Consider the following 223,147-nt stretch of genomic DNA (forward strand, 5'->3'; position numbering starts at 1 on the left):
AATGGGCTTGCAATTTCATGTGCCAATTCCTTTAATATTCTTGGGTGAAGATTATCTGGGCCCCCCGATTTAGTCCCATTAAGCTGTTCGAGTTTCGCTTCTACCTCAGCTGTGGTAATATCTACCTCCATATCCTCATTCCCATTGGTCATGCTACCATTATCCCTAAGATCCTAATTAGCCTTATTAAAGATTGAGGCAAAGTATTTGTTTAGATATTGGGCCATGCCTAGATTATCCTTGACCTCCACTCCATCCTCAGCGTTTAGCGGTCCCGCTTCTTCTTTCTTTGTTTTCTTCTTATTTATATGGCTATAGAACCTTTTACTACTGGTTTTAATTCCCTTTGCAAGGTCCAACTCTACTTGACTTTTAGCCTGCCTCACTTTATCCCTACATGTTGTGACCTCAATAAGGTAGCTTTCCTTGCTGATCCCTCCCATCTTCCACTCCCTGTATGCTTTCTGCTTTTTCTTAATCACCTCTCTGAGATGCTTGCTCATCCAGCTTGGTCTACAACTCCTGCCTATGAATTTTTTCCCCTTTCTTGGGATGCAGGCTTCTGATAGCTTCTGCAGCTTTCACTTAAAGTAATCCCAGGCCTCCTCTGCCTTTAGATACATAAATTCTTCAGTCCAATCCACTTCCCTAACTAATTTCCTTAATTTTTGAAAGTCAGCCCTTTTGAAATCAAAAACTCTAATGCAGATTTATTTTGTTTATCCTTCCGTTCATCTGTGTCTAACCACTGAGGTATCTGATACCACAGAGGTCGTCATATACTTAGAACAGGATATAAATGAGATGTGGTGGTTACCCCTGTGTAGTAACTGTTGATAAATGATGACTTTGTAATGGGGCCTAGCCTATATAAAGGCATTAAAGTTGATACAATCTACAGACAAACAAAATACTTCATCAACAAGTTACAGTTACTGCAGGAAACGTAACTTTGAATTTCCTACCATAACTTAGCATTAATTCTGCGTTTTTGTGTTTAACATAACAATAGTCATAACCACAAGGGCTCCTTTGTGGTACACCACAAAAATGCCCTGTCTGATGCCAAAAACTGACAAAAAATGTTTCAAAAAAGTCAGAAAAATAATTTTAAAAAAACTAGTCGTGGTTTATTTGTCTCACGCTTAAACTATGTTTTGCCATCATCCCCGTGGAAACATTTCAGTCCACCCTTATCTCCATCTGGCAAACAATTGCCCTTCCAAACATGTCCTATACAATGCATAAAGAAATATTACTTATAGTCAGTTCACTAACTCTGTAAACTCCAGTTACCAAAGTTATTATGGCCGTGATATATTTGGGAGAAAACATCTGGATTCTTGGAACTGTTATCAAATGCTCATTCCAATTGTACTTTACCTCTGGACAGTTCTCAAGTACTCCAAGCAAATATTTGGATGCATATTTATGACCATGGTTTTCCAGGGATTTTATATAAAGTACTAAATGGTTCCTAACTTTAAATTGCAGGCATTTTACAGAGGGCCAACTCAGCTCCTGTTTAAGTCAAAGGGAATCTCCCATTGACTTAAATGGGAACAAGCCCCAAAACGTTCTTTAAAAAATGTGAATAGATATTGATCAAAATTTTCAAACTTCTTTACTAATGTTAGGTACCTAAATCCATATGTAAGTACCTAAATAAATTGTTTGATTTTAAGAGTTGCTGAGCACCCACAACTTGCACTAGAGTGAACCAAAGCTGTGGAAGTTATGCAGCTCTGGAAATCAAGCCATTTATTTAGGTGCTTAAATACAGAATTCCCGCATCGATCCTGCATTGTGAGCTGAGCAGACAGACTGCTACGCCAGCATAAAGCCCCGCTGATCAAGAGCAAATAGTTTGCCTGTGTGGATCACAGTGTGGGATCAAGGGCTTTAGATGTCTAATTTAGGAATCCAAGTTTTAAAATGTGGCCCATATAATTGGAATTTACAGAAGAAATTACAAATTAGTGGTGCATGTTTACAGAAGCAGAGCAAAAAGTAAGGTGCATATCCAAACATCTGCTTGTTTGAATGATGGTCCCTTCCAATATTGTGGTATTACAACCCACAGTTATGCTTGGGGATAATCCTACTGGCTATGGGAAAACTAGTTCCCATGTGTAATATTTATTTTCGGAGAAAAGGGTAGAACTAGTTTCTACATTCTGTAAATTAGAGACTTATAAATACATCACACGTTGTATACAATATGTTTTCATTATTCACCTGGCTCTAGTGGTGGCTAATGCTAGCATGAATGATTTGTATAGTAATAGCAGCTAAAGGCCCCAGTCAGAATAAGTTTCAGAGTAGCATCCATGTTAGTCTGTATTCGCAAAAAGAAAAGGAGTACTTGTGGCACCTTAGAGACTAACCAATTTATCTGAGCATAAGCTTTCGTGATCTACAGCTCACTTCATCGGATGCATTCAGTGGAAAATACAGTGAGGAGATTTATATACACACAGAACATGAAAAAATGGGTGTTTATCATGCACACTGTAAGGAGAGTGATCACTTAAGATGAGCTATTACCAGCAGGATAGTGGGGTTGAGGGTGGGGAGGGGAGAAAACCTTTTGTAGTGAGTCAGAATAAGGAGCCTTATTATATTAGGTGTTGTACACAGAAGACACTGTTCCTGCCTCAGTGAACATATAGTCTAATTTTAAATAAGATACAACCAGTGACAGTAGGAGAGAAGGGGGAAGGGAACGGAAACACTAAGAAGATCACATGGTTACATGGATTAGGTACCTGCACTGATTGGTGGTTCCAACACTTATGCAATAAATAAATAAATAAAACTCTTATCCCTAATTGTTGCTCAGCCTAGCAACCATCATTGGTTGGCTCATGTGGCATTTCATTCTCTTGTAAAAGCTTTAGATGCCCCCTTCTCCTCTTGCACTAGCAGGAGTGCTGGAACAATTTGTACAGTAAGGGGTGCTGAGAGCCACGGAACCAAACCCTGCATATGATGGAAACCACTTCAAGCCAGGGGGTGTGGCAGCACCTATGTGCATTAGTGTAACTCAGAACTAAGTTGATTGAAATCAGTGGTGTGACACGGATATAAACCTGGGTGGAATGAGAGGAAAATCAGGCTCTATGTCCTTGAACAAGAGCTTGCATGGACTTGGGTCCAAAACATTTCTCAAATCACAGTTTGTTTCCAGGTGGGAATAAGCATCTGTTCCGGATAGAGAGAACAAACATATCTAAGACCTGCTGCACTTTCTGTTTTAATTTGCATATATTGCTAAAGCTATGTGGTGTTTATATTCATGAGCATAACCAGACTTTATGCCTTTATATTGTGTTTCTTATCTTTTTATTGATTAATATTAAGCAAGCCCATCTAATACTTTGGCGCACATGCAAAACATTTATATGTCCTTCCTTCAATTAAATATGCACCAAGCCTGACTTACTTACACACTTGGTTTGTGTACCAATGCTGACCCATTTCATATCTAATCTGAGGTTTTCCTTGTTTCAGTAAAGCCAGAACCAGTCAGGAAGGATTTTGGCAAGACAAAACATACCTACAGAATTCAGACCAGATCAGACCAGACTCATTACATAGGTACTTAAATATGAGCAATGTCTATTCCTGAAATGAGCTGAGAAGTTAAATTCCTCCACAGACTTGTTATTGTTTGCCATGTGAAAAAAAAAACATTGCAGAGATCAAGAAGAGCTAAATAGGTATATCAGAAATACATCTGCCTGGGAAGTTTACGACACTGACCCTTTGCATACAGCATGTAACAGCATGCTCCCAATCATCTTTCCCCCATTTGTCTTACACCAGTTTATGAAACATACATCATTACTGAATGCTCAGCTTATGCTAGCTGTGTGCCTGGTTCATATCGAGGATGTATTGCTGGAGTTTGAGACACAAATAGGGCACCAGTCTTATCTTGAGCGAAACTGTTTCACTCCACGGGGAAAATGGTGGTTGTCTCTCCCGGTACACCTTTGTGAAATTCTTCCATAGACGCCATCTTCCCGGATGGCTTAGCCCCTGGAATCCCCATAGTGTCCTGCACATTTATAGGAATGTAGCAATCTAGCTTCACTCACACCCGTTCACTGCTGGTGCTGCACAGCTTGCTCTGGTGTGTAAATGGGGCACTACTGAAGGTAAGACTTTCAAAGTCTACCTTTCAGAGTCCTTCTCAAATCTGAAAATATCCAGCAATGCTGCTTCTTCCTCCATGCTCAGCCATTCTGACAACTTCATCCTCAGATATCTCTGCATTCCCTTTCCTTTGCACCAACCCCTGGGTTGCCATTGTCTGTACCTTTTGATTTCTTCTGCCCAGGAAATGAACTGTTAGCTCAATCTGGTCATGTCAACCTCCTATGCGATGACCCCATGCACCAAGGAAGATGAGAGCACAGGTGCTACCAAAGAGACTTAGACCTGGTTTTCAGAAGGGAGAAGGATCACTAAACTGACAGTACTCTCGGAGGAGTGGTAGATACGCTGGAGAGTAGGGATAGGATAAGAGGGACCGAGACAAATTAGAGGATTGGGCCAAAAGAAATCTGATGAGGTTCAAAAAGACAAGTGCAGAGTCCTGCACTTAGTATGGAAGAATCCCATGCATGGCAACAGACTAGGGACCGAATGGCTAGGCAGCAGTTCTGCAGAAAAGGACCTAGGGGTTACAGTGGACGAGAAGCTGGATATGAGTCAACAGTGTGCCCTTGTTGCCAAGAAGGCTAACGGAATTTTGGGTTGTATAAGTAGGGGCATTGCCAGCAGATCAAGGGATGTGATCATTCCCCTCTATTCGACATTGGTGAGGCCTCATCTGGAGTACTATGTCCAGTTTTGGGCCCCACACTACAAGAAGGATGTGGAAAAATTGGACAGTGTACAACGGAGGGCAACAAAAATGATTAGGGGACTGGAACACATGATTTATGAGGAGAGGCTGAGGGAACTGGGATTGTTTAGTCTGCAGAAAAGAAGAATGAGGGGGGATTTGATAGCTGCTTTCAACTATCTGAAAAGGGGTTCCAAAGAGGATGGCTCTAGACTGTTCTCAATGGCATCAGATGACAGAACAAGGAGTAATGGTCTCAAGTTGCACTGGGGGAGGTTTAGGTTGGATATTAGGAAAAACAGAGTAGGGGCATTAGGGGACGAGAGCTGAGGAAGCGTTGTTCTAAGTCAGCCATAAAAATGTTGGCATACTGTGGGGCCATGCGGGTACCCATAGCAGTGCCACTGATTTGAAGGTATACATTGTCCCCAAATGTAAAATAGTTATGGGTAAGGACAAAGTCACAAAGTTCAGCCACCAGGTTAGCCGTGACATTATCGGGGATAGTGTTCTTGAGAGCTTGTAGTCCATCTTTGTGTGGAATGTCACCTACTTCAGGACAGGCCTAACAAAGAAAATAACAGAACGCCACTAGCCGTCACCTTCAGCTCCCAACTAAAACCCCTCCAACGCATCATTAAGGATCTACAACCTATCCTGAAGGATGACCCAACACTCTCACAAATCTTGGGAGACAGGCCAGTCCTTGCCTACAGACAGCCCCCCAACCTGAAGCAAATACTCACCAGCAACCACACACCACACAGCAGAACCACTAACCCAGGAACCTATCCTTGCAACAAAGCCCGTTGCCAACTGTGCCCACATATCTATTCAGGGGACACCATCACAGGGCCTAATAACATCAGCCACACTATCAGAGGCTCGTTCACCTGCACATCCACCAATGTGATATATGCCGTCATGTGCCAGCAATGCCCCTCTGCCATGTACATTGGTCAAACTGGACAGTCTTTACGTAAAAGAATCAATGGACACAAATCAGACGTCAAGAATTATAACATTCATAAACCAGTCGGAGAACACTTCAATCTCTCTGGTCACGCAATTACAGACATGAAAGTTGCAATATTATAACAAAAAAACTTCAAATCCAGACTCCAGTGAGAAACTGTTGAATTGGAATTCATTTGCAAATTGGATACAATTAACTTAGGCTTGAATGGAGACTGGGAGTGGCTAAGTCATAGAATCATAGAATATCAGGGTTGGAAGGGACCTCAGGAGATCATCTAGTCCAACTTCCTGCTCAAAGTAGGACCAATCCCCAATTAAATCATCCCAGCAAGGGCTTTATCAAGCCTGACCTTAAAAACTTCTAAGGAAGGAGATTCTACCACCTCCCTAGGTAACGCATTCCAGTGTTTCACCACCCTCCTAGTGAAAAAGTTTTTCCTAATATCCAACCCAAACCTCCCCCACTGCAACTTGAGACCATTACTCCTTGTCCTGTCATCTTCTACCACTAAGAATAGTCTAGAACCATCCTCTTTGGAACCCCCTCTCAGGTAGTTGAAAGCAGCTATCAAATCCCCCCTCATTCTTCTCTTCTGCAGACTAAACAATCCCAGTTTCCTCAGCCTCTCCTCATAAGTCATGTGTTTCAGACCCCTAATCATTTTTGTTGCCCTTCGCTGGACTCTCTCCAATTTTTCCCATCCTTCTTGTAGTGTGGGGCCCAAAACTGGACACAGTACTCCAGATGAGGCCTCACCAACGTCAAATAGAGGGGAATGATCACGTTCCTCGATCTGCTGGCAATGCCCCTACTTATACAGCCCCAAATACCATTGGCCTTCTTGGCAACAAGGGCACACTGTTGACTCATATCCAGCTTCTCATCCACTGTAACCCCTAGGTCCTTTTCTGCAGAACTGCTGCCAAGCCATTTGGTCCCTAGTCTGTAGCGGTGCATGGGGTTCTTCCGTCCTAAGTGCAGGACTCTGCACTTGTCCTTGCTGAACCTCAACAGATTTCTTTTGGCCCAATCCTCTAATTTGTCTAGGGCCCTCTGTATTCTATCCCTACCCTCCAGCATATCTACCTCTCCTCCCAGTTTAGTGTCATCTGCAAACTTGCTGAGAGTGCAATCCACACCATCCTCCAGATCATTTATGAAGATACTGAACAAAACCGGCCCAAGGACCGACCCTTGGGGCACTCCACTTGATACCGGCCGCCAACTAGACATGAAGCCATTAATCTCTACCCATTGAGCCCGACAATCTAGCCAACTTTCTATCCACCTTATAGTCCATTCATCCAGCCCATACTTCTTTAACTTGCTGGCAAGAATGCTGTGGGAGACAGTGTCAAAAGCTTTGCTAAAGTCAAGGAACATGTACACTGTTTTCCCCTCATCCACAGAGCTAGTTATCTCATCATAGAAGGAAATTAGATTAGTCAAGACCTTAGTCATTAGACCTTCCTTTGGTGAATCCATGCTGACTGTTCCTGATCACTTTCCTCTCCTCTAAGTGCTTCAGAATTGATTCCTTGAGGACATGCTCCATGATTTTTCCGGGACTGAGGTGAGGCTGACTGGCCTGTAGTTCCCAGGATTCTCCTTCTTCCCTTTTTTAAAGATGGGCACTACATTAGCCTTTTTCCAGTCGTCCGGGACTTCCCCCGATCGCCATGAGTTTTCAAAGATAATGGCCAATGGCTCTGCAATCACAGCCACCAACTCCTTTAGCACTCTCGGATGCAACGCATCTGGTCCCATGGACTTGTGCACATCCAGCTTTTCTAAATAGTCCCTAACCACTTCTTTCTCCACAGAGGGCTCGCCACCTACTCCCCATGCTGTGTTGCCCAGCGCAGCAGTCTAGGAGCTGACCTTGTTCGTGAAGACAAAGGCAAAAAAAAGCATTGAGTACATTAGCTTTTTCCACATCCTCTGTCACTAGGTTGCCTCCCTCATTCAGTAAGGGGCCCACACTTTCCTTGGCTTTCTTCTTGTTGCCAACATACCTGAGGAAACCCTTCTTGTTACTCTTAACATCTCTTGCTAGCTGCAGCTCCAGGTGCGATTTGGCCCTCCTGATTTCATTCCTACATGCCCGAGCAACATTTTTATACTCTTCCCTGGTCATTTGTCCAATCTTCCACTTCTTGTAAGCTTCTTTTTTATGTTTAAGATCCGCAAGGATTTCACTGTTAAGCCCAGCTGGTCGCCTGCCATATTTACTATTCTTTCGACACATCGGGATGGTTTGTCCCTGTAACCTCACATTCTTTGAAATATAGCCAGCTCTCCTGGACTCCTTTCCCCTTCATGTTATTCCCCCAGGATCAGTTCCCTGGGGGAGTTGAAGTCTGCTTTCCTGAAGTCCAGGGGCCATATTCTGCTGCTTACCTTTCTTCCCTGTGTCAGGATCCTGAACTCGACCAACTCATGGTCACTGTCTCCCAGATTCTCATCCACTTTTGTTTCCCCTACTAATTCTTCCTGGTTTGTGAGCAGCAGGTCAAAAAAAGCTCTCCCCCTAGTTGGCTCCTCCAGCACTTGCACCGAGTATTATGCAAGGTAACCTATTCCCCCTTGTTTTTTCCTACCCCCCCCACCCCCCAGACATTCTTGTTAAACCCTGAATTTGTGCTGGAAATGGCCCACCTTGATTATCATACACATTGTAAGGAGAGTGATCACTTTAGATAAGCTATTACCAGCAGGAGAGTGGGGTGGGGGGAGAGAAAACCTTTTGTAGTGGTAAACACCCATTTTTTCATGGTTTGTGTGTATAAAAAGATCTTCTGTACTTTCCACAGTATGCGTCCGATGAAGTGAGCTGTAGCTCACGAAAGCTTATGCTCAAATAAATTGGTTAGTCTCTAAGGTGCCACAAGTCCTCCTTTTCTTTTTGTGATTCTCTCATGTTGTCTGCAAGAAAAGGAACTTTTCTGTGTTATTGGCTCATCTACAGCAACAGTGACTGCCCCTGTACATTCTAAACATATGTCTGCATCTGCTCAAGAGAAGAGACCAGCCCCACTCCCAAAGCTTCTGAGTACCATGCCAGTTATTTAAAATTACATCGCCAAGATGTTCCCCCTCCCTACTTCCCTCCAAGCTGCAGCACACAATCCAATACTAACCCATCCTTACATCTGTCTATGACTCAACCCACCTACCTCTCGTCAAAGCCCAGGGGAACAAAATGGACCTTGTCAAATATTACAAATGTAATATTTCCTACATAGTCCCTATGCTGTGTAGAAGGAAGTATAGTGAACACTCCAGTCAGAGGTGACACGGTCTAGTTAATAAAGGCAAAATGGAAAGTCATTAAGTGCAACCACTGTATATTTGAGTGTGTAAATAAGTGACCAGATCCTCAGGTGGTATAAAGCAGTAGCTGTGCCAATCTATGCTAGCTGACCCCAGATTTTTTCTCTGCATCCTCTCTCCTCCTATAAACAGAAGGAAAAAGGCCAGGAATCTTGTCCTGTAGAGAGAATAAAGACAGACACCACCCTTTTTATAACTCCATCGCTAGAAGCTAATACAGTACTTCTGTCTGTTAGAAAGAGAGGGTTGTTATCAACCTGGTAATTGTAACAGAGTCTTCTAACTGAGTCTTTCACAGAATGAGGAGTGGTACCGCAGCAATAGTTTCACAATGAAAACAGTAGCTGGATCCTTTAATAAGAATGATGCGATAAAGATGCCAAATAAAAGTAAACAAATTCAGACTTGCTAAGCCTCTCCCTTCTTCCCTCCAGCCAGAGGGCACACTTTTTATTCTTAAACAGCAAAGTTCCCAGGAAGAAAAGGGTGCAGAGAAGAAATACAATTACAGAGGTGGCATATTATGAAGGATAACTAAGGACATTAACACTGGAAGCTCTTGGGGCACGAGCAACATTAGACTCTGGCCTGGGATTTTGCATTGTATGTCACTCACAAGGTTTCCACTGTTATGACAGCTGACCCTGAACTAGCAGACATACTGTCACAGACCTGTGAAATAGTTTAGGGCTATGGAAGCCCAACGAGGGAGGGATGGAAGTCAGCAGACCAAGACATGTTTCTACCACAAATCCAACAAGCCTCTGCATAGCTGTGTCTGAGCTACTGAGATAGGCTTTACGTGACTACTTACTGTGTCATTCCGTTTCAAACTTGAGTTTTTACATACCAGTGCAACTTGTGAGGTCGAAGGGGCTTGATAAAGAAATCAGCTTCCTCAGCAACATAGTTAGGAGCCAGCTCCTCAGTTGATGTAAATCAGCATAGCTGCATTGCAAGCAATGGAGTTGAGCCCATTTCCGCCACCTGCAGATCTAGCCCTAATATTTAATATGAATAACAATAATTTGTGCTCTTGTAGTGCCTTGCCTCCAAGGAGATCAAACTGCTTTGTAATGTTTAATCAATGAATCCTAATGTAACTCACACACCTCCTGAGTGTGGTGTTCTGGCCCATCTAGTGTCACCGAGACCACTTAGAGAGAGCGAGCAATTAATGAGTCTCCTCTTCAGCCTTAACTAAGAGCCATTTGGCTTTTAGCTCATGCAGTAGGGGCTCATGCATTTAGCTCCAAAAGTCCCCAGTTCAATCCCGCTCTCCAAGGACCGGGGTCTGTCAGTGTTACACTAACAATGACACCTAATTTGAAAAGCACGAGGTCACCAGGGCCAGATAGTAGACATTGAAGAGTTGTGAAGTTTAAGTATGAGGTGGATAAACTGATGGCAAAGATATGCACTCTCATTAAAAACAACTACTGTACCAGAGAATCAGAGGGTAGAAAAATGTTGTAGCTGTATTTTAAAAGGCCCAAGAAGTGACTCAGGGAATTACAGACCAGTCAACCTTACATTGGTACCCAGTAAATTAGATGAATCAATCATCAAAAATAGAATAATAAAACACCTGGAAGTTCATGGTCTGACAGGATCTAACCAGCACAGGTTCTACACAGGAAAGCCATGTCTCACTAGCCTATTAGAATTCTTTGAACATGTCACTAGAGCAGTGGATAAATGGGAATTGGTTGGCATAGTTTGTTTAGCCTTTCAGAGATCTCTCGCAAAAGACACTCTTTGACAAGGTCTCTCACAAAAGACAACTAAAGAAACTAAATAGTCCTGGGGTGAGATGCAAACTATTGTCATGGATCAAAAACTGGCTAAAAGACAGGAAACAAAGAGTAGGATAAATGGGCAATTTTCATCATGGTGGAAGATTTCCCATGCGCGGGGGGCCTCAAGGATCCCTATGAAGTGCAGTGTGTTTTAACATATTAATGAGCTGGAAAGGAAGATGAGTAGTCATTAATGAAAATATTGAATAGGACTGGACTCAGAACAGAACCCTGTGGAACCCCCCTAGATATGTCCTCCCAGTTTGATAGCAAACCACTGATAACTTCTCTTTGCCTGTGGTCTTTAAACCTGTTATGAAACCAGCCTCCCAATAGGACTTGTGGATGCAAACAATTAGTTTTAAGAGGGGGGTTGGACAAATTTATGAGTGCAATTGCATAATAGGGCTGCTTGTGATAATGGGGGACAGGGTTCAACAGCCCTGGGGCTCACTTACAGTTTTTGTGTTATGTTTCTAGAGCTCATGCTTCAGAGTTTAAGCTGGCCACCAGTTCTGATTTTCAGGTCATTAAAGAGCTCTTAATGGTGCCACATTAGCCTTTGTCTATTTTTCTTGTCTTTCTTCTGCATCAGGATAGTTTGCTGTTGTGCCTTTGATATTGTGTCTTTAAGAAACTGACAGATCTCCTGAACTCCTTTTTCCCTCAGAGTTTCTTCCCCTGGGACCATACCTGCCAGTTCTCTGTTTGTTAAAGTCTTCTTTTTTCAAGCTCATTTTCCTTATTCTGCTGCTCCCACCCCGTCTTCTCCTTGGACGCATGAAATCATTTCACAATACATAAGGTTTGTTGCACCGTCCTCTGAAGCATCTGGTGCAGGCCACCATCAGACAGGATACTAGACTAGGTGGACTTTGGGCCTGATATAGTCTGCCAGTTCTTGTGTAACACATCTTCACCCTAATGAACAAGGTAATTATTCCACCCATTTTCACAGGTGAGTAAACTGAGACTCAGGGAAAGTTAAAGCAGAGATTGTCAAAGACACAAAGGGAAGTTAGGGGCTCAAATCCCATTGACTTGCAATAGGAACTGGGCACCCGATTCCCCTTCGTGCTTTTGAAAATCTATCTTCTAGATAACTTGCCAAAGGATCCACAGTGTTACTGGCACAGCAAAAAAATAGAACTCAAGAATGCTAGCTTTGCTCTAACCACTAGGCTACGGGCAGGGCTTATAGTCAGCAATTTTTGAACCAAGTCTTAGGGGGACACATTCCCTGGGAATGTAGTGCATGATAATTTGCAGTCCACTAGCGCCGAGAGGCCCCAAACAGGTCAGCATCCCTCTGTTGTTTTAAAACATTTTTCTCTCTTGCAGAGAAGCTTCATAATTTCCTTCTGTTGCAGAAAGTAGTCTAAAGCAGAAGTGAAATATATGTTACAGTCAAGCAGCCTCAGAGCCAAAGCCCAGAAGATTAATGCAGGAGCCATATATGGGCAAGGAGGCATCCTGCCCTTTTTCACTTTACAACAGTTTATGACAACATCACATTGAGGGATTTACATGACTGCAGTTAGGCACACATTCTTCTCCATGAAAGAAAGTCAAGGCAGCCTATAAGCAGTGGCCAGAAGCAGTGGTGGATTAACACACAGGTCCATGGGGCCCTGGCCAATTTGGGGCCCCAGGAGTGCCAGAACCCGGGTAGAAGGGCGGAGGGCCACCAGCAGCAGAACTGTGCCCCCTCCACCCCTGTGGCTCCTCTTTCCCCTGGGGCCCCACCCCTGGCCAGGCTGGAAGCTGGAGCTGGGCAGCGATAAGAGCGGCCCGGGGAGCCTGGGCCACTGTGCAGTGGGAAGCCAAGAGCATCCCCTGGCCTGGGTCCCCACCTCCTGGGGCACGCCGTCCAGGGTAGGTGGGTGGTCCAGGGCTCCCCACAATGGCCCAGGCTCCCTAGGAGGCTCTTAGGGCCTCGGGGGAGAGGAAGAGCAGGGAGCAGGGCCCCATGGTGAGGGGGGCTAAGGCCCACTGCACCCCCTGCCACTGGGAAGAGGCTGGCGTCACTAGCAGGTGCTGTGCTTTGCAATGGGGGAACTGATCACCAAGGTGTGGTGGGCAGGGCCAAATGTTCTTCGTGCCCAAGGCCCCAATAAATTTTAATACACCTCTGGCCAGTGGCAGCTCCAGACCTGTCAGTTCAGCGGCGTAAGGAGTCTGCCAAGGAACTAAGCTTGCTGTTGGAATAATATCTACTGCTTAATATCCTGAACTAGTCATTAAAAATAAGGGGAAATAACCCGATAGGGTGCGGCAAATGGCATGCATTGTCCTGCCACAACCTACCGCATATTCCAGATAATAACATGCAGTGAAAAATGCATTTACACGTTTACTGCTGAGAAGAAAAGTTAGCTCCTATTAGCCTTCTCTCTCCAGCTCACTTCCTTTTTCAAGACCAAGTCATTGCCCCCTTGAGTTCAATGGGAGTCCTGCCATAGACTTTATTAGGAACAGGATTTGATCCTCAGTCCTTTAGGCTCTAGTCTGCAATTTACATTTCTCTAACCCCATTTTGGGTGTATTATCTGTTGATTATTAATAGATGCTGAGAGCGTGCTAGGTACTTCACAGAAAGACAGATCCTGCCCAGAAGAGTATCTAGTCTATGGCCCCAGTCCCCCAATGAGTTCCATGCGGGTGGACCCTGGCACCCATACAGATCCCCACTGAAGTCAGCAGGGCTGGTCACATGCCCCCAGAGGTTTGCTTACATGGAGTAAAGCAGGATTGGGGCCTATGATTTAAATCTGACAATACAATCAAGTGTGACAAACAGTGAGAGGGAACTGAGTGTGGAAAGATAAGGGGCGGACCAATATGATAATGCAGTTACTCAGTGTCGTGCTCACAATGTGTACATCTTGGTAGCTCAGGGACTAATCACGTAGCACTGAAATCAGTGAAAACTTTGCCATTAACTTCCCTAGCACAAGCTCTGGCTGTTGGTTAAGAACCTTTTTCCCTTCCCTAAAGAACATAGCGAATAATATGAATTCGTTGTGCAGCCTAAAGGATTTACGCAGGTTGGTCCGGAAAACAACCTAAACATTATTTCCAGAAATGCTGTGCGTTGCAAAGGCCTTGCAAGTTGTTTTTTCATGCACAGCTATTTATGTTGGCAGCCGGGTCCTGTTAATGCTTCAGAAGCTATATGCAAACATGTCTAGAGTTCCAGTGGGATAACAGCGCTCCTTGGAGCTTACCCACATGAAAGGGAGGGGCTGAAGCAGAAAATTGTTTTGTTTTTGAGCCTGCATGAATGAATATTGTGCTACATGTGTAAATGATATGGATGACTTTGTGAGACTACTGAATGAAGTCCAAAGGACTTGCTTGTTGATGCTATACAAATAATGGATGCCTATCACACTAGCTGGTATAAGTGAGGACCATGTACATTAGAGCTACACAGAGTCATCTTTAACATATGTATCATACTTCTCACTCTGTGCTGATTTTATTTTGCCTGGGGAGACTGTTTAAATTGTTCCTTTGGTCATATTCAGTTCAAATCCCAGTAGAGTTGATTTACTATTTCCATAGTACCTTCAATTGTACCACTCTTACTGAATAGTACCTTACTGAATTGTACCACGCTTACTGAATAGCACCTTACTGAATTGTACCACTCTTACTGAATAGCACACACAATCCTATTGATTTAATGATCTTACTGAAGTAATAGGGTACTACTCACTATTACCAACAGTGGCATGATGAGGCCTGTGCTTTTTACCATGTTTAAACGGGAAACTTTTTTTAAAAATTCAATTTAGTGAGATATAACTTCAAAAGAAAAAGAAGAAAAATGTAACTGCATTTTAGTAAATATGAAAGAAACCACAGCAAATTTTCCCTCCACAATGACTTAGGAAGTCTTTGAATCTTAAGAGATTCTCTAGTTCACCTGGGATTCTACTATTTTCAATTAGATATGTCTGGTATTTATAAATTCTATCAGTCCAATCAGTCTTCAAGGGAGAAATTTACCCCTGCACAGAGAAGCAGCACAAGATCTATGGGCCATTATTTTGAGAGCATAAATGGGCTTTAAGCAGCACTTGGGTCTTGTGCAGCTGCTTTGCACAGGAATGAATTTCACTTCAAATGCATAACGATAAAGACTAACTGTGTAGCCAAAACTGATTCTTAGCATCAGGCAGCAAGCTGGATTATCAGGTAAAATATATTTTGGCTTTAAATCTGTTTTGATGTAATTTGTTTCATTGGAAGTTCTTAAGATGAGAACATCTTGTGCTAATGAATTAACTGGTTTGGTGACTCTATTAATCATACTTCGTAAATTCCATTCCCATTTCCTGATGATTGCATCCCCTTGTAGCTGCAAAGCAAATATAACTGAAATGAATCTGCAGGAACTTTGATGCGATTACCACTCTTTGTGGGGGTGTCACTGACACAGGGACTCCAACAAGGTTGCAAGGCAGTTTGTACAGTGTAGACCATCACGAATGACAGGAACAAAGAAAGCTGGATGGAGGGATATCAGAGAAATTCAAATATAGCACTGTGGCTCTGCAGAACACTTAAGCAAGTGCCTCACTTTAATAAAGTGAGTATCACCATTGATTTCATGGAACTAAACACCTGCTTTGCTTGCTGAATCAAGGCCCGTAAATGGAGAGTGTCATTGTCTTTGTTCACAAGAAACACTTCCTATAAAATTATAATGGAACAAAAGTCATGCTTTTCTGATTTTAAGTTTGCATGTCTGGCAATGGAGCAGATTCTGTTTGACGGTCCTCATTCCACTAGAGCTCTCCACAATGAAAAGCTAATGGTATCAGGCTTTCAAAGGACATTTATTCAGATAAAGTGGACAAGTGGGAAACAACCAAAATGGGTCAATACTTATCAAATTACACTTATTGTATCTTTACTGCTGTCAACTAACTGTTTTGAAATGAACACATTCTAATGCAGAGCAGCTGCTTATTCAAGCATCTAAAAGAGACAGAACTGAGAGCCCTACTGTCCTCCTATGAAAAGTGAGCACAGGTGCAAAGAAATTGAAATTTTCCAGTGCCATCATCCTCCTTCAAAATAGCACATGAAGAAACAATCTGTTATTCAGACCTTCCATTTTTAAACTGATAAAATGATTTGCAAAGTAATTTACAATCCCAGCGTGATTGTTGAAAACATCACTGACTGCAGAAGTCATTTGCTTGGTAACATAGATTTATGATCAATAATCTTGCTGTATTTGAGCACAGCTGCATTGTAAAGTGCGTGTTTATGTGCCAGCCATCAAAGTTAATGAATCGTATAATTTAATCTGTAGGTCATTGTCAACAGTTTTATTTCTAAAAGAAGGATAGATTAAAACCAAATTTGGATTTATATAGCATTGCCCATACTTACGTCCCTGAGTGCTTTACATGGCAGTGAAGAAGATATTGGTAGTGCAGTATCTTACAGTACTGTGGGTCACACTGGAGGAGGACACCTCAGTGCAGAGGCCAGCACAGGGCTCATCCCCCACTGCCACATTTATGTCCCACTTAAACCTTTGTCCTGGCCTCCTGTACATAGGTACATTTTGTCAGATCTGAGGCCAGGGAGGTCTGACATACCTGTTGGAGCTTGAGCAAGGTGGGGCCAAGAACCAGAGCCAAGGGGCAGAGCCAGAGCCAAGGATCAGAGCCAGGGTTAGCTGGAGCAAAACAGAGAATCAGGCTGGAGGAAGGGCTGGGAGCTCAGAGGAACAAGACTAGAGCCAGGCTGGAAACAATGCAGAAGCAAGGCTGGGAACAAGGCAGGCACAGCAGTGATTGCAGCTCAAGGCATAAGCATTGAGCAGTCAGTGACCTGCTGCTGCTGGGCGTAAGAGCACACCAGCAGACTCCCTTCAGTCAATTGAGCAGTCCTGATGCAACCCATCTGCACTCATTCGTCTGCCTGCAGCCTGGGATAGCCAGTCCCAGGCTCAGCTGCAGGCCTTCTCATTTCTGACACATTTCACCCATACAGAAGGACTTTAGAACTTATTTTGTTCTCGGAGGGAATGTTGTCCAGGACACCAAGGGTGAAATTCTGGCCCCATTGAAGTCAATGCTCGTCTTGTCATTGACTTCAGTGGAGCCAGGGTTCCACCACGCCAAATCTTTTAGGAACATGTCTTTGGTTGCTACCAGGAATGGGCAGAAGAGACCTTCATTTGACATCTCAAGTACAGGAGAATAGACTTTTGCCAGCCTATACCCTAACAAAGCACTAAAGCAGCATAATAGCTGTCATCCAGGAAGAACCCCATCTCAACTAGAATTTTATCAGACATGAGAAGAAAGTCTCTGAACGCTGGCTGATGTACTGGGACAAGTATCTTGTGTTTTAATTAGCACATACACAAAACTTGCCAAAGCAGAACAATATAGCACATTTAATGAGCCAACATTGTTAAAAGACATAAAAGACAGCAGAGAAATTAAATCTGTGATGCCATGTCACCGTCACAAGGCAAACTGCCCCTTCGAGTGCACCCTTTTGGTGACAGACCTGGCTTCCTCCACCGCATTCTGGGTGAATCCACATGGCCCAACTACTCTTAGACTGGATCTCTGAGTTGCAGCCCCAGGGTACCATGTTAACATAAGCGGCCCAAATGAACATGGCTTTGATAAGCCTTTCTTGCAGTGACACAGCATCTTCAGAACAAAGCATTAATTATTCATTCACCCAAAGGTACAAAGCACATAGAGCAAAGGGTTAAAATAACTGAGCCTGTCATACATATAGAGGGAAGGGTAACCACCTTTCTGTATACAGTGCTATAAAATCCCTCCTGGCCAGAGGCAACATCCTGTTACCTGTAAAGGGTTAAGAAGCTCAGCTAACCAGGCTGGCACCTGACCTAAAGGACCAATAAGGGGACAAGATACTTTCAAATCTTGGGCTGGGGGGAAGGATTTCGTTTTGTGCTCTTTGTTTACGTGTTTGTTCTCTCCTGGGACTGCGAGAGGCCAAAAAGAAATCCATCTGCTCCAGCCCATCCTAATTCAAGTCTCCAATATTGCAACCATTATAGGGAAGCCAGGCAAGGCGGATTAGTTTATCTTTTGTTCTATGTGAATTTTCCCTGTGCTAAGAGGGAGGTTTATTCCTGTTTTCTGTAACTTTAAGGTTTTGCCCAGAGGGGGATCCTCTGTGTTTTGAATCTGAATACCCTGTAAAGAATTTTCCATCCTGATTTTACAGAAATGATTTTTACCTTCCTTCCTTTTTTTTTTTTTTTTTTTTTTTAAATAAAATCCTTCTTTTAAGAACCTGACTGATTTTTCCATTGTTCCAACCTCCAGGGGTTTGGGTCTTTGATGATTTTGGAACCAATTGGTTTGGATATTATTCTCAAGCCTCCCCAGGAAAGGGGGTGTGTAGGGCTTGGGAGGATATCTGGAGGGGGGCGGAGGAAGACGTCTCCAAGTGGTCTCTTTCCCTGTTCTATGTTTACAATGCTTGGTGGTGGCAGCATACTGTTCAAGGACAAGACAAAGTTTGTATCTTGGGGAAGTTTTTAACCTAAGCTGGTAAGAATAAACTTAGGGGTGGTCTTTCATGCGGGTCCCCACATCTGTACCCTAGAGTTCAGAGTGGGGAAGGAACCCTGACAGAACCCTATACATGTATTTCCTCTTACCGCCATCTTAATCTTTCCTTCCACTTATTTGTAAGTTCCCTTTGGTGCAGCAAACCCACATCTCTGACTGGGAGAAGCAGATTGTCCTGCTCACCGCATGCTCTGTCTGTCTTTGTGTCACCTTGTCAGCCTGTCAGCTCTCATTGACACTCTCTGGGCAGCCCCCCTTTGCTCCCCCAAATGCCCCTGTTTTTCTAGGCCAGGGGTCCCATCATGGTTTAGCATTCTGCTTTGGTTCTAGCCTTAGCTTTGGGAAGAGTAAACCATCTTCGCCTGGATGAAGCCAGTTAGGGGATATTCTCCAATAAACAGTGCTCTAGTGTTTCCTCTTATCTGTGTCACGGTTTTGCCTTTGCCACTTGGCTCCTCTAACAGCCCCTTTGATTTAGCCCTATGCATTCAGCATGATAATATCATGTAATTCAGGTAACCTGCAGGGCATATGATATTTTTTAAAAATACTACATATACCTCCATCAGTCTCCATATCCCAGGAAAGAAGGACTAGGAAAATCATGATGGAGCATATTTGGCCACCTTTACATGGAGCAGCTTCTTACTAGTTCCATTCAAATCATTGGGGCTACTCATAGATTACACGACTCAACATGAGCAATGGTGGCAGAATCTGGACCAAGGAATTCATACTATTTGATATTAGTCAGTCAAATTATATAAACAAGAACAAGGCTGTAGTGGATTGCTTGCTGAAGACATACAACTGGTGTGAAAAGGTTGGACAAGAAAGATTTGAATCACCATTTCTACAGGCTAGATGGGCAATAAGAATGTTGTACTTTGATATTAAGAGAATATGTCAAATGTGTTTAGCAATGGCTGACATTTGAAATAAAAACCAAGAACAGACAGGCTCCTAGTGTGTCTCAGCTGCAAACCCCACTTTCACCACATTGAATCAGTACAATTACACTAACCTCACAGACTCACTTTCCATTATTTCACCTCATTATATAGTGCTTCAATGAAGTCACTTTGTTCTTAAGTAGGATGAAAGTTGGAAACATTACAATAACTTTCTTTGGGTCATAAGTATGCTTGTCTGGGGCTCTTTCTCTTTGGTTTGTTTCTCTGAGGGGAAGGTACTAAAGAACAAGAGCCAAAGAACAACAAATTTGATCTCAGTGGTGAAAAGTACATGGCTGGAAAACATCTGTCAGAAACATTTCGCATTTTGTTTACTTTATATTAGTGTCAATATCTCTAAAAGTTAAAGTTGAAACTGATTGACCCTTAGGCTGTATGAAATACCAAGGCTCTCTGCAAGCAAGTAACCTCCGATACATGATGCTGCTTAACTCATAGCAGTTGAGATAGTGTTATCGTGCTAAATTAGTGTGGAAATTAGCAGAAGTTCACTTTATTTTTCATAGAGAGACTTTTTTTTAAAAAAAAAAACTCATACCATTTAAGCCTATTTTCTGTGTACATCTTACAGGTTTGTGAAGGTAGTCAAGGAGGAATTAAATGAAAAGTAACCATCTGGGAAATTAAATGAAGACCCGGGGAAAGTGACAATAAGAAAGACAGAAAAGAAATGACAGGTTTCAGAGTAACAGCCGTGTTAGTCTGTCTTCACAAAAAGAAAAGGAGTACTTGTGGCACCTTAGAGACTAACCAATTTATTTGAGCATGAGCTTTCGTGAGCTACAGCTCACTTCATCGGATGCATACCGTGGAAACAGAAATGAAGACTTAATAGAGGTACTTGAATACAATGCAATGTGGGAGAAAATACTGAGCTCATGTAGTGTCGATCCATTTTTATAAAACGGCCTATTGCACCAAATAACAGAACATTATGGTGAGTCAAACTCTTATATTATTACACTTCACAGACATAGATTATGGGTCCAATCGTGCAAACCCTTCTTGACATGAATAGTGTAACAATGTAACTTTTATTTTAGGGCTAGTCACGTGGGTAAGAGTTTGCTCTCATTCTCTAGGTCAGGGATTTGGCACGCAGGCCATCAGGGAAATCAGCTGGTTCAGCTGATCGCAGCTCCCACTGGCCATGGCTCGCCGTTCCAGGCCAATGGGGGGCTGCTGGAAGCGGAGTGGGCCAAGGGATGTGCTGTCCGCCGCTTCCCACAGCCCCCATGGGCCTGGAACAGCAAACCATGGCCAGTGGGAGCCGCGATCAGCCAAACCTGCGGACGCTGTACGTAAAGAAACCGTCCCAGCCCGCCAACGGATTTCCCTGATGGGCCGTGTGCCAAAGGTTGCCGATCCCTGCTCTAGGCCTTCCTTATAGTATAACATAGCATTCTATTGGTTTAGTGCTACACGGAGTTTTAAAGGTGGATTCACATTACATGAGCTAAATTGAAGAATAAGGTATAGTGCAAATGTGACATCATCAGAAACATTTTTACAAAAAAATTTACTTTTCAAAAAAGTAGAACAAATCCACACATTTTTGCAAGTCCAACACTCAGCATCGTACTTGATTAACCTCAGATTTACTGCAGCATAGAGAGAAACATTTTTTTTTTTTTTAGGTAGTTAAAGCAGGGGTCAAAATTAGGCTCAGAATAGAAGCTGACTCATATTCCTTATATAAACTTAGTACTGTTTCTTAATGACTGTACACTTTTTTTGTAATGCCATATCCAAGAATAAGGGAAATGAAGAAATTAACATGATCCTGCCCTTACACTTGCCATTGACCTCAGTAGAGTAACTCCTTAATGACTGTGGTGGAAGTGAGGGGAGAATCAGGCCCATAATCATGTCTGTGTGCATTTTGTAATTGTACAGAAGTGACAAACTACTATAAAATTATACAGTATAAAGACTAGAGATTTTAATGAAAAGACATTCTGCAACTGCTTCTACCTCCATAGAGGCTTTAATGGGAAGCTAGTCAAACTGACACAGCGGCCAAGTTTAGTTCACTCTTCTAAGGGGAGCTACCATTTTTACCTACAGAGAGCTTGGTTATGTTTATCCAGCCTCTAAATCCCCGATTCTACAATGGGATCTGTGCAGATGGTATGTGTGGAATTCCCTGTCCATAGGGATCCCTTTTGGCCAACAGGTATCTAAGAAAGCGAGAAGGAGACAAAGAAGTGAGTGAGGCAAAGGAGGCAGTGCTGCCTAGTGGTTAAAGCACTGGACTAGGCCTTAGGAGTTCTATTCCTAGCACTGACACTGGCCTGCTAGGTGACCTTGTGCAAGTTACTTTCCCATCTCTCTCTCTTCCTCAGTTTTCTCGCCTGTAAAAAATAGATAGTGACACTGACATCCTTTGAGCTATATGGATGAAAAGTACACTATAACAGCTATTTTCTTTCACCATTTAATGGAAAAAAAATCATACTGATAAAAGTGAAATGAGGAATTTACAAAGTGTTTGAGAACAGCAGTCATAAAATGAAAGGTTGTACAAAGTAGAATATCATTATTATAGCCCTCCTGGTTACACCATGTAGGTGTGTATCTGTTAGATGTATACATTAGGATTTTTGGGTGTGTGCATACATGAATGGGCTTATATGGGTGTATATGTGCATACAATGGTTATATAATAAACAAACTCTTGGGGACCAAATTCAAGCTGTTCCCTAAGCACATGCAAGAAAGGAAGCATACATTTAAGAGACAGTTCTACTTTTACCCCCTTCTCCAGAAACCACGAGATTCACATTCCACTGGAGTTGCAGAAAAGGCATTGTGTGCTGGGGTCTGGGGCTGAGGCTGAGGGAGGTGGTCTGCTGGGAGCTAGGCTGGAGGTTGAGTCACCTAGGGCCTGTGTAGTGTGTCACTACTATCAGGCAGGAGAGAGTTCCAAGCCATAAAGTGACATCAGGCAGACTGAGCTGCTGTTTCTCCTGTGATGCTTTTATGTCTGCCCTGAGAGTCACCAGACCAACTCCTGGCTTGTGGATTGGCCGGAGCCTAGCACAGGAATGACTCATCAAGGCATGTGGATTAATCAGGTTCTAGTGCAGGGATGACTCATCACATCAGGTCATTTCTATTATTTGTGAAAGCTTTGTATAGTGCTCTAAATAGCACTTTAAAAGCATTGGATATGACTGGTGTCCTTTTCTGGAGCAATAGCAATGTACTAAAGATGCTGCAGAACATGGGATGACTGTTCAAATAAGGGAGATTAATCTGTCCCTCTAGCAGAGAAGCAGGGGGTAGAAAGCACACTGCAATGTCAAACTACATATGGTAGAGCTTAGTCACATTACTTAGCACATTACTAGCAGGTGCTCAGAAACTAGGGTGATGAGGGTAGCATAGGAACCTATGTAGAACAGAACTCACTGGTGACATGACCAGCCTAGAGCAGCTCTGTGGAAATCATGTGTTTAAAGGAGGGATTTCAGACATAAGAGAGAGACCATGTCACAGATAGGAACTGGCAACATAGGAAGCAATGCGAAAAAAAGTGTGAAGCCCAGAATGGGGGAAGCTGACAAAGCGAGAAACGTTTGGGAGGAGCCCAGAAAGCAAATGGGTATGAGAGCAGAAAGGGAAGCATGGTGAAAGCTGTGTAGGGCATTAAAAACAAGTCTGGGGCGTTTCACTTGTAACAGTTAAGACATGCAGTGCAGTCAGTGAAGGGATTCAAAGATGGGGTGTCATTGTCAGAGCCGGATGATGATGACTTTAGCAGTGGCTGTTTGGCTCGATTGGAGAGTTGAGAAGTGAGGAGGCAAGAGAAAGGAAGGCTTCAATAATCCAGATATAGCTGAGAGTTTTAGCAGTGTGGTTAGAGAGGCAAGGATAGCTTTTGGAGACCGTCTAGGGAAAGAAGTGTCAGGATTAGTGGGTGAAGGAGAGAGGAATCAAGATGAAACCCAGCTTTGTCCATTAACTCTGCTTTGTTACATGTCCCTTTGGTATTTTTTCTTTTACCACCACTTCCATACTTTCACATTCAGCACTGGCAAAGACCTTCCTCATCTTGTCCACCACATCATCTCTGTCTCCTTCACAACCTGACTGAAACCATGTGGACCTCCATGTGCTGCTGTCCTGAGCAAAGCCTGAGTAAGGCGTTCATGCAATAGTGGCATGGAGAAGGCTTGCAACCTACTCTCTCCCCTTAATCTGAGAGTAGAGCACCTCAGCTGTTACTAGCACCTCTTCCATGTTATATTTAATGTAGATTGTAAATGCCTGTGAACAAGGACAGCGAGCTAAATCCTCAGCTGATGTGGAGCGGTGTAGCTCCAGGACTTCAACTGATTCACGTCACCCGAGGGTCTGGCTCAGCCAACGGGTTGAATGTGCATTGCAGCTCTAGGTTGTCAGGGCTGCAGCATTCTGTGGCATACGTGTCAGTGAAATGAGACACGTGTCATACACATTCTTTCCAGCTGTCTGTGATGTGTTTTTTCATTACTAGCTTGGGCATCTGTTCAATTGGGGGTGATTGGAGTTTATTTGAATGAGCGTATTTGAGAAACGGAAGTAGGGGAGCAGCTACATGTAAAAAATTAAAGAGAGGCTGCAAAGTGGCATAAATCTCTGAGATTGCAAGAGGCCAGGGCCATCCAAAGAACGGCTCCGCTTCCCCCCCTCCTCCCCCCGCATCAGCACCTCTACAGGGATTTCCCACAACCTAGAGCTTGATGCAAAGCTTAATTCATTCTGAGGTTTATTTGCTTTTTCTGGGGAATGCCTGCTTGTTTCCAGGGTAGTCCAGTGCACATAGTGCACCTGCCCCCCAGCTTCCACCCTGTACCCTACAGAGCTCTTCCAGCTGGAAACAAAGCCCAGGGGAGTAAGTGGAGACAGTGCTGTAGAAAGAGCATTCGCCTCCTTACTCATGCGTAGCCAGGGAAGAGCACAAACCAGGTTTCTTAAGAGACAATTCAGGCCCTAATAATCAACCAGCTTTTTGACGGTCATACTCAAAACTATGGTGGATTCAGTGGCACTGCATTATATAACACAGGCCTAAACCTTTATTTGTACTGAGTGTAATCTGAGCTTTCAATATATGATACCCAAACTGTTACTGCTCCATTGAGTAGCTGGATCCTCTGAGTGCTTAGTCAAGAATAGTTGGATAACACATCATCTTGTGTTGGTCTGAAACATGCACACATATAAGATCAGTGTTATACCTAACTCCTAAAATAAGAGAGAAAAGGGCACAGAGACGGCCAAGGTACACAAGTCAAGGGTACACTTATCTTTTGAAAAACTAGATTCCGTTTGACAGGCTGTCACAATCAAATGGTGTGGCTAGATGCTAAGTGTACCATTTATAATTAAACAAACATCCCTCACCCTTAAGTCAAATATTCTGACTGCCTTTCCTTTCTAAAGAGAAAATGAAGCCCAATTTGGTTTGAGTCTCTTATTTGACTGTATTACAACACCTAGCAGCTGCAATGATCCTCAGTCGAGATCAATACCAGTCATACTTTATATTAAGATTCCATTTATAAATAGCTTATAAATGGTTCATATGTGTTTTAACAAGTGGTTAATCAATTGTTATAGAGTACAATATATCAGTAGGTCGCTTATAACTGTCTAGAACACTTTTAACTGATGTGCTTATAACCATCAATAATGCATCACATCTGTAACATGCTTATAATATCAATTAACCATTTACAATGATACCTTGTCATAAATATAAAGGGAAGAGTAAACACCTTTAAAATCCCTCCTGGCCAGAGGAAAAACCCTTTCGCCTGTAAAGGATTAAGAAGCTAGGATAACCTCGCTGGCACCTGACCAAAATGATCAATGAGGAGACAAGATATTTTCAAAAGCTGGGAGGAGGGAGAAACAAAGCCTCTCTCTCTGTCTGTGTGATGCTTTTGCCGCGGACAGAACAGGAATGGAGTCTTAGAACTTAGGAAGTAATCTAGCTAGAGATGCATTAGATTCTGATTCCTTTAAGTGGCTGAGAAAATAAGCTGTGCTGAATGGAATGTAGATTCCTATTTTTGTGTCTTTTTGTAACTTAAGATTTTGCCTACAGGGATTCTCTATGTTTTGAATCTGATTACCCTGTAAGGTATTTACCATCCTGATTTTACAGAGGTGATTCTTTTTACTTCTATTAAAATTCTTCTTTTAAGAATCTGAATGCTTTCATTGTTCTTAAGATCCAAGGGTTTGGTTCTGTGTTCACCTATGCAAATTGGTGAGGATTTTATCAAATCTTCCCCAGGAAAGGGGGTGTAAGGTTTGGGAGGATTTTGGGGGGAAAGACGTTTCCAAACTGGCTCTTTCCCAGTAATGTACCGCTTAGATGTTTGGTGGTGGCAGTGTTAAAGTCCAGGGACAAAAGGTAAAATAGTTTGTACCTTGGGGAAGTTTTAACCTAAGCTGGTAAAAGTAAGCTTAGGAGGTTTTCCTGCAGGTCCCCACATCTGTACCCTAGAGTTCAGAGTGTGGAAGGAACCTTGACATACCTTAATATAAAACATGACCTAAAACAGAAATACAGCTAGATCTATCTGGAAAGGCAGTCTGGTCAGTGGGTAGTGCACTGGACTGGGACTCAGGAGACTTAGACTGTATTCCTGCCTCTGCCACTGACCTGCTGTGTGACTTTGGACGAATCACCTGTTCCCCTCCCATCCTTTGTCTGTATCGAAGAACAACTCTGTGTCAGCTCAGAAGCTTGTGCCTCTCACCAAGAGAATTTGGTCCAATAAAAAGATATTATCTCACCCACCTGTCTCGTGTATATTTACATAGTAATCATTTTGGAGCCGGGACTGTCTCTCACTGTGTTTGCACAGTACCTAGCAAAATGGGGGATCCGATCTTGGTTGGGGCGTCTAGGCAATACTGTTAAGCTAATAAAAAATGATATCTAGGTATATATTTGTTATATATGAGTGCGATTTGACAACTTATATAGGACTTCTTTGCGTCCTCTTTACATTACTGTTACCATATAATATAATCAAAGTAGTAATTTTTGATAATATCAGTGTCACCCAAAAGATGACTTTTAGATACATTATCTATTCCCTGATTTATTTTGGGAATAATGACTTTTAAATTAAAAAAAAAAACAATTTAAATGGGTATCTCTGGATTTAGACTCAAAGTCAGGGTAGGAAAAAAATCCTTAACATTTGTCTAGGAAGCAAAAGGATACCACCAGACTTTACTTTACAAGCATGACTGACTCAGATATAATATTTGAAAAACAGAACAAACATATAGTCACATCCACCACAGTGAAAACTTTGTCTGAGTGATATTAACAGTGAGCACAAACTGGCTGTGAAATTATTTCCATGGACACAGCGTAACCCTAGTTACAAGAGTCTTAAAGGGGTATTTCAAATTTTTATTTTTCAGAGCAAATTAAATTGGAATTCAAAATTAAAACCTATAGAAGACTCAGTAGTTCATGCTTTTGAATCACTTAGACTATGTACAATAAAGCACTAAGCATTGGTTATTCAATTAAGTGACGTATCATTTTTAGTAGCGGTTATCATTCATGAACTAGGACCTCTGTTGTACACACACAGAAGAAAAGGACCCTGGCCCAATGAGTCCACACTCTAAGTACATGACAAGAGACACCAGATGGATCCAGACCGATGGGGGAATATAATGCAACAATGAGACCATATTGGTGGCAGGCAGTGGTCTCAGCACAGCAGCAGCCTAAAGATTGTCAAGTTTTTTGTTTCAGAGTAACAGCCGTGTTAGTCTGTATTCGCAAAAAGAAAAGGAGTACTTGTGGCACCTTAGAGACTAACCAATTAATTTGAGCATGAGCTTTCATGAGCTACAGCTCACTTCATCGGATGCATACCGTGGAAACTGCAGAAGACATTATATACACACAGAGATCATGAAACAATACCTCCTCCCACCCCACTGTCCTGCTGGTAATAGTTTATCTAAAGTGATCATCAAGTTGGGCCATTTCCAGCACAAATCCCGGTTTTCTCACCCTGCGCCCCTCCCCCCCCCCCCCAAACTCACTCTCCTGCTGGGAATAGCCCATCCAAAGTGACCACTCTCTTCACAATAAGAAAAGGAGTACTTGTGGCACCTTAGAGACTAACCAATTTATTTGAGCATGAGCTTTCGTGAGCCAAGCTCACGAAAGCTCATGCTCAAATAAATTGGTTAGTCTCTAAGGTGCCACAAGTACTCCTTTTCTTTTTGCGAATACAGACTAACACGGCTGTTACTCTGAAATCTCTTCACAATGTGTATGATAATCAAGGTGGGCCATTTCCTGCACAAATCCAGGTTCTCTCACTCCCTCACCCCCCTCCAAAAACCACACACACAAACTCACTCTCCTTTTGTGGACATCATGGCAAAGGCAAGGTTGGAGGAGGGATTTGTAGGAGGCTAATGAAGTAGCTTTCTGCATGTGTACAGAGAGGGCTTCCCAAGTGTGAGAGGCAGCCTGGGAGAAAGCACACAAAAGTGCTTGTTTGAAAACTTAACAAGTGGACAATGAAAGCTGCCTTGTGGACTGATGAAAAGAATGTCAACAGCTCAATTGCAAATGAGAGCTGCTACCTAGGATGGGGATTGACTGTGACGCGCCTTGAAAGTTACGAGAGTGGCTTATTAGTGGCTGTGCTGACAGCTTTTGTAGGCCTAGCCCAAGGTTTTGCAGAGCCCTGTGTGGAGCAATTGCATCACCCCATCCAGTTTCCTATTGTCAGGCTCAAAGAGCACCTACCCTTTCCCGTTAAAGCAGGGGTTCTCAAACTGTGGGTCCAGACCTCAAAGGGGGTCATGAGCCCATTTTAATAGGGTCACCATGGCTGGCCTTATTGGGATCCAGGAAGTGGGCGGGCAAAGCCCAAGCCCAAGCCCCACCGCCCAGGGCCAAAGGTGAAGCCCACGGGTTTCAGCTCTGACTGGCAGGGCTCAGGCATCAGCTTCAGCCCTAGGTGGAGGGACTTAGGTTACAGGCCTCCCGCCTGGGGCTAACGCCCTTGAGCTCTGGCTTTGCCCCACCACCACGACCACCTGGCTCGTTTGGGCTCAGGCTTCGGTCCCCCATTCTGGGGTCATGTAGTCAGAAGAGGATCATGGAGCAATGAAGTTTGAGAACTGCTGCGCTAAAGCCAGAATTCCATTGGACCCAGCTATGGTAATGAGTTAACCTTTGTCAGGTGCTGTACAGGGTCCATGTGCTGCTGTCCTGAGCAAAGCCTGAGTAAGGAGGCTTCATGCTATAGTGGCATGGAGAAGGCTTGCAACCTACTCTCTCTCCTTAAGCTGAGGGTAGAGCACCTCAGCTATTACTACCCCCTGCCAGAAACTGAAGGAGCTGCCGGTGCCTCCTCTTCCCACATCTCTTTTACCAGTGGACCTGAACTTTGGAGTGAATCCTGTTCCTAGCTCAGCTATGCAGTACTGGGGGTGGAGGAGGAAGATTAGTTATCCCCCACTATCCAAGCCACACAGTGGCAGCAGATCCACTCCACAATCTCTTCTGCAATTCCTCAGGGTCTCTGTGGACATAATAACCTTGCTCTACCAGTGGATCTGCTCAGCTCTATTTCTGCTGCATTTTAGGGAAGCCATGCCCACAGATGCTGGTGCCTACATCCTTGTTGGCTGCTTAGTCTTAGAGGGGTCTACTGAATCAGGAAAGAGCTGACCAGCAGCTGGGGGATCAAGGGATATGCTTGAGATCATCTGACTGCAGGTGCATTCTGGGACCAAAGGCCCCTAAAGTAAAAGGCCACTAAAGGTAGTCACATCATCACTTCCATGCAGATAGGATTGTTTAAAACAGACTGAATAAATATGTTTAAGTTAGGGTGATCACATTTATGCATTAAATATAAAACATTTCAAGTTCTATGAATTTTACCAGCTGCCAAATGAAGATTAAGGACTATACCCAGCTCATAAGCACCAGGCTGATGATGGAACTAGTCTCAACATATGAAGCAAAATGTAGCAAATCCTCCTCTGGGTCATATGAAATGTCTGGTAGCAGGACAGAAATGGGATTTACGTTGAACTTGGCTGCCTTTTCCAAGTGCCAGCCTAGGAACATACTGTAGCCTAGCAATATATTTGTGTATATTAATTTGTTGAGTTCAGTCTGCTGGTGTTTATTTTTATTTCCCTAGTTCCCAAGTATAAGGAGGAGGGAGTAAGTAGTTACCTTTCCTGATCATTCTTTTAATACACCTAACTTCCGACCTAGATGATAAACTACCCTCTGCTGGAGCAAGAGAGAGTCTGCATGCAAGGAATGGATTCCTTAAAGCAAAGAACAACATTGTAACAGAGTTTGAACAAAGACACTCAGCAGTTCCAGGTGATACAGTTTGCCTTTTGCTACAAGCTGAATGAATCTGGTGTTTACTCCAGCTATTTTTAGACAGTATCTTCCTGGTGAAAGGTAACCGACTCACCTAATGCATGAGTCACTCCCATAGAATTTAGGTATTCTCAAATGGGTATGTATGGCTTCTCTAAAAACCAAGCCAGCCTGCTGACTTAGTAACGATACTTTGTAACACACTGATTATAGGAACATGTTCCTTTTCCCAGGCACAGAGACTTTCAGGTGCAATGCTGGAGGTAAAATACGGTGCCTCGTGCAGCATTCAATCAGTTACCATGGCCCTTGAAATCGTTGGACAAAATGTTTGTTGAATGATTGTGATACTAAGTGTTTATAAAAGGGGGGGAATCATTCTCCCAGGGCCTTATCTTGAGTACCTCACCTGGCGGCTGGGGAATTCTTCAAAGGAATGTGGAAAGAATAATGCTTCCACCAACACTTGAAGCTGCCACAGAGCTGCACTAGATCTGCTACTCAAGTCTAATAGCCTTCAGAGTCTAGTAGCCTCCACAGCCATTACACCCCAACACATAAGAGGCAGTAACCAGAAATTCCCTGTAAATACAGCTCCTTCAGCTGGCCATCCCCCTATGTCCAAGCTGGTCTCCATGTTGTGCAAAAAGCATGCATGCTCAGTAGAGGCTAAAAGAATCCTGCCCTCTTTTCACAGAGGAACTACACTAGTTCTGCTGTAGACAAGTTCAGTGTCACCTCAGAGAGGGAGGCAGCCTTTGAAAATTAACATGGAGAGCCCTTAGTGCTTTTCATGACAACAAAGAGAGAATGCTTAGAGCAGTGGTTCCCAAATTTTAACAGCCCGCGAACCCCGTTCACAAAAATATCAAATCTCGTGAACCCCCTCCTAAAAATGAATATTTCCAGGGATTTTCTCCATTACCTGAGCATAAATTATAGAAGCGATAATCTTAGAAAGAATTTGGTTTTTTTATGACGCGCTTATTACTCACTATTTATCATTACATTATTAATTTTATGACATTATGAAAATGGCTGATTTCAATTCCAAGATTTCACTTCTGTAGCTCAGATCACTTAGATTAAGCCTCGTACATGTTTCATCAAGGACTACCAGATGTGAAACAGCATGAAGGTATTTAAGAAGCCAACTCAAATAAAGAGTTCCTCCCACAAACATTCGGGTCTTGAGCAGTCCAGGCAAACAATGCACGACTACAACAAAGCTTGAACCTGTTCTGCCAGGAAGCCAGAGTCACGGGGCTCAGGCTGCCGGCCCCTATGGGGGTTGAGGTCCTTAGGGACGGCTCTGTCCGCCTTACAGAATTTTTTTCTGAGAACACCCTGATACATTTCCTGAACCCCCAGGGGTTCATGAACCCCAGTTTGGGAACCACTGGCTTAGAGTACTGTGCACTCATTATCACAGAGTTGGAGGATGCCATGAGAGGCATACCAGAGGTCTACTCACCCTAGCTCCAGGAGGAGCTTTTAATTGCAATACAGCTTGAGTGTGATATCTGATGAGTTCGGCACCTGGGAGGAGCACAGCATTTGGGGGCAGGGAGTTTGTTTATAAGCAGAGGCAGGGTGATTAAAATAGCAAAAGGCTTGTCATTAAAGTAAATTAAGTATTGTTAGATGAGCCTGAGAGCATTGGCTGGCACTCCAGTTAAAACATAGGAAACAAAGAGTAGGAATAAATTATGAGAATGGAGAGAGGTAAATAGTGGTGTCCCCGAGGGGGTCTGGTTTGGGACCTATGCTGTTTAACATATTCATAAATGATCTGGAAAAAGGGGTAAACAGTGAGGTGGCAAACTTTGCAGATGATACAAAATTACTCAAGATAGTTAAGCCCCAGGCAGACTGCGCAGAGTTACAAAGGGCTCTCACAAAAACTGGGTGACCGGGCAACACAATGGCAGATGAAATTCAATGTTGATAAATACAAAGTAATGCACATGGCAAAAGATAATCCCAACTATACAAACAAAGTGATGGGATTTAAATTAGCTGAACCCATCAATAAAGAGATCTTGGAGTCATTGTTGACAGTCCTCTGAAAACATTTGCTCATCAAAAAAGTGAAGAGAATATTGGGAATCATTAGGAAAGGGATCGATAATAAAACAGAAAATATCATATTGCCGCTATATAAATCCATGGTACGCCCACATCTTGAATACTGCATGCAGATCGGTTGCCCCATCTCAAAAAAGAGATCTCTGAATTGGAATAGCTACTGAGAAAGGCAATGTATGGAATAACCTTCGATATGAGGAGAGATTAAAAAGATTGGGATTTTTCAGCTTGGAAAACAGATGACTAAGGGGGGATATGATAGAGGTCTATAAAATCGTGACTGGGGTGGAGAAAGTAAATAAAAAAGTATTGTTTACACCTTCACATAACACAAGAACCAGGGTCACCCAATGAAATTAATAGGCAGCAGATTTAAAACAAACAAAATAAAGTATTTCTTCATGGTCCACTTGTGGAACTTTTTGCCAAGGGATGTTGTGAAGACCAAAAGTATAACTGGGTTCCAATTAAAAACAAATAATTTCATGGAGGATAGGTCCATCCATGGCTATTAGCCAGGGATCCTACACCATGTTCTGCATGTCCCTCGCCTCTGTTTGCCAGAAGTTGGGAATAGGCAACAGGGGATGGATCATTTGACAATTGCCTGTTCTGTTCATTCCCTCTGAAACACCAGGTATTGGCCACTGTTGGAAGACAGGATACTGGGGTAGATGAACCACTGGTCTTACCCAGTATGGTGATTCTGATGTTCTTTTATAGAATCCAGATGTATCTGCCCCCGCTGTAACCCACTAGACCCCACTCCCCTCTCACAGCTGAGATAGAACCCAGGAGTCCTGATGTGGTCTCTCTCTCTCTGCAGAGTTAGTAAGAATATACATTAACATTTTAAACTTAACCAGTGTCCCTTAAGTGACTTGCCACAAGATATCAGAACATGCTATTATTAGAGCTGAGTGGGTCTAATATTTATTTAATGTTCTTTCTTTTATATAGGAATTAGACACAGGGATCCTGTCAGCTAATTGCTAAGTTATCTGCCAAAAAACTAGAGTTTTCAAGTGCCTAAGTAGCCCCAGGACTCATGGTTAAAGTTGCCCCTACCAAAATCTGAAATACCGTCCCTGGCCAGATCCAGGGATTTCCATACTTGGGGGTGCAAAACTGATTGGAAAACTGTTCCCAGAGAGTAGTTATCAGTGGTTCACACTCAAGTTGGAAGGGCATAACAAGTGGGGTCCCACAGGGATCAGTTCTGGGTCCAATTCTGTTCAATATCTTCATCAGTGATTTAGATTATGGTATAGAGAGTACACTTATAAAGTTTGTGGATGATACCAAACTCGGGGGGGTTGCAAGTCCTTTGGAGGATAGGATTATAATTCAAAATTATCTGGACAAACTGGAGAAATGGTCCGAAGTAAATAGGATGAAATTCAATAAGGACAAATGCAAAGTACTCCACTTAGGAAGGAACAATCAGTTGCACTCATACAAAATGGAAAATGAGTGCTTAGGAAGAAGTACTGCGGAAAGGGATCTGGGCATCATAGTGGACCATAAGCTAAATACGAGTCAACAGTAGAACACTTGAAAAAAGCAAAAATCATCCTGGGATGTATTAGCAGGACTGTTGTAAGCAAGACTCGAGAAGTAATTCTTCCGTTCTACTCCGCGCTGATTAGGCCTCAACTGGAGTATTGGTGTCCAATTCTGGGCAGCACATTTCAGGAAAGATGTGGACAAATTGGAGAAAGGTCAGAGAGGAGCAACAAAAATGATTAAAGGTCTAGAAAACATGACCTATGAGGGAAGGCTGAAAAAAGTGGGTTTGTTTAGTCTGGAAAAGAGAAGACAGAGGGGACATGATAACAGTTTTCAAGTACATAAAAGGTTGCTACAAGGAGGAGGGAGAAGAATTTTTCAAGCCTCTGGAGTAAATGACCATCATCATGCCCTGCCAGCATGGCTCCCTCCTGCCATCAGTTCTTCCCTCACCCCCACGTGAAGTGCTGTACCCACAAGGAGATTGTTAAATAAAATGAAACAAATGCAATACCTCAATTTAAAATATATTGGGAAAAAACACATCATGACATTTTTTCAGCTATTAATGTACACATTTCACACTAACATCCCTCATGAAAACAAGCCATTATAAAAAAACAGAAAACAAACCTTCATTCATTGACATTCATGGGTCTACGACAGATTATGCCGCAAGAGAATTTGTCCCTCCATGTGTTCGTCAGCATGGACAGTGACTGATATATCTAGTGTGCATCATTAATGAGTTAATATTTTGCACAGCACTTTGAAATGGGAAGAAGTTCTGTTAAATGCTAAGTATTATTATTGTTAGTTCATTATAATAATATATCTGCTGCTGTCATCTGAAAGGAACACAACCACTGTCAAACCTAACAACTCATACAATATGTTTTCAAAGGTATCTTTGTTTACATATAGATCTGGGAGCTGCAGCTGAGCAAAGGGATAATCTAATCTACTCCACACAGTTCCATGCAAATTGATGGAGGACAGTTCGCTAAAGGAATGCAACCTTAACTGCTAATGTATATAGATACTTTTTCCAATTTCATTTTATGGCTTTTTTAAAAGACATTTTGTTGTGGGGGGTTTCTTTATCTTTCTTAAGAAGTGAAAAGGAGTACAGCTGCAGTCACAAAAATCAATTTCAAATAGAGATAAATTTACTCTCATCACAGTGTAAAAAACCACCACAGACATGAGCAAAAAATAACACAAGTGACAAGGTGCTCTGTAACACCCTATTGACCCTATGTAGGCAAAAGGAAATTCAAAATGTGTGTGTTATGCAAATGTATCTGTCTTGGGTGTGTACATTTCATTCAGATGACAATCACACACTTCCTCTGTGGCGCATGTTCTGTTTAATCTAATAGGTGTTTGTCCATAGTTAAAGATAGAGGGACAGATCCCCAGCTACTCAGAGCAGCTGTGGAAGAGGAGGCAACAGTGGCTTAAAAGTGGCCTGGGACTGTTGTGAGCAGATTCGGACTTGAGGATAATTTAGAAAAGCCTTGGAATTGCATTAAATTCTGCCAGCTGGTAACAAACTTCCAGAGGATTCTCACCCCAGAAAGAATTACTGGAATGCAGCAGTACACCAGTCATGCTTGCTCCTCTGTGCAGGGTTTGGCTGGCTTTCTATACTACCTTAGGAGGAGTGAGAAGGAACCTGCAATGAGATGGCATTGTCACCTCATTGGGGGAATCCCCAACTCACCAGATCTGCTGGAGTAGGTGTCAAGGATCTACACCAGAAATTACTTTTTTAGATAGGTAGATTCTGGAAAATCCTTTATACCACTAAACTAAATATCTTGTTCTGGCAAGAAAAATGATGAATGGTGAACATACTTTTGGTTTTGAAGTTAAGATGTTTACCTACTTACAATGCTGTATCCATTGAGAATGTTGCACAAAGTTTCCCAGCTTCTTTTCTATGAGTTTTCTAGTTACTCTTTAAATGCACTTTTCTTGCCTTTTGATGAACTAAAGAAAGACTATTACATAAGATCTGATTCAGAGTAGCATCTCCATACTCTGTTATTTTTACATTATATAACAATTGTACTTCAGCACATAGGTTCAACTTTAGTAATATTCTGTATCAGTGTTGTATGTGTTTTTCTAAAAATAAATAACTTTTGATATATATGCCAGAAAGGAAAAATATGTTAATATATCAGAACTAGTCCTACAAAAATTAAAAACAAAAGGGAAAATAAACTTTCCATAAGCCAAATTTACATGTCAGGGGCCTGATCTTTTCAAAATGCTGAGCAATTCATGAGAGTTACTGAGCACATAAGGTAAGTCTTCACTCCCTTACCATCCATACAAAAAAAACCTCTGACCCATGACTGGAGCTGCTTTAAGCCTGAGTGGCTTATTTGGTGGGGGGTATACGTTAGAAAAGGGGCTCCAGTTTAACTTGGGCTGGAACCTTTCCACTTTCTTGTGAGGATTCAGGAAATGTCACTGAAGTGTTGATAGTCCTCCAATGCCTTCCCACAGTTCACCTAGAAGAACAGACAAGTTATCCCGCAATTGACTGGAAAAAATCCTAGAGCATCTCAGAACAAAGAAGCATGGGATACGCCCCCAGACACACATGGGCAAGTGCAGAAATGGCGAGCACATGATCAGGTGAGTAGGGCTTCACTCTGGGGAGGGTTGCCTAGCCTCGGCTAACCTGGGTGCTGAGACCTAGGTCCCAATCTGCAGGGTTAACTGGGCAGTGAAGATAAACCTTTAGGGTACGTCAACACCGCAAAAACAAAACCCTGCAACAGTGAGTCTCAGAGCCTGGGTTAACTGATTCAGTCACGTGGCGCTTATGCTACAAGACTAAAATAGCAATGTTGATGTTCCTGCTGTGGCTCTGATGCAGCAGGGCCCGGGGCAGGATGGGTTTAGAGCCCAAGCAGGAACATCTACACTGCTATTTTAGTCCCGTAGCATAAGCTGAAGTCAATTGACCCAGGCTCTGAAACTTGCTGCCACAGGATTTTTGTTGTATTTTTTGCGGCATAGACAAACCGTTGGAGTCTTCAGTGGGAGCTGAGAGTACGCAGCGCTTCACAGCACGGGGAGATTCTCAGACTTGGCTGGCCAAAGTTGAGCACCTACATCCATATTTAGGTTCTTGTGGCCTGATGGATGACTAGCAACTCCTATTGAAATGCTTAGCACTGCTAGAAATCAAGCCACCTGCTTAGGTGACTAAAAATGGATTTTGGTGCCAAAGTCTCCCATCCTACAGTTACACAGGTACTTGACTTGATGCCCATTGGATCCAATCAGCCTTCTCACCTTATACAATTAAGCACCTGCATAATTGTTTCCAGGGTTTGAGATTAAATTTAAACAGCCACATTTTAAAATTTTGGCCTTTATATTATACTACCAGAGTTTTAGAGGCTGCCTCTCTTCAATATAAACTAAAATTACTCTTACAAAAAAGACATGATGCTAGGAGGCACAAAAATTTTCCCCACTGGTGTCCTAAAAGCAGGTTTTGATTTTCATCTCTGCTGAAAATGCATATAGTAGGTACATCCTAGTTTCTCGTGGACATTTTGTCCATATTGGAAAACCGCCAGACAATTTTCTTTAATTGGCTCTCTTTGTTCCCAAGAAGTCAGGATCAGTATTGAAGATCATGATTCAGAAACAATGGCAGGGCTGTAGGTAGACGCCACACAGTGGATCTGCTTACACTGCATCTGGCTCTCGTCAGTGCAAACAAGTGTCTAACTTCCACCAGCACCTAGATCAGAACGAAAGTTTGTTTTGGTTCTTTCTTTATCGAAGCATACTAGGAAGGTAACTAGAACTGAAATGCAAAGTTGTTATTCTTATTACATGCAAATTGGTTTATTTCTTGCTATCGACACTTTTTCAACACTACCACTTAAGCTTCATCAGCAAAAACATGCACATGCACAAAGGCACATTCGTAGATTTTAACACAAGCCCAGAAGGGACCATTATGGTCATCTAATCTCACTGCCTGCATAACACAGACCAAAGAATCTCAGCTAATAATTTGCATCAAGCCCAGAATTTCTGTTTGAGCTATAGCATATCTTTTAGAAAGATATCTATTCTTGATTTAAAGATTGCAAGTGATAGAGAATCTAGCACATCATTAAATAAGTTGCTCCAGTGGTTAATTGCGCTCAATGTTAGAAATCGGCACCTTATTTCTTGTAAGTGGAAGTCTGGTAATTGTGCATGCCAATAAGTATTTGAGTGTATTTGATTTATTTGTACTCAAAGAGCAGCTGGCATTTGAATTACTAGAAGGTGCATAGGTGCCACTGTTTTCTAGTTTAGCCCTTGATATTAACAAAGTTTTGTTGTTTTTTTTTAAATTATCTCTGCTGCTTTTTATTCACTGTATTTAGTCAGTCTAGTGATTTCCACACAGACAGAAGACTCTCTTGTGGTTACCTGTTTATGAAGTGTCTGACACTGTCATTGTGACCTGATGATTGTTCATGTTGCAAGTGGAATTTCTTCAACTTTTTCAGTTTCACTTTAAGCCTCTTCTTTCCTCTTCAGCTTTTAAGTGTTTTCTGTGGTTAAGATTTTCATCTTGATAGTATTACAAGGAATCAGAACATTGAGTTCAAAAGGAAATTCCAGTTTGGTTTCAAGCATACTAAAACTTCTAAATTCTTCTAATGCTTTGCAAGTCTTCACACAATGAACAAACAAGATAGAGCAAATCTGTGTGTAATCTGTCTTGTTATTTTATGACTGTTTTCTAAAATGCTGTCACATGGGATGTTCTAGTAGAAGAACAATATTCATTTTAGAAGCTGATTTTAGTATCCTTGCATTCAAAAGTATACTTCTGATGGCTTTTCAGTCATTTCTCTTATTTCCCCTGCATTTTACAAACTCTTTACATGCATTTCTTATGAAACATGGAGCAATTGTACCAGAAAACTGATATGTGTGTCCATTTTCTTGCAAAAGTGTGTGTGTGTGAGAGAGAGAGAGAGAGAGAGAGAGAGATGAAGGATCTGAGCACCTTCTATTTGTATATGTCAAATGGAGTTGTGGCAACCGTCTCAACATCTCATATGATTAGATCCATAATAAGCAGGAAGTGAAACAGAGATGAAGCAATAAAGAACAAACAGTGTTCTTCTGCCCTTAGATTCTATAAATGGACTCTGTTGATCAGGGGAAACAGGATGTCTCCTCCTTCCCTATGCTACTAGTGACTTCTACCCCTAAGTTGCATTTACATCCACTTTAAGGCCTCTTTATGCTGCCAGAGCAAACGCCTATTGAGCGAGCAAGGATAATTTTCCCAAGGGTAGTTTAGCGACTTCTGTATCCTTGAGGGGTGTTTTGTGCATTGATATTTGGTCCTATGTTAATATTAAAAATCAATTGAAAAAGCTATCACAAAATTAAGAAAAACAATTGCTGTGCTATGCCTTAGTTTTAAAATATTTTGAATTGTTTATAAAAAGATGCCTACGATTTTATTAATTTGCCTTGTGAGGCATAACCTGAACACACACACACACACACCTATTTAGTTCTGCTGCCATAACACATCATTTTGCTATCACACCTTAACAGTGAAAAATAACTTATTTTTTACTTGATTTTGCACGTGCAAAGGAGGAAGATCTGTCATATTTTTAACTTGAAAGGCACATAAATAGTTTAATTTTGTGTTTTTTTCCCTCAAGAAGATCAACATCAGTTAGTCTCAGCTACTTAGTTCCATAAAGTGTACTACAGAAAAGCTTTTTGTTTTATTCTGAAATTTCATTTAATATTCAAATATGCCAGACTGACAGCACTAGAAACTGAAGTGACTGAACCACAAAATATGCTCCTTCCTTACATCACAGACGTGTGCAGACTCACCACTGAAAACTGCTCATCTATCCCCAAAAGTGTCCCCCACTCCAACACAAACTCTCCCCCCCACACACACACCCCCTGTCTACTGTGTCAATGTGCCTTAACCTAAACTGATAATAAAGCAAAATAATTTTTTACACAATTCATAATTAACCTGTGGAATTCATTGCCACGTTTCAGAAAGGCCAACTCACAGGATTCAAAAAAGGATTAGACATTTATATCATAATGAAAACTTACATCAGATGGGATTTTTTTTTTAAATAAGGGGTATAAACCACATGCTTCAGAGCAGAGGCTTTTTCACCTTCCTCTGAAACATCTGGGACAGCAGCTCCTATGTTTTTCACCCTGACATGGAAGTACTAACTCCTGTCATTAATGCACCTCTGCTGAGAGAATGATTGTGGTGGTGATTTTTGTTTGATTTGTCTCTCTGTATCAGAACACTTTTGCACCAGGACTCTATGACCATCTGCTCCTTTCACAAAGGGCACCAAATAGCTACCAGTTAGCAACAATTTTTGTCCACTACCAACCCTGAGCCAAATTTGAACTAACTGCCCTTTAGCCTTAGGCATAATAAATCTGTAGATTCACCGGCGGTGCCTCCTGCTGGTCGTCTCAGGGAATTAGCATTCCAGCCTCCGGAGCACCCTCTTCAGGCCAGTGTCTCGCCTTGCTGTTGGCTCCCGTGTCCCTCCCAGGACCCCGCTGCCCCTTTCACTGGGTGCTGTCCCCTGGCAGTACCCCACAGTTCTGGGTCTCCCCCTCTCAGGGGACCCCCCCACTTACTATCCCTACCTTGCCTCAGTCGTAGGCTCCTGCCAGTCACCAGCTAGCCCCCGCACCCTGGGGCAGACTGCAGTATGAGCCAGTCATCACAGGCAAGGTAGGGTTTGGACCTGCTGCCTCTGTCTAACCTTGGGCTGTCCCCTGCAACCCCAGTACCTGTTGGGCCTAATGCTAGGCCATAGCCTAGGGCTTTTCTGGCTGGAGCTCCCTAGCCCCGCTCCAGGGACCAAGGGGGCAGCGGGGAGCTGCCGCGGGGGCAGGGGGTGGGGTGAGGTGGAAGTTTCACCTAGGGCATGAAACCTCCTTGCACTGGCCCTGCCCCTCCAGGCTCGCACACCTTCTCTCTGAGGCCACCCAGGCTCGGGCCATCTCCCGGACCTGGGGGTCTCTGCCCTCCGGCGGGCCCATTCCACAGCCTCAAGTCACGGCCTTAGGTCTGGGTCCCCCAGAGCCTCTTCTGTCTCTGTCTGGGTCCCCACTATTCCCTGTCCTACCCCAACCTGGGTCCTGGCCTCCTGTCACAGACCTCCCGGCGACGGTCTGGGTCCCGCACAGTCACAGGATCCCTGCCTTCCTGGTTGCGGTCTTTGCTACCTCCCCTGGGTGGCCCACTGGCTGGTCAGCCACTCTCTTGGCGCCTCCAGCTGTGTTTGCCCTCCCCCTAGGGGTCAGTCTTTCCATAGGTGGCCCGGCTCCTGGCAACGCCAACAGGCTCCCCACCTCCGTGTTGCTCAGGCCTCCTGCTTCTTCCCGTTGTCCCTCACTGGGCCAGCCCTTCCTGGGTTGCCCTGAGTTGTGTTCCTTGGGCCAGGGCACTCTCGCCAAAGGTGCCCCTGTTGCCCACAGTCCCAACACGCCCAGAGCCGCCTGGGTTCCTTTACCCAGCGGACGGCTTGAGGGACCTGCCACCGTCCTGTCCCGGGTTGAGGCATCCCACCCTCAGCCCCGTAGGGACAGTCCTGTCTTATGTGACCACGCCTGGCACAGGCGTAACAAGTCCTTGTTTCTGCGCCGAGCCTCCTGGCCCTAGCACCAGGCTCCTCCCTCTAGCCTTGGCGGTTCCTCCTGAACACGCGCCGGAGGAGCTTCCGCAAGGCCCACTGTTCACCCACCAGCTGGGCCATCTGTCCTTGGGGGGCCCACTGCGCCTCCCATAATCCATCCTGGGTCTCCCGGTCCCCCTTCAGGCCGTCCGTCCCCCTTCCACTGGGCCGCTGACACTGGGCCCCAGCCAGGAACAACACCCAGGGACTCCCCGTAGAAGATCCCGGTGTACCTGGGATCCATCGGCCCTGCTTCTCCACCTTCAAGTTCTCCTTTCTGATTCGGGTAATCGTTCCACAGTCCGTGCCCTTGCCCTTTGTATCAGGGGCAGGCAGCTCATGCCCGCATTCTCCGCCACTTTGTAACCGGGCGTAGTCTCATTGGCAGACCTCCTGCTGGTCGTCTCAGGGAATTAGCATTCCAGCCTCCAGAGCGCCCTCTTCAGGCTGGTGTCTCGCCTTGCTGTTGGCTCCCATGTCCCTCCCAGGACCCCGGTGCCCCCTTCACTGGGTGCTGCCCCCTGGCAGTACCCCACAGTTCTGGGTCTCCCCCTCCCAGGGGAACCCCCCACCTACTATCCCTACCTTGCCTAAGTCGTAGGCTCCTGCCACCACCTAGCCCCCGCGCCCTGGGGAAGACTGCAGTATGAGCCACTCATCACAGACAAGGTTGGGTTTGGACCTGCTGCCTCTGTTTAACCTTGGACTGTCCCCTGCAACCCCAGTACCTATTGGGCCTAATGCAAGGCCACAGCCTAGGGCTTTCTTGGCTGGAGCTCCCCAGCCTTGCTCCAATCTAGGTACTCCGCTTAGTTCCCTGCTTGGGGCATGGCCCCTAGCTGCGGCTGGTCTACCAATCAGCCCAGCTCTTCCCCTGCCCCAGCCCTCTCCCAGGGCTATCTTAAACCCTTTTGGGCCCTAACGGGTGTCCACCCTGCTACACAATCCCATTACCAATCCCCTGTGCTATCCAGTTCTCCTGATCATGATAAAGTTCTTCACAGTAATATATAAACCTTTTCCCCATGTGCACACACACACACATACACCCTTCCTGGGCTTAGTAAATATTTAAATAATAAAAAAACTCATGCTAAATGCAGGTAAATTTTATTATATACACATGCCATACTGTAGAGAGATCATCTTGTGGCACAAGAGACTCCTGCTATAGGGCTTTGTCATGTTTTACTTCGGAATGTCATGTCACTTTTCTTGCACTCATCCTCTTAGAAACCAGCCCAGGTGAGATCCCCTTTTAATTGCTTGTCATTAATAAACAAGAGGTGAAATCAACTTTACATGGCAGGCATTTCCTTATATGGTCAACAGCAGTGATATCATATCACCTCATTGCAAGGCACATTGCCACCTCCCATATGCACATCTTCAGTTTATACATTGCCCTGGAGGAGGAAAAGATGAGGCCTCTCCCAAAGTTCCATTCCAGAAATTTGTGAGGCTTTTATGATAAAACACTGCTGAGCAAACTGCCAGTGCTCAGTACAGAAAAACAGTACTTTTGGGAAGGCCCTTCAGGGCCTGATGCTGCAAGGTGCTGAGGGCCCTCCACTCCCATTGCCCTCCACTTCTAATCACTGGGAATGGAAGGCACTCAACCTGAAATGCAAACTCAGGGGTCTTGCTTTCTGCCTACTGGTACAAGACCCCAGATCGGATTTAATGATGCACTTCTTAGAAGTGGGGGAAGCCAGACAAACTTTCCCAAGCTGTGGAGCCATGACAGAACCATGCAGAAAGGACTTGGGAGAAAATACATCCCATATGGCTTGGCTGGGAAGCTAAAGCAAAGGAACAGAGAGTTGAGACTGGGGGTGGGCTGGGCTGCATATGATGCCAATCACATCCACCTTAAATGGTCTCTTAAAGAATGCCGGCTAATTGCTCCTCACCGCCCAGTCCCTTTGCCTCCCTCCAACCGCCTCATCCTCAAGTCAGGCCAGCCGCTGCCTCCCTAGTGCGCTTCACAATGCACTGCCGGGATGCACCGTGCTGACACCTCGCATAAAGGCAGCCTGGCCTCTTCATGCAGCGTGCCAGCACGTAGATAGGTTCCCCTGTCCCATCACCAGGCCCCTTCCCTTCACTGGCAGTGGCTCCCCCACTCCCCTTCGTCCTCCTCCTCCTCTGGCTCCCTTGCTCCACTTCCCCAGTTTTGCTTTCCTCCTTCCCTCCTGAGAGTGGCTCCTGTAGCTTAGGCTCTCCTGAGTCCCCTTTTCTTCCCACACTCTCTGCTCAGCCTGGCCCTGCAGGATGGCACTGGAGTCTCAGGAGGGAGAGCAGATGTCACTACTGGACCTGGCCTGCCCCATCCACCCACCACTCTAGTGTCTGTCCCTGCCTCCCCCCTCCCCGCTCGCTAAGACCACCCCTGCTGCTGCCCCCGACCCAGGTGTCACTCTCCCCTGCCCCCCAATTTTCTAACATTCTGCCCAGTCCCACTGTGGTCTCCCTCCTCCACCCCCAATTATCAAATCCCCCCCACCCTGTGGTCTCCCTCCCTGGCCCCCAATTCCCAGTGGCCCCCCCAGCCCCACTCTGGTCTCCCTCCCTGGCCCCCAATTCCCAGTGGCCCCCCCCAGCCCCACTCTGGTCTCCCTCCCTGGCCCCCAATTCCCAGTGGCCCCCCCAGCCCCACTCTGGTCTCCCTCCCTGGCCCCCAATTCCCAGTGCCCCCTCCCAGCCGCACTCTGGTCTCCCTCCCCGGCCCCCAATTCCCAGTGCCCCCTCCCAGCCGCACTCTGGTCTCCCTCCCCGGCCCCCAATTCCCAGTGCCCCCTCCCAGCCGCACTCTGGTCTCCCTCCCCGGCCCCCAATTCCCAGTGCCCCCTCCCAGCCGCACTCTGGTCTCCCTCCCCGGCCCCCAATTCCCAGTGCCCCCTCCCAGCCGCACTCTGGTCTCCCTCCCCGGCCCCCAATTCCCAGTGCCCCCTCCCAGCCGCACTCTGGTCTCCCTCCCTGGCCCCCAATTCCCAGTGCCCCCTCCCAGCCGCACTCTGGTCTCCCTCCCTGGCCCCCAATTCCCAGTGCCCCCTCCCAGCCGCACTCTGGTCTCCCTCCCTGGCCCCCAATTCCCAGTGCCCCCTCCCAGCCGCACTCTGGTCTCCCTCCCTGGCCCCCAATTCCCAGTGCCCCCTCCCAGCCGCACTCTGGTCTCCCTCCCTGGCCCCCAATTCCCAGTGCCCCCTCCCAGCCGCACTCTGGTCTCCCTCCCTGGCCCCCAATTCCCAGTGCCCCCTCCCAGCCGCACTCTGGTCTCCCTCCCCGGCCCCCAATTCCCAGTGCCCCCTCCCAGCCGCACTCTGGTCTCCCTCCCCGGCCCCCAATTCCCAGTGCCCCCCGCTCCACCCCGGTGTCTCCCTGACCAGACCCCCGGAGCCCAAGGATCCATCCAGCGTGTCCCAGCCCGCCGTCCGCGCAACCCGAAGCCCAGCCCGCCTGTGGCGATGCTCGCTGCGCTGCTGCTGCTGCGGGCGAGGCGGTAGCGCCCGCGGGCGGTGCCCTCCCTCCTCCGACCAATCGGGTGAGGGGCCGGGGAGGAGCCCAGGGGAGCTGCCCTCTCCGCCTCCTCCCCCGCTGGAGAAACTTGAAGGGAGCGAAGGCGAGCCCCGCCTGAGAGCGAGCCAGCGAGGGTGACACACACGGCAGCACATGCTCCGAGGAGGGATGAGCTCCAGGGGCCAGCCACTGGCACAGCTCACACAGCCGGGCTGCATGGGAGCCTCAGCACCGAGCTGCCAGCCGCTCAGTCCAGCATCCAGCCGAGGCGACTGGGAGGAGAGACACGCACCTGCCATCGCCGCTCGCCGCCCGCTGCCTTTATAACTCCAGCGGCCTGAGCGCTCCCACCGCAAAGGGTCCTGACCAGGGTTGGGCTGGGACAGTCCCCACCCTGCCCCTCTGAATCCTTCTTTCCACGCCTCGAGGAACTGGACTCAGCAGCTGTTGGCACGCAGGGACACACACGGCAAAAGACCAGGGTTTGGAAAGCATCTCCGATGCCTCAAGGATCTATCTGAACCTCTTTTGGGAGGAAGACCATTGGGAAGGTTTTGACTGTACAAAGTTGAGGGGCAAAGACAAGGAAAAGAGCAGCTGGCAGCGGAAAGGGGGAAAGTCCCCTCTCTCAGATGCTGGGATCTGTTTCTGAGCTGAACTTTTGAAAGTGCAAGAAGCTGCTCAAAACCTGATAGAACAGCAGCCACAACAAAAGCTGTAGGAAGAAAAAACATTAACTGCAGCTTTTCTGAATTACAAAGGCTTTTTTTGCGGCTTCACTTTCCACTGCATTTGTTTTATTCTTAAATTCAGTTGCTTTTTAAGCTCATGCCCCTGGCCTTGAAATGCAGAGGTTTTTTAACTGAATCTCTTGCCTTGAACTGCAGTTTGTTCATTGACGTTTTGTGGGGAACGGAGGGGGAGGGACTTGTCTTTGAACTGCATTTTTGGATCCACTTTTGTTTTCATCTCCCCTAATAACCCACAACAGAATCTTCATCATCATGTCTTTTGATCACACCACCATATACACAACGGCGAACAGTTCCACCAGTGAGCATGGGGACGGCAAGCCCCCCACCATCCCCACTGTCATGTTCATCTTTGGGGTGGTGGGCAACCTGATCGCCATCGTGGTGCTTTGCAAGTCCAGGAAGGAGCAGAAGGAGACCACTTTCTACACGCTGGTGTGTGGGCTAGCAATCACTGACCTCTTGGGGACCTGTCTGGTGAGCCCTGTCACTATTGCCACATACCTGCAGAACCGCTGGCCAGGTGGACTAGCACTGTGTGAATACAGCTCCTTCATCCTCCTTTTCTTCGGGCTCTCTGGCCTCAGCATCATCTGTGCCATGTCTGTAGAAAGGTACCTGGCCATTAACCATGCCTATTTCTACAACCATTATGTGGATAAGAAGTTGGCGGGGCTCACTCTCTTTGCCATCTATGTCTCCAATGTGCTGTTCTGCGCCCTGCCCAGCATGGGACTGGGCAAATCTACCTTCCAGTACCCCAAGACTTGGTGTTTCATAGACTGGAAGACCAAGGTGGCCACCCATGCCGCCTACTCCTACATGTATGCCGGCTTCAGCTCCTTCCTAATCATGGTCACGGTAGTCTGCAATGTCTTGGTGTGTGTGGCCCTGATTCGCATGCACCGCCAGTTCATGCGACGCACCTCCCTGGGCACAGACAACACTGCCAATCGCTTGTCTGATTTTCGCCGGAGCAGGAGCTTTCGTCGCATGGCTGGAGCAGAGATCCAGATGGTCATTTTGCTTATTGCCACCTCTCTGGTTGTGGTCATCTGCTCCATTCCTCTGGTGGTAAGTAACACTGCACTGCCCTTTCCGTCTTCCCCACCACCAAGTCCTCTGGGGCAAAAGCTTTTAGTTTGTGGCTGTAGGACAAGGCTTCTATTTTCTGGGCTCTCACAAGTCACTAAAACAATTCTAATGAGATTACACTCACATAGGCAGTGATCTAAACTTATTTTGATTTAGAATAGTAGCAAAAATAAATGCTTATCCTTTGCTCCAGGTGCCTTTGACATTGTAGTGTTAAAAATATGACCAAAAAGAGTGGCTTCCTCAGTATCTCAGAGAAATATCATAGCAAAATCCTGGCAAGACTGTAAGGCATCTTAAAATCTGTTTTTAAATCAAACTGCAAGTGAATGTGGCTTGGGATAGGCCTGCACTTGAGGACGCTTAATGCATTTTTAAAGTATTTACAGTGTTGCTGAAGGTTATGGCATTTCTTAAGACACAGAGGAGAGCGAGGTTATTATGTATTCAGCACCAACAGTGTGCTGTGCACTTCACGGAAAGTACAAAAACAAGCTCCCTGTCCTGACAAGTTTACTATCATAGGGATAGAGTCTACCACCCTTACCCTCCTTGAGTCATACCTTAATCTGTGGGGACTCTTGCTGATTTCTCAGCTAGAGTAAGAGTGGCAGAATCTGGCCTTAAGTAATCTAGAGATCACATGTGAGTACTGGGCATGATCACTGATAACTGTCTAACTTCCTAAAACAGATGAACAGATCACTTGGGGCTCAGTCTTGCAGCTACCACCATTGGTGCAATGGACATCAATGGGAGTAGGATCCAACCTTTGATTAGTGAACTTACACCTTCTTCTTGCCCTCCACCCTAACTGCAGGGAAAGTTAATACCAAAAATACCAGTTTTCGGGCTCAGTCAGTGCTTACCACTCAGTACAAAATTACAAATAAAACTTGCCAAACTTCTTTCTCTTGTTGATTCAGATAGATTAAAAGAATACACAATTGGCTATGCATAGTTGCCACCCTCCCAAAACAGGATCTTGTGAGCTGAGCAGTGGGAGTGTTATTAGAAAGAGGTGGTTTTAGAACACAGTTAATTGTAATAGAGTTTACTGTAGGTGGCAGCTATCCTGGAATAGCCCCATATCAGGGTTATTATAACAGGGAACCACATAATGAGGTTGAAATATGATTGGCCAACTAGGAGTGTGAACTATTCAGGTAAATAGTATAATTGCAGGGGTCAGGCCAGTTTTGCCACATTACTAGTATGTATAAAACTCAGTGAAGTGCAGCTATGCCTGGATCCTGGCATTTTGATGGCAGCCACTTGGCCTTCAGCCTAATGTTTTGCAGTGCACCCTGGCACAGCTGCTCACTGTGCCATGTTATTGCTTGCAGAACATCTTAATGTCTTGCAAAAGACTTAACAATTGGCAGGTTGGCTCAATTAAAGCATGGTTTTTGTATCAGCGTCTATATAGTGTGCGTGTGCACACATCAGATCCAAGAACAGTGCTTAGAGCTGTGTAGTCCAAGATCAGAAACTGTGCAGTTATTCTGTTTTCCTACCCAATCAACAATCAGGTCATATAATTGTTAACCTCCTGATTCTGGACTGAAGGTAATTAGATTAAGCTGACATTGTGACAGCTTTGAAAAATATTTTAATACTATATTATTGGAAGGGATATAGGTAAATGCAAGAGAAAGGATCTGAAAGCTAAATATAAACGAGTGGGTGAAAGGTTTCAGTTAAAGGTCCCTGACAGTTTTTTCAAAGTGATAGGAGTCTCACTGCAAGACCAGATAGAGAGGGGGAACTAAGAAGCGTCAGTGCCTAATGCAAAGAGATGTGGTTCAATTTCATTAGGAGCTGGAGAATCTTTTACAAAAAGAATAACCAAAACATGGGGGAGGGTGGTGGCTCTACCAAGAAAGGCAACTGGATTGTTGGCAATCAAAATTAATGGTCTTGGGGGGTGAGCGGTTTTGGTGGGAAGCCCACTGATGGCATGCTGGTGACTGCATAAACTGTGGGCGCAGGCAGGTGCCAAGAGAAAAGAGGGCTCAGATGTGCTGCATCCATCTCAGGTCTTGTCTTCACTGCTAAAAGTGTGGTACTTTGTATCTCATGGTAACATGCATCCTGAGGTAAAAACAGAGCGTAGACAAGGCACTTTTAGTTTTACTGCAAGGTAAGCGAGGGGAGGTCAACTCTATACTCCGATCTTGGGCTGGCCTTGCCTACTTTACCTCATGGTAAAACTAAAGTGCCTGATCTTCACTGTTTTTAACTCAGGATAGCTCATGCACACTGGTTACCCTGAGGTAAAAACACACCGTTTTAGCAGTGACCGCAAGACCTGAGGGCTGATCTACACATAGATGTTGTGCTGATTTAACTGTTTCAGGCCATGTCTACACTACGGGGATTATAATGGCATAGCTATGGCACATCACTGTGCCGGCATAACCTTGTACTGTGGGCGCAACCAACTCCCAGCCGAAGGGGTTTTACCATAGCTGTAAGAACACCACCTCTCCGTGCTACGTTAGCTAGGTTGAGGGAAACATTCTTTTCACACCCTGATGTGGCCATATCAACAACTTTTAAGCATAGACCAGGCTTAAGCTATAACCATCTAAGCACCTTTACACCGTTATAACTGCATCCACACTTGTGGGGTTGGCCCACTTCTATGACACTGGTATAGTTAAAGTGGTACAACTTTGTGTGTACATGCCCTTAGAGTTCTGAAGGAAATAAGGTGTGGAATAGTGGAGGGAAGGTATGAATATGCAATATACCTTTAAAAGCAGCCACTCGGCAGAAAGACTGGAAAATCATTAACCTGCCTATACATTTTATGAGCCAACGCAGATCCTGTTGATTAAACTTAGAGCCATTGCTACAGAGGGAACTGATAGGTCTCACTTATTACAGCATAGTCTGTTCTGATAAGGAAGAGGAGGAGCATCCAGATACCATTGGTGGCACTCTACAGTTACGTAAGGCAGACATAGAGGCTTCTTTGTGGCTATGAAATTTTCTGACGACCTGATTTCCTGTTGGTGACAGAAGCTGAATAAACCATAACCTAATAGGGTCAGAGCAACACAGCTTCTGTAGGAGAGAATCATATCATCTTACTTTCTCAGAGTGAGCTCTTTCAGGAGATAATAAAATAGAGGTGATCTAGTGGACTTCATTTTAGGTAGGTTTACAAAAGGTTTTTAAAGAACTTCGGAAAAACAAATAACCATGGTGTAATAAATAAAGTTTTGCCTTTATTTACAGAATGGTTAAACAATAGGAAACTGAATCATAGTGAACAGAAGGTAACCATGGGATGTTCTCAGAGCTCAGTGTTTTTAATATTTTAATGATTTGGACAGTGAATCAGTGAAGTTTTATGATGACACTAAATGGCTTTGATTAATAAAATCTATGAAATGTTGTGAGAAACTTTAGATGGACTTGAGAGAACAAAAGAGCATGAAGGCAGATAAAATGAACTGACAACACTAAAAGGAATGCATGCTAGCAAAAATAATCAAAATTTTTCACATATACCCGTATGCTCTGAACTTGCAGGAAGTTATTGTGGATGGCATGGGTGAAGAGTCTGATCAAGGAAATTAAGAAAGGAAATAATACAAAACATATGTCCAGACCTTTATCCGAATTCATCATTGGTCACTTCACCTTAAAAGAAATATTTAAATGATTGCAAGGTTTACAAAATGGCAGTAAAGGTTGTTAAAGGTATGGAAAAGGTGATATTAGAGAGGATTTGATTGAAAACATAGTAGAAATTAGTGTTTGTGTTTTTGCTTTTACACTCTCATAAGAGTAAAGAGATACTTGATAGTCAAATTTTGGAATTCACTCTGCAGGTGGTCAAATTTTTTTAAAGGGCATGATCATTTAATGATCTCTAACAATAAATTTAGCTTGGTAAACTAAGGTAGTAAGGGTAATAAAATCTCATATTCTACTGCATACATTTGATCCCTGAAAGGCCCAGGAAGGAATTTTTAAACTTAATTTATAATTGGCCCAGTGGTTAATGTTGTTTGTTTGTTTTTCCTCTGAAGTATCAGGACTGTCCATGGCCAGAGGTGAGATGGCAGACTAGATTTTGGAGTGATGGCATGGTCAGCTATGTCAAATACTAAGTCCCTGTGGGACAAAGCATATTTGGCTTACACAACTGCAGAATTTGTTTCCTGCTTGCTATTAACTAGGTGTCTATTAATAGTATGTCAATATATGATATGGGGAAGTTTTTATGAGGACAGGTGAAAACTGGATAGAGGACTACTCCTTTGTTTACTCTGGATAATAACTATCATAAAAGGCATTTGATGGTACTACAGATGGGTAAAAATTGCCACTTATATTTACATTTGTCAGAAGGAAAAGCAAAAACCAGACTCTTGCACTGTGTGAGCAGAAGCAGTAGCAGCCAAGTGATTCTAGAATTTAATAACTTGGGCATAAACTTCAGAACAATTTCAACACAAGAAGCAATTCATTAATACACCTTAAAAAAACCACTCTTTGGTTCCTGTAGTTGAGAAATCTAACTAGTGCAAACCTGTTTTGGTGCCAGGGTTTGATCAGTCCCAGTTTGCTTCTTGCTTTAATTAGAACTTCAAACCGGACAACTTCAAGTGTCAAACTAGTTCAGGTACACTGTAATCCATTGCCTTAAGGTAATCGAATGGATTGGTTAGATGCTCATTTTAAGAGGCCAGGCTGACTTTGCTTCATCAAACAATCTTGTAAAAGAGCATTTTTCAGCAAAACATTATATGCACTTCATTGTTGCTCTGCAGAAGATGCTGTAAGTGAATATTAATTCAGTTGGTTAAGAAATTACTGAACTGGCAGATCCATTCAGCTTCTTTTTTGCCAGACATATGATTAATAATGATACATGCAGTTGGTATGGGCATGTACTAGTAAAACTAGTTTGATATGCCATTGGATTTTGTGATAAAAGATATGGTGTAGGCTTGTTGGGAATGTAGTAACAGCTGTGTACATTCTAAAGTTTTCACAAAGTAGGCCCAAATTAAGTGTCTTTTATCCATACCTAGTATGCATCTGTCAGTGGACTATTCAGAATATAGACATCATAAGGTGATTTGCTGTAACCAGACATTGTTAGTGATTGGAAATCATTATCAACTATTTAATCAGCACTACAGTAGATTCTCATGTTACAGTAAGCTCTGCCAGGTAAACATAAAGGGATGTGTCAAGTACATGAATTTCCTGTTCAGATGCTGCTAGCCGATAACTAAATTTACCTTTTAATCATTCACATTAAACTGATGGTCCAGAATTACAGCGATGTAAAAATAGAATGAAAAAGATCAACTTTTAAAGTTGGAACAATAACCCATTTCTTATGAGTGCTTTTGGCAAATTCTTTCAAGATGTCCCTGCTGTATCAGTTGAATGTATCAGTAATACTGTTTCCTCCCCTGCAGAAGTCTTCCTGATCTTGTTTACATGGAGTATAAATGTCAATTGGAATGGGCTAAAGGAAAATAAAGACTGAGCTTCTAACCACAATATACAATATATTCTCTAATGGAGCCCTAGCTGTCAGTTCAGGGATCAGTCCTTCAGCAAAGATGAAATGGTCTGTGTCAAGACAGATGTATATACATTTGCAGGGTATATTTGAACTTGCTGTGGAAGAAGTCCTTTGCATTAAAAAAAAAAAAATCTCCTCGGAGAAAAGATCAGGAGGAAAATTCTCTCTGGCAATTTAAACTTTATATTTCTGAGATTTATTCTTTTTTTTCCTTCTTCAAAATATCAGCATTTTTCTTCTCCTCCTTCCAAGAAACTTCCAAGAATGGCTTTTAAAACCAAGGAGCAGATGTCAAAGAAAGCTAACACCGCTGCTTTCTGGAGTTCTGACTGCCACTTCTCAGACACAGAGTCTGTGTAAGAGAGATAACAGCGTTTCAGTGCTGAAGTTCATCTCAGAGGGGTGGGAGTTAAGCAGCAGACCTCTTCAGTGCCTGCATGGTTTGCATTTGGCATTGATCATACGTTCAAAGAACTTTAAATTGGCCATTGCATGTCTTTCAGGGTACCTCTCCCTGTCAAAGCAAGTACCATAGTTAAGTAACTGATCCTTCAGTGTTTCCTCAAACTACAGACAGGAAGAGTTTCAGAGTAGCAGCCATGTTAGTCTGTATCTGCAAAAAGAACAGGAGTACTTGTCGCACCTTAGAGACTAACAAATTTATTAGCGCATAAGCTTTTGTGGGCTACAGCCCATTTCATTGGATGCGTAGAATGGAACATATAGTAAGAAGATATATATATATATCTTAGTATATATATACTTCCACCTTCTCTGTATGAGTGTATATATATATACACTCATACAGAGAAGGTGGAAGTTACCATACAAACTGTAAGAGGCTAATTAATTAAGATGAGCTATTATCAGCAGGAGAAAAAAACTTTTGTAGTGATAATCAAGATGGCCCATTTAGACAGTTGACAAGAAGGTGTGAGGATACTTAACAGGAAGAGGAACTTTTAAAAGTGTGACAATGGTGCCACCTAGTGGTAAAATTTCCATCAGACTTTGTGGTCAAGCTAGATAATCGGATTACTTATGTATAGAGGAAATACATTTTAAATGTCTTATTTCAATTGTTCCTCAAGCAGTGATATAAGGGGACCACTCAGGTCAGAAAAGGTAGTATTACGCTTCCTATTATAGTAACTAAAAAAAATCCCTTTAAGAGGAACTAATTGGTAGTTAAATTGATAGGGATACTCCCTGTACTACTTTTATATCAGTTATGAGTGATACTTGTATCTCAACCTAGTAATTATCTAACTTTAAGCAGGTAATGGAATGCATTCCTGAATATACATAGAGATTACATAGAGATAGCTCAGAAAATGATTACTACAGATTAAGCAGGACAGCATAGGAACCATCACATACTCACTATCTTTCAGTGATACACGTTAGACTCAGATTCCCACTCAAGAGGTGGACTGGCTTTTTTTTTTTTTCTTATAAAGTTGCTGAATTTAAAGTTGCTTGGAATGAATTCAAGTCCTGAATTCCTATGTAGGAAGAATCAATCCAAACCTCACATTACTGTATTGAATTGTGAAATTTTTCATCAGACTTGGATTGTTTCACACTTTTCTGGTAAATATGACTTCAGAGGTTTACTTATGTTTTCCTTCACTTCATTTAAACCCTTTTTCTGAAACCGTATCCAACTGGGCCAAAACCTGACAAACATTCACTTCAGAAGTCAAGACAAAGAGGAGACTTCATAAAATCTATTATTGGTACTGGATATTTAGGACTTCAAATAAGGAAAATTGATTTGCCTAAACTTACCTGATAGTGGCTGCAAAGCAGGTAGGGTCTTCCACAGGAGAGGCTTTCCAATGGCTTTCCTATTCCTGGGACACATTTCACGTCCTGATTGTTAGTTAAAGTTATTGTTTGAAACAGTTCAGCTTGGAACTGTTCAACATCATAAGGTCTGTGTGTCCAAACCAGGACTCAGTAAGGTCACTGGAAAGATAACCCCATTGACATTAGTGTTGGACTGGACCTTATGCACAGTAGTGATTGCAAGATTCGGCTCTTAATGAACGAGCTAGAACTGTGCTGTTGTTTTCCCCTCTCTTTAAAGCAAGGAGCCTGAATGGTCAAATGCTACCATGGATAAACAAGATCCCAATTTAGTGTTAATTCACCACAAAATTTCCGAGTGGTTACTTAGAAACACTATTTATACAAGCTTCTGTATCCCAACAATTTAACTGAACACCCTGAACATTTCAGGGTTATTACTTTTTCACTTTTCAAACCAAACCGAGATGCAGACCCACATGGGAAGATCTACAGTTCTGCTCAGTGCTGGAATCATCCTAATCAATGAAAAATCTGGCAGTTAGAGGCAGCTGTTAGCATTTCTTAAAACAAGCGCCCACAAGCAGAATGTTGAAGGTATTAAAATATTGCCTTGAAGCTCTAATAATGGAAGCTGTCTGCACAGATATTTCTAAACTAGGGATTAGGCAGCTCTGGGCTTGTCTCCGGAGACCAGTTTGCCTGATAGCTGGTAATGTGGGTTTCATTTAGTTTTAAACATACAATTATGAGAGCCTTGCTGGAGGAAATATGCAATGATTAGGTCTCCTCAATTGACCTAGGGCCTCCTGCACCCCTGGCTGGCAAAGATTTGGTTATACAAGGATTTGGGTCTAAATCTTGAATTCTGGGTCCTATAAAGAGAAGGAAAAACAACCACCTGGGATTTGAAAATTAAAAAACTTTAGGGATAAACTGAAAAGGTTCATGGACACAAGGATACTTCAGGGGTGTAGGCAGGAATCAGGAGGGGAAAAGAGAGCAGTTCTTTTCCTCAAGAGTAAGGAAAAAAGGTCAATTTACAGAAGAGTTCATTCCTTGATCTTCGCCCTTTCCAAAAATAAACCACCTGCTGACATGAGAAGCGTGGCTTCGCCAACCTCTCCCCTTGTTGTAACATGCAATTGCTAAGCCTGATCTCTCCTTTGAAATGTCATCTCTGGTTTGCTGGATCAAACTCTAAATATGGGTCTCTCTTTTCCCCTTGACAGGTACGTGTCTTTGTGAACCAACTGTACCGGCCAGCCGTAGTGAAGGACGTCAGTCAAAACCCCGACTTGCAGGCCATCCGCATTGCTTCAGTGAACCCCATCCTGGACCCATGGGTCTACATCCTTCTCCGCAAGACAGTGCTCAGCAAAGTCATAGAGAAAATCAAGTGCCTCTTCTGCCGCATTGGAGGGGCTCGAAGGCAACACTCTGGCAGCAATTTCAACTGTGCGGATGGCCGCCGAACCTCCTCCGCCATGTCCAGCCACTCACCCTCCTTCATCTCTCGGGAGCTGAGGGAAATCAGTAGCACCTCACAGACATTGCTCTACCCTCCAGAGCTAAGCGAAAGTAGCACTGGGGGTCGCATGCTGCTGCCGGGAGCCAGTGCTGGTCTCGCTCAGTGTGACACTACATCAGTTAGGACACTACGCAGCTCAGAGACCTCAGACTCTTTGCCGGGACAGGACTCAGAGAGTGTCTTTCTGGTGAATGAAGTCGGGTCTGGTGGCGAAGCCAGCTCTATGCCCAAAAGCAGCTCCCTCCAGGTCACCTTTCCCAGTGAAACGTTGAACTTATCAGAAAAGTGTATATAGCAATGAAAGGAATCACACACATGTGATCCTTTCCCAATACTTTGGACAAACTGGTGCAATAGACACGCACTCTGCCTACTAAGGGGCCGGGGGTCAGCTACACTCTGAAGGGCTATTTTTCTCTTGCCATGTGATGGGTACAGTTCTTCCAGACTACTGAGGATCATACCATGGAGCAGTTGCTACAGTCAGGCCCTGCCATCACAAAACATACAGGACAGATCTAATGGGTTTGGAAACATACACTGTTATTACCTTGTATTGCTCTGTGACATAGGATTGCTGCTGGGACTCTATGGCTGAAAAGATCTGTCATTTTTTGTCCAAATCTGCTAGAAACTTATTTTCTCTCTCTCCTCCCGCCAAAACTATCAAGGGTTTAAGTCTCTGGGTACTAGAGAGCTGAAGGCGAGGCAGTTACTGGGAACTGGGTAGAGATACTATGACAACTGCCTGGTGTACAATTTTAAAGAGTTTCACTAATGCGTGATAATGTGAATTTTTATTGCTGTAAATATCATTTAAAATATTTAAAAGTCTGTTCTTCTCTATGAGAAGGTTTATTATTAATACAAGGTATATAGAAACAATTGCCAGCCTTCATTTCCTCTGAATAATGCCGGCTGATGATAGACAGTCTTGAGTTAGGTTTGTTTTCCATACAAGTTTACAGGCAGAGGGAGAACTAGTTCTCTAGATGGGAACAAATAAAAACTTTTTGAATTAAATGGAAACATTTTGTGCTATTAAGGGAGAAAACACACCTTTTAAGTTTAAAATATTCTTTCCAGTGTGTGTACATTCTAAAAAGCTAGATTTTATTTATGTGCTGTGAATGTTTATCTGCAGAACACAATTTCTCCTTTCTAAGTAGTAAGGCCCCAACCTTGCACTCTTACACACATGCTTAATGTCACTCACGAGCAGTCCAACTGAAGTCAGCCAGACTCTTCACATGAATAAAATTAAGCATTTGCATAAATTGCTTTTGGGATTGGGGCCTAAATCTTTCAATCCCTGGTTAATATTTTTAATATTCACTCTAGTTTAAAAATCACCAATGTACTAAAGATATTTTTCATAACATTTGTCATTTTACTTCAAATAAGTAAAAAGAATCTTATGATTGTGTAATCTGATATTCCATCAAATAATCATATGAAACAAGCAAAGCAGAATCTTCATTACAAAGTACAGGTATATAATCCCATACCCCATACTCAGCCCCAATGAGAATTATTTACCACTAAGATGTAGTGCCAACCACATCACTAAGAATAACTGTTAACCAGTGATGAAAAGGAGTTTTGTGTTTGTTTGTTTATGTTTTAAAAGATAGATCTTGTTCCAGCAGCATTGTTGTATCAAACATTAATTCCGTATAGATCTTTGGAAAAAATTTGTCAAAGAAATATTAAGCATGTTATGTTGCTTACAGTGTTTTCATGTGAATTGCTTTATTGTAATTAAAATCCCGAGCCTGATATTGATGATATGTGTAAGAAGCAGTTGTACTGACCAAAATCATTTTGGAGATCGCAATTAAATGGAAACATTCCGCTTGAGTTCAGGAGTTTACGCAAGTCTTTAATTGTGTGTGTAATTCACTCAGTGCCAGCCCATCGGCCCTCATCTTAATAAACCACAACTTTCAAACCATGCTATTTAACAGCTGTCAAAATGTACTCCTTTCCTTCCGTTTCCAAAGCACTGCAAAGGGCGTTAGCTACACAACTATCACCGTCAACAAGGAGTCATCTTGCAGAATCTCTGGTGGGAGTACAGCTAGATTAATTCTTCAAAAACACACTTGAGTCTTCATTCAAAATTATTACATAAAAATCTTTGGCTGTGCTCTCACCCTTGCTGTGCTTGCTTTCCACTAACGGAGCAATTGAGTTCATTCATTTTACCTGAATGAATAGATGTAGAAAGTGAAAGGTACGCCAGCACACACAAGTACTTGCATCAGAAGTGCTATGTATTACAGTCTATAAGTACCTGCATGAGGAACAAATATTTAATAATGGGCTCTTCCATATAGCAGAGAAAGGTATAACATGATCTAAAGGATGGAAGCTGAAGCTAGACAATTCAGACCAGAAATAAGGTGTACATTTTTAACATTGGAACAATTTACGAAGAGTTGTGGTGACTTCTCCTTCACTGACAATTTTTAAATCAAGCTTCGATGTTTTTCTAAAAGATACGCTTGAGGGATTATTTTGGGGAAGTTCTATGGTCTGGAAGTAACTCCTGAAGTGACGATCTGCATCTAAAATTAATGGTCAGACTTCTCATTAGGCACAGAGGAGGGAGAAAATGCTCTTAGCCACTGCAGCTATCTGGGCATCCAGAATCAGATGTGGATCTAAAATGACCTATCAAAGTTGTGAACTTGTGTGACACTACCTTAGTTATATAACCTCTTGCATTCCTTCCCACACCTACCAATATTACCTGTATTTTGACTGAATTGAGCCTCAGCTAGCTAGCTCTCTCATATCCAGGTCCCAAACTCTGCCCATTACGTTGGAGAAAATTGCTATTTTTCTAGTATTGACTGGTCTCATGCTATCTCATTACTGTTTGTGTAACAGCCATCTCTGTTGCCTGTGTCACATAAGCAGTCCTCCTTCATCCACTCTTCATCTCTTTTCAAATTTAATTGGAAAGCATCTCTTTTCTCCTGATCTGATTTAGTCTGTGTTGTGGGGGGGCGTTTAAATTACTTATCATGGTGATGAAGTGCTGCAACCCTTGCCTACATCTTAATTTCTCTCTCTAATTTTTAACTCTAACTGTGTGACATAACTATGTTAAGCCATGTAGTATACAGTATATTTGAATGGAAAATATATAGACAAAAAACTGTTCTTCCACAGCCTTTTATTGCTTGATCTTCCCATAATTGTGCCCCTATAAACCACAAACATTTTCTGTAGTTTTTCTACTAAACTAAGGTGTGAAATATTAAAGTATAAGTTGTTAGAAGCCTTGAAAAGTAGAAAATACCAATTTTGTTTCCATTGCTACCTGTAATTGCTTGAGGCAATAAATTCCGGCAGTTGAAGCATATATAGGTTTCAAAGGTATTTCCCTTTCAGTTCAAATGCTTTCCCTCTTTGGGACCGAAAACTCTTGCTTTGGCTAGAAGTTGGATATTTTTAAGTGTTGGTCAAGATTTTTCAATACCAATTTTTACTGTAATTATTATGTTTTAGAGTAATATACAAAAATATTAATACTTTCAGAAACAAAAGACAATAGGTTGATCATAACGTAACATACTAAACCTCCCTTAACTGCACACCTCCCTCGATGACCCAGCTTCCACAATAAACAGCCACCAATGACGAGCAGGGAAGTCCACGCTTTATTTACAATATGGAGATATCCAACAAGCAAGACCTAAGCATGCAAAGCACAACACACTGTACAACATTAGAATGAGCTTCATACCACCAGATGGCAAACTTCCCAATTTGGGAATAACACACCAACACAAGAAGCGTGCTAGGTGCTCCCTCATACAAGACGTTATTGCTCACCTCACTACTTGGAAGTAATAATCTAATTTAATCTAATCAGAGGGAAACACATGTTCTGCACACTTGGGATGTAAGTGCTGACCTCTCAAACCTGGCCTAAAATCCACCCAAGTTGACAGTATGCAAGGGCATCCTTTCATGAGCCTGACCCTGAACCATTAATTTCCAATTAATTTCAATGGGAGCAGATATGGGTTTATATAAACTTGGGACAGGAGGAAGGAGGAAAACCCTTTGCACTCATGAATGTAGCATACACTGGAAGGCATAGAATGAAAAGACATATCAGGTCATCTAGTCCAATTCTATCCAAGTGAGACATAGCAAATATATCCTACCAATACATACAAGTAGAATTACAGCCCCATGCACAAATCTTCAAGTAGGAGAACTTCCCTGTACCTGAAAGATCTGCTCTGATTCCTCTCAGTGCCAACGTTACCCTAGTGGAACACAGATTCTCTTGAGGCTGTGCAATAACAGGATGACCCTTTCATGGCTGTATAGACGGTCTTATTAACATATATAGTACAACAGTTTTACAGTGCCTGTTGATCCAACAAGTATAGGTTTATCAGTAATTCTATTATAAAGCCTGTCTTTGACGGATTAAGGAAAATTTTATCTGAGCTGAAATTTAGCCTATGAATATCAGCCCTGGACAAAATATGCTTTCCAAATTACAAAGGAAGAGCTTTAACTATTTTTTGTCACAGAAGGGAAAGATTATACACACAGATCTCCCATATATGGGTGCTCTATACATTAGAACCCCACCCACGAAAGGGAGACCCATTATGAATTACTGAAATTTTAGAATTAACCAGCAAGCAAACGAAATGAAGCATCCTGTGTTCCTCGTGTGCAGCACAAGATGTATTTTGTTCATATATTTTAGCAAGTGTACACAGCCCCCACAAAGCAACAGAAATAAAAAGAGATGCTATCCAGAATAAGTGGCTTGTTAAAAACAAAAAATCATCGAACTCTTTATGAGTGCAGTGCCATACCACAAGGAACCTGACCACACAACACAGCAATAGATTCCCTTCTTTGTAGTCTTGCTGTAAAATCACCATAGCACAAAAAAGTTGCATCTAAAGATCTATTCCTAATCCATTCCCCATTGTGCACTGCGGACTCCTAACATTTTATGTACTGTTGCGTATAAGGTGATATACTTACGTATACTGGGATGAGTCAAGGTAAGAGCAGTTCCAGTCTCAATTTTGAATGTCCTTTCTTCTGTAGGTGCAAGTTAAATATTTAATAGTGCCTGAATATGTGTGGTGTAATTGTTGCTTGGTTTTGCACCACCCTCCAAATAATGCATGAAGTGCCTGATCCAATGCCCACTGACATCAATGTGAATCTTTCCCCTGACCTCAGTAGGCTTGGAATCTGACCCCAGGTTTACAAGGACTATCTGTGATCTGTAACTTCTTCATAAAAAACCCTATCCTCCATTGAAAATAAAGACTTCTGAGAACAAGCTTTCAGAGTCACACTTCAATTGTGTTGATCTATAATGTTAATTATTAACAGGTTTGAGCTGTAATACTTAAATCACCTTTCTCTTTTCCAGTTTCTTTTTAAGTATCTGATAATTAATTACAGGAGAAACAGCAGATGTTGTTTAGACTGTGCAATTAAGAAATTGAGTTGGATGAAAGCAGTTATGATAATGTAATCTGTGTTTTCAAATTGTGTGTGTGAAGTCTTACAATATGGGTTTTAATATCAACACGTAGTTGATAGTATGGAAGCAGCAGAAATTCAGGTCTTTGCTTATCTGTCGTTTTGTCACACTTTCTTTAAAACCCTTTTCCTCTGAAAAAGCTACTTCAGAAATAATGACCCCTTCTATTTTACCCTGTTCCACTGCTGCTAAAAAGAATTCTTCCAACACTTGATAAGTAACGTTAGATTTCCAAAGAATACTAGCAAAAGATTATGCTGCACTATCGGGCTCTGATAAAAACGGTATCATCGGGGGTTGTCGAACATTCCTCCTTCTCAGTTACGGTCTCTACTGTGCCTGAAGCAGACACAATCACTACTGTTTTAGTTGCTGAAACAGTTTTCTCCTTCTCTGCGATAGCTGCACAAACTGCCACAATCTCATCACTTTCAAAGTCATAATCTGGAATTGATTCATGGGCAACATCTGCTTCTTTTGCCTCTGCTTGCGTCGCCTTAGTCTTTGTTGCTTTCTTTTGCTGTTCATGCAGCTTTCTTGCCCAGGTAAGGTCTTCCTTCCATAGTTCAGGGCTCATTGGATAGATGTGCAAGGCCACCTGAAAGCTGCGAATTGCCTACAAATGAACAGAGTGATTAGCATTTTTTGAACTGACATGTTTAATCACAGAAATGAAAACAGCCTTCTAGATCGTTTAGTCCACCTGTGACTAAGATGACTGTTTAAGTATCTTTCTATTGCTCTGTCCAGCCCACTTTCAAAATCAAGTGACAGCACTTCTCCCCTTTTCCCTAGAATGCTTTCCCATGATTAGTTTTACATATAATTTGGGCCTGATTTTTAAAAAATCATATGTGCATGCCTAATTTGTGTGAAAATAGAATGAATACATGAAGAAATTAGGTGCTTGCCCAGCAAACGGTACATAACTTGCAATTGTCACGTGCAGATACCCAGTTCGTGCATGCAACTGTGCTAATTACCAGTGCAAATTAGGATTGCAATTGCACACACAACTGTTTGAAAATCAAGCCCTTATGAAAATACTTGCTATTATTTCAAATGAGAGTTTGGCAGAGGATTGAAGTCTTGAATATAATAAAGCGTTCTTTCACATATTTCAAGGCAGCAACAACCTTCATACAAATTTAGCCAATCCAATAATATCAAATATAAAACTCTCTTAAATGGTAGTGCCAAACAATGAATACTAATTTTCTCTCTCTGGAAACATGAACCATTCTGAACAGAAACACCATTTAAAAGCAGATCACAGAATTTCACTGTTATACAAAAGAATGACGAAATGCCCTAAAGCACAATGCAGATGAAGGGTTACATGTTGCTAACCCAAAATTATAAAAAAGGTCATTTCCCTATAATTATGCATTTTGACCACGCTTGTTGTAAGAGAGTTTAATGCTAATAAGAACATGACAAAATATACGATCAATTAAAAGAAAAAAATCAAGCCAAACTCATTTTATTTTGTTGGCTCTCCATTCTGCCTACCTTCTCCCCCCTACACACACACAAGAGGGCAAGAGCAGACAGATGCAGTTTAATTTAAAAGAGAAATCTGGATTATTGAGGTTTATAAACACCACCCACATTGCCCATTTAACTTAGCACATATCTCATAAATAGATCTAATACTATGCACTGTTTTGGCCACAAGATTAGCAGCTTTCTGGAGCATGTAAACCTGATCTCATCAGGGAACTATGGCAAAAGACAAACTCTCCCACTTTGCGGAGCTGTTCAAAGAAGTGGAGAACTTCTGAGAATGATCTAGCTTTCTTCCCAAGCAAGAATACTTGCTATCTATTTGGACAGGTTTCAGAGGACAGGCCAGTCCTTGCTTACAGACAGCCCCCCAACCTGAAGCAAATACTCACCAGCAACCACACACCACACAACAAAAACACTAACCCAGGAACCTATCCTTGCCACAAAGCCCGTTGCCAACTGTGTCCACATATCTATTCAGGGGACACTATCATAAAACCTAATCACATCAGCCACACTATCAGAGGCTCGTTCACCTGTGCATCTACTAATGTGATATATGCCATCATGTGCCAGCAATGCCCCTCTGGCATGTACACTGGCCAAACTGGACAGTTTATACGTAAAAGAATCAGTGGACACAGATCAGACGTCAAGAATTATAACATTCAAAAACCAGTTGGAGAACACTTCAATCTCCCTGGTCATTCGATTACAGACCTAAAAGTCGCACTATCACAACAACAAAACTTCAAAAACAGACTCCAGCGAGAGATTGCTGAATTGGAATTAATTTGCAAATCTCAAAAGTGTCACTGTCAGATCAGATAAAGGCTTTTACACTTAGTTATAAAGGGGAAAGTACTGAAATACTGGAAAAATGCTGGAGCACAAATTATAACTGATTAGATTTTAAATACAAATGGATTTAAGATTTACTGCATAGCCTTTGACTTACTATATGCATTGCTTTTCTGATATTATGAATTCACAGTAAAATTAAATTCACTGTAAAGTCAGTACCTCTTCACACAAAACTGATAAAACCTTCAAGCCAATGAAAAGTATTTTGATTCCTAAAAGCAACCACAGCCAAAGCTGACTGCTAACCAAACCAAAAGTATTTTGCTTATGAAAATTTCCACCTGACTGATCCAAATTCAGCTACAACTGGCTACAAAACCATTGCTACTGTGTTGCAAATCAGTGGTGATCATGCTGAGATATTGTTTAGCCTTACAACCAATTTATATAGATACTTGACAAGAAAACAGACGTGATCAGCTGTTTAACTACAAAAGCAATGTTTTCCCTTTAATTTAGTGAGTACACAAAATATCTGAGTTGCTTCAAAATTCTCTGTCCTTCTTTTGGGTTTAAAGAGCTGCAAGTTATTCTTGTCAAAATATAGAGGAACCTACGTACTCCATTGCATAAATTGATCCTAACACACAAGAAATAGGAACCCATGATTTCTTTTAAGAATATGTTATTAGTATTGTTGTTCTGATAAACTGCCATTCAATTCCAGGAAAAATATATATTTTTTTTATTTTGGAGGCATATTACCAACTCTAAAGGTTCTGCAATCAAGGGACTCCAGACACAGAGAACAGTACAGTTTAATTCTTGCAGAACAGTGTCATTTTACTGATTTTAAACAGCTTTTAACTTCAAGAGGATATTTGGAGCTGTGAGTTAATATTAAAATGCCCTCAACTGGAACTTCTTAAAGTATTGAAAAATGAAAACAAAAACATCCACTTAGGTTTTTAAATCCACAGGGCAGGGACCTATCATTGTGCATAAAGTACCATTCACATTTATGGCACTGTAAAAATATAATCATAAAATATAGATTAATAATTGTAGGCACATAGACAGATGTTCTAGAGTCAACAACGCTTCTCTCAATATTTTGATGTGTAGCCTGGATATTTAACATGAATACAACAGATCATGCTCTTTCTGTGTAAGCCTAATATTAAGCTAAGTATTTGCATATTATAATGCTTAATATAAAGCGGTGCAGAAAACTGGTGGGATTAGCTTTATATCAGATCAAAGATCCTCATAAAAGTGCAGCACTGTAATGTATGGAAAACATTTTATGTTGCTATCAGAAATGTTTTAATGTTTATCAATTTCTGCCAAAATCAAGAATTGAAAACAACAGAAAACAAAGCAATCCATGAATCCACCCAATGTTGGTTAAAATATTTGTAACCACTTGCTAGTGCCCTCCCAATCTAGTTTGAAACACCCATACAGAAGATAAGATACTGGTTTTTATTCTTATTTCTCATCCAGTTTACATCTTTAATCACACAGACTGCTGCCCTAAATCAAATTCTGCAGGATAACACTATTATGCTAAAACCATTCATATCTGTGCAAATCGGCTACTTTTAATTCACATTTCTGGAACAGCTTCGACATCCCTCTAGTTTATTCTAATTGCTTAACTGGTATTTAAAAAAAATATATGACACTAGCTATAGTCGAGACACAGCTTTATTCTTCTGCACATCTGTGCTGTGACAGCATCTGCTTTTTAGGGATTCCACCACTGTACTTTAAGTGCACATGTACTTTCTCTGGGAGCCTTTCCTTTGATATCCATTTTAATCCATTCTTCTCCACTTTACACACCTGAAAACCTCACCTTTTCAAACGATTTTATCTTTGCTATCGCTGTTGAACTGTGTGGGTTACACCTTTCTCCCATGAAGCATTTCCACAATTGGTTTGCAGTCTTCAGAAGAAAAAGGTGGTTTTAGTCACACGGCTGTCTGTATAAGGAGCTATTTATTATAGGAAGAGCTAATAGTGACACCGATAGTTAAGACTGCCGCCAACACTTTCCATTGCAACCAGGGTGGATAAAAATCAATGATTCTTTAAAAAAATTTAAAACATCGTTTTTTTAATTTAAATTGGAATTTTTTGATCTAAAGATAGTTTTAATTAAGATACATTATAGCTCAGAGATATGTCATCATGGTATAGGGATTATAAATTCTAATTCTATAGTATGAGACAATATATTCATGTACTGTTTAAGAAAAGTTCTGTAAATGAGTTCCAATAATTCATGGATTACGGACCCAATTTTATGGTGTTCCAGGGGCTTCTGTACAGATTATTTAGGTTAATCTTTCTATCTACCCAATGGGACTCAGTGCTCAGTCTAGAAGACACCATCAGAGATACTTAGTTTTGTAGTTCTCATACTGTGGATTTGTGTCTCTAGAGATAACATGCTTGTTAACAGCAAAAATACTTTAAAATAAATAAATAAATAAACAAATAGAGGTGAGAAATAACAGACCTCCACCCTACTGTCCCTCTGCACATGTGTCGCAGAGTCAACCCCTTACCTCTCTCTAAAAGTGCAAAGTTTCAAAAAGTCCAATGAATAGATTGTTGGGGGCGGAATAGATCTGGACAAGGAGAAGAAGAAATCTGGAGACAAATGAGAGAAGGGAGAGACAGGCAGTAGAAACAAAAGTGAAACTGTTTCAGTAACATATTCCAGAAGTCTTGAGGTCTTTCTGAGTGTAGCCTTCATTGATTTGAGATCTACCATACCATTCTCTCACTAGAAGGGAAAACCTGTAACGGCAGCAGGCCGTAAAAGAGAGCCAGTTTGGGAATATTTTAATGAAGTTCCCCTACCAGTGAGTAAGACAGGCATGCGTGCAAAATGCAAACAGTGCAACAAAGAAATGCAACGTCTGGTTGCCTGAACAAAACAACATCATGAGAAGTGTTCCTTCTCAGGAGGAAGCTGCGTTGAAGATGATGAAAGGAACATGTCTGAACATGCAGGATCTCCAGGTTAGTAAACTTTTTTGTTTCATACTTCTTTCTTAGGGACTGCCTGTCTTTCTTCTGGACTATTCTTGAATTCTCATGTTTGAGGAAAAAATATAGTTGTTACTCTATGGTACTACCATTTTAGATGCAGTTGTGATAAAAAATAAATAGCTGAAATAGGCAGCTCTTCCTTTTACAATTTCACCTTTAAAGTAGTATTGAGTGTCAGTGAATACAATGAGTAATACTAAATGAGCAGCATTGTAATAATAATTAAATAACTGCATTGACTTATTTTGTTTAGGAGAATCCATCCTCAACATACAGGATTTTGAAGACTATCCACCTTCAAGATCACCATCATTTTCTATACATTCAGAATTATCTATCATAGTGTTTCAGTCACATTATGTATGTCACATAGCCACAGTATATCATGTAGCAAAAAGAAAAAACCCTCCACCATCCAGAAACAACCACAGATAATTTTGTGATACCAGCAGATTACAAAAAGATAATTGATGGAAAAATTGCTTGCTTTGTTTATGCAACGAATTCTCCTTTCTGTATATGATTAAGAACCCACACTTCATTAACATGGATCAGTCATTAAGAGTAGGATACAGTCCACCCAACAGACCAGATGTCACAGGCAAACTGCTGCAAAAAGTGTATGAAAGTGTTAGAAAGCTTTTCCCAATATCTAACCTAAATCTCCCTTGCTGCAGCCCATTACTTCTTGTTCTAGGTTCAGTGGATGGGGAGCACAATTGATCACCACTCTCTTTATAATAGCCCTTAACATATTTGAAGACTCTGAGTCTTCTGTTCTCTAGACTAAACATGCTCGGTTTTTTAACCTTTCCTCATAGGTCAAGTTTTCTAAACCTTTTGTCATTTTTGTGGCTCTCCTCTGGACTCTCTCCAATTTGTTCATATCTTTCATAAAGTGTGGTACCCAGAACTGGACACAGTACTCCAGCTGAAGCCTCACCAGTTCTGAGCAGAGCAGAATTCTCTCTCCCATGTTTTACATATGACACTCCTGTCATCTCAAAATGATATTAGCCTTTTTCACAGTTGCAACACATTGTTAACTCATATTCAATTTGTGATCCACTATAACCCCCAGATCCTTTCCAACAATACTGCCACCTGCCAGTTATTCCCCATTTTGTAGCTGTGCGTTTGATGTTTCCTTCCTAGATGAAATACTTTGTACTTGTTGTTATTGAATTTCATCTTGTTGAATTCAGACCAATTCATTAAGGTCCTTTTGAATTCTAATCCTGTCTTTGTAACCCCTCTCAGCATGGTGTCATATGTGAATTTTATAAGCATACTCTCCATTCCAGTATCCCAGTCGTTAATGAAAATATTGACTAGTACACATTCAAGACTGACCCCTGTGTGACACCACTAATTACGCCCTCCCAGTTTGACTATTTCTAACTATTCTTTGAATACGGTCTTTCAACCAGTTTTGCACTCACTTTATAGAAATGTAATCTAGACCACTTTTACCTAGTTTGTTTATGAGACTATCACGTGGGACTGCATCAAAAACCTTACTAAAAATCAAGATATCACACAACTACGTCTTCCTCCCATCCATTAGGCCACTAACCCTATCAAAATAGTAAATTAGGTTGGTATGGCATAATTTGGTCTTGACAAATCCATGCTGGTTATTCCTTATAACGCTATCCCCCTGGTGGTTACAAACAGATTGTCTAAAATGTTTTCCAGTATCTTTCCAGGTATCGAAGTAAGGCTGACTGGTCTATAATTCCCCAGGTTGTCTTTGTTCTCCTTTTTAAAGATAGGTACTATGTTTGCCTTTCTCCAGTATTCTGGGACCTAACCCATCCTCCATGAGATCTCGAAGATAACTGCTAACAGTTCCAAGATTGCTTCAGCTGGATTCATAAGTACCCTAGGATTAATTGCATCAGGCCCTGCTGACTTGACTACATCTAACTTATCAACATATTCTTTAACCTATTCTCTCTCTATTTTGGCTTATATTCATTCCCCTTTTTGTGTTGAGTATCTGGTCACCATTAACCTTTTTAGTGAAGACTGAAGCAAAACTGGCATAAAACATCTCAGCTTTCTTCATGTCATCAGTTAGTAGCTCTCCTTGCCTATTAAACAGAGGACTTACACTTTCTTTCATCTTTCTCTTGCTCCTAAAGTATTTAAAGAACCTCTTCTTATTGCCTGTTATGTCCCTTACTAGGTGTAACTCCCTTTGTGCATTAGCCTTTCTGATTTTGTTTCTATTCTTTTGTTCTCCTCTTATCAATTTGTCTATGTTTCCACTTAATGTAGGATTGCTTTTTGATTTTCAGGTCACTAAAGAGCTCCTGATGGAGCCGTATTGGCCTCTTAGACTATACTTCCTAGCTTTCCTCCCTATCACGATAGTTGGCAGTTATTCCTTTAATACTGTCTTTTTGAAAAACTGCCCCAGCTCTACTGAACTCCTTCTTCTCTTAGATTTTCTTTCCATGGAACTTTACCTACAAGTTCTCTGCATTTATTAAAGTCTTATTTTTTGAAGTTTTGATGTTAATAGATTCTTACAACTATTTCATTGACAAGCTCTAATGCGTCCAGGATTTGGAGCAGTGACATGAAATTTGATAAAGAGGTTGCCTTGGTGTCAGGGATGCATCCTGTTCCAACCTTGTGAAAATCCTCCCAAATTTGACCAAGTTATAAGCCCCTACAAATCTCTGTTTGCACATTCTCGATAGAGGTTTGTTGGAGGCTAACAACATTATTCTCCAAAGTTTCTGCCTTTGCTGAGCATGCTCCATCCCATCACAGCTCCTATGAGTTCACTGGACTGAGCTTTCATCAGTCCCACAGAGTAGCTAAGCATGCTCCATTCCTGAACTGCAGGATATCCAAAAGTTAAGCAGAACTTTTCTTGAAATTCTCTCCTCCTAACAGCAATGGCTACTACGACACCAGCCTGACTTGTTTGAATGCAGAGGGGAGAGGTGATGAGGACAAAAGAATGCTGAGACCAGTGCCTGTAGACACAATGGCCTCTGGCAGCTAGAAAGAGCAAATTCAGGGAAAGCTCTGGGCTGGTGCATGCTCAGTACAAATGAAATCTTCAGATAATTTAGTTGCCAAGCTAACTAGTCTCACTAGTGAACTTCCTCTACTTGTCCTTCCTTCCATTCATCCTTCCCCGCCCACAACTCTCCTCCTTCCCTTCTATCACAGATGCAGAAGTTTATCTTCTCTTTCCTACAAACCCCCCCACTTGTCCCACTGACCCATCCCAACTCCTGATCTCGCTCATGTCAATCTCATTCCCGACCTTACTCTTCTCCTTATCTTCTCACTCTTCTCTAGCTCTTTTAGCTCACATTATAAACACGCTTTAGTCTCTCCTGTCTTAAAAAAAACCCTACCCTTAATCCCATTTGCCTCTCCAACTACCATCCCAAAATCCCTTTTCCCTTCCATCTCTAAGCTCATTGAAAACTTTGCATACAATCAGTATCTGGAATTCCTCTCCTCAAGCTCCATCCTAGACCCTCTCCAAACTGGCTTCCACCCTTGCATTCCAGTGAAACTGCTCACACCAAAGTCTCTAATGACCTCTTCCTGGCCAAACTGCAGAACCAGTACTCCTTCCTAATCCGCCTTTATTTGTCAGCCATCTTTGACACTGCTGACCATGGACATTTTCCTGAAATCTTGTCTTTCTTTAGCCGGTGACTCTGTCCTCTCCCAGTTTTCTTCATACCTCTCTAATTGCTCCTTCAGAGGATCCTCCTAATCCCTCCTCAATTTTTGGTGTGGGTTCCACAGGGCTCTGTCCTTAGACCCCTCCTATTCTCCCTCTAACCAGGTCTCCCAGTAAATTCATCTGCAAACACAAATTCAGGTACCGTCTCTGCTGGCGATTCAAATACCTCTCTATTTCAGACCTGTCATCTTTCATCTCAGCTAGAATCTCAGTCTGTCTGACATCTTTTCATAGATGACTAGCTATCGACTAAAACTCAACATGGCTAAAACAGAACTCTAATTTCCCTCCCAAGCCCTTTTCACTACCTTGTTTCTTGATCACGGTGGACATCATCATCCTGCATGCCAGTGAGACCCATAACCTGAGCCTCATCTTCAACTCAGACCACAATCTGGGTCCTCACATTCAGCCTATGTTTTAATCTTGCCAATTCTTTCTGCATAACACCTCTAAGATATGGCCTTTCCTATCCATTCACACAGCTAAAACTCTCTCTCTCTGGTCCAGGCACTCATCATCTCGCATTACAGTGTGACAATCAGGATCCAGGGAAAAACCATCTGGACCCTGACTGTCACATACTGAAACATCCTTCTTTGTGGCCTTGACAAATGCAATTTTGCCCCACCTATATCCACTCAGAATGCTGTTTCAAATCATTTCTCCAGCCTGTCATTTGGACCACATCACCTCACTTTTGCATTCCTCCCCCACCATGGGCTTCTGCTTCTCTACTGCATCAAAAACCAGGAACTTATTTTCATTTTCAAAGGTCTTCAAGGGCTAACCATACCCTCCATGTAATGTCTCATTCACTATCAAGATGTCAACTCTGCCTTCCATCCCAACAGCCGCCTCCAAACAAGCATCTTTATGCTTTCTCCCATAGCTACCCTTCTTGCTTGATTAGAGCCCTGCCCTATAAACATCTACAAAGCTACCTAATTTTCCTCCTCCAAAACTCTCATTAAAACCCTTCTTTTCTATTACACTTACAAAAACCCAGAACCCTTGACAATGATTAGGCTGCTGCTTTGCTGAGACCACAGACTACCATACTGACCAATACTGTCTCGCTGTTCCCTCGCACATTCCTGTCTGTCTGTATCCATCTGCTCTTTCTTGTTTTAGACTTAGCACTTTGGGGAAGGTTTTTTTCTTCTGTGTTTGTACAGTACCTAGCACGCTGGGAACCTGGTCCATGACTAAGGGTATGGCAATATAAATAATAATACTGAGCATCGGTGAACTGAGATTATTCAGAGGTTTATAATTTAGCCAAATTTGGGCAAATTTTCATAGGGAACAGTAAAAGGCACATCCTAGGCATCAAAGTAACCCTCCCCTTGCCAAATTTCAAGGCCCTGTTCCAAAACATGAAGGCATTAAAGCTTCACAGCAAAATGTTTGTAAGAATTTTTTTAAGATGGGTAAAACTTATTTTTCCTAATCTCTTTATCAGAAACAGCTGAATCATTTTAGCTGAAAGTTTTAAGAAAAATCAGCAGACACCCAGCATGGGAAATTTCAGGCCAAATGGTTAAAGTCTGCAGTTTTAAGTGACTGAAAAAGGGTCTTATCATGGGAAGTGTTGGGCAACTTTTGCCTGCGGGTGGCTTTACCAGGTCTACCGATAACAATTGTAAAATTATTTATAAAAGAACAGTTAGGGTTTTAGAAAACTGGAGGCATTTCTAATTTACTGATTTGGAAAATGGGAAAGTTCAGTGGGTAAGTGCTCCCTTGAGTTACAGAATGAGTAAAAGTGAGTTTGGAGGGAGCACATAAATGTAACTAAGACTTTCAAGAGAGGTCAAAGACTGGAGCAACAGAAGTGTAGCAGATTAGGATTAAGGTGTATTGGCAGAGCTTTGTGAAGAATGCTTCTTATGCTTCACTGTTATAACCTTTTATTTCTGTGAGTACCAAATTCATACAAAGAAACATGATTTTTTTAAATATATTTGCTCTAGAATTGATGGAAAATGGCTAAAGTTTAGTTCAACAAATATTAAAGTAAATTACACACTAAACAATTAAAACAAATCAATTTTAGTTCTGACTGGATCATCATCAACTTTAATATACCGAAGAAAAGATTGAAAGTATTAACTATCTGCTATCTGACTGATTATTTTGTTGCAAATGAGTCAACTAATAGATTGGCAATGAAAGAATATTTTGTGCCATCAATTTAAAGACTGAGTCACATTTCCTCTGTTCTTTCTTCTTATGTCAAAGTGTCTGCACTGTTTTATTACATTTTCATTGTACTTCTCTTATTTTTGATGGATAATTTAATACTTGATAATCCTTATTACCTACGATATATTTTCCCATTTTCACTGTGAACACTGCCAGAGAAAGCACAGATGTCCAAAGTCTATGTTTTTCTTGGTTGCAATTTTTGGCTACTTCAAATCAGAGATCATGTAGCTGTCTCAGACCCTATGGTTCCTCTCTAACACTTTTGCCCCCCAAGTTGGCTTGGGAACAGCTACTTGGGATAGTATTATTGCCTCCCATGGAAAACCAATGGATTGGCAAAAGCTACAAACCAAGTCCATATTGTAGATGCAGAGAAAGTGTTGTCTTCTCTTTGACGAGACTATCAGAGGCACTGAAGTGACCATCTAACCATGCAAAGTCTGAGGTATGGACTGCTTACCCTCCCGCCCCATCAATACTGGAAACATGGCTAGTTAGCCCAAGTGCAGTGCTACCATTAGCCTCCTGACAGTTTAGCTCTAGCCCCAACTTCACCTCAGCTCCACTTCCCTCAGAATCTGGCCAAACACTCCCTTAATACTGTGTGCTAGAATGTGAATGCTAAAATGTGACGGTTACTGGCTTTGTGGTTGGGGAAATATGCCTTAACAAGAAAAATTTTCTTTCACACCAAAACCTGATGAATATACCAATATTTACAGAACATACAAAAATAAAAAACTACAAGCTGAATAATGTAAAGAAAAGCTCAATGCCAATTTTTTCGCTGAAACAAATATAAAATGTTTGCTGTGTTGTTGTAGTTGTGTTGGTCCCAGAATACGAGAGAGACAAGTGAGTTAATATATTTTATTGGACCAACTTCTGCTGATCTAATAAAAAAATATTACCTCACTTGCCTTGTCTCACAAATATAAAACAAACAGTAACTTTTAAAAGTTTAATTGCGTCTTTATTTTGCATTTGTGTACTTAATAGAAAAGCAAGTGTCCACTTATGATTTTAATATTAATGGCAGAGTTATAGTATTCCAACACTGTGCTCAAAACAGTATTTTACTGACTGCAAAATAATCTGCATACTGTGTTCTTCTTAGAAAAAAAGAATATTATAACAGTGTGATAAAACGTAATGCCTTAATCCTACACAGAACTATAAAAATCAGTTTTGAGTTATGATTTGTTTCCCTTAGGATGGCAGCAACATGGTCTGAAACACTACAGATTTGACTGCTTTACGCTTGAACCACTAACTCAGAAGTTAATGTCACACACTATGTTGGCATTCCCATTGATGATCATATCTTTGTATTTCTCATTAGCTAAATTTGGCAAATGACACAGGAATCCATCTAAAGTCCAGAAACGGTTTATGTCAGATTTTATAATAGAAACTTCTAATGTAATACAAGAGTTGGCAAGATCTATGAGCAATATATATGGATAATAATACTGGGTATATCTGGCATATATGCATTCTAGCAGAAATACAATACTTTGCTCTTTGTTGATCTGCAAACCCCATATTTACAAAAGAGACATGATACTTGTTAATTTGCAAACTTCTATAACAGTGTCACTTAGCAAAATTCTGCTTTATACTAATTTCTTATTTTTATTTGTTTTACAAAAAACAGAACCCGTTTTATTTTTCTCATGAAAAGCTATTGTACTGATGAAGATCCTAAAGTGTAGGGAAAATGACTGTTCAATTTGTCTTTGGCAGTACAGTGAAACCAACCTTTAATGATCCACTTATAATGACGAAAGTGCAGTGAAAGATCTGAATGTCCCCTGCTGGGCTGTTTGCCTTTGGGGTGGGGAGGGGTGAAGCGATCATCCCAGAGAATTGGAGGGGGAGGAGAGTTGGGTTGTGTTGCACATTCACCCTAAAACTTCAGCCCCTCCTTTTAAATGGCCAACCCAACGGGCTTTGCTTGGTATGGGAAAGGAGGGAGCTGCTGTTTGAAACCATTACCACATGTTATGAAGGTTGAAGAAGCCAAAACCCTTTGCCTTACCATGGCTGCCTGAAAGCCAAATTCTGTTGCCCAGCCGAGCATGTGTGATGTCTCACACCAAACCAGCAGGCACTAAATATAAGAGGCAAAATGCGACCTTGTACCAAAAGCACATGTGCTATCTAATGTGAATCGCTTGATTCAGTGTGAAATAGTCTTCCCTTTGTTCTCTAAAATGTATCTTTTTAAAAAATACTCTCCCTTTTTTTCCTCCCACAGCTGCAAATGTTTCTACACTCCCCCTATCATCTCCATCCCAGAGGCCAGCGCGATTACAAGGTGAAAAAAACGCACTTGTGATGACATGTTCTCAGAGCTCATGCAGTCCTCCCGCGCTGAAAGAGCTCAGCAGAATGCGTGGAGGTAAAAAATGGCAGAGTCCAGGAAAGCGTTAAATGAATGTGGTGAGAGGAAAGAGGAGCGTGACGAGAGGAGGCAGGATGCAATGCTGAGGCTAATTGGGGAGCAAACTGATATACTCAGGCATCTGGTGGAGCTGCAGGAAAGGCAGCAGGAGCACAGACCGCCACTGCAGCCCCTGTATAACCACCTGCCCTCCTCCCCAAGTTCCATATCCTACTCATCCAGACGCCCAAGAACGCGGGTGGGGGAAGCTACGGGCACCCAGCCTCTCCACCCCAGAGGATTGCCCAAGCAACAGAAGGCTGGCATTCAATAAGTTTTGAACTGTAGAGTGGCCTTGTCCTTCCCTCTTCCCCTCATCCACCACCCTACCCGGTGCTTCCCTCCTCACCCACCCGTCCCGGGCTACCTTGTGAGTTTTCCCCCTATTTGTGTGATGAATTAATAAAGAATGCATGACTTGGAAACAATAATGATTTTATTGCCTCTGAAAGCGGAGATCAAAGGGGGGAGGTCGGTTGGCTTACAGGGAAGTACAGTCAACCAAGGGGGCGGGTTTTCATCAAGGAGAAACAAACAGAACTGTCATACCGTAGCCTGGTCAGTCATGAAACTGGTTTTCAAAGCTTCTGTCATAAATATAAAGGGAAGGGTAACCACCTTTCTGTATACAGTGCTATAAAATCCCTCCAGAGGCAAAATCCTTTCACCTGTAAAGGGTTAAGAAGCTAAGGTAACCTCACTGGCACCTGACTCAAAATGACCAATGAGGGGACAAGATTCTTTCAAATCTGGAGGCGGGGGAAAAAGGCTTTTGTTTGTCTGTCTGTGTGATACCTTTGCCGGGAATAGATCAAGGATGCAAGCCTTCCAACTGCTGTAAAGTTAGTAAGTAATCTAGCTAGAAAATACATTAGATTTCCTTTTGTTTTTTGGCTTGTAAAATTCACTGTGCTGGAGAGAATGTGTATTCCTGTTTTGTGTCTTTTTGTAATTTAAGATTTTGCCTAGAGGGATTCTCTATGTTTTGAATCTGATTACCCTGTAAAGTATTTACCATCCTGATTTTACAGAAGTGATTCTTTTACCTTTTCTTTAAATAACATTCTTCTTTTAAGAACCTGACTGATTTTTTATTGTTCTTAAGATCCAAGGGTTTGGGTCTGTGTTCACCTGTACCAATTGGTGAGGATATTATTATCAAGCCTTCCCCAGGAAAGGGGGTGTAGGGCTTGGGGGGATATTCTGGGGGAAGATGTCTCCAAGTGGTCTCTTTCCCTGTTCTGTGTTTAAATCGGTTGGTGGTGGCAGCATACTGTTCAAGGACAAGGCAAAGTTTGTACCTTGGGGAAGTTTTTAACCTAATCTGGTAAGAATACGTTTAGGGGGTCTTTCATGAAGGTCTCCACATCTGTACTCTAAAGTTCAAAGTGGGGAAGGAACCTTGACAGCTTCTCTGATGCGCAGGGCACCCAGCTGTGCTCTTCTAATCACCCTGGTGTCTGGTTGTGTGTAATTGGCCACCAAGCGATTTGCCTGAACCTCCCACCCCACCATAAACTTCTCCCCTTTACTCTCACAGAGATTGTGGAGCACACAACAAGCAGCAATTACAATGGGAATACTGGTTTCACTGAGGTCTAACCTAATCAGTAAACTGCGCCAGCGAGCTTTTAAACATCCAAATGCACATTCTATCACCATTCTGCACTTACTCAGCCTGTAGTTGAACAGCTCCTTACTACTGTCCAGGGTGCCTGTGTATGGCTTCATGAGCCATGGCATTAAGGGGTAGGCTGGGTCCCTAAGGATAACTATAGGCATTTCAACATCCCTAATGGTAATTTTCTGGTCTGGGAAGTAAGTTCCTTCCTGCAGCTGTTCAAACAGACCAGAGTTCCTGAAGATGCGAGCATCATGCACCTTTCCCGGCCATCCCACGTTGATGTCAGTGAAAAGTCCCTTGTGATCCACCAGTGCTTGCAGCACCATTGAAAAGTACCCTTTGCGGTTTACGTACTGGCTGCCAAGGTGGTCCGGTCCCAAGATAGGGATGTGTGTTCCGTCTATCGCCCCACCACAGTTAGGGAACCCCACTGCACCAAAGCCATCCACTATGACCTGCACATTTCCTAGAGTCACTACCCTTAATAGCAGCAGCTTAGTGATTGCATTGGCTACTTGGATCACAGCAGCCCCCACAGTAGATTTGCCCACTCCAAATTGATTCCCGACTGACCAGTAGCTATCTGGTGTTGCAAGCTTCCACAGGGCTATTGCCACTCGCTTGTGAACTGTGAGGGCTGCTCTCATCTTGGTATTCTTGCACTTCAGGACAGGGGAAAGCAAGTCACAAAATTCCATGAAAGTGCCCTTACGCATGCGAAAGTTTCACAGCCACTGGGAGTCATCCCAGACCTGCAACATTGTGCGGTCCCACCAGAATGTGCCTGTTTCCCGGGCCCAGAATCGGCATTCCACGGCGGGAACCTGCCCCATTACCACCATGATGTCCAAATTCCCAGGGCCCGTGCTTTGAGAGAAGTCTGTGTCCATGTCCTCATCACTATTGTTATCGCGCTGTCGTCGCCACCTCGCCTGCTTTTACAGGTTCTGCACACACTGCAGGATAATGCGCGAGGTGTTTACAATGCTCACAACAGCAGCGGTGAGCTGAGTGGGCTCCATGCTTGCTGTGGTATGGCGTCTGCAGGAGAGAAGAGTTGCAGCGGAAGAGGTGGATGATGACGGATGCCACCGAGAATAGATATTTATACAGAACGACGAGAGGACCTGCGAGGTGGATTCATGGCACCAGGACACCACAGTTGCAGTGGATGATGACAAAATGGAGAAATTTGCTATTTAGACTGAGCTCATTTACAAGAGCAGGAGAGCAGAGTTGCAGTGGAAGCGGTGGATGATGACGGTTAGCAGTCGTACTGCACCATCTGCTGACAGCAGCACCCAGGACACAACAGCAGCGGTGACAGTCAGCTGCGCTGAGCAGGCTCCATGCTTGCTGTGGTATGGCGTCTGCACAGAAAAAAGGGTGAAACGATTGTCTGCCGTTGCTTTCAAGGAGGGAGGGGCAACTGACTACATGTACCAAAACCACCCGCAACAATGTTTTTGCCCCATCAGGCATTGGGAGCTTAACCCAGAATTCCAATGGGCAGCGGAGACTGCGGGAACTGTGGGATAGCTACCCACAGTGCACTGCTCCGTAAGTTGATGCTAGCCTCAGTAGTGAGGACACACTCTGCCGACTTAATGCGCTTAGTGGGGACATATGCAATCAACTGTATAAAATCAATTTCTAAAAATCGACTTCTATAAAATCGATCTCATTTCATAGTGTAGACATACTCTGAGAGTACTAGGACATGACAGGAGTGGAGGAAGTTTAGAAAGGCTTGGGAAGTGGGGATGTGAATAGCATGCCCACCAGGATTGTGGAGGGGTTGTACCACCACTAGAGGAAGTCAGTACATGGGAGGGAAGGACCAGCAGCTTGGTGAGAGAGTCTACCTGTGGATCATAGACTGTTCGGAGCCCATGTTGGAGGCCGTGCATATGGAGACAGGCATGTGGTGTAACAGCAGTGCAAGATGCCATATGTCCTAGAAGGGAGAGGCATTGGCAGGCACATGTGCGTGGATGATGTTGGAGTGTGGCAAGGAGGGCAACAAGGGTGGTGCAGCAGTCCCTGGGAACAAAGGCTCTGGCTGCCATGGAGTCCAAACGTGCTCCTATAAAGTTGGATCATATTAAAGAAGTTCTGTATTAAAATCACAAATGAGTTTGATTCCCCATAGTTTAAATTCCAGGGTATTACTAATTAAGAGGTCTCTTGGTTTTTGGTACTGTTTCTCTCCCTCTACGTGTGAAACTTGCAAGCTGCTAATTGTGTTAGTACATTCTAAGACAGAGCCTGTTCTCAAAGCAATTCTTTGTAACAACAACTACTCACACAGAGAGAGATTCAAAGCAATACTTTGTAACAACAGAAACAGCACCCAGAGACTCCCCGCCCTTTTGTTGTAGTCATCTCGCTTTGTTAACAATTGTGATTAAAATAGAGATAGAGGATGTATGTGGATGGATGCTTGGTGTGGATAATAACTGAATGATCAGGGAGGTGCCAGCCTAAGAATCCAGTGTCCATCGGCTGAAGGTGTCAAGTGGAAATAACCAGAGGACCCCCGGAGGGCAGACCAGAATCCACCCAACAGCCTCAAGAATGGGAGAACCAAAGAACAAGATAACATCTGGCAGCACGGAGACGTCAGGAATGTGCCATCTGCTGATTGATTCAGTAACAGCATGATGAAGCAATTCCCATAGACTGGCATAGGAATAAATTCCTATAAAAGTGGACTCTAGAAAGTGAGAACTTTGGGGTCTGATTCTGCAAACCAATTTCCAGGAGCATCAGATGAGCAGCTGACGTGTCCTCCTCATGTCCAGGCCACCTGGCCAGTGGCTTGGCATGAGCAAGTCTAAGGCTGGTAACTATGATAACAACCTTGCAGAACCTGTGTGTGTGTGTGTATGAATGAATGTGTGAATAAATATGAAATTGAATGGAATGTTATAGCTATAACTAACTGCTTACTATGACTCTTTCTGTATTCACAATAAATGTGGCATTTTGCCTTTTCCCCTTTAACAAGATCCTGCTGATTTTTATTTTATTGGTATAACAATAAAGGTAAGCATGTGCGTAGGAACGAGGACGGATTTTTCTTCATTGATGCATACTCCTAGTCTCTGAAGGCCGGTGTGCAGGGAGTGCATGGGTAGTCAGGAGGCGGGAGTGGGAGGATGACACCAGAAGCCAGTCATCTAAGTAAGGAAATAGGGCGTCCCAGTCGGCACATATAGGCTGCTACAACTGCAAAGAGCTTGGTAAATATAAGGGGAGAGGGGGCAGTGGTGATTCCAAAGGGGAGAACACAAAATTGATAATGGGCATTCCTCACGACAAAGGAATTTGCGATAAGCAGGGTATATGTCTATATGAAAGTATGCGTCTTTCATATTGACAGCTGCGAACCAGGCTCTACAGGGAAGGGAGGGGATAGTAAGGAGGGTGACCATCTGGAAACTAAAGTTGGGAATGAATTTCTTCAAGGCACGGATGTGGCATATACTATCCCCTTTTTTCAGACTGAGGAAATAGGGGGAATAGAAGAAACGGTGGCAATGTGGCACAGGTTCTATGGAGCCCTTACAGAGGAGGGTGGTGGCTTCATTGTGGAGAACATGGAGTTGGGAGAGGTCTGGGGGGCGTCCCCCGGGCAGGTGGCACCAAGGGAAGGAAAGGAATTTCATCAGGTATCCCTAATGGATGATGTCCAGCACCCAGTGATTGGAGGTGATGGAACTCCAAGTGTGGGCAAAGAGTGCCTGACGATCCCTGAATACAACGGGGTGTGTGTCCAGAAGGGTTATGGACAGTTCGCGGGTCTTGATACAAGTGTCAAAACGATTGTTTGGGTCATCGGTGGGAAGTTGAAGTGGCAGAGGCAGCTGAGGGAGAGTGCCAGGGCTGTTGAGAGTGAGGTTGATGCTGAGGAGTTTCAAAGGTCATCGGGGGTATGGCTGATAGGCGGTGCGAGGACAGAAGGGTGGAAATGTTGTCAGCAGGTGGGAGCTGGAGTATATATACCCAGGGAGCAAAGGGTGGCACGGGACTCCTTAAGGGAGTGAAAAGATTTGTCCATTTTGTCGCTAAACAATTTATTGTTGTCAAAGGGAAGGTCTTTCAGCATCATCTGAACCTCCTTTGGAAGACCATTAGACTGGAGCCACGAGTCGTGACGGAGGACAACTGTGGACACTAAGGAGTGAGAGGCAGTGTCTACAGCATCCACTGCTGCCTGGAGTGCAACTTGGGCCACCAATTTGTCTTCATCTAGCATGCGTTGGAAGTCCTGCTGTCGGTCAGGAGGAAGAGAGTCCTGGAAGTCCACCAGATGGGAATAGAACAGAAAATCATATTTGTCCAAAATAGCTTGGTAACTGGCAATACAAAATTGCAACCCCACCGATGAATAAACTTTTCTACTCAGCAAGTCTAGTTTCTTGGCACTGTGATCTGGTGGTGTTGATTTGAAGTGCTGCTGATGGCCACGTGCACTGGCAGCATTGATTACCAGGGAATTTGGCAGAGGGTGGGTGATCAGAAAATCAGTGTCCTTGGGGGGGATGAAATAGCAGTGTTCCACTTACTTTGGTGTAGGGGCACAAGAGGCTGGTGTGTGCCATAGAATTTCACTGGTGATTCAGTGCGCCACACTTTAGATATGCATGAGTTTGTGTATAAAACATCCTCATCTTGTGATATCAAGACAATAGAAAATAGACACTGTATATATGTAGTATTCAGCTTTCAAATGTTATTTATATATCAATTTTTTTCAAATACAGTAAAGGCACTAGTTCTCACTGACGCTTCTATTTATAAAAAAAATTTAAAAACTCTGAGTGATCCAGCCACAAAACAAACAAAAAAAGAAAACAGTTCATATTAATTTCTCATAAATGGCCAAAGAAATGTCAGCCTAAACATTACATCTTTAATCATTCTCTTTTTAACAGGACTCTGAATTCCCTGTAATTGTAATATTCTTGGATCATCACACAGCTGCTCAACTCCATGTATTACAAAAGATCAAATAAAATAAAGCAAATATCTTTTTATTTCAGAATCCATTATTAATCATTTTACTGATGGCCTTTTGCCTTCACTACATGTGTTTTCATCAACAGTTCTGCTTGGTTGTGCTTTCAAATTAACACAGCAGGAAAACTGTGTACACAGATATGAATGTCACATACATTTAACCATCACAAACACTGGGGTCTCACCCATATTGCTCTTTATTATAAGATAGCTGGTTTGAATGATATTTAGATAGATATTATTACATTATAGCCACCCTTTTATTTGTAGTTCCAGTTCATTAGTCTATGCGTTGATGTGAGCTTTTCCTGGGAAACTATTTTTTTATCTTTATAATTCTGTGACACAATGATCAGAGCTCCTGCACTTTGCTACATTAGCCTTAACCATCCACTCGTTTACTTCTGTCATAAACATCTCCATGCTTTCTTATATACTGACTGTTATGCATGGCATGACTCCCCTGAACTAGTCCAGAAGACCATCACCGACTCCTCCCTCACAAGATCTACTTCTTCTGAAACACTACCAAGGAAAGGTAAGTTGAGGAGCAGTTGGGTATAAGGTGCACTATAAGGTGGGTAGAAAGCTGGCTAGATTGTCGGGCTCAACGGGTAGTGATCAATGGCTCCATGTCTAGTTGGCAGCCGGTATCAAGTGGAGTGCCCCAACGGTCGGTACGGGGGCCGGTTTTGTTCAATATCTTCATAAATGATCTGGAGGATGGTGTGGATTGCACTCTCAGCAAATTTGCGGATGATACTAAACTGGGAGGAGTGGTATATACGCTGGAGGGGAGGGATAGGATACAGAAGGACCTAGACAAATTGGAGGATTGGGCCAAAAGAAATCTGATGAGGTTCAATAAGGATAAGTGCAGGGTCCTGCACTTAGGACGGAAGAACCCAATGCACAGCTACAGACTAGGGATCGAATGGCTAGGCAGCAGTTCTGCAGAAAAGGACCTAGGGGTGACAGTGGACGAGAAGCTGGATATGAGTCAGCAGTGTGCCCTTGTTGCCAAGAAGGCCAATGGCATTTTGGGATGTATAAGTAGGGGCATAGCGAGCAGATCGAGGGACGTGATCGTTCCCCTCTATTCGACATTGGTGAGGCCTCATCTGGAGTAGTGTGTCCAGTTTTGGGCCCCACACTTCAAGAAGGATGTGGATAAATTGGAGAGAGTCCAGCAAAGGGCAACAAAAATGATTAGGGGTCTGGAACACATGACTTATGAGGAGAGACTGAGGGAGCTGGGATTGTTTAGCCTGCAGAAGAGAAGAATGAGGGGGGATTTGATAGCTGCTTTCAACTACCTGAAAGGGGGTTCCAAAGAGGATGGCTCTAGACTGTTCTCAGTGGTAGCAGATGACAGAACGAGGAGTAATGGTCTCAAGTTGCAGTGGGGGAGGTTTAGATTGGATATTAGGAAAAACTTTTTCACTAAGAGGGTGGTGAAACACTGGAATGTGTTACCTAGGGAGGTGGTAGAATCTCCTTCCTTAGAGGTTTTTAAGGTCAGGCTTGACAAAGCCCTGGCTGGGATGATTTAACTGGGAATTGGTCCTTCTTCAAGCAGGGGGTTGGACTAGATGACCTTCTGGGGTCCCTTCCAACCCTGATATTCTATGATTCCATGATTCTATAACTGTTGTGTACCTATTCATTTATCAGTTAAAAAAATAATACACACACACATACATATATGTACAGTATGTACAAGAACAATGTAATTGCCCAGTAAAAGTGTATTTTTTAAAAATAGGGTATTTTAGTGTACACTTTTGCAAAAAGAGGATCTGCTAAAGGGTCCAACCTGTATTTATTCATTTATTTTGTTAAAGAATTTTAAACCATTTAAAAAAAATTTCAACAACATTAACTTGCAGCTCAATGCGATTCCAGATCTCTGTATATTTTATTTTACACAATGTATGAACCAGCAGGGCTGGAACCAGAGACTATGGGGGTTTTGGGTGCCTGATGCCCCCACATCAGTACAGGAGGCTTAGACTGGGCTCCTACAGGAGGACCCTGTAGGTCTGGGCTTGGTAGAAAGTACCACGCAGCAGGACCAGAGTGGCAGCGCCTCACAGCCCATTGATTGGCTGGTGCCAATACTTAAACCAGGAAGCATGGAAGGGAGCTGTCTGAGGAACACCACAGACTACCTGCCTGTTTCTGCTTGCAACAGACCCTAGACCAGGGGTCGGCAACTTTTCAGAAGTGGTGTGCCAAGTCTTCATTTATTCACTCTAATTGAAGGTTTCGCGTGCCGATAATACATTTTAATGTTTTTAGAAGGTCTCTTTCTATAAGTCTATAATATATAACAAAACTATTGTTGTATGTAAAGTAAATAAGGTTTTAAAAATGTTTTAAAAGCTTCATTTAAAATTAAATTAAAATGCAGAGCCCCCCAGACCGGTGGCCAGGACCTGGGCAGTGTGAGTGCCACTGATAATCAGCTCGCGTGCCGCCTTTGGCACGAGTGCCATAGGTTGCCTACCCCTGCCCTAGACTCTAGCTTCCGATCCAGGTTTGTCCTTGACTTCGCTATTTAATTGTTGTCCGTAACCTGATGCCCGATCCAGATCTCCTGGTAACCTGACCCTGCCTGCCTCCTGACACCTGACTCTCATGACTCTCAGTTTGCCCTCTGACCTTCCTTGGACTTTGGCCTACCAGTGACCTCACCTTACCTGCCTCCTAATGACAGATTTTCCATCTGCCCACTGGCTTGTCTTGAACTCTGACCTCCTTGTACCTGATTTGGCTGGACTCCCAACTCCTGCTCTAACCACTAGATCTGACCACCAATGTCCCAGTCATGACACCTAAGCATCCATCACACTTATCTCTGGGCACATGTACCTATATTTCTTAAACACAATGTAAAATTAACTTATCAGTGCCAAACTAGGTATAATAGAGGGCTATAACATTTGATCCCCAAAATTAAGTATTCTAATGGAGTAGACAACTCAACCTTGCTTTCATATAGATTTGCTAAATTCATAAACTTCTCCTTGAGGAAAAGAGTAAGGTCTTGTTTAGATGAGTGTTTTAGACACTGATGTAACTGCAACAGTACAAACCCCTATTATAGACAAGCTGCGCCAATGCAGACCATGACTTGAACAGGTACATGGATTTCAAACCATGGTAAACTGCACTGAATCTAGCTAGGCAATAAGCACCTGCACTTGTGTAGTTAGATATGTGTAACAACACTATTGGTTAAATCCCTCATGTGAATAAGGTGAATGGCTTTGATCTGGCCGGGTCTTTCACAAACCCAACAATAACGTTATACAGGAAATGTTTGTTAAGATTACTGGAAATAAAAGGAACAATAATCTTTTGCCTTGTTTACATTCGAGTATTATAAAGGAAATTAAATTACTTTGGCATTCTGGTACTTTTACTCTATCACACGTGGTTCCTAATTCATGATCTGCATGTTCCACTCTTTGATAAGGCTGTTTTCTTACCAGTCCTATTTCTCCTAATCCAAGCTGGGCACGTCCCAAAGTCTGCCATGCCTCCCAAGAATGTGGATTTCTCTGGATGGCCATTTCTGCTGCATGCACTGCTGGGAACATCTCATGTAGAGCCATCAAGACCTATGAAAAAGTAGTAGGTGTAGGTTAGTCAGTGATACCACAAAATCTCAAGCAGTTCACAGAAAATCATAAATAGCTAGCTTTCAACAGCCAGAGCCCTCTGCTACTGATTGTGCATATACATATTGGCTCTGGGGGATTTCCTAGTTGCACTGAGAGGAGCACAGACTGCCTGCTCTCTTTGCCAACTTGTAGCAGGAGGGAACACATCAGTAGCAGCACCTATGCTCTTCTAAGCACAGACGCCTCTATTCTGGTTAGCTCCTATGCATATTTATGAAATGGGCCACAAACTTGCCCAATATACATATCAGTGGTAGATATGACAACAAGCAACAACAGAGCACTGTGTGTTTCACCTACACAATACTAACTTTCATCACAATACTCAGAATCTGACATGCTAGAAATGGGTTACTTTTCTTAGCTTTCATTCTTGTTCTATCATCTTTAAACAATTTCAGCTTCCTTACTTTCCCTACAAAAGGGATTGTTTTTTAGTTGTCTTGTAAAAACTAGACAGAATTAAATTATTGGATAGCCATTACTTCTACTACTAATACTTAGTTCTTACAGAGCACTTTTCATTCATGGATTTCAAAGAGCTTTACAACAGCAAGTTAAATATTCCCATTTCACAGATGGGGAAAAGGAGGCACAGACAGGTCAAGGGACTTGCTCAATAGCACAGTAATTTTTGAAATGCTAATCAGTGGCAGCACTAGGAGCAAAATGGAAGTGTCCAGCCCTATCTACTTCTAAGCCATGGTGGTTCCATTAATTGTGTTTAAGCTAGTAACATAGTTACTTTAATACATTTGAAGGCGAAAACATTAAAGGTCAAATTCTGACACGAACTCAAAGTATTTTTCAAAAAAGTATTTTTTATTAGAAGGCTAAAATATATCAAATACAAATATAAGAAACATGAGTAACCTACATCTAGAAATGAAGGGAAAAAAGATGCAAAGATATTTTGAATGTTTAGTTTTATAACTTGTAAAGTGTTCTGATAGCACTATGATGAGCACAGTACAAGCACTAGACAGATAAGAAAGCTAATAATTCTGTACAAGAGAAACAAAACAAACAGCATTCCAATGAACACTTTAAATCAAAGTTGTTGGTGTTTTTTAGTGTGACTACCCTATGGTACAATTTAGAAATCTGGGTTCAGTTCAATTCCACTTGATAATCTTAGAACAGAGTTTAATGGGTGGCTGGAATTGAGAAATGCATGATTTAATGCCTTTTTTCCATTTCTTTTTCATATCAGTTGTCAGCAGACCTGATTTTCGAGAAAAGCCTGAAAAATATTCCACTACTTTTCCGAAGTATTCAGGTTATTTATAATTTTGTGAGCACTAGTCTTCTTCCTCCCATTTACAACAGATTTGTAAACAGAACCATCCAATAATTATTAGTTGGCCGGTGTTCAGACTTCCAGTTTAAAAAGTGATCTTGTTTTGTTAGCTGCCCAAACTGCAGCATTAACAAATTTGTCTTAATATTCATCTCTTGATATGTCTGTTGCTACAAGAGTACAGTACAAATCTGAGGAAACATTGGCCAGGGCACTTTTAGGAGCCTAATATGGCATTCAATGCCGCCTGCCAATATTTTTCCACTTAAAGTAACTCCAAAACATATATCTGAGTGTTTTCTCATGCAGCTGATATTATTGGCAGTTTGGAGATGTCCTTTCCTAAAAGTACGCTCAGCGATATAATACATATGTATTCATTATTTTTTTCAAATAATCATTCATCAGAAACATCATTTTTTCTACTTTTTTGTTTACTGAGCTATACATTTTCTAATATGGGGAAAAATCTTCCATTCTAATCTCCCCTGCAATGAGCATGTTCTTAAGTGCTTTGCTGAATCAGGGCCCTACCCATTAAGGCTCTTTAGTGCAGCACCTGACTTGACTGCGCTTCATGTGCTTATAGTTAGGCATCTGCTTAAGTACCTTGCTGAACTGGGGTGTGTATATTTTGTGCAGCAAACCAATGTTCTTTCAAAGTCCTTTAAGAAGTCCTTGAAGAGAGTTTTAATTAAACTTGGAATGTATAATAAATGCTATTAAAATCAACTCTTCAATTTAGAGAGAGGTTTTCAAAAAGACATACCCAATTTCCACAAGCAAAACAGGTACAAATTTATACCTACATGTGTATTTTTTGGCACAATTTATATATATATAGGGTATCTCATATATATATATATATATATATATATATATATTTAAATGCTCTGAGTGGGAGCAGAGAATGCATGCAAAAGAACAAAATGCTTATTGAACTGCTTAAGTCCCAGATAATTTTTAAACAAGGAGACTCACAATACAGATGACTCTCCTTCCTTCCTGTCTTCAGATAGAATTATCAGCACCAAACTGACTCACTTGAGCATTTTGGCTTGATTTGGATTAATCTACCTGTGACTTTCCTGCTTTAACAAGTAATATTTTAATAGTGGCCACTGCAGGGACTAGCAAAGAGGAATTAATGTAAACAGAATGAAATGTTGACCATATTATTACCTAGAAATTGAGGTAGCAGAATCTGATTTTACTAGGTCAGTAAATATAGACTGTAACAATGAATAAAAACAAAATATGTACAATGAAACTTTTGTTCTGCTCAGATTAGCATCATACTATCAAGACAGAATCTACCATATTTCTAAATCCATTTTCAAGATTACATGCCCAGAAAATGCTGTAGCATGTATATACATTTGAATGGTACACCAAATGCTCTAAACCTAGTGACTGAGTTTTATTTGAATGAAAGAGGAGCTGTTCAAAACCTACTTTCAAGTGCAGTTCTATCCTGAAAAATGAATTTGTAAAAATACTACTGCAAGATGCTGTATTTATTGCATTTCACTAATTTTCATATCAAATTATCCCAGTTTGCAAGTGAAAATATTTTACTTCTAATTGCCAGTCCCTCAAACATACCCTAAAATAGATTTCTTTCCATGTCATGGCATCTCCTTTTGGATGACTTTTGGGTTTTAGTTGGGGGCTGAAGGTGACGGCTAGTGGCGTTCTGTTATTTTCTTTGTTAGGCCTGTCCTGTAGTAGGTAACTTCTGGGAACTCTTCTGGCTCTATCAATCTGTTTCTTTACTTCTGCAGGTGGGTATTGTAGTTGTAAGAAAGCTTGACAGAGATCTTGTAGGTGTTTGTCTCTGTCTGAGGGGTTGGAGCAAATGCGGTTGTATCGCAGAGCTTGGCTGTAGACGATGGATCGTGTGGTGTGGTCAGGGTGAAAGCTGGAGGCATGCAGGTAGGAATAGCGGTCAGTAGGTTTCCGGTATAGGGTGGTGTTTATGTGACCATTGTTTATTAGCACTGTAGTGTCCAGGAAGTGGATCTCTTGTGTGGACTGGACCAGGCTGAGGTTGGTGGTGGGATGGAAATTGTTGAAATCATGGTGGAATTCCTCAAGGGCTTCTTTTCCATGGGTCCAGATGATGAAGATGTCATCAATCTAGCGCAAGTAGAGTAGGGGCTTTAGGGGACGAGAGCTGAGGAAGCGTTGTTCTAAATCAGCCATAAAGCCCCTACTCTACAACCTATCCTAAAGGATGACCCAACACTCTCACAAATCTTGGGAGACAGGCCAGTCCTTGCCTACAGACAGCCCCGCAACCTGAAGCAAATACTCACCAACAACCACATACCACACAACAGAACCACTAACCCAGGAACTTATCCTTGCAACAAAGCCCGTTGCCAATTGTGCCCACATATCTATTCAGGGGACACCATCACAGGGCCTAATAACATCAGCCACACTATCAGAGGCTCGTTCACCTGCACATCCACCAATGTGATATATGCCATCATGTGCCAGCAATGCCCCTCTGCCATATACATTGGTCAAACTGGACAGTCTCTACGTAAAAGAATAAATGGACACAAATCAGATGTCAAGAATTAAAACATTCATAAACCAGTCGGAGAACACTTCAATCTCTCTGGTCACGCAATCACAGACATGAAGGTCGCTATCTTAAAACAAAAAAACTTCAAATCCAGACTCCAGTGAGAAACTGCTGAATTGGAATTCATTTGCAAATTGGATACTATTAATTTAGGCTTAAATAGAGACTGGGAGTGGCTAAGTCATTATGCAAGGTAGCCTGTTTCCTCTTGTTTTTTCCTACCCCCCCCCCCAGATGTTCTGGTTTAACTTGGATTTAAACTTGAAGAGTGGTCAGTTTGGATGAGCTATTACCAGCAGGAGAGTGAGTTTGTGTGTGTATGGGGGTGGGGGGGATGTGAGAAAACCTGGATTTGTGCAGGAAATAGCCCAACTTGATTGTCATGCACATTGTGTAAAGAGTTGTCACTTTGGATGGGCTATCACCAGCAGGAGAGTGAATTTCTGTGGGGGGGTGGAGGGTGAGAAAACCTGGATTTGTGCTGGAAATGGCCCACCTGATGATCACTTTAGATAAGCTATTACCAGCAGGACAGTGGGGTGGGAGGAGGTATTGTTTCATATTCTCTGTGTATATATAAAGCCTGCTGCAGTTTCCACGATATGCATCTGAGGAAGTGAGCTGTAGCTCACGAAAGCTTATGCTCTAATAAATTGGTTAGTCTCTAAGGTGCCACAAGTACTCCTTTTCTTTTTAAGTTACAGTATTTCAATATTCCAACAAAATCATTACAAGAGTTTTAATTCTAATCTTTTGGTGATGTTTTAGTTAACTTCCTCTCACCAATCATGCTGAAGTCTTGGGGAACTTTTCCCTGGGTTAGTTTCTTCTTGAGTCTTCTCCATTTTTCTTATTTGTCTGTTGCAGCTTGCTTATGGAGTGCTGTACTGTGTTTGAGCAGGGTAGCCAAGGATGTGTAAAGGCTGCTCACTTCAGAGTTTTATATCCTTCTTCCTATTTTCACAAAATGATAGGAAAACACACCCTTTTCAGGTCTGTTTAGATTTAAAGCTGGTGGCTGTCACCCTTTCAATGGCTTCATGCCTTTGGGGTTGAGTTAGGTGACACTTTCAGCTTCTGAATATGCAGTCTGTTTAATGCATATGCAATATTTCGTTAGTTGCCTTTGCTCTTCTTGTGGCAGGAAAGGTTCAGATAAATTTTAAAGTTAGTTTTAACTCTTTTTATTTAGTCTAGTTTATGAGATAGTCTCTTGATTTTATTAGAGTCTGACAGGAAATGAAATTCTGTTTTCAAAAATTCTGAACACTTCTGTTCTTTATACAAAAGCTTTTAGTTATTAAAACTAAATTTAGTTAATTTAATTAAATAATTTACAAACTCTTTAGCTTAAATATAATTAAAGTTATTGACTTTGGAGATATGATTCTTGTCTTCCAGAGTTGGTTGATGGTTTGCTTGTGCACTGCCAGTAATTAGCTAATTCTCCATGAATATAAATATTCTATACTTAAATGGCTTCTTACACTAGTCAAGCAACATCACTAGATTCCATGTTAGCATATGGAGCATTTTCCATTTATAAAGCAATGACATTAGAAGCTTTGTATTTAGCCAGCATATTTGCAAGTATGCACTTTGCAAAAGGTGTTTGTCATATTAACATTTAAAAAATAAACAAAAGTTTAAACCTTCTCCAACTACACATATGTTTTCCTCTTAAATTTTTAAGAAGACAAGCAGGTTTGCTTGCAAAAAGGTGGGGGTTGGTAGAGCCCACTTTACTTAGATTATTGATCTGATAATATACCCTACATTCCTTTTTACAGTTAGGCCTCCAGTTAAAACATTGATGTTGTACGTGGTCTGTCCTTCTGAGGTTTGTTTGTCCTTGGGAGATAGAAGCAGAAACCTGAAATTTCTTGGATTACCTTTAACATAATTAGATCAACATATGTATTGTTATACTTCCAAGCATCCTGACTATGTCATTCTTGTAGCTGTATCTTAAGGGTTAGTAAAGGCGCAAACAAGTTTGTAATGACTTAAAATATATTCAATTATAATACTTTTATTAATATCATTTTGCATCAATATTGAGGTCTCTTCCTATGTAGGGGTGTGCTCCCCGCACTCACCCTGAAGGGGTTAACATAGGCCAGCTGAGCCAATCAACCTATTAGGCTGAAACGGGGGATATTTAGGTGGAAAAGAGAGCCCTCATTAAGGGAAGCTCGCTTGTGCAGGAACAGGTGGGACCTGGTAGCAGAAAGAGGGCTACAGGGAAAAGGCCTACAGTCACTCACCCCAGAACGAGAGAAAGAGATTTAGACCCAAAAGGAAAGGTTTGTCTAGCAGACACAAAAGAAAGGGGTTTGGCTAGAAGGGTGGAGAATGCAACCATGGGATATAGGCAAGGTAGGAAGTAGTCCAGGGGAGTGGCAAGAAGGTTAGTAGTTGCTCACACCTTTGCTGTTGAAGATAAGGATCTGGACTGGAACCCAGAGTACAGGGTGGACTTGGGTTCCTCTATCACTGAGTGGGTGGCAAAATCTGGGAAGTGAACTTGCAGCCCATCCAAGTCCGTTTGTTCTAGACACTGAGGAATGGCCCAACCAGGGCCATGGAGTTAAGGACTGCCTGGGACAGTGTGGAAGACTGTGATAATATGCTGGAAGGGAAGGACTCTTGTGACTTGGCTGGAGGGCTAAGCCATGAAGATGAAGTGCTGCAGCTCCTGAGGAGTAAGAGGGGGCTGCAGAGTGATAGAATGAAATAATTGGCCAAGGAACCACAAGAAGAGGGAGTCAGGCTGAAAGAGCTAATCCCTGCAGCAGCCAGGAGGAGGATTCCCTACCGGTGAGTAGAGGCTCCCGTGACATTTCCCCACAATATTTTCATAGATCTGTATTTCTACAGACAAATGTCCATGATGCTTTACAAAGGGAGTATATGCCATTAAAAACTACCTCTAAAACCCTCAGAGGATTTTTTATGAACTTAGTCTTTAATCTCTAATAAACAGTTAAGTCCAGTTAGTTTTTTGGCAAGTTTTTTGACACATCTAAGCTTCCAAATATCCCCCAGAACACTTTAATATTACCTTCTTAGTTCTCCAGTAAAGTCACATGAATTTCCAAATTTCTCTGTGTTCTACCTCATCCCACAATGAATGCCACTCTACATCACACTTCTCTACCGATCCAACAGACCCTATCAACAATGAGAACTTCCTTACTAATCACAAACTTATTTTTAAATCCTCCATGCTACCATTCTGTGCTCAAGGCAAAATCTCTGAAAAATTCCCAAGTATGATTCAAATTGCCTATACTAATTCATATACAGTTTTCTCTAAGGATTTTCTACCATAGATAGAGTTTCTAGCTCTTTTCTGACATGCTTTTCCTGAAAAATTCATTTTACATGCTGGTTCCTACCTCTCTCTCAAATTTTATTTGGAAGGCAGAAGAAATCTGCCTTTCCTACTCAGTCAAGCTTTCTGACTGCAGGTTTGATTCATTTCCCATTTATAATTAAAACATTTCATTATTACAAGTTCTTAAATCTATTAAAAAACTTAAATAAAATTTTAAAGATTTAAAATTAATGTTCTATAAAATGGAGTAGAAATTCCAGTGTCTGAGGACCCCCTTGTCTAAACAAACATTTCTGTCTTGTCATTTTAAATACGTTAGAGAATTTCATGGTCTCTTTTGAAGATTTCAAGTAGGTGGCGCCTCAGAAGTACAATTCTATTGTGAAATGGACTTTATACCATTTCATGCATTAAATTAATGAAGATTCATAGAACTAAGGTGCACTGAAGTTTAATGGTTCTAATTTAAAGGAAGTTATAATTATGGCAAATAATAGGAATTACAAAACTATGGTAAAAATTAATTAAAACATGGTAATAGTCCTCAGGAGGTTGGCTTTACAATCAAATCTAAGAAGTATTATGACTTCTTACTCACATTACTTTGGAATTACTTAAGCCTTACATTCTTGTGAGTTTGACTGAAGAAAACCTCTGCTTTAAATGAGCTCCCTGTATTGTTATGATTGGATCACTTTAATACACACCGGCACATGTCCAGTGAAATTGATCTGATTCCTTGTTCCATAAAGTCAGTTTCAAAATGCTGATGAATAAAATTCTTCCTAATTGTATTGTAGTTTTTAGAAGACATGCACAGTAATAGCTAATTACTGTCCCACCAGGCTTTGACCTATCTGCTACTTCTGTCATCTAGTTTTCTACAATTAACCTAAATTCTTTCGGTGCTGAACCTTTACCATTATGTTCCAGTTTTAAAAGCAATCTTTAAAGATGTCTTTGACATCTATATTTTTCTACTTTAATATGGCTTTTACAGGTCAAAATAAATACTTATAGAGAAAAATTTGTATTTATTCCGTTTACTTCACTAGGTGTAATGTTTAAGGTGTTACTAGACTATTATAACATTTCATTAATACACAGATTTATAAAAAATTGTAAACCACCTATTATGAGAACATTTAGAATGTGGAATACAGAGTCAATATCGTATTTACATGAATAATACCCACTAAGACTCCAAAAGGAATACAGTAATTGACATAGTAGATCTCACAGAGTTCATGTAGACCCATATCCTGGCTCTGACAATGGCCAGGTCCAATGGCTGTCAGAGGAAGAATTCCACAATAGGCAGAAGTGGAATAATCTGCCCCCACACCAGATCTCATCTAAATGCCTAATAGAGACTGATTTAAGCTGTGAAGCATGAGGTTTAGTATCCCTTCCTAACTCTGTATATTCTTATTATCCATTTATCCAAATAAATGTACAATCCCTTTCTGAATCTTATTAAATTCTTGGCCTTAATAACTTCCTGTGGCAATGAGTTCCAAAGATTAAATGTGTTTTGTGTGAAATAGTATATCCTTTTACCAATTTTGAATTTTCTACCTTTTAAAAGGAGCAATGAGCTCAGGGCAGGTAGAATCCTCTGTCTGCATGGAACTGCACTGATGGCAAGGGATTTTTTATCAGCTACGAGTATCTTCGCCTGCAGAGCTAACTAAAAACCAGGGTCTAAATGCATAAAATAATTGTTACATGTCTGTTCTTTCTGATTTCTAATTCAAAACAGCAATAAAACAACCCAACCAGTGCCTACGTCGTTGTACTAACATCGCTAAAATTTAAATTGCATATTTCATGAAGATTCTTGTACACCACTTTGAACATATAAAGTATTATCCAAATATTATTATTATTATTCCACTGGACCCTAGTTCAATGACAGGAAAATATATTTAAAATGAACTTAATATATAAAGGGTGCTAAAAAAAAAATTTATTGCAAAACCCAAGAAGAAGGTTGTTTCCATAGATTTCTCCACACCACTTGGAACTTTTTCCCAGTGGGCTACGTGAGTGATTAGAAGATGGCGTAGAAACAATGGTACCATCTCTCACATCTCTACAATTAAACCTTTCCTTGTACATTTTGCACTGTAATTTCAAAGGAGGGCATCACAAAATTTTCTATGTACTGTCTATGTGATTCTGTATGGGCCAATGAGTAACTGAGAGCAATGCAAAGATTCTCAGTGACTTATGTGGGCTTTGAATCAAGCCCTAGTTAAGCAATTACACACATCCCAGATGGGTTTCTGTAAGCACATACTATATGCCCTCCAGTGACAATTAGGGCCTTTAAACCTCATTTCCTTTCTTCAAAAATTCGTAAAATATATTTGTCCAATAAAATAAAACATACGTTAATGATAATATGGATAGATGACTGTTTAGTTCCTTTCCGTAAATATTTACGGATTCCTACGGTCTTTAGATAGTATATTCATTTAAGCTGTTTATTAAACAACAAAGTAATCTGTACACTTACAATACATTACTTTGCTGCTGACTACGTAAATTGGGCAGCTGCTATATATTAACATAAAATTTCCTTAACAAACTTAACTAATTAAGAGGACTACAGATATGCAAAGATTTAAGTAAGTAGTTTCTTTCTATGTTAATCCTGAGAACATACCTAACAGCTATTATTCTTCATGCCTGAAAAGAAAAGATTTGCAAGGGATTCTTAAAAAAAAAAAAAAAAAAAAAAAAAAAAGGAGTACTTGTGGCACCTTAGAGACTAACAATTTTATTTGAGCATAAGCTTCATGAGCTACAGCTCACTTCTTCAGATGCATTGTCTCTAAGGTGCCACAAGTACTCCTTTTCTTTTCACTTAAGGTGAGCTATTACCAGCAGGAGAGTGGGGGGGCAGAGGGGAGGGGAACCTTTTGTAGTGATAATCGAGGTGGGTCATTTCCAGCAGTTGACAAGAACATCTGAGGAACAGTGCGGGGTGGGGTGGAAATAAACACGGGGAAATAGTTTTACTTTGTGTAATGACGCATCCACTCCCATTCTTTATTCAAGCCTAAGTTAATTGTATCCAGTTTGCAAATTAATTCCAATTCAGTAGTCTCTCATTCTGTCAGGAACAGTATCTCCGATAATGTCATGGCAAACCTGGTGGCTGAACTTTGTGACTTTGTCCTCACCCATAACTATTTCACATTTGGAGACAATGCATACCTTCAAATCAGTGGCACTGCTATGGGTACCTGCATGGCCCCACAGTATGCCAACATTTTTATGGCTGACTTAGAGCAACGCTTCCTCAGCTCTCGTCCCCTAAAGCCCCTACTCTACTTGCGCTAGATTGATGACATCTTCATCATCTGGACCCATGGAAAAGAAGCCCTTGAGGAATTCCACCATGATTTCAACAATTTCCATCCCACCATCAACCTCAGCCTGGTCCAGTCCACACAAGAGATCCACTTCCTGGACACTACAGTGCTAATAAGCAATGGTCACATAAACACCACCCTATACCGGAAACCTACTGACCGCTATTCCTACCTACATGCCTCCAGCTTTCATCCAGACCACACCACACGATCCATTGTCTACAGCCAAGCTCTACGATACAACTGCATTTGCTTCAACCCCTCAGACAGAGACAAACACCTACAAGATCGCTATCAAGCATTCTTACAACTACAATACCCACCTGTTGAAGTGAAGAAACAGATTGACAGAGCCAGAAGAGTACCCAGAAGCCACCTACTACAGGACAGGCCCAACAAAGGAAATAACAGAATGCCACTAGCCATCATCTTCTGCCCCCAACTAAAACCTCTCCAACGCATCATCAAGGAGCTACAACCTATCCTGAAGGATGACCCATCACTCTCACAGATCTTGGGAGACAGGCCAGTCCTTGCTTACAGACAGCCCCCCAACCTGAAGCAAATACTCACCAGCAACCACACACCACACAACAGAACCACTAACCCAAGAACCTATCCTTGCAACAAAGTCCGTTGCCAACTGTGTCCACATATCTATTCAGGGGACACCATCATAGGGTCTAATCACATCAGCCACACTATCAGAGGCTCGTTCACCTGCACATCTACCAATGTGATATATGCCATCATGTGCCAGCAATGCCCCTCTGCCATGTACATTGGTCAAACTGGACAGTCTCTACGTAAAAGAATCAATGGACACAAATCAGACATCAAGAATTATAACATTATTAAACCAGTCGGAGAACACTTCAATCTCTTTGGTCACTTGATTACAGACCTAAAAGTGGCAATTCTTCAACAAAAAAACTTCAAAAACAGAATCCAATGAGAGACTGCTAAATTGGAATTAATTTGCAAACTGGATACAACTAATTTAGGCTTGAATAAAGACTGGGAGTGGATGGGTCATTAAACAGTAAATCTATTTCCCCCCCCCCTCCCGTTCCTCAGACATTCTTGTGAATTGCTGGAAATGTCCCACCTTGATTATCACTACAAAAGGTCCGTCCCCCCTGCTGGTAATAGCTCACCTTAAGTGATCACTCTCATTACAGTGTGTATGGTAACACACATTATTTCATGTTCTCTATGTATATAAATCTCCCCACTGTATTTTCCACTGAATGCATCTGATGAAGTGAGCTGTAGCTCACAAAAGCTTATGCTCAAATAAATTTGTTAGTCTCTAAGGTGCCATAAGTACTCCTTTTCTTTTTGTGGATACAGACTAACACGGCTGCTACTCTGAAACAAGGGATTCTAAAGAATCTTTGTATCTAATCCCAAGAAATTCTAAATAGGAATCACATTCTGTAGTGTGTTAGGCAGATTTTTTTCCCAAAACTTCAACATTTTTTCTGACAAATTGATCCGTTGCTCAGTGAATGCATTATTGTTCTTCTAAATCTGCAGTTAAAAAATTGTCTGATTTAGCTGCACAACAGCTTTATTATTTTTGTTGGTATGGTGGTTTGGAACAAATTACCCAAGTGTATGAAAATACTGTTTAAATATTAACAATAATATTTTTGGAATGACTTATACGTTCCAATTTTGGGATAAACAGTATTTCACTGCTCAGATTAGTGCCTTTAAAAGCAGAAGGGCATCAAATTACACCAAGTTATGCTTCCTGGAAGTTAGTTAACAGATCAGATCATAAATGACATCTGTACTAGCCACTTGCTTGCATTATAAGAATGTTGCCAACTTAGTTAAGGCCCAAAATTTAGGTTTTGTTTTAAAAAAAGGTTTTAGAAACCACACAGATAAGAAATTATTTCTTTTACAATTTTTCAAAATATTTTTATATTTGAACATTTTCCTGGAGTGTTTTTTGAATCTGATCACAACAGTACTATGCACTACAAGAGGATCAGAAAGTAAACCGAACTTGGACCACCACAATGAAATTGACCAATTGTGTTACAACTGTCCAAGTAAATGTTAAAAGCAGGAAGGAAACAAAATAAATGATGAAAATTAAATGTTATTTAAAAAATTCTTTCAATTTTCAATCTTCTCCAGTGGTATTAAAAAGATAGGCAAGGACATTTTACAAACACATGTATTAATCTTGCCAGTATCTTTTTAAATACAAACTATGGTTCCAGCTCTGTAAGTATTCCATGCAGGTGGATGCCTTTGTCAGACAACACAGACTTAGGTCCCAGCAACATGCAGATGACACACAGCTCTAGCTACCCATCACCACATATGACACACCAGTACTACCAAGACGGTCCAGTGTTTGGATGAGATCAGCTCTTGGATGAAGAACAGCTGGCTAAAATTGAACCTGAGTATGGCAAAGGATCAGCTCTTTCCTCTCCCTCCCAGTGCCTCCGGCACACCAGGGAACAGCTGTTCAGTGGCATGCAGGAGGCATTGGGAGGGAGGGGGAGGAGCGGGGACAGGTCACACTTGGGGGAGGGGGCAGAAAGAGGCAGGACACGGATGGATCAGGGGTGGAAAGAGGTGGGGAGGGGGTGGGGTTTTGGGGAAGGGGTGGAGTGGGGGCAGGGCCTGGGGCTGAGCAGGGGCTTTGGGGGTCTGCAAAAAAAAATTAATCAAAACAGGAGTCCTTGGGTTGCTAAAATTTGAGAACCACTGTCCTAGAGCATACCTTTTAGGGAAAAAATCCAATCCTAATTTTAAAATTGTCAGTGATGGAAAATCCACCACAATCCTTGATAAATTGCTCCAATGACTAATTACCCTCACTGTCAAAAATGTGCACCTTACTTCTAGTCTGAATTTGACTAGCTTCAACTTCCAGCCATTGGATCATGTAATACCTTTCCCTGATGAACTGATGAGCCCATTATAAAATATTTGTTCTCTGTATAAGTACTTATAGACTGTAATCAAGTCATCCCTTAACCTTCTCTTTCTTAAGCTAAATAGATTGAGCTCCTTGAACCTAACACTACAAAGCAGATTTTCTAATCCGTCAGTCATTCTTGTGGCTCTTATCTGAGCCCTCTTCCATCTGTCAATATCCTTCTTTAATTCTGGACACCAGAACTAGATGCAGTATTCCAGCAAGAGTCATACCAGTGCCACATACACAGGTAAAATAAACTCTTTACTCTAATTCAAGATTTCCCTGTTTATGCATCCAAGGATCACTTTCACCCCTTTGCCCACAGTGTTGCACTGGGAGTTCATGTTCAGCTGATTATCCAACATTACCCCAAAATCTTTTTCCGAGTCACGGCTTCGCAGGTTAGAGTCCCCCATCCTGTAAGTATGGCCTACATTCTTTATTCCTAGATGTACAGAGGCAAGAGATAACATCAGCATTCTTCATAGCTACAGATAGATGAGGATGGGCAGGCAGTGGCCACCACAGAGAAGACGACTGGGAGGAATTCCACACAGCTAGAAGTTTCCAATCCATACCAGGTCCTCAATGTGGAAACTGTGGAAGGTACTTCTCAAGAACTGGCTGATCCAAGGGAACAGAGAGACGTATGGGACATACCTGTGGACGGCAGCTCAGCCAAACTTCTAAGAAAACCAAGCTTGCCCACAAAGAGTTCCCCAACCATCTAAAGAAGACAGACAATCTTTGTTGGGTATTCAATTCTCAGAAATATTGGAAGAGCTCTCTGCATAGGCCAACTGCACAGTGTACTGTCTTTCTGAAGCCAAGATACAAGATACCACTCTAAGATTGGATAGGCTTCTGAAGTTGATGGGCAAAGATTGATGGGTGATGGTTCACACCTGCACTAATGACACTGCACTGTGTGGTATCTCGCAGATAATAGATGACCTCAGGAAATTTGGAAGTGGGCTGAAGAAGAAGATTGTCAAGCAATGTTCTTAGAGATCCTTCCTGTCTCAGGAGTAAGAAGATTTTGGAAGGGAACTGCTGGCTGGGGAAGTGGCGTACAATGGAAAGTTTAGTTTTGTAGCACACTGGTCCACCTTCTATGGCAGTGGTCCACAAAGTGCGGGACTCTCCCCCCTAAGGGGGCAAGGAGGAACGTTTTGGTGGGCCCCAGGCCCCGCTCCACCCTCAGCTCTGCTCTGGCCCCACACCCGGCCGCGGCTCTGCTCCCAGCCCCAGTCCTGCCTCCAGCCTTGGCCCCTGACTGCGGCGCGGCCACGGCTTCCACTCCTGGTCCTGGCTCCAGCTGTGGTTCTGCTCCTGGCCTCGCCCCCAGGCCGTGGCTGCACTCTGAGCCCCGGCTCCAGCTCCACTCCAGGCCCCGGCTCCGCCCCAGCCATGGCTCTACTCCCAGACCCCAGCTCAGCCTCAGCTTCGCTCTCAGCTCAGCCCCGGCGCCGCCTCCAGCCTTGGCTCCCAGCCCCGGCTCCGCTCTTGGCCCCCGCCTCATCCCTGCCCCCAGCTTCGGCCTCCAGCAACGGCTTCGCTTTGGGACCCAGCCTCATCTCTGCCCCCAGTCTTGGCTCTGCTCCCATGCCCTGCCTCGGCCCCTGGCTGAAGCTCTGTTCCCAGAGGTGGATGGGGTAAGAGGGGCGTGACTGAAATGTTTGGGAACTACTGTTCTATGGGGAAAGGGAGCTATATAGTTTGGATGGCCTCAGCCTCAGCAGGAGGGAACAAATCTCCTCAAGGAGAGGAATAGTCAGGAGGGGAGTTCAATAACAAAATGGGAGGGTAAAAAGAGGGAAGATATGAGCATTCATTTTAGCTCAGAATCAAGATGTTATGAACAAAATTAATCAAGGACCCAACGGACACAAAGAGAAGAAATTCTTGAGTTACCTATATACCAATGCTAGGAGCCTGGGTAACAAACAAGAGGAATTGGAACTCATTCATGGGCATAAATTCAATTTAGTAGGTATTACTGAAACCTGGTGGGATGATTTGCACAATTGGAATGTTCAAATCAATAGTTATAACCTATTTAGGAAGGACTGAGTGGGCAAAAGGAGAGAAGTGTCACTCTATGTCAAAAATGGCATTACCTCTTTCCGATTCGCTGATAACTAGGAATAGAATGATCTTGAATACTTATGGCTCAATGTCCTAAGAGATAAAGCACGAGATGGATTATTAGTTAGTGTCTGCCACAAACCACCAAATCATACTAGGGAACAGGATGACTGCTTCTGTAGGCATGTATCTATAATATGGAGGAAAAAAAGCTGCGTGATCATGGGGGACTTCAGTTGAGTGACATCTGCTGGAGGACTCATACTGCCAGTAGTAAAAATCCTTGAATTTCTTAATATTATAGATGACTATTTCCTAACACAAAACAAATGTTGCAACATAGCAGAATTTTATATTAGATCTTGTCGTTATAGATAAAGAGGAACTGATCAGAGAACTAAAAACTAATGCTGGCTTAGGTACAATTGATCATGACTTGATCACACACTTTTAATGTGCAAACACAATAAAGTCCAAACCAGGATGTATATATAGATATAGATATCTATATCTATACACGCACACATGCACTCATACACACATAAACCTGGTGCTTTAAAAGGACTCCAGTTTCACAAAGCTGAAAACAATTATAAGAAAAATCAACTCTGAAGAAGAATTTAATCAGAAAAAAGTCAGTGACAGTGGAGAAATGTTTTAGAACATTTTACAAGATGCCCAAAAAAGCTAGGAAGATGGCCATATTGGTTAAATAAATGACCCGGTTTAGAGGGGACGTGAAGATACCTATAAAAATAATAATATATAATAAATGAAAGGAAGGGGAAGTTGTTAGAAATGAATGTAAATCAGGAGCTAGGAATTGTAGAAAATTGATAATGGAAGCAAACAGACATAAGGAGAAATCTATAGCCAACAGAGTTATGGACAAAAAGGAAGTTTTTTACATATATTAGGAGGGAAAAAGAATCCTGACAATGGTATCGGTCCATTACTAGATGGACATGGTAGAATTATCAATACTTCTGTAATGCAGAACAGGCAGAAGTGTTCAATAAATATTTCTTTTCTGTGTTTGGGGAAAAACAGATTATGTAGTCTCATCATATGAGAACAATAATACTCTTTCCACTACACTAGTAGCTCAGGAGGATGTTCAACAGCAGCTACTGAAGCTGAACATTTTAAAACCAGAAGGTCCAGATAACTTGCACTCAAGAGTTTAAAAAGAGCTGGCTGAGGATCTCACTGGACCATTGACGTTGATTTTCAGAAGGTCTTGGGCTAGTTTCAGAAGACTTGAAGAAAGCTAATGTTATGCCAATATTTAAAAAGAATAAATGGGATGGATTGACTAATTATAGTCCTGTCAGTCAGACACACTTCAAAACCAGTTGTATCTTTGCTAATTGTCAGCTTTTATAACTCCTCATATGTGACTATCTGCATTTTTAGGTGCATATATACCTTGGTAAACCTGGCTCTAAGTATATTTGAAGGTATGTTAGGTGCCCCTTCTTGCCTCCTACAGGCATTGAATAATGCAAAGAGTTAAGTGGAATTTCAGAGAAGCAATTTGTTGTACAAAATCAAGAGGAAAATAATTGACTATGAAGTGTAGCCGGATATGAAAGGAAAAATAAATGTCCACTTCTTTGATCCATTAATGTAAAACAAATTATGAGTGTGCTTCATTAGAAACATTCAGTAATTTCAAAAGAAAGCTATTTATGGATCCTAATGTCTACTTCACTGAAACAAAAGGACCATTTCTAATTAATACAGAGGCCTACTCCTTTGTTTCAACAGAGCCTTTCTAATGTAACATATAATGTGCATAGAGATGTGAGCCAAATAATTCAGTATATTTGATGCGTTACCCAAGGGAATTCATGAAGAAAAATTACATAAGCTGTAAAGGGTGTGTCTTGAAACTACTAAAGAACAGAAAGCCACAATTAAAGAAGGACTAAACCTTCAGTATCTATGCACAATCGGATGCCATCTTGGTGTTATTTCACTACAAATGGCCTTTATATATTTGATTATTAATAAACTTCCACATTTTTGAGGAGTCAAACATTCTCCAGCCCAGGAAAAACAAAACATGACAACATCCAAAGAGGGTGAGAGGGATTATCATCACATCCCCATTCAAATAGTGTTCAGGTTTTTGTTTTTCTTTTGTTTTGCCTTTATTTACTTTTTTTTTTTTTTTTTACTGGAAACAGTCAATTATAATATTATAGATTCTAACAATGAATAAAGCATATTTCCCATAAAATAAACAACAATTAATTTACTACAGCACCATGGGGTTTTTGGGTTTTTTTGTCCTTTTTCTTTACTGCCCACTAGCCTCTGTTTTTTTCTTCTATATTTTTCAATAGCCACATTTTCCTTCAGAGTATTTTCCCCTTTTAACTGTTTATTCTCTTAATCTTTAATCCTCTCTCTTTTCTGATGTGGACTTTCTTCCTCTTACGTGCAGTGTTCTCTCTCCTGTCTTTGTCTCATTCCACCCATTGGTCCTTTCCCCTCTCCAATCACCAGCCTTTTGGTTCTTTTCCCAATAGGGCACTATGACAAAACATGATATATATGCTTAATTTCTAAAATAGTATTTGAGGATTCATGGAGATGGGAGTGGGGAAGAGGTGGTTTTTGGTCATCATATACTCCCAAACAATAGGGAAAAATACCTTCTCCGGGAAATCTGAATGGATAGTAAGAGTCAACAAATACAGCAATTCCAACATAATACCAGAACTATTCACCTTTGGTTACTGGGTCCAGATTTTACTAAGGCCTCTGCTATGAGCAAGTATGTACCCAAAGTATTAATACAACTGATCTGAGAGAAAACAGAATGTCTCCTTGGGAAATATACTCCAGGCACACACAGGCCATTGTGAATCTGTCAATTGCCTTCTTCTCTGTACACCATTAGAAAGTAGGAATATGTATATTTTTAAAAGGCCAGGGAGAAAGCCTAAGTGGAGAGAGGAGAACATACTGTTGGCGCCAAACCAGGGAATCAGTCAAACACTAGGGTTTGGTTTCTGTAAACATATAACATGGTTTCTCCTGGTCCTCCACCTCATCTGCTGGGCTGCAGTCATTTCCTGAAATCAGTGAAATACTAGAACATATCTGATATATTCGGCAGCACAGCAGGTATGTTCTACTGTGGTGTGCCTACATTCAGAAGCAGTCTGGCAGTTAACATTGTTTTAAAAGGTAAGGAGCAAAAAGAAACAAATCAACCATGTGAACGGGAAAAAAACCTAAAACATCTTAAATGAAAAACAGAAAATGGCATAACAAAAGCTTAAATGAAAAGTAAAAAAAGGTAAAAGGATATTGAACCCACATTTTATCTTCTCTCCCTCTAACTGACTCCTCATTTCCAATTCAAAAATTCACTGAATGTATGTTACAAAAAGATGGGAAAAAGACAGTTACCTTTTCTGTAACTGGTGTTCTTCGAGATGTGTTGCTCATGTCTATTCCACAACAGGTGTGCGTGCTCACCACGTGCACCGGTGCCGGAAGTTTTTCCCCCAAGCAGTACCCATAGGGGGGAGCACCCCCGGCAACCTCTGGGGTGGCACCTGCCTGGCGTGGTATAAGGGGAGCTGCACACTCCCCCCACCCTCAGTTCCTTCTTTCCAGACAACTCCAACAGAGGGGAAGGAGCGTGGGATGTGGAATAAACATGAGCTACACATCTCGAAGAACATCAGTTACGGAAAAACTGTCTTTTCCTCTTTGAGTGATTGCTCATGTGTATTCCACAATAGGTGATTCCAAGCTATATCTGTTGGAGGTGGGTAGGAATTCACAAGTTCCCAGGACAGAGGACAGCCCTGCCAAACCCAGTGTCATCCCTGGTTTGGGGGATGATCGCACAGTGTGAAGTGAACGTGTGAACCGAAGACCACGTGGCGGCCCTACAAATGTCCTGGATGGGGACGTGGGCCACGAAGGTAGCTGAAGAGGCCTGCACCCGAGTTGAGTGTGCCCTCACAATGGGTGGTGGGAGGACACCCACCAGCTCATAACATGAACAGATACACAAAGTGATCCAATTGGAAAGCCGCTGAAAGCCTCAGCCGAGGCGATAAACAGCTGCGAGGACTTTCTGAACGGCTTGGTCTGCTTGAGGTAGAAAGCCAGAGCCCTCCACACATCGAGCGTTTGGAGATGGCACTCCTCACTGGACGTGTGAGGCTGGGGGCAGAGGACCAGTAGAAAAATGTCCTGACCCATTTGGTAGGTGGAGACCACCTTCTGGAGGAAAACGGGGTGTGGGCGGAGCTGGACCTTGTCCTTATGAAAGACCGTGTATGGAAGCTCGGAGGTCAGGGCCTTAAGCTCCAAGACTTGCCTGGCCGACGTGATTGCAACCAGGAAGGCCACCTTCCATGAGAGGTGAAACCAGGAGCACGTGGCCAGGGGTTCAAATGGGGGCCCCGTGAGATGAGCCAACAACAGGTTTAGGTCCCACTGCGGGACCAGGGGGTCTAGAATATGGAAAAAGATGGTCCAAACCCTTAAGGAACCGGTCAGTCATAGCATGAGAAAATACCATGTGCCCTTGCACCAGTGGATGGAAGGCCGATATGGCTGCCAGGTGCACCTTGACTGACAAGGGCACCAGACCCTGGGCCCTCAGGTGGAGGAGGTAATCAAGGATAAGATGGATCGGGGCAGTCACCGGGGAGACACCCTGGTCCGCCACCCACCTAGAAAACCGGGACCACTTCGCCAAATAAGCGCGGCAAGTGGAGAGCCATCTACTTTCGAGGAGGACGCGCTGAACCTGCTCTGAGCACATCTCTTCCTCTCCACCTAACCACTGAGCAGCCATGCCATAAGGTGAAGAGCAACCAGGTTGGGTGGAGGAGGCGGCCCTGGTCCTGAGAGAGCAGGTCCAGGCGGAGCGGCAACGGCCACGGCAGAGCTACCACCAGGCCCGTGAGGGTCCCGTACCAATGCTGCCTGGGCCATGCCAAGGCAATCAGGAAGACCCTGGTCTTGACCGTCTTTATCTTCTCCAGCACCCTGCTGATTAGAGGGAATGGGGGAAAGGCTTAGAGAAGCCAGCCTGACCAGGACTGGAGAAAGGCATCAGAGAGAGCACCCCTCTCCAAGCCCCGCCTCCGGAGCAGAACTGGGAGCATCGCCGGTTCTGCTGAGTTGCGAACAGGTCCACCTGAGGAGTTCCCCACCTTTTGAAGAGCCGGTGGGCCACTTCCGGGTGGAGGGACCACTCGTATTGCGAGGAAAAGTCCCTGCTCAAGCGATCCATCCTCTCATTCCAGGTGCCCGGTAGGTGGAAGGCCTTCAGGTGGAGGTCATGGGCTATACAGAAGTCCCACAGCCTGAGGGCTTCGCAGCAGAGGATCAGGCTCCGCTTTACCTGTTGATATAGAACATCGAGGCCAAGTTGTCCGTGAGGACCCTGACCTCCAGGTGCGAGCAAAAGGCCATACACGCCAGCCGCACCACCCTGAACTCCTTGATGTTTATATGTAAGATCAGGTCTTGAGCCGACCACAGGCCTTGGGTCTGAAAGTTCCCCATATGGGGCCCCCAACCCTGTCCCTGAACGGGACCCCTTGGAGCATGTTGTTTGGGGCAGACCACCACCATCATAGGGAGGTGATCACAGAGTCTGGCACGGTGAGGACCTTGTCCATCCTGTCAGTGGCCTGCGAGAACTTCGAGGCCAACCAGAGCTGGAGGGGGCCTCATCCTGAGTCTGGCATAACGGACCACATATGTGCACACCGACATGTGACCCAAGAGTTGTAGGCAAACCCTGGCTGTTGTCACCAGTAACCTCGTGACCTAGTCGATGAGACCTTTCAGGGTCTCAAATCTGTCTGGCGGGAGAGAGGCCCTGGCCGACACTGCGTCGAAGAGCGCCCCAATGAACTCTGTGCATTGGACTGGGACTAACGTGGACTTGGTGTTTACCAACAGGCCCAAGGCAATGCCCATGGACAGGAGGAGCACCACGTAATCCCTCACCTGCGACCGGGAGGTGCCCTTGACAAGCCAATCGTCCAGATAGGGAAATATCTGGACCCCCTGCCATCTGAGGTAGGCCGCTACCACCGACATGCATTTTGTAAACACCCTGGGGGTACTGGACAGACCAAACGGGAGGACCGTGAATTGGTAATGATTCTGTCTCACCACGAAATGGAGGAAGCGCCTGTGCACCTCGAATATGTGGATGTGGAAGTACGCGTCCTGTAGACTGAGGGCAGCGTACCAGTCCCCGGGTTCCAGGGAGGGGATGATGGAGGCCAGGGAGACCATGCGGAACTTGAGCTTCACCATGTGCTGGTTCAGATCTGGGAGGTCCAGGATGGGCCTGAGCCTCCCTTTGGCCTTCGGGATAAGGAAATAACGGGAGTAATATCCCTTGCCCATGAACTCCTCAGGCACCGCCTCTATCACTCCTAGACCTAGGAGCTGCCCCACCTCCTGCTCGAGCAGAGCTTTGTGCGAGGTGTCCCCCAAGGGGGACGGGGCGGTGAAGAACTAAACTGGAGGGTGTAACCCCGGGAGATGGTGTTGAGGACCCATCGGTCCGAGGTTAGCCATAACCATTCCAGGAGGAAAGCACACAGCCAGTTGGAGAAGGGAAGTTTTATTGGGAATGGATCCCTGATGAGGATTGGTGGGGTGCCCCCGAGCGTCCCATCAAAAACTCCTTTTCCCCGCCTGCTTGCCCTTGGAGGACCCAGGCTGGGGAGCAAGCTGAGACTGCCTTTGAGGGCATCTCTTATAGCCCCGCTGCTTCTTATGGGTGGCCTCGTACTTCAGGAGGGCAGCCTGGGCGGGAGTCTGCTGCAGCTGGAACTTAGGTTTTGCCGGAGCTGGGACATAGAGGCCCAGAGTTGGAGGGTCGTGAGGGAGTCTTTCATGCCATGCAGCCTTGTATCTGTTTCCTCTGAAAACAGAGCTTTCCCATCAAACGGGAGATCCCGCATGGAAGACTGCGCCTCGCTGGACAGCCCAGAGAGCAGGAACCATGACACCCATTTCATGGACACAGCAGAGGCCATTGATTGTGCGACCATGTCTGCAGCATCCGAGGCTGGCTGCAGGGACGCCCTCGTGGCCGCTGCCCCTTCCTCAACTAGCACCTTGAACTCTTTCCTATCACTCTCCTGGAGGGAGTCCTCAAACTTGGGCAGGGAGCCCCACAGATTGAATTTGTACCGGCCCAGGAGAGCCTGATGGTTTGCCACTTGTAACTGGAAGCTCGAAGATGAATAAACTTTCCTTCTGAAGGAGTCCAGTCTCCAAGTGTCTTTGTTCTTTGGGGTCAGGGCTGGCTGACCCTGCCATTCCATGTGCTTGACCGACTCGACAACCAGGGAGTTGGGCACCGGGTGGGTATACAAGTACTCATGCCCCTTAGTGGGTACAAAGTACTTGCATTCTGCCTTTTTAGAGATGGGGGCCATCGAGGCCGGTATTTGCCACAGGAAATTTGAAATCTTAGCCACCCCTTCATGGAGAGGCAAAGCCACCCTACCGATGGTGACAACACGTTAAACCGGGAGTCTGAGGGTTCCTCCATCTCCTCTGCCTGGAGATGGAGGCTTGCTACCACCCTCTTTAAGAGTTCTTGGTGGGCCTCTTGCGGGATAGAGGCGGGCGGGGCCACAATCGCCTCCTCCTGCTGTCAGCAAGAGGCCAGCACCAGAGGATCCACCACCTGGCTGGACTCTGGGCACAGTGCCGAAGACACATGTCCCACCACCTCCTTTCTCGGGGGTCTGGAGAAGGAGGCCGATGGTGCCTCCGAAGCTCCGGCCACGGAGCAAGCTCCCACCAGGGGCTGCGCCGGAGGCCACGGTGCCCACTGCTACCATGGGCTGGCCACAACGCTCGGTGCCACTGCACCTGCTGTGGCACCGGCAGGGCCGGCTGTTCAGGTTGGCTGGCCTGGCCCATTGAAGGATGGCTACGAATGGAGATTGGGCTGGCATAAGATCTGCTGCTGTCTCTGGACTGGGAGGAGCGGTGGTGCCGGGATCTATGATGGCCATGGGACCGCGATCTTGACGTGGAGGATCGGTACCGGCAGTAACAGCTGCTCCGCGAATGGCCTCGACAGGCAGACCTACAACGGTGAAATGCTGGCGATCGATCCCCGGGTCTGCGATGTCTTGGCGGAGACTTGGAGCGGGAGTCTGAGCAGGAACGGTGTCGACGACCGTGCCATGATTGACTGTGGTACTCTCTCCAAGACAAGGACCGATGGCGATGCCCGCCACAGTCCCGCTGATACTCGTTCCTTGAGGACAAGCGGTGCTGTGAGTCCCGGCCAGACGGAACCCATCCAGACAGTCTGGTCAGCGTCGAGGGCTATCCACCTGGACTCTGCCCCGAGCGACTGCTGGGCAGTGATCGGCATCAGGAACGTTCCTTGACCGAGATGGGTACCAGGCCAGAGGCGACTGCGGAGATCCCAGCGGAGGCTTCCCTCTGGAGCGCGGGGCCGACACTGGAGGTGCTCCGGGCACCAGCATGGACATAATGCCCCGGGCTGCCTGGAGGGCTTCAGGCATGGATGGCATCCAGACATCTGGAGAGGCCTGTTCTGAAGGGGCCGGGCTACTCCGCTCAACGTGAGTCAGAGGCCTGGGGCCTGGTGGGGATCGAGGACTGCCCGACTTGGGCCTAGCCTCTGTCCCAGACTTCCCTCGGTGCCGCTGAGAAGAGGGAGTCTTTCTGGCCCTCTTGGCATGCCCCGGGGATGGGCAGCGATGCCGACTGGTCGATGGCACCGGAGGGTTGCTGCGTACTGACGCCACGGTGCCGGGTACCGATTCGGAGCAGCTTGCTGGGGTCGGGGTCAGCGCCGACTCCATGAGGATGGCCCGGAGCCTAATGTCACTTTCTCTTTTGGTCCAAGGCTTAAAGGCCTTGCAAATCTTGCACCTTTTGCTGATATGGGTTTCTCCCGAGCAGCGCAAACAGTCTGCATGCGGGTCACTTCTTGGCATAGAACACCTACAAGAACCGCACAACTTAAACCCCGGGGTGCGGGGCATGCCCCAGCCCAGGCTCACTGACTAACTAAACTAACTTAACAGCTAAATAACTACAGGTACTAACGCTGAATGAATGAACAGTTCTGGGGACGAGCTATAGCAAAGCTGGAGCAGAGCAGTTCCGACACACCTTCACTGGCGGCAAGAAGGAACTGAAGATGCGGGGAGTGCGCAGCTCCCCTTATACCGCGCCAGGCAGGCGCCGCTCCAGGGGTCGCTCCCCCCTATGGGTACTGCTAGGGGAAAAACGTCCGGCACCGGTGCACGTGGCGAGCACGCACACCTATTGTGGAATACACATGAGCAATAACTCGAAGAAGAATCTTATTTTTCTACTTAGGCAAGAGGGGGACACAAGCACATGGACATGCATAAAATAATGGTGTCCAGTAACTTTGCCACTGAAGCCATACAAAAAGTAAGTCACTGTGAGGTCAGCAGTTTTCTTAGTCCACACAGCTGATACTGCTACTAACTGGGTGAAACCTTACTATGGGCTGAGATACAATCTAGTTCAAAATGGTGAGTGAATATGTTCTTTATTTAAGGTAGTTGTATGAGACATTGAAGGACCATACCTAAAACATGGACTAATACAGTCTGCCAGAAACCAGCACCATGTGTGGTTGCGGGGGCGGGGGGCACTTGGTATTACAGTTAGGTGTGTGTACAGGTGCAGGTGTGTGACTGAACACACAGGAACTGAGAAGAGACAAGAACAAAGCAAGAGGCAGAAGCAACAAAACAAGAAAGCCAAGAAGTAGCCTGTGCTCAGTATGACCCTGGGGAAAACTGGAGAGTTTTGGGTCTGTTGGCTAAAGAGGTCTGGAGCTATAAACTAAGAAACTGCTCCTTTTGTTCGTAGTTCCTCCTGCCTTTGGAGAAGCAGAGCTTTGTACTTTCCTTCTAAATAAACAAGATTGCATCAAAGAGAATACCAGACTCCATAAATTTCTACTTCTAACTGGAAAGTCCCCATGGCCCCAAAATTTCACTAGCCGCTTGAACAGAAAAGGGACATTACATATCAAAGTTTCAGTGCTGTGTTGGTGGTTGCTGGAGCCTTAACCCATCAAAACAGCCCTGAAACAGAGCCTGGATGGTTGAGACCAATGAATGTATTTGACTAAACGCATTTTCCTCCAAAGTTTGTCTGTGCCAGTAAGTGGACACCAAAATATGGGGCATGTATTTCATATACCATATATTCTTTTTTTGAAGGGGGGGTGAGAAAAAAGGAAGGAGGTGGCAATAAACTAATTCTTCAGTAAGATCATATGGATTATTAATGGCAGATTCGGAGATCTTTACTTACCTGGAGTAATGATAATAAATATAATTTTTTAATGTCTGAATTTAAAATTTACATTCAGACGTTGAATTCATACCTGGACAGAGATGTTATTATGGCACACTTGGCAAGGGTAAAAATACTCTAACCTGTAGAAGATTCCCTGTTATGCTGAAAGAGGAGAAAGGGATCTATCCCTGAGCCTATAACAAGCAATATTTCTTCAATTCAGTGGCTCATGTGCAGTTGCACTCTCCTTTTACATACACAAGTGGTGACAGGGTTTTAGGCATAATCTGTTTAAGACTACAATATAACTTTGGATTTCTAAATTAACAAAGAATTTTCATGAGTTACCTGTGATTTCATTTCATAAAGTGCAGCATCTTCTGGAGTTAACTGAAGTGCTTCATCCCATTTGTGAACAGCTTCCCAGTACCTGTAGTTATTAAAACAATATTATGTTCTCACTATGTTTATGAATCGTTTAGACTGGGTATTTCAATTGATATCATCCTCACCACCAAAGTATTGGCGCATCTTACAAATATTAATATTTGTAATATCTCAAAACACCCCACAATACAGGGAACTATTACCTCCATTTTACAGATGGGAGAACTGAGGCACCGAGAGATTAAGAAGTAGGTGTTCAAGTGCTCAGGTCTGACAACCGGAGCCAGATTTTTTACAAATGCTCTGAACCCAACAGCTTCCACTTATGTACAGTTACAAAACAGATCAGGACTCAACATGCTAGGCTCATTTGGAAAAAATAACTACTTATTCTGATGCCTAAAAGATGAGCTCTCTTGAAAATCTGACCCTGATTGTGGGTGCCGAGCGCTTCTGAAAATCTCAGTGACTTGCCACAGGCTCCATAGTAAGCCCTTGGCAGAACTGAGAACTGGAACCAGATCTCCTGAATCTCAGCCCAATTCCTTAATTTCAAAACCATCCTCCTTCTCTGTCCCTTGATTTGGGATTAAATAGTAGCAAATCTCTTTTAATCACAACCAAAGAAAAAAACATCCCATCTGATCACTCTTGACATAGATCTCCTTTTAAAATTCTTTCCAGTCTAAGAAGCCTACTAAAATTTGGCTATCCATTTTATTTTTTCTACTGCAACTAAAGAGATACTCAATGTATAATCACTACATTGCATCTAATCATAATCCCTATTTTTTTAAAAGATCATATTAAAAAGTAAATCAAATTATCTTTCTTTAATTTCAAATATAACAGAATATTCTGTGTAAACCGGAGCACTGACTATGGTCTTAAAATTTAAAGATTCAGTCATCAACGTGACTGGGAAAATATTTGACTACTAGGCATTAGATTGTCCTCCAACAGTGAACATGGAAAGAAGCAGACTGAAAATGAAAAAGGCTAAGGCTTTATCTATTAGACAAGTACTACTTAAGCTAAATTGATATATTTAAGATTTTAAATTGGTTTAAGTGTGTTTACATTAGGGGTTTCCACAAGTGTAATGAGACAGAATTTACATTAATTTCATTACACCAGTGCAATTTTTCTAACTTAGACAAGGCCTGAGATAAATACTAGGAATGCTGTTGGATGGGGCTCCACATATTCTCTGATCCCATGGCTGCAAAATCCACCCCCCCACACACACCCCGAACCCTTCATCCCTCACCCCCACATCCCAACCCTCTGCCCCAGCCCTGAGCCCCTCCCACACCCAAACTTCTCATCCCCAGCTCCGTTGGGTTACGGGCATCAACAATTTTCTTCAAGTGGGTCCTCAGAAAAAAAAGTTTGAAAACCACTGGTATAGACAACTGATTCATACATGTCCTGATCCACTGCCTGCTTAAGTTAATGGGAGTCTTTCCATTGACTTCTATAAGTTTTGATCAGGCCTATACTGTGTAAACTTTAACTGAATGTATCTATTTTAAATATACAGCCAAATTAGCCATGTATACATGCATGAACAGTGCAGCCTACCTTTCTCATGGATCAGTGTTAAAAATATCACACATTTTTACACCAATAAACTATTGTGCCTGTTAAATGCAATTTTCAAATGCACATAAAGTGATCAAATCATGATTTTTTCCACTGCATTCAAAGGCACTTGTCCTCAAGGAGGGCTTTCTCTCTGATAAATTTCAGCTTTTAACTCAGTTGCTTAGGTGCTAGACCTATTAAAATTAGTCACAAGATATATATACTGCAACTTTTTATGTAATATGTATAAAACTGGAAAAATTTTACACACACACACATTTTTCATACTCAAAATAGCTTTCAGGTGTTTTTATCCTATCTTTCTTAAAAAAAAGAAAAACAAAAAAACTCTCTCTGGCAGGGACCAGGTCTGGAAAATTTCAGCCCAATAGATGAAGATTTCAGAACTTTATGAGTGACAGAAAACAGGTCATAATGGAAACCCCTTGGGCAATCTTAAACTATGATTGTCACTAGTGCTTCAGCTATAATTACTCTTTTAAAAAAGTTTACAGATGAAAATGGCTGACAACTATGTTTAGAATTCAAGTTAAATATAAGCCAAAGGGATGTTTCAATGTGTTTTCACATTTTCTCAAAGTTAAACCACCAACTTAGTATTTATGACCTCACTTCATTCTTAGTAGACAGGTGTCCACATTTCAGAAAACATCATTATAATTGCTGGCAATCTCAGCCGGGGTCGCAAGATGTCTTTTAGACTGTCAACACTTTGGGGCAGGGACTGTCATTTGCTATAGGTTTGTACGATGTTTAGCACAGCACTATCACAATATAAATGTTAAATAGCAAAAAGGATTAGATAAGCATGGAAATCCCTCAGTTCAATCATGAGTAAGGCTGTGAGTTTGTCATGGGGGTCACAGAACTTCCGTGACTTCTGTAGCGGCCAGCGTGCCTGGCCCTGGAAAGCTCAGGCAGCCCCTGCACCAGTCGCACCGGCCGCTGCTGGGGCAGTCTTGGGTCACTGTGCACGCCCCTAGCCAGTAGCAGCAGAGTTTGGGTGTGGGAGAGGGCAGGAGGTGAGGCACGGGATGGGGTGAGGCGAGCTCTGAGTGGCACTTACCTGGGGGGGCTCCCCAGAAGCAGTGACATCCCCCTCACTCAGCTCCCAGGAGGAGGCATGGACAGGCAGCTCTGCACGCTGCCTCCACCTGCAGGCACTGCCCCCGTAGCTCCCATTGGCCATGGTTCCTGGCCAATATGAGCTGCAAAGCCAGAGCTCTGGGCAGAGGCAGCATGCAGAGATGCCTGGCCATGCCTCTGCCTAGGAGCTGGGCAAGGAGGATGTCGCTGCTTCTGGGGAGGCACAGAGCCAAGGGGTGCTCTCCCAGCTATTGGGACAGAATGATGAGCATTAATTTCATTAGCACTGCTCTCAGTTCAACCTATGAACTTAAGGCAGAGTGATCAAAGAGGAAAGACCACTGTCGGAGAGCAGCACTCCAAAACTACCTACCTGAACTGTAGGGAAAGCAGAGTAGGATTGAGACCTATTTGTGGGTAGGGGCTGTACCAACTACAGAAAAATTACTAGTTCTTCTGACCCCACCACTGACTGTTGTTGCTTATGTATAAATAAGACATTTCAGGTGTAATTCATCTGACCCACTCTCAAAGCATTAAGTTTATTGTTAAAAATGTAAATACGTCCATTAGTACAGAGGTACAAACTGTGGTCCGTGGAGCACCCGTCGTCCGTGAGCTCCAGTCAGGTGGTCCGCAGATAGTTCCCTCTAAGATGTGCGCCTGGGTGGCTGCACACAAGAGAATGAAAGCGCAGGCGTGGCTCCACTAATTAGGTGCCTTGACCCAGGAGAAGACGCATACGTAACATGAGGTGAAGACCTTGGGGGGAATAGAGGGTAGGTGGGAGGTGGCAGTGGGGTGAGAAGAGTGGGTGGGCGGAATTTGGGACATGCAGGGCTACAGTGGCCAGAGAAAGAGGTGACTTTCCCCAGCTCCAGGGCTGCAGCTGCGGAGGAGAGACGGTCCTCCTTCCCAGCCTCAGCTCTGTGGCTGCTGTGGTGGGGGAGAGACCCCCCTCCTTCCCAGCCCCAGCTTGGGGGCTGCTGCGGTGGGGGAGAGAGGGAAAGATGCCCCTCCTTCCCAGCCCCAGCTTGAGAGCTGCCATAGCAGGGGACAGAAGGCACATCCATCATACGTCAAAGATAAGACTATCGATATTAAAATATGAGTTGTGTGCTTTTATTTATAGAACAAAAACATGTTAATTATTAAATTTTTTTACATAGCGCTTTTATACAAAGCGCTTTACAACAGTTAACTAATGGTACAAACAACATTTGGAAAGATCATTAAGTGGTCCACCGAGACCCTCAGCAATTTTCAAGTGGTCCGAGAAAAAAAAAGTTTGAGAACCACTGCATTAGTAGAAAATCTATTTTACAAATATGCAGAAAGTTCATACACACTTTAATTCTAAAAAAATTATGCCATTGTTGTTCTACAAACAAAAAAGCCTCAAAGGTGAAGCATGCTGTTCAGAGTAATAATATGCAGCATGGGGGGGAATCTCCCTTCTACAGAGTTTTACCTCTAATCAAAAGCTTTCTTGGCTCATTCTTTTAAAAGAAAAAGTTTGTAGTTTATTAAATGTCAGACATGCTACTGAAAAAACTGTGTGGGGCTATAAGATACAGATGTAAAAGCTGATATTCCACTAAATATTTGATGAAAACCATAAATTCTGTTTGTAATAAAAATTAAGCTAACTCAAGAGCAGCTATCAAACTACACAATAAACTACCCTCTAACCTTTTCTCTATACCAGTCAGCATCTCCTAGTGTTTTTCTTTTGCATCTAACTTTAGTGGAAAACGAATTTGTAACAGTAAAGGTACATATTCAGTATAATCAGACCCTAAACATTATAACTTCTTTAGCTTTAATTAAGTAGCTCTGACTCCAAACTATTTGTAGATTAACAATCCTCTCTCTGAGAGTCTTAGCCCTGGTCTACACTAGGACTTTAGGTCGAATTTAGCAGCGTTAAATCGATGTAAACCTGCACCCGTCCACACAATGAAGCCCTTTATTTCGACTTAAAGGGCTCTTAAAATCGATTTCCTTACTCCACCCGACAAGTGGATTAGCGCTTAAATCGACCTCGCCGGCTCGAATTTGGGGTACTGTGGACACAATTCGATGGTATTGGCCTCCGGGAGCTATCCCAGAGTGCTCCATTGTGACCGCTCTGGACAGCGCTCTCAACTCAGATGCACTGGCCAGGTAGACAGGAAAAGAACCACGAACTTTTGAATCTCATTTCCTGTTTGGCCAGCGTGGAAAGCTGCAGGTGACCATGCAAAGCTCATCAGCACAGGTGACCATGATGGAGTCCCAGAATCGCAAAAGAGCTCCAGCATGGACCGAATGGGAGGTACGGGATCTGATCGCTGTTTGGGGAGAGGAATCCGTGCTATCAGAACTCCGTTCCAGTTTTCGAAATGCCAAAACCTTTGTCAAAATCTCCCAGGGCATGAAGGACAGAGGCCATAACAGGGACCCGAAGCAATGCCGCGTGAAACTGAAGGAGCTGAGGCAAGCCTACCAGAAAACCAGAGAGGCGAACGGCCGCTCCGGGTCAGAGCCCCAAACATGCCGCTTCTATGATGAGCTGCATGCCATTTTAGGGGGTTCAGCCACCACTACCCCAGCCGTGTTGTTTGACTCCTTCAATGGAGATGGAGGCAATACGGAAGCAGGTTTTGGGGATGAAGAAGATGATGATGAGGAGGAGGTTGTAGATAGCTTACAGCAAGCAAGCGGAGAAACCGGTTTTCCCGACAGCCAGGAACTGTTTCTCACCCTGGACCTGGAGCCAGTACCCCCCGAACCCACCCAAGGCTGCCTCCTGGACCCAGCAGGTGGAGAAGGGACCTCTGGTGAGTGTACCTTTTAAAATACTATACATGGTTTAAAAGCAAGCATGTGAAAGGATTACTTTGCCCTGGCATTTGCGGTTCTCCTAGATGTACTCCTAAAGCCTTTGCAAAAGGTTTCTGGGGAGGGCAGCCTTATTGCGTCCTTCATGGTAGGACACTTTACCACTCCAGGCCAGTAACACGTACTCGGGAATCATTGTAGAACAAAGCATTGCAGTGCATTTTTGCTGGCATTCAAACAACATCCGTTCTTTATCTCTCTGTGTTATCCTCAGGAGAGTGAGATATAATTCATGGTCACCTGGTTGAAATAGAGTGCTTTTCTTCAGGGGACACTCAGAGGAGCCCATTCCTGCTGGGCTGTTTGCCTGTGGCTAAACAGAAATGTTCCCCGCTGTTAGCCACAGGGAGGGGGGAAGGTTGAGGGGGTAGCCACGCGGTGGGGGGAGGCAAAATGCGACCTTGTAATGAAAGCACATGTGCTATGTATGTAATGTTAACAGCAAGGATTACCCTGAAAGAGTGTAGCCACTGTTTTATAAAATGTGTCTTTTTAAATACCGCTGTCCCTTTTTTTCTCTCCACCAGCTGCATGTGTTTCAATGATCACAGGATCTTCTCCTTCCCAGAGGCTAGTGAAGCTTAGAAAGAAAAAAAAACACACTCGCGATGAAATGTTCTCCGAGCTCATGCTGTCCTCCCACACTGACAGAGCACAGACGAATGCGTGGAGGCAAATAATGTCAGAGTGCAGGAAAGCACAAAATGACCGGGAGGAGAGGTGGAGGGCTGAAGAGAGTAAGTGGCGGGCTGAAGAGAGGGCTGAAGCTCAAATGTGACGGCAGCGTGATGAGAGGAGGCAGGATTCAATGCAGAGGCTGCTGCAGGACCAAACCAGTATGCTCCAGTGTATGGTTGAGCTGCAGCAAAGGCAGCTGGAGCACAGACTGCCACTGCAGCCCCTCTGTAACCAACCGCCCTCCTCCCCAAGTTCCATAGCCTCCACACCCAGACGCCCAAGAATGCGGTGGGGGGGCCTCCGGCCAACCAGCCACTCCACCACAGAGGATTGCCCAAAAAAAGAAGGCTGTCATTCAATAAATTTTAAAGTTGTCAACTTTTAAAGTGCTGTGCTTAAAGTGCTGTGTGGCATTTTCCTTCCCTCCTCCACCACCCGTCCTGGGCTACCTTGGTAGTCATCCCTCTATTTGTGTGATGAATGAATAAAGAATGCATGAATGTGAAGCAACAATGACTTTATTGCCTTTGCAAGCGGTGATTGAAGGGAGGAGGGGCGGGTGGTTAGCTTACAGGGAAGTAGAGTGAACCAAGGGGCGGGGGGTTTCATCAAGGAGAAACAAACAGAACTTTCACACCGTAGCCTGGCCAGTCATGAAACTGGTTTTCAAAGCTTCTCTGATGCGTACCGCGCCCTCCTGTGCTCTTCTAACCGCCCTGGTGTCTGGCTGTGTGTAACCAGCAGCCAGGCGATTTGCCTCAACCTCCCACCCCGCCATAAACGTCTCCCCTTTACTCTCACAGATATTGTGGAGCACACAGCAAGCAGTAATAACAGTGGGAATATTGGTTTCGCTGAGGTCTAAGCGAGTCAGTAAACTGCACCAGCGCGCCTTTAAACGTCCAAATGCACATTCTACCACCATTCTGCACTTGCTCAGCCTGTAGTTGAACAGCTCCTGACTACTGTCCAGGCTGCCTGTGTACAGCTTCATGAGCCATGGCATTAAGGGGTAGGCTGGGTCCCCAAGGATACATATAGGCATTTCAACATCCCCAACAGTTATTTTCTGGTCTGGGAATAAAGTCCCTTCCTGCAGCTTTTGAAACAGACCCGAGCTCCTGAAGATGCGAGCGTCACGCACCTTTCCCGGCCATCCCACGTTGATGTTGGTGAAACGTCACTTGTGATCCACCAGAGCTCGCAGCACTATCGAAAAGTACCCCTTGCGGTTTATGTACTCGGCGGCTTGGTGCTCCGGTGCCAAGATAGGGATATGGGTTCCGTCTCTGGCCCCACCACAGTTAGGGAATCCCATTGCAGCAAAGCCATCCACTATGACCTGCACATTTCCCAGGGTCACTACCCTTGATATCAGCAGATCTTTGATTGCGTGGGCTACTTGCATCACAGCAGCCCCCACAGTAGATTTGCCCACTCCAAATTGATTCCCAACTGACCGGTAGCTGTCTGGCGTTGCAAGCTTCCACAGGGCTATCGCCACTCGCTTCTCAACTGTGAGGGCTGCTTTCATCTTGGTATTCATGCGCCTCAGGGCAGGGGAAAGCAAGTCACAAAGTTCCATGAAAGTGCCCTTACGCATGCAAAAGTTTCGCAGACACTGGGAATCATCCCAGACCTGCAACACTATGCGGTCCCACCAGTCTGTGCTTGTTTCCCGAGCCCAGAATCGGCGTTCCACAGCATGAACCTGCCCCATTAGCACCATGATGCATGCATTGGCAGGGCCCATGCTTTCAGAGAAATCTGTGTCCATGTCCTGATCACTCACGTGACCACGCTGACGTCGCCTCCTCACCCGGTATCGCTTTGCCAGGTTCCGGTGCTGCATATACTGCTGGATAATGCGTGTGGTGTTTAATGTGCTCCTAATTGCCAAAGTGAGCTGAGCGGCCTCCATGCTTGCCTTGGTATGGCGTCCGCACAGAAAAAAGGCGCGGAACGATTGTCTGCCGTTGCTCTGACGGAGGGAGGGGCGACTGACAACACGGCTTACAGAGTTGGCTTCAGGGAGCTAAAATCAACAAAGGGGGTGTCTTTACATCAAGGAGTATTTCAGGCAGGACTTCACGGAGTGTTCCAATAAGAAATGGTGCACCTAAGTTATTGTTCTTATTGGAACAAGGAGGTTAGCCTGGCCTCTGATTGATACATGGCTAGATTTACCTCGCTGCACCTTCTCTGTGAGTGACTGCAGTGTGACCTAGAGGAATGAGTCCTCTAGACAGGGGAGGGGGAGAAGCAAATGAGTACAAAACAAATCTGGTCTATTTCTTGTTTTGATCCACTCCATCTATCTTTTACATCTTTGGTTGGCAGCTGACGGTGCAGAAGGACTGCATGCCATCCACATCTCATGGCTGCTCGGCAGAAGATGGTACAATAGGACTGCTAGCCATCCTCATCTCTTGCCTGCCTGGCAGAAGATGGTACAATACGACTGCTAGCAATCCTCATCTCTTGCCTGCCTGGCAGAAGATGGTACAGTACGACTGCTAGCAATCCGTATCGCCTGCCTGCTCACCATAAGACAGTTCAATAGGACTGATTGCAGGACTAAAGAGAATGACCTGGTCAAGTCACTCCAAATTTAGTCCCTGCGCCCATGTCTGCCCAGGTGCTCCCAGCCAACGTGGTCAGGAGCACCTCGGACACGATGAGGACGACTACCAGTCATACTGCACCGTCTGCTGCCAGAAGGCAATGGGTTGCTGCTACTGTGTAGCAAAGCCGTACCGCGTCTGCCAGCACCCAGGAGACACAGGGTGACGGTTACCTGAGCGGGCTCCATGCTTGCCGTGGTATGGCGTCTGCACAGGTAACTCAGGAAAAAAGGTGCAAAACGATTGTCTGCCCTTGCTTTCAAGGAAGTAGGGAGGGAACGAGGGCCTGACGATATGTACCCAGAACCACCCGCGACAATGTTTTAGCCCCATCAGGCATTGGGATCTCAACCCAGAATTCCAATGGGCAGCGGAGACTGCGGGAACTGTGGGATAACTATCCACAGTGTAACGCTCCGGAAGTCGACTCTAGCCTCGGTACTGTGGAAGCACTCCGCCAAGTTAATGCACTTAATGCACTTAAAGCATTTTCTGTGGGGACACACACACTCGAATATATAAAACTGATTTCTAAAAAACCGACTTCTATAAATTCGACCTTATTCCGTAGTGTAGACATACCCTTAGGATCCTTGTCTGGATATGCAGCACTGATCCTGCTCTTGGTACACAACCTAGGGAACCCGTGAACGTTAGAAGACCCTTAATGAGGGGAATCTGGGGTGATGATAGAGAAGTGAGGATTCAGTTTAGGAGATCTGGGGGAAGAAGCCAAAGGAATTGGAGCTTCATTCTGAAAATCCACAGGCAGTTCATCAGAGCAGAGTCCCTTTCACCTACTCTTCCTCTAATCCAGTGCATGTGGAATGCTCACACACACACACGTGCCAAAACCTGTTTTTTCCTTTTGTTCCCTGAATAGGAGACACAGAATGAAGAAACAAAACAGGACAAGCAAAATAAATGTATATTAAAACTGGGTAATTAACATTAACTCCATATGATTGGTGCTGGTCATTCTGACGAGTGTTCATGATTCAAAGGGGAGGAAAGTGGGATGCTCAAGAATAGCTCGGGCTGCAGAAACAGAAGTTGGGGGAAAGCATTAGTGCTTCCCAACCTTCTCCATCTAATAAACCTCATAGGGCTCATCAGAAGGGGAGTTCCATTGATGACCAGAGGAGGTTCATCAGATGAAGAAGGGGAGAAGAGCTAGTGTTCCCTGCCACACATACCATTGGGCTGTTCTTGAGCGCATGCCAAGTAGGAGTAACCTCCAACTGGAACCCACTTTCATGGCTCCCCAACCAATCACTGAGTCATTGGTGGGACAGCATGTGGGCATGGGGCAGAAGTGGATGTCCTACTCATGGGGGTTGGGGTGCTGTCAGCAATAAGGGGTGGGGGGTTCAGGAGGAAGCCCCCAAAACCACAGTTTATCCATTCTATTGTTATTTTAAAAACAAAGGAAATTCTAACACAAAATCTCTATTAATATTAATGTTGCTGGCACATACCAGTGGTTTATCAGTCATTAGAGTAGATATTATCTTCTGCGGCATAATAGGCAATGAGTTTCCAATGGCCTGACCAATTCAGCATACCCCAACTCAGTGTGGTTATAATATATGTAATATATCACTGGAAAATGTAATACCTGTGACTTACTGATCATTAATATTCTTGTGTGATCTACATACATGGTGTGTATTAAGAGTTGTGGATATATGCTAGAATTATGATTAAAATGGGTTTAAACCAGGCATGTCAGGGGAGTTGTTAACAGGTCTGCCCTAGACAAAGGAATGTGTTTGCTTCTCTGACCAGCCTGGTCATCAGGCAGAGATAATGAAGATCTATTTACATATTAGGTACATAAAGCTATTAAGCTAGCAAATGGCAGGGAGATGCATAGCATCTACATCCAGAAGGAGACAGAACCTTGGTCTGGTTTTATTTTCAAATAATATAGTGCAAAGATTTACTGATCTAAAAAGATAAGAGTGCTGAACCTCAAGTGATAAGCATTTGAATCAACTGATTGTGTACAATATTATTGAATTATAAAAGTGTACTGGGAGAGGACTCCAATGAAAGTCAATGACATTGTAGTGATTAATATCACTGTGAACTGTATATATTAACACTACATAAGGAATTATGAATACTATTAATATTATGCTTTACAGTCTGTGACCCAAACAAAGGGAGAAACAGGTCTCTCCCAGACAGGAGAATGTCATGTATTCAAAGAAATTAAGGAAGATGTGACCAAAAACAATGGAAGCCTCATTTACATAGAACTCAACAGGAGATGGGAAGCCCACAGGAAGGGAAGAACAGCATGAGGTCATCCTGCCTCTTGCAACAAGGTCAATTAACTTTTTCAGATATGCTTGTCAAAGGTTTACTGGACAATACAGAGAGGGGCAGAGAAGCCTTAAGTTATCCATCACTAGACAGACATAAGGGAACAGAGATCTTGCAAGCTGAGAAAGATGGATCTCAACCAAGGAGGGTGAGGGTGTTTGAAGTCTCTGGGAACTGAATACAGATTTGACAAACATCTTTCACACAGGAAGAGAAGGGAAGCCAGCCCCTTGTACTTCTGTGGAAGGTCCTGACTGAAAGAAAGTCAGCCATTTCTAGGAAGAAGGAAGATTGATGAGAGAAACCATCTTGAACAAAGCCTCTACCTTGCTATATTAAGTTTTAGACTTTAAGGTGCATGTTTTCACTTTATTTGCTTGTAATATTTTATTCCTTTTCACTTGGCATCACTTAATCTATCCCCTGCTGTGTTTGCAGGAAATGGTATATTTACCCCAGTTAAGTTAATAAGCTGTGATGTGCTTTTCTCTCTTTAAAATAACCTTATTATATCTCTGAACTGTCCAGGAGAGGGCTAGATGTTGAAGAGCACATGGTTTTGGGAAAATCTGGGACTGGGAGTGTGTTGGGGTCAGCTTGCTGGTTGTAACCAAGGCTGGTGGAAGCCAGCATGGTGCTGTGGGCTGCAGACCGGCTGCTGGGGTCAGAGTTGGTGAACCAGGCCTGGCTGCATAGCACACAGATGCTCAGAGTGTGACCTGCATACTTGTTGCTGACCGTGAACATCCCAGTCTGGGAGCTACAGTAGCAAAGCATTGTGAGGCATTCAGGGTTACAGGGTAAGAGGTGACAAACCCCCTGACTTGTTTGGATTGTACCCCAAACTCCATAACATCTTCCAAAAACATTTTGGATGGCTTTTTCGTTTTAATTCAAATGTTAGAAATCAAGGAATTGCACGTCTCAAACAAGGTACCTTAAAACTCTGTCCTGAAAATAACAAGACTTCATATTACCTTATCCATAATTAATGAAGAGTGTAATTCTCTGTGACCACAAAATCTAGAAATCCTTGTCTGAGTGCGGCTCTTTTCAATGGTTATACATAGTACTTAGAAAAATTTACCACTTTCCAATTACACAAATAGCATGCTGAAGGGAATCATTCCCCATTCCTCCTTAAGGGACAGATCTGGCAAAGGGCTGAGGACTCTAACTCACAGAAGTGCTCAGTCCTTGCAGGATCAAGCTTTAAACTCCATGCAGGAGTCAGTCCTTCATATACAAACTTCATATGCTGAAATTATAATGCTTACATCAAAAGAACAAAGATTATTAAGGTCACTTAGCATCAGAGACACGCAATCAATGTTCAGTGCTGCACATCCCAAATAATACTCTACATACAGAAAAGGGAAGATGATAGACTAGCATCTGCACACAGGCAAAGTTAAGGTAGTTCAGGTGCCCTGTTAGCAAACTTAACTCTATTTTCTGGGTTTCAAACATTAGAGGGGTTTCATTTTTTTATCTGTTTACATTTTTCAAAGGTAATTTGTACTAAGACCAGTTGCAGCCTTGATATATGCTTTCAATTTTAACTCCAACTTGACATTTTTTGCGCTGGAAATCATACAGATTTATTCATGAAGCCTTCCTTTCATAGAGCAAAGTCAAACTGTATTCTGGGTTGAATTAAATGAATCCAATTTTACCCATCCCATTCACTAGAGTTGTGAGTTTACGTTTCAGCTTATATGAACTCGATGAAACTTTGGCAAGATTCCCAAATAAAATGCTGAATTTCAGAATTACATTGTATGTGTTGTTCTTGATGATGATAATAAATAATAACAACAATAATAAATAATATCACCATCACCACCTAGTTCTTATACAGTGCTTTTCTCAGTACATCTCAATGCCTTACAAAGTTCAGTACCATTATCTCCATTTTTACAGATGGGAAAACTGAGTCATAGAATGAAGTCACTTGCCCAAAGGCACAAGAAGACCAATCACAGAGCAAGGAACAGAACCCACATCTCCTGAGTCCCAGTCCAGTGCTCCAACCACTGGGTAACAATGCCTCCCTTGTAACTCAGAAAGGAGTTAGAAAAAATACGAAACCATTGTAATTAAAACGTATCTATATTTGTCATTCAGAGGCAGATATGAGTAAGCACAAGCTATAGCGAATCTATTTTTTATCTAGTCCTGCCTAACACAAATGAAAGGAGAGATCCTAGTGCATAAAAAAAGTTTTAAACAAGAAAAACATCCTCAAAGAAAATACTATTTAGTAGGCAAATACATATAACAGAAAATGAAAGAAAACGTATATATATTTTTATTTGGAACAAATTAATCATATTCTCATTCTCCTGTGAGAGTATTATAATTTTTTTTTTTTTTTTTTTTTACAGAAAGCAACCAATTGCTTTCAAACTTATTTGAATTAACTATAGGTGTGTGGTATATGTGCCATGGCAGGACAATAAAAACTAGCAGGTATTTTTATTTCAGTTCAAGCAATCAAGTTTTCAAAATCTGTAAGTTACATACATACGCATTATGTAGGTCTAATGACATACACATCTTTGTGGCTTTTATTTTTCACAAAGTTTTTTTTTTTATTTTAATTTCTAAAGGTACGTTTTTTCATAAAATAATTTCCCTAGAAGGGGGAAAACAACGCAGGTTAACAAAATGTGAAGACAAAACAGAGACATCATTGCAGTTCTAATATTTAGCTAGGAGCTATAAAGATATCAAGAAAAACCAATCTGTGGAGAATATCTTTTTGTATTTAAATTTTACATACTCCTTTGGCTGATAATCCCTCTAGCTTTTCAAAAAATGCCTTCCACAGCTTTGATTTTTTTCTGGCACTACTATCCCCAATATATCATCAGTATGACACAATGAGTTATTTTTCAAAAGCCAGGCATACATTTATGCACTTCTTATAAACAATCACCATGTTTTTGTCTAAATTTCTTTTAATAAGCCATTTGGGGATTCGCAAGTAACTACATATATTTCTATATGCATGGCTATTTCTATATGCTTGATCTTTGAAAATTAGGCTCAGGTTACCCAAAGCTACAGTGACTGGTTCCTTTCGATGAGGTTACAGTAAAATATTAGCATTCCCAAAGATTTATATAATTTTTAAAACTAGTTTGACCACCTTGATAACATAGATCTTAGATTTTATCCAGTGATTTCTGCATCGAGCCTAACAACCTGTAGCATGATTTAAGAAATATGGCCAATCTTGATTTAAAGATTCCATGTAAAGGAGAATTTACCACTTCCCTTTGTGATCCTTTGCATATATATGCTTTTAACTGTAAGAGTAATTAATATCCTATTTCCAGTTTGATCTTTGCTGACTTCTCCCCATTGGATCCAGTACAGCCTTTACCTGCTAGATTAAAGAGCCCTCTAGGTTCAGTTAACTTCTCTCTGTGCTGGTAGTTATAGACCTGATCAAGTCCCTCTCAACCTCCTCTTCAATAACCTGAAAAGTTTGAATTCCTTTAGTCTCTCATTGAAAGGCATGTTTTTCAGACCAAAAATGATTCTTGTTCTTCTATAATATATGGAAACCAGAACTGGACTCTGTATTCTAACAGCTGTCTCACCAATGTCCATATATCAAAGAACTGTGTTACCCATTTTTGCTACAGTATCACACTGGGAGCTCATGTGCAGTTGATAATCTACAGTGATCCCCCTAAATCCTTTCCAGAGGACTCAATTTGTACCTTGACATGTAAATAAACAGAAAAATCACCCTGATCTAACTTCTAGAAAGACAACTATGCACTACTTATGTGTAGCGTACATGTTATGCAGAATCGTTCTACACCAAAAAAGGAAATAAATCAAACTATCGACACCATGACTTTCTAATAAGTTTGATACCATCTACTGTTTTAGATATTAACCCTCCATATTTGCTATCTTTGTGGTACAGATAAAATCTTCTCTTTTCCGCAGACCACTGTTAATGTTACCAACTTTCTTTCTGTAATATTTTAAACATGCTCTATTCACAATAAGCCCTACCAGGGAGTACCTTACTAGGCCATTGTACATTTCATAGGTAGCTGAAAAATTGAGATAACAAAAGTTGTAATGCCCAGGCTGGCATGGTTAATGGCTTGCTTTGTGATATAGCTTAGTTTCAACAAAAATTATTAGCATTTTAATAAAACTTCACATTTTCAAAGTGCTGTACCAACATTAAAAAACTGAGCCTTTTTACCTCTATTTTACAGATCAAGAAACAGAGAGATTAAGTCATTTGCTCAAGGACACACAACGAGTCAACGGGCGAAAAGATTAGAATTGAGAAGTTCCTTACTTCCATCCCCATGCTCATACTATTAAACCACATCTTCTCTCAAAAGTATTGATCTGCAAAATAATGTTTCACACTTCTTTGAACCTTTGTCTTTCCTATGGCACTTTCTGAAGTGAAAACAAAGTTATAACTGAGATCAGGACCAAACCAAATCCTGAAGATAGGAGAAAGTTTCAAAAAGAGATTTTATTAACTCTATTACATAGCAGTGGGCAAACTGCAGCCCGTGGGCACACACGGCCCATCAGGGCAAGCCGCTGGCAGGCCGCCAGGCCATTTGCTTACATTTGCATAGGCACCCGCAGCTCCCAGTGGCTGCAGTTCACTGTTCCCGGCCAATGGGAGCTGCAGAAAGCGGCGAGGGCCTGGCCACCGCTTCCCACATCTCCTCCCACCCCACTCTCCCGCTGGTAATAGCTTATCTAAAGTGATCACGAGAGTGGGGTGGGAGGAGGTATTTTTTCATGCTTTGTGTGTACATAAAAAGATCTACACTTTCCACAGTATGCATCCGATGAAGTGAGCTGTAGCTCACGAAAGCTTATGCTCAAATAAATTGGTTAGTCTCTAAGGTGCCACAAGTACTCCTTTTCTTTTTAGTAACATTAATATTTTTCTTTATAAAATACCTGTTCCTGTTCAATATCGGAACAAAATGCTGACTCAACCAGTGTCATCAGAACTAACATTTTCTTTGATGGCCAGATCCCAATCTCAAAAACATGAACACACTGTTGTGCATCTAAAAAAGACCTGGTTACTAAACATGTTTATCTAACAAGAGAGTTCTCCATCTTGCTATTTATTCTGCCTCAAGCATTATCCGTACCTGATGCCTCAAGAGGTATCTCCTACCCACCACCTCATGATACACATATAACAAATTGTGCAATGTTGTACATGAGGGTAAGGAAAGGGCAGAATTTTCTGCTGACTTGAAAAGTGATCAGTTTCACCTTGGGTGATCAGAAAAAACATGGATTACTTTTCATTAAAAAAAATGTATTTTTGACCATAAAATTATCTCGCATTTGTCTTTATAACTTTCTGTAGAAAATTTCACAGGTTGATTGACAATATACTGCTTTAGAAATGTTACCTTTTATTGTTTCCTAAATTACAGCCTCAGTTTCACTGAGTACTTCCCTGCTCTCATATTATGTGACAAGATAAAAGGAAAGGATTGATCCATTTTCTATATGTTCTTCATAATTTTGAAAATGTCACTTAACTTGCTTAGCATTTTTTCTTTTCCAGGATAAATAATCCTAGTTTTTGAAGTTTCTTGTCAAATGTAAACTTTGACATGCCACTAACAATTTTTATTACCCTGCTCCGAACGTTCTCAAAATCTGCTGCAGAACTGCCTTGAGGTGAGGTGACCAAACTCGACAGCACTCAGAAAGCAAACTATTTAACTATCATTCTGCTTCACAGAAAGTATATTTCTGTGGGCTCATTCCTAGATGTTACTTCTTTAGCAAAATATTGACAGAACTCCCCCAACTTCTTAAGGGTTTTTTATCCTAAAGGATACACAAGGTCGAGATTCTGCCAGCCATTTTGCACCAGCCGATGTCTAATATAAATACAGCTCCCCAAACATTTCAGTCAGTTCATTTGATTGTATTGGATGTGAAGCTCCTAGAGGAAAAAGCCACTTAAAATGACCAAAAGTGTAAAAAAAAAAAAAAAAAAAAGCCTCAGAGGAAAAAAACCCTGAAAAATAAGGTGCAAGAGTTTGAAAAACATAACTAAAAAAAGGAATTTCCAGACTGTAATGGGAGTTAGGAAAACAAATCTGCAAAATGATGTTTTCAGAGAAGCTGAACCATAGGTAAGTAACTTCCCCTTGTCTAAAGATACAATTTTCACTCCAATTTTATTACAGTACTTTTAAATATGTAGAGGCCTGATTCTTCACTCTGTTACACAATGTATAGTCACCAAATTACCAAATTAGAATAGCAACATTTTACAAACGTGTCACTAACTACACAAAGTGCAAGACTGTGGAGAACTAAGCCCAGAGTCTTTTCCAAAAAGAGACTTCAGATGTATAATAAACACTAATTGTGGTTAAATGAAATACTGTACTGAATGGTGAGAAGTGGCAATAACTCTTATACTCTTCAGTTTGTGTCTATAAGACTCCCTGGATAACTCAAGTCAGATAGGAACTTATGATTTCTTTAAAATTCCAGTTAAAATTTTAATTGACAGATGCTGGTGTTGTTAATTTAATACTTGCCATTTAGGACAAGTGAACAAGCAACACAGATGAAACCAATGCCAAAATGTTATTCATTTTCATAATTTTTTATGGGGTAGCAAGAAAGGAGGAATAGCAACTGTAAATGACAACTGCTGTGTTGCTCTCAACTGTCAGAAACATCCAAACAATAAACATGTAAATCAATGTGCTGCCCTCCCTTCCCCTAATGAAAAGTAAATATCTATAAACTATGCTGTAGATGTATCCAGAATACCTAATTTTAATGACATGATATGATGTGATGCCTATGGCTAACAGCCACCCCAAAGTTGTGACATAGTAGATAAAAATGAAACCTTCGTTTTGTTTTGTTTTGTTTTGTTTTTGGGGGGGGGGGGGGTTTGCCACATGAATATTATTTTTGAAAGAACAGGGAGCAGTTTTATCATAAGAAGCAGGAACTCCTTTCTCAGATGTATATGGATGTAAAAGAAATAAAATACCTTATGTAACCTTGGGCAAATCACATAGAGCCAGTAATATACACACATTTGAATTTTATGGGATATTTAATTAACGTTTATTTCCAACTCCACAAATAATTTAAATCCAAATGTTTAATCTTCATCAGCAGAGAATGTTTTTAAAAAATCTACATAGTTTTTTTTTAATATTTCATTTTCACTTGATAGCCGTGGAATAACATGGCATACTTCATTTCATCTACAAGATATAGGCTTTGTGATTTCACTAAAAATGGAATGACTCTCTCCAGAACAATACAGTTTTCTCTCTTCTTTTTTGAAATGGTAAAAAAGAAGCAAGTGACTGAAAATGGGATACTTCTGCAATGGTTTCAGAAAGCAAGACCTGAAGAATCTTGCCAATTTTTATTTAATTGGATGTGAAATCCCAAAGCTCCCCTAAATTAGCAGAATTGCTTTCTTCAGTTATGCTACTAACCATCTGGGAGCTATAGAGGCTTGGCAGGATTTCAGGACAGCTTGCTAAATCTACGAAACATAAACATATCCTGCTTACAACTCACTATTTCAACAACACTTCTGGGAAACTGAACCCTGACACTCTTAAACAAGACAATTAAGCAAAAGTCAGATTTCTATATAAATATGTATTTAATTAAAAACTTCTGTGTAAAATACCCACTTTAGGGTACAAATTCTGGTCTTTGATATTCAGCTTGAAACATGTATTCAGGGCCACTGCTTTTATAATCTTGCTTGCATATATGAAGTCCAAAGAGGATCTTTAGGTGCTACAGAACACATAAATCATATACTAATAAAAAAATACAGTTTTAATTATTCATTACTTCAGTGTTTTATGCGATAATATATTGTCTTTAGTTACTCATTAAATGAGCGAGACCCTATCCAGCAATCTTTATGCAAACAAGTCACACATACACAAACAAACCCTTATTAATTGCTACAATACGAGTTATTGTTTAACAACTATATTAGTGTTATGTGTGTGCCACAAAGCTTAGGTATACTGTTAAAAATCAGGGCTTTAAAGAAAATAGAAATATAGGGCAAATTTCTCTCTCCAAAGATATCAAATCCCCAAATTTAGTAAGTAGTTACCTATGCAGGTAGGACATCAAGAGAATGCCAGGGACTGGTACTGGAATTCAGCAAAGAACGGATACATGGAATAACTCATTCAAAACAAGTAAAAGACTTATCTCACTAACTGTGGAGAGGCATACAATATCTGGAATACAGTCAGACATGATGTTAAATACAAAATTCCCATCTACAGAAGCCCCATGCTACTTGAATTGTTTATCTGACCCAAGAAGTCACAAATTCAAAAGAACAAATGGCTGAGAACTAGACTAATGACAGCATAAGAGATCATTCTAAGAGAGTAGAAAGACAAATCACTCTCATCTGAGGATGAATGGAATACATGGTCATTGATGATACCTCCAATGTGCAGAACTGATAGAAAACATCAAAGATCAGTTAATTTCTAAAGTGCTATGCCACACAACTATCCCATATAGAAGGATTAAACTGTAACTTTATTCCTCAACCGATTGATACACACAGCTCATCAGATCATTCTTCTTACCCTTAGATACCTCCCTTCCACCACCCACAGGTCACATTTTTCCACCTTCATCCTGAATCTCTTTCTCAACTGGAAAATGGTGTGTGGGCACTTCTCTCTGGCCACAAAAATGAGCAGAGCTCACTATCTGTGCACTGTCCAGAAAGTTGTGCAGGATGACAAATATTCCCTTTAAGACTTCCTCTTTGTACTCAGGTCTACAGTGCACAGATCAAAGAGGAGATTGCACAGGCATGCCAGGGCATGTGCTGCTGCAGAGCCTCAAGAAAGGAAACAAAGAGTCAAGTGGCTCAGCTCAAAAGGCTAGCTGACAAGCTTGACAAAGACACAGCCAAATTGAAGTCCAATCACCCCAAAATGTAAACTTTTTTACTTTGTTTTAGTTAAGAGAAGTTTTAGATCCAAAGAACCTACAGCTCTGCAGCAGACAAGGGTCAAGCCTGCATGTAGCTATGAAGGCAGAACAAATTTGGCAGGCTCTTCAGCTGGACGAAGGATCTGTAGATCTACTGTAGAATCAGGGGACTTTACTACGCTAAAGAAACGTATTTTTAAAATTTCTAATTGGACACATACAGAAAACAGCATTCCCCATACTCCACCTTGTCTATCTAATATTCTGGGACCAATACAGCTACAACATTGCATACAGCATTCTCCAGAGTTTATTACAGAAAAAAGCCCCTATCTACCTTAGCTGTTTTTTGTTTGTTTGTTTGTTCTAAAGGCGCAAGATCTGGGTATATAATCACCACCATAATCAATATGCCACGGTTTATACAAGTATCTACACTTGCATCTACATTTATAAGCCTCCTAAACCTAGATCACTTTATGTTTACAAAACTACAAACTGCTTAAATCCCTTCTAAAAGGGATTATGATAAAGGACTGCAATGGTGTGGCCATGCAGAAGCACTGCAATGCAATATCACGTAAAAGCACAATGGTTTTCAACTTAAAAGACATCTAGAGCTTTCATCTGTGAAATTCTAAAATCCCTTTAAGAAGTTATTGATGCCAAAACAACACATCCTACAATTCTGAGCCTCAACTTGCAGAGTCAGATATCAGGTATGAAAGAAACTATGGTTACATCTTCACTGCCAAAGTAAGTGGGTTTTACATTTGGGTAACTAAATAGCTTAGCTATCTTGCTGTAAAATCCTAGTAGAGACCATGTGCAAGTAGCTAAGTGAGGTCAACACTATACTCTGCTCATGACTAACCTCACTTAGCCAAACTGTGGTTTAAAAAAAAAAACTATAGTGCCTTGTCACCAGTAGGATTTTACCGCGTGACAGTTATCCTGGTGTAAAAATACATTTTTATTTTTGGTAATGAAGACGGCCTAAGATTGGAAGGTAAATTCATTAAAGAGCAGGAAGCAAAGTTGTAGGGGTTAGCACAAACAGAAAATTCTAGGGTATAGGTGCTCGTTGAAGAATGGGATGTTAAACTAAGCATCATACTTCTATATTTAACCTTAGCTGGTCATTTCCACAAGTTTGTTAATTTTTATTTATTTATTTTGTTAAATGTGACGTGTAGAAGTACATGTTCTTTTCAGTAGCTCTTAGCAACCTTAAAGATTTTTGTTTTGCAATGGATAAAGGGCCCAATTCTGCCATCATCATCACAGTCAAAACTCCCCATAAATCAATCTTTAATTTAATAGGCTGATTTAATGAGAGTTTTCCCTGAGTAAAAATAGCAGGACTTGTACCTTAGTTATAGTCATAGGGCGAATTCTTCTACTCAAGAAAATTTGTATTTTGTATTATTTATGTATTCCCTGAGAAAAATAATAAATCTTTGTGGGAGAGGGGACATCTTTATACACAAAATCTTAGTTCAGAGTAAACTTTGGTTTTGGGGCCAAGGAAATAAGATGTCATTAAGGGAAAGGAATACAAGAGTAGCGACTGTATCACATTATGTACTTTATCACAATATAGCATATTTAGAATACTCACAATATACTATATCATACTTTTTTAACTCCATATTAAGATTTGTATATAACTATTAGTCTGAATTTCTATTTTAGTAACTACTAAGCTGTTCAGTACCAATTTTGTTATTGATTCCTAGATACTGGTGATGGACATGTTGAAAATTACTCAATTATTGAAATTACAGTGAAATCATTTTTACATAGCAAGTTTCAAACTTATTTAGTTTCATAACAGAACAATAACTTTAAAAATAAATCAGTCCAGCACATTGGAGAGAACAGAGTGGTTATATGAATGGACATTGTGAAGATCATTAATTCACTTTTTTTACATAAAGGAACACATGAAAAAATAACATTTTATTGTTTAACAGAAGCAATTACCACCTTCACCATCATGCTGTACTAAAATTTTTAATTCATACACACGTGCAAATATGGTCTCCTTGGTCATTTCCACTATTATGCGAATATAACTTCACTATATACCTCATCAGAAAAAAAACTATACAAAGAAAATGGGCATGGGTGGGAGAGGGAACGGAGGGGTGGTCTGCTGGCTAAAGCAGAGGCGTGGGAGCCAAGAGATTAGGGATTTGTTCCCACCTCCGCCATAGCTTTCCTGTGTGATCTTGGGAAAGACATTTAATTTATTTCCTCATCTGAAGTATGGGGATAATATTATTTACCTAAGTCAAACAGATTGTGGGATTTAATTCATTATGTTTGTTGAAGTGTTTTGAGACCCTTGAATAGAATCCACCATAGAAGGGCATATTTTTGCCACAAATAACAATTTAATGACAAATGATCAACAAGTTAAGAGAGTAAACTGGAAATATAGAATATGGAAGGAAGTATGATCTAGTGGTCAGAGCACATGACTAGGAGCCAGGAGTCTGGTGTCCTACATCTTGCACTGCCATCAACCCAATGTGTGACCCTGGGTAGATAACCTCTCCATGCCTTGGTTTACACTCTTCTGTAAAACAGGGTTAAATACTGAACCCATGACCAAATCCATACAGAAACAACAGTTGTCTGCTGGGATAGAAACCAGAACCTTCAACACCAAAAGCAAAAGCCGCATTCAAATGGCTGGTTACCGAAATGAATTAATCCTTAGCTCTAGTGCTATAGTCCTGTACTTTGTATGGTGGTGAAGTTCCAGGGGCTCTATCCCCAATGATGATTTTAGTGTCTGCATATATACTCCATAAATGGTTTTGTAACAATGAGAGAATTACTTTGGTTAAGGTGAATATCAAGATGTATTGATTCAAAAAATAAATAGTGGCTGAGGCATAACCAAGGTCAATATTTTCCTTAAAAATAAATCTTGATGTTCAGCAAAACAAAATACTATATGCTAACAAAGAGCTATGTGCTCTTTCACTGACTTCAAGATACCAATCCTGTGCAGAGCTCAGAAGCTGGGAACTCCAGAGCTCAGTTCCCAGCGGTCACTGAATTGCTGTGCAGCCTTGTACCAGTCATTTATACTTTACATTTCAGTTTCCCCAACTGTATCAAAATGATGTTGGAAGTGGAGGGTAACCATATCACACTATAAAATGGAATAACCTAGTAGAATTTTGATAACTTGCAGTAAGAATTGTGAGACTATGGTAAAAAGTAGACAAGTCACTACAAATTCCTGAACTCTGCAACTAGCTAAACAAAAAATATAAAAAATTAAATTAACTTATTTGACAACTACAGCTTAATTTTAATTACTTTTGATAGTACTTCAGAGTTCACTAGTATCAGTTCTGTAGTACAATTGCCAAAGTAATGCATTTTAGTACTATAAATGATCACTATAGCACTCATTAAATCTACTGAGAAGAGGGGAAGGACCAATATTTTATGTGCATTATCATTGTGTGTGGATTTGTGAGCCTCAGAGTGTTATAGGAATGAATGTTCATAATGTGCTTACAATAAGTCTTAATAAGTATCTAGAAGTCTTTCCAGTAATGCCAAAAATGTTTCAAAAAATAAGGTTTTTACTTTGCAACTAACATTCTAACAAGGAGACAATGCTAGAGTTTCAAAAAATATACACCTCTTGTAAGTTGACAAATAGTTTTCGCATGACAGACATTCAAAAGTACATTCATTTGCACAGGTGATCTGATCAGCTAAGGGTATAACACCTCAGTATTATTGAGGTAAACAACAAAAAATCTTTGCCACTCTTACAGATCCAGACTAACACGGCTACCCCTCTGTAGCTTAACAGAAAATACAGAATTCAAAGAGTGTATTATGTTTCCTTCATGTGTGTAGTTTTGCTGTTCTAGTTTCTTCAAGCAAACTCCAAGCCCATAGTTCTGTGATTTTAGTACCCCATAAGAACAACTGTGAGGATAAACAGAAGGAAGTAAGAGCAAATTTTTATAATTATTAACATAAAAGGAAAACTAGAGGACAACACAGTATGAGATTGATAGTAAATACAGACTATAGACAGACTATAGACTATAACTGAGTCCTACAGCATTCACATTTCACAATTGTTAGGCCAAAACTTTTACCTAATATTTCTTTCTTGCTTCTGTTCGCAAACTACATGTAACTTACAGGTTTGTTTGTTTTAAACAAGTGTTTTAGTGTTCCTTTTTCTATTAAAAAATGCAGTATGTGCTGCACAATACTCTTAAACAAAAGAAGAGCAGAGAGGTAAGTCAACTTACCCAATCTAAAACAAGCCGGAAAACCATGGCATAGCCAGAAACAGAAACCCAATTTCCTACCACTGCCCATTCTCCCCAGGGACCACCAAAATTATCTTTAAAATAATGGAGGGAGAGGATCTGGATAGTGTCATTTTAGTTTTATAACAAAGACAAAACTGATTAAAAAACTACAAACGCTGCAAAGCCTACCTTTTTCTTCCTGCTCATAGGGAAGTAACCGTTCTGTTAATATTTTTAAAAAATTAGCATGAGTGCCCAAAGCACTGGATGGGAGCTCTTTTATCACACTTTGTATAAATCTAAATAAACATATTGTTAAATTATTATACAGAACAAACATGAATTATATGTATCTCTCCGAAAGTAATTCAGTAGTTTATCAATGGCTTAAGTGTACTTCCACAATTTCAGGAGGATAATAGCTAAACAGAAACATACGTAGGGAGCTATCTATATGCCCGATGTCTGAAAAGCACATGCCTATAAACATGTGGGTGTTCTATTTAGTCTCAGCAAAGTCAACAGATATTTTATACAATTAAACTTGGGCAGTGTGCGTCATTTCAGATAACAATTATTCTGTAAGAAACTGCAATAAACAATGACAAACAGGAGAAAAATAGGAGCTTTATATCAGGAAACCCAGTTCAAGAACTGGAGTATTAAATTTTATTAATCCTGAACCTGCAATAGCATAATTTAACTGATAAGATCATTATACTGTGACCTTCTAAGCTTGATAAGGGAAGCAATATTATAGCCTTCAAGTAAAATCAAATCACTCATTATTTTCAGAAGCCACACAAAGGGATTGCATATGCAGTAGATATAAAATCTCCAGTGTCTGAATGGAAAATACTCTACAGATGTCTAAAACACTAAAGGAAATTATCCCCTTTCATGTTGCTGCTCTGCTAATACAAAATCTTAAAAGCCAGAGCTTAGTTTCCAAAATAAGTTCTAACTATATTTCCTTTAAAAGCAGTAGGCAGAAAAACATAAATGGGAAATTAATTTTGGTGCTGAATTTTTTAATCATTTTTCAGAAGTACTCTTGTCTTTTACTGAGAACATATTCAGATATTCTTTTAGAAACAAAGTAGCAGATCTAGATTCAAGACTATGAGTTTTGTTTTCTTGTTAAATCGAATTTACATTTTATCTTTTTAATCTTATACAGATTTGTCAGTTCCTGCAACCATATACCACCTCAAGCTTTGATCTTAGTGGATCTCTCAAACTAACCACAGAAAAAAACTGGATGGGAACACTACAAAAAGTACCATTGGTGAATCACAATAATTTATGACCATAACATGATGCTCATGTGCTGTGCTGCTGGGACAGTGTGCTTCTGGAAACATCTTTTGGATGGCGCACAAACAGGTTAGCCTTGGTCGTCTGTTCACATTGCATTATGAGCAATTACTATTCATCCAGATATTATACCCTTGTTACTTTAATCAGATAAGGTATTTCCCCTTATTTTCTGCTCCTAAACGATTTCTGGCTTTTGTATAATGGTTGCCAAGTTCCATATTACTGCTGAGTGAAATAGAAACACAGATTTTAGATTATATAGATAAAGAGATGGGCAAAAGAGGAGACCATATATAAAGATATACCATAGGAAGTTTGTAATTCTGTATGGCACCCTGAGACTTATAAAAGGCAATAATAATTTAGTATTCCTGAACAGACCAATAGATTAAGGGGCAGGCACTATGCAAACTTCTTTACACAGCTCAGACAATTAACCTCAATCTTGATATGTAACATCCATAAATTTCCAGTCCAGAGTCTCTGTTGAGCAGAGAATGCTAAACATGGTGAACTAAGTAAAACGATTTTTTTGGCACATACACGTAAGTGTATGTAGGCACAAACACATATCCTCTGTGTGTGTATATATGCACACAGGTATATCATTCATATATATAGACATATGTGCATCTGTGTATACTTATATATATATGACAGATTATTACTTGAAAAATATATATGCTGTTTTGCCTTTTTCCATTATGTCAGTAGGAGCTGGGTGCCATTAGACCCGTGTCATAAATATAAAGTGAAGAGTAAACCCCTTTGAAATCCCTCCTGGCCAGGGGAAAGCTCCTCTCACCTGTAAAGGGTTAAGAAGATAAAGGTAACCTCGCTGGCACCTGACCAAAATGACCAATGAGGAGACAAGATACTTTCAAAAGCTGGGAGGAGGGAGAGAAACAAAGGGTCTGTGGGTCTGTCTATATTCTGTCTTGGCCGGGGATAGACCAGGAATGGAGTCTTAGAACTTTTAGTAAGTAATCTAGCTAGGTACATGTTAGATTATGATTTCTTTAAATGGCTGAGAAAAGAACTGTGCTGAATAGAATAACTATTTCTGTCTGTGTATCTTTTTTGTAACTTAAGGTTTTGCCTAGAGGGGTTCTCTATGTTTTGAATCTAATTACCCTGTAAGGTATCTACCATCCTGATTTTACAGGGGGGATTTCTTTATTTCTATTTACTTCTATTTTTATTAAAAGTCTTCTTGTAAGAAAACTGAATGCTTTTTCATTGTTCTCAGATCCAAGGGTTTGGGTCTGTGGTCACCTATGCAAATTGGTGAGGCTTTTTATCCAACATTTCCCAGGAAAGGGGGGGTGCAAGTGTTGGGAGGATTGTTCATTGTTCTTAAGATCCAAGGGTCTGGGTCTGTAGTCACCTAGGCAAATTGGTGAGGCTTTTTACCAAACCTTGTCCAGGAAGTGAAGTGTCAAGGTTCCTCCCGCACTCTGAACTCTAGGGTACAGATGTGGGGACCTGCATGAAAACCTCCTAAGCTTACTTTTACCAGCTTAGGTTAAAACTTCCCCAAGGTACAAACTACTTTACCCCTTGCCCTTGGTATTCCACTGCCACCACCAAACATTTCTCTGGGTTCCTGAGAAAACGTTGTTTGGAAACGTCTTTCCCCCCAAAAATCCTCCCAACCCTTGCACCCTACTTCCTGGGGAAGGTTTGGTAAAAATCCTCACCAATTTGCATAGGTGACCACAGACCCAAACCCTTGGATCTTAGAACAATGAAAAAAAACATTCAGTTCTTGGAAAGAAACATTTTAATAGAAGAAACCGTAAAAAGAATCACCTCTGTAAAATCAGGATGGTAAATACCTTACAGGGTAATTAGATTCAAAACATAGAGAATCCCTCTAGGCAAAACCTTAAGTTACAAAAAAGACACACAGACCAGAATATTCATTCTATTCAGCACAGCTATTTTCTCAGCCATTTAAAGAAATCATAATCTAACACATACCTAGCTAGATTACTTACTAAGTTCTAAGACTCCATTCCTGTTCTGTCCCCGGCAAAAGCATCACACAGCCAGACACAGACCCTTTGTTTTTCTCCCTCCTCCCAGCTTTTGAAAGTATCTTGTCTCCTCATTGGTCATTTTGGTCAGGTGCCAGCGAGGTTATCTTTAGCTTCTTAACCCTTTACAGGTGAAAGGATTTTTCCTCTGGCCAGGAGGGATTTTAAAGGTGATTACCCTTCCCTTTATATTTCTGACAACCCGTTTGAAAAATGTAGCTCCCTTAGTTTTAAAACCTAAGTGTTGCAGTTGCTGTGTCAATCAAATACAAGGCAAATTAAGAAGCTGGAAAATATCAGAACAAACTAAATACATTGATCAATGGAGGGAGATGTACTCGAGTATGGCAAAGCAATTCAGGATCAGCATGTTTTCGATACCTCACAAATAATACACCGCCAAGCTCTGCACAAATTGGAGGCGAAAAAAAAATTAGAAAGGTTATAAGCTGATTCCTAACTGAGGATACCCAGTGACTAAAGTAATATATATTAAAAAGCTAGATGTAACCACCAAGGGCCAAAGTCAGATGTATGAAAACCATCATCAGTCTCCCAACTGCCCTAAACAGGACTTGCATACGTTTCATTGGCTAGAGGAGCAGGCTCTCCCACTAGCAAAGTCCCAGGTATGAAATGTCTTCTCTGTATGACATCAAGAAACCTAGTTCAATAAATGGGCATGAATATGGGCATTGGAGAGGCAGGCATGAATTTGTGATCCAGTCTCATTTAGACATATGGCCACTAAAAGATTGGTAAATATGCTTAAAAGCCTGCTGTAAGAAATGTTAGCTCATGAGCAAAGGTGCTGTAAAAGGGACTTGGGTTGTCACATGGAAATTTTACTTGCAATGTGATAATGGTTAGTCATAGTAAAAGTGAAAGGAGGTGAAGCAGCAGCAGATTACCGGAACTCTCCCCTTCCATTTCCTCACATCAAAGCAAAAGTGGGGAAATAAAAGCACAAAAGATTCAACACAAAATTAACATTTCATGTATTTGTGTTAGGTTATCTGTTGAAGATATTTAACCCACTCAATCCATTTTTCTATGCCTCTGGGTTCTACATTATTTTTTAAATTAATGTTTTCCCTTTCTCCCATTTTTACTGTCTCAGTGTATAACCCAAACCCTATGCCTCCATCTACTGCACAGGTGGAAGCCTACAAAGAATGCTTTGCACTCCACCTCCATAGCTATGAAGAAGAGTCTGAGGGCTGGTGGACATAACCAGTGGATTTACAACTGTGAAGCTCCACTAACCAAGACACCCATATAAAAGAAACTGCAGAGGAAACGGCACTCAAACAATGCAACAGCAGCCACAATGCAACTTTTGACAGTGGTCTGTGACCTAGGAGAGACAATCCTACCTTGTCAAACACATGGAGAGAGTTCATGCTCAAAACCTGACATTTAAGTTTTGCGCACGGGGGGAGGATTTGCGCCTAAATTTGTCCTGAATGTATGGCATTTAACAAATGTTCCCCACTGCTTTCTCCCTTTCAGCTCTAGATAGATCACATTGATTTGATATATAAAAATAATTAAATCTGATTTGCAAAAGCATTATTAATATGTCCTCTTCAAACTCTTTCATTTTATCTAATGAACACTGGCTCACTGAATTGTAGTAGCTCCAGCCTCATGATCTACACTTAACTTGCCTTTTTTGTCCCAGGCAGTTAATACAATTTTGCCCAATATGTATATTTACATTTCAATCCCTTTTCACATCAGGTATTAGGATTTGTTGACAGTGCCTAAACAACCTGAGAGTCTGTGAGATCAGCTAAAATTACAAAAATTCTGACCCCTAGGACCACAGGTCTTCCAAAGATTGCTCAGAGGCACCTGTTTCATATAACAGCTTTTGTCTATCTGGCACACATCTATAATTTACTACTGCAGTTGATCCTGTAATTTTTTTTATTTAATATTTAAGAATTACAGTTACAATATCTATTCCTTTCGTTCTGAATACAACCAACATCTGCACAGAAACATTTACATCTAGAACCCTTTAAACTTTCTTTCTGGTATAGCTTGGAGCTCCTGCTTTGAAACCAATAAAAGAATTGACTTTTAAGGGAGATCAATTTCTAAACCTAGTGAATTTGACTGTTTCCACAGTAGTACTACAAATGCATTAGCTAATCAGAGCCACATTTTCAAAGGAAAGTGCAGTGCGCACCCACCTTTTGAAGGATGCTCAACAGCATGTTCAGTAGTTAGTTAGGAAGAAATAAATGTAGGTTTTTGCAAGCACTAACAAAGCAGAACTATGATATAAAAGAACTATAATAGAAAACTGAACAGAACAATGGAAATGGAGAAAATACATGATTTCATAAATATGCATGATTTCAAAAATATATTTCTTGTGATGCTGGCATCTTTCTGTTCTTATAATATAACAATATTTACAGATACCGATGTTGGGAAGTATATAGGAATTAATACATGTGAATAAAGTTGGAGCGATATCATCAACCTAATGCTGAGAAATCCCTTCTTAAATGTTCATAGAAGTTGCCAAAAGAAACAGATAAGGATACTCTGGTCAGAAAGTGATAGATGGCAGGGGTTTCAACAAGTAACTAATGTTTGAATCCAGCAAGAGCAAACTCCTGTAGAATTTATCTATTTAAAGCAACACATGGTAGGAAAAAAAAAGATACAAATTACCCACCTGTTAATTAACAAGTTAATTAACTGATTGCATTTCCTATAAACACGATTTCCTGTTAAATCAAACACACAAAACAAGTGTGCTAATGAGCAGCTTACACAGTACTGCTAATGTTTCTGTGTGAAATCAGAAGCACATTTGTTATTTGCTGACCAGTAAAATATAGTGTATATTAGAAAACTGGTCCATAACTAAAGAAAGTTTAGAGAGACAAGGTGCGGGAAGGTAATGCCTTTTATTAGACCAGTTTCTGTTGGTGAGAGAGACAAGCTTTCAAGCCACACAGGAAAGAAGTTGGTCCAATAAAAGATATTACCTCACCTACCTTGTCTCTTTAATATCCTGGGACCCACACGGCTACAACTACACTGCATATAACTAAAGAGAGTCTGACAGGCCTGATGCAATGATCTTTACAAAAAAAAACAAAACAAAGCAGTCTGTGATATTCAGAAAATATACTTCATGTTATAGTGGACTGCAACCTTTGGCACTAGGTTTCTCTATGCAACTTTCGGATTGATGGGGATTCACAAGTGGCCAGAGGAGTTAACTCTCCTCCACATAGGCTATTTTCACCATGGGTTCTCTTTTACCCCATTCCAAGGACTGTGTGAGGTGCTCACACCAGGGTTTCTGTAGGCACCCTTTTCCCACTGCCAGGGTCTTTGTGTGTCCCCTACTCCACCTCTCCACATACCAATGATGTCCATTCTACCACTCCCATGCCAAGGACTGTATGTGTCCAAATTCTCTCCTCCTCCCCAGTTTCCTATTTCTTTCCTTTCTGTTTGGGAGATAAGTCAGTGGTTGAAACCATTGGGTATGCTAACCAGATGCAAGAACAGTGTGTGTCCATTTTCCTGTTCCAGTTTTCAGCAAACTCAATAAGGTTCTTCCCACTCATGCTTAGGACCTTTGGATGCCGTGTTCAAAAGTTATCACATTACATTCAAACAAACAGAGAAATACCATCACATTGAGTGCGGGGTCTTGCTACACTTGGCCAATAATAAAAAGTCTACTTTTTAAAAAATATTATAAATTAGTATATTGTGAGATACCTCAATGGTGAATAAGGTGCCAGAACCTCTTAGCTTTCCTCCAGAATTAACCATTTGCCTGCCTCTCCTAGGCAGAGAAAATTCCTTTCTGGGGATGTATGTATGCATGCCTAGAGGAAACAATATGTCTACAGCCTGGTCTTTTCCTCATTGATTTGCGATGCTACATTTTGTGAAGATGAGCAGGGGAACCAGGCACTAAGGATTATTTGCCCTATTGCACGCTGCAGATTTATGTGGTTTGAGGGAAACAGATTTCACTATGTGATTCTTACAGTGCCTCCACGATGAATCCCCTACATAAAACTCTTCAGAACATGAAACGGATGGAAGAAGGGGGCACTCTTTCTTGTTAGTACTTTATATTCAGGTCAGTAGAAGGGACTGAACATCTGGGAAACCTCTTTCTTATGCCTCCCCTTGATCCACTTCCACCTCAGATGGAGAGAGAAAAATTTCTGAAAGAGACCTGGAGTGAGGGGATACCTTGTGGTTACTCTTTTGAGCAGCTTTCATCCCCTGAGAAAGAGGTAGTTCCAACTGTAGGTTTATGCTGGACTGGATCCAGAAGGGGGCTTCCAAAGTTCCCACATGTAATGGAATGCTGAACTGTATTATGCTGTTCAGCCACTAGGTGATGCGGTGTGTAACATGCCTTATTTAAGTTAACCTCAGCCATACCTGCCAGTATATTAAAGTGTCTTAAAGTAAACACATCTCTGGTGTATCTTTCTGGGAAGGAAGCACCATAGCCAGTTCATATCTGCCCAAATCCAAAGGTTCAAAGGACTCCTTGGCCCAGTTGCTGCTCTGGGAGACAGCACTGGGCTGGCATTCCTGCAGGGGTAGCCCTAAGCCACTGCAGGGCTGGGCAAAGCGCATGATGCAGAAAGGATGGAGGGGTTGGTCCTAAGGTCCCTTCTTGCTCTGTCTTTGGATCCCTGTCAGTAGCCATCCTGCTCTTCTTAGCGTTCTGTACCATGCTGCACTCCGCATGGCTGAGCACGGAGTGAGGAGAAAAGAAATCCTCTCTTCTAATAAAGGCAGACACAACAGCCTGGAGATTTAAACCCTTCCCCCCTCCCCTTATTTTCCTCCTTTCAATTTGCTCTGAAGCTGGTCTGCAAAGACAGAATAAATCTGGCAGTTTTGAGTTTATCAGATGTGGAGCCACACTGCCCCTGCTTCTGATTGACAGATTTAGTCTGCCTCCAAAGCTACGTCATGGATCTTTGGCCATCATTACAAATAAGAAAGGGATATAACATACAAGTAGAACAATCAATGTGATGGCTCACAAACATTTTGTTAGTTCCATGATTTATTTATTATTATTATTTTTTACAAATTCTTTCAGTAGGGTTATTTTAGGAGGGAATTAGCTGGAAGGAAAGACAAAGGAAGGGAGAGGCCAGAAAGTATTGGAGCAAACCCCCAGTCAGCCCGGGGAATAGAATGTTCAGAGTGACAACTGCAAAAAACAGCCTGATGACATCATCCATGTCCATGGGCCCCTGCTTGAATGGCTTCCTGTAGCTGCTCTGGTATCTCTGACTGGTTCCTCCCTGCAGTTTCTTTCCTGAAACCCACCTGGCTATGGGGAATGGGGATGCTATAAGGCTTAAGCTCCTCTAAGCTGGTGTAACCAGCGGAAGATGTGGCACAGTGTCTTTAGTCTCTTCCTAAAGTGCCATGCATACCTATAATGCTATATACAAATATTTAATAATAAATCATAAGAGCTACCGTCCCAGGTATATATTTATTGATACTGACTCTTTAAAATGTTCTGGAAATACTTCTTCCACTAGATTATTGGACTAAGACAATGTTTCTCAACCTTTTCTATACTGTGGATCCCCAGGATTTCCTTCCCATGTAGCAATATGGGAAGGGCAAGATTGTCTCAACCCCATGACACCAGTGTAATCTCCCAGGCTGAAGAACTCTGGATTACACCATAAAAATGCTTCCTATTACTGAATGAACTCTAACGGGTAGAACTATGCCTCTGTTTAGGCACTCACATTTATTTTATACTAGGGTTAAAATAAAATATACCAATAAAACAGGCAAGAAGAAAACCATAACCATTCTTTTGTTCTAAATAAGTAAGTACAAATGAGAGTCTGCCTGTTGACTAATGTAACTGTTTTATTCATGAACAATGGACAGCCTGGAAGAAATAAAAAGAAACACCCAGCACCACCCTGGTCAACAGCCAAACCCACTGAAGGTGAACTCACCACTAATACAAAGGTTAAAGGCCAAAAAATGCAAGATGCATTCTTAAAGCGTCAAGATGACAACACTCCAAAATCACTGACATTTTCTAGAAGAAGAAATTAGCTAAAGAGAAATCAGGGCTGCAGAATTCCTATTAGAAACTGTATTTTGTCTGACATATTTAATACACCTCCATTTTTAACAGTACAATGCGACTCTGAAGCTAAATTAATATGAACCCTGTTCAAAGTTAACAGCTCTTATCCAAAGGATCTGATTAAGTGATCAACCACCATGAAACATACTGTGTCTAAAATGTTGTTTCTTAAATTTTACAGAAGACAATGTAAACAATATTCTACTACATGCAGTTTATATTACTGGTTAACAGGTCAAAGACCAAACAAACTATGCTGTCCGAATACTGTGATTTAGTTGCCAGGGCCAGTTTGGCATATAAACATATCCAGTACCCACTAACTGAGAATGGCAGACCTGGAAAATGACCAGTTTGAAGGATCATTCACCTGCACATCTACCAATGTGATATATGCCATCATGTGCCAGCAATGCCCCTCTGCCATGTACATTGGTCAAACTGGACAGTCTCTACGTAAAAGAATCAATGGACACAAATCAGACGTCAAGAATTATAACATTCAAAAACCAGTCGGAGAACACTTCGATCTCTCTGGTCACTCCAGTACAGACCTAAAAGTGGCAATTCTTGAACAAAAAAACTTCAAAAACAGACTCCAATGAGAAACTGCTGAATTGGAATTAATTTGCAAACTGGATACAACTAACTTAGGCTTGAATAAAGACTGGGAGTGGATGGGTCATTGCACAAAGTAAAACTATCCCTCCCCCATCCCCCACTGTTCCTCAGACGTTCTTGTCAACTGCTGGAAATGGCCCACCTTATCACTACAAAAGGTTTTCTCTCCTGCTCCCCCCCCTCCTGCTGGTAATAGCTCATCTTAAGTGATCACTCTCCTTACAGTGTGTATGGTAACACCCATTGTTTCATGTTCTCTGTGTATATAAATCTCCCCACTGTATTTTCCACTGAATGCATCCGATGAAGTGAGCTGTAGCTCACGAAATCTTATGTTCAAATAAATTTGTTAGTCTCTAAGGTGCCACTACTCCTTTTCTTTTCACCAAAACTTCAGTTCTCAGAAATAATAGAATGTCTAGATTGCTTGTTTTCAAATCTGAGCTCATACAAACAAAAAAGAAATCATAAGACTACTAAAGAACTGCATTTTATATACACAGAGCGTATAAAGTATGCACGTAAAATTATATCTATAATTTTTACACATGATCCCATATTATTTGCATTCTGGTAGAGCCCCGATGTTCTAGGCGTAATTTGAACATACAGAAAGGTACTGTTCCTGCCTTAAAGAGTTATTTATTTAATACACAAATAGGAATACATAATAGGGTGATCTGACAAAAAAGTTTCATCACCTTGAGCTTTAGACAGATGTCGTACTTATGAGTGACAAAGCCAGTAATTAAGTAAGTCATCCCAAATGAGCACTGATAGAACCTCTATAACACATCACACTCATGTATTCTGAATATGTCACATATAGAATACAAAACTATTGAATTGTTATTGATTTTTTCAAAGTTGTGACTCTTTCTGTATGCCTTCACCTGTAAAGGTAGGTGCCTTAGTTATACGTACAGTTGTACGTCTCATTGAATGGGGAGGAAATTATAGCTAACAAAACTTGAAACATTTCTATGATGACATATCTCTGCTATATAGTTGTACTAGTAGCAGCCTTCAAGGGCTAATGCAGCGTTTCTGTGGCCACAGCCTCCTGAGCTGTAATGGGGGGGGGTTTAGCCCTGTTGGCCAGTTTACCTCTATTACATTCACTGCTTTGCATTATATTCCGCAGTAATGGCTTGTATCCTGTAAGTCACTGGCTTCAACAGTTAGCATGAGGCTTGAGGCCTACTAACTTTGGCATATATAAATTTAGGTGACTCATAAGTTTTGGGGAACTGGAAGTAGAGTGCAGGGGGGAATTTTGTCCATAATGACATCAGACAAGCACAGAACATGAACTGACACCAGCTTCTGGGAGGTTTTGGATGGAACATCTGACCGCAAGAGTGGATAACACGGTGGATAAAAATCAATGATTTTTTTTTTAAAAATCACCAAAATTGATTTTTTTTAATTTAAATCACATTTTTTTGATAAAATGCTTTTTGAGGAAAAAAGTTATCTAAGGATAGTTTTAATTAAGATCATTATAGCTCAAAGATATATCATCATGGAATAAGGATTATAAATTCCAATTCTATAGTGTCACGGTTCCTCCCCCACTCTGAACTCTAGGGTACAGATGTGGGGACCTGCATGAAAAACCTCTTAAGCTTATCTTTACCAGCTTAGGTCAAAACTTCCCCAAGGTACAAAATATTACCCCCGTTATCCTTGGACTGGCCGCTACCACCACCAAACTAATACTGGTTACTGGGGAAGAGCTGTTTGGACGCATCCTTCCCCCCAAATACTTCCCAAAACCTTGCACCCCACTTCCTGGACAAGGTTTGGTAAAAAGCCTCACCAATTTGCCTAGGTGACCACAGACCCAAACCCTTGGATCTGAGAACAATGAAAAAGCATTCAGTGTTTTACAAGAAGACTTTTAATAAAAAATAGAAGTAAATAGAAATAAAGGAATCCCCCCTGTAAAATCAGGATGGTAGATATCTTACAGGGTAATTAGATTCAAAAACATAGAGAACCCCTCTAGGCAAAACCTTAAGTTACAAAAAAGATACACAGACAGAAATAGTTATTCTATTCAGCACAATTCTTTTCTCAGCCATTTAAAGAAATCATAATCTAACACATACCTAGCTAGATTACTTACTAAAAGTTCTAAGACTCCATTCCTGTTCTGTCCCCGGCCAAGACGACTACAGACAGACCCAGACCCTTTGTTTCTCTCCCTCCTCCCAGCTTTTGAAAGTATCTTGTCTCCTCATTGGTCATTTTGGTCAGGTGCCAGCGAGGTTACCTTTAGCTTCTTAACCCTTTACAGGTGAGAGGAGCTTTCCCCTGGCCAGGAGGGATTTCAAAGGGGTTTACCCTTCCCTTTATATTTATGACATATAGTATGAGACAATATATTCATGTAATGTTTAAGAAAAGTTTTGTAAATGAGTTCCCATAGTTCATGGATTAGAGACCCAATCTTATGGGGTTCCAGGGGCTTCTGTACAGATTATTTAGGTTAATCTTTTTATCTACCCAGTGGGACTCAGTGCTCTGTCTAGAAGACACCATCAGAGATGCATAGTTTTGCAGTTCTCAACTTTGGATTTGTGTCTCTAGAGATAACATGCTTGTTAACAGCAAAAATAATTCAAATGAATAAATAGAGGTGAGAAATAACAGACCTCAACCCTATTGTCCTTTTGCAAATTTGCGTACACAGAGGCAATCCCTTACCTCTCTCTAAAAGTACAAAGTTTCAAACAGTCCTTGAGCAGCATATTTCAGAAGTATTGAGGTCTTTCTGAATGTAGCCTTCATTGATTTGAGATCTACCATACTATTCTCTCTCTAGAAGGGAAAACCTATAATGGCAGCAGGCCGTAAAAGAGAGCCAGTTTGGGAATATTTTAATGAAGTTCCTCTACCCGTGAGTAAGACAGACATGCATGCAAAATGCAAACAGTGCAACAAAGAAATGCAACGTCTGGTTGCCCGAACAAAACAACATCATGAGAAGTGTTCCTTCTCAGGAGGAAGCTGCATTGAAGAAGATGAAAGGAACATGTCTGAACATGCAGGATCTTCAAGTTAGTAAACTTTTTTATTTCAGACTTCTTTCTTAAGGACTGCCTGTCTTGCTTCTGGACTATTCTTAAATTCTCATATTTGAGCAAAAAATATAGTTGTTATTCTATAGCACTATCATTTTAGATGCAGTTGTGATAAAAAATAAATAGCTAAAATAGGCAGCTCTTCCTTTTACAATTTCACTTTTAAAGTGGTACGGAGTGTCAGTGAATGCAATGAGTAATACTAAATGAGCAGCATGGTAATAATAATTAAATAACTGCATTGACTTATTTTGTTTAGGAGAATCCTGTATGTTGAGGATGGATTCTGAAGACTTTCCACCTTTAAGACCACCATCATTTTCTATAGTTTCAGAGTTATCTGCCAATGATAGTGTTTCACTCATATCATATGTCACATAGCCATAGTATATCACCAGTAGCAAAAAGAAAAAAAAATCTCCATCATCCAGAAACCACCATAGATAAATTTGTGATAAGAACCAGCAGATTACAAAAAAGGTAATTGATGGGGAAATTGTCCGGTTTGTTTATGCAACAAACTCTCCTTTCCGTATGACTGAGAACCCTCACTTCATTAACATGGTTCAGTCATTAAGACCAGGATACAGTCCACACAACAGACCAGATGTTGCAGGCAAATTGCCCAATAAAGTATATGAAAGAGAAATTGAACAGTGTGCAAAAGGTCTAGAGGGTGAAATTGTTAACCTAAGTCTTGATGGCTGGAGCAATGACCACAATGATCCTGTTGTATGTGCTTGTGTAACAACAGAAGAAGGAAAAAGAAAAGGAGTACTTGTGGCACCTTAGAGACTAACCAATTTATTTGAGCATGACCTTTCGTGAGCTACAGCTCACTTCATCGGATGCATACCGTCGAAACTGCAGAAGACATTATATACACACAGAGACCATGAAACAATAGCTCCTCCCACCCCACTGTTCTGCTGGTAATAGCTTATCTAAAGTGATCATCAAGTTGGGCCATTTCCAGCACAAATCCAGGTTTTCTCACCCTCCGCCCCACCCCCACACAAACTCACTCTACTGCTGGTAATAGCCCATCCAAAGTGACCACTCTCTTCACAATGTGTATGATAATCAACGTGGGCCATTTCCTGCACAAATCCAGGTTCTCTCACTCCCTCACCACCCTCCAAAAACCACACACACAAACTCACTCTCCTGCTGGTAATAGCTTATCCAAAGTGACCACTCTCCCTACAATGTGCATGATAATCAAGGTGGGCCATTTCCTGCACAAATCCAGGTTTTCTCACCCCCCCCACCCCCACACACAAATGTCTTCCTTACAGAAACAATTGATACATCAGGAAATGCACACACAGCAGAATACTTACAAGAAGTAGCAGTAAAAGTTATAACAAACTGTGAAAAAAAATTCAAATGTCTAGTATGCAGCTTGGTCACAGACAATGCTACACATGTACCCAAGATGAGAAGAAAATACTTAGAAGCGAGTCCCAAGCTAATAACATACGGTTGCAGTGCTTATTTGATGCACCTCCTAGCCAAAGACTTCAGTGTTCCAGAAATAAAGGCTAATGTTGTTAAAATTGCAAAATACTTCCGTAACAACCACTTTGCAGCAGCTGCTCTGAAAAAAGTGGGAGGAACCAAACGAACTCTCCCACAAGACGTGCGATGGAACTCAGTAGTGGACTGTTTTGAGCACTAGATCAAGAACTGGCCTAATCTGATGACAGTTTGTGAACAAAATCGTGGAAAAAATAGACGGCACTGCCACAGCCAAGGTTCTCAATATAGGGCTTAAGAGAAACGTTGCACACATGCTGAGTACCCTGAAGCCTATTTCTCCAGCCTTGAACAAAATGCAGGGAAATCACTGTTTTATTGCTGATGCTGTTGAATCTGGAAGGAACTGAGTGAGATCTTAAAAAGAGAAATATGCAATGACAGAATTAAATTACAAGCATTAAAAAGACAAATGGGACAAGCACTACCTCCTTCTTGCAAATATTCTCAATACTGGGTACCAGGGTCAAACCTTAACTGCTGAAGAAGAGGAGATGGCTATAACATGGACATCCAGCAACCATCCCTCCATAATGCCAACTATAACAAACTTCAGAGCTAAGGGTGAACCATTCAAGAAATATATGTTTCCTGATGATGTTTTAAAGAAAGTCACACCAGTGAACTGGTGGAAGTCACTTAAGCACCCTTCAGAAATGGCTGAAGCGATAATCTCACTTTTAACAGCAGTAGCTTCTTCTGCCGGTGTAGAAAGAATATTTTCTTCCTTTGGACTAATTCATTCCAAATTGAGAAATTGTTTGGGAAAGCAGTTGAGACAGTCAAGGTTCATAATAAATGCAATTTCTCATGTTGATATCACCTCCACAGACGGTATATGTGCATTACATTCTTCTGCCAATAGCCCCTTGCACACACAAAAAGCATTATCAGACCCTTAAAAGGGACCTCCTGATCCCTTTTCTTGTATTGGTCCATGTTACAAAAACTTTTAAGCAGTTTACATAACAATAAAGACAAATCCTTCCATTACCAAAAGTAGCAGCTGTTACAGAGCTGGTTTTCCACATCTCTTTATTTGGAAGTAACTTTGCAATTGCTTGCTTAATTAAAAGAGGATTTTTTTAGCTGGATATTTTTTAATCTAAGCCTTTTAATAGCTCTCCTTCGATATAGATATGAAACCAATTATGAAACACTAAGTTATAGGCGACACTGTTTATTGAACTAATAGTAACAACAAAATATGCATCAGGTTTTTTTTTTTTAAATATCTTTGTCAACTAGAGTAACAAGTAGCATTTCTAGGTCTTGCATCTTTAGAAAGTTATTTTAATATAACTGCTAATTAATAGTTATGACCCTTTCAATTAAGTATGTTTTAATTTTAGAACACCTCCCAGATGCGTTATAGCTATGGCATCATGTTTTATGACTGTACCGCACCTGAATTACAACATTTAAAATTAAATTCAATGAACCATAATAATCAAGCCAGTTGAAACAAATTGTTTTTTGATGTAATCTTTATCAACACCGAACACAGGATTTTGTTTAAAAGCAACTGGACACAAGTATTAAATTAATACGTCTATTACTTATTTTCTCTTTAACAACTAACTTGAAGATTAGAAATAATATACAAAGTGGATCTAAAATAAATCTCTTTTCATGGAATTGGGGTGAGCAAAAATAATGCTTCATACGCAGCAGTTAGTTAGTTCTTGACCTATGAAAAAATGTATTAGTTATTGTCCCTATAATGAAAAAAATGGGAAAAAAAATCTGTATTGTGCTTTTATAGTACCAAGGCTGCATTCACAAATGGCATTACTGAGGTGAATACTGAATATCTTATGAAACAGAATCATAGAATATCAGGGTTGGAAGGGACCTTAAGAGTCATGTAGTCCAACCCCCTGCTCAAACCAGGACCGATCCCCAACTAAATCATTCCAGCCAGGACTTTGTCAAGCCTGACCTTAAAAACCTCAAAGGAAGGAGATTCCACCACCTCCCCAGGTAACGCATTCCAGTGCTTCACCACCCTCCTAGTGAAAAAGTTTTTCCTAATATCCAACCTAAACCTCCCCCACTGCAACTTGAGACCACTACTCCTTGTTCTGTCATCTGCTACCACTGAGAACAGCCTAGATCCATCCTCTTTGGAACCCCCTTTCAGATAGTTGAAAGCAGCTATCAAATCCCCCCTCATTCTTCTCTTCTGCAGACTAAACAATCCCAGTTACCTCAGCCTCTTCTCATAAATCATGTGTTCCACTCCCCTAATCATTTTTGTTGCCCTCCGCTGGATGCTTTCCAATTTTTCCTCATCCTTCTTGTAGTGTGGGGCCCAAAACTGGACACAGTACTCTAGATGAGGCCTCACCAATGTCGAATAGAGGGGACCGATCACATCCCTCGATCTGCTGGCAATGCCCCTACTGAAACAACCAAAAATTCCATTAGCCTTCTTGGCAACAAGGGCACACTGTTGACTCATATCCAGCTTCTACCATAACCCCTAGGTCCTTTTCTGCAGAACTGCTGCCTAGCCATTCGGTCCCTAGTCTGTAGCCATGCATGGGATTCTTCCATACTAAGTGCAGAACTCTGCACTTGTCTTTTTGAACCTCATCAGATTTCTTTTGGCCCAATCCTGCCAGTATCACTGGATTTAAGGATCTGACAATGGACATATTTTGCATTTCTCAATAAAATATCACTTACATTAATATAGGAATTTTGCTCTGTAATGTTTTACCATGTACCAAAATACTCAATTTTTAAAGATTCAAGAGTCATTTTATTTAAAAAACCCATCAAACCATACACAGACGCTTTCAGCTCAAATCCAAAACATTTTTACAAAAATAGTTCTCAAGTCCTAATTTGTTGTGTAGGGTTGTAAATTAAACTAAAACTTTAAAGAGGAACCCTGATTTACATTTACAGGTTCAGATCTGTTAGCATGATAGGTGGTCCCCAGAGGTGGTAGAATTAACTAACTGTTATTACAACTCTGGCTATTGCAGTAAGGTCTAGCTCCAGTCTTGCACCAGGACTGCACTGCACGAAGGAAACAGGGAACATAAAAATGAGTCCTCATCCCAAATAGCTGGCAAGACAAGAGACAACTTGTGAACACAACAGTGAGACAGGGAGGAACACAGATAACAAGGTAACATTGGTCAGTATGATAGGCAGCAATCTCAGCACACTAGTGCCCAAACCACTGTTAAGTTTTTTTTGTAGGCATCACAATAAATGAGCATTTTAAGGAGGGATTTGAAAGAGGATAATTAAGAGCTTTGCAGATGTTTATGGCAAACTCCTCCCAAGAATGACGGGCTTCGTGGGAGAAAGAATGAAGGTGCCTGGTTGAAAACTGAATAAGTGGGAAATGAAAGCTGGCATCCTGGGCAGATCAGAAGCAGGAGTCGACAACTCAACAATGTATAAGAGATGGTAAGTATTCAAGTGGTTTTATACTTCTGCCTAATAGTCAATGCACTAATTTTAACACATCACACTAGTCCAATAAAGCAGGGATTTGGAGCAACCAAATTTTTGAATTGCTCCACTCCAGCACCAACAGTGACTGCTCCAGCTCCGCTCTGCCTCAAATTAATTTTTAACTAAATAAAAAAGTGCATACTGTAATTTTGAAAAAACATTATTTTTAATCAGACTTTTAAAACAATTTAAATTTCATCAGCAATGACACAAACTAGAATCATTCATAATTCATTCTGTAAAAAATTATTGCAGCAATCAAGTCGTCTTTCATAGCCTGCCGCAAAACATTTAAAATTAACTTTAAAGCCGAAAACAGTCGCTCTATACTAGCTTGAATTGTTGGCATGCTCAAAGCAATTCTACAGGCAGCCTGAATGCGGTGAGGGTAGTTGTGAATGGCCTCAAAAACAGACAACTTTTAGTCTACCAATAGACTCCATCACCTCACAATTTTCCCGAAAGTTTCTCTTGAATAATGCTTCATTACAATTATGAATAGCAGAAACTAGCTGGCGTCTTTCTTGTTTATCCAATTCCTTTTCAAAGGCATCATCTTCTGAAGAATCGGTGCTTAAATTATCTCCATTTCCCTGTGATGGTTGAAGACGTCTCAGGGATGGACGCTTGAACAAGTTCAGAGTGGAGATGGAAGTTTGAGAACAGCCTGCTATTTCTGAAGGATGTGAACTTTCCGAAACCACAAATTTGATTGTTGATGACTCCTTTTGTTGTGTTTCATTTTCTTCAACCTCTTTCGCAGAGTTCAAATGTAGCAATAGATTTTGTTTTTTGAGTCGTCAAGCAATATCAAGGCGCCCTTCCTTTGCCTTTGGTATTTTCCTTGAGGTAAGAAGAATCTGATACCGTGGGTCAACATAAACTCCAGCAAGGAAATAAATATTGTCAAAAAGCTTCTCTTCATGTTTCTGCATGGAGGATAGAATTCCTCCTGCAGTTTGTCCACCATTTTCTTGCAAGAATTTTGACAGTTTTCGCCATTCCTTCATTAAAACTCCCAGGGTTACATCGACAGCTTGAAGATTCATGGTTGTTTGGTTTGGCTTTGCCAAGAGGTTTTGCAGATTCTTCACTTCCTCCCATTCAGCTTTTGTTAACTTGAATTCTCTTGTTCCAGCAGCAGCCACTTGTTCACAGTCAGATTGAAAAACGAGAAGCTGATCAATCATCGCAAATGTTGTACCCCAGCAAGTCACAGAATCCAATGATTGAGTTACCCCATGTAGATCAAGCAGAACACTTTGAATACTTGGGGTTCGTACTTTGACAACGACTTGTCGAATTTTTGCCTGAAATTTCTTTGCATATTCTTTGTTCAGTCCATCCCAGATTGCCAACTGAAGAGTGTGAATACCACACCTCATCTGTTGAACTTTTGAGTTGTCCTCATGAAGCCATGTTGGACGTATGAGGCAAGGGTCATTAACCCATTGCGCAGCAGCATCCATGTTGAGTTCGATTTCATCCATTCCTTTAGTTCCTTCATCAGGCAAAATAGCTTTAGTTCTGTCCACATCACTGTTCTCAGAGATAGAAATGGTTTCATTGTCCTCGCTGAAATTTTTGACAGCACAAGTCATGTTTGCTGCATTGTCAACACAGATGCTCAGCACTTACATTTCACTGATCCCAAATTTTTCTAAAATAGCTTTTACTTGACTTTTCACATACGAAGAATTGTGATGCCCTTCAGTGTCGATTATGTCCACGGTTTTTACCACAGCTTAATCTTTTCCTTCTTCGTGGTACTAAGAATTGATTGCAAGTAAATTTCTGTTTCCACGGGTTGCCGCATGCATTTTCAGGTAGCACAATTATTGCTCCAAAGCTTTCTTGAGCTCTTCGCAACCAGACTCAGCTGTGCTGACAACTAAATGATGAACCGCATCGTGCCTCGTCAAAACGCCAAGCTGCCGACCCCTTTCTCCTGCAATTGTTTGGAATCCTTTGTTCTTTAGCCTGAAGGTAGTGAGCGTTGTTGAACTCAGGCAAACCATTTCCATCAGCCCTTCACGGAAAGTATTGGCATCCATGGTGACTGTAATCTTTAAGGACTTCAAATATATGAGTCAAGTTTTGTTTGCTCAATTTTGGGTTTCTTTTCAGATGAAGCTCCGCAAAAAATCTTTTCTCCAGGAGTTTTGAAAAAGCCAGATGAACGTCGTTTAGCCGCGTCAGCTTTCTGTTTTGCCTCATCTTCCTGGTCCTTTTTTGTAACCAGAGCCGCATAGTTTTCAGGATGGTTACATTTTACATGCCACCAAAGGTTGAAACTTTTCACGGCACTTGCTTCATTTGTCTTGAAGCTACATGGTTTGAGCTCGCCATTCACTTCCTTTTCCACCTTGCACGTTGCTGATTTCTACTTTGCTTTTCCCAAAAGCCCAAATTTGGGCTTTTCAAATTCAAAAGTAAAGACGTTGTTGAGATCCTTTTCCATAAATCAGCTATCAATCATGGGGGGCAGATTTGATATTTTTGTTGAAGCCATGGCCAAATCTTCTTCTGCTGCTACCGTACCCAAGTGGTTTTTGTTACGATCTTCCAAAAGCAATGAACAAAAACATTACATTTTTTTATAATGTACCTGCTTGTGATATCTTAACCACTTAAGGTACTTCCAATTTATTTTGGATTTTCTGGACAAAAATGATCGCACCTTCTTTTTACACAAAATTATTATTAAAGTATATTTGAATATTTTAACATGTTTCTTGCAGTTTTGATGAAGTGAGTAAGAAGAGTGTGTATTTTAATACACATAATTAATATAATATTTTATTTATAAATTGCAAGATAGCTTTTCTTATGAAATTTTGCAGTAAAAATATTCAAAATATTTTCCAAGTTTTTAATTAATATCTCAAAAATGTTTTAATATAGATATATCAATGAAATTTGGTATTTGCTGTAGCGTTAATACATGCTATCACTGTTCTACAACATTAATTGTTGGGAAGTAACGAGGCTACATGTTACAAGGTTGAAAATAAGCTTTAACAGGAAAGAGGATTCAAATTGCAAGCACAGTCCTTTTAGTAAAGACAGCAAATTTTTGGAAATATGTTTTTCCTTCATCAGCCTGAACAGATTATACAAGATAACAGGTTCTATCTTGTACAATGTTTCCAGCCTGATGAAGGAAAAACATATTTCCGAAAATTTACTCTCTTTACTAAAAGGACTGTGCTTGCAATTTGAATCCACTTTCCCATTAAAGTTTATTTCCAACGTTCTATCATACAACATCATTCAAATAAAATTATTTAAACTACAGGCGTCATGAACTGGGGGGTCTGGGCCAATTTTATTTAATATTTTTAAAATATTCCACTATTTAACAGATATGACCCTGGAATATGGAATAATACTAAAACATGCATTAAAATGGTACTTTTCATTTATTTTTTATAATTAACCGTTTCCAAGAAAACTGCTTAAAAATTTTAATCTGTTTAGATGCTTAGAATGATACAAACAATTTTACTTATTACTTATTTTTCAACTTTGGAACCATACATTTTAAATGTAATAATAAATATTAACTAAAAATTATTAACTTATTATGGAACATAATATTACCACTCGTAGCCGGGGCATTCGACGACAAGCCTTTCTTGAAATATGAAATAAAAATGACCAACTGCCAGTTCAGGACACCTATGGTTTAAATAATGTTGGATAATGTAATATGATAGCACATACTAACGCTAAGACACAGATATAATTTCATTACTTTATATTAAAGCGTTTTTGAGATATTAATCAGAAATTAACTTTTCATCACCTCCTTGAAGGGACTGTAGCTCTCTTAGGAAGAGTTTTAGGACATGTGTTCACAAAAACGTTTTTTCTTAAAATTACCTAAGGATTCACCCCCGAAGTTGTGTTGGACATTTTCCAATCACTCTGGATATATCACAAAAATCACTTCTAATTTATGGAAAAATGTTTACTGTATATTTATATGCCTGCTGCCAGCAACTTTTTCAGTAAATTTAAAATTACATACAACGCTACCAAAAGACCATTGAACAGATGACATATAAGATAAGTCTGCCAGAGTGATACGGGAGCATGTATAAATGAACAAATGTACCAGTAAGGGGAGCCATGTGAGAAATGAACTTAAGTGGTTAATATCTCTTAATATATCAATAAACAAAAACATTTTTTTTCCAATATACCTGTTTGTGATATCTTAAATGTTGCATCTTGCGTCACACTTCACTTCGCAGCACTCAGCGCATCTCATTGATCAACCCTTACAAAAGAAGTATCAACACATACTAATCTATCTAACTAATCTACGCAAGTACGTACTCGCCTAACCTTGGCGCAAGGGTGAGAGCAGTCTGCAGTGTAGTCGGATGTCTGATAATTATCTGATTCTTTAATAAAATGTATCTCCAAAAAAGTTGTAATTTTCTATCTGTACATTAAATCTTGATTTCGGCCGAAGTGAGAATAACTGTGACATATTATGTAAAGTGGTAACGTAGACGTTAATATCAATTGTTATACAATCTGAAACTTTTTGGCCCCTTTAGGACTTTCTTGCTAAATATCATTGATTTTGGATTGAAAATGAAAAAAAAAAACTGGAGCAGTGGAGCAGTCAAGATTTTCTGTGCTCCGGCTCCACTCCAGCTCTGGGCAAAAACCTGCAGCTCCACTGCTCTGCGCTCCAGCTGCAGGCTCTGCTCCAAAGCCCTGCGCAATAAAGGAAGAGACTGACATTTTCTCCCTAGGAGGAGAAAATGCAATGTTTAAGATGAAAAGAAGAAATGATATGCACTGACAGAGCTAGATTCAAAGGGAAATAAATACTAATGCACACTTGAGTAATTCTATTTTCCTTCAACTTTCACTTGCTCCCTTAGCACTGAAACACCAAAGTAAAAAATGGTGGAAAAATCAGTACTCTCTGTTAGAGGGCTTATTCCCCTTCACCCTTCCGCTTCCCTGGTCCTTCTCACATGAACAGAGAGCAACAATATCCAAAGCCCAAAGGTGCAAACAATTTGATGTTTATTGGGGTGAACTTCCAGCAAGCTTAAATCCAAGTCCCTTGTTCCTTATTTTTGAATCCCAACTTATTTCCTGTTTGCCCCTAATTTATATAGTAATATTCTCAGCTATACTTTAATCAATCATTTTACTGAAATGTATCTAACCAATCCTAATATATTGTAACATGATTAGCAAACCAGTTATATCCTACCACCTTAATTAGTTTACACCCAGCAAAATTAATTATACAGCAGAAAGAAACAATCACAGAACCAGACAGAGACCATGCAAATAAACAATAGCAAAGTGGGAACTATAATGACAAAACAATACAGAAGTGAGGATTTCACAACTGCACCTATAAAGACATAAGGGTTTCCAAACTATGTTTATTGATAAGTGAGTTCTTAACAAACAGAAAACTATCAAACTAAATTTCCTTTTACATCTTCTAGGCTCTTCCCTTTATCTGGAGTTGATAGACTGGATCACCTTTCTAACAGCTCCAAATTACCTTATTTCAATATGACTGGTTTGATATGTGTGAGGATGTGACCATATGCTTTTCAGCTTATGGCTGCTCCCAGTGCTTAGCCAAGGCCTTAGCTCAAGAACAGAGCCTCAGACTGTCACAGTGAGACAGAGATTTTGATTCTTTCTTTTATACCTCTATAACTAGCTAAATGATAAACATAGACCTAAATTCTTAAAGTATAGGCCTTACAGACAGGCCTCAATATCTATATCATAACAATCTCTAAAAGCTGAGTGTGAAGACTTATAGTCCTATCAGATTAATAGAGATTTAGGCCTTGTCTACACAGAGAAATTATACCTAAATTGATTTAATTAAACCAGTGCAAACCCATGTCTGAACACAATTATATCAGTTTAAAACTGTTTATACCAATGTAGCTTACGTCTGACTTTATCAATGCAAGCTATACCAAAATAAGTCAGATTTAAACCACATAAAGAGTACTCACCCATAGTTTTGCAATGCAATTTAAAGTCACATCTTTTAGTTAAACTGGTGAAGAGATGTGTTGGAGAGACATGGGCTCAAAATAAGCAGTGGGAAAACAGATTATTTGGCATGAAATTTCAATGAACTCCAAAGAATCATTCTTGAAACAAGTTGGGCAGGCAACACTAAAAAGGCAACGTTTCAAGTACCCGGGTTCCAGATTCCAGGAAAAGGGGAAAATGGAGGATAAAATTAGAGCTAGGATAATGCATTCCTCATATGGAGAGGGATAAATGGTGTAGTATGTGACATGAACGTAACATAATCTCAACTATACATATAAAATGATGGGGTCTAAATTAGCAGTTACCACTCAAGAAAGAGATCTTGGAGTCATTGTGGATAGTTCTCTGAAAACATCCACTCAGTGTGCAGCAGCAGGCAAAAAAAGTTAACAGAATGCTGGGAATCATTAAGAAAGGGATAGATAATAAGACAGAAAATATCATATTGCCTCTATATAAATCCGTGCATGCCCACATCTTGAGTACTATGTGCAGATGTGGTTGCCCCATCTCAAAAAAGATATATTGGAATTGGAAATGGTTCAGAAAAGGGCAACAAAAATGATTAGGGGCATGAAACTGCTTCCGTATGAAGCGAGATTAATAAGACTAGGACTTTTCAGCTTGGAAAAGAAACAACTAAGGGGGCATATGATAGAGGACTACAAAATCATGACTGGTGTGGAGAAAGTAAATGAGGAAGTGTTATTTATTTCTTCTCATAACACAAGAACTAGGGGTTCACCAAACGAAATTAATAGGCAGCAGGTTTAAAACAAACAAAAGGAAATAATTTTTCATACAATGCACAGTTAGTATGTGGAACTCTTTGCCAGAGCATGTTGTGAAGGCCAAGACTATAAGAGGGTTCAAAAAAGAACTAGATAAGTTCATGGAGGATAGGTCCATCAATGACTATTAGCCAGGTTGGGCAGGGGTGGTGTCCCTAGCCTCTGTTTGCCAAAGCTCAGAATGGCCACGGAGGATGGCTCATTTGATGATTACCTGTTCTGTTCATTCCCTCTGGGGCACCTGGCATTGGCCACTGTCGGAAGACAGGATAGTGGGCTAGATGGACCTTTGGTCTGACCCAGTATGGCCATTCTTATGTTTTTATGTAACTGTAAGATCAAAAAGAAAAGTCTATAAAACACTGGTCTGTCCAGTTTTAATATATAGAACTGTTAGACAACAAATAAATAAATATGAACAAATGATCTGTTCCACAAAAAATGCAAATGTTGAGATGGATGAGTGACGTAAGCAAGGAAGACCACATGAGGAATGTGTATATTAGAGACACACTCAAAGTAACATCCCTACACAAAAAAATGAAGGAGTGCAGGCTCAGATGGTGTGGTACGTAAAGTGCATTCCTGACAACTACATATGTGAGAGAGACCAACAGATCAAGGCTGAAGGAAAAAAACAGAGAGGCTGACTCAAGAAGAAGTGGTGGGATGTCATAAAGATACGTTAGCATGTAGTGTGATAGAGGATATGGTACTGAACAGAGCACTTTGGAGGGGGACGACCCATAAAGCAGACCCCATTTGATGGGATTAACGTAAGGAAGAAGTTAAACCGGTACAAATCCATTCATGGACGAAGCCTTAGAAAGGATAAACTATTAAGAATGAGATCCACGAGAGATCAAACTAGGGATTTACAGAACTCAGCTCATAAGGATGTTACTAATGTAGTAGTAACTGCTTCACTGTTACCAAATGTACCAGGCACTGTAAATCCAGTAGACACACACATCACAGTTCACTAAATATGCTTGGCCTGCCTTCACTTTCTATAAATTTCCCTGAATTTCCATTTAAAACAGCAAGAAACTATACAGAATTGGGAGGGACCCAGCAATGCAGAAGATGTTTAAGGGAAAACTGAATAATTTCCTTTGAATCAAGTTACTTCCTTATGTGGCTGAACCACTTTGTTAAATTTTATTTGTAGAGAGGGATAGTAGAAGGACATAAACGTTCCAAGATAAATTTATAAATATAAATTCAAACAACTGCAAAAATGTCCTAGGTATAACAAAACACTTTTCTATGATAAAACTTTGTGACAAAACAGCTTCTAATTTGATTTTAAATTTGGTGTAAAATCTACCCCACTCCAACTGCTTCATGTTAGGTAAAAGACTAACACGGGGTAAACAGGCACTAAAAGTCACAGTTCCAACTGAGTGACAATTTCCCTGCCACGGTGGGCTGTCTTCCAAGGACCCCCTTGCAATCAGGCTAGGAGGCATGCAGGGGGTGGGAAGAGTGTGGTAGGAGAAGGGTGCGGTAGGGGGCAGCTAAGTTACACCATGAACTTCTCCAGCCCTCAGAGCAGTGCATGATCAGGTTGGCACAAAGGTGGCTTAAAGCTACCTTAACCCACCCTGGGATGTAAGTTCCACAATGTATCTCTTACACGTTTAGCACAGAATTTCACCCAATATGTTTAAAAAATTAAGATACCTGCACAAACACACACATATCATACTTTAATTAAAGAGGGGGAAATAGGTAAGTAAAATTCCCCATTTCTAACCAGTAATTCCCATGACATTACATTTTAATTCCTTTAAACACATATTTTAAAAAAAGTTTGGTTTACACAAAAGTCTAGGCTATCTCAAAGGGTTCTAAATCTTGATGACTTTTACCTCAAAGAATTAAAATTACCTGGGACTTTTAACTGTTTTGGACCAATGCCGAAAAACACTGCTAAATCGAGGGACTTAGAATCATAGAATATCAGGGTTGGAAGGGACCCCAGAAGGTCATCTAGTCCAACCCTCTGCTCGAAGCAGGACCAATTCCCAGTTAAATCATCCCAGCCAGGGCTTTACTTCCAGTTTTACAAAAGACCTCTATATCTAGTATTGGTTGCATGTTTCCAGTGGTTGCATGTTTCTAACCCTTGCAGATCATGAAATAATTAGGGCTGTCGATTAATTGCAGTTAACTCATGTAATTAACTCAAAAACTGTAATTGCAATTTAAAAAATTTAATAGCGATTAATCGCAGTTTTAACTGTACTGTTAAACAATAGAATGCCAATAGAAATGTATTAAATATTTTTGGATATTTTTCTACATTTTCAAATAAATCGATTTCAACTACAACACAGAATACAAAGTATACAGTGCTCACTTTATATTTATTATTGATTACAAATATTTGCACTGTGAAAATGACAGCATTTTTCAATTCACCTCATGCAAATATTGTAGTGCAATCTCTTTATTGTGAAAGTGCAACTTACAAATGTAGATTTTTTTTTACATAACTGCACTCAAAAAACAAAACAACGTAAAACTTTAGAGTCTACAAGTCCACTCAGTCCTACTTCTTGTTCAGCCAATCGCTAATACAAACAAGTTTGTTTGCATTTACAGGAGATAATGCTGGTCCTTCTTATTTACAAAGTCACCTAAAAGTGAGAAAGGCATTTGCATGGCACTTTTGTAGCTGGCATTACAAGATATTTACGTTTCAGATACGCTAAACATTCATATGCCCCTTCACGCGTTAGCCTCCATTTCAGAGGACATGTTTCCATGCTGATTATGCTCATTAAAACAAAATGCATTAATTAAATTTGTGACTCAACTCCTTGGAGGAAAATCATGTGTCTCCTTGTCTATTTTACACACATTCTGCCATATATTTCATGTTATAGCCATCTCGTAGGATGACCCAGCACATCTTGTTCATTTTAAGAACGCTTTCACTGCAGATTTGCCAAAACGCAAAAAAGGTATCAATGTGAGATTTTTAAAGATACCTACAGCACTCAACCCAACTTTTAAGAATCTGAAGTGCCTTCCAAAATCTGAGAGGGATGAGGTGTGGAGCATGCTTTCAGAATTCTTACAAGAGCAACACTCCAATACAGCAACCACAGAACCCGAACCATTCAAAAAGAAAATCAACCTTCTGAAGGTGGCATCCAACTCAGATGATGAAAATGAACGTGCATCGGTCCATATGGCTTTGGACTATTATCAAGCAGAACCTGTGATCAACATGGATGCATGTCATCTGGAATGGTGGCTGAAGCATGAAGGGACATATGAATCTTTTGCGCATCTGGCACGTAAATATCTTGCAACGCTGGCTACAACAGTGCCATGCGAACCCCTATTCTCACTTTCAGGTGACATTGTAAACAAGGAACAGGCAGCATTATCTCCTGTAAATGTAAACAAACTTGTCTGGGTGACTGGCTGAACAAGAAGTAGGACTGAGTGGGCTTATAGACTCTAAAGTTTTATATTGTTGTATTTTTGAATGCAGGTTTTTTTTTTTTACATAATTCCTCATTTGTATGTTCAACTTTCATGATAAAAAAGATTGCACTACAGTACTTGTATTAGGTGAATTGAAAAATACTATTTCTTTTTTTTTCTTCAGTGCAACTATTTGTAATCAAAAATAAATAAAAAGTGAGCCCTGTTCACTTTGTATTCTGTGTTGTAATTGAAATCAATATATTTGAAAATGTAGAATACATCCAAAAATATTTAAATAAATAGTATTCTATTATTGTTTGTCAGCACAATTAATTGTGATTAATTTTTGTAATTTCGCGATTAATTGTGATTAATTTTTGTAATTGCTTGACAGCCCTAGAAATAATGGACCACCAAAGCGTGTTGTTATTTTTACCATCTTGTCTAACTGGAGGGTTAATTGTTATGACTGTTTTAAGAAACTTTTCTGAGAAGCATTAATCCCATGTTTTACACTGAAAAAAAGAGATAAGAAGGTGTCCTTCTTATCTCTCTTTTTCAGTATAAAACATTATAAGGTTCCTTCCCCACTGTTAACCTGTTACAGTTCCGTCCCCACTCCAAACTCTAGGGTACAGATGTGGGGACCTGCATGAAAGACCCCCTAAGCTTATTCTTACCAGCTTAGGTTAAAAACTTCCCCAAGGTACAAACTTTGCCTTGTCCTTGAACCATATGCTGCCACCACCGAGCGTTTTAAACAAAGAACAGGGAAAGAGCCCACTTGGAGATGTCTTCCCGCCAAATATCCCCCTCTTCCCCAGCCCTACAACCCCTTTCCTGGGGAAGGCTTGATAAGAATCCTCACCAATTGGTACAGGTGAACACAGACCCAAACCCTTGGCTCTTAAGAACAATAAAAATCAATCAGGTTCTTAAAAGAAGAATTTTAATTAAAGAAAAGGTAAAAGAGTCACCTCTGTAAAATCAGGATGGTAAATACCTTACAGGGTAATCAGATTCAAAACAGAGAATCCCTCTAGGCAAAACCTTAAGTTACAAAAAGACACAGCTTATTTTACCAGCCATTAAACAAAAGGAAATCTAACGCATGTTCTAGCTAGATTACTTACTAACTTTACAGGAGTTGTAAGGCTGCTTTCCTGATCTGTTCCCAGCAAAAGCACCACTGACAGACAGACAGACGAACCCTTTGTTCCCCCCCCCTCCAGATTTGAAAGTATCTTGTCTTCTCATTGGTCATTTTGGGTCAGGTGCCAGTGAGGTTATCTTAGCTTCTTAACCCTTTACAGGTGAAAGGGTTTTGCCTCTGGCCAGGACGGATTTTATAGCACTGTATACAGAAAAGTGGTTACCCTTCCCTTTATATTTATGACAGAAGGAGAAGGCAAAATTAACATCACATCTGGGAATAAAACCGTACAACTGCTGCTTCCCTTGAGAACTTGCTTTCTCAGTGTGTAAAAAAAAAAAGAGTTCAACAAAATCAAGTCATTTGGGGTAACAAGAAGGAAATATATACTATTGCTGAAAACTGAGATACGAGTAAATGCTAAACATTCCTGCTATTCCTAAAACCTTTGCTTGCTCTTGAAGAGGTTGCAAGGTTGCCAGCAATGAGAAGGTTTCTGTCATTCTATCTCAAAGTTTTCAATACTGCCCTTGAAAAAAACATTCTGAGGCTGGCTTCAGCCTCTTCCAGAAAGGACATTATTAAATAGGGAAAATGAGAATAAAAGGAATGATATACATTTGTGCTCAATTACTGAATTAACATACTGAGCTAAAACAAGAATACAATATTTTTCTAAATATTTATTTCTGCTGATCTAAGCAGACATAGAGCCACACAAATAAAAAGTGAACCAGCTGCTCCCTGTCCATATACGTTAACATGGACCTTTTGGGTTCATAACCTTTAATCATAGAATAGAATATCAGGGTTGGAAGGGACCTCAGGAGGTCATCTAGTCCAACCCCCTGCTCAAAGCAGGACCAATCGCCAATTTTTGCCTCAGATCCCAAATGGCCCCCTCAAGAATTGAACTTACAACCCTGGGTTTAGCAGGCCAATGCTCAAACCACTGAGCTATCCCTCCCCCCCACATTCACAGGAGTTTGTTAGTTATTTGACATTATAGCTATTTTCATTAAAATTTTAACCTCAGGTTCCACTTGGCTATCTTCATCTATAACATTACAAAATATATTTGAAATGCAGAGTTAAAATATCATTTTTGTACATTTACTCTCACTTGATCTGTTAAAGAGACAAGAGAGAGAAAGCTTTTGAAAGATAACAGGCTAACCTTTGGGTTTAAATTTAATTTAGCACATACTGTTGGATTGTCACAAAAGGATGCACAACTTCAAAAAGCACCTGATCCAGAACAGTTTCTCAATAACCCCTCAGTAAATAACACTCACTATTCTGGACTTGGCTTAACACAGGCATTATTTCTTTCAATATGTGTACTTGTCCCAGTGCCCAAAGCCCCGGTCAGTTCATCTCACTAGCACTCTGGTATTTTGATATCATTCTGCATCTCAGTCAGGAGAAAGTCACTCCTAACTCCTACTCCTTCTATATAGAACATTACCTCGGTTCCCCTGAGCAGTCTGAGGTTCATTCCAGATTCCATTTACTTTCAGTATCCTTTTTGTTCTTAAAAGACTAGCAAACAATTTTCACATATCCCTCTGCCCTGCACATTTTAAATTTGTTTCCCAGTAGCCCTTTCACACATCTACCATGATACCAGTAGCATTTTTAAACATATCTACCATGTGTTCTCTCTTCAGCCAAATTTCTGATTTATTGCCCAGCCAAAGATTAGACCCTCGGGATGAGTCCATTTCTTCAAGAACAATCACAGAAATTAGACACAGAAAAAACATGTTTGGTCACAGAATCCATCTCTCGGATAATATAGTACTGTCCTCTACAGTACATTTGCCAATGATCTATCAAGACTCAGTTTTAAATGCCCATCAGCTACCCTGGGAAACTATTCTTTGAACTTACAGATCTCACATGCACATAAAACAATAAATTCATATATGCCAGTGTCCAAATGACCCTCTCATCAGGAATAATTTATTACTTTTTGTCCCTACCACCACCTATGCTTCACACAATAATTTTACAAAATAAAAAGTGTCTTTTACACTATTTCAACAAAAATGCATGGTTAATAAACCTTGTAATTCAGTATTTATATGCAGATCAGAGACTTCATTATGAATTGCCTTTCATGGCTTCAAATATCAATTACAGAAAAATGTTATATGCTCCTCAAGCATGAAACTGAGATTTGGATGGAGGGATTTCATATGATTACTCAAAAACTTTGTATATGTTACAGAAATCTTCAGCATGCAACAGATATATCCAGATGCAGCATTTTTATCATCCACAGATTCAACTACTCTCCTACTAATAAGATATAGCAAAGTCACCATCAAATTGATCACTGTACATGGAAGTGTATCATTAATATAACTTCTGGGCTCAAATCCACAAATTCTACTTGGACATGAATAGAAATTCTATGTGCTTTGCTAAATCTGCTAGGAATAAAATAGATAAGGCTTGTATTGGGGGAATTTGGGTATTAGTAATTATTTTTCCATTGATTACCAAAAAGCAAATACTGAATGTGGAAACCAAATGTAAAATCAAACAGAAAATATAAAAATATAGTAACTGACATTCACTAATTTTGAATACACCATGTATTAAGAGGACAGCAGAATAAAATGTATAAGACATAGTTCCTCTATATGAAATACTTAAATTTGGAGGATCAGATTCAAATGGAAACAGACATGGAACTCTCACCTGAGAGGAACTGCTATTTTTTTTTTAAAAATGTACTCCACTCAATTAATATTATCCACACACACTAATGTTTCACTTGATACATAACTTGACATATATTTCCAGGAGACGAGTAGCTTTTAAAACAAAATTACTTCAGTTATGCATCAAACTAGGGACCCAATCAGAGCAGATTGATTAAGGAGACATGAAAACTTCTCCACTAGTAAAGGTCATAATGATTATCCAAGTATTTGAATGATTCTCCCTTTACAAAAAAAATGGTCCCTTGTACCTTGACAGCATTGAGTGGCAAGGCGGAGCTCTGACTCCTCTTCAAATAGGAATTTAGAAATTAGTTATTGAATGCACTATGTATTCACTTAGTAAAAAACTCATTGTTTGCGGCTGTTCTTTGAATACATTCTTTCCCTTCAGTATTTATGCATACACAGTAACATACATATATACAAAAACATACACAGGGTTCAAGTAAGGTATTGATGCTACAATCCTACAGTTCTCTAGTGTCAAATGACAGTAACAAGTTCTAAAGCAAAGGATATTATTTAAAAAACCAAAATCCACATAAAGAGTTTTCATAACATCTGTAATTCCTTCTACACATAAACATGGAAACATCTACAAATGAAACCAGAACATCATTAAAATCAGTTAAAAACTGAACTCCCCTTCTGACAGCAGAATGATGAGCAGTTAGAAAATATATTTGCTAGAATCATCAGAGGAAAGGAACCAAATCAAAGATAAACAAAACAAATTTATATTGAAGCAACCACTTGAAGCCAGTGTTATACAAGGAGCTTCCTTTTCAATGATATAAGCCAGCTGGAGGCATTATCAGGAAGCAACAGCTATTTTACCACGTGAGAGAGAAATAATAAAACTGGCAATAATAATTAACTTGTAGACTAAAATGAAACTGTTACAGGTACCAATTGATGTGAGGATGTTAAACACTATAAAAACACTTTCTGCGCTTATTACTGAGTTTAAAAAATTCAGTAAGATTAAAATGCCTCCTGAACATACTGCAAGTTCTGACCAGTAAACAAAGTTACAAAATGACTTTTTGCCAAAAAATGAGGAAAATAATCTGAACGTAAGAAACATAACCTCAGAAATGTGGCCCAACAATATATTTCGCCATGTGTAAACACATTCAGTTGTGTAATCCTGTATTGCACAAAAATAGTCTGAATTTTTCAGTCATGTTAGACATATCTACGTTCTTAATTCTGGCTATTTCACCCCTTGTGCCTTGTAGAGGAGTGTTTCATCTCTAAACAAACTGACCACTGGTCTACTCATCAGCTAAATAAGATCAAACAAAATCTATATCAGTCTGAAAGGTAAAGTCTTTCCCCAGCTCCCCAAAAGTTACTTTACCAATTAATCATAGTGACTGAGGCCCTAATCCTGTGAGTGAATCTATGCAGACAGCTCTCATAGGGCACATCTACGCTGCCCTTGCAGTTTCCGGACTACAGGGGTGTGAGCAGCGAGCACCAAAGTGCTGTGCTGGAACTCCTTATGTGGACACTGCAGGCATGAACTAAAAGGCTCCTACTTCATTAATGCAGTCCTGTTTGAGGAGGACTATATTAATGCAAACAACTAGGAACCTTTTAGTTCACGTCTGCAGCAACCCACACGGGGGAGTTACAGTGCAGCACTTTGACGCACACTGTTCAGACTCCTGTCTGAACTGCAGGGCAGCACAGACATGCTCAAAGTCTGCATGGCGCCCTAGTGAAGTCAATAGAGTTCTAGCCTTGTGAATCCACTTGTAATGTTGGTGCTTAGAATTATAACCACCCTTCATTAATAAAAGAAAAGCACCTAAACCTCTTTGATAGGATGCATGTCTTTGCTGATCAATAAAGAAAGAGTTAAACATAAGCTATTTTAAATTTATCCTAAAAGATCATGATCTAGAACATATAGCAAGGAAGAAAAAGTAATGCATTATTAATAAGAAAGTACTATAGTGAAAACTTTTAACATATGATACAGTTCTAGTTAAAAATTCTTTGAGACTAGGATACAAAGTCACCAATTCAAATCTTACCCAGTCAGTTAGGAACTGGAAGTTGTTACCACTGCACAGATACTTAGTGGGCAATGTGAAATGAGCTGGTACACAATTTAATGTATTGGTGGTCCCAGTGCCCATCCACAGCCACCACCATTTGGCACTGATTGGCAGGCCTGTTAACAATATCAGCAGAGACAACAAAGCTCTGAACAATCTTCTCTCTCCTAGAAGTGGTTTCTCAGGGTTGAGCACACTGCTAGAGCAGAGAACTTAAACTGTTGCTGCCTTTGCTTTCTTTTTTTATGGATACACAACAGACTTCAGTCTCTAGTCAATTTGGCATACTTCACCAACCCTACTTTCACTTTAAAAAAAGTTAAAGCCAAACTATTTTGTCTTCAAAAAAGTATTCTTTGAAAAGGACTATTTTGTCAACAGAAATTAATTGTATAGAATCAGTGTTTGATGTAGTTTATCTAGCTTGACACAAAGAAATTTTCAACAGATCGGTTACCATTTTCTTTATTAAGAGAATCAGATTAGATTGTTAAGTAGTCTGTTTTATCAAGATCTCATTTTAAAGGGCTTCATAGCATTTATTTCTTTAGTATTACACACACACACATGCATGCACACCACATACCCCTTCCTATTCTTCCTCCAATCCCATCTTTAAATCCTCAGTTGCCTGTAGACATGTCCCTAGACCAGGTCCTCACCCCACCCATACCCATGTCCCTGCTTGCCCCTTTCCAACCAGCTATGTTTAGTCAACACTGTCTTCAGCTAAGACTTCCTTCAAACCTAAAGTCCATGATGCTTAGTGATATAGCTGGATCAGATGCTGGGAGTACACATGTACAAAGAACTGATGATCTTACAGTGCATTAATAATGTGAGATACCTATGTTCCACGACCAGATCCATCCACGGAGAAGATCAACCCACAATCACTCCAGAACCCAAATCTGCTGCATGAATTACAATTCACATATTCTGCCTCTTATGGGGGGAACACATGATGGAGCATTTTCAGTGGAGCTATCAGCAGAAGACACCTTTACACCAGGGACAGTTTTATGATGTTTAAAATAAGGCAAGCATGCTAAATCTCTAAAAAAAATCTACAGACAAAACTCAAATATGTTGGCTTATCATCATGCTGCCTGCATTAATATGACCAGATGTTCTTCCAAACAGCGATAAAGCTATTTAACGTTTCAATGTTTTTTATGACCACTCACATAAAGCAGACTAACCAAAGATAATTACCATTGACATTTTCATTGCAATTTATTTGGACGTCACTGCTCCTTGTGGAAGAGTCAAGTAATAAATGGGCACTCTTGAAAATATCACATATGCACCCAGGATGATATCAAGAGACAACATTACATGAATCTTTTCCACTTACAAATAATAGTAATGAGTTCTTACTGTATTATCCATACTTCGTTAGGAGAATTATGAGTATAATTTCCTCATAGCTCAACAAAGAATTTGAACAGTGGAGAGCTTTTACTCATCATGAAGATGCTGGTTTAAAAAGAATAGGCAAATAAAGGAATGGCAGTTCAAGCAAAATCTAAGGATGCAAAATCAAACTAAACTTCTTAAAACGAGAACACCAGGTTTCCCTATTTAACTTCTATTTAATATTTTAACACAAGAAAACCTATGTTTGTGGAACAGTTAAAACAAAATCAGGAAATGCAAAATTTCCCAAAGCAACAATAATTTAGCCACACTGCACATCCTACATAATCTGTGGCATTCATTTGATAACAAAAACTAATACATTATTCATTTAGCAAGGAAAATATTAATAGAAAACAGAACACGTATAATATAGCCAAGTTAATATTGTCGTAGGAACCTTCACATTTGATTTTCTTGAATTTTTTAACTGTGCAACCTTAATGAGGCCTCCCAGCAGCAAAAGAGACAGAGAGGAGGTTGAACAAGGGCTCCTTACTCTCTCACCCCACCAGAACCAGATCACCCCACTGAGGATATAACTGTTAACACACACATATCCATCCACCCCCTTCGGAGTGTGTATTAAAGCCTAAGTGCTGCTGTTGTTTTTGTTTGGGTTCTTTGTTTTGTTTTTTAAAACAGAAGTCTTTATTCTCCCTGAGGTAATTGTACCCAAGAATTACCTGGAAAGCATTGTTTACCAAATCCATTTCTAAATGGCTACCAAAGACATTATCTATCTGAATTTCAAAGTTCAAAGGCCATCACAATATTTACAGTTTACACAGTCATCTTTTAACATGTGGGATACTTTTGGCGGCCATGTAGTTACTTTAGTTCAAAATATTAAACAAATTGGGAAACACTTGTTGTAACATTTTGTACTTTATGTATCATATACTATAGTAATTTTATTAATTGTAAAAACTATCCACATTGTGAAGTGTGGCTAGAAAAAGCTTTTCTATAGACTGTGTCATTGTTGTGAATACTTTTCTCACCTAACAAGACTGCTGGGGCAGGCTCGAGCCACTGCGCCCCCTCATCTCCCAGAGCAGCAGTAGTGGTCTCAGGCTGACTCCCACCCAAGCAGCAGCGGCAGTCTTGGGCTGTGCCCCCAGACCTCCCCACCGAGCACCAGCAGCGCCCTCAGGTTGCCCCCTGCCACAAGAAGAAAAAATTGAGAATGGGCACAGTACAACCATCAATTTGGCAACCTAAATTATATTAACATGTGAGAAACCAAACTATTTATCTTCTTTGAACGAAGATTAAAATATCGGACAACTTTTAAACTGTTCTGAATGAAAAAGTGTTCCTGAAATGCTTTATCACCATGCTTCACATGGTGAAGAGAGAGGGTTGGGTTTTTTTATGAAGTACAAAATGGAATAAGGGATACATGTCAGCAGAAATGTGAGGTTTCTACAAACTTCAAACTTTTTAAAAAAAACAAAAACTACATAACTACAAAATAAAATGCAAATTATTAGTAAGAACTTTTAAAAAAAATAGTAATTTTTCTGCCTGTACAAAATAAAATATTTGGCTGCCCTTTCCTCCTCCCTCCCCCCCATTCTTCAAGATAATAAGAAAGGTTTCTATAAAGGTGTGTACGTTAAAAAAGTCTCTAGCTCCATCTACTGGATAGTTGCCATCACAACTCCTGTTGCAGAGGAGCAGGAAAGAGCAAATACATATCCACAACAATACTGACAATTATCTCAAATTCAAAATTTCCTCTAGCTTTCTTTTACTATTAACTCACCATATCATAAACTTCAAGGATCAAGGATAGAAACAGGACTTTAGTAAAAAGAAAAGGAGTACTTGTGGCACCTTAGAGACTAACCAATTTATTAGAGCATAAGCTTTCGTGAGCTACAGCTCTGCTCTAATAAATTGGTTAGTCTCTAAGGTGCCACAAGTACTCCTTTTCTTTTTGCGAATACAGACTAACACGGCTGTTACTCTGAAACAGGACTTTAGTACTTATTCCAATCTGGACTTTTCCATTACACCTAATCTACTCACAAAGTTGCACTGGTTTCACAAAGGTGTGATTCTAAACTAATTTGCTTTAACCAGTGCAACTTTCTAAATGAATACTCCTAAAACAGATTTAAATGGATATATCTGTTTTGCTTGTGCCATATAGGCCTATAACTGCCCACAGAGAAAGTTGCACTTGCTTAACTAACCTGATTTTTATTCCAATTTAAGTGTAATTTCTGTCGGTAAGCAAGCCTATACGGATATCTCATCTTGGATGATCTGTATTATTACAAGCGCCACTTGGTCAAAACTGATCTTATTTTTAATTTTCAAATCCTCTCCACTGCATCCCTTAGTCTTGATAACGTAACCATCTTCTCTATTACCCTGAGGATGCATCATTGGCTCCCCCTTCACCTCCCCCCCGCGCACACACACACTCCCCTTCCACCACATCTAAGCAGGGACCAAACCTGGCACTCTAACACAAGATTTCAAAGATCTGTTCTTTCTTTCTTTCTTAATCCAAACTGCTCATCTGCACCTTATTCTACCTTGAATCCTGTAACCTTCTCCTACTCTTCTGTCTTTCACGTATTTACCTAGCACTCCTGGAATCCATCAAAAATGCTGTTGCCAAAGATCAACTTCTTTACCTACTCCTTTAATCACAAAACACACACCCCCTGAATCCCTCCACTCCCTATCAAGTCATAGAATATCAGGGTTGGAAGGAACCTCAGGAGGTCGTCTCATCCAACCTCCTGCTCAAAGCAGGACCCATCCCCAATTAAATCATCCCAGCCAGGGCTTTGTCAAGCCTGACCTTAAAAACTTCTAAAGAAGGAGATTCCACCACCTCCCTAGGCAACGCATTCCAGTGTTTCACCACCCTCTTAGTGAAAAAGTTTTTCCTAATATCCAACCTAAATCTCCCCCACTGCAACCTGAGACCATTACTCCTTGTTCTGTCATCTGCTACCACTGAGAACAGTCTAGACCCATCCTCTTTGGAACCCCCTTTCAGATAGTTGAAAGCAGCTATCAAATCCCCCCTCATTCTTCTCTTCCGTAGACTAAACATCCCCAGTTCCCTCAGTCCCTGAATCATTTTTGTTGCCCTCCGCTGGACTCTTTCCAATTTTTCCACATCCTTCTTGTAGTGTGGGGCCCAAAACTGGACACAGTACTCCAGATGAGGCCTCACCAGTGTCGAATAGAGGGGAACAATCACGTCCCTCGATCTGCTGGCAATGCCCCTACTTATACATCCCAAAATGCCATTGGCCTTCTTGGCAACAAGGGCACACTGTTGACTCATATCCAGCTTCTCGTCCACTGTAACCCCTAGGTCCTTTTCTGCAAGTCAATTGGATTGTCTTTGTTTTCAAGTCTTTACATAATTTATTCCTAGCCTCTCTTGCTTCTCTTGTTTCCTTTTGCTTTCCTCCTTCACCCCACCAGTAACGCCAGCCTCAATACCCCCGTTCCCTTCTTTCATTTCCAACTTTGTCTTCTTCCAGGCTTCCCACATGCAAGAAATGCCATCCCAAAACTATGTGCTAAGTTGTCTCACTCCTAAAAAGACCACTGCCACACTGACTACAAGAAATTTTAATTGAATTTAAATTTGTTAGGCCTTTTGACCCTAGGGACTGGATTGCTTGTCATGTATATATTTACAACAATATTATAACATACAATACACAAATCTAAACCATGGTTAAAATGAACCACTTTTGCATCAGAAAAAATAACCATTCCTTGAAGACAATTACCCCAGGTTTGCCTACTCACTTTCAGACCCTCCACCAATACAATGCAGTAATGAAAAGATTGAGAGGGGTCTGGACTGAGAGTTTTCACTTCTGAACTACTTGAAATATTTAGAATTTTTTTTAAAACCTGAGGTCTGCCATAAAGTTATAAGCCCTGTCCACATCTTACTATTGCAGCATGTGACAGCCAGAAAAGGCCACAGATATTGATGGTGGAATTTATGTTAACAAAATATTTAGTTGGAAAAAATTAAGTGAATTTAAAGCTTTTTAATCTTAATGCTATCCATGTCCTGCCCGTGTATATACCTGAGATTCTTTGCTGTTTTTTAAAAGCTTTATTGCATTTTACATAATACACAAAAATAAGGTAAAAATATACAAAAAGATACCAAGATACATAATGAGCCAATAATTCTTCCATTATGTCCAATATCCCAAAGCAAAATACAATAAAAGGAAGACAGACAGACTCAGATCCAGCTTATACCTAATATATATACAGGGTCGGTATCAAGTGAAATACTCAGCTACAGAAGTGCAGGTGGTTAGGAATATTATGGTGATGAGTGTGGTATAAAAACCTATAGAATATAATAGAATAGGAATGTTTTCACATTGTCAAGATTAAAAATACAATTTCTTTCAAATGTATAGATCAAAAAAGTGCAACAGGTAAAGTGATACTTCCAATGCTGAATGATTACAAAGTGATTAACAACGCATCTTGGTATGTGGTGTAATTTGTGTTTTCTGGTATAAGTATCTACATAAACAGTTAATGTTGCTACCTTAAAAAATATTGACAACATACTTAAAACTGGTTTTAGTTATTTTGGAGGAATGTCAATACTTTAGACCTAAAATAACAGAACGAAGAGACACAAAAGCTGTACAGAATTATATTAACTTGTTTTATTAATAAGCTAAATATATTCTCTATCTTAAAGTTGTTTTTCTAGATGCAGTATGATAGTGACAGTGGAAGTGTCTCTACCTCACCCCTCCAAAGTTATCAAAAGCTTGATTCTGAGTATCCGAGGCTAAGAAGGTAGTTCAGTTTTCATATGCAGTAAGTTTTTCGTCTCTCTGCTGAGACTACCCTACCATCAAAGATACCTAATCATACCCCATATGATGTTGGTTTATGCGGTGTGAACATATAATAAAAAAAAGGAAGGACTACAAATTCATTTCATGTAGGCCACCAAAGAGTTGTCAGTGGTAATGACTAGAACTGGCTGAAATTTTTCAGTCAATTATTAAATATGCAGAAAAATGCAGTTGCAAGTCAAATTCAATGAATAATTTTGGCCAAATAAAAAATGGGGGGGAAGTTTTTAAAAAGTCAAATTGTGTAAATTTGACACAATATTTTTTAATCAAACTGTGACAGTTCAAAATTTTGTTTCAAAATGTCATTTTGAATCACTGTTCAAAATGCTTTATTTGACCTGAACAAAAAATTTTCAGTTTTTCATTGAGAAAAAACAACAACAAAAATAATTTTGTTTCAAAATCTTTTCTGGTTCAGCAACTAAACTGAAAAAAATCAATTATGCACTCTGCTCTGTAATGACTGATTCAGTACTGGACTGTATAAGCAATTTAGTAGGATTTATCTTTTAAACATACATGAATCCAGAAGCCTCTATTGCAGGGGTCGGCAACCTTTCAGAAGTGGTGTGCCAAGTCTTCATTTATTCACTTTAATTTAAGGTTTTGCGTGCCAGTCATACATTTTAACGTTTTTTAGGTCTCTCTCTATAAGTCTACATATTATATAACTAAACTATTGTCGTATGTAAAGTAAACAAGGTTTTCAAAATGTTTAAGAAGCTTCATTGAAAATTAAATTAAAATGCTGATCTTACGCCCCCAGCCCATGCCAGCCTGGGCCCCGCTCAGCCCACTGCCGGTCTGGGATCCCAGCCCTGCCCACATAGAGTGGGTACTTACCTTCTCCCTGGTTCTAGCTCTTCCTTTCTCTCTGCACTGAGCTGAGGGTGGGAGTGCACTGAGCACAGGGTTGGGGGTGAAGGAGCAGGCTGGGGGTTGGGGTGTAGGGTCTGGCCAGGAGCTAGATGAGGGAGGGGACTCAGGGTTGGGGCAGGAGGTTTGGGTATGGAGTGCTTACCTGGACAGCTCCCATTTGGTGCAAGGGGTGCAGGTGGGAATGTGGGGGGGCGGGTGCAGGAGCTCTTGGTTGGTGCTCAGGGTGGGGGTGGGAATGTGGGGGGTGCAAGAGTCAGGGCATGAGGTGTGGGGGGCTGGGTACGTGTGGGGGGTGCAGGAGTCAAGGCTGGGGGTGTGTGAGGAGGGTGCAGGAGTCAGGGCAGAGGGCTGGGGGCATGTGAGGGGGTGCAGGAGTCAGGGCATGGGGTGGAGGGGACTGGATATGTGTGGGGGTGCTGGAGTCAGGACTGGGGTCGTGAGGGGGTGCTGGGGTCAGGGCAGGAGACTGGGAGTGTGTGCGGGGGTGCAGGGGTCAGGGCAGAGGGCTGGGGGTGTGAGCTAGAGTCATGGGGATGCTCCCAGCCCCCTGCCCAGAGTGGCTCACGGCAGGGGTTTGGAGGGGATATGCAACTGATTCCACCCCCCTTTCCCCAATGCCTGTCCCCACCTCTTCTCTGCCTCCTCCCTGGAGCAGAGAGCTCACTGCGGCTCCACTTCTCCCCCTCCCTCTCAAGTGCTAACAGCTGATCAGCAGCAGGGAGGGAGAGGAGGTGGGGCAGGAACTCAGCACACTGGAGGAAGAGGTGGGGGAGGGAGGAGCTTGCCTGCCCTGCAGCAGCAGCTGGCAGGACCAAGCTTCTTCACCCTGCCCCTGCAGGGGGGTGGAGAAGAGCAGGCCAGGGAGAGCAGGCACGCTGCTGCCTGCCGGGGTCCCAGCCGCCGGCCCAGCTCAGCCCGCTGCCGGCCTGGGTTCGCCAGCGGTGTGAGCGGGGCTGGCGGTTGGGACCCGACAGGCAGCAGGGTGCCATTAAAAATCAGTACGCGTGCCATAGGTTGCTACCCCTGCTCTATTGGATACTTCTTACTAGTCAGAAAAAAATAAAATGGCATTTAGTGTTAAGTAACCCCAATAAAGATTAAAATAACGTTGGTACCTCCTATTTTCAGCCAAACGTGCACCTTCATCTTTCAGCTGTTTACTTTTCTCCAGACAGTCTTCCAACAGAATCTCCTTTCTTCTCTTAGTGGCATGGAGCCAGTCAACATCATCATTATCAACTAGACCTTTGTCATCAGCAGCTTCAGCTTCAAACTGTTGGGAAGTGGCCTTTGAAACCTTCTCACCAATCTTCCTCTTCCACCCAAAGGAAGCCATTCTAAAAAACTAGATGAAAACATTTTTTAACAATTTGCTTTCTATGTGTATAGAGGAAAAAAAACATCACACAGTAGATTAATTTGCTCATCTTGATACAGAGAAAGTAATATATCAAACTGCCATTCAATCCCATGAATATTGAATTGACTGGCAGTCTAGTGACCGCACAAGGCCAGTGTAATTTTGAAAGTATATGGGAAACATTTCTCCTTCCGGGTGATTAAAAAGAGAAGCAGTTGTCTGAAGTTGCTGAAAGCTGTAGAATACTGAAGTCGTCCTGGCAGAGAGAGAGAAGACAGAGGCCACAAGATGCATCAAGATGGTCAAAGATGCATCATAAATTACAAAAGCCTGTGATAACTAGGATGTGTATCGACTACATTTTGGAAGGTGAATGGAATTTAGGGTACTGGTCTAAATCTATAAAGCTCTAAATATCTGGGGAACTGCACTCCTCTCTGCATCGTACTGCTCCTGTACTATCAGCAAGGTGTTCTCTGTGAAGGGCCTTAATTTTTTTAGCACTGGGGCAGGCTGAAGGTTTCTTCCCCATTCAGCACGGAACAGCAGCATGGTGGGTGGGGGGAGAGACGTTGGTGAAGGTGTGGAGGGAAAGAAGGTCCAGAAGAAGATGATTTAACCTTTATTTTTGGCAAAGCCACCGAGAGCCAAGGAAACGCGGATGATTTGTTTATACTGTGCTATAAAGCTAAATAAATGGCACGTATAATGACGCCGCAGAGACCCGGGGGAGGGGGGAATCTGAGATTGTGTAACTTGCTGTTCAGCAGCTTACGCGTCCCCCTCGGCGCCTGATCTAGTCCACCCGCGGAGGAGCTGTCCTGACTCACAGCCACAGGCTCTGGGGCCCCCACCAGCCTCAGAGAGGGCAGGGGCGCTTCACTTGAGACTGGCCGACCCCAAACCGGCGCGTTAGCTCAGCTGACAGCCGCAGCCCGGGAGCCCACCCCACTGGCGGAGCGGGCCCGAAAGGGGAGAAGAGCCGAGCCGAGCGCGGCCAGGGCGCGGGGTGGGCTCGCTGCCGGGGCGCTACGGAGGGAGGCCGTTACCTTGCCCCCCTCGCCAGCTTTTGCTCTTCCGCCACCTGGAAACGCACGACCTTTGAACCCGCCCCGCACGGAAGCGGAAGCAGCTGCCAACTGGGGGGAGACGGAAGTTGTTCCTCCCGGCCTGTCAGCTGGTTCCCCCAGCCGCGGAGAAAAGAGCGGAGGGCGGCTGGGCCCCGCCCGCAGACTACAACTCCCAGCAGGCCGTGCGCCCGCCCTCTCTCTGGGGCAGGGCGGGGCCGGTCGCGCCGCTCTGTAGCGCCGCGGAGAAATGGGAACTTCTCTGGCTAAGTGTCAGGGCGTGGCCCTGTTACATAAACAACAAGGAGTCCGGTGGCACCCTAAAGACTAACAGATTTATTTGGGCATAAGCTTTCCTGGCTAAAACACCCACTTCTTCAGGTGCGTGGAGTGAGAGTTACAGATGCAGACATAAATACACTGACACATGGAGTGACCTCCCAAGTGGCGATCCAGGGCTGACAGGGCCAATTCGATCAGGTTTCAGAGTAACAGCCGTGTTAGTCTGTATTCGCAAAAAGAAAAGGAGGACTTGTGGCACCTTAGAGACTAACCAATTTATTTGAGCATGAGCTTTTGTGAGCTACAGCTCACTTCATCGGATGCATACCGTGGAAACTGCAGCAGACTTTATATACACACAGAGAATATGAAACAATACCTCCTCCCACCCCACTGTCCTGCTGGTAATAGCCTATCTAAAGTGCTCATCAGGTGGGCCATTTCCAGCACAAATCCAGGTTTTCTCACCCTCCACCCCCCCCACACAAATTCACTCTCCTGCTGGTGATAGCCCATCCAAAGTGACAACTCTTTACACAATGTGCATGATAATCAAGTTGGGCCATTTCCTGCACAAATCCAGGTTTTCTCACATCCCCGCCCCACCCCCATACACACACAAACTCACTCTCCTGCTGGTAATAGCTCATCCAAACTGACCACTCTTCAAGTTTAAATCCAAGTTAAACCAGAACATCTGGGGGGGGGGGGGTAGGAAAAAACAAGAGGAAATAGGCTACCTTGCATAATGACTTAGCCACTCCCAGTCTCTATTTAAGCCTAAATTAATAGTATCCAATTTGCAAATGAATTCCAATTCAGCAGTTTCTCGCTGGAGTCTGGATTTGAAGTTTTTTTGTTTTAAGATAGCGACCTTCATGTCTGTGATTGCATGACCAGAGAGATTGAAGTGTTCTCCGACTGGTTTATGAATGTTATAATTCTTGACATCTGATTTGTGTCCATTTATTCTTTTACGTAGAGACTGTCCAGTTTGACCAATGTACATGGCAGAGGGGCATTGCTGGCACATGATGGCATATATCACATTGGTGGATGTGCAGGTGAACGAGCCTCTGATAGTGTGGCTGATGTTATTAGGCCCTGTGATGGTGTCCCCTGAATAGATATGTGGGCACAATTGGCAACGGGCTTTGTTGCAAGGATAAGTTCCTGGGTTAGTGGTTCTGTTGTGTGGTATGTGGTTGTTGGTGAGTATTTGCTTCAGGTTGCGGGGCTGTCTGTAGGCAAGGACTGGCCTGTCTCCCAAGATTTGTGAGAGTGTTGGGTCATCCTTTTGGATAGGTTGTAGATCCTTAATAATGCGTTGGAGGGGTTTTAGTTGGGGGCTGAAGGTGACGGCTAGTATGGATCTACAACCTATCCAAAAGGATGACCCAACACTCTCACAAATCTTGGGAGACAGGCCAGTCCTTGCCTACAGACAGCCCCGCAACCTGAAGCAAATACTCACCAACAACCACATACCACACAACAGAACCACTAACCCAGGAACTTATCCTTGCAACAAAGCCCGTTGCCAATTGTGCCCACATATCTATTCAGGGGACACCATCACAGGGCCTAATAACATCAGCCACACTATCAGAGGCTCGTTCACCTGCACATCCACCAATGTGATATATGCCATCATGTGCCAGCAATGCCCCTCTGCCATGTACATTGGTCAAACTGGACAGTCTCTACGTAAAAGAATAAATGGACACAAATCAGATGTCAAGAATTATAACATTCATAAACCAGTCGGAGAACACTTCAATCTCTCTGGTCATGCAATCACAGACATGAAGGTCGCTATCTTAAAACAAAAAAACTTCAAATCCAGACTCCAGCGAGAAACTGCTGAATTGGAATTCATTTGCAAATTGGATACTATTAATTTAGGCTTAAATAGAGACTGGGAGTAGCTAAGTCATTATGCAACGTAGCCTATTTCCTCTTGTTTTTTCCTACCCCCCCCCCAGATGTTCTGGTTTAACTTGGATTTAAACTTGGAGAGTGGTCAGTTTGGATGAGCTATTACCAGCAGGAGAGTGAGTTTGTGTGTGTATGGGGGTGGGGGGGATGTGAGAAAACCTGGATTTGTGCAGGAAATGGCCCAACTTGATTATCATGCACATTGTGTAAAGAGTTGTCACTTTGGATGGGCTATCACCAGCAGGAGAGTGAATTTGTGTGGGGGGGTAGAGGGTGAGAAAACCTGGATTTGTGCTGGAAATGGCCCACCTGATGAGCACTTTAGATAAGCTATTACCAGCAGGACAGTGGGGTGGGAGGAGGTATTGTTTCATATTCTCTGTGTATATATAAAGTCTGCTGCAGTTTCCACGGTATGCATCCGATGAAGTGAGCTGTAGCTCACAAAAGCTCATGCTCAAATAAATTGGTTAGTCTCTAAGGTGCCACAAGTACTCCTTTTCTTAATTCGATGAGGGTGGCTGTGATCCACGCCCAACAATAGATGAGGTGGTGTCAATTCCAGGAGAGGCAAAGCTGCCTCTGTAATGAGCCAGCCACTCCCAGCCCCTATTCTAGCCCAAATCAATGGTGTTAAATCTGCAAATGAATTTTAGTTCTGCTGTTTCTCTTTGAAGTCTGTTTCTTCAGTTTTTTTGTTAGAGTATATAGCTACTTTCAAATCCGTTAAAGAACGTCCAGGAAGATTGAAGTGTTCTCCCACCGGCTTTTGTGCGTTACCATTCCTGATGTCCTATTTGCGTCCATTTATTCTTTTACATAGGGACTGTCCAGTTTGGCCAACATACCTGGCAGAGGGGCACTGCTGGCATATGATGGCATAAATAACATTAGTAGACATGCAGGTGAATGAGCCTCTGATGGTGTGGCTGATGTGGTTGGGTCCTCTGACGGTGTCGCTAGAGTAGATATGGGGACAGAATAGGCAACGAGGTTTGCTACCGGGATGGGTTCCTGGGTTTGTGTTTCTGTGGTGTGGTGTGTAGTTGCTGGTAAGTATTTGCTTCAGGTTGGGGGGCTGTCTGTAAGCGAGGACTGGCCTGTCTCCCAAGGTCTGGGAGAGTGAGGGATCGTTTTCCAGGATAGGTTGTAGATCGTTGATAATGTGCTGGAGAGGGTTTCAGCTGGGGGCTGTACGTGATGGCCAGTGGTGTTCTGTTATTTTCCTTGTTGGGCCTGTCCTGAAGTAGGTGATTTCTGGGTACCCAGACCAGGACAGGCCCAACAAGGAAAATAACAGAACACCACTGGTTTCCTCTGAACCACGGCCAAACAACAGGCTTAATTTAATAATTGTGCATCTCATCTGCTGATGAAATACACAGGAACTCCCAAGCTGTCGTTTTCCAAAAAACTTGCCCCAAACAATTACAAGCTGTGAAATAGCCTGGCAAGGAACTACACATTCTTCTTACCAAAGTACAGTCATTAGAATATTTGCTCTTCTTACAGTGTTTATTGATTTTCTCACAGTGTTCATTTTATTCAAGAACCAAGGGTGCCTCACCTGTCTCTCAATGATATGAGCAGTGAGTTAAAGTACTGACAGTTGTTATCCAGGAGATTGAGTAAAATATTTTTGCCAAGCATGCAAACAGCAGTCAGTATTCACACTCAGCTGGTCCCTCCACATTATAGAGGATGAGAAGTTGGATATGAGTCAGCAGTGTGCCTGTGTTACCAAGAAGGCTAACGGCATATTGGGCTGCATAAGTAGGAGCATTGCCAGCAGATCGAGGGAAGGGAATATTCCTCTCTATTCAGCACTGGTGAGGCTACACCTGGAGTATTGCACTACAGAAAGTATGTGGACAAATTGGGGAGAGTCCAGCGGAGGGCAACGAAAATGTTCAGGGGGCTGGGGCACACAACTTACATGGAGAGGTTGAGGGAACTGGGCTTGTTTAGTCTTCAGAAGAAAAGAGCAAGGGGGGAATTTGATAGCAGCCTTTAACTACCTGAAGGTGGGTTCCAAAGAGGATGGAGCTCAGCTGTTCTTAGTGGTGGCAGATGACAGAACAATGAGCAATGGTCTCAAGTTGCAGTGGGGGAGGTCTAGGTTGGATATTAGGAAACACTTTCACTAGTGGTGAAGCACTGGAATGGGTTACCTAGGGAAGTGGTGGAATCTCCATCCTTAGAGGTTTTTAAGGCCCAGCTTGACAAAGCCCTGGCTGAGATGATTTAGTTGGTGTTGGTCCTGCTTTGAGCAGGGGGTTGGACTATCTGACCTCCTGAGGTCTCTTCCAACCCTAATCTTCTATGATTCTATAGTACAACAAAGCAACTACTCTGCTGGAATTAAGGACTCTCTCCTCCCTTCCCAAACAGGGACCAGCTCCAGGTGGACCAGCACATGGCCAGTACCATGCGAAACAGCAGAGTAGAGGCCTTTGGTCACACCCCCCCCCCGCACCCCAAAAGGAAACAAACATGAGAAATGGTCTAGTAAGTGAGGTGATTATACCTCCCCCTCAGCTTTCCCTCAGCACTGAAATGAGGCTACCGAAGAGCTCTGGTGTCTTACAATAATGAAGCCATGATCTACGATCCTTTGGCTCCAGCCTCACCTCCATGGGCTGGACAGGCAGCCACATTACTGCTCTAATGCATACATGACTAAACAATAAGTGCTATATACCTTCCTCTCCCCCAAAGCAGGTTAGAGCAACTGAGAGAGCTTATTTCCATGAAATTGATGTCTGATGCCATTGACACTTCCTCCTCCTGCTCAGCTGGACCCTACTTATTGTCACTATTAGACAAGAAATTGGTTAGACAATAAGTGCCCTGAACTCCATATACTCCTTAAGGTAGTCTTGAAATTTGCTTTGCATCATTGTGGTATTGGGTAGGACTAATGGTCCAAATTTAGGATTAAGAAAGTTGACCAAGAGGTTCCTTACATACAGCTCCCTTAAAAAAAATCATACATTTCCAAAAAATCACCTAGTGATTGTGTGTCTTTATTTATTTTTGCAGTGCACAGAACTGCAACTCAACCTAACCAACTTTACCTACTTTGAATTTATCTCAACTTTGGCCCAGCATCCATAGCTGCTTTGGGAAAACGGCACTGCAGCTGTTATTGAGGGTCAAATTTGTAACTCCAGGCCAACCTGAGCTAAACTGATGCATCACAGAGACTGAAGCATGCTGCAAGACTCTGCCTGCAAATGCTCTAACTTTAACAGTATAGTGTCACAGGTTGTGTGTAGTCCAAGGTAACCCTAGTCGTATTTAAGATGAGCATTGCACCCATGAACTGAGAGTTTGAACCCTCCCTTGGCAGCTTTCAGATAATCTGTTATGCAGATTTGTTCTCTGTCTGTGTTGTGCAGGAGTTCCTTTTGCAAGTTTCGTTCTGAGCTTCAAGTTTCTGGTTTAAGGCCTGAAGTTTTAAAGTGCTCTAAAATCCACATGGCCTCTCTGATTTTATTTGAGTAGTATCAAGGAAAATAGCATTAATTAAAGAGGGAAGAATGAAAGATTCTCTTGAGATTAGCATAATGTAATCACAAGTCATGCACCTGATAAATTTCCAAAACAAATGAACTGAGTGTGATCACAGGAAAGCAAGTTGCGGGTCATTTTGTCAAGAGGTTCCTGATATACCATCTCCTTAACATGAGCTACTCAACGTTTTTGGTGCAGAATTAGGGAGTGGCATAGTGGTAGTGGGAATTGGGAGGGTGCAATTTAGGGACTGTGCCCCACTGCCAACCCTCACCTTCTTGGGCTGTGCTTTAGAACAGCTACGTCCCAACCCTTAGTTCAACACTAATCTTTCATCTGAAGTAAAGTTTTGTGGTGTTGATTTATGGGGTGTAAAGCAGATCAAACTGCTGAGCTAGTGTAGTTAGTGGAGCTATAAAGCATGGTTATTGATAAATGTCTTGTAGAAGATAGTAGCATCAATAGTGAGCGTGCTACGGAAATGAGAGATGGAATTCATTCAGTGGTCACAGTTATTGCTATTCCATTAGTTTAATCTATACTTTTGATAGTTTTCTGGATTTGAAATAAATGTAGCATCCACTTTAAATTAGTATACAAAATTTTATGGATACCAAAAAGACAAAGTAGCATGCACACAATTTTCAAACAAGAGATGAGTATTTTATATTGACTAACATACAATTTCACATCCTTGAAAGGTAAAAAGTCATACAGCTATAACAAGCATTTTTCATTCAGTATTGCCAAAAATTGCAATAGGAAGTAGGCACATCTTGTTTGTAAGAAAAAAAATGTTCATTTCTTACAACATATAATGGTAATCAACTGACAGTAAATATTTATTTCAATGTCAAGACATATATGGAAAATGGTCTCTGAAATATTGCACCACAAAGATGGACTTTTACCACCTTACCAGTGTAAGTTACATTACATGTGGACAAACAGATTTATCCACATTTTATGAACAATTACAATAAAAAAGCAAGAATATTTGAGGGGCCTCTCCATGTATAGCAAGCTTAGGGGAAGGGGGGAAAAAAAAAAAAAAAATCTAGAAAGCAGTTTTCAGTATTCCCTTTGCAATTAAAGATGTAGTTGATTAAGATCTCCCCAACAGAGCCCCACTATGCCTTGCAGTGAAACAATTTGTTTTGATAGCCTATTGCCAGATACTAATGCAACATTAAGGAAGTCAGCTTTATGTCTGATGAAGAAAGTAGTTTAAACTGTCAGAGTAAAAGTTTGAAACAGATGAATGAAACTGGAATCAAATAGGTTAAATAGTCCCAATTCTTCCTTCACTGCCCCGTATTTAAAAATCAATTCAAATGAGAAAGTTTTGATGGCCCAAGCCTGACTTCTTATACCAATAAAATTTACTTTATTTAAAACTATGCATTCTGTCAGAAATATACATTAAACTTCATACTCCAAGACAAAGTAAAAACATGGTCGCCTTAAAGCACAAAAGCTGGAAAAGTATAAAAAGTAAAGCTTATGCGCTTTGACATTTTACATGCGTGTTGAGCATTACAAATTATTTGCAAACCAGGAACAGCTACAGGTTCAAAAGATTTCATCTAACATATGCAAAAGAGACAGTTTAAGTGTTTCCGAACAAGGAAATACTGCAATAAAAAAATGTGCGTTTGTTATGCTATTTGTACAAGTGCAATATTTAGCAATTTCAAAATAAAACAGCGTAGCTAAAAGGGATCACAATAACTTATTGAATAGATGTATCAGAATTAATTCTGACAAGACTAACTTTTAAATAGTAGAATTTGTAATTGGTCCCCCATCCTAACATCTAAATTCCGTCAGCAGTATAAACCCAAAGCATCATCTTTAAAGAAAAATACAGCTTTCTGTTTTGAAATACAGTAGTGTAATCCTGCTTTATAGGGACCACGTGTGACACTTCTCTGAAGACAGGCGGACAAGAGTTGAAATTGAAACTTGTACCCAGTTACTGATGGACCATGCAACTCCCAAATTCATAATGCTAAGACACGGAAAATCCTGGGGCTTAAGCAGCTGCAGGTTTCTTCGAATTCAGTGCATATTAGAAACACTTATGAACTTCTAGAGTTAGATAACCCAGATTATTGTACTACTCTATGCAAGGATAAACTATTCTTACTGCATCTGTATTTAGCAGTTCACTGCGGGTGAATCCTGGACAAATTGAACTCACTGGCAAAACTCCCATTAACTTCAGTGTGGTCAAGATTTCACTCTATATATGTTTGGGTTCTCTTAATTATAAAGTGGCACTGTAAAGAAAAACTAGGGGGAGGAAGAGATCTAGCAGACTCCATTTTGAAGTTAACATACAACTCAACTGTAAGATTAAACATTTTCTGGCATAAACAAATTGCTTCAAATTTGTATTTATCATAGTTAAAGGAGCAAAAGTACATCCAACTACAAATAGAGAAACATTTAAAATGTTTTCATTATGTGCATGTGCTATGATTTGTCCAATATTAAATTAAAAAAAAATCAAATTTATTTCTGAAAAACTGAAACAGACCTGGTAAATTTAGAAGCCTTAAACTATTCATGCCAATTATGTCAGCATTTCTGATCAAGTGTTAAAAGTTCAGTGGAATATTAACACAAATTTACATGCTTTTATTAGCATTGACCAGTTGTATATTTCAGTTTAAATGACTGATCAATTGCACTGTTAACTTTAGAATCATTTAATTAAAAACAACAAGATGTGCTATAAAATGATTTGGGCATCCTAATCTAGATAAATAGTTCCAACTGCAAAATGAGTTCTATACAGTCCTATAGCTGACCCAGCGTGTGATATAAAGAACACTGATAATTTAAGAATAAACTCAGTGTAAGATTCTGGAAAAGCACTCACACATAGAACTAAGGAATCCTCAGCCTGTAGCAGCATGCCAGGAGCTGATCCACTGCTACTACTCTAAAATGGGCTAGTGAAACTGAACAGTTCATGAACCCACTGAAAGCCTTCCCTCTTGTGGAACACTGTTTCATGGTGCATAGGAGACAGAAGAATCTCCTTTGCATGAGCCTTCTCAAACCTTGTGGTATGGGACCACAATTGTTTCACTGACCTAATATAGCCCACTGGATTTCATCTTTAGTGCTTACTTAGTATTCAAACTCATAAGAAATGCTGACTGTTTGAACTCTCCAACATATACACAATCAAAATCTATCAAAGTTATTAAAAAAGTAGTAAGTTATGATTTGCTTAAAAATATTCACCCAAACTAGCTTGACTATTTACTGCCAATTATAAGTGGGATGAACACCACAGCAGCTCGAATGTGTTCCTGCTGTAAGACAACTGAATGGTATACTGAAACTACAGTTGCAGATTGTGCCCAACAAGTCACTGTCATAGGCCACTAGGCTAGCAGGTGAACATTTACCTACACTGCAACAAAATTACCGCCAGTGTAAATACAAATAAAACGGTCCTTATGGTTAAAAGTAATGTTCTATGAAGCCTAATGTGCACTCAGTGTAAAATGTTGAGAACCACCCAAAGGCCCTGTAATTTATTGTACCTGTATTATACTATTGAATAGTAGACAACGTAATCATAACTCACTTCAGCTTCAGTGTATTAAAGGTCTAACTGCTCTTAATCATGTTTCAGTCCCTGTGCAAACTGCATTATGTGGCTAGTCTTCAGCGCCTTCATTATTGTAACTTGATTATAATTGGAAGCATTTGACTATGATTTAGGCATGCTTATTGCTACAAAAGAAATAAGCCAATCTTTAAAATTATTGTGCAAGTATTTTAATAAGATTTGCACACATCTCAAAAAATTCTATGGTGTGACTCCCTGATCTTGGGGTTAAGTCAGCTGAAGAAGAGTCAAATGAAGATGTCACTGATGAGGTAAGGGACAGATCTGCAGATTTTCCTTGTGCATCACCATCAGACTCCTTCTGACAAGATCTATAGCTGCTCACAGAACCTGATCTCTGCGGTGTGGTAGTCCCAGATTTTGCTTCAATAATTTCATCTAGAAAAAAGCAGGAAAAAACGATGAAACACTTTATAGCGGCAAATATAACAAATAGCCACTAAACTGAGAATTTTAGGTCCCCTCACCATTAATACCAAGTCTTTGAAAGGTAATCTTGTTTTCTACTTTTAGTTACACAGGATTTGCATATGTATGTTACAAATCAAAATATATACAGCAGATGCAGCAAACCCTTGTATTTTTTTTTACAGGGTTAACACAGGTGTTTGACATTCAAGTTACTCAAAGACACTTGTGCACTGGTTATCAAATTAGCTGAAGAAACCGAGGGCAGTAACCCTCTAGTCCAGTCTTCAACTATCTGCTCAAATTAGTTTACAAAAGTATGTTTGCATTGAGTTATGCTCTATCTAAACCATGAACTTCTACAATTTTTTAAAATAAGTTTAAATATTTAAATTCACACTGCTGAACTTGTCCCTCACTTTGCAGTTTTGGCAGACCAGTTTATGAAGCCGAGACTGGAATTCCATAGTAAAGATTGTAAATAACCATCTCCTCTTGTATCTGCCACACCCACCCCAAAACCCAATTTTGTATTAACAATTCTGTTCGAGATTTTGATCTGCAGACTTCAGTCACTGGATTTTTTTTGGCAGAGAATATGGGACAACTTAGCCTGATAAAACTAAGAATGCAATCTTCCACTTGGAAATAACGTGTGAACCCCTGAAGTAAAATCCTAGCGGAGACAAGGCAGTTTGTACTTAACAGATCCAGGTAAAGACTAGTATGCCCCACTGTCTTGATCTTGACCTGCCAACTCATGTGAAAACTACAACTGCCTTGTCTTTGCTAGGATTTTACCTCAAAATTAGCTAACAAATTAAGCCCACCCACACCTTTTTTCCTTAGTGAAGACAAGGCCCAGGTCCTTAAGGGCTTCCAAATCACATTTCTAACTGATATTTAAGTGTGAAAGTCCGAATTACACCACTACAGTTTCTTCAATTGTTTATAATTATATTATTCCAATAGTTATGTATTTATTCTCCTTCACATACCATCAATGCTACGGAAATCCAGTAAGTACGTCCTACTGTCCACCTGGTATAACTGTAAACTCATTTTAGAATATGTACTAGTCACTGGATTCTTCCTTCGAACACGCAAGTAGTATGGATTTACAACCTGGTAAAGAATACAGATGAAATAGTTAATTTTCATTATAATTTTTAAAGACCATGACAAATAATGTATACAAAACACAAACCTCCTAAAGCAGGGGTGGGCAAACTACGGCCCGTGGGCCAGATCCGTCCCATCAAGGCTTTGGATCCAGCCCACGGCCCTGTACCACTCCTGAAAGTGGCCAGCACCACGTCCCTGCACCCCTGGGGGACGGCGTGGGGGAAGATGGCTCCAACTGGCCAGGAGGTACCCGCAGGAAGGGCAGCACACAGAGGCCTCTCCCCACTCCCGGGGCTACAGGTGCTGGCTGCTTCCGGGAGCAGCGCAGTGTGGGGCCAGGGCAGGCAGGGAGCCTGTCTTAGCCCCGCTGCATGTGGCTGCCATCCCGGAGCTGCTCCAGGTCTGCATCCTGCACCCCAACCCCCTGCCCTGAGCCCCCTGACATACCCCTCCTGCACCTTAATCCCCTGCCTTAGCCCCCTTGTACACCCCCCCACGCACGCCTACCGCTTGCCCTGAGCCCCTTCCTGCACACCATACTCCCTCCCACACCCCAACCCCTGTCCCAGCCCTACATGTAATTTCCCCACCCAGATGTGGCCGTCAGGCCAAAAAGTAAGGTATCAATTTTGTGTTTTAAGCTAAACATAACCATCTGTCAGAAAGCTTTTTGTTCCCTCACCTTCCATTCGTAATCCAATTGTTTAATTGCTCGACAAACTTCTGCCATGATGTCATTTGGTCGACTTTGACTCCGAATTCCTAAATGCCACTTAGCTCTTCTTACACCTTGGTGTTTTGACTTTTGTGGGTTGAGCTCATCAAGTGTGTGGCGTGGCCGTGGTGCTTCAGCTACTAAAAATGGCACTCTTTCAGGATGAGGGCGAGACAAATGGTGATCATCAAGAAAAGAATCTGGTGGGCTTGTTGCCAAATAGAAGTCTTTGGCCTCATTCATTATTCTTCTGTTATCTATAATGAGGTGATAGGCAACTGCTAAGGGGTCTTGATGATTTCGGCTATATAAACAGCTTAGCACCTCCTCTTCTGTGCATTCAAACTTCTCACACACTTCTTTTAAGGCTTCGTCATCAATCATGTTTGAGCTATAGGAGGGGTCTTCAGGAAAGAGATACTTGGGAAGGTCCTGCTTGAACCACTCATGCTCCCTGGATATAAAAATAAGTAGTTTTGAGTTCAGCCACACAGATTTTATGTAAACTTTTAAAGAAAACCGAATAGTTAAAGACAAACTTTTATTAATTATGAGATTTAGTAAAGCATTTCATTGTTCTTAAAAAGGAAAATTGTTGATGTCAGGATAACCCAGGAAAGCTGAAACTGAAAGCTCTATTTTGTTTTAAAGAAAAGGAGTACTTGTGGCACCTTAGAGACTAACCAATTTCTTTGAGCATGAGCTTTCGTGAGCTACAGCTCACTTCATCAGATGAAGTGAGCTGTAGCTCACGAAAGCTCATGCTCAAAGAAATTGGTTAGTCTCTAAGGTGCCACAAATACTCCTTTTCTTTTTGCGAATACAGACTAACACGGCTGTTACTCTGAAACCTGTTATTTTGTTTTAGGTCAGGTCAACACCAGGAAAAGGAGGTGTGTTTTTAAAAAAGTGTTAGTACACACCAGGCAAGTTGTAGTTTTACTTGACGTAGGGGACAGAGGTTCATACACTAAGAACACCAAACTACAATTTGCTTTGTCTACACTAGTATTTTACATTGTATTGGCCACCTTTTTCACCTAGCATAGACATGGCCTTAATATTTCAACTCTAGATTTACCCTACTTGAATCACACTCTAGTAGGTTGTTTGTCAACTCCTTGATGGCAGTAACAAAACACACAAACTCCTTATTTTTGGAATTTTCAACCTAATTCTAACAATGTTTACTCATTGCTGATCATCATGCATTAGGTGTCCCCTTCTCCTCCCAGCCAGACCGGAACCAATAATTGATTTTTTGGTCCATAGGCTTAACCCCCAAAAAAGTTTTATTTGACCTGAAATAAATTTTGGTTTTTTTGGGTGTGTTTTTCAGTTTTAAAAAAGTCCAGCTAAATTTTGAAATAGTAAAAATGTTTTGTTTTGAAATGGTTAAAAAAATTTTTAAAAAAATTTCCAATTTTTTCTGCCAAAAGTATTTCTTGAATTTGACCCAATATCCACATAATACTTGTGCATAAGAAAGGTCCCTAGTCCTGTTATCTAGAATAACCTACCTCCTTGATAGGCATTAGGACAGGGATTGGTAGATGTAAAGAAACTGGAATTTTAACATTTTGTTAGCCATCGTTCATTCTAATCTGTATTCAAGAGTCACCTTCCCTCACTGCCCCAAAAGTTAGTAGACTTAAACTGCCAAGGAAAGGGTAAGAAAAGTCTATCAGACGACAACCTTTTGGTACTGTCTGGTATTAACCAGCATACAAGAACAAAGATTTACAGTTTACATTTCAAAACACAATAAAAGTTAAAATACAGCAGAAACCTTATTTTTCAAAGTTGTCTGACCCACTGGAAAATACAGTAAAGAGCAGATTGGTCATTTCAGTGCACTGAGCTAGCTACATAAGAAATGTCCAATGATATGTCATGAAACAAGAATTTTGCAATGACAATTGGTAGTAGAGACTATGAAAATATTACAATATTCATCTGAAGATATGAAAATGTAACAGGGCAGTTAATCAAGGAAACCAATAAATTTTGCAATTTGTCCTGTACAAGGAGTGAAAGCATGGTCTTCTGGTTAAAGCACTTGCTTCAGTATCAGATCTAACCCTACCCTGCCACAGTCTTCCCCAGACACCTTCATCACATCACTTAGTTTCTCTGTACCTTATTCCTTAAAAGCATCTGTCAGATTAGTATGCCCCCACCTACCAATTAGCACAATTATTATAAGGCCTAGTGTTCATAAAGCACTGATATCTTCTGATGGAAGGTACATGAAAAGTATATTACACACTAACATTAACACCTATCTTTCTTTAGGATTTGTACATCTTTATGTCTCTTTCTGCCCTAATCCCAATTTTTAGAAGGATCTCTTTTTCCCCCTCAAGGATCAATACAGACACTTCAATATCTTGAACTCCAACACCTTTTAAGTGTATTAGTAATAGAATTCTAGGCATAAGCAGATTTTGCCTTTGGAACCAGAGCTGTCAGATTTCCAAAAGCCAAAACACAAATATGTATATCAATGGAGAGTAACAATAGGTTGTATGGCAGAACCATTTTTATGAACGATTTCTTAGTTCTGTTGATTTCTACTGTGGCATCTGTGATTAGACATCAATTATTGTTTTACCTAATGTCTCTGATTGTAGCTCTCTTCATGGGATCCACCTGCAGCATGTGTTTCAGAAGGCTAATCACAGATGGATTTAGATATTGAGGGGTATAAAAGATACCATCACATATCTTCTTAAAAAGCGTTGGCACGTGATCATCATCAAATGGAAGGGTTCCACAAAGCAGAGCATAGAGAATAACCCCACTGCTCCAAATATCTACTTCTGGACCTGCATATAATCTGGAAAAGGTTATCTGTTAATAAGTTATAGTAGCACAGTACATTTAATTATATATCTTTTTGCAACTTGTTTATATGTTGTAGTAGTTAAAAGAACACAGACAAACTGAGGCCTACCAGCACTGATCAGGGGAGGCAAGGTATTCACATGATTGTGAAGCTGAACTCCACCAGACACGTAGGGCATGGACATATAGAGCAGAATTCATCTATCTATGTAATGTACCATAGTGCTAAATGAGGGGAAGGCCATACCATAGTGACAAGGCAGGTCAATGTAAACATGTATTTGGCAAATTATATCCAAACCACAAATATCATCCTAGGGGGAAGGGAGATTAAGTTCCTATGTTTCCTTGTCCCATTTACTAATAAATCAGATGCCTGGATTATGCTCAGCAATAGTAACTACTGCAGTGGGGTGGAAGTCAGTGGGTTGCCCAGAACAGACGACATTAAGGGTATGTTTATCCTGCAATCGGAGGTACAATTTGTAGCTCATGTAGGTACTGTATACTTGTGCTAGCTTTAATCTAGCTATCTTGTAAAAACAGCAATGAAGATGCACCAGTGGCATGGGCTTCAGCCTGGAATGTTCAAACTTGCACAGTTCCCACAGTACATATTTGCAATGCTAGCAAGCACAGCTGTTTCTTCATTGCTGATTTTTAGCAAGCTAGCTAGATTAAAGCTAGCATGTGTATACCTACACAAGCTGCAAGTCACACATCTGACTGCACTCTACAGTTGACTAACTGTGTTGGAGGATTTAATAGTTGCAGGATTGAGCTAATAGGCCCAAATGTCACTTGCCCTAATATGCCACAGTAAAAGTTTACACTAATACCAAACTTTCCTGCCTGGAACTTTTCTATCTGTTAGTCAGAAAATAAAGTGCTACTTCCAAAGTGTGAACTATGATTCATTAGGTCAGTGGTTCCCAAACTTTTTAATAAGGCAACCCACCGACTGCATTTGGGGTTGGTTTTTTTTTTTGGTAACTCACCAGACACTTATCCCCTCATCTGCCCCGGCACCACAACCCTAATTCTGGCCCAGTGCAGAGAGGAGGCCTGGTGGAGTTGGGGAGCGAGCCCACCCCACCTTTACCCTGCAGTGGCAGCTCCTATCACATGAGACTGCACCTACCTCCAGGCATTGCAACATGGTGCACGGAGTTGTAGAACCACTCATATTTGGCCAGTTTCCCCCCATGACAAAGGGGAAGCCAGGCCAAACCTGAATGGTGCTGCGACCCTGCACTAGAGCAAAAAGCTGGGCCCAGCCTTCCAGCACAGGAGCTGCCACTGCAGGGTGAGTGTGAAGCGAGCTCGCTTTCCATCTCCCCCAGTCCTCCTCTCTGCACCATAACGTTTGCCTAGGTCAGGGCCCAGTGATGGGTTAATCCACCATTGGACATGGCAACCCATCTGGGACCTTCCTGCGATCCCCTGGTGGGTTGGGACCCACTGTTTGGCAAAATACTGTACTAAACAGACCTTTTGGTAATTCTGGAAATTGATAGATACAGTTTATGATATTCACTGTACATGAATTTTCTAGTTGATAAAACTGCATTTTTACCAAACTGACTTGGGTACAGCATACACACACTGCAGTTTGGACTACTTGACACAGTACAGTGACACTGAAGGGGCCAATAAAGCTGACTAGGCCACTAATCAACGTATAAGTAAACTTCAAAAATTAGCAAGGGAGGGAAAGTCAACGTTGAGCTTGTGTACTATAATATTGTCTTGTTATCTTTAATATTAACTAGCAAGGTATTTTTCAACTACATGAATACATTTATCGAATATAAGAGATACTACCTTCCTGAAATTACTTCTGGTGCAGCATAATTAGGGGAACCACAGCTTGTTCTTAAAAACTCTCCATCTGACATCATATTTGAAAGACCTGAAAGTGTACAAAAGCAGCTACTAAAAAAATTCAGCTAGAGGAAACTGATTACACACTGTATGGGCATCTTAATCCAACCACTAATGCTAATACGAGTAATAAGTTACAGTTTACTTTTTCTAAATTATAAAGTACAGCAGTTTAGAATTACTGAAATGTGTACAGAAACAGAACAGTGCAGTGTAAGATGTTGCATACAGTATACCAGAAATTAGTTTTGCTCTTCAGCATCAGTTCAGTAAAACTAAAGACATGTATGCACATGATCTAGGCATGCCTAAGAGAATACATCCATTCCAAGACGCAGCAAGAAAAGTCTGTTTTGGAAATGTCCAGAGACATAATGGAGGACTGAGTTGTTCTAAGGGAGACACAGGACTGCAGTAAGGTGGGACTTCAACAAGAGAAAGCATTCTTAACAGTGATTGCTTCCAAATGCTTGAAGTGGAAGACCACCACAGAACAGTCCAAGGAATAGCCTCTACAGAACACAAGATTCAATAGCAGCTCTTTACAGAACAGTATAGTGATTGTACCTACAGCAGCAGACGGGCACTCTCTCAACATCCACTGGGGAGTTGCAGACTACAGCTTGGATAGGATTGAGTGTTCTGGCTATGGCTTACTGCATTAATGCAATACTCCCTTTTTTGAATCTGAAGTGATAGAGAAGAGTGCCTCAACCAGTTTTCATACTTATTAAACTGAACAGGTTTCTTTATAAATACTCGTTTAGTTAAATAAGTTCAACAGCTTTGCTAAAATTTATCCACGGTAATAAAGCCATTTTAACAGTTAATACTGCATTTTGTTTTGCTGTAAAAGAATAAGTAATCGTTCATCTAAAAGCATTCTGCAAATCAACGTAGTAAAACCCTTTGACAGAAATAATTAACAGGACTCCCAACCCCCAATGTATTTGAACACCATACCTTTGAAATAATTGAATACTTAGCATTTATATAGCACCTTTCATCAGAGATCTCAAAGCGCTTTACAAGGGCGGGTATAATCCACTATGTCTACAAGAGAAATATCAGGATTATGTAGCAATATGGATACCTGTCTATGTTTATATGGCAAGAAGGTTTCCTAATGCTGGCAGTCCTGAAAACTAGCTGCCCCTGTCTTTCTGCAGTTGTATTTTGTGCTCTTTTATAGCAAGTCTGTACAAGTAAAGAACTATAACTTTCCTTCCCTTGGCTAAGCAGGCAATACATAGCAAGTGCAAGAATTAGTAAGAAGTTAGTTCCTCTTTTACCTTTCATTATCTTCAGTTTCAGTTTTATACTGTCAACATCATCAGGGTAGATCTTTTTACTTTTTTAATTTTAAGTTGAATTTATAGTTAGATATGGAAAGTAGTACTGAATAATAGTACTAAGTGCTATATCATCATTAATGCCTTTCACTAGAATGATGTGGTTCTTATCAAGTTTGGTGAACCATCCTTGTGGATCAGAAGACATTGAGTTATTAAAACAAAAGGTGGATAGTTGTCCCGATTTTACCAGTGGAGAAAGATATAGAAGACAAGGAACTTGCCAAAAATCAATTTTGAAATAAATGGAACAACATGCATTAAATGCTAAATACAATTTAATACTTAGTGACATTTTTGTTCTACCAGACCAGGCCAGACTATTAATTTCTATCCAGTCACAGAAAACATCTGGCTCAAAGATGACCTATAAGGAGAAGAAAACTCTGCACTAAGCAATGTTCTCATATTTCTTTTTGGGACACTCCTTAGGTTCTTGTACTGTGCTCATCACCATAGTATCCAAGTATCACAACTCCAATAATGAATATTTTCTGCATTAATAAATAGCATTGATGAAACTTGAACATGATCAAGTTTAGAATAAAATAAATGCTCACCAAAATCAGCTATCTTGGCATTCATGTGTGCATCAAGCAGTACATTTTCAGGTTTCAAGTCTCTATGTACAACCATATGCCTGTGACAATAATCCACACCAGAAAGGATTTGCTGGAATAAACGTCTACTCTCCTTCTCATCAAGCTAAGAAAGGAAAAGAAGCCATTTAAAATACTCTTATCTGTCCAACATTTTTCTTGAATCAGCAAGAAGTAAATATTATTTGTATTACATTTCCATGCAAGTCAGTATTTGGATGCAATAAAGAATGCAACAGGTTACACTTAAGTATTTTACAGTCTGGACACTTTACAGATAAAATAACAGATGGGAAGATGAACTGACTACCACACAATGATTCAGTGGCAGAGCCAGCAGTAGAACCCAGAATGAATTTTTCTAGCCCACAATGCCTTAAACAGAACACTTTTAAGGAACGTTATCCACTGAGTTAATTACACAGTCAAAACTTGCTTTTCCAATCAATTTCAGAAGCATGACTGTCAAAGAGGTCATGTGTTTAGGAACATACATCCTTAGAGCTCATGCATTCTCTATTTTTGCTTTATGTAGAAAAAGCATTTGATATATCGGATTGAAACAAACATCAAAAGTTGCAAATTCAACTTGATCAAAACCTTTAGAAAGTTAAAAATGAAAGGTTACATAAAGTTAGTCTGCTTTGCACAGATGCAGTAATTTTGACTGATTAGAATTAGTATCACCATTCAATTAAAGAGGCAAGTGCAGTTTCAAATAAGATAAAACTACATTTATGAATGAAATTCCATAAGTTTAAACTAGCAGACGCCACTTATTAATGTTAGTTTCAGAGCAAAGTTTACTGAGTTAGAAAAAGGATAGGATACTTTGAGACATGCTACTGCTAACTGAAAGACTAGATAAGAACAGCTCTTCACCTAGCGAGAAACATTTTTGCAAAAGTGATTATAAAATGCAATCTACTGTTTTGTAGAGCTGAAGGTCGTCTTACCCTTCCATTTTTACAGATATAATCGAACAGTTCCCCTCCAGAAACATATTCCATCACCATGAAAATGTCAGATGGTGTACTGATGACTTGGTACCTGATAAAGGTAACATATCTATTAATTCCACTGCACACCCACAAGATACAACTAGTTAATTATAATTAAAACAGCATTGGGCTTTGTTAAATTTGGATATAAGCTATACTTTAGAACTAAATATTTCCTATATGAAATTAAGTTGTTCAGAAATCCCTGTTTCAGTATCTCTCATCAGGGAATGGGACCACTGCAGCAACAGGTGGAAGCATATTAAAGAGAATTTACACTTCTGAGTAGGAGGCCCAGTTTTAGCCAGCAGATTAGGAATAGAAGTTTCTCAGGCCTATTAAAAATATTATAGCCCCCTTTCCATAACTAAAAAATAAAAAAGCTAAGGAAGAGACAAGTACTTGTTAGAGACAAAGGGCATCACTATAACACAATATTATTCTTGTTATTGTACAAGGAGTCAAACATTTAAATATTTATAAAATACAAGCAGGAAGGGGTTTAAGGACTTTAGAAGGGGTTTAAGGAGATCGAACAGTTGCAGAGAAAGTTAGGAAGCTTACTAAAGTAATGTAGAAGTGGTTAATTGAACAGTTTGTTTAATCAACCCCAACATGCTTGGACTTGTTTTCTCGGTTTCCTATATGACATTTTACGTACAAGTTCTACAGCACCCAAAAGCCAGCTACTACTTCCAGAACAAACAGAAAGACTAGGTCTCTCCCTTGATTTTACAGTCTACATTTAGATGTGATGTGACAAGTAGGGGTAACAGTAAGACGGTGGATGAAGACAGAAGCGGCAAAGTCGTGTGGTGATTCAGTTTAGGCATGCCATGTATACTGATGGTACAAATTAACTAACTTCTTGTAGACACAACAGAAGGACTGCAGTGTTTTCTTATAGAAAGATTTCTCAGGATAAGGGAAAACAAGTTTCAGCTTTCCTGGTCAAGTTATTCTTGGTCTGAGAGCTCATTCTTGTCAGTGTAGCTCACCTGGGTGATTAATACTTGCTAACTTGTAAACAATCAAAATACCGAACAGAATATATTTTAATACTCAGATTTCTAATGTATCCTGAATTCTGAGGCTCTTATTCTATCTTACAAGACTATTAAGGCAGTTCATTCTTGTTTGATTTAGTTTTATATAGTTTAATTTGAGATATTTCAGTTTAGTGACTCATTCTTTATCATCTAAATGACTTGTTAGTATCTTACATTACAATGAAATTCTTTTTCATATACTGCATTATGACTACTTCTGAAGTTATTTCTAACCAACAACATTGTTTAAGGCAGTGTTCCCTAAACTTTTGAAAGCTGAGCCTCCCTTGAAGAAAATTAAACAAATGACATATGGTATCAGACATATCCAACAGGAGTGGTCATTCATTCAAAATATATTGTTTAGATCTTCGTAATATGATACTATGTAAATGTCAACCTTGTGAACTATTTCACTGCTCAAAGAAGATGGGAAGTATCACCGGTCATCCCAGGTACCACACCCCCTCTAAAATAAATAGGACAGTTTACACCTCAGAGCTAGCAGTTCAGGTGCTCTGAAAACTCAGGCCAAGTCCACACTACAGGGACTATAGCAGCAAACTGTGCTGATGTAACTATGCTGGAATAATCTCAGTGTAGATACAGTTATTACACACCCCTTACAAGTAGCCATGTCAACCTAAGTTTTAAGTGTTGACCTGGCTTTAGCCAGACATTACTGCAACAGTTGCACTAGGGTTAGGTTTTCAGGGTTAACTTCAGGGTTACAGCTAGAGATTAGGGCCTGGTCTATGTTCTGAAATTACAGCTATCCTAGTATGTCAGTTACATGTGAATTCCTCTTCCCCACACATAGCTCTGCTGGTATAAGATGCACTTATATCGACATAAAAGTGCTTTTGCGGAGATAGCTTACATTTCCTGGGTAACTGGTGTGAACTGTGCTGGTATTTATCCCAATACAAGCTGCATCTATACTATGAAGGTTTGCCAATACAGCTGTGCCAGAAAAACTTCCCAAATGTAGACAAGGTCTCACTGCTTTCAAAATAGAAAACTCAATTCTGGAAAACATCTGAGACACCTCATCCCCTGTGCCCACTAGTCCTTTACACCCTCTCAGTCTTTGGGGGATGTGCCTCATGACTTTGGGAAACACTATCTTAAACTAATATTCCAGAGACAGTGAGATGAGTTTGTAGAGAAAAATTTTATATTGCGGCACTTTAGCCATGAAACTGTCAACTTTTAACATGTTGTGATTTTAAGATTTTATCAGCTGAACAAATGTTTAGAAGTGGAAAGAAGTTGTGGCCTATTGTTAAGAAGGGTCAAGATCACAACAGGGTACATTTCAAATTAAGGCAAGCAATTACTCTTTTTTTAAAAAAAAAAACACAGAATTTTAATCATTCTTAGTTGATACAATGAGCTTGAAACCATACTTGACATTGCAACTAAACACTTGGATAAGGAGAAACATTTAAGACTTAGCAAAAAATGGCTAGGAAAAAAGTTTTATATCATATTATATAAATCATGATAGAGCTGAACAATTTCTTAGAAATAGGTGTCACTGCAATCTCCGCTTGCAGTGTTTTAACTGAGGAAAAATTTGGATTTGGGGATGGAGGATTTCCCTGTTTGTCTTCATTACAGATGGAACTCTCTAGTTTTTAGGTGTTACCCTAACCCAGCTCTAATATAAAAAGCCTCCCACCCAAGCATAGTGGTGCTTAACACCTGAGCTAACTGGCCCATCCTGGGGTACAGGCTAAAACCTAAATGCTGCTTACACTTTGACTGGAGCTCTCACACATTGCAGTATGGATGCAGGCTAAGCCACTTAAGTGCTGATAGTCCTCCAGTGCATTCCTCCAACTCCCACTCCTACCCGTGACCAGAACAAGAGGGTCGGGAAAGAATTTTCCTCCAGAGTAGATAGGAAGAGGCCCTGGAGGTTTTTCACCTTCCTCTGTAGCATGGGGCACGGGACACTTGCTGGAGGATTCTCTGCCCCTTGAAGTCTTTAAACCATGATTTGAGGACTTCAGTAGCTCAGACATAAGTGAGAGGTTTATCGCAGGAGTGGGTGGGTGAGATTCTGTGGCCTGCATTGTGCAGGAGGTCAGACTAGATGATCATAGTGGTTCCTTCTGACCTTGATATCTATGAGAGACAAGTTTGCCCACAATTCACTAGGAGAGAACCAGAGCAGCTCCACTTACTGCAGTGCTAAGTATCAGGGGATTTAACCCTACAAGTTTTAATGCTTCATATGAGCAAAAGTAACAGTGTGGATGCCAGATGACTGCAGAATTGCTCCTCACAGATTAGGTAGGCCAACCAGGTGCTCACATCTGAAGGCTGATCACTTGAGTTAACTCTGCAGTGAGGACACACCCTTTCAGAGTTCTTCCCCTTCTATATACTAAATTTACGTATGCCAGAGATTACTGATTCCGGGGCTCAAAGAAACTTCTAAAGAGCAAAACCTACATCTGGATACACCATACTGCAGTGAAGCTAGAAAAACACTTTAGGGTAGAATAAGCCTGGACCTCCCTACAAAAACTATTTTCCTCAGCTCCACCCCACATTACTCAGCCATACTACAAACAGAAAGATAGGATCCAATATAACCACTTAATACTAACTAGCAGTTGAGGACAGAAGGGTTGTGTGTTTATTTCTGTTAGCAATTCCATTTATTAACACTAGCTTATTGATGAGTTTGCAACCAACAAAGATCTAAGAAAAGATATCATCTCTTCACAGAAAATCAATTTCCTTAAGATGTGTTGCAGCAAAAGCACTGGAAAAAAATCCCATATACCTGAAATTGGACAGCTGCTGGAGGGGAAAAAAGTTACTGCTCCAATAAAATGTAACATTGCTCTCTACCTTTAATTTTACACTGTTATATTTGATATTTTAGGTTATTAGTGTTCCAGGTCAACAATGCTAATTATAGAGATAATAAAAACTAAAAACTTACAGTTTAATTATATGTGGATGTCTAAAAAGCTTGAGGTTCTGAATCTCTCTGCGGATTTTTCCTACTACATCAAGGCTGCGAATCTTCTGTCGATTCAATATCTTCACTGCCACTTTGTGCCCAGTCAGCTCATGTTTGCCAACTGCCAGGAAAGAAGGAACAGTCAGTCAGGATTGCCAAGCACTCTTCAGAAAAATAAATCTCATTTGGAACCTTTTGGGGTCTGGAAACACCCTAGCAAGACTAGAGTATTCCTCCTATCCCCATGATGCTGGAGAAGGTTATAGGTTAAGGTTTGTTTTGAAGCTCTCCCTCCTCTGTACTTGCAGGGTAAGATCAGGAGTCAAGTTAGAAGTACAAGAACAAACATACACCCCTAATGCACTAGCTTTGTGTAGTAAGGGATTTTGTATGTCTTTCAGGGCTTTGATACTTTTTCATGTGTTCCTGCATTTTTGCTGCACCTCAAAGAAGAGAATCCAAAGTGCAAGCTCAACTCTATTCATATATATTCCCCAGTTTACAACAGACAAGATTTACACACCAGTTCTTACCAGTTTTATCTTGTTTTGAAAGTAGCTCTCCAAAAGGCAAAGCTTATCTGCACTAGCCGTAACTTGGTACAGCATGCATGTTGGTTAAGCAACAAGATCTTTTATCTTATCCTATCTTTTTGGTATGTTTCTGCATCTAGCACAGAAATTACATTTTACATTTCCCCTCAGTTAAACAACTTAAGAATAAAAAACATTCTTGGGAAAAAAAAACATTAACATAACTCATAGCTAAACAATTTAGCATAGCTATCACATTTTCAGAAGGTTTTGTCCCTTATTTGATTACTACTAGATACTTTCTTTTCTTAGTTGCACAACACACCTTAGACAGTCAAACAAGTAGTTACAAACAATTTACATATTTTTGGTGAATACATCTCCTTCCAGCTCTTCGTACAATTCCATTCCTTATCTGGTAAAGCTACCAGTGCAGCATTACCTATAGCTTGTAAAGCTACAGTTATAAGATACACGTTTTCCACTTCACTTATGGCCTAGCCATAAAACATAATGGGACTTGGTTCAGTATTGTCAACCATATAAAGACAAGGACATCCTCAACTGCCACTCAGTTATTTCTTACCACCTGTGTTAGCAAGTCTGAGTCCTCAGTGTTCTGTTTCCCCATAGCAAATAGATAGTTTACGATTATAATTAGCTTAGTGTTGTTTGATAAATTAAACCAATTGGGCTAAAAAACCCAAAATCAAATGTTATTCCTCAGTGGATCTACTCCTCAGTACCAAGGCATGACTAATGATGCAGAGAAAGTCACCAGACTTCAAAATGTACCCTGCATCAGAGGCTGCCGTAACTGTTAATATACACACTGATGCTTGGTTGGTTTGTCTAGTGATGTGACTCTTCCAGTGTGCCGTTTGTAGCTTCTCTCCCTCCCCCAAAGTGCACACAGATGGGTTGTGATGAATGTGAAAAATTATTTTAGATGGAGAAATCTATGCAGTGTGTCTGATTCAAAAGGAGCAACTGTCACCTGCTCGGAAATCAGCTTCAAGTGCCCCAACGACACGGATGTCACTCCAGAAAATAAAATCTGCTAGTCAAGAAACCTCAGGCTGCTAGGAAACACACAGTTCATTCACCATCTCTCCTTGGGTCAGGCAGTAGCTTCTGCTGCCCACAACAGGAAAGATCACAGATCTCCTGGTGGAGCTTAGAACCAAGCCAAGAAGAGAACAAATGTTCATCGTGCTCATGTACCAAAATCAGCCCCTTCGAAATCACATTGGCGCAGAGAGCCTAAGACTGAGAACATGCATCTCTTATCTTTTGTACTGCTTCATCAGTGATCAGCGTCATCTCCATGACAACATTGTCATCTGCACAATCGGCCTCAGTTATCAGCACTGCAGTCTGACAAGACTTCTTCCGAGAGTGTACTTCCAGTACTGATGGTCCCGGTTCTGCCTTTATCTACTAAAGCTGCATTTACATCTCAAGTGGACATTATGATCACTGATGAACCAGAGCCTTCATTGTCAGACATATCTCTTATCACGTGTCCAGGGTTCTGTTGGTATGGGAACCTAGAGGTACCAAAGATAAAAATCCCTCCCTGTCCAGTCTCACCTGATCATAGGTCAGGTCAACAAGGACGTTTGCACAGTTCCTCAACTGCTTTCCATGGTAGGCCTCAGGATCAACCAAGTCAAGTCTACCTCACTCCTGCTCAACCCATAGAACTCATAACAGCGATCCTAGATTCCAGGTCAGCAAGAGTGTTCCTTCTTCCAATTTTTTCCAACATAAATCACATCACTGATCACATTCAGTCTCCCCCAACTAAGGATTTGTCTCAGCCTGCTGCATTGTATGGCACCCTGTAATTATATGGCTATATGCACAGCTACATCTCTGGTCCCTTCACTTTTGGCTGAGGACATTTCATCAACCAAACGGACACAAGTTCCTCACAAAGTGCCGTCATCTCACCTTATTGGATGGCTCCTCCAAGTGTCTGCCAAGGTGTTCAGCTTCATGTACCACCCCCTTCAAAGACTCTGGTGACAGACATTCCCGAGATGAGTTTGGAGAGCTCCCCAAACACAAGGTATATGGTCCCAAGCAGAGTCTCAACTGCACAAAAATGTACTGTATTTCGGGGCAGTTAAGTCTAGCTTGCAAGACATTTCTGCCCCTCATTCAGAGCACCACCATTCAAATTCTGTCAGACAATACAATTGCTATGCAGCAGATAATCACTGTTGTGTCATACAGCGATATATCTGAGACTAGCATCCTATACTGGATCAACCCAATAGCTCTTCACCTTCTGGGGACACAAAACAATTTGGCAGATCACCAAAGCAGAAAAAGTTACCACAAATGGGAGTTGCAAAGTTCAGTTCTGATTATGAATCAGGTACTCCAAAAGTGGGGGGTCTTCCTTTGTTAGACCTGTTTGCTACCAACATGAATGTAACTCATCAAATGTTCTCCTGTGGAGGAGGAAGTCTGAGTTCTAAAGCAGATACATTTCTGATCCAAAAGAACAACAATCTGCTTTATGCCTTTCCTCCCATTCCATTAATCCCCAGAGTTCTAAGAAAACTTCACCAAGACAAGGCTTGGATGATACTGATAGCCTCAGCCTGAATATGCCAGTTCTGGTATTCCAACCTGAGACGTCTACCGATCAATCCACCTCTTCCACTTCCAGATCTACCAGGCATCATTTCCCAGAGCTAAGGCCCTGTACTTCATCCAACCAAGAATCTACAGCACGGAATCTCGCAGCCCGAGTTCTGTGGAGAGATCATGGTTGGCAGCTGTACAAAAGATTTGGATTCAAAGTAGAAAGCCCTTTATTAGAAAGCCAGATCAAGCAAAGAGGAAATGTTTTTCTCTACTGTGGTCTATTCAGAATAATGTACAAACCCCAGACTCTCCTATATCAACCATCTTCAATTACTCATCTTTAAGACATGTTGAGCTTTCAATTAGTTCTGCTAGGGTCCACCTGGCTGCTATTTTAGCTTATCCTCCACCAGTGGATGGTCACTCAATTTTCTTCTCACTGTGCAGTATCTAGATTTATAAGAGGCCCGACGGATGTGTTGCCACCAAACAAGGAGCCATTTCCCACTTGGAACTTCAATACAGTACTCCCATATTTGATGGGCCAGCCATTTTCACCAACGGTAACATGTTTTATTTTCCCTTTCTGTTAAGGACATGTTCCTAGTTGCTAACATCTTGACTTGCAGGTGGGAAGGAATTCATGCATTAATGGTAGGGTAGCAATATATCATTTCATAAAGACAGTTACACTCAAACTGCACCAAAATGCTTACCCCAAACAGTTTAAAACTTTCATACCAACCAGTTTATACACTTGCGTGTTTTCTCCTAAACCTCATAATTCTCTTGCAGAGAAGAAATTCCACACACAAGATGTACATAGGTCTATGCCCTTTTATCTTTGTAGAAAAACATTTTCATAAGTCGCCCAGATTTATTAACAAAAGCCACAGAAAGTCTAAGTGTCAGTCTGTTTTCTCTGAGACTTTCAAAATGGGTTACAGACTGCATTAAGATGGCTTATTCTGAACAAACTTGCTATTCCATCTTGAATTAAGGTTTACTCCACTAGGGCCCAGTCAATATCTGTGCCTTGTTAAAGAGGAATCCCTATGCCCAAATATTTGTAGAACAGCTACCTGGAATCCAGTTCATACAAGTAGTCCCTATCCACTATCACAACTTCTAGATCAGATGTCCAGTTTGGCAAGGCTCTTCTACAGTCAAATAAAATAAGGATGCCAATCACTCACAATAGGATTCATGTGGACAAATACTCAAAGACAGACTACTTAACATATTGTAACAGTTCTTTGAGATGCCTTTGTTCATGTGGATGCCATGACCTGCCCTCTTTCCCTGCTGATATGAAGGCATTACTTGGATTTCTGAGTTAGTGAAGGAATCCAGTTCCTATTGGAGCTATTCCCAGGGGTATGAGGGTGTATAGGGTGCATGGGCAGCTCCAATGGACAATGCTGGTTAAGAGGCTCAAGGAGTGTGCACACACCTATAGTGAGATGTTTATGGACAGAAGCATCTTGAATAACTTTCTACTGTAAGGTACTTAACTTCTTTTTATGAGTTAGAACATTGCTTCAAGTTTCTTACACTCAATGTAGATATCCAAAGACCCAAAATCTCACTGAAAAAAGGATCCTAAGGAGGAAATTAGGCAATAGTGAGCTTTTCAAATGTCATGAAACTTTACTATCACCAAAACAGTTACACACCCAATGTTTTCCATTATGAACACTAATATTTTGTTTGGCTATAAAGTTAGCTACCCTGCGAAAGGAAAATTCAGAAATGCTGCTGTAAGGGACTGGCTATAACAGATTGTTCAGGGCTCAAAATGTATCCCATACTGCTGAATCTGAATTATGAGCAGAAATATTCGTTAACTTTGCCAACCAAAAAAACCCATTCCTTCACCTGGTTGTGCAGTTTTCAATCTGTAAGGGAGATACGTTTTTCTATCCATGTATCTCAGTAAAGACTCAATTTTTGTAATTGATCTTCCTTTCTTGTTGGTGGAAAACACAAGATTGTGTACTATCGATAAACTAAACGACAAACAGTAACAGAGGTGCTGGAACAATTTGTATAGTGGGGGTGCTGAGAGCCACTGAACCAAACTGTAAACCCTGTATATGATGAAACCACTTCGAGCCAGGGGTTCATCAGCATCCTCATCACCCCTAGTTCCAGCACCTATGAACAGTAAAATGAAATAGTTGTTTACTATTTCCAAGAGAAAGATTGCCATGGTTTTAAATTAAGCTAATTTACTAAGGTACTTCCTGTCCTCAACCCAAAATGTTGCAAGGAGTTCTGGCATGAGTAGTTCAAGGCAACTGATACAGACAAAATAGACCAGACTCATTGGTGACAGATTGTTGGTTATTTTACAGATCCCGTTTTTGAGATGAATTCAAAGACAGACCTCAGAGCTCAAAATATCATCTAGATTTCTGTAGGAAAGTGAAAAGAAGCAGGTGGAGTATTTTCTTTTTTAAAGATATTCAAGACATACTGAGTAAGGACAAGCATGTAATGGAACAGAATTCTCTTTTAAATGGAAACACTTTCCACTGATAACAAGATCAAAGTTTCACTTACTTTCAGTATCCTTTTAAAAAAAGCATACTAGTTTCAATATACCCATTAGTCCTCCCAGACAAGGGCTGCTACAGAAAGGATTTTCTTCTCAGGTTAATGTGCCATTCAACCTATGGAGGCTAGAAGCTTTAACAATTGTATGTATGCACCAAGACATGCTGAGGGGACTGTTCTGCACAGTATCTGTGTGCTTTGATCACAGAAATAGAAGGCAAGAGAAATGGATGATGGCATCCTGTGCATGGGACCTGAGTACCAAAAGAGCTGGCAGTTCTAAAGTAAAGGCTGGCACACACTGACCCTTTAAAAGATCTCTGGTCCTCAACCTAAAATGCAAAAAAGTGCTGTTTTCATCTGAAAATGAGTTTTCACAGATTCACAGATTCCAAAACCAGAAGGAACCATTGTGATCATTTAATCTGACCTATCTAACATAGGACATAGAACTTCCACAAAATAATTCCTAGATCATATCTTTCAGAAAAGCATCCAATCTTCATTTAAAAATTATCAGTGATGGAGAATTCAGCACAACCCTCAGTAAATTGTTCCAATGGTTAATTACTCTCACCATTAAGAATTTGCACCTTATTACAAGTTTGAATTTGTCTAGCTTCAACTTCCAGCCATTGGATCATATTAAGTATACCTTCTCTGTTACACTGAAGAGACCGCTATTAAATATTTGTTGCCCATGTAGACACTTATAGACTAAACAAGTCACCCCTTATCCTTCTCTTTGGTAAGCTAAATGGATAGTTTTAAGGAGCTCAATCACTACATTTTCTAATCCTTTAATCATTCTTGTTGCTTTCCTCTGAACCCTTTCCAATTTATCAACATCCTTCCTGAACTGTAGGCACCAGAACTGGACACATTATTCATGTGACTGGATTTAAAAAGATGAATCATACTAAATATATAGTTTCCTTGAGGGGAAATGAAGAGAACAATTAGGTTCACAATATAATTTTATAAAAAGAAAAGGAGTACTTGTGGCACCTTAGAGACTAACAAATTTATTTTACTTTCCTAGACTCAAAATTCTGATTCCATCTACATGCTTAACATTTTCCATTTAACTTAGTAACTCCAGCTACTGTGGGCACCTTCAACTGCACAGATGTTTATGTCCATCACTGAGACTTTGCAGGACCAGCCATTTATTTGCAGAGAGATCCAGGGAAGCCACAATTTCACTTACCCCACAACCTCTAAAAAGCAGCTGAGGATGGGCCACTTATTTAAATGGCATCTACTAAATTGATTCTATGGGTAGTCACTTAGGCACACAACCCAACAAAGTCCCATTTCATGTGTCTCTACACCGCATGCTTCTTTTGGGAGCATGTAGTATACCTTTCCATGTAGCCCCCGTTAACACCTACATAAATAGCAGTGTAGACGGTGAGGCATATCTTAGCCAAGTAAAGACATGTCTGATGGTGTTGGTACGTACATGTACAGACCCAACATGGCTCTCTACTTGCCCATAGCCTAAGCCATGCTTCCCTGTCTACACGGCTATTTTTAGCAAGGTAGTGTCCTGCTGATGGAGTCTTTCCCTAAGAAAGATTCCAGCAGTAGGAAAAGGGAAGAGACAGTGTGGAAAGACCCTAGCAGCTCCCTGCCAGCCGGAGCCATTCACCACCATTTAGCAACAAACTCCAGCAGAAGTGTGTGAGGGGAAATGTTAGCAGTGCCTTTCCTTGCCATTGGAGTCCTTTCCCACCATGGGGAAAGCCTCCAGCAGCAGGGAGGGAAGGCACAGTGAAAGGCTTTGGCAGAAGGGAGCTGCTGACCTCTTTCCCCACTGAAACATGTAACCTACACACAGTGTGGATGCACTATGCTCTTCACTGCGGCATGTAGCTACACATACACTACATGACCCCAGAAGTGGTATATAGCTTAGATGTAGCCCTAGTTGAACTTTATACTCTTCAAAGCTAGAATTACTTTATCATTCCTAAAAAACATTTTAAATCATAGGCAAAAGAGAATCAAACATGTACTAAGCTGTCAAGGGCATCAGTAATAGCTTGGTTTGTTTTTTTAAGCGGCAAGATCTGCAACTATACTGATGGATCATCTCTACTTATGGCTAAAGGCAGTAGCAAACATTTGCTAGTGTTCATCTGCAAAAATTTGCATCCAGTAGTTTATTCACAGTACTCACAATTTATCAAGCCTCATAAGCCATGCTAACAAAAACTCAAATGCCAATGTGGAAATTTTTAGGAAACAGGTTTAGCCTAGACTGCAGTTTGCATAATGAAGCTGTTCTGTCAACATAAACTAAACCTGTTTTCAAGTTTAGAAGAGAACACAGTCAAGATTGAAGGTTGTTTTATCACACTGTAGCTTGAGTTTGCTTATTTTAACAAGTAAAGAATCTAAGTTTAGAGTACCTTTGACTCCTCTTAAAAATAGGAGTTAAACAAGTTCATACATATTAAAATAAGTCATAAGTGAAAGTTATGCATCTTTGCTGAGCCAACCACATTATTTGACCACTTTATCATCACTTCCACATTACCTTATTTTCTGGTTTGGCCATATGCAATAATTTTATTGTTAAAGTGCTTCACTGAGGACATATTTGGGCATTTTACAGACTAAGATTTCCAGCACTATTTTTGGCATTGGAACAAACAAAAAAAAGTGCACTATTTTATCTTTAGGATTTACTTTTGTCTCCAACCTGTATCTAGAAAAGTTTCCCCTATACTACTTGCTATAAGTTTATTACTTTTTTTTAAATGGAGGAAAAAAGTCTTCTGAAGAATCTTGCTTCCCCAACTGCATTTGGAAATGTGAACTTTTTACCTTTTCCAAGTTTCCAGTCGGAATCAGAACCAATTTAGGATGTAAGATTTTAAATTAGCAGGAAAAAAAGCCCCACAAACCTAGATTAAGGCAAGCTCCTTTACTAGATAATTTGTTTATTTAAAAAAAAAAAAGGTATGCTGACTCCTATTAAATATATTTGTGCCAAAATGTTTGCTTAACGAAAGGGAAACTAGTTTTTAAATTCTAGCTTTGCTAATCTCTTGGTTCCTAACCTTTATAGTATTTCAACCTTGACTGCAGATTCCTGAAAAATGCAACAGTAAAAGCATTCCTCCCAGAAAGTGCTGGACTTGGAAGCCAAGGGTCCACCACAGTTACTGCCTAGCATAGTGGCTCTCAAGCTGCCACTTGGGACTGCCTTTATCAATATAACGAAGTATCCATTTTCAAGAAATAAATTATTCCTGTTTGTTGAAGCCAAGTCCAGATTTGGAGGTTCCATAAGACCTTCTGATCATCTTAAAACCTCTCCACACAGTGCACAATTTAGGTCCTTATCAGGGGCTTTAATGTATATTCAACTATGATCAGATTTGTTGAGGACACCAAAAACAGAGACAGCATGAGACAGAACGACAGAACCAAACAGCAAAGTGAACCAGCAATGGGGGGGAGTAAGGCAGAGGAAAACACTGAAGGCTGCAGTCCAACCAGGGGAGATTTGCTACTATAAGTGACAAATTTTATATGCAAAAGTAGGGCTTTGGAGCGGTGCTCCGGCTCCGCTCCAGGCAAAAACCTGCAGCTCCACTGCTCCAGAGCTGCTCTGTGCTCTGCTCCAAAGCCCTGTGCAAAAGGAAACAGTTCAGTACAGATACTGGGTGCAGGTTGGAGTGATGTAACCAAACTCAGTTCATGAAAGTGTCATCTTCTCCCTACCCTTTTCCCCCCAGATAATCAAGCACTATAATTTGTATAGGAAAGATATGAAAGAGGTAGTTAATAAAGGGATACATGTTTGCTTCCAATAACGAACAAGCAATGAAAAATAAGCAAAATTAAGAAGTGTCATAATGACAGTTAAGTTTTCCAATCCCGCTCAGAGAGAACACCTCCTTACAGTGATTCCATATTTCTTTGCAATGATCTGATAGCTCATTTAAAGTGGTACGCTGAAACTCCAAACAGCAGCAATCCAACAGTCAATACGAAGAGGAACATTCCTATTTTAAATTAGAGCAGTGTCTGAATGTTTCATACATCTGACTTCAAGGTTTCATAGTGTCTAAAAAGACTTTTGAAAGGGGCAGTGATTAGTTCATAAAAATAGAATTTTAATTTAATAAGAGTAACTCTGCATAGTAGGCACTTCAGTTTTTGAATTTCTTTTTACTAACTGCAGGTATATATTTTTATGTTATGGATCATAATGCCTTAACTACTTCAGAATGTTATTTTCTTGTCTTCCAATCAATTTTTTGGAGTTTAGTTTAACCCTGTTTTTCACACCCCATCACCATTTTCTGGATGAAGCACATTCTGGCTAGGGTTTGGCTCTGTTGTGGTGCACAGCAGCTTTACAGGATATCACTACCATAACCGCAATATTCATAGGTGAAGAAATTTCCATCCCTTTCACAAGTCCAGATATTCTCAGGTCTAGGGCTGCTGAGATTACATGGACCAAAATCCTCATGCTGCTTTTGGGCAGATGGATTCAAGGAGAAGGAACAGATAGTGGTAAGGAATGAGTCTACTGATGGAACAAGGTCTGAGGGACTTCTAGGTGCTGGATTTTCCTTTGGATGTGGCAACAGCATGCTCCCTTTACAGATTTCTCAGTGGCAAGAACAGCAGCAAGCTCTCTGCATTCACTCTTGCCATCTATGCCACATCTATACTGGGAACTGTGTCATGTTAGAAAACTGATTAACATGATGTTAGATATGACAACATCCGGTGCTGACAAGATCAAACTGTGCTTAAAGTTTTGTTAGATAGTCATGGGTTACCCCTAAGGTGATGAAGCCAGCTGACATTTAAAAAAAAAAAACAAAAAAACACAGCTTGTCCTCATCCATCCTAACCTCAAAATAGGGTTTATCATGCTGGCTAATATTTTCCAACACAGTATTTTTTCGAGTGCAAACAAAGCCATGTGCACATGAACATAGAATCTCATTCAAGAATCTCCCCTCCTTAAAAGATTCCCCTCCCCCACAACTTAGAAGCCAAACACAAACTAAATTAGTCAGGCCTGGTTTAAAACAAAAAAATATTCCGTTCCTTTGGGTCCAGAATCTTAGACATATTTGCTGACTTAGCCCCATCCTTCCATTAAACTGAGGGAAGCTATCATCTCGTCAAACTCAGCTGTAAGGGGTAATTTTTAATTTACACATCCACAATATATGAACAGGACTCTCACATATTTTAAGATATTGAGGATGTTGGGGTCTAGTGGATTCCGCACAGAAAGTCCTAATCTCAGAGTTCTAGTATTGACCATGTCATGAAGGGTATGTCTCCATAGCAAATGAAGGTGTGATTGTAGCACAGACCGGCATATCCACACATTTTAATCTAGTAACCCACGTAGCAATAACAGTGAGGAAGTGGCAGCACAAACTTCAGTGCAGGTTAGCAGTCCAAGTACAAACCCACAGGGATCTGAGGTACTAGTTTGGTTGCTAGCCCATGTTGCCACATCTTCACTACTATTGGGTATTTCTACGCAGCAAGTAAATCACAAGACCATACAATGAATTAGGGTACATCAAAACTTTTCTATGCAGCTGTTCCCCCATTTATAAACTGGGGAAACTTCCTGACTTACAAAGCTGCTAAACATGACTGTTTACGCAGCAGTTTACACTGTCAAAGTTTCATTTTAAGTCCTTTGGTGGCAATATCACAAAATTACGTACAAAGACTAAATTAATGTTAACTTTGATATTTTTATTGCATAAATCAGAATATTCTAAATGCAAGTGTGGTTACAGTCACTCTTAACTGAAGATGTGATACTGAATTTCAGCAAGTAAGTAGTTGAGGTTTTTTAATTGGAAAAAAGCTATTCCTCTTCTAAACAATGGTTACTTCTTGTTCTAAGACAGTTGGTCCCACCCACTGTCAAAATCAACAAATTCAATTGTAGTTTCCTGCAAATACTTACAACACAGCAGAGGCCATTTCCACACCACTGTCTACTGAAGAGGATTTCAGAAAGCATTGCACTGATTTCATTATTTTTCCATGCTGTGACTACATTACTGAAGCTGGAACCTAGACATTTACCTGAGGCCTAACTGAAACGCCAGTCTCACAGGTGTGTCCACTTTCCACAGACGTCCCAATGAAATATCACCCCTGCACTCAAGAGCTGTCCCTGACACAGCTATCGGTCCTTCCACTGGGACCAGAAGTTCCAGGAACTTCAGGTTAACAGTCTTTGCTTTGTTTTGCTTTACCAACCTACCTCACTGGTTTCTGGATTAAACTTCCGGGCCACGTTAAAAAGCAGGAATTGCCATACCAAACCTGATGATTCACCTAACCCATTAGCCTGTCTGAAACCGGGAAAATAACGGCTAATCCGTGGGGAGCTCACTGCGATTAGCGCACACGATCAAACGCAGCCCCGGCCACCTTTATCATCCTCGCTGGTGCCAGCGGAGGCGAGAGTCCCGTCTACCAGGAGGGGCAGCGCTTGGCTGCAAGGCGCAATTGCTGCCCGGCAGATAACCGGGCTCCAGGGCTGCGCGCTGCTGCAGCGCCGTTAGGCTAAAGGCAAGCACGCGTCAGGAGCAAACCGCGGACTCCTGAAGAGCCCAGCCACAAGCGAAGGCGAGCAAGGCGCCCGAGCTGCTCAGTACGTGCCCAGGCCGCATGGCAGCCAGGCCCGCCGGGCGTACGCCTCAGGCACGGCGCGGGCCCCACCCGCTCAGGCGCGGTCTCTCCAGCATAGGGGACCCAGCGCGGCGGCGCGCACCGCGGAGGCTGAGGCCGGAGGGGAGCGGGACTGGGGAGGGAGAGGCGCCTGCCCGCAAGGGTGCTGCGGCGGGTACACAGGGCAGGAGACGAGAAGGACCCAGCTCCCTCAAGCCGGCGGGTGGGGTGAACGGCCCCAGCTCCCGCAGGCCAGACCTTGCAGCCCTCCCCACCACGAGGGGAAAGGGCAGCAGCTCCCCTGGCCCCTCGAGGGGGGGGGGAATGTCTCCGGCTCTTACCCTTGACTTTGCCGAAGGTGCCCACGCCCAGCGTGTCCCCCAGGATGTAGTGCCCGATCTTCACCCGCCCGTGTTCATGTTTCTGTTTATCCGCCGCCGCCATCTTGAGCCAGGAGCCGAGTCTGCGCATAGCGATAGCCCAGAAGAGATACAGCGGCTCGGGAGGAGGAGCAAACACGCAGCGCCCGCCCGCACCAAAACCCGGAAGCGGAACCACAACCGGACGCCAGTAACTTATCGCCTTCCCAGGGTGCACCTGGCAGGGGCGTGGCGTAGGTGGGCAGCTGCAGGGCACGCGCGCCGGTGGGGTTCTGAGACGCGTTTCCCAGGCTGCTGCTCCGTCCTGGTCCTGTAGTTGTCCAGGGCTAGGGTTGTGTGTTGCAGCCCTGGGAGCTGGGATGCTAGAGATGGGACATTCAAGGGGAGAGATTGAGGGGCGGGGGGAGACACTGGGGAGGTGGGACTGCAAGGGGGACAGATGCTGGACTGGGAGAAGCGAGCCACTGCTTGGGGAAATGCAGTGGGGGAAATGCTGGGAAAAGGCAAGGCAGGCCGCGGAGGACAGAATACGAGGGTGGGGTAAAGGGGCTAAGCAGATTTCCAAAATTCAGTCAGTCCACCACCTGCCATGAGGGCTGAAGGCAGCCGTCCAGGAGGGCGTTTGGGTGGATGTTAGAGAAACGGGTGCCCATCTCAGACAACCACCCTTCCCTGCCACCTTGCAAAGGTGAGTCTACAGCTGGGGAAAAAGCTGAATCGGGGACTATCACTGGACGGTCTGGAGTGAGGAAGGCAGGGTGTTAATTTATGACAGGCTTGATGAAGACGCTCTTTTAAGTGCACATGTGCCCAGCCCAATTAGTGTTACCAGCTCAGCCAGGTGGCAGTTCCTTCAGGAAACCAGCATCTCCAGAAAATTGAAAAGCTTGCACTAAATATTCCAAGTTTTCAGGGCCACCTGGTCTCCTTAGTAATGCCAGAGTGGGGAGATCTTGAACATACTGTGTACTTATAATAAAAATACTGTGAGAATGCACCATTATTCATATTTGAATAAAATGTGGGTTCAGTGCAAAGTATCGTTAGACTGCCATCAGACTGGGATTTCCTATGGACTGCGATCTGGTCAGTTGTATAGTTTTGCAGAGAGGGAATCTGTCTCTGTAAATAGTGAAGTGACTTTTTAAATGTAAAGTTTTAGTATTGGGGGCCAGGCTTCTTCTGGAGAACACCTGCAAGTTTCTACTGATGCTAAATGAAGCTGTCTGTATCCTAATCACATTTGAGATGCCAGTAACATAAAAACTGCTGTATTTTTCACTTCCAGGAACCATTCAAGATATTGGTTATTTACTTTGCAGTTAACAAATATGTACCCATCCCCAGTTCTTGCCATATACACAATGTTTAAGCATCTAAATTAAGAAATAAAATTGACAATCAATTCAAAGAGACCCCCATTCCTGAATAAATAAAACTCACTCTGTTCTAGCTTTGCTAAAGAAATGACCTGAGAAAAATGCTAATTTTACAAAGATATACACATGTGCTTAACTTCAATTTGAGTAGTCCCATTGAAGGGACTAAGGGTTATCAGGCCAGCTGAGGGAGAGGATTCTAGAAGCAGGGAACCTCTGCTGAGCATCCTTGCCTCCAGAGTTCAACTGTGGAACCATGGAAGGAGAGAAGCACTCTAAGGTAGTGAGCACCAAAACCTTATTGGGCTTTAGAGATTATAACCTACACATTGAACTGTACCTAGAAAAAACATTAGCTAATACAAAGAGGAATGCCTTATGAGCTCAAAGTACAGAATAAAATGACCCACAAGTAGACCTGTGAAGTCACTGCATTTTGAATTACATCTATAAATTCAGTCTTTCACTTGGTCACCCTCCTCCCCAACCTTTTCATCATTATTTTCAATCATTTGGGAAGTTGAGTGAAATTTTTAGTTGTTTTGGATGTGCCCATGCACAGTTCAGATCCAGTTGCAGGAATAAAAACAAAAAGATAGGGTTGGCTGACTGTCCTATCAGGTAACCTAGAAGAGCCCTAACTCCTCCTACCACAATGATAAGCACCCTTGGTTCCCCAACTGGTCCTACTGAAAAATTGCATCAGCACAACGTATTGAACCCAGATATTACAGCACTTCTTTTCTTGAATATAATGCTGTACACAAGTGAGATTGGTGTGATCTCCTCTCCCAGCCCCTACATCCAGTCTCCACTGATGGAATAAGTGATGGCCCGCTTCTGGAATAATTTACTACTCAGAGTAAGAATGGCCACACCTGGCCCTGAAGGAGTAAGAGAAATTGGCAAAGAGAAGCAAGGAAAAAGCTTTGCTTGCTGCTTCTTTGTTATGGTGGTAGGACGACATAAGTTATGATCTATAAAGCCGTGAAAAGTCTATGTGCCAGCTGCCTGTGGGAATGCCTCTCTCCCTGTGGCACATTGTAGTGACTAAGGTATAATTTACACTAGAAGAAGTTTGCTAGTATAGCTTATACAACTCCCCCAAATTTACCAAGCTACACTGGCTAAAGCATTTTTTTCCATTATAGGCAAATAGACAAGGGTTTTTGCTGATATAAAAGTGTTGTTTAAAAAAAAATTACACCCCTAAACTAAAGTTACAAATATCTTCAAAGGTTATAAGTGTAGCCCTGGCATAAGTTGACCTTTAGGTTTCTGGTTGTCAGATCCTAGAACTGTTCACAACTAGCAGCAGTGAAGGGTGCTTTAGCAGATGGATTTATTTGACTGACGAAACATCTGCAGTCAATGGCTCCAGAAACTATAGTATTGTACATATGCATTTGTATAAATTTAACTGTAGTTAGGTTCATAGGTGCTACATATTGATAGACACTGAACATATTTAAATAATTAAAATATAAAAACAGTCAAGATTATTAATTTAAATACTCAAAATTTATATTAATCTTCAATTTTACTTACTGCACAACCTGTATAATTATATATTTAAGACCACAAACAGAGCTCATTAGAAAATGGATATTTGTTGCACATGAAATTCTGACATTTTGAAATTTCCTTCCTGTCTAAATCAGGACAAAAGTAAAAATTTAGAAATTTACCACAGAACAAAAATTCTGAATTATTTTATGTAGGAAGCATCAAAATGACATCTAAATATTTTGTTTCAATAATGTTGAAATAATATAAAGGATATAAATATTGAATAGAATATTAAAATAAGTTTTGAAAAGTGAAAAAGTTGGAATGAAATAAGTCAAAACCAGATGAGAGACTAAATGAAATTTCCATTTGAATTTGAATCCTATTGAATTTTTTTTGTCAACGCTTTCCTGCAAAATGTTTAGATTTTGATGAAATAGCATTTCCTAAGGAAAATCTGGTCAACATTTTTTAAAGAAACAGTATATTCACATATGCATTTAATAATTCATACAGGAATAGGATGTACAATATTTGTTCAATGTGTCCTAAGTAAATACTATGAAAACGTTAACTTTTTTCCTTTCCTGAAATTTGTTACCATAACAATATGTGGGTGCCTGGAAGATGTTATCCAGTGAGAAGTCATCATCCACCTCTCTGGCTTAATTTGTAGTATATAAGATCTGTATTACAGTTATTGAACTTGTAGACTTTCATACTCTATTAGTGAAGCCAAAAAACCTTTTAAAGCTCCAGAGTTTGTTCTTGAAATGGTTATCAACTCCCTGGTGAAAGGCACTCTTCTGTAGAGATCATTAATCTTGCAAGAGAATCTGTTTCTGCATCTGTTAAAGAATATTTCTTACATTACACACCTCCTACCTAAATATTAAATACAATAATTTAAAACCAATTTCAAAGCCTATTGAGATTAATTGAAAAAAAGACTCCCATTTACTTCAGTAGGTTTTGGATCAGCCCTTATTGCAGAAATTAGAAAGAAAGATTTTATTGTATGTTTTATTTCTTGTAAATATCATAAGGATTTAGTCTTCAAATTGCAAACATTATAATTAGCATTTTAATATTTATCTGACACTTGACTGTATCCTTAACCCTGTCTTTGTAAAATTGTGATGGGGTCACAGCTAGAAACTTGTCTAATCTTGGGCTTTTTTTTTTAAAAAAGCCCCCTTTATATGAACAAGCCCAATTACTAGAAACTCTAGCCACAGGCGAGAGAGAGAAACAGTGGCTGCAGAAAATAAGAATTACACTTGTGTGTAACTGACAGCAGAATGTGACTCAAAATGCATAGTATGTTAACCAATCACCTGTCAATTTAATAAAGCAGTTGCTAACATCTACAGCAAGTGACCTCTTGAAGTCAAAATGAAAACTTAGAAGGCACAATCTCCTGTTTACAGGAAATACAGACCGTGTATAATAAAAGCTAATGTGAAGAAACTATTGGATAGAGTAAATGAAGACAGATCCTAATTTTATTTTTGAATATGTCTACATTTGTGTCCAGTTACATTATTATTCACAATTCCAGTTAAACTGATGTCCTTTAATACCACACAACACAAATAATGAATGTAGAGAGAACAAGATAGCACTAATCAAGATAGTACAGCAGCAATTTTTCATTTTTATCACTAAATTTTGACGTGCACTAGTGCCTTAGCCAGAATAATAATAAATCGCAACACTATTGTCTCAGACTATAAACTGGTTGCTCGCTGTGGTCAGGAAAATATTTTTCTCCTCTGATACTGTACAGTAGACAAAGTCCACTAGGGTTTTGCTTTTTTTGTATACCTTTCTGTGAATCATCTGGTATGCTACTCAGAGGATTGTTGGTCTCATAGCATGGAGGCTGTTATGGACTATCCATATCTGAACTGCTCTTCAGTACCTTCAGCATGTTTACACTATGTTTATATTTCTTATACAGTTAGGATTATTTCTGTGGTAGAATAACTAATCTCCTTTAGTTGCCTTTGTTTCACATGGAAAAACTCTGCTGAGCAATGAACATTACACAGTGGTCTTTTCACTACCTTCCCCTTCTTGGGCCCAGTGGACAACTTGCTTTTTGTCACAACAGGTCCACTCCATTCTGATCCAGTTTGTTTCATGAAGACTTGCCACTTCCCTCTCCCCCCCCACACACCTCCCCTTTGTTTTTAAATGAAGTTTGTACACATTTTAAATGTAAGTTTTGAATAATTTTCCCAGTGGAATCATTTTCCTCTTTCAAGCTTCCGTCCCATTAGGATTTGTTTTAAAATAGTACCTCTTCACACAAGAGGGTAAGATGGCTTTGTGGGTCAAGGCACTGGCCTAGGACTCTGAAGACATTGGTTCAAATCCTAGTTCTATCAGTCTTCTTGTGTGACCTTTTGTAAGTCACTTAGCCTCTGTTCCCGCTCTGTAAATTGGAGATACTTCTCTACCTCATACTGTGAAGATAAACACATTAACAATTCTGAGGCACTCAGTAACTATGGTGATGGGGACCATATAACTAGATACAGTCCCCTGGGCCATGGATGAAACAACTCATCAACCCATTCATAAAGGATATAGTCTGATACTATGACAGTAACTGCACCAGGTTTAACAGCCAAGATAGGGAATGCACAGGTGTTTGCAAAGTGCAGGCATGTGATTTTGCACATGCAAAAGCTGAGGCCAAGTAGATGTCTACCTGAAATTTTATTCCAAAATGTTATCAGAAATAACTGATCTTTCCCCCCCTCTCTAAATATACAATACAATTAAAATAATAATGAATCCATTTATCAAGGAATAGCTGAAGATTATTTACATTGTAATTAATTTTGCATTATAACTATAAATTTATAATGTCAGGTACCCAATTTCTTTACAAATCCTAATTAAACCTCTAATTAATTGACATCAATAGCCTTTAACAGTTGAAACTTAGAACAAATAAATAGAACAGAGAAGAGCATGTTCTGTGGCATTTAAGACTTGATCCTGAAACACTCTTAGGGCTCTGAATTAAATGATTAAAGGGTTGGAAAAACATGGCTAGCAATAGACCAAAGAGCCCAGATCTTCACAGGTATTTAGGCTCCTGTCTTCCATTGCAATCAATGGAAGTTAGGACCCTAAATACCTTTGAGGATGTAGGCCAAGAAGCTCAGTCTATTTAGCTTAACAAAGAGAAGAATAAGGGCTGATGGGATCAGTCTATAAATACCTATATGGGGAACAAAAAATTCATAATGGTATCTTCAATCTAGTAGACAAAGGTGTAACAAGACCTAGTGGCTGGAAATTGAAGCTAGACAAATGTCAGATGGAAATAAGGCACACATTTTTAACATCAAGGATAATTAACAATTGGAACAACTTACCAAGGGTTGATCTCCATCATTGACCATCTTTAAATCAGGACTGGATGTGCAAAAGGTATGCTCAAACAAATTAATTCACAGAAGTCCTATGGCCTGTGTTATATAAGTCAGACGAGAGGATTACAATGGTCCCTTTTCTTTATAATCTATGAATTCCTATTAGTTTCAGTGGAATTTGGAGGGTCTTCAGCACATCATTGAATTGGACTCTACTAAAGTAGAGCAGCCAAAAAAAGTAAATATGGTGTAAGGGACTGCGGAAGACTCTGTGACGGCCTAGGTAGGGAAGAACGCTTTCTCGTGCAGACGGTTACTATCGGTCAGTGTCAGACATGAGGAACCAGTCAAAACCGATCCTCATCCGGCCTTGACTGCCTTGTGTGGCCTCTTGCCAGTAAAGGAGCACAACCCCTTAGTAATTATACATGAGCTGATAACGTTAAGTGTATATTAATGCCTGCTATCCGCCCCTTCGTTGGGACTCCATCCCAGGCATTGCTCCGGTGCGCTGGGCTCTCCGCATCCGTGACAGCAACGCTTGGAGTCCCCGTTGCG

General features: G+C 41.4%; 3 protein-coding genes across 3 annotated transcripts; 1 reads left to right on the top strand and 2 right to left on the bottom strand.

Moving 5' to 3' along the window:
* The first annotated feature begins 44,910 nt into the window (after positions 1-44,910).
* On the top strand, positions 44,911-57,396 carry PTGER4 (prostaglandin E receptor 4). Its single transcript, XM_084628350.1, has 2 exons — positions 44,911-46,612; positions 55,238-57,396. Exons 1-2 carry the CDS (start codon positions 45,791-45,793, stop codon positions 55,829-55,831), a joined length of 1,416 nt encoding a protein of 471 aa, XP_084484476.1. The 5' UTR covers positions 44,911-45,790; the 3' UTR covers positions 55,832-57,396.
* Positions 57,397-59,184: 1,788 nt separating this feature from the next.
* TTC33 (tetratricopeptide repeat domain 33) lies at positions 59,185-180,281 on the bottom strand. Its single transcript, XM_084628351.1, has 5 exons — positions 180,181-180,281; positions 178,887-179,116; positions 111,535-111,616; positions 84,985-85,116; positions 59,185-61,697 (listed from the first exon to the last, which is right to left on the bottom strand). The coding sequence occupies exons 2-5, from the start codon at positions 179,105-179,107 to the stop codon at positions 61,344-61,346; spliced, it is 789 nt and encodes a 262-aa protein (XP_084484477.1). The 5' UTR covers positions 179,108-179,116; positions 180,181-180,281; the 3' UTR covers positions 59,185-61,343.
* Positions 180,282-186,556: 6,275 nt separating this feature from the next.
* On the bottom strand, positions 186,557-216,423 carry PRKAA1 (protein kinase AMP-activated catalytic subunit alpha 1). Its single transcript, XM_084628584.1, has 9 exons — positions 216,271-216,423; positions 203,529-203,670; positions 199,473-199,566; positions 198,478-198,622; positions 196,506-196,593; positions 194,449-194,673; positions 191,802-192,288; positions 190,993-191,119; positions 186,557-189,964 (listed from the first exon to the last, which is right to left on the bottom strand). The coding sequence occupies exons 1-9, from the start codon at positions 216,398-216,400 to the stop codon at positions 189,720-189,722; spliced, it is 1,683 nt and encodes a 560-aa protein (XP_084484710.1). The 5' UTR covers positions 216,401-216,423; the 3' UTR covers positions 186,557-189,719.
* Between the last annotated feature and the right edge of the window lie 6,724 nt (positions 216,424-223,147).

The sequence above is a fragment of the Lepidochelys olivacea genome (assembly GCF_965140295.1).
Source record: "Lepidochelys olivacea isolate rLepOli2 genome assembly, chromosome: 5".
NCBI lineage: Eukaryota > Metazoa > Chordata > Testudines > Cheloniidae > Lepidochelys > Lepidochelys olivacea.

Bases quoted from the DNA above. Each gene is read 5' to 3' on its own strand.
- PTGER4 (XM_084628350.1), top strand. From the start codon at position 45,791: ATGTCTTTTGATCACACCACCATATACACAACGGCGAACAGTTCCACC. The intron at 46,613-55,237 runs GTAAGTAACACT...TCCCCTTGACAG, and splicing joins TCTGCTCCATTCCTCTGGTG to GTACGTGTCTTTGTGAACCA.
- TTC33 (XM_084628351.1), bottom strand. From the start codon at position 179,107: ATGGCTTCCTTTGGGTGGAAGAGGAAGATTGGTGAGAAGGTTTCAAAG. The intron at 85,117-111,534 runs GTAACTCATGAA...ACTTTTTCATAG, and splicing joins TTTATGAAATGAAATCACAG to GTCTTGATGGCTCTACATGA. The intron at 61,698-84,984 runs GTAAGAAAACAG...GTTCATTTGTAG, and splicing joins GATTAGGAGAAATAGGACTG to GCAATTCGCAGCTTTCAGGT.
- PRKAA1 (XM_084628584.1), bottom strand. From the start codon at position 216,400: ATGCGCAGACTCGGCTCCTGGCTCAAGATGGCGGCGGCGGATAAACAG. The intron at 196,594-198,477 runs GTGAGCATTTAT...GTACACTTTCAG, and splicing joins TGCCAAGATAGCTGATTTTG to GTCTTTCAAATATGATGTCA. The intron at 192,289-194,448 runs GTAAAACAATAA...TTTTATATCCAG, and splicing joins GCTACAATCAGAGACATTAG to GGAGCATGAGTGGTTCAAGC.